Here is a 288,358-nt window from a genome sequence, read left to right as displayed (position 1 = left end):
TCTTGTGGTAGGAATTTATCTGTTATTAGTTTGGCTGCACAGTAATGTATCCTGTTTACTTCAGTTATATTACACGAATCTCTATGGACAATCCTAATTACTGTGTTCATTTGTTTTATCAGACTTCTAACTTTGGGTTTTATTAACCTTCTGAAGTCAATTTCTTTCATTGATCTTAATATGTCTATCCATCTCTATTAAATCAAGCAACTCATCTCTTAGATCATTTTCTTCTAAACTGAGAGCACACACTTTGTTTGCCATTTCCTGTGGGCATTCTATAGAAAGTTCGAGAGCTTCCTCCTATGCCATGTTCTCTTCAGTTTCATCTTGTGCCATACTTTGCTCTTTCATATGGGTACTCTTTGGCCTATCACTCCCCGACATTGACTGTGTCAGAGTTGCCACAGTATCCTGTTCTTTCCCTTGCTGTATAGCTCCAACTGAACCTTTGTACTGGTTTCCCATAGAATATTCCAAAGTATCTTTATAAGTATCTTCATATAGGATCGAGCCCTTCCTAATGCCATTAGCCATAACTGTAATTGCTCATATACTCTCTACCCTCCTCTTTGCTTCCCCTCTATTTACAAACCTCAGCAAAAGTGACCTTAATAAACTTTCTAGCAACTACAATCAGATTGCTAGATTTGCTACCGATGCAGCCTACAGAATTCATCACTGTCATAACCTAAATCTACTTGGATGGCTTGAACTGCCTGACCTACTTCAAGTTAACCAACTAATAGATGCACACAAGATCCTCTACCAACCAGATAATATACCCGTACTTAAAAACCTCATCACCCCCTACAGGAACCTTAGTGCACTTCGTTCATCTGAAAGACTACTAGTTCAAACTCTCAAATCCAGCAACACAGCCGGAGAATCTCTATTTGCTAACTTTGTTGGCAAAACTTTGAATTCTCGTCCTGCTAATCTTACATCTGAACTCTCTCTACCTGAGTTCAAAAAAAGTCTGATTCAGTACTTTAAAAAACAATGGCTATGTCCTTGTCCTAATCCAGACTAACTCTAACCATCACTCGTGTGAACATCGAGGACTTCTGCCTACATTTTGTATCTTAACTTATATATCCTATGATCTCCTTGGATCTACTACCAGGTTAGCCTACTAGGTATTCAATATCCTATCATTCTTAAAAAGACTGGCTAGAATTTTCCATCTGAGTAAACATCTAATACTTTGTGTATATCCGTTTGTTGTGTTTGTTTGCATCTGTGTACAAATCTTTTTATTTGTGTTTATTTTGTTTTAAACTGTAAAAATGTAACAGTTTGTTGAACATGTTTTTTTAGAGCTTTTCTCCCAGGGCCTCTGCTGAAAATGGATATGTATCCAGTCGGACTATCCCAGAAAACAAATGTAATAAGTGATTAGATGCTTCCTGCTCCACTGGGTGTCCATTGCTCTGCCCTTTTGTGTTGTTATCTGAGTTAAATTTTCTACACTAAATCCTTCACTTTGCAAGTAATCCATCAACTTCATTTCTATTTCCTTAATTTCTCCATTACTAATCCTCTTTTTTACATTTTCTCTTTGTTTTATTATTTTTTTAATGCAAAATTTTCCATATCCAAATGTCTTTGGCTGTATTTCTCTTCAAATATCATTGGTGCTGCTTTTTTGTATTGATTAGTTTTGCTTTCTCCTTTGCATAAATAATGCACCATATTAAGTCTCCTGCTCCTCTTGTTTCACCTTACCTTGGGGACCAGTTTTTCCATCACTTTGTGATATGAACTGTGTTAAACTTTCTACACTGAGTCCTTCACTTTGCAAATATTCCATAAATTCAGCTTCTATTTTTTAACTTCTACTTCACTCATTTTTTGTTCTACATTCCCTCTTTGTGACCTTATTTTCTTCTTGTGAAATTTTCCATATCTGGATGCCTTTGCATATATTTCTCTTTGATTATATCTTTGGGGCTGCCTTTTTTGTGTTGATTAATTTGGTTTTCTCCTTTGCATAAATATTGCACCATATCAGAGCTCTCTTTTTTTAACTGCGGTGGTGGTGCTGCAGTAGCGTTGTCGCCTTATAGCAAGACGCTGTCCTGTTCGATTCTCAGTTAGAGCGTCTTCTGTGTGGAGGCATACGTGAATGGGGCATGCCTTAGTTGAAGGTTGTGCGTCAGGGCTGGTATCCCGGTATGTAAAAATCCACTACCAATCATTAGAGGACCGGAGTTCCGCTGTGGTGACCCCTAATCAGAAAAAGCCGAAAGACACAAGACACAAACATCAGAGCTCTCTTTTTTCCCATGTTCATATTTCTTTTTATACCCTTCAAACATCTCTAAATTTTGTTCTTTAAATTTTTGAACTTTCTCATTCGCTTCTTTTTCCAAATGGCACAAGGTTTCTTGGTCTGTATAGTGTTTTGTTATGGATCTGTTGTATTAATGAATACACATTTTTATTTGAAGCTTCTGACAGTTGTTCTTGTGGAAGTATTTTTCTTTCCTCTAATTTCTCTCAATATTTTTGTGTGTCTTTTGTCTGGAAATTCTGGGCTTCTGTATAATAATAACAATACATAATTTCTTTCTTATACTCAATAGTCCACTCTGTCATCTGTATGGCTCTTTTTTGGCCTATCAGTTTTTGTGATTTTTTGTGGACTGCTACTTCCTTCTAAAACAGGGGGTCCATCCTCCCCTGGGTCTGTCCTAGCCCCATTGTAGGAATAGGTTTCTACACTGTAATTTTTTCCAGTGCTGGTAACAGTGTGCCTACCAGGATTGGGCACTTTTTTACCCTGGGACTTGTGCACCCAGCTATCTTCTTTACTTTTTAACCTACTTCTGTCCATGATATATGCTGTATAAAATACAGTCTATATATCAGTGTCGTCTTGGTGAGATTTTGTGAAAAACAGGATCTACCTCATGAAGGTACATACCAGTACTTGAGGATGAATTTCCAGCAATACTTCTCACCTTTTTCTGATTATATCATCTCTCCAATGTCATGATAAAACAAGAAAGGCTGTTCATTGTAGGTTCAAAATTCTCCACAGCTGTGTGCTAGGACTTTTGACAGATAGTGATATGGCTGGGTTGCACTGGTTCATTTGTCAGATCTTGGCAATGACAGCACACATACTGAATGTTGTAGGAGACTGGGGATACATATGTATAGTAAATTTACTTTATCGGTTTCATCTCACCTATAGAATGACTGCTATTTCACCCTGCTAATTGTTTTAAGCTAAAACACAACCACCCATAACTCAACCAGGCTGAATTTCCAAGCCAAAACAGTACTATATCAAAAAAACTCAACAGAAAGAACAGCTCAAAAATGTTCAGGTTCTTCACAGATTTAATATATAACCACATTGTGTGAAAGTTGTTGAGCTGGTTCTGAAGTTTATATATTAAACCTGTGAAGTAGCTGGAGTTTTTTTGAGCTGTTTTTTCTGCTGGCTAAATTGTTTTCTGCTTACTGCCTTTAATGATATCCACAGTTAATGTTTCACATATGTGACAAGGTCAAAAAATGCACAAACTGTAGACTCAGCCACTCAAGACCTATATATATATATATATATATATATATATATATATATATACATATATATATATATATATATATATATATATATATATATATATATATATTTGTGTGTGTGTGTGTGTATACATTATGGAACATTTGAAAAACTAGTTATGAGCACAGCAAGAGTATGCCTTTTCAGTTAACCTAATACATGGAACATAACTGATAAATTCTTGCATGTGAGCATCATAAGGGTAGTTGTCTGTAGTTATAGTGATATACTACATATGTGAATGTAATATATACAGGTAGATATATATGCATTTCATTTCTAATATGTTTGTCAAGTGTCACAAGTTTATAGGTAGATCTGTAGTAATGCAACTTTGGGCAAGTAAGACTGCTTATCTGACACTTTGATGTGTCTATATATTTTTTTCTGATCTGTAGAGAATGGTCTGACAACTGCTGATGACAGGAGCAAGTCTAAGTTCTGATATTTGCACTGATGTGCTAGGTATAGTACAACAGGTAGCATTCTTGACTATAGAGCAATATTGTCAATGATATTTAGGTTCAAATCCTGGTCCCAACTATAGTAGTTTCTAGGCAGGTGTTATGTGTCTTTGTGTAATATAGCTTTATTCTTTATGTGCTCATAAACCTAAATCAATATGATCATGGCATGCATGAACACTGCTTCTATGACATGACTATTAACCTTGAAGTTTCCATGCAGATAAAACATGTAGTGTAATTGTATCTGAGTACATATAAATGTTACTGTATATTGACACTCACTGTGATGCCTGTTTGCACATTGCTTTTGGGTTTACTGATGAAAAGTACATATACCTAATGTTACTGTTGCACTGCATTGGTACCACAGAGTTATTATTACATCATAATCTGTACTATGTGCTAACCATTATTATTTTCTTTTGTTTCCTAACAGCCGAGGAAGACATCTCTCAAAATCATGCGATGGTGATGATGATGATAAAATGGATACATTGCCCAGAGGAACAACAATGACTGTGAGGTGAGGGATATAAGATTTTAATTTGGTTGTTTTACTGTTGTGTAGATTACAACAGATTCTCACCTTTTCCTAGGCCATGACAGTAACTTAACATATCCCCACATTACATGAAAACACTTATGTGGGTCTATATAAGATAATCGAAAGTTTGAATGTTCGACTCTGGTCGACACCATATAATCAAACTTTCAAAAGTCTGAATATCTAATAAAAAGTAAATAAACTACACAAAACACATACCTAAAGGTTTTAAGAATGGGGCAAGCGACCCCTAACCAAGAAAAGCCGAAAGACACAACAACTACAGTATCACTTTGCTGCACACATTCGTATGTATCAGATATTCACAACACATAGTCATAAGCCCATGTTCTGCTATGTTTGTTGTACATGTGTGCTCATCCACACTGTGAAGTCCAAATCTGTTTCTGAAAATGCATTTCTATATTTCCCTCCCAACACATGCAGGATTCTTGTGTCACTTTTTGTTTTTTTTGTTTTTTTGCAGTTGTGACATCTGTTTCCATGGGTTTGCATGACATTGCGTATGGATTTATCCAGTACTAATTGTTCAGCTTGTAGATACACCAATGCTCCTAGCATGTTTAGTAGTTTAGTATAGTTAGTTTAGTTTAGTTTAGTAGTGTTGACTATTACTGTGTTGTGTTTCTAATTTGCACACACATGTGCCTTACTTGTAGTTATAGATCCATTTTGCATACAATTACTATTTTTTACTGCAGCAGAGGTGTCACAGCTTAAGCTGACTGTACTCAGCACTTTATCCATGTACTGTATTAGTGTTGTCATTGCCACATGGATGTGTGCAAAACAAGTGTTAGAGCTAGAACCTTTATCCATCTACCTACTTAACTGAATAAACTACTTGAAACTTCAACAAGGCATCGTTATTCCTGACGCAGGGAGGGCATCAGAGATAGTCTCCTAGATCTTCTAGCAAAACTGATTTTATCTATTCTGATCCTTTGTACTCTCTAACCTTAAGAAGAAGGAAAGGCAACACTTTTAGAGTACTTTCAGTAAATGTGATCATTATGAGCACTGTAAGAAGGATAGGGATACTGAAATGGTGTGCAAAATGGGATGTGGTTGTTATTCTGTTAGAGGATGTAAGACATGAAGAAGGACTGCAAACAGAAAATTGTGGGGGGAATATAATGTGGAACTTAGGAAATAAAAGTTGTTCTGGATTGACTGTGTTGTATAAAAACAGTGAAAATACTAGATATAACATTGTTAAGGATGGTAAGGTTAACTTTCGTGGTTCTAAGGTGGGGAGAAGATGTTTATATAATTACAGCATTATATGCATAAATAATTAGCACGAAAAGAGATAATCTGTTCCATCAAATATTAGAGTTCAAGATGGTTAACATGGAAATTATAATCCAGGGGAATTTAACTGTAATTTAAGGGGAATGCATAAAAAGAAAAGGAAAGATGCAAATAGTACAGGGAGTGATAAAAAGTGGTAAAATGATTGTGTGGAATAAAAAAAAAATAAATGGACTTCCAGAATGGGAGACTTGGATCTGAAATTGGTTATTTGGTATTACTGGAAGGCCTGGGGTAGCATATGGTGATGCAGTCATGATAGGTTTCTCAGACAATTTAACAATATGGATGGAGATGATATATGAAAGGAAGTGTATGAAAATTTGAATGGGAATAAAAAGAATTAATGGAAAATTAGTGGGGAGTATTGCAGTTATAGAAGGATCATGTAACCATGTAATACTTCTATAAAAACTGGTCTGAATGGTGGATTGAATTTAAAAAGTATAAAAAGGTTTTCTTTTATTCAGTGGCAGAATGATGTAAGAAAGAAAGAGAAAGTGACAATTGGAAAATGTATAGACGTCTACTAAAGAATTTAGATGATAATACAATGGAAAAAGAAAAAAAACGTAAAAGTGTTAAACCAATTGAGAAAAAATAAAAAACATTACTGTTTAAGCAGAGATATTATTTATAATGGAGAAGGGAGAAGTATAAGCTTACTTTGGTAAAATATTAAAGAAGAAGATTAGTATAATAAGAGAAATAAAACACGAAGAAATAAAAGGATTCAAACATGAAGGAAGAACTCGCAAATAATAAAAACTATATAATATATGTTTAATAGATTAGTGCTTTCTCACTAATATACGGTGCTTCATCAGACAACACAATAAATAAAACAAATGTAAAAATGCATTAAAATATATTCAAATAAAATCACATGATCAAAATATTACTAAAAACATGTATAAACTCCCATTCATAAATCTGTAAAAACGTTAATTCATTTAAAAAGGCTACTATGTGCTTTCAAAAAAGGTTTTAAAAGGACCTTCCCATTCAGTCCTGGAGTCCTATCAGACAGAACCCACACTGTAAAAGTTGCAGACTCCAAATCTGATTTCAAACCAGTGACAAGTGGAGTACCACAGGGTTCAGTCCTGGGTCCTCTCCTGTTTAGTATCTACTTTTCTGATGTACAGGCTAACACAGAAGGTCTTTGGCTAATGAAGTTCGCAGATGACTGCAAACTAGGAGTCATAGTCGAGTCCCGAAATGATGTGGACATCCTTCAGAAGGGCCTCACTGAGACAGATGCCTGGTGTCAGAGCCATGGCCTCAAGCTCAATGCCAAAAAGTGCATTGCCATCCCCTTTGGTAAAAACTCTGTACCCATGAACTACCACATAGGCGGCAGTCTACTTAATGCGGAATGTTTGATAAGAAACCTTGAGACCCAGGTGGACAGTAGTCTCTCCTTTGATAATCACATTGCCACAATAGTCAGGAAATCCTTCTACGTGGCACACCTTATCACAAAAGGGTTCTCATCCAGGAAAAAAACAAGTCATTGTTCCCCTCTACTCAACACTCATTAGACCCTTTATAGAGTACAATGTCCCTTTTGGAATGTACCTCACAAGACACCTGCAGCAGCTGGAATGGCCACAGAAGTACCTCACAAAGAGGATTATTGGCCTCAAACAGATGCCCTACACTGACCATCTCAAAAAACTCCAGCTTTACTCTGTAGCATATTGCCTACTCTGAGGTGATCTCTGCCTAACATGTAAAGCTACGTCAAACCCAGAGCTGTTGGACATGCTACACCAAAAGAAATCCCAATCCCTCTGAGCTACATGCTCTAGGGACCTAAAACTTGTCACCACAATAAACAGGACATGCTGGAGGGATAGATTCCTGTCCCAGAGACTTCCCATACTCTGGAAAAAGCTACCCATCTATGTCGAGCAATGTTCCTCATTAGCACTCTTCAAGAAAAATCTTAATGAGTGGATGGGAAATAGAAAATACACCCCGGGATCACTTCTGTGGCTCTGCTCGACAGGGTCACAGGAAAATAACTTTCTTGGGTGGCATAAGCCAGGGAACTTTGTTGGCTAGGCTTACTTAAGCTCTTGGGCCGATAGTCTAGTACCTACCTATGAACCTATGAACCTATAAATCAGCCTATAACTTAATTATCCATTGGGCTTCATACTGTTCTCTTATTCCTAATATCCTTGAGATGTAAACTCTCACCTGTACATTCAAAAACCATAAAACTAAAAAGATTTCTAGAATCAGTATCAAGAACATGGTTCTCTAAAGCATTTCTAACATCTTATCTATGTATAGCTGCAACGTGTTCTCTGATACATTCCCTTAAAGTCCTGTTCACCTTGCCAATATTAAAGGATAAGCACAATGCACACTGTGCTAGATAGACAAAAGTTTTTTTCTTGAGCAATCAGCTCTACCATTCCCATAGAAGTTTATTTATTGTGTGGTCTGATGAAGTACCACGTATTGGCGAGAAAGCACTGACCTATTAAACTTATATATTTTTTATTATTTGTGAGTTCTTCCTTCATGTTTGGATCCTGTCCTGTTGTTTCTTCATGTTTTAGTTTATTGGATTTTGGCTACAGGCTCCTTCGTCCACTGTGGAGTTTCTTGTTTTTTTATTTATAATAAGAGAAATATTAAAGGAGAGGTAAAAAAGAACACAAGATTAAATTATGAGTATTATAGTACAGTATGTGGAAAATATGTGTAAGATTATAATGATGGAAAATAAGAGATAATAGAAAATTAAAAAAATGCAGAATGAGTTAAGGAAGAATTTGAAAAATAAGCTGCTATTAGTGAATTGTATCCAGTACTTAGGAAAGTAAATAGTCATTTAGTATCAGGTCCAGGATGGCAAATTGTATGGAATATGCAAGAAATTATCTGACTGGCAAATAAAGTCGTTTGTAAATGTACTGAATGAATGGTTGAAGGAGGGATTTGTTTATGAAGAGTTATGCAGTGGGATACTAAAACTTATATGGAAGAATGATGACAAGAACAAAATAAAAAATGGAGACCCGTCACACTAAATAACACAGATTATACATTTGCATGTGAATAATACAGAGGAGAATAGAAGGAGGGTAAGGGATTGTATGGAATAAAGTACATTTAGCACAAAAGGAAAGGGATGCCAAGAATTATTGATTGTGAGGGAAATTATTGATGATGTTATAAGTAAAAGGGAGGATGTGAAACTTATGCTAGGTAGTATTAGCAAGTCATGTGACACAGCAAGGGACATGATACTTTGTGGGACGGTATGGGGAAGTATAGAAAGGTAACAAAATTAGGAGAGTGTGCATGTCAACATATCAAAATGATAGAGTGAGAGTGTTGGTAAATGGGTGACTGGGAAAAGAAGTGTGCATGAAGTGTGGAATGAGACAAGGGTGTTCCAAGAGTGGACTGTTGTTTGCATGGGTAATGGATGCAATAGTGAGTGATGCAGCTTATAAAATGAAAGATGCTAGATGTGTGATGCAAAACAAGGTGGTGATTCCAGTAGTTCTGACATACTCAGATGATATAGTTGTAGTAGCTAAGAAGAAAATATGGATGAGGGAAGTGTTGATTTGTCTGAATGGATGTTTAAAGGAAATGGGAACAACACTGAGTAAAGATAAAAGTAAGCGTTTGAGTGATGTGGTGAAAACTGGGGGTTGTATTTTTTCAATAAATGAAGTGTCTTTGCTAGGAATACAGTTCGGGAAAATGGTGTAGTTATGATGCAGTAGGAGGGTTTGATAAAATAAATATATCTTCTGTGGAGGATGTGTATATTAGCATTCAGGAAAAAAGTTTATCTGGTATTAAAGTGAAAATAGCATATATGTCAAATATTTATATGATCCGAGTGAAATATGAAAAGGAAATTGTACATTTGGTGTTTTCTTTCTTATTGGATTCAGTATTAAAACCAGTCAAAAGAGGTATGTTGTATATGACTGAAAATGAAAGGGGAATTTGGATAACTAAATCCAGTTGTTTATTCTGCTTCTTTAAACCTGGATAGAGAATTAAAGTGGTTAAAGTAAGAGAATGAGAATTTAATAGTGAGAATGTTTAAACGTAAGTACACAAAATTAAGGAATATGATGAGAATAAGCAAAAGAGGAAAAGAATGTATAAGTCAAGAAATTAAAAATTATCAAGAAAACATATTAACATGGAAAATAAAAATGTTATACAGAAAAAACAGAAGTATGTGGTATAATAATGTGAAAAAATATTATTATGTAAAATTCATGGGAAAACTTACAAGAAAAAAAATGATTAAAGCCATTAAAGTAAGGAAAAAGTGTGTACCAATATAAAAGAATGTCAAGATTTCCTACTGAGACTGGTAATAAATAAGTTACTAGTAAAGGAAAATATGCCATATAATACGTCTGACCTAATTCTATCTGGAGACCACGGATCCAGTGTTGCCACTGTCCTCTCTTCCTCAGTGGCCACAGTTCTGAGGGAGGTGGAGGGAGTTTCACCAGGGCCGTCAACATTCCAGATTGTTGAAACGGCTTTCTCTTTACATAGACACCTGACACCTCACATCTTGGAACCTTCCCTTCATCCTTCATTGTGTCCGAGTTCTGATCCCATCATTCCTGTCCAGGGTCAGGCACCTCTGAGAAGCCTCCAGGATCTTCCCCCCAAGGAAGCCCCCACTTCTTCCAGTACTTCTCCTGAACACCCCACAGAAGAGGTCCCTCAAAAGAAAATATGCAAGAGGAGGCACATTGACTCCCTGATGGAGTCTCTCACCAAAGATATTTTGATGAGGGAAAAGGATCCTCACAATCACCACCAGATGATGTCTCCTTTAGAGACATCCTAGAGATCCTTAAACAGAAAGGTGGTCTTCCCAACCTCCTTCTTCTGAAGAGTTTGTGTTTTTCGAGGCTTCCAGGGTGGGCCCATCTATGTTTTGGGTAACACCCCAGGCAGACAAACTCATCAATTAACTTTCTCACCAAGCTTGGAAAGAGCCAGACACTATAGAACTGATTCCCAAGCACCTGGACAAATTTTAGTTCCCCCCAAAGGCAGTTTACATTGGAGAAAAGTCCCTGTTGATGCCATGGTTGTGACTGCAGCCACCAAGAAAGAAGAAGCCCAACAGAGTTCCACTGCCCATCCACCAAACTGGTAGTCCAGCATGATGGACAGGTTTGGTAAGTGCATTTATGCCTTGGCTACCTTTTTGTTGAGGTCATTAAATTACTTGACACACTTCACCTGCTTGCAGACAGACTTAGTCAAGGAACTTTCCAAATCTCTCTCAGAGACCATATCAGATGAGAACTTCAAGAAAGTTTCTCCCCAACTGGCTACTCTTGCTTCCATTACTATCCATTGCTAATTCAACCATGAAGCTTATTCCCCATACAGCAGAAGGAAACTCACGGGCAGCCAGTTCAGGTACTGCTATCAGAAGACATGCCTGGATGAGGCTTTGTGACCTTGCAAAACCTTTCAAGGCATCATTTGTCAATGCCCTTTTCAATGGCTCCCCCTTGTTCAGACCATCTGTCAAAGACACTCTTACCCACTGTAAGCAAGAGGGAAATACCCTGTCTGCCATAGGAATCAGGTTTTCTACTCCTCAGTGTATGTTTTCTAGAAACCAGTGAGGTGGTAAGAAGACCTGGTTCCAAACATCCCAGGGCTCTTTTCAGGATCAATGCAGGGATTCTTCCTTCAGAGGTCAAGGAGGAAGTTTCAGTGGTAATTGTTGCCCCAGAGGTTGAGGAGGCCCACAGAACCAGGGCTTTACAGAACCTTTCTCTGACAGGTCCTATCAGCTTTTCTGAACTGCTGCCCAACTATCCATCTCTGGAGGCAGTTGGAGGTCATTTTGCATTGCACCTGAATGCCTGTATCAGACTAACAAACAATGCCTGTGTGCTAAGCATAATATCCAGAGGTTATTAATCCCTTTTTCCCTTTCCCCCCTCCAGTAATGAGAAATAATCTCCCCAATGTTCCACCCAGTCAGAGGGACTATGCAGCAATAGAAATTCAAACACTGCTGCAAAAAACACCCCACAGAAGAGATCCCAATCAAATAAAGGGGATTCAGAACTTACTCCCACTTCTTTTTAGTGCCAAAGAAAACAGGGGACCTGAGACCCATCCTGGATCTAATCAATCTGAATCAATATGTAAAGAAGTCAAAGTTCCAAATGGTTATGGTTCAGTCCATCCATCACTGCTGTGCAAGGATGGTTAGATGTGCTCTGCAGACCTTCAGGATGTGCACTATCACATCAAAATAGACAGGCACTCCAGGAGTCATCTGCACTTCCCGCTGGGAGCCAGTCATTACTATTTCAGAGCTTTGCCCTTTGGATTCACCACAGCCCCCCCCCCCCCCGGGTGTTTATCAAATTCATGGCAGTAATAGCAGCTCACCTGAGGATCAAAGGATTCCAGGTGTTTCCATATTTAGATGACTGGCTTCTTACTGCCCCAACCAGGCATCACCTTCTTCAAGCCAGAGATTGCCTGTTCTGGATATCTGCCTCCCTAGGTATTATGATAAGCCTTTCCAAATCAAACTTGTCTCCTATTCAGAATTTGGAATTCATATGTGCTGTTCTAAATACTACAGATCAAGTGGCATCATTGCCTACAAGTCACATCACATTTTTGAGAAACCAGGTATGGGACATTGGATCATAGGATCATAGAAGGTTACTAGGCTAATGGCCCTGGGGCCCTTACAAGCCCAGCCAAGAGTTTATCCTCAAAAAATAAACCCCAGTCAGCACCTGTTACCCCTGACAATGAAGGACACAGTTGGAACCCCTGTGAAAAATTTGTGTTTTCCCATCCAGTCATCAAGGTTGTGCTTGAAGAAGGTCAGCAAGGTACTCTGTTTGACGTGTATAAGAAGTCTATTCCAGAGACAGGGCAGCCTCCGGGAGACAAACCTGTCTCTCCAGCAGGTTTTGTTGATGTTGCATATTATATTCAGGTCTTTCGGGTGGGTAATGCGAAAGAAGTTAGACTTACAGATATGGAGCATACATACTCTCTATTTGCCCCCCCAGCAAAGATGATATTAAAAGCTCTTGGGTATATGTCAGCTGCCTTTGTTTTGACTCTTCTAGCAAGTTTCCTTATGCAAGTTCTTCATTGGACCTTGGCTGTTCAGTGGTCTATTCTTTTCCAGCCTCTATTTGTTCCTATCAGACTAACTCCCATTTGCAGGCATCATCTTCAGTTGTGGATACAATTGGATGACATATCCCTAGGCAGACCATTCATACCTCCTCCGCTCTTGGCCACAGTTACCACGGACACTTCCTAGCTTGGTTGGGGGGCATTTCAAGGGGGAGTTGGTCCAAGGCACATGGAATTACATGGAGACCAGATTGCATATCAATGTCCTAGAGATGAGTGCAGTGCTTCTAACATTGCAAGCCTTTCAGGTCATACTGCCTTTAGGAACTATTGCAGTAGACACTGACTACTTGCCAGTAGTCTGGTATATCAACAAACAAGGCAGAACCCATTCTTATCCACTGTGCAGTGAGGCCATGAGGGTCTGGGAATGGGCAATATCTTCAGACCGTTTTCTAGTTGCAATGCACATACTAGGGAAATCCAACATTCTTGCAGACAAACTCAGCAGGTCTATTCTTAGCTGTCATGAGTAGTCCCTCAACCAGTCAGTGATAAATCTAATTTTCAGCCACTGGGATCAACCTTGCTGTGACCTCATTGCTTTTCTCCAAAACAACAAGTGCAGCAAATATTTTGTTCTGATTCCCCCTCCAGGGGAGTAACCCAGGGATGGTCTAGTTCTCAACTGGCCCTCCTCAGTCCTCTCTGTGCTTATCCTTTGCTTCCTTTGATCTCAAAATTCCTGCAGAAACTCAGCAGACTGAAGACCTCATTCATACTCATTGCCCCTACTGTCCTTATCAGATTTGGTTCCCCTTTCTCTGGTCTCACCTGAAATACCCTCCTTGGATTTTGGAGCCCACTCAGGACCTCTTATCTCACCCATCAGGGAGTCAGCACACCAATCTCCACACTCTCAAGCTAACTGCATGGTTTTTCCAATTCCACTAATTGTACAATGGTCCAGGCTTACTTCCCCTATGAGTGACATAATTCTGACTTCTCAAAAGTCTTCTATGAAGAAAGTCTACAGCAACAAATTGAAGAGGTTTTCCATATGGGCTTCCAAGGAAAACAATGATCATTATCAGCTACTACTTTAGCCATACTCCTATTCCTTACTACTCTTTTTAGAGAAGGAACAAGTTTTTCTAGTATAAAACGTCAGGTGGCAGCTATGTCCAACTTTCACACTGGAAACAAATCTCCCTCCTTGTTTACTTCCAAATTATGCAAGACTTTTATGGAAGGGATTTTTCTACTTAGACCTCTGATAAAGGATCATTCTCCTCCTTGGGAACTCACAGTCGTTCTCCAAGGTTTCACTCAAAAACATTTTGAGCCAGCAAACAATTGTAAAATGAAATTTCTGTCCTGGAAAACAATCTTTTTGGTGGCTACTACATCTGCTAAGAGAATCTCAGAGATTCAGGTCTTGTCTTCCAAACCACCTTACATTATATTCCACAAAGAAAGCGTATCCCTTTGAACCAATCCTTCCTTTATGCCTAAAGTTGCTATAGAGACTAATATTAAGCAGTCTATACAATTGCCAGTATTCTTTCCCAATTTTTCTAAAAAAGAGAGTATATAGCCCATTCAACAAGATATGTGGCTACTTCATCTGCTTTTGACTTCAGAACTTCTATTGATAATATTTGTGCTGCAGCCACTTGGTCTAAGACTCTTACATTTGTTTCACATTGTAAATTGGACACTGTCTTCAGAAGAAAGGCAGCATTTGGTTCAACAGTGCTCCAGCATATCCTTCCTTGAGGCCTCCCTGGAGTTATGTAGCACTGGATGCTGACTCATCAGTGAGGGAAAATGAAAAGGACAACATCAGATTTAAAAGTTATGTCCTTAACATAACTTGGCATCTGCATTGTCCATTTTCATTCTTTCTCACATCCCCTCCTAGCCAAACCGTGACCTTGTTTCTCCTACAGAGTCCTTGGATGTTACATTTTGGTTCGTAGTTTGAGCCTCTGATTCTTTTTGTCTTTCTGTCTCTATAGTCCAGTAGGCAGTAAGACAGCAAACTCGATCTGAGGAGTTAGGGACAGTATAGGAAATTATGGGTTGAAGGAGGAGCTCGAGACTGGGATCCAGGTCTGAAAGAATTTGGCCAAGTCAGATCCATAACCCATCACTGAGGAAGAATGAACTTGGCAACACGGATGCCAAGTTATGATAAGTACGTAACTTTTAATTATCACTGAGCGTAATTTCACACATTGTTTTCCTATCATACTTTTCTTGAACAAGCTTATCCTATCATATCATTTTGTAATTCTTCAGTATAAGTTATTAAATACTTTTCTTTTTGAGTAATATTGCACTTGAATCAATGGTTGCTGCCTGACACAAGCTAATTTACTTTTTATTTAAATCAACTATTTTTATTCACTTTCATTATGATGACGAGTCTTTGAAGAGACAAAATACTAAATAACTGTTTAAATTCAATCAATGTTGCCTACATTTTCAGTACTGCATATTTTCTTCTTAGTTTTAGTTTCTTCTCTACCCATTTCTGTTGCATTTATTATTATTTGTTTATTTTTTTTTTTACTTTGCGTACACTCATTGTTTCTATGGACCATTTCAGTGGAATACTGTAACATGCTGAATGTGACAGTCCTGCAGTTACAGAGGATGCAAAATTGTCTGAATAATGGTATAATTCTTACGTTTATGGGTTCATGTTGAATCTAGTGTGAATGAAACAGACCAACAGAACTCATTAAACAGAATGCTCTAACAGATCAGTACAATCCCTGTACAGCAGCTAGATGTAATATGTCTCCTATGTGTTTACATGTCTACTGATGACTTTTACCATGCCTTTTCTAATAATGTAGTGACAAAGAGTAGAAGTTGTAGTGAAATTACAGAATTAATCAGTAGCCTTGAGAGATTTTTTTTTCTTAGTATTGCCCTTTATTATGGAGCAATGCCTTTTTTCAAGGTGGCAAGATTAACAACATGCTTAAAGGTCTCCATATGAAGATATTTCCTATTGGAGGTACAACTGGGACCCTTTGTACACAAAAATTGCCAATCTTTTGTCAAAGTCGGTTTGGAATATTAGTGAGTTATAAAAATACATAGAGAAGTTAGACTATAATATTGCCTCCAATCTTTATTTTTCAAGGTGTATGGATTTCTGTGAACTAGTGTTTCAAAAATGTATAAGATTTGATAGTTAGCAACTCAAAAAATAAAAAAAAATAAACGATGAATCAGAATATCAAAATTTCACTGCTTGCTCTTTTCATTTTAATCAGAGTACAACAGCTAAATATAATGCAGACTGCAACAGCTAAATGCAATCTGAACAGTAAACATGGTTCTATTCCATGATTAGCAATATCACTGTACTCAGTCTTCTGATGACTACTAAGGGCTGATCTGTGCCTGGCCTACAATGAAGTCTGTGATCTGGCCCTGATGGAAATGTTACACATTCGCAAAACTAACTGCACAAGGGTTACCCAATCCAAGGATTTAAACCTGATCTCTGACATTAAGAGATCATGCTGGAGAGACAGATATGCATCTCAGAGATTGACCCTTCTCTGGAATAGGCCCACTATTCATGTGAAGCAGAGCCCTTCCCTGACCCTCTTCAAATGCAATATTAAAGTCACTCCTGGGATGGTACCCATGTTCCCTTTTGACAGAGGCAGTCTGCAATATATTCAAAAGTATAGGCACATACTTCTGCTGTCTTCTTTCCCATAGGGATAAAAATGTGGGTAAAGTCAGAGTAAATGGGTAGGTAAGTAAAGGCCTTTGAGCCATTAGCCTAGTAATCCCCTATGAACCTATGAAATCCAGTCAGAATTATAGTGAAGATGTAAACGATAACTGAACTGATATTGCATTCACAGTTAGATGTGTGCCACACTTGTGTGCAATGCAAAACAGAGGTTTTCTACGAGCTACAGTGGTGACAAGCAACCAATCAGCTATTGAGGGACAAACAATGGAACCTAGCCATAGAAACCAAAGGCCTTACCATGATATTCAATGGGACTGAGGGAACAATAGGGGACAGGAGTGATAAGAAGAGGTGATGCTGAACTACTTTGTCATATTTAAAGTTTTTTTTAATTTGCCCAGTGGGACTTTTAGGACATGATAATCTTGTAGAGAGTATAATGGACCTCAGATTTTCTACAAGAAAGCATTATTTGAACTTTTTTTGACAATGCATTTTATTAATGGTTAATAAAAAGTGTTTTACTGACAAAAAGCCCATTTAGTTTACCAATGCAGCCTGCCCTCGCAGCCTTCAAAAATTCTTTTGAAAGGGAAAGCAGGACATTATTATGTAATTCATCTAATAATTTTCTTTAACGACAGAGAAATATTCTATACTCATTATATCCAGACAGTCTGAGCATCTCTGTGACTCATATTCATGTAAACCAATGAACATAGTGGCATGGTTATTAAGACAAGGATAGAATATGATAAGACAATGAAAATGCTGTTGAATAATGCTAAAACTTACAGTGAGGTTGCAACTTAATTTACATGTATTATTTGATTAGTTATATATTAAGAACATCAGTTATGATACATATGAATTTTTTCAAGGTTATCAAACCCAGAATTAGAGTTATGTTTGGTGCTTCATAAATCTACAAACATGCCTCTTATCTGCCATTCAGACCAATTATTTCAGCTTCAGGTTCTAAGACTGAAACATTAGGGATCTTTGTGGATAAGGAGATAAAATCCATATATATTTAAAATGTAGTCTTGTGGAAGAGCTTCCTATGATTCTTTCAAACAAACTCAAGAGCATCATGTCTGAGTTTGTGAAGAATTACAAACTAGCTATAGCTGACTTTGTTTCTTTGTATACTTACATTCTTCATGTTGTAGGTATAGAGAAAATTTAAGGGAACACTGAGTAAAGAGAGCACTTTAAGTAATTTGGAAATCGGTATTGTTTGCGAGCTATTGGCCTTGATTTGACAAAACTATTTTGTTTTCAAGTAAATATTCTAAACACAACAGGCATGCCTATGGTTCTGATATTTGTTAATTTAATTTTAGATAAGTGGAAGAACACTCAAAAACATGATCTCTTTCACAGCAGTTATACTGATATTTGTATTTTTGTTGGTGCATATCTGTGTATGTGTATTTATTTATTTATACAGGTTCAGATAATTAATTCAAAAACTGTATAGACATTTCAAATGCCAGTGCAATGTTTTTGAATTGTACTTCCACTTATTTGTCAGATACAGTTAAATTATTCTTCAAATAAATCTTAATGGAATTCATCTGTATCTTGTTAAACATTATTTTCTTTGCAAGACTTTTCATTTTAGATATATAAAATGCAGTGTTATAAAAATCAGTTTAGAAGTCATTGCAGATTGAAATCTGTTAATATTATATGAACAACTTAAGGAAAATGTTTGTTGGTAGGTGTTGTGGTAAATCTTGTCACAGGTATTACTACTGATAAGGCAAAGTGCAGGATTAGCAAATACTACCTAATCTTACTCAGTGGCATTGTTAATTCTGTTGTAGTGCATGGACCATGGTGATCATGTTCTGAAATTCAGAAAAAGCACATGACCCAACATTAACAATTGTTAAGCACTCCCTGGAAATGTTGTTAACATTGGGTTGAGTGTTCAGCAGTTAAACCTGCCTGTACTGAACAGTAAATGACAGCAGGTGCTGTCCTTAGTAATAACCTGTCCCCTCCTGTTCAAACATAGAAAGTAGATAGAATAATAGGGTAATAGGGTGTCTTCACCAGAAGTTTTCTTTTCCCCTAAAATCTTAAACTCAAATGTGTGCCACTATTCAGTGTCTTTATGACAAACAGATCAAATGAGACACAAATGTGGACATTCTGCAAAAATCAAGACCACTGAGAGGCGTGAGTATAAAATTAAAAAACTGCATTGCGCTGCCACTCTGAAAGTGCCTCCCCAAGTGCTTTACATCTTTGAAAGCCATCAAAATACTTAACTTTTGTTTCTTCTGTCTTTTTTCTTTGACAGGTAGTAAGCGTCATGCACCACATAGAATTATGACTGGCTCACCAATCATAACTCTTTATTATGTGTTCTTGACTTGGATGCCAAGAAATACACCTCTTCAGCTTAGCTCTTGAGGTGAATTTCTTGGATCCATGCCTCAAACACATAATAAAGAGGTTATGATCGGCGAGCCAATCATAATCTTCTATGTTACAGTTTGTAATGAAAATGCAGATACATTTATTTCAGCAATTGCTTAGTTTATGCCATTGATACTGGGGATAAAAAGAACATTATTCAAAATAATTGGAAATTTTCTAAGAGTAACAACAATATATACAGGTCTCCAGGGACAATCAGTTTTTAGTAATAAGACCTGGAGAAATTTGAAATGTTTATCAGACAATGATGAAGATAAATACCAGTTCTTAGCTCTTTGAAAACTATATGGCCCTACAAATGTGGGGATTGCCAATATTGTAGGTTCATTTGGGAAGGACCAATGCTGAATTTGGTTCATTTACTTGGGATCAACATAATCATTAAGGAGTTTATCTCAGAGACACAAGGTACAGGGTTTGATTCTTACCGTTGAAGGAAAATTAGCTAGGATTAAAATGGCTTGCAAGGGCAGCTAGACTAGTACTTACCTATGAAAATCTGCAAAATTTTGGGGTGACAGACTGCTACACTGGCAAATGTATTGAGGTAATTTATGCTTTACAATAATGCATTTGGTAAACACTCCCCATAATGTTTTTATAGCTGACCAAATAAAAATAAATGCCAGAAGTAGGGGATACTAAATAAGCTGCTTTAACAGAAAAAGTTTGAATGGCAGATGAAAGTAGATATGCTGATCATCCCCATAACTTCTTCTTCTCCTTTTTCCTGTTAGTGGTCACCACAGTGGAACAACGGTCTGCAGAACAATTGGCAGTGGAGTTTTACAGTGTCGAGTTGCCAGCCGAGCACCCAACCTTACACAGGATGCACACACATGCACACCTAGGGCCCATTTAAAGTGTCCATTCCACCTGCAGAATGTCTTTGGAATATGGGAGGAAAACAGAGTCATCATCATCATCATCATCAGATCCCATTTTTCCATTTTTCATACATGGGGTTGGGGTATCGTGTTAACTGTTGCCAACTCATCCAATTCAGTGGCGCACTCCTGCCTTCTTCAACACACATGCCTGACTGTCACAGATCTTCTTTCACAGAATCCATCCACCTTCTTGCTGGACATCTTAATTTCCTCTTACTTTCTTCATGTATGTCCCAAATATTCCTCACCAGACTGTCTTCTGCTTTTCTGCACATGTGCCCAAACCACCGTAATCTGTTCTCTTTGATCTTTTCTGCAATTGGGGCTACTTTGGCTTCTGCTCTTATGTCCTCATTTCTTCATCTGTCCCACAGTGTGCATCCTACTACTCTTCTTAAGCACTTCATTTCCATCACCTTGAGCTTCTTCAACTGTTCTGCCTTTACTGCCCAGGTTTCTGTACCATACAGTAGTACTGGTCGCACCATTGTCTTGTACACCTTACTTTTCAGCTTCTTTGCATTTTTCTGGAGGAAACCAGAGTACCTGGAGGAATCCCACATGGCCACAGGGAGGACATCCAGACTGTGCACGAAAGGCACCACAGCTGAGAATCAAACTGCAGAACCTCTTGCTGTGAGGTGGCAATGCTAACTGCTGCCCCACTACAGCTACCCCTGACCATTTCCATAACTACTATGATCATATAAGCATAAAAAGGATCTTGAAATTACAATTCCCAAAATTGGTCCTTTTCTGACTAAATTTTTAAGAGTCATTTTCCTCAATGTTTCCAGTGTATTGTTATTTTAATATTTACTTATAATTGACTGTTATTTTGCACAGCTCAATGTCAACTTAAGAGAAAAACAATTTACTGAAAGTCATAATACTAAATATACAATGTTGAAATGTCAAAATGCTGAAATGCTAAAATGTTGAAGTCAAAGTACTTGCTCCCCTACATGTGTAGAGAGCTGGACTTGCCCCCCAAGACCTATGTAAACATTTGTTTCTGTGTTTCATTAATAGGGGACTGATATTGTTTCCTGTCTGGCTGTGTACTAGCAGAGAGTGTGCATGTAGTACATGTATGCTATGAGTTGGTTTTCTGAATTCAGCATGTAAAGTTTCACGATTTTGACATTTCAGGATTTTGAAGTCAGTATTAGGACTTTCAGCGTACCACTGTTCTGTAAGGTGTCATGTACCCATCCCACACACCGTTTTTTTCATCATGCTTCCATTCAGCAATTTTATCATACATTAACAAGCTCAGTCTGGTATAGAAAGGAGCACGAGTTGAGCCTGAACCTCTGCTGTCTCCTGTATGACTCAGAAATAATCTGACAAAAACCTAAGAAATCTGACATCACATAAGGGACCTAACATCACTGCCTGGACTGGTATCAGTACTTAGACTGGTTTATGCATGGAGAGAGGTTCTGAAGGTGAAAATACCAGTAATCATACCACTTCCTATATGGACAGACTCAAAAAACTCCAACTATTCTCTGTCTTATATCACCTACTTAGAGACGATCTCTGCTTGACTTACAAAGCCATGTCTGACCCAGCTCTGTTAGAAATGCTACATCTGAAGAAATCACAATCCCTCTACACCACATGCTCCAGAGACCTCAACCTCACTACCACAATCAACAGAACATGCTGGAGGGACAGGTTCATAACCCAGAGACTGCCCATGCTCTGGAATAGACTTTCCATACATGTCAAGCAGAGCACCTTGCTGGCCCTCTTCAAGAGAAATCTTGATGAGTGGATGGGAAATAGAAAATTCACCCCGAGTATCACTCCAGTGGCTCTACTCGACAGAGGCACTAGGAACTAAGGTCGGGTAGCATGATGACAGGGTAATCCTATGGGCTAGACTTGTAAAGGCTCCAGGGCCATTAGCCTAGTACACACCTATAAACCTATGAACCTGAATGCTGTGAATTAGGAATAGTTATGATTTCTAACCTTAGATTTAGCATCATTTTTCTTAGCTCTAATATTTTTTTCCTGACGTTAGGCCTGTTCAAGGGTATATCAATATCTGAGCTAAGATTGTAAAATTATTATCACTAATTAAAGGAGTGTAGTACCAGAAGACTTCCTGTTTGAATTAAAAGAAAGTGTTCCTCTTTCTACCTCCTTGGTATGCTGGAGGTATGGTATAATACTTAAGTTGTTTACCTCACAAATGCAAGGTACAGGGTTTGATTCTCTCCATTGAAAAGGAAATTAGCTTTGCTTAAAATGGCTCACATAGGCAGTTAGCCTAGTAATCACTTATGATGTTTAAAGCCCACTGTTGTGATGGTTATGTGCCAATAGTATGTGATTTAAAGGCCATTGTTATGGAGTTTACATACTAGTGCTATGAATTTAATGGTCAGTGCTATGATGTTTAAAGGCCACTGCTGTGATGTTTACAGTCCACTTCCATGCTACGTAAAGTCCACCAGAGTGATTTTAAAAGTATTGCAGTTCACTTGGAACAACAATGAATGTGGAAAGTTAGGCTAAGCCACTTAAATTCCTACCAGTTGATGTTATTTCCCTCAGAGGCAGTTTCCAGAATTCAATATCACAGACTGCTTGACTTGTACAGGGAAATCCATATCTGCCTAAATATCAGGGTTTTATGATTTTTCTCTTTTTGACAACATCACTCACAAATCTCTGTCTTCTTAAAAAGATTGAATTTTACATACAGTGGGAACCTTCAAAGTATATCACAGACATAGCTAATTAGACTGAGAAGGGCATACAGGTGAGTGGGTTGCTGATACTGCAGTGCAGCATTAGAGTGGTGCTACATTCCTGAGTGTAATCATTTGGATGAGATGTTAAAACAAGGTCCCATCTGCATGAGTTGGTGATACTCTCAGGTGGATGTAAAAAAAACCCATGGCATCTATCAAAAAAGTAGGGGTCCTTTATTTAACACACATAAAAAAACAGTATTTACATATTTACATATTTGCAAAAGACACATATTTACAGACACACACACACACACACACACACACACACACACACACACACACACACACACACACACACATTAGTATTTATCATTTTTCTTGTAACATCCTCATTGTTATTTTTCCAGATCTGACCCTCATTCCTTCTTCCACAACTATAAACTATTTTTTGCAATAAACCTGACAAATCCATCTCCCATTAAACAAAATGCCATTCAATTTTTCATTCTAAATAACCAATATTATATAAAATAATCTACTCTTTTCACATATTATTTCTGCTTGTACTTATAATATCCATATATAATCATATTTATATCAATATTATTTACGTTACTGATATTCTCAAAACAATTTTCTTCACACAATTTTTTCCAAAGTTTTCCACTCTTTTATATTAAAAAATGTTATGTTGTCTCTTCCTTCCAACAAAATAAAAACAATCTTTCAACTTTCTTTTTATATGGCATATTTCCCTTTACTGGTAAATTATTTATTACCAATCTCCATAGGAAATCCTGACACTCCACTTATCTTAGTAAACCACTTTTTTGTTTAATCACATCTTGTGGTAAATGTTCACATGGATTTATATACTAGTATTATTTCATCACATCATTATACAACATCCTTCTATCTTTCTCTATATCATCAATTTGTATTTTCCATGTTAGTATTTTTCTTGATTATTTTTAATTTCTTCATTTATATATATCTTTTCTTTTTTTCTTATTCTCATCATCTCCCAGAATTTTTCATACTTATATTTAGACATTCTTACTGTTAATTTCACTTTCTCTTCCTTTATCATTTTTAATACATCATAGAAATTTGGACAAGCAGAATAAACAACTGGATTTAATAACCCCAACTCCCTTCATCTTCATTCATATATAATACACCTCTTTTCACTGGGTTTAATTTTGAACCCTATATGAAAGAAAACACCAGTTGCACAATTTCCTTTTCATATTTTTCTGGAATCATACAAACATTTGCATATACGCTATTTTCCCATTAATACTGAATTCACCAGTTAAACCTTTTTTTTGAAAGCTAATCTACGCATTCTCCATAGAATGCATATTTCTTTAATTTCTTTTATCAAACCCTCCCATTGCATCATGACTACATAATTTTCCCAAATTTTATCCCTAACAAAGGCACTTCATTCATTGAAAAGTACACACTCCCAATTTTCACCACATCACCCAAACCCCTTACTTTTATCGGTATTTGAGGTCATTCTCATTTCCTTTAAACATCCATTCAGACACAACACTCCCCTCAGCCATATTTTGCTCTTACTAACTATAACTATATTGTCTGATTATGTCAAAACTATTGGAATCACCACCTCCTTCTGCATCACGTCTAGTATTTTCCATTTTATAAGCTATTTAAAAAACTATTGCATTAATTATCAGTGCAAACAATATTCCACTCATGGGACATCCTTGTCTTATACCACACTTCATGCATATTTCTTTACTCAGACACTCATTAGATAACACTCTCACTCTATTATTCTGATATGTTGGTATACACACTCTCCTAAGTATATTATCTATCCCATACTTCTCCATAACAACCCACAAAGCATCATGTCCTACTGTATCAAATGCCTTGCTAATATTACCTACCATAAGTTTCACATCCTCCCTTTTATTTATACTTATAATAAAAGAAAACCATGGATAAACCACTAAAGATATGAACTGCGATACCGGGACTACAAAAAAGACAAAACACAGCCCCACCAACACAACTGATAACATAAGAAAATCATGATATTTTAAAAATTAAAAAAAAAACTTTTATTACTCCAAGGAAAACATTGAGGATTAGAAATTAAAAATGATAATAACTTTTGGATAACATCCATATCCTTCTTCAGATCTATATAAACCACAGTCCTGTTGGATATTTATTTTAAAATCACCCAATCAAGGATAAAATTCAATGCAACATCATTAGTGCAGATTCCCATGTCTTTCATCATAAATGCAAATGCCATAACCCCATTGGACAATGGAAGAAATCAATCCAATCAAACATGTTTTTTTAGGAAATACCTAGTCACAAACAAATACCATATGCTATGCTTGTCATAAGTCCATTGAATAAGAATGAGGAATTTAATCAACCAAATAAAAGAGTTAAAACGAATCACCCAATCAAACATGCAGCTCAAAATGGCATCTTCTCTAAGCCAATTTCCATATCTTTCATCAGAGCTGCATATATAATCTCATTGGATGTTAGAAAAAGCAATCATCCAATCAAACATAAAATTTGGGGAATGGCTGTTCACAGCCGTTTCCCATGCACAGCAGATACTATGGTCCCATTGGGTGCGTATGAAAAATCCATCCAATTAATTAATTTATTTATACTTATTTAAACTATCATTCACAATCTCTCTCACAGCTTATAACAGTTCTTGAAACCTTTCCCTTTTATACCATATACACTTTCTTGCATAATATCCCTCATCTTTCCACCCATTCTCCTCTGAATGGTTCTCATACAGATTCATAATCTGTGTTATTTACTGTGATGGCTCTCCATTTGTTTTCATTCTTCTCTTCTTTTTTCCATATAAATATTAATATCCGACTACATAACTCTTCAAAAAAAACTTTCCTTCAATCATTCATTCAGTACACTTACAAAATACTCTCTTTGTCACTTCATTAATTTCTTGTACATTCCATAGCCTGTACCATCTGGGCATGATACTGAATCAGCATTTACTTCCCTAAGTATGTCATGCATATAATAATGCCTTAATATGTTCTTGATTTCATTTATATATTTATTTTTCTACATCATAATACTTTCTTGCATTATTTATTAAAGTCTTGAATACATATCTATACATTTGCCATACTTCAATTAATCTTCTTTAGTTATACCATCCTGCCATTGAAAAAAAAAATTATACTTCTTTTATAACTCAGTCCACCATTCAGATCAGTTTTTATAGACATCCTTCATGGTTATATGATCCTTCCATAACTGCAATACTTTCCACTCTCCAATTTTCTACATCAGTTTCTCATTTATTCCTTTTACTCCCTTTCCTATTTAATGTAGTCTCTTTCTTCCATCACCTCCATTCATACTACTAAATGGTTAGAAAAAACTGTCAGAACTCAATCACCATCTGCTACCCCAAGCCATCTGATATTACAAAATAATCATTTTCAGATCCAAGTGTCCTTCTTCTACAAGTCCATTGACTTTTGTTCCACATAAATAATTTATCACATTTTAGCATATCCTGTATTGTGGGTGACCACGGTGGTGCAGTGGTTAGCATTGTCACCTCACAGCAAGAGGTTCTCCTGTTCGATCCTCAGCTGGAGGGCCTTCTGTGCGGAGTCTGCATCTCGTCCCTGTGGTCGCGTGGGTTTCCTCCAGGTTCTCCAGTTTCCTCCCACATCCCAAAGACATGCTGTAGGTGGATTAGATACTCCATATTGGCCCTAGCTGTGAGTGTGAGTGTGTGCGTGTGTGTGCCTTCTATGGAAGGTTGGCTGCCGGGCTGGCAACTTGACACCATAAAACTCCACTGCCAATCATGAGCAGACAGGTGATCCACTGTGGTGACCCCTAACCGGGAAAAGCCGAAAGAAGAAGAAGAATCATATCCTGTATTGTTTTTACAAATTTCCCTTTCTTTTTACATGTTCTCCTTAAAATCACAGTTAAAGTCCATTTCAAGTACCACATAGTCTAATATTTAATTAAACAGATTTTCTCTTTCCTTGTTTGTTGCATAGGCATATAATGTTATAATTCTATAAACTTGTTCTCTGTACCTCACACCCATAGCTGATAACCTTCCCAAAGTTACATCTACTATTTCACTGATTTTTATACAACACAGCACCTCCAGAATAAAATTAACATCCTGAGTTCCATATTATATTTCCACACCACAATTTTTCTAATTGTAGTCTTTCTTCACTTGTCAGGAATTTTACATCCTCTAAGAGAATCACATATACATTACATTTAGCATTCCATTCCAGTATCCCCATACTTCTTGCAGTGTCAGTAACACTATTCACATTTACTGAAAGTATTATTAAATTGTCGCTTTTCCTTCTTTTTAAGTTTACAGGAAATTATTTTGAATTTTTTGTTTTCTTATTTTTACCCTTCCTCCAACTGAATAATATTCCTAGGTTTATGTACAAATAATCTTTGATTTTCAGAATCAGATTTTTCACTGGCTAAAACTTCAAAAAGGTATTAATATCAACCCCTTTCCCTAACCTCTCTTCCTAAATGCACTGGCTTTCCTCTTTTTCCACTCCATTCTTTTTTCTGCTTCTACAGTTTCTTCTTAAACTAGTTCACCTTCACCTCAGCATGTTGCTGTTCTTATAGGTTCATAGGTTCATAGGTAGATACTAGGTTATCTACCCGAAGGCATTTATAAGCCTAGCCGGAATGTGTTGGCTTTCGCTGCCCCCTTAGATTAGTTCCCTGTGCCTCTGTCCAGCAGAGCCATTGAAGCAATCCCCAGGGTAAACTTACTTTTCCCCATCCACTCGTCATGGTTTCTCTTGAAGAGTGTTAGCAAGGAGATTTGCCTAATGTAGATTGGAATCTTGTTCTAGAGCATGGAAAGTCTCTGGGACAGGAATCTATCCCTCCAACATGTCATATTTGTTGTTGTGGTGAGGCTTAGATTCCTAGAGCATATGGCTCGAGGAGATATGGTTTTCTTTAGGTGGAGCATGTCCATCAAGTCTGGTTTGGACATGGCCTTGTATGTCAGGCATAGATCACCTCTGAGTAGGCGGTATGCAACCCCGAGTACAGCTGGGGTTTCTTCAGTCGAGCTGCATAGGGCATCTGTTTGAGTCCAGTGATCCTCTTGGTGAGGTACTTCTGTGGTCCTTTCAGCTGTTCCAGGTGTCTTGTAAGGTACATCCCAAATGGGGCATTGGACTCTATGATGGGTCTGATGAGTGATGCGTAGAGGGGCACAATGACCTCTTTTGATCTGGATGCAAACCCTTTTGTGATTAGGTGGGCCACATAGAAGGAATTTCTAACCACTTTGCCAATGTGATTATCAAAGGAGAGATTACTATCTACTTGGGTCCCCAGATCCCTTATTATGTTTTCCGTATTCAGGGGGCTACCAACTATGTGGTAGTTTGTGGGTACTTTGTTTTTTCCAAAGGGGATGACTATGCACTTTTTGGCATTTAGCTTGAGGCCGTGGTTCTGACACCAGGTATCTGTCTCAGTGAGACCCTTTTGGAGGATGTCTGTGTCAGCTGGAGAGTCAATTATAGCTCCTAGTTTGCAGTCATCTTCTAACTTGGTCAAACATAGACCTCCTGTGCTTGCCTGTACCTCTGAGAAGTATATGCTGAACAGGAGGAGTCCTAGGACTGAGCCCTGGGGAACGCCACTTGTAACCAGTTTAGAGTCAGACCTAGCTCCCACAACTCTTACCATGTGGGTTCTGTCCGTGAGCCAGTTGGCAACCCATCCCGTGATGTAGGGGTTTATGTTCAGGCTGGTGAGCTTGTCTATAATACCAGAATGGGGAATGGTGTCGAAGGCCTTTGCAAGTTCTAGGTAGGCTGTGTGGACCACATTTCCCTCATCTATAGCCTTGGTAACTGTCTCAAAGAAGACTACCAGGTTTAAGAGGCATGATCTGCTCTTAACAAAGCTGAAATGGGTATGGTCCAGTGTTTGGAGGTTCCCAATGTCTTTGTTAATGAAATCCATGATGATGCACTCAATAGCCTTGCAGACCAAGCTAGTCAGGCCTATAGGGCGATAGTTCCCGAGATCTGTTGTGGCTCCAGTTTTGTAGATCAGAATAACCATTGCTGTGCGTCACTCTATGGGCATGTAGCCTGTGGAGAGGCTGAGTTTGAACAGTGTGTTTAGGTGATGGGGTTAGTTCATCTTTGAGCTCGTGTAGGACGCAGCCTGGGACACCATCCGGTCCCATTGACGCTGTGTTTTTGGATCTTCCTTATTTATGTTTTCTTCCCTTCTCCTTCTTTTTCAGCATTTACTATTTGCTCTTGCCAATCCATCCAAAAGTTCCCTTTTTTACACAACCTGCATTCAGACACATGACGTCTTACTGTATGTCCTTTCTCCCCACACTGGTTACATTGTAATTTGTCACAATAATTAACAAAATGAAAAAGTCTCCACAAAAGAAACATGATTTAGACTAGCCAACATATCTTAATTTCCTCTATGACCAGTCAAAAAAAAATAATTGGCAAGTGTTTCACCTTGTTTTTTTTTTTTACATTTCAAAATAGCATCCAGCTTTCACTCTCCAGTCAATAATTTCACTCATGTCTAACTTTCACAATATCATCAATGGTTTCACACAGACTGTGCATGCATTTTATAACATCATCTTCTTTCAGTTCATCATTTCTAAACTGCAAAATAACATTTTTAACCATTTAAGTTATGACTAGAAAACAAATAATTGTTCCATGGATAAATGTAATTTTTGTTACACAGTTCTACAAATGTCATCATCAGTCCCTCAGTTTTAAATGTTAAGTCACAAAAAATCTCTGTCCCAGTATGTATAAAAGACAAAATTTCTTGAACTTTAAAACCTGGAACAGTTACTAAGTTGTCCCATACACAATATCTGTCTATTACAGAGTAATTTTTTGTTTGTATTCTTACAGTTGGTCTTTTCTTTTTTAAAAATAGTTTTACTTAGTTTGTTACTGCTGTCCTGTCATTGCTGTATATGTTTTAGTTACTGCATTAGCTGCTGCCACAAAATCCCACATCTTCTCAGTTTTGTTGCTGCTCTTTGCTTTCTGCCAATCCTGCAAAAGTTTAAATTGCTATCAACTGGTTCCTTTTCCACATTACCATCCTCAGAACTTCCTAAAAGGTTATCTTCCATCTCACTCCATAGAACAGAAGAACTGTCACTTGGATCATCCTGCTTGATTATTGTTAATAAAATATCATCTGCAAGCCCTTCTGATGCCATTTCTGTTATTTGCACCACTTCAACAAACTCACTTACCTCCTTCTCCATGGAGACAGCTAAATGCTGCTCATTTGTAACATCCAGCACATGGGAATCCTTATTTACATTCTGAAGCTCCATATCAATTTTTTTCTCTAAATTCTCACTTTCTACCACCAAACAAGCCACAGCTTTTCTCTCCTCCTCCATGCTGCTGCTTCACTTAGGTGTCTTTCTTGCTGCTACAGGAGGTCTCCAGCACCATCTAGCAGCTCCAAAGGGTAAGAGAAATTTCCTGATGCCTTGGCCAAATTCCCCCAGTAGTATAAATACCACCTTAGGTTTCCGCTTAAAAGAGGCCACTAGTCTAGTGGAACTAATCCTGTCAACATAAGGATAAATAATGTAAAATATGCCTTTTTTAGTTTCTTCTTTCTCTTCATTGTTTTTTCTATCAGGATCAATTTACCTATATTTATCAATGTTGCAAAATGCTAGCTTATAACTAATTTCAATCACTCTATTAACAGCTTCTTCATTTTCTGGTCAGCAAAACTTTTTTTCTGCAAAAAGAATACTGGGTCCCAGAAAGTAAATCCACTAGTAAATCCACTCTCTCCTCCTGACTAAATAATAAAGTAGTAAATATGACTTCTGACCTTACTGAAGCAGCCCTAAACAAATCAAAACTGATATATATATATATATATATATATATATATATATATATATATATATATATATATAAAAACCCTGATAACATCTCTGGTAGTTTTCTCTGTGTTATTTCACCTAGGAATTGCTCCTGATCCAGAACACCAGGCAGTAATGGTGTACGAAATCTTGAAAAACTGTAAACAACTGTTTTTATTGTTTGTATTTCATTGAACTTAGTATAACTGTATGTCAAGCGAATTATTAGGATTACAGTATATTATGAGGTCAATCAGGAACTTTATGTCCAGTATTCTGTTGTACCTATTTTAGAGGTTTTTGTGTGTACAAATTATTATTATTTTTGTGTATACATGTTTTTACAATTTTTCAAGATTTCATACCTCTTAGTATAAAGGTACACTATTGTTTTGGTAAGGGGATACTTGAATGTGTTTAGCGAATGCTAATGAGTGAATTTTAACTGATTTAGTGCCTTGTTAATGAGATACCCCAGTGTATTGATGGTTGTGAGCACATGATTTTTTTATCCTTGATGTTTTAATGGACGTTGTTTAGAGTTGGCTTTATCTGAAGAAATCCCACAAAAGCCCTTAATAAAACGTTTGAACTCTCTCATTTCTTGCATGGCTTTTGAAGTTCTTTTTGGCAGTTCACTTTGTTGGAGTAGTTTGTTTTCTTTTTGGAGTTGCACATGAAAAGTGTGTTTATTGTTCAGGAATGGCTCACTTGGATTCCTCTTGTAATATATGCAAAGGGTTTAATCCTTGGGCCATTCAAGAAAGGAAAAACAAGCTGATTTTGCAGGGCCTTCTGCCTACTCCTTTATCCTGTCCAGTGGCTCACCCCCCCCCCCTCTGAAGACTTGCAGGGCTCAGAAGCTAAGAAGTACCACTATAAGGAGTTTTGGGCATCTTGGAGCCTCCTGCAAAGCTTCCTAAAGAGTCAGAACTGAGAATGTTGGCACCGAGATCATTGTTGTCTTCTTCAGATCTGACAAGACTTGGCGGCTCTTGAAAAATTAATTTTCAGGATGCTGCTTAGTGTGATGGATCCAAGGTCTTCTTAAGACACTAGGTCTTGCTGGCTGGATTCTGCTGAAATCAAAGTCTAGTTATCACAGTCTGTTGCCCACAGAAACTTGTAGTGTACACTGATGCAGCACCAAAACTCTGAGCAGTAATCAGTAAATAACGATCTGATATTGTTAATCCTCGTTCATTCCTGTCGCATGGGTATCGGTTCCGAGCTTGGAACCGAGCCGGCCATTTTCCAAGCTCGCATCAGCTTCAAACTCTCGAGCTAAAGTCTTACCCACAATCCCTCTCTCCCTGTCACCTCAGATTTCATTTTCCGCATTGCCATTCGGGCGTATCAAGCTATTTCTCTTGAGCTAAGTACATTCAATTGTTGTTTAATAGTTTTACAGATTACTTTTCTGTCAGGAAAGTTCATATTTTATTGTCTCTTACCCTATCGCATCTAACGTTCATAATTTCTTTAGGTTTTCTGCTTCTTTCTTTACCACTTTTACCGTGAGGTATTCTCTCTTTACCATCATTGGTAATCCTTTTCCCTTTTCTCTCATACCTTCGGGTACTCTCTTGTACCATTACTGGTACCTTCTCTTTTAATTAATTTGCTGTCATGGCAGATAAGAAAGGTAGTCCGGGGTTTAAGCAGTGTTCTGATTGTGGACACAAACTGCCTTCTTCTGATGCACACTCTTTGTGTGTTTATTGTTTGGGAGCTTCCCATTTATCTGTTGACCCACCCTGTACTATTTGTGAGAACTTTTCTAATCGAACCTTGTTGGAAAGGAAAAACAAGCTGTTACTGAAGGGACTTCTAAAATCTCCTTTTTCAGAGCCTATTTCTGGGTCGGAGGCCTCAACCCCTCCTAGAGCCTATAAGAAAACTTTGGATGTTCCTACTAAGGCTAAATTTTTGCCTTCGGCCCTGGCTGGGGACTCCCGCCAACCAAAACCTAAAAAGGCTAAAGCTTTGGCTCCGGAGCTCTCTCAGTCAGCCCCAGTGCTTTTGGTGCCTAGACCTTTGGCACCGAGGCCTTCAGCTCCATTAGTGATTTCGGCTCCATCTTCTCCTGCAGCCTTCTATATATCGGCACCGAGGGCTCCTCGGTTCAGACCATTACCACTGTATCGGCACCGGCCATTCAATCGACGCAGACCTTGATTGCGTCAGCTCCAAGATCTTCCTTGGAACCAAAGCCTTTATTGTTGACTCCAGTTTTGTTGGTTCTAGCTTTGGCACTGACAACCACTTCGACACCAATCCCTGTGTCGGTGCAGACCATGACCTTGGCATGGATGACTTCTTTGGTGCCAACAACAGTAGTCCAGTCTCTATCTGCACCGTTGTCCTCAGTGCGGTCAGATGAGATGGGCACCGAGTCTGCCTCTTTTGTGGACAGGCCTGTTTTTCCTTCAGTCTCCATGAGGTCCACTAGAAGCCTTTCCGAACATGATGTGTTGCGTCTTGTGGACCAGGTACTCTTGGCCAGAGGTATCCCACCCTTCAGGAACTATCCTTCCTTGGGAGGTGATCACCCATCTCCAAAGATCCCTTCTTATTCTCCTCCCTCATTGCCTTTGAAGTCCATGGATATAGCACAGTCTTCCCCATCTGTGGTTCCCTTTATGGATCTCACTAAGGAACCGCAGTTGTCTTCATAGCAGGAAAGTTTTGCTATGACCCAGGATGTCAGTTGTGACATGCATAGTTTGCTGCTACACAGCTATCCAGGGACTCTGGGTCGGCAAGCTGAGCCACTTAGGGGAGGGGTGACCCCTGTCCTAGACATGCACTCCTCTTTGGGTGGACCAGCCTTCCAACTGATGGAGAAGGCTTTCACTGCTGCTGGCAATTCTGGACAGTCTATACCTCTTCCCTCCTCTGGTACACTGGTTTCACAAGTCACACCTAGCGGACACCAGGTGCAGGGGCCGCAGGACATATTCCCTCAGGAATCCCCTTTTCCGCTGTCTTCTCCAGCTTCTTCCACTGAGGAGGTCCACCAAAAAAGTTTGTGTAAGAGGAAGCACATGGACTCCACAGAGGAGTCCCCCACTGAAGACACAGATTTCGATGAGGGGTGAAGGATCCCCTCAGTCACCCGCTGAGGTATCCTTTGGTGATATCCTCGAAATCCTGAAACAGAGAGGTGACTGGCAGTCCTCTAATCTGACCTCTGAGGAATCTGTGTTCCTGCAGGCCTTTCACGCCCGGCCCCCTACCTCCTGGGTTACTCCACCTGCCAATGAACTTGTCCGGCTCATCGTGCAGTGTGCTTGGAAGGCTCTGATACCATTGAATCTATTCCCCGGAGGCCAGATAAGATCTTGTCCCCTCCTGCTTCGGATCCTCATTGGTCCAAAGGTATTCCTGTAGATGCTTTGATGGTGGTGGCTGCAACAAAAAAGGATCTGGCAGAAGAAGAAAGCCAGACTGTCCATCCACCTAACAAAGAGTCCCGGGCCCTGGACAGGATAGGGAAGCACACCTTTGCTTCAGCGACCTTTGCTATCAGGTCCCTGAATTATATGGCACATTTTACCAGGCTTCAGAGGGATCTGGTTTCTGAGATCTCTGAAACCTTGGTTGGTGCCGTGTCTGATGAAGTCCATGACAAAGTGGCCTCTCAGCTGGCCACCATTGAATCTATATCTAACTCCTCTATGCGATTGATATCTCACACATCAGAAGGTGCAGCTAGAGCAGCTGGTTCAGCTGTGGTCTTGAGACGACATGCCTGGATGCACTTGTGCAACTTCGCAGAACCCTTTAAGTCTTCCTTTCTTAATGCCCCCTTTGAGGCCTCCTCATTGTTTGGGCCCAAAGTTAAAAGCACACTGGCCAGATGTGAACAGGACGGTAAGACCTTTTCTGCCATAGGTGTCCATTATTCTTCCCCTCAACGTGCTTTCTCCCAAAACCAAAAGAGTGGGAAGATATGGTTCAAGAAATCTCAGGGTCCTTTCCATGACACACAGGCCAAATTCACCCCCAGAGGCAGAGGGGGAAACTCACAGGGAAGATGCTCCTTTTGGGACAGTGGGGGTCCGCATAACCAGGGTTCCAGGGATTATTTCCCTGGTCAATGCTACCAGCGTTCCTGAAGAACAGCCCAACTCCTTTCCTCTGGAGGTGGTTGGGGGACGTTTCTCCGTGTACCCTTCTGCCTTGCTAACCATCACCACTGATTCTTGGGTACAAAGGATTATAACCAGAGGTTATCATATCCCCTTTGATCTTTGTTCCATCCCTTAAAAAAATCTTCCTGACATTCCACCCAGTTAAAGGGAAGAAGCAGCACTAGAGACAGAGAAGCTGCTAAGAAAAAGAGTCATCCAAATAATCCCTCCAGACCAGATAGGATGCGGATTCTATTCAAGACTATTTTTGGTGCCAAAGAAAACCGGGGACTGGAGACCAATTTTGGATCTCACTGTATTGAACAAGTTTGTGAGAGTACAAAAATTCCAGATGGTCACAATACAGTCTACCCTCCTGCTTTTGGAAAAAGATGATTGGATATGCTCTATAGATCTTCAGGATGCATACTACCACATAAAGGTGGACAGGCCATCAAGAAGATTTCTGCGCTTCTGTGTGGGAGACAGTCACTACCAGTTCAGAGTACTACCCTTCGGACTCTCTACAGCCCGCCCCCAGAGTGTTAACAAAGTGCATGGCAGTTGTCACAGCTCACTTGCAACTTCAAGGATTCCAGGTGTTTCCATACCTAGACGACTGGCTCATTTCTGCCCCCACCAGACATCTACTGGAAAAAGCCCTGGCATACTCTCTCCTCGCTGCTCAAAGGCTAGGCATAACCATAAACTGGCAAAAATCCAAAAGATCCATCTCAGTTGACAGAATTCATAGGGGTTATCTTGGACACAAAAAACTGCAGAGCTGCTATTCCAGAGCACAGAATTCTAAGGATAATGCAACAACTAATTCCAGTCCTTTCAAAGGAAAAATCCATGGCTCACTCGGTTCTACAGCTGTTGGGTTCCATGGCAGGCTCCATCACCATTGTTCCCCTGGCCAGGTTTCACATGAGGCTTCTACAATGGCTACTGCTCACCCAATGGTATCCTTTTCAGCATCCTCTTTCAGCCATGATTCGATTAACCCACAGGTGCAAACAGGATTTAAATTGGTGGATGACACACAATCTCTCACAATGGTCTCGCCCTTCTCCCCCCAGCAACCCAAGGCCACAGTGACCACAGATGCCTCCCTGATGGGGTGAGGGGGCTATGTCAGGGACAGTCAGTCCAAGGCACTTGGTCCAAACTAGAGGCCCATCTACATATAAATGTTCTAGAGCTGAGGGTGGTGCTTCTGGCATTGCAAGCATTCCATCCCCTGCTGCCGTCTTGGACAATTGCGATTCAATCAGACAACATGGCAGTGGTCTGGTACATCAACAAGCAAGGTGGAACCAAATCTTACCCTCTTTGTTGAGAGGCTATGAGGATATGGCAATGGGCGATGGCTACCAACCATTTTCTTCTAGCAACGCACATTCCCGGGAGTTCCAACGTGATAGTAGACGGACTCAGCAGGTGCATTCTTCAACCTCGTGAGTGGTCCCTGAATCCCTTGATAGCTGCAGAGATCTTCCTCCACTGGGGCCATCCTTGCTGCGACCTCTTTGCATCCCCGACCAACTACAAATGCAGTAACTACTTCTCCCTGATTCCCCCTCCAGGACTGTCACCCAGGGATGGTCTAGTCCACAATTGGCCTCGGGTCTTCTTTATGCATTTCCACCCTTTCCCCTCATTCCCCAGTTTCTGAAGAAAGCCCATTGGTTGAAGAGCAAGGTGATCCTCATAGCACCATATTGGCCTTGACAGATTTGGTTCCACTTCCTTTGGCCTCACCTACTAGATCAACCATGAATTCTCCATCCAACCCCAGAGTTGATCTCACATCCACAGAACCTGATTCATCCCAACTTGAATAGCCTGAAGCTCACAGCTTGGCTACTCCAATTCCCTTGATTGCCAGGCAGAATGATCTTTCTTTACCAGTACATGATATTCTCATTGCTTCTCATAAGTCTTCCACTAGAATTACTTATCTGAGCAAGTGGAAAAGATTTACCTGTTGGCTGAAAGATAAACAAGTAAACCCCTTTTCAGCACCAGTGTCAATAATACTAGACTATCTGGCCGACCTGTTTCAGTCGGGTCTATTACCCTCTACCATTAGAGTTCATTTGGCTGCAATTTCTAATTTTCATGAGGGTGTCCAAGATTCCTCTCTTATGTCCCATAAATTGTGCAAGACCTTCATAAAAGGTGTGAATCATCTGAAGCCACCTTTTAGAGAACCTGTTCAACCATGGGATTTATCATTAGTTCTACAAGCGCTGACAATGTCACCTTTCAAACCAGCCTCTTCTTGTGACCTCAAGTATTTGTCATGGAAAACCTTGTTTTTGGTCGCCATTACGTCTGCCAGACGTATTTCTGAGCTTCAAGCTTTATATATCAAGAGTCCAAACTTGCTTTTTCATAGAGATAGAGTGTCTCTGAGAGCTAATCCATCATTTCTGCCTAAAGTGATCTCTGAAATGTCCATTAATCAAGCCATTGAATTGCCAGTTTTCTTTCCCAATCATTCAAACAGAGGAGAGTATTGCCTACATACCCTAGATATACACAAGCAAATCTGTTTTTACTTAAACAGGACTAAACCTTTTCATAAATCTGACCAGTTATTTTTGGCCTTTTCTGGACCTAGATTAGGATCTGCTGTTGCTAAGGTCACATTAGCTAGATGGTTGAAGGACTGTGTGACCTTTATTTATACACAACGTAATATCTGGTTGCCTACTACCATGAAAGCTCATTCAACAAGGTCAGTGGCAACTTCTGCTGCCTTCCATGTCAGAGCTTCTTTACATGACATCTGTGCAGCTGCAACATGGGCTACGCCTCATACCTTCATCAATCATTACAAATTGGATTTGGCCTCCAGGGGAAAAGCATCTTTTGGTTCTATGGTGCTCAAGAATGTCCTTCCATGAGAGCCTCCCAGAAATAGAGGTAGCTGGGGACTCTGTCCCATGCTTAAGGAATGAACGAGGATTAACAATATCAGATAAAGAAGTTATGTCTTACCATAACGTTCCATCTGTATTGTTGATCTTCGTTCAGTCATTACGACCCTGCCTCCTTCCCCCTCCTGTGGTTTCTAGTGGATCTCACCATCCAGTTCTCTTAGATTATTTGACCAGAGGTAGCCTCTACCTTCTTTGACTTGCAAACTCAATCTGAGGTAACAGGGAGAGGGGGATTCTGGATAAGAGTTTAGGTCGAGAGTTTGAAGCTGACGCAAGCTTGGAAAATAGCTGGCTCGGTTCCCAGCTCGGAACCAATACCCATGGGTAATGACTGAACGAGGATCAACAATACAGATGGAACATTATGGTAAGACATAACCTCTTTTTTATAAACAAACCACATAAACTACTCTTGCAGCTTCAGGTACTGTTCTACTTTACTTCTCAAACAGCATGGATGATGTGAGAGATACAGCATTACCTCAGAACAAGTGTGTTCCTACACAAATGCCTTTATCTCTAACATAATTTGATTTACAGTTCTTATATACTGTTTTAGTCACGCAGTTCAAATCCTGTTTTTCTCTTGGTATTCTATATAGGACTTTCTATAAGAACATCTATTTGCTGGTGTTTGCAGAAAAATATGTTTATTTCCTGTAATGCTGATATTGTTTTTAAAGGAAACAGCTTGTGGAAAAACACATACAAATGCTGGCGTGATCATTCAAATTTCCTTGTTTAACAGTGTCATATGATAGAAACGTACAGATTGTTTTCCTGTTGTCCATTCTTTACAGAAGCAGGTTAACTTTCTTACTGACAATGTGAAATGCATACATCCTATTTATTCACATTTTTGCCAAGTCTGTAAGAGGTCAGCTTTCTTGGTGATAGTGTGAAATGCACACATTCTTATTTTTTTTACATTTTTGCTGAATCTGTAAGGAAACATGTCCATTAAGCAAATTCCTTATTTTTCAAGCAGCAGTCATTTTAGTATGGATGCTAATCACATGTTGCTAAACTCTATTTCTACATTTACGCAAGCTTTATTTTATACCTTATTTATATTACATATTTGTAGCAGAATTAATTTCAACCTTTTATTCACTGTTAAATACACAATTCCCTCTCTTTTATTTTTATAGGAAATAAAACGTTTAGTCTTTTTTGATATAAGTCAAAATGTAATTTTACATAGTTAATACAATGATATCAAGTATTTCTTCCAAAACTGAATGTATTTAACAACTTTTTTCTTTTGCAGAATATTCTGTGAAAATATTCCATCAGTTATGAGCTGTCTGCTTTAGTTTAATTTTTTAACTTGATTAATTTATTATTTTGCAATCACAGAATTTCATTTATGACTTAGAACTCTTTTATTAATTCTTTGCAACTGTTGAATTAACTATTTACTTTTATTAGTAATTTTATACCAAAAGATTAGAAATAGATAAATATTTATAAGAAACAAAAACTATGTGCTACTGCAAGCATTTATACACTGCTGAAAATATACAGTTTCAATGTCATTTAACCATAACATTGTGGTCATGCCTCTGAACTGCCTATTAACACCTTGGTAAAGTACCGAACTGGGCTTAGATAATAAATATTTGAATGTAATTATTTTAGTATTTTTAATATTTGACGATTTAAAAAAACATGATTTATACACTAAAGAATGCTATGTACATATTAGTCCATTAGCTGTATGAGTACAATATTTTAATATATTTTTTCTCTAACTGGGGAAACCAATACTATTACAGATAAAATGATGGTCCAAAAACCAGTAATAAAATTACAATTAGTGATAAAACTACAATTTGACAAATTACTTTTGAACTTGTTACTTTACAATGTGCCCTATACAGTATATATATTTACACAGACTGTCTGCTACTCATGCATTTTAATCTGGTAGGTATACTGGACTCATTTTTTAAACATAGCTCACACATATTTATTGATATACATTAATTTCATTTGTGCTGAATTATTTATTATTTGTACATATAAAGACTGTAAAGTACATTTAGTCTAATCTTACAAATGTAGTAACATTAACATCAAGCAAATTCTTGGAAAAATCTTATGTCTCTTTAGACGTATCTAGTGGAATTGCCACCAGAGGCAACTACATACCCAGCAATTAGAAACATTCATGCTTTTTCATACCAACATTGTATTGCCAAAAACATATTAAAAAACAGTAATCATTCTTGCTCAATTTTTACATTTCTTTACTCTCTCTTGTATAGCTTTAATAAAACAATTTTAAGCCATCTCTTCTATAGCTTTACAGTTTAACAGGTTATAAATACAATTTAATACTAAACAATATAATAACTAGCATGATAGCTTTTAGCAACTTGTAAAATATCTTCTCCTGTTAGGTTTAATCTGTTTATCAGTATTTCTAATTCAGTAATACCTGTTTTTCCCTCTCCCTGAAAAAGTATTGTCAAGAAGGAATGAGATATTATTTTTTTCTGTAGCTTTATTTTAGACCCTTTTGCAATAATGCTCACACACTCAGTGTAAAACTGAGAAAGTACCCCTCCCTTTGTAGTACTGCAGTATTGTTTATTTGTTTTACACTGTGAGACTACAATGTATACCAGCCCAACACTTTGGTTATACAATTGCTTTATTAGGTTATTAAACTATAGACCTTTGTCTGATTTGATCATTTTGGACTGTTTTCAATGAGAGAATATTTTTTTTTTCTGTCGCCTTTGCTGTCTACTAGTACTAGTAGTTATTTGTACCCTCCTGTATACTTTATTTGAACTGTATGTATACTATAGTCCATCTGTTGGCTATACTTGATGTAACTGAGGTTTTTTATTTTAAACCTTTACCTGCAAACAGATTATCAGTGACATATATGCACAACTGCGACATTTTATTACAATTACCAAATAGTGTTGCATGTGAACATTTAACAGTTATGTTTTAATAACAATAATGTTTCAGAAAAACTGAAGCCACTTGTCTGGCAATCAGTCTTGTTTTTTTTACCTTATCTTTCCAACATTTCCCGTAACTATTCATCTAGTCTAAAAGAAAGGTCTGAGCTCACATTTCAGACTCTGTAGACCATAGTTAACTCTTTTAGCATTTTTCCTTTAATCATCCATTAATACACTTGCAATTTGATATTAGAATGTAGTTGTAAAACATTTAGAAATATAAGTATTTGTGATTTGCATAACTATGCATTTATACTATATAAATAAACATTATTTTACAATTAGCTTACATATTTTTTAACTTCGATTTCACTATTTTTTATTTATTTAACTGCCCTGCTATTAATTTTACAAAAACTGTTTGACTAATACCATCTGTGATTTTATTTCTTTTTAAAATTCAGAACTTTAACTGTTTGGTGTGGTGTTACTATACAATTATAAAAAAAATGTAAAAAAACAAATAGATATTAGCTTAACTAGCACATGTTTATATTTACATTATTTATATTTGCTGTTGTATGCCTGTTATTCTTGTGCATTGTAACAGATGTACTTTAGATGAAAAGAAAATATATGCAAGTCAGTCTTGTGACTTTAAATCTTTATACAATTATGTCAGTCTTGTGACTTTAAATCTTTACTATTAACTATTTGTATTTGATTTTTATACACTACAACAATTTTGTGTACCTTTTGACTATACTATGAGAATGGCAGTTATTTGCTCTACTTTACTGTTGTACTGATAAATGTCTTGCTTTAACTGAATGGAAGTTTTAAACATTTTAAAATGATTTGTCCAGACATCAGATTCTACCATCCTACCATGTATGCTTAACCATTTTCAAAACACAAGCATATTATAAAATATATCTCTTTTGTACAGATCAGCTGCAGTTTCCTGCTCTTTTGTAATGTTTTCTTCAGCTCAGCTAATTTATTTTATTTATTTATCCTGTAACTGCTGTTGAAGAGTTTCCTGTAATGTCGCTTGGTCTAAAACTCCTATGCACTTTTGAAAAGATGTATGTATAACGTGTCTAAGCTTCCTGAACTCATTGTGGCTGTCTTTTAGAAGTTTATTATATTCTATTGTAACAAAATGTACTAGAGGTTCTGTCAGTAACTGATTTGACTGTTGTTGCAACTCTGAAATAAACCTTTCACATGTGGTGACAGGACATAACTGTTCAACATCTGAATATAATGGAAACACTTTACCCTTTGTTAATTTTTTATCATGAAAAGGTCTGTCTTCACAGTCTTTTCTTTAGCAATATCATGCAATACTTTTTATGGCATGGCACACAAAATGCAGTTTCTGTTGAATCACACAATAAACATTTGTCATACCACATATGATTTTCTTTGAGATACCAGTCAAATATTGTAATACATTTGCATAATGCCTATCAACTTGCCCTAATAAGGTTTTACATTTACTAATGTGCTGTGTATACTAACATTGCAATTTAAAGCTTGGCTTACACCTGCTTGAATTATGTCTAATAGTATCCATACTAAAAATGTGACACAGAAAAAAGTCTTGAGCGAGCCTTCTTCGGGACCAGAGTTTACCAAGTTGGCCATGGTTCCTCCATCACACCATATTTCCCACTTTTTCAGCTCCTAACAGACCATATATGGGCACTCAATCAGCTCCTCTGCTCCAGACATCCCCAGATCCAGAGTCTAGGATCCAGTCACCTGGGAGAGCTCTCAGATCTGTGTCCCCCATGGTACCGACAAAAATCCTTCAGACCCCTAAGCACTCATAACCTTCCAGATCCTCTAGGAGACTCTACAATAACATGGACAAAATGGTTACATCCATTTTCAAGTCTCAGAGCCAGATAGAGGTACTTTCAGCTCTGTCCCCTCATGGATCTGAGTGTGTCCTTGCCACTTCTTTTTCTTCTTTTCCAATCTGAGTGGTGGTTTCAGAGCCAAGCAGTTTTCAGAGGGTTTGAATTTGGATCAGAGGACCTTCGATTACTCGATGCTGACTGTGACTTTAAGTACCTCTGGTCCAAGATCTTCAGATTGGAGTGAGTTCCAGATATGTGATGTTGCGGCCAGGTCTGAGGGCTGGGATTTGGCTCTGATTTTATCGAATCTTTCCCTTCCCCTGGAAGCTTCAGCCTCAATAGTGTGGGTCTAGTTCTATCTGGGAGTTGAGATTCTGAGATGCTCCTGCCTTCCTGTCTGGGAACATCAGCCCCACGAAAGTGAGGGAGGGTATCCCTGGGACCTTCAGGTTTCTGGGTTTTGAAAAAGGCATTCTTTGTGGGAAGAGCACTGAACCCTTTGACCTCTGCTCCTTCCCATGTTCCTGCACTGGATCTGGGTCTTAAACCTTCTATTTCTGTCCAGGGTCAGCCCACCTCTAGGGACCTCCAGACCATTCCACCTGAGGTGACCCCTTCCTCTTCTGACTCCTCACCTGAATATCCCAGGAAGAAATCCCACGAAAGAGGATGTGCAAGATGAGGCACTTGGACACTCCTACAGAGTCCCTGATGAGGCACTTGGACATCTCAGAGTCCCTTACTGAGGATATGGAGTATGATGAGAGAGAAGGGTCTCCCAAATCACCACCGGGTGATGTCTCATTTGCAGACATCTTAGAAATGCTAAAGCAAAGAGGTGGCTGATCATCCAAAAACCCTTCTTCTGATAAGTCTGTATTCCTGGAAGCTTTTGGAGTGGGCCTGTCTACAGCTTGAGTAGTCCCGCTGATGGACACTCTTATAGATCTTCTCACCCGTCAGGCCTGGAAGGAGATGGACATTATAGAACCTGTACCAAAATGCCCACACAAAATCCTTTCTCCCCTGAAGATCAAACCTTTTGGAGTAAGGGCATCCCAGTTGATGTTATGGTGGTGGCAGCACCCACAAAGAAAGAGCTCACCCAGCAGAGCTCTACTGCCCACTCACTGAACAGGGAGTCCAGAGCACTGGACAGGTTTGGGAAGCATGCCTTTGCTTCAGTGACATTTATGCTTAGAGCGCGTAATTACTTGGCACATTTTATTCACCTACACAGGGACCTGGTTAAGGAACTCTCTGAATCCTTGCAGAGTGCATGCCAAAGGAGGAGCTTTATAAGGTTACTCCAAAGCTGACCACTCTTACTTCCCTGGCAAATTCTTCCATGAGGCTCATTTTCCATTTAGTGGAAGGATCCTCAACGACAGCAGGCACTGGCATTGTGATACATAGACCTGCATGGATGAGGCTTTGTGACTTTGTGCAGCCCTTTAAGGTGTCTTTTGTCAACACACCTTTTGATGGTTCTTCCTTGTTTGGGCCATCAGTTAAGGACACTCTGACCTGCAGTGAGCAAGAAGGTAAGAGTTTGTCTGCCATGGGGATAAAGTTTTCCACCCCTCAACAAACCTGCTCAAGGAATCAAGGAGGGGCTAAGAAGACTTGGTTCTGAAAATCCCAGGGTTCCTTTCCTGATCAAAGTGGAGAGTACTCCACCAGAGGCACAGTAGGAGACTTTAATGGGAGCCACTGCCCCAGAGTCACAGGGTGCCCGCAAAACCAGGGCTTTAGGGAACCTTTTCTGACAAGCCCTTTCAGTGCTCCTGAACCTTGCCCAACTGTCCAACTCTGAAGGCAGTCAGAGGCCATTTTTCCTTGCACCCATGTACCTGGGCCCAAATAACGACAAATGCTTGGGTTCAAAGCATAATACCCAGAGGCTACTACCTTCCCTTTTCTCTACCCCTTTAAAAATTTCAAAAGAAGCTCCCTGACATTCCACCCAGCCAGAGGGAGTTTGCAGTTCTAGAAATCAAAAGAGAGTCATTCAGAAGTTCCCAGCTGAGCAGAGAGGATCCAGAACTTATTCCCATTTTTTTAGTTCCAATGCAACAGGGGACATGTGGCCTATCTTAGACTTAAGGAAACTCAATTTATATGTAAAGAAAGAAAAGTTCTGGATGGTGATGGTTCAGTCAATCCTTTCTTTACTAAGAAAAGATGATTGGATGTGCTCTGTGGACTTGAAGGGCACATACTATCACATCATAATAGACAGGTGCTCCAGAAGTCACCTGTGTTCCTGCATCAGAGCCACTCACTTCCAATTTAGAGCCCTGCCCTTTGGTCTCAGCACAGCCTCCTGCGTACATGGCAGTGGTTGCAGCTCATCTCTGACTGCAAGGTTTTCAGGTATCCCCATATCGAGATGATTGGCTCCTAACTGCCCCCACCCAGTGTCAACTATCTCAGGCCAGAGACTATCTCTACCAGATATTCCACTTTCTAGGCATCGCCATAAATCCAGAGAGAATGCAACCATTGCCAGTACAAACTTTGGAATTCATCGGGCCCCAGCTGAGCACCATCACACAGGTGGCTTCCTTGTCCCAACAGTGCATCAGCACCTTGACTCTTCAGGTCCAAGCCATAATATCACATTCCTCTCCTTCTGCCAGATTGATTCTATGAGCCCTGGGATCTATGGCAGCTGCTATAATCTTGGTGCCTGTAGTCAGATACTATATGTAAATTCTACAATGGACACTGTCAGTTCAACGGTCAGTTCTATTTCAGTCCCTGTGTGTTTCTGTCAGGTTGATCAATATTTGCAGAAGTCATCTGGAATGGTGGACTTACTCTGACCTGTCGGTTGGCAAACCTTTTATCCTCCCTCCTCCAATAGCCACAGTGACCACAGAACTTTCCCACTTAGGGTGGGGACATTTTGAGGGGAAGATGGTCCAAGGTATGTGGACTCACCTAGAGACCAGATTGCATATAAATGTCCTGGAGATGAGAGCTGTCCTCTCCTTGCAAGCCTTTCAGGACGGTCTCCCTCTGGGGACCATTGCAATTCACACAGACAACATGTCAGTAGCCTGGTATAACAACAAGCAAGGAGGGATCCATTCATACCCACTCTGCAGAGAGGTTATGAGGCTTTGGGAATGGGGGATATCTTCACACCACTTTCTGATTCCAACACGTGTACTGGAGAAATCCAGCATATTAAGGGACAGGCTCAGCAGGTCCATTCTGATGCCCCATGAGTGGTCCCTCAATCAGTCAGTAGTGAACAAAATATTTGACTATTGGAGTCACCCCTGCTGCAACCTCTTTGCATCCCTTCATAACAACTGTGGCAGTTATTTCACTTGTTTTCCCTGAGGGACACTCTGGTCTATGACTGGCCCTGGTCTCCTTTATGCTTACACCCTTCTACTGCTGATTCTAAAATTTTGTCAGAAAGCCAAACAGTTGAAGAGAACTGTAATCTTCATTGCCACCTTTTAGTGTCATCAGATTTGGTTACCCTTCCTCTGGTCTCACCTGAGATATCCTCCATGGATATTGGAACCCAAACTGTACCTTCTCACTCACCCTACACTAGTACTCCACTCAGTTCTCCCCTCACCCAAGTTAACTGCTTGGTTTTGCTATCAGTCTAGCTTCCCAGAAAGCATCCACCAAGAAGGCGGAAAAGATTCTTTATTTGGGCTGCTAATCACCACATTAATCCTTTCTCAGCACCTGTTCCTTCTATCATTTCATTTCTTGAGTCTTTATTTAAAGAAGGTTCTAGTTTTGTGACTATTAAACTCCAGTTAGCTGCCATATCCAATTTTCATTTGGGATTACCTTTGGGATCTATTGCATCAACCAGCTTATGTAAAGCCTTTATGAAAGGTGTTTTTCTTCTCAGACATCCGATCAAGGACCCAACTCTTCCATGGAGTCTCATCGTCATCCTGCAAGGTTTGACTCAAAAACCTTTAAACCAGCTAGTGATTGTAACTTGAAATATTTATCCTGGAAGTCTGCTGTTCTCATGGCCATTACCTCAGCAAAAAGAGTTTGTGAATTGCAGGCACTTTCATCTAAGCCCAGTTATATTATTTTTCACAAGAATAGGGTTTCCCTCTGTACTAATCCTGCCTTCTTCTCAAAAGTGGCCTCAGAATCTAACATGTCAATGCATTCATTTACCAGTGTTCTTTCTCAACTATTCTAACAAAGGGGAATACATGTTGCATTCCTTGGATGTTCACAGACAGTTACATTTCTACCTTCAGATAACAAAACAGTTCAGAAAAACTGATCAGTTATTTGTCTCTTTCTTGCCTAACTGTAAAGGTTGATCAGTTTCTAAAATGACAATAGAAAGTGGATAACCAGTTGCATATCATTTATTTATGAGAAAAGTGGTTTGAAGTTGCCTAGCCTCCCAAAAGCCCATTCAATGAGATCCATAGCTGCATCAGCGGCCTTTTCATCTAGAATTCCTATTGATGACATTTGTGCTGCAGCTACCTGGTCTAAGTCTCATACTTTTGTGACCCATTATAAGTTGTACATGGTCTGCAGGAGCAGGACATCCTTTGGCTCATTGGTGCACCGACATATCCTTACTTGAGGCCACCCAAGAAATCATGTAGCTGGTGACTCTGACCCATCATTGAAGCATAATGAGAAGGACATCAGATTTATTAGTTATGTACTTATCATAACTTGGTATCTGTGTTGCACTCTTCTCATTCTACTTCACCTTCATGTCCATCCATTCCCCTCCAAAATTTTTTGTTCTAGAGGATCTGGAAAGGCCTTTGTTGGAACCTCTGTTCCAAGTTGAGCCCCTGGTTTCTTTTACATTCTGTCTTCTTTCTATAAAGGGGTAGCAAACTCGATCTGAGGGGGTTGAGCTAAGGGCAGATGATTAAGGGTAAGGGAGGAGCTTGAGCCTGGAAGCTGAATTCTGTAGAAGGCGGCCGAGTCAGATCTGAGGAATGGATCTGTAACCTGTCAGTGAAGCAGAATGAGAAGAGGAAAATACAGGTACCAAGTTATGGTAAGTACATAACTAATAATTACCCAGTGTAAATGGATAAAGCTGATAATAAGTATGAAGTCTCACACTCAGCATTGGTTGCCCACTGTAAATGGCTAGAGCTAATTGTGTAACTCCATAACTGTAATTAAGCATAGCCATTAACATTGGATAACCAGTACTGAGTGTTATATGTATGGAACCTCTCATCAGCACTGACTACACAGTGTAAAGGGTTACAGTTGATTATGGGTACAGAACTGCAGACTCAGCACTAGTTAGCCAGCATTAATCGTTATAACTGATTATATGCACAGAACCACACACATAGCACTGTTTAGTTTAACCCTTGTTAATGGCTACATTTGATTACATGTGTAGAACTTCACACTTAACATTGGTCTCCAATGTTAATGGTTTCAGCTGATTACAGGTATAAAGCCACATTCTCAGCACTCTCTCAGTCTGATAATATGCATGAAATCTTACACTCAGCATTGATTAGCCAGTGTAAATGGCTACAGCTGATTATATATATGGAACCACTCATCAGTAATGGTTACTCCTTGTAATGGGTTAGAGCTGATTAATGGTACAGAACTGCAAACTCAGCACTGCTTAGCCAGTGCTAATGGCTACAGCCGATTACAGGTATGGAACCGTATACTTAGCAGTGATAACCCACTGTTAATGGCTACATCTGATTATCTGATTATAGGTACAGAACCACACACACACAGCGGTGGTTGCCCAGTGTTAATGGCTACAGCTGATTACAGGTACGGAACCACAGATTCAACACTGGTTACCCAGTGTTAATGGCTATAACTGATAGGTACAGAATTGCTCACTCAGCACTGGTTAACCAGTGCTAATTGCTGCAGATGATTACAGCTATGGAACTGGACACTAAGTACTGGTTACTCAGAGTTAATGGCTGCAGCTGATTACAGTTATAGAACCCTACAGTCAGCACTGGTTACCCATTTTTAATGGCTATAGCTGATTACAGGTGCAGAACGTCACACTCAGTACTGGTTATCCAATGTTAATGGCTATACTTAATTACAGGTATGGAATTACACACTCAGCTCAGCATTGGTTACCTAGTGTTACTGGTTACAGCTGATTATATGTATCGACCACGCACGCACACACGCACACACGCACACACGCATACACACACGCACACACTCACACACGCACACACGCACACACGCACACACACACACACACACACACACACACACACACACACACACACACACACACACACACACACAGCACTGGTTACCCATTGTTAATCATTACAGCTGATTATAGGTATGGAACTGCAAACCCAGCACAAGATACCCAGTATAAATGGCTACAGCTGACAATATGTAAGGAACTGCACACTCAGCACTGGATAACTAGTGTAAATGGTTACTTATGAGTATATGTATGGAACTGCAGACTCAGCACTGGTTACCCAGTGTAGATGGTTACATCTCATTATAGGTAAAGAACTGCAGACTCACCTCTGGATTCCCAGTGCTACTGGCTACAGCTGATTATATGTATGGAACCGCACACTGAGCACTGGTTTCCTAGTGTAAATGGTTACAGCTTATTATATGTGGGGAAAAACACACTCAGCATTGGTTACCCACTGTTAATGGTCATACCTGATCATATTAATGTAATTGAACAATCAGCACTGCATATCTGGTGTAAATGCATACCTCTCAACTGTCCAGGTTTTTGCAGCATGTTCAGTTTTTGCCTCAAATTGTTGGTTTATTTGTTGAGTTTTCTGGAAGATAACTGGGGATTCAAATTGCTAAATAATACATTTGAGTTTCAGAAGTCACATTCTTTAGTAAATGCATGCTTACAGAATTCCTGTTATTCTAGCAAAGTTCTAAGTTTATAAGAGCAATATTTAAAATCTGTCCCTATTTTTGGGACTTTGTACCCCCATTATTTAAGCTTTGCCCAGATTTTTTGTACTAAGTACTTGAGAGGTGTGTGTAAATGGCTATAGCTGATTACAGGTATAGAACCGCACACTCATGACTTGTTTCCCTGTGTTAATAGTTGCGGCTGCTTACAGCTACAGAAACAGACACTCAGCATTGGTTACCCAGAGTTAATGGTTACAGCTGATTGTATTAACAGAGCTGCATGCTTAGTACTGTTTACCCAGTGTAAATGGTTACAGCTGATTATATGTATGGAACTACACACTCACCACCGGATGCCCAGTGTAAATAGCTACTGTTAATTACAGATATGGAACTGCATACTCAGCACTAGTTATCAGTATAAATGTTTACAGCTGATTAAATGTATAAAACTGCAAACTTAGCATTGTTTATCCAGTGTAAATGGTTACAGCTGATCATACCTGTCAACCCGACAGAATTCTTTGCTATTTACTGGTTTTGAGGGCAAAATGATGGGGTGCCACGAATTTCCGAATGGCCAATTCATTTCCTGATTTTTGTTTAATTTTTATTTACAAATTAAAGTTATGGTTGACATCATCATGCATTGCCAGCACATACCACTATGTCATCAATGTGCAGGGGCATTCATGATGACATCAACTTCATGAGGCAGTGCCTAACTGCCTGTAGGACTCGGAGATTGGGCAAGGACTGGGATATGGAGAAAGATGAATTCTGCTTCAGCCCTATTTGCAACAAGAGATGCCAGCTTGGATGCAAGTGCAACTTGCAACTTACCCAGCAGTGCTAGTAAAGAGAAGCAAGAAGGTAAGTAGTATTTAAGTTTTTGGCAACAGAGCCAGGAGTCATTTTACAGCAACTTCATCTCTCTTATTTTCTAAGTTAAATCATGGGTATTTTAAAATAGTGTTTATTTAAAATCTGCCTATATATTGGTTTTCTTTCTCTGCATATTATTTTTCAATAAGTCACCTGATTGCTGAAGTGGCACACTGATTTTTTTATGTTATTTACACTAGAAAACAAGCAGTATTCACTGCTTTTCTCTGTTTTTTCACCAGTCCTTTTCTGTGTTACTTTTGTGTGGTGGAGTGTGACTGTTTCAGTCTAAATGCAAACAAAACCTGATTCATTTGTAAGCAATGAAAGAGCAGAATGTGTCAAAATCGTCAGAGAACTGTAATCAGTGTTACCGTGCACAAAAAGATTTGTCAAACTGCTGTACTGGTGTCAAAATGAATAATGGTTCGCTGTACGTAGGAATAAACATTTATGTAGACTTGTCTGCACCAACAGGGCATCTTTTGCTATTAAATTCATGTCAAAGATTTGCTGATGCAAAGCTGACAGGCAAGAGTCTTTTGTAGAGATGCACCACACACTCTAAAAGGAGTGGGATGAAGCCCTGCTTCTGAAATACTGACTGGTTGGCTGGCTCTGATCCTGAGATCATATTCTAAATTAGACTTTAGCCTCTGAAATCTGGAATAAGATTCTTAGTATGTCATTACATCAGGAGTAGGGTCTTGCACCTTTCAGCAGTCAGATTTCTGACAAGTGATCATTTACTTATTTACTTGACACACAAGCAGCCATGTAGTTGTATATTTAATATTTATTTATTTTTATTTTATTTTATTTTACATTTGTTAACCGGGCTGGTCTAGCTGGATACATATCCGTTTTCAGTAGAGGCCCGAGGAGAAAAGCTCCAATACACAATAGAAGTACATAATTAAATTGCAAGATTCAAAGTATTGTTACAACAAGAGAATATAGCTTACATATGCAGGAATGAAAATTTACATAGATGTTATATAAGACAAAAGGACAGACAGGAAATTATACACAAAACATTTGTTTCGTTACAGATACTGGAAAATAGACTGAAATCAGAGATTTTCCTTATTACTAAAAGGAAAGAGAAATTTTAGAGATCTGCAATTAGGGAAATGGGCTAGGGAAGTGGAACTAGAAGTTATAAGATATGTAGTTAGTCAGGTTCACGACATGGGCATGTCCATTGTGTGGAGAGATATTCTTTAAGGTTAGCTTTGAAATGATTGAGCGAAGTAGTAAGTCTAAGGTTGTTTGGCAGGGAGTATTGGTATTGGTAATATAGGTATTGGTAATAGATGCACAGTTGCAACAATTAATGCTAGAATCTACAAGCAGACCAAAGACAACAGCTATGAAAAGGTGCAATTGAACGAAGCAGGAAATGATCCATCCATGGCCACATTTGCCACAAAGGATAGATATAGACAGGGTGGGACAGGTGTAAGAGGGGATAAGTACAAACCCCATGAGGATTTTTCCTTTTTCTTGACCATTTTCTGTCTGCAGATGAAGGACACACGTGGTGTGTGTATAACGTAAATACAAAGTTGTAAGTTGTATGTTGTGGAGCATGTCTATGCTCACAGTGGTGTAAAAGGTGATTTGAAGCTTGGGATCAAATGAGATTGACATGCATAATCTCTTAGTGTTTACAACAATACAACTTGGTAACAACCAAATAGGAAAGCTGTCATTTGGATAACTGAATTGGTATAAACGTGAAGAAAATGTAGAGGTTTTCTTGCATCCATTTGGCATATTGTTTGTGTTATTGTGTCTTGCTGGAGTAAAACAATTCAGGCATTTACTTGTTAACCTAACTGTGATTTTGGACCTGAGTACAGCTGTTTATTCTGCATACTGACAAGTTACAGAATAACTTGGGATTTTTTTTCTGATCTCTACACTGTGTATCAAAAAAGAGGATGGGAGGGATTTTGTATTGGCTTTAGAGTTCTGGAAGTGCACTGGCTGGACATTCAAATGTGTGCTTTAATTTTGTTTGCTCTCTGACTTCTGGCATCTGCTTTAAATTGTGCTGGGAGGGAGAAAGCATTGTGTGACATTTGAGTATATGCTTCTGACTTTTATTGTTTGAAGCAGCCATAGTACTTTTTATCATTATTTATTAACTGAGTAAGCCCGCTTGACATAAATGTCCCTTTTCAGGTATGACCACAACTCCAAGACCTTTGTCTGGTTAAGTGACTTGCTTAGTGTTGTACAGTTTGCAAACTGAAATTGAGAAAACTAAACCCAAGACTACAGGGTGAATGAAGTTCTTTAATAGCCCATGGGTTTAACCTTCAGAGCTAAAACACCATCTATCCTGATTATATCTTTAATTTGTTTTAATTGCTGAGAGTGGGAGATGCTGTCTGCAAAGCATTCAGTTCCGGAATATGGTGGCTGTAATAATTAAAAATCGCTGAGACAGTTATCACATACATTGGGTCATATTAATGTATGTTCTTCCTGTAAGGGTGTTCTCATCTGAATGTGTAGTTTCATTTAGGAAAAAAAGCATTTGTTATCTCGTCTTGGAGGTCAAAGTCTACATCTCCAATGTACGTGTTTGGAAAACACAAACATTTTGCACGTAATGTCATTACAATGATGATGAGGGATGATCACACTTCTCTTTTAACAAGTTTCTGCATTGATTAGAATGTTTTCATGGCCACTACTTGCACTTTATTTTGCTTGAAAAATAGAATGATGAACCCCATTTTTTTCCTACAACTGTTAGTGGCTCAGCTTGCATGCACTTTTAGTATTATTTGAACTGCACCGTATGCAGCATGCCACAAGAAAACCCACAATGCTGATTAAACACTGGGAAACAATACAGTTCTGTCTTTTGGGGAAGCTGTTATGTTTGGGGATTATTAGCTGAATTTACTTTCTGGTTGAAGAGCTACTTTGGTTAGACATTGTGTGCATTCTACTTCCAAAACAAGCTTAGTACCAGTGACTTGTCTGCTTCTGGTAACCTGCATGTCACTACTCATAGCACCATTTAAGAGATAACTGCTGATGTAGCTTGAATAATAAATATATCCATAAACATGTTTCAGTCTGTAAACATCAACTTTTGGTCATGCTGCAAGAGCATTTACTGTGGCCAGCCATGCATTCAGTGTTCAAAGGTTCATAGGTTCATAGGTAGGTACTAGGCTATTGGCCCAAGGGCCTACGTAAGCCTAGCCAGCAAGGTTCCATAGCTTATGCCACCCAAAGTTATTTTCCTGTGCCACTGTCCAACAGAGACACAGAAATGATCCCTGGGGTGTATTTCCTATTTCCCATCCACTCATCAAGATTTTTCTTGAAGAGTGCTAATGAAGAAGTTTGCTTGACATAGATGGGTAGCTTGTTCCAGAGTATAGGAAGTCTGTGGGACAGGAATCTATCCCTCCAGCATGTCCTGTTTATTGTGGTGACAAGGTTGATGTCCCTAGAGCGTGTATCTCAGAGGGATTGGGATTTTTTTAGGTGTAGAATGTCCAACAGCTCTGAGTTTGACATATCTTTATATGTTAGGCAGAGATCACCTCGGAGTAGGTGATATGCTACTGAGTAAAGCTGGAGTTTTTTGAGGTGGTCAGTGTAGGGCATTTGTTTGAGGCTAGTAATCCTCTTTGTGAGGTACTTCTGTGGCCTTTCCAGCTGCTGCAGATGTCTTGTGAGGTACATTCCAAAAGGGGTGTTGTACTCTTATAATGGGTCTAATGAGGGATGAGTAGAGGGGAACAATGACCTCTTTTTTCCTGGATGAGAACCTTTTATGATGAGATGTGCCATGTAGAAGGACTTCCTGACTACTGTGGCGATGTGACTATCAAAGGAGAGACTACTGTCCACCTGGGTCCCAAGGTCTCTTATCAAACATTCGGTGTTAAGTAGATTGCTGCCTATGTGGTAGTTCATGGGTACAGAGTTTTTACCAAAGGGGATGACACTGCACTTTTTGGCACTGAGCTTGAGGCCATGGCTCTGACACCAGACATCTGTCTCAGTGAGGCCCTTCGGCAGGATGTCCACATCATTTGGGGACTTGACTATGGCTCCTAGTTTGCAGTCATCTGTGAACTTCATTAGCCAGAGGCCTTCTGTGTTAGCCTGTACTTCAGAGAAGTAGATACCAAACAGAAGTGGTCCCAGGATGGAACCCTGTGGTCCTCCACTTGTCACTGCTTTGAGGTCAGATTTGGAGTCTGCAACTTTTACAGTGTGAGTTCTGTCAGTAAGCCAGATGGCAACACATCTTGTGACGTAGAGAGTCATACCTAGTTTTGTGAGTTTAGCTATAATTCCGGAATGGGGGATGGTGTCGAAAGCCTTGGTGAGGTCAAGATAGGCTGTGTGAACCACCTTACCCTCATCTACAGCTTTGGTGACTGCCTCAAAGAAGTCGATCAGGTTCAGGAGGCATGATCTGCCTTTCACAAACCCGAACTAAGTGGGATCCAGAGTTTGGAGGTTACCAATGTCTTTGTTTATGAGTTCCATAATGATACTTTCCATGGCCTTGCAGACCAGGCTCATCAGGCTAATAGATCGATAGTTCCCGGGATCAGTGGTGGCTCCCCCTTTGTGGAATGGGATAACTGTTGCTGTGTGCCATTCAATGGGCACATAACCTGATGCAAGGCTATTACTGAACATGATGCTTAAGTGGGGAGCCAGTTCATTCTGAAGTTCATTTAACAGGAGCATTGTAAAGTAACACTACGCACCAAACAGACCAAGAACTCTTCCAGGGTTAAGAATTAACAAAGTTTACTCAGGATCAAAGTTTAATTTTGATATTTAGGTGGAAACAGATTAATTTCTGATGCCTTGTGCATCGAAAGAGCTTCAAAAGTATACAGATTTATTTCCCAGCTTTATTTGTTCCCTTCATAACTCTCAATCTCTCAGTGCAAGAAATCTAGACAAAGCCAAAAATAATGGTGGGACAAAGGACCAAAAATAGGGGCAGATTTTAAATATTGCTCCTGTAAACTCAAATAGTTGCTAGAATAACATGTTTTGCATTATTATGTATTTTCTGAGGGATATGAAGTCTGAAATTCAAATGTCTTCCATTATTTATTATTATTATTATTATTCAGTGACTTCAATCTTCATGCTGGTATTCCACAATGCCATTGGAGTGGGTGGGGGTACATGATTATGTATGCAAACCTTATGTTAATCAGGGTCCTGATTTTTGGCCAGTTGTACCTACTTTTCATGGGCCTTTGTCCAGATTTTTGATGTTTCCAGGTTAAGAGGTATGCAGCTGAGTATAGGTATGGAACCACTCAACACTGGTTACCCAAGAACTGATTTCAGGTACGAAATTGCACACTCAGCACTAATTACTCACAGTAAATGGCAACAGCTTATTAAATGTATGGAACCATAAATGCAGTACTGGTTAAGCAGTGCTAATGGTTACCACTGGTTACAGGTATGGAACTGCACACTCAGCTCGGGTTACCAGCATTAATGGCTGCAGATGTTTACAGGTACAATACTGGGCACTTAGCACTGGTTTCCCAGCTTTAATGACTAAAATTGATTATAGGTACAAGAGGACACATACAGCACTGGTTACCCAGTGTTAATTGCTGCAGATGATTACAGCTATGGAACCAGACACTGAGCATTGGTTACTTAGAGTTAATGGCTACAGCTAATTACAACTATGGAACCTGCAGTCAGCACTGGTTACTCACTTTTAATGAGTATAGCTGGTTACAGGTGCAGAACCTCACACTCAGCATTGCTTACTCAGTGTCAATGGCTTCACCTGATTACAGGTATGGGACTGCACCCTCAAGACTGGTTACCCATTGTTAATTGTTGCAGCTGTTTATGGGTATGAAACTGCAAACTCAGCACTGGATACCCAATTTAAATGACTATAGCGGAGTATATGTAAAGAACTACACACTCAGCTGTGGTTATCCAGTGCTAGTGGTTACATCTGATTGTATTAACAGAACTGTACTCTCACCATTGTTTACCCAGTGTAAATGGTTACAGCTGACTACTGGTACTGAACCACTTATTCATCTTTGTTTACCCAGTATTAATGGTTACAACTGATTATATGTACTGAACTGTATACTCTGCACTGGTTACTCAGTGTAAATGGCTATGGCTTATTACAAGTATGGAACTGCACACTCAGCACTGGTTAACCATTAATGTTAAGTTATCCATCTCGTCCTCATTCTTGCTGTTTGGGTTCGGAGCTGATCCTCGGCTCCGACTCGGCCATCTTCTATAGCTCAGAGCTGTTTAATTGGTTAACTCACAGGCCTTTCTTTCCCTTGAACTCATTTAAATTAGAGAGCCCCCCCCCCCTTAGGACAGCTGTTTAAATTAAAGGCTCTCCTTTCTGTTCCTTAACTGTAAAAAAAAAAAAAAAAAAAAAAAGACTGTTTGTTTCTTAGTTTAGTAGTATAACATTTTTCTTATTGTTATTGTGGTTCTTTAGTTTGTTGTTGTTAGAAAAATGTCTAAAGATACTAAGGTATCTGGCTTCAAAAAGTGTGACTCATGCTGTCAGAAAATGTCTCTGACAGATGGGCACACTAGTTGTGTATATTGTTTGGGTGCTGTTCACCTGCAGGACTTCTGTTCTATATGTCACGCTTTTAGTCCAAAGGTCCTGCAGGAGCGCAAAAACAAATTAATCCTTCGGGGATTGTTGAAGCCTCAGGATTCTCTGGCTAAAAGTACTCAGCCAGCGAAATCCCCTAAGTCTGTCAAGCTGTTTGCTCCACCTTCGGAGCCGACTCCTTTATTTGACCAACCAAGTATGTCGGTGCCGGCTGGCACTGACAAGGCAACTCCTCCGTCAGCTCCATCTGATATTTCGGAGCCATCTCAGAGCCATAAGAGACTGAGGTCTCCATCCTTGGAGCCCATCCACTCAGAACCTCAGTCACTCTTGTTACAGAGTGAACGTAGCCATCATTCTTCCCACTCCTCTCTATTCTCTAGACTATCGGATCATGATGTGGAGAGAGTAGTAGGTAGGTTGCTTAAGTCACAGGCACTGGCAAAATAACTGTCCAGCTCACCTCAACAGGTATCGGCTCCAACCGCCTCTATTTCCGTTCCTCCTCTGACTACATTTAGCTCGGAGCTGGAGACCATGGATCTGCAAGTAGTAGAACTGTCGGCGCCGATCATCATCTGTCCTTCGGTTCCAATGTCGGTTCCTATTACCTCGATTGTACCTTCTATCGAGGGATCTGGGTGCCGGTGCTCTCTCATCGGCTCTGAGAGGGGGAGTGGCATCGGACCCTTGTCTGACCCAGTTCTCCCCCTCGGAGCTTTGGCGCAGGTGAGCTCAGCTCTCACATCGGCCTCGGTGCCGTCACCCTCGACAAGGAAAAGGACTCCTGTTTCTTCAGAGCCAGAGTTTTCTCTGCCTAGAGGTCAGGATGCCTTCGAGGTCATGCAGAGAGTACTATCCCCCGAAACAGCTCTACTGCCAGCTCCATCGGCTCCTCCCACTGTGGTGTCTGTTCCAACCTCTACTCCTCCTCCAGACCCCAAGCGTAGGGAACCTATGCCCCATGACACCCCATTGGGTGATTCCTCTTCTGCCGAAGCCTCCCCTGATCACTCAGAAGAGCCTCCCTAGAAGAAAAAGTGCAAGAGGAAGCACATAGACTCCCCTGAGTCTTTCACCTCAGATACAGACATGGATGAATCGGAAGGGTCCCCAAGGTCCCCCTCTGAAGATGTTTCACATCCTTGATATGCTTAGACAGAGGAGGGACTGGACTTCCCTAGCCCCCACTGAGGATGAGTCTGTATACCTGGATGCATTCGGTTCCCGACCTTCCACCTCCTGGGTATCTCCTCCTTTCAATCCACTCATGTCTGTAGTGGAGCGGAAGGCTTGGTCATCTCCAGATTCTGTGGAACCTACTCCGAGGAGACCAAACAAATTTATTACAGCCCACCAGGACAAGCAATTCCTCTCCAAAGGTGTACCCATTGATGCCATGGTGGTAGCAGCAGCCACCAAGAAAGAATTAGCAGAAACCTCTTCATCTGTTCATCCTCCAAACAAAGAGTCTCAGACGATGGACAGATATGGAAAGAGAATGTTTGCTTCAGCATCCTTTTCAATGAGGTCTCTGAACTATCTATGCCATTTTACACATCTTCAAAGGGATCTCCTGAAAGTGCTTGTAGATACCCTTCTAGATCCTACAGCTGAGGGAGTACCAGCCAAATTAGCTTCTCAGCTTGTGACTCAATTCCATAGTTAACTCCTCCATGAGGCTGATTTTCTATGCAGCCGATGGAGCGAGTAGAGCCACAGGGACAGGTGTGGCTCTCAGGAGACATGCTTGGATGTGGCTGTGTCAGTTTGTGGAACTCTTTCGAGCATCCTTCACCAATACTACCTTTGATGGCTCCTTTCTCTTTGGGCCTCAGGTGAAAGACATGTTGACCAGGGTTGAGCAGGAAGGCAAGACTCTCTCTCTGCCACGGGAGTCAATTTTTCCACCCCTTCCAGACCTTATCCCAAGGGTCAGAAGAGTGGAAAGATGTGGTTCCAAAAATTCCAGGGAACCTTGCCTGACACACGTGGTGATTTTTTCCCCCAGGGGCAGAGGGGGAAACAACAATAATAGATGCCGCCCTCATGGCAGAGGGGGACCACAAAACCAGGGTGACATAGAAACTATCTCTGCCAAGTCCTTCCAGCATCCCTGAAGGGTTGCCCAACTGCTCACCTCTGGAGGCAGTCGGGGGAAGACTTTCGCTGTACCCAAAAGCCTGGCAAAATATAACAAGAGACAGATTGGTACTATCCATTATATCCGGAGGTTACAAAATTCCCTTCCATCAATCCACCATAGAATCAAAAAAGTCTATCCCAGATGTCCCACCCAATCTAAGGGATCAAGCAGTCACAGAAGTTTCAAGACTGCTAGAAAAAAGAGCCATTCAAGAAGTCCCCACAGGCCAACTAGGATCCAGAACTTACACAAGATTCTTTTCAGTACCAAAAAAGACAGGGGACTGGAGACCAATACTGGATCTCAGCAGATTGAACAAATCTGTACAAAAAGAAAAGCTCCAGATGGTGACACTGCAGTCCATTTTCCCTTTTCTGGGTCAGGACAATTGGATGTGCTCGATAGGTCTTCAGGACGCAAACTACCATATCAAGATGGACAGACGCTACAGGAGATTTCTTCGCTTCCGGGTAGGGCCAGTCATTACCAGTTCAGAGCTCTGTCCTTTGGTCTCACCTCAGTCCCCAGGGTGTTCACCAAGTGTATGGCAGTAGTTATGGCTCACCTGATGCATCAAGGATTCCAGGTGTTTCCCTATCTAGACGACTGGCTCCTGACTGCTACCACCAGGCATCAACTCTTTGAGACACAGGATTATACACTCACATCATGCACTCAACTAGGCATTACAGTAAATTTCGAAAAATCTGCCTTGTTGCCCTGTCAGTCTATCACATACATAGGAGCAGAATTAAACACAAAAGAAATGTTTACAAGATTACCACAGGAAAGAGTTTCCACTATTCGTCAACAAGTGTTAATTCTAATGCAGAGCAAAAGGATTCAAGTCAGATATGTCCTCCAAGCTCTAGGCTCCATGGCAGCTGCCATTCTTCTTGTCCCATTAGCGTTTCCACATGAGAATCCTTCAGTGGCTTCTTTTCACGCAGTGGTCTTTCCAGGAGCTACCCATGTCTCACATGATCCTGATCACAGAAACATGCAAAAGGCACCTTTCTTGGTGGACAGTCTCCCCACTAGTAGTTCAGGGCATGCCTTTCATACAACCCCCTCCGGTAGCCACAGTGACCACGAATGCCTCCCTGATAGGGTGGGAGGGGGCATTATCTAGGCAGGACAGTCCAAGGCACTTGGTAACCTCATGAGTACTGTCTGCATATCAATGTCCTAGAACTGAGAGCGGTGCTGTTAGCATTGCAAGCCCTTCAAGACTCTCTTCCTTCCGGGACCATTGCAATCCAAACAGGCAACATGTCAGTGGTGTGGTACATCAACAAAAAGGGTGAGACTAGGTCTTACCCCTTGTGTCAAGAAGCACTCAGACTGTGGCAATGGGCGATTTCCTCCCAACATTTTCTGATAGCAATGCACATCCCGGGGAAATCCAATGTCATAGCGGACAGGCTCAGTAGAGCTATCCTCATGCTTCACGAGTGGTCTCTGAATCAGGAAGTTGCGGATCTTATCTTCTGCAAATGGAGACAGCCTTGCTGCGATCTAGTTGCCACCCCCCTCAGCAGCAAATGCAGCAGCTACTTCTCCCTTCTTCCTCTTCCAGGTCATATACCCAGAGATGCTCAAGTCCACGATTGGCCTCAGGGATTCCTTTACACTTTTTCCCTTTTTCCCCTAATACCAAGACTCATACAGAAAGCAAAATCGTTGGGTTGCAAAATGATCCTCATTGCCCCATATTGGCCTCGACAGATATGGTTCCCGTTCCTGCACCTCCACCTTCCAGATCAACCGTGGATTCTGGACCTGGTTTCAGATCTTCTGATTCATCAATCAGGTGGGTTGCACCAATCCCTTCAAACTCTCCAGCTCACAGCTTGGTTACTCCACTTCCAACCTTAGCCAGGCTTTCCAGTATCTCCCCAGCAGTCCATGATATTATTGTTTACTCACATAAGTCTACCACAAGGAAAATGTATGCTAGTAAATGGAAACGGTTTTCTTACTGGGCAGAATCTAGAAATTTGGATCCTTTCTCAGCCCCAGTCCATGAAATTCTTGAATTTCTAGCACAACTCTTTCAGTCTGGTGTGGCTTCCGCTACCATTTCTAATTTTCATATCGGTATGTTTAATTCTAGCATAATGTCTCATAAGCTCTACAAGGCCTTTATGAGAGGAACATCTCTCCTTAGAACCCCAATCCTCCTCCTCCTTGGGATCTCAATTTAGTTTTAGCTTCTTTAATTTTGCCTCCCTTTGAACTGGCAGCAACATGTTCCTTAAAATTTCTTTCTTGGAAGACACTTTTTTCTGGTTGCTATCACTTCAGCTAGATGTGTCTTAGAACTTCAAGCACTATGTATTCGTCCTCCTTACCTGGTTTCACAAGGACAGAGTTTCTCTGAGGACCAATCCATCCTTTATTCCTAAAGTCTGCTCAGAGAACAATTTAAATCAATCCATAGATTTCCCAGTTTTCTTTCCCAATCACAGCAGCAAGGCAGAATACAAGCTCCACCAATTGGATGTGCACAGACAATTGCGTTTTTATCTCCATAGAACTAAGGAACTAAGAAAGTCAGACCAGTTATTTCTTTCTTATGCTTTCAACAAACAAGGCCTTCCAGTTTCTAAGGTGACCTTATCCAGATGGTTATCTGATACTTTTGCCTTTATTTATCATTTACAAAATAAAGTACTACCAGCTAAACCAAAAGGTCATTCTGCTAGAGCTTTAGCCACCTCTGTAGTCTTTCAGTCTAGGTTGCCCATAGACTCAATCTGTGCAGCTACCACTTGGGTAAACCATCATATGTTTATCTCTCATTACAAGGTGGATATGGTCTCCCGGAGCAGAGCTTCCTTTCGTTCTACTGTTCTGAAGGGTCTGTTCCAATGAGCCACCCAAGCTTTTAGGTGCTAGGGACGCTGACCCAAACAGCAAGAATGAAGGCGAGATGGACAACTTAACATAAAGAAGTTATGTACCTACCATAACGTTCCATGTTAGTTGTCTTCATCTCGCCTTCCTTCTTGTGTCCCTTCCTCCTTCCGCCTTCCTAGAGGATTGAGAGGAGTTCCTTTTTTGTTTTCACTGGCTGAGTATCTTTTATTACTTCACATACCAGGTATTTTATGACTCTTTCCTTGTTTAGATGTATTGGACAACCAGTTTTTAGGTAACTGGTTACTCTACTTATGTCTAGTGTGCGCTATCACAAATGAGATCTGGGTAGCTGACGCTGGACATTCTGGGATAAGGGGTAGCCTCGTGCCAGTAAACAGCTCTCGAGCTATAGAAGATGGCCGAATTGGAGCCAAACCCAAACAGCAAAAAGGAAGGTGAGATGAAGACAACTAACATGGAACATTATGGTAGGTAGATAACTTCTTTTTAATAGCTACATCTGATTACAGGTATGGAACAGAGCACTTAGCAATTGTTACTCAGTATTAATGGCTACAGCTAATTACAGGTCCTGAACTACACACTAAGTATTGTTTACACAGCATTAATTGCAAGCACTGATTACAGGTAAAGAACTGCACACCCAGCACTGGATCTCCCTTTTTAATGGTTACAACTGATTACAGGTGTGGAACAGCATACTCAGCTCTGGTTACCTAGCGTTAATGACTGCAGCTGACTGCAGGTATGGAACTCCACACTCAACACTGGTTACCCCAGTATTAATGGCTACAGCTGATTACAGCTACAGAACTGCTCACACAACACTGGCTACCCAGAGTTAATGGAAAGAGCTGATTACAGCACAGTGTTACCTAATTAGAATGGCTATAAATTATTACAGATACAGAACTGCACACTCAGTGCTGGTTATCCAGTGTTACTGATAACCGATGATTATAGATATGGAACCTCACACTCAGCAATAGTTACCCAGTGTGAATGGCTATAGTTGATTATAGGTACTGAACAGTGCAATCAGTGCTGGTTACCTAGTGTTAATGGTTACAGCTGATTATCTGTATGGAACTGCACTCATCTCTGGTTACTCAGCGGTAATGGCTACAGCTGATCACAGGTACAAAACAGCATACTCAGTACTGGTTAGCCAGTGTTAATGGTTACTGATAATAATATGTACAGTACCACAAACATAGTTCTGGTTCCACAGTATAAATGGTTAAGTCTGGTAAGAAATATAGCACCATGCCCTCATCACTGGTTACCCAGTGTTAATGGATACAGCTGATTACAGGTACAGAACTGCACACTCAGCACTAGCTCCCCAGTGTAAATGGCTACAGCTGATTACAGCTTTGGAACTGCACACTCAGTGCTGATTATCCAGAGCTAATGGCTACAGCAGATTACAGATAAAGGATCACACACTCACCACTGGTTACCCATTGTGAATGGCTACAGCTGATTACAGGTAGAGAACCACACATGTTTACCAGTAATTTGTACAGTACCACAAACTTTGCTCTAGTTCCACAGTATGAATAGTTAAGTCTGGTAATATGTATTGAGAGTATATGTGTGGTTCTGTACATATTACCAGCTGTACCCATTTACTCCTGGTAGCCAGTGCTCGGTGTGCGGTTCCATACCTGTAATAAGCTGTAACCATTAACACTGGCTAACCAGTGCTGAGTGTGTGGTTCTGTACATACCATCAGCTGTAACCATTTACACAGGGGAACCAGTGCTACGTTTCATAGTGTACATATCACCAGCTGCAACCATTTATACTGGGTGCTAGTACCAAATGTATGTTACTCGACATTTTATAAAAGTATCCATTTACACTAGAAACCAGTAATGAGTGTGTGTGTGTTATTGCACATACTACCAGGTTTAAGCATTTACACTGGTGAACAACTACTGAGAGTGTATGTGTGCTATTATATATAATATCAGCTGTGACCATTTACACAAAGGGAACCAGTTGATGGAAATGTATTGCTGTACATGTTATGAGCTGTAATAATTTCCACTGAGTAACCAGTGCTATGCTGTATGCGTTGTACAGTACATATTACTAGCTGTAACCATTTATACTGGGGTACCAGTACTAAATGTGTGTTACTCTACATTTTACAGCTGTATGCAGTAGTAATATATACAGTACCACAAACTTAGCTCTGGTTCCACAGTGTAAATGGATACAGCTGTAAAATGTAGATGCAGATAGTTACAGCTCTCAGTATGCACTGTACCTCACACTCCTACTTATATCCGCCATATAAGTGGTTGGAGCTGGTAATATGTACAGTACCACATACTTAGCACTTACTCCCCAGTATAAATGATTACAGCTGCTAATACATGCAGTACCACACACTCAGCACTGGTTCACAGTGGAAGTGAATACAACTATAATATGTAGAGTAACACACATACAGTACTGGTAGCTAGAGTAAATGGTTGCTTGTAATATGTACAGTACCCCGCACTCATACTGGTATCCCCCATATTAAGTGGTTACAGTGGTTATATGTACAGTATCACAAACTTAGCACTGGATCCGCAGTGTAAATGGTTACAGCTGGTTATATGTACAGTATCACACACTTAGCACTGGATCCACAGGGTAAATGGTTATAGTGGGTAATATATCTAATATCCCACACTCAGCACTGTTCCCCCATGGTAAATGGTGACATGGTAATGGATTTGGTTCAGTATACACACAGCACCAGAGAAAATCGATACAACAGATATGTACAGATCCACATACTGAGCACTGGATCTACAAGATAAATGGTTAAAGCTGGTAATGTATACAGTAACACACACTCAGCCCTTGTTCTCCAGTGTAAATGACTACATCTACTCAGCACTGGTTATCCAGTGTACAGTGCCATACACACAGCACTGGGTCATAGTTATAAATGGTTAGATCTGGTTCTATGTACAGTATTATGTACTCAACACTGGATCCCCAGTGTAAATAGTAGGGCTGGTATTATATACAGCCCCACTCAGCTTTGGTTCTCCAGTGTAAGTGATTGCACCTGGTAATATGACAAAGTTGATACATGGAACACTGGTTCCATAATGTAAATGACTATAACTGGTAATATGTATGGTTTACGATCATAATTTAGAATCCAACTCCGTCGACCGCACTATGTTCAAACATGGAAAGTCGAACACGGCAATGTTGAACTTCAAAAGCAAGCCTAGGAATGGGTTTTAACATGGGTCGAGATAGGGGCGAGGTTTGTAGTTCGGCAATAGCAGTGAACACCTATCTCGACCCATGTTAAAACCATTACTAGGCTTGCTTTTGAAGTTCGACATTGCCGTGTTCGACTTTCTGTGTTCGAACATAGTGTGGTCGACGGAGGTGGATTCAAAATTTTGATAGTAAACCATATGTACAGTACCGCACAGTCAGCCCTGGTATTCCAGTGTAAATGATTACAGCTGGTAATATACATGCAGCATTGGGTCATAGTTATAAATGATTAGATCTGGTTATATGCATAATACTATGTACTCAGCACTGGATCTCCAGTGTAAATGGTAGGACTGGTAATATATACAGCCCCACATACTCAGCTCTGGTTCAACAGTGTAAGTGATTAGACCTTGTAATACAAAGAAGTTGATACACAGACCACCGGTTCCACAATGTAAATGATTATAACTGGTAATATGTACAGTAACACATCCCCAGCATTGCCTTCCCTGTGTAAATATTTACAATTGGTAATATATACAGAACCATGTGCCCAGTACTGGATCCCAAGTGTAAACAGTTATAGCTGGTAATATGTCTGGTACCATGCACTCAGCAGTGGTTCCCCAGTGTAGTTAGTTACAAATGGAAAATGTACAGTAATGCATACTCAACACCAGGTCCCCAGTGTAATTTTTTTTTATGGCTGGTAATATGTAGAGTTCTGCTAACTGAGCACTAGTTCCTCAATGTAGATTGACAGAACCTCCCAGGGTTGGGAGGGTGGCCAAATGGTTAAGGTATTTGCCTTACAAACACAAGGTGCAGGGTTTGAGTCTCACAAGGGATAATTGGCTAAGCTTAAAAATGGCTCGAAAGGACAGTTAGCTTAGTACTAACCTATGAACCTATGAACATCTGGTAGTATGTTTAGTACCCTACACTCAGTGCTTGTTCCCTAAGGTAAATGGTTACAGCAGATAATATGTTCAGATCCATAGTAATACACAATCAGCACTGGTTTCCTAGTGTAAATGCTTACAGCTGGTAATACACACAGTATGATAAATTCTGCACTGCTTCCCCACTGTAATTTGTTACAGCTTGAAATATACACAGAACCCCATCACTGAGCACTGGTTCCAAAGTGTAAACGGTTAGGGCTGGTAATATGTACAATGCCAGACACTCAGCACTGGTTCACTGGTGTAAATTGTTTCAGCTGCTAAAACCTACAGTGCTATGTACTTAGTTCTGGTTTCCCTGTGTAAGTGACTACAGCTGCTAATATGTGTAGTACCACACAGTCAGCACTGTTCCACAGTGTAAGTGGTTACAGGTGCTAATATTACCATAAATTCAGCACTGGTTACCCAGTATTAATGGTTACACTTGGTATTATGTACAGTACTGCACACTCAGTACTGGGTCCACAGTATAAATGGCTACAGCTGGTAATATGTGTAGTACCGCACAGTCAGCACTGGTTCCCCATTTTAAATGGTTACTACAGATAACTGGTGCAGTATGCACACAGCACTGGGTCCCCAGTGTAAATGTTTACAGATGATAATATGTATAGTATTACACACTCAGCAAAGATTCACAAATGCAAATGGTTAGAGGTGGTAATATAGTCATTACCATATGCTAAACACTTGTTCCAGAGTTCAAATAGTTACAACAGGAAATATCTACAGTAGCACACACTCAGCACTGGTTCTCCAGAGTAAATGATTACAGCTGATAATATGCACCGTACTGCAAAGTCAGCCCTGGGTCTGGAGTACAAGTGTTTACAGATGGCTGTATGGATGTTACCACTCAGTCAGTGCTGATTCACCAGCATAAATAGTTACAGCTGGTAATATGAACAGTATGGCAAACTCAGCACTGGTTCTGCAGTGTCTATGGTTATAGTAGGTAACGCATACAGTACCATACCCATTACTCAACAATGTTCCAAATGGAGAGATGAAAAAAATCAGTAAGAAAAGGAGAGTAGTATTGCTGGAATTGAATTCATCCTCAAGTCTTGATGAACACCTTTACATGATGGGCCTTGTTTTTACAAAATCTCACCAAGGGGAAACTGATATATAGACTGTATATTATAAAGCATATATTATGGACAGAGGTAGGTTAAAAAAAAAAAATATATATATATATATATATATATATATATATATATATATATATATATATATATATATATATGGTTCTACCTGACATAATCGAAACTGCAGAACACCGACAACGTAATCACCGACACCACATAATCGACAGTGCATAAACACGAAACCTCACATGCCCGACAACGAAATAACCGACGGTACACAAACACGAAACCTCATACACTGCACACACCACAATAACAACAATCAACAAACAAAACACATCCCCTGTCCAAAAACCACACACACAACACAAGCACACCAAAATCATTACAAACCCACACTAAACCTCACATACACAACTATCTACAACCCTAACCCAAACCCTAACCCTAAGGTCCGTCACTATCGCACACTCAGCTAACCCATGCCCTAACCCTAACTCACTTAACCCGCCCCCTAACCCAAAGACTTTCACTACCGCACACTTACCTAACCCGCGCCCTAACCCTAACTCACTTAACCCGCCCCTAACCCAAAGACTTTCACTACCGACACTTACCTAACCCCGCTTCTAACCTAACTCACTTATTCCACCCCTAACCCAAAGACTTTCACTACACTTACTAACCACAAGACTGACCGAACTACTTAACCCACCCCTATCCCCACAGACCGTCAATATCCACACTTACCTTACTAGCACCCTAACGTCCGTCACTACCGCATACTTACACAGCCTTTTCCCATGTCGGCATCCTCGGCGTCGGTGTTTTCATCCGTCGCGTCGGTCTTCTGCATTGTCGATCTTCTGGCGCTCACGATTCACTTGTCAGTGTTCTCCGCTGTCGACTGTCTCAGGTAGAACCATATATATATATGGGTCTACCTGAAAACACTGAACGCTGACAACAACACCGACAACGAGATACCGACACCGGAAGATCGACAATGGAGATGACCGGCGATTGAAAATCCCGACGCTGAGAACACTGACATGTTAAGGTAAGTGTGTGATAGTGACGGATGTTAGGGTCAGGGTGCGGGTAAGGTAAGTGTGTGATAGTGACAGACTTTAAGGTTAGGGGCGGGTTAAGTGAGTTAGGGTTAGGGCACGGGTAAGGTAAGTGTGCGATAGTGACAGACTTTAGGGTTAGGGGCGGGTTAAGTGAGTTAGGGTTAGGGCACGGGTTAGGTGAGTGTGCGATAGTGACAGACCTTAGGGTTAGGGTTTGGGTTAAGGTTAGTGCATAGATAGTTGTGTATGCAAGGTTTAGTGTAGGTTTGTAAGGTTTGTGGTGTGCTTGTGTTTTGTGTGTGTTTTACGGAAAAGGCATTTGCTTTGTTTTGCTGATTGTCAGGATTGTGGTTTGTTGGGCAAGTGAAGTTTCGTGTTTTTGAACTTTTGGTTTTGTGGTGTCGATTATCTCGTTGCCGGTGTTTCTGCATGTCGGTGTTTTCAGGTAGACCCATATATATATATATATATATATATATATATATATATATATGTATAAAGTAAACCGGCACCATGACACTTGATACTTAAACAGCAAGAAATTTATTATACTACAGGCTTCTTCAGGCAAATAGTCAGCTGATTTAAATACAAAAAGGAAAAACTCATTTGACTTCAGAGGTTCATAGCTGTGTACTAGGCTAATGGCCCTGGTGCCTTTACAAGCCTAGCCCATAGAAGTGCCCTGGCATCATGACGCCTGACATTAGTTCCCGGTGCCTCTATCAAGCAGAGCCACTGGAGTGATCCCTGGGGTGAACTTTCTATTTCCCATCCACTCATCAAGATTTCTCTTGAAGAGGCCAATGAGACGCTCTGCTTGGCATGTATTGATAGTCTATTCCAGAACATGGGCAATCTCTAGGTCATGAACCTGTCCCTCCAGCATGTGTGATTGACTAAAAAAACTTTGTAATGTACCAATGTCTTTGTAAATATTCATCTGTATGTGGAGCTTTTCTTCCCGGGCCTCCACTGAAAATGGACATATATCCAGTTGGACCAACCTGGTCAACAAATGTAAAATAAAGTAAAATAAATAATAAATTGTGGTAATGAGGTTGAGGTCTCTCAAGAGTGTGGTACAGAGGGATTGGGATTTCTTTAGATGTAGCATTTCCAACAGAGCTGGGTCAGACATGACTTTGTAAGTCATGAAGAGATCACCTCTTAGTAGACGATATGAGACAGAGAATAGCTGTAGTTTTTTGAGTCTGTCCATACCGGACATGTGTTTAAGGCCTAGGATCCTCTTTGTGAGGTACTTTTGTGGCCTTTCCAGCTGTTGCATGTGTCTAGTGAGGTACATGACAAATGGGGCATTATACTCGAAGATTGGCCTAATGCGGGAAGAGTAGAGAGAGATGATGACATCTTTCTTCCTGGATGCAAAACCCTTGGTAATGAGATGTGCCACATAGAAGGACTTTCTGACCACAGTGGCAGTGTGGTGGTCGAAGTAGAGGTTGCTGTCAACCTATGTCCCCAGATCTCTTATAACACCTTCAGTGTTCAGTGGGCTCCCATCGATGTGGTAATTAGTGGGAACTGAGTTTTCCCCAAAGGGGATGATGATGCATTTTTTTTTGGTATTAAGCTTAAGGCCATGGTTTCGACACCAGTCATTGGTCTCAGTGAGGCCTTTTTGTAGGATGTCTACATCACTTGCGGAGTTAATAATGGCTCCCAGCTTGCAATCATCTGCAGACTTGGTCAGCCAGCATCCCTCTGTGTAGGCCTGGACTTCTGAGAAGTAGATGCCAAACAAGAGAGGCCCCAGGACAGGTCTCTGTGGGACTCTACTCATGACTGGTCGGCAGCCTGACTTGGAGTCTGCTACTTTCACACTGTGGGTTCTATCTGTGAGCCAATTTGCAACCCACCTAGTGATATTGGGGTTGATGCCTGGTTTGGTGAGTTTATCAATAATTCCTGACTGGGGAATGGTATCAAAGACCTTGGCCAGATCAAGGCGGGCTGTATGAACTGCCTTGCCCTCATCCAAAGCTCTGGTGGCTGACTCAAAGTAGTCAACCAGGTTGAGCAAGCATGATCTACCTTTCATAAAACAAAATTGTGTGGGATCTGGAGTTTGGAGATTCCCTATGTCCTTGTTAATTAGGTCCATGATGATGTGCTTCATAGCCTCACATATCAGACTCGTCAGGCTAAAGGGGCAATAATTCCCAGGGTCTGTAGTCACTCCCCTTTATGGAGAGGGATTGCACCATTTGGTAGGGACAAAGCCTGAGGTGAGGCTGTGATTGAAGAAGGCACACAGATGTGGTGTACACTCAATTTGTAGTTCATGTAGAACACATCTAGGGATATTGTTGGGTCCCTTGGAAGCTGTATTCTTGGCCTTGGACAATGCAGCTTTAACCTGTGCTACAGTAATGCTGGGTGCCTGGCATTCCTCCGGTATTGTGATTGATCATTTGTGGGGGAGGTAAAGTTGGCAGTCTGTCGGCCAGTATGTTGGTAATATCTGTTGGCTCAATACAGGAGGTATCATTGTGCAGTAAGTCAGGGCAAACCTGGGTATTGCCATGGATATTCTTGATATAACTATCAAAGGCTTTGTGGTTGTTTTAGTGTCTGTCACAATTCTGCCTTCATAGCTGGGTTTAGAGGTTTTGACTACATGAAAAGAGACATGGAGGAGTTCTCTGATCTTGTAGCCCAGGCAGGTATGAACCTAGCCCTGAGTAGAATCCTGCCATCACCCTGAATGATATCACAGTACAAGGACAAAATGACTGACTTCAACAATTGGCTAAGCTTCTGATGTCATTCTAAGGGGATCCAGTATCTGTCTGCCTGGGATGACATGATTGACAGACCACAAAGGTTTGCCAGAGATGGCTTGCACCTGTCACCCTTGGGATTCTGGATATTGTCTAAGGCTCTTTCCACCCCTATAGTGCCTTTTTTAGGCAAGGTTCAAATGACAAATACACCACCTTAACAGGTACAAGCAAGCAAAATCTGAGGGTAATGCCACTCAATGCTAGAAGTCTAAACCTCAAAATGCATTCACTTGAGGCACTCCTTAAAATGGAGAACATCGACATCTGTGCAGTGTCAGAGACTTGGTTCAAGGCTACAGAGAGCACCCCTGCATTACCAGGCTATAATTCATACCACACCTTTCGGCCACCTAACCTGGACCGAAACACTAAAGGCGGAGGCATATCCATATTCATTAAGGATATCCTCACCTCCAGGCTAGTTGCTCAGCATAATGCATCTGAGATTATCCAAATGCAACTAACTCTGGGCAAGACCGCAATCTAAACTGTAACTTGCTACAGATCCCCCACCATGCTCCAGGATTCCCACTCCTCATTTCTTGATACACTGGAAAATATTAAGGTACAACCCAACACCCTAATAATGGGTGATTTCAACTACCCCACTGTTAACTGGGAAAACTACTCATGTACAAACTCTTTTGCTGAACGTTTTCTGGAATTCATAAATTCCAATGCCTTGGATCAACTTATCCACACCCCCACCAGGGGCAGCAATATTCTAGACCTGGTCATTAGCAACATGGGCGACCGGTGTTCCACACCAAAGGTCAGTTCCTCGTTGGTCAGATCTGACCACAAGCTAATCACCCTAGACATCCACATCCCGCCCCAACCCCCCATTAGGGAAACCACCATAAAAGATTTCTCCAAAGAAAACTTCACTCTTCTTAAGACAGAAGTGGCAAACTTCATGACACCCATGTAGACGGACAATAGAGGTACGACTGCTGAATCCTACACAAATGCACTTTATAACACATACATGAGTGCATGGATCGTGCTATCCCTAACAGAACCAAGATGCTATCCTCCAAGAAAAGGAAGCCAATCTGGTGATCCCCTGCCATAAACAAACTCTACAACAGAAGAAAGAAACTGTTGGAAAAAAGGGTAAAATCCCATGATTGGAGGAACTTCCTGGTCAGCCTCAGTAAGAAGCTGAGATCCCTCATAAAGTCCTTCATAGCTAGTTACGAAAACAAAATTGCCACTGATTCTAAAGACAACCACAAAGCATTCTGTAGCTATGTCAAGAATCTCAATGGCAACACTCAGATCTGCTCTGAGTTACAGCACAATGGCACTAAGTATACAGAACCAGCTGATATTGCCAACATCCTAGCAGATAGGTTCAGTGATAACTTTACCCCCTCTCACCCCCTAAAGGGCCCATCTCTATACCGGAAGAATGCAAAGTTCCTGTAATCATGGCTGCACAGGTGAAAACCACACTCTCCAAAACCAAGAACACAGCATACATGGGACCTGACAACATCCCAGGCTGCGTTCTACATGAGCTGCAGAATGAACTGGCACCCCACCTAAGCACCATGTTCAATCATAGCCTCAACTCAGCCTTTGTGCCCACTGAATGGTGCACAGTGATGGTTATCCCACTCTACAAAGAGGGAGGCACCATGGACCCCGAGAACTGCCGCCCCCTTAGCCTAACAAGCCTGGTCTGCAAGGCCATGGAATGTATCATCATCGATCTTACACACAAATACATTGGTAATCTCCAAACTCTGGACCCCACCCATTTCAGGTTTGTAAAAGGAAGATCATGTCTCCTAAACCTGATAGACTTCTTTGAAGCAGTCACCAAAGCTGTAGACGAGAGTAAGGTGGTTCACACAGCCTATCTAGATCTCGCCAAGGCTTTTGACACAACACCCCACTCTAGAATTATAGATAAACTCACTAAACTAGGTATAAATCCCTATGTCACAAGATGGGTTGCCATCTGCGTCACTGACAGAACCCACACTGTGAAAGTAGTAGACTCCAAATCCGACTTCAGACCAGTGACAAGTGGAGTATCACAGGGTTCAGCCTGGGTCCTCTCCTGTTTGGAATTGACTTTTCTGAAGTACAGGCTAATACAGTGGGTCTTTGGCTAATGAAGTCTGCAGATGACTGCAAACTAGGAGCCTTACTCGAAACTCCTAATGATGTGGACATCCTACAAAAGGGCCTCATGGAGACAGATGCCTGGTGTCAAAGCCATGGCCTCAAGCTCAAGTTCCAAAAAGTGCATTGTCATCCCCTTTGGTAAGGTGGTAGTTTACTTAACACCAAAAGTGTGATAAGAGACCTTGGGACACAGGTGGACAGTAGTCTCTCCTTTGATAATCACATCACCACAGTAGTCAGAAAATTCTTCTATGTGGAACACCTCATCACAAAAGGTTTCTCATCCAGGAAATAAGAGGTCATTGTTCCCCTCTACTCATCACTCATTAGACCCATTATAGAGTACAATGCCCCTTTTGGTATGTACCTCACAAGACATCTACAACAACTGGAAAGGACGCAGAAATACCTCACAAAGAGAATTACCAGCCTCAAACAGATGCTCTATGCAGACCATCTCAAAAAACTCCAACTTTACTCCATTGCATATCGCCTACTCAGAGGCAATCTCTGCCTAACATACAAAGCTATGCCAAACCCAGAGCTGTTGGACATGCTCCACTTAAAGAAATCCCAGTCCCTCCGATCTACATGCTCTAGGGACCTAAATCTTGTCATTACAGTAAACAGAACATGCTGGAGGGATAGATTCCTGTCCCAGAAACTTCCCATGGTCTGGAATAAACTACCTATCTATATCAAACAAAGCTCCTCATTAGCACTCTTCAAGAAAAATCTTGATGATTGGATGGGAAATAGGAAATTCATCCTGGGGATCATCTCTGTGGCTCTGCTTGACAGGGGCACAGGAAAATAATTTTCTTCGGTAGCGAAAGCCAGGGTACCTTTTTGACTAGGCTTATATAGGCCCTAGGGCCAATAGCCTAGTACCTATCTATGAACCTATGAACCTATGATGAGGGATCTCAACTTTTTGTTGAGGCTAATAAGGGAGGTTTTCCAGTCTTGGAACTTCACCTTTTTCTGCAACAGTTTCTTTCTTATGCTGTAGAGTTTATTAATGGCAGGGGGCTGCCAGATTGGCTTCCTTTTTTTGGTGGAGAGTATCTTGGTTCTGTTGGGTATGGCTAGTTCCATGCATTTATGTATGTCTTCATACAGTGCACTGGTGTATGATTCAGCAGTCACGTACCTATTTTCCATTGACATGGGTGCCTTGAATTTAGCCACCTCTGTTTTTAGGAGCCCAAATTCAGCTTTGGAGAAGTTTTTCATGGTGGTTATCTTTGCGGGGGGGTGTGGGTGAGATGTGAATTTCCAAGGTGATTTGTTTGTGGTCAGATCTAACCAGGGAGGAATTGACTATTGGTGTAGAGCAACAGTTGCCCATGTTAGTAACAACCGGGTCAAGGATGTTGCTTCCTCTAGTGGGGGTAAGAATGAGGGGCATTGGAATTGACGAATTCCAGGAAGCTTTGGGTCGGTATATTGGTGCATGAGTAGTTTTCCCAGTTGATGGAGCAGTAGATGAAGTCACCTAGTATGAGAGTGTTGGGTTGGACCCTAATAGTTTCCAGGGTGCTTAGGAACGTGGAGTGAGAATCTTGGGACATGGTTGGGAACCTATAGCAGGCTATGACCTGAACACCGTCTTACCCAATGTTAGCTGTACCTGAAGTATCTCAGATACGTTATGCTGGGCTACTAGTCTGGAGGTGTACATATCCTTTATGAATATGGAGACACCAACACCTATAGCCTGGTAGTGCAAGGGTGCTTTTTGATGCTTTAAATCAGGTCTCTGTTACAGCACAAATGTGGATGTTCTCCATTTTGAGGAGTGCTTTGAACAAGTGCATCTTGAGATTTAGACTTCTAGCGTTGAGCAGCATGACCCTCAGATTGCATTTATTTATAGCTGTTATGGTGGTAATTTGTTCTTTGGAACATCACCTCAAAAAGGCACTATAGGGGTGGCAAAAGCCTTAGCCAGTATCTGGAAACCCGAGGATGACAGATGCAGGCCATCTCTGGCAAAGCATCAAGGTCTGTCAATCATGTCATCCTAAGCAGATAAATACTGGATCCCTTAGAATGACACCAGAAAGAAATACATAAAAAAAGCTAACAAATAAATGAATAGTTTACATGTATTAAGGATACTAAAAAGTACACATATCTGCATATAACAAAAGTACAAACCATATACTAAAACTTTTAAAACCTTTTATATCTATCTGTATATCAAAATTATTTAATTTTATTTTATCTTTCAGAACTGGCTTTATTGTCACCCTTTCATTGAGAAGGAATCCAAACACAAAAAACAAACTAGAAAAAGAACTGAGACAAAAGGACACGCCCTCACTGCACCACTTCCATTGAAACAATCCAAATGATACCATTTGGATTGTTTCAATAGAAGTGGTGCAGTAAGGGCGTGTCCATTTGTCTCAGTTCTTTTTCTAGTACCCTTTCATTGAGACCAGGTGGACAATGTGCTTTAAAACATATTATCCACTTATTTTCAGTAATTTCTGTGTTTTTCTGAAGGTCATCACCACTTAAGCTTTCCTGTATATTTTGTAAAATAAAAAAGCAAAATTCGTGAGATGTGTCTTTTTAATATGCCTTTATAATGCATTTGTGTCTAGCTGCCTTGACACATATATGCTCACAAATTCTCTCTTTAAACTTTCTATTCATTTTACCTATATAGAAGGTGCTACTGATAGGCATTTTGCTATGTATATTATGTTTTTAGTAGTGAGAGTAGGGAACAGGTGGAGGAGACCCTGGAGAGATGGAGATATGTTCTAGAGAAAAGAGGAATGAAGGTCAGCAGGACTAAGACAGAATATATGTGTGTGAATGAGAGGGAGGATAGAGGAATGGTGAGGATGCAAGGAGTAAAGGTGGCGAAGGTGGATGAGTTTAAATACTTGGGATCAATAGCTCAGAGTAATGGTGAGTGTGGAAGAGAGGTGAAGAAGAGAGTACAGGTAGGATGGAGTGGGTGGAGAAGAGTGTCAGCAGTGATTTGTGACAGACGAGTACCAATAAGAGTGAAAGGGAATGTCTACAAGAGGGTAGTGAGACCAGCTATGTTATATGGGTTGGAGACAGTGGCATTGACAAAAAGGCAGGAGACAGACCTGGATGTGGCAGAGTTAAAGATGTTAAGATTTGCACTGGGTGTGATGAGGGTGGACAGGATTAGGAATAAGTATATTAGAGGGTCAGCCCAGGTTGGAAGGTTTAGAGACAAAGCTAGAGAGGCACAATTACGTTGGTTTGGACATGTGCTGAGGAGGGATTCTGAATATATTGGAAAAAAGATGCTAAGGATGAAGCTACCAGGTAACAGGAAAAGAGGAAGGCCTAAGATAAGGTTTATGGATGTGGTGAGAGAGGACATGCAGGTGGTTGGTGTGACAGATCAAGATGCAGAGGACAGGAAGAAATGGAAACAGATGATCCGCTGTGGCGACCCCTAACAGGAACAGCCGAAAGAAGATGATGATGATTATGTTTTTAGTATTACATGTCCCATGGCATCTAAGATGGAATGGTTTAAGACTAACTGGATGCTTAAAATTTTTTTCTGTAAAGACATACCTGCAAAATTGACAATTATTATGTTTTTGGTTTCCATGCTTAGGTAAAGATGCTGTGTTTATCTATTTCTCCTATTCCTTATAACATAAGATATTTTTTAATTACTAGATTTTTTATACCCAAAAGTTAGCTTATGTACTCCTATGTCTTTAAAAGTAGGAATATATTGTAACATGTACCAGTGTTTTTAATAATATTCTGTACTTAATGAGTATGAACATTGCAGGGTTAAGCATATCTAAATAAAGCTTCTTTGTGTCCTTGGCTTTATCATTATTACTTAGTGAAGTGATGTCATTATCTGGGAATACAGGTTTAATTTTATCAGTGCTATCTTGCTGTATCTATGTTACTATATTCATTACATTATTTTCCTTGTGCAACCTCTTTTAAAAAAAACATTAGCCAGGTTATTAAATTGTTTATACATATTTTCTTTTCTTGTATTTAGTCTAGCCACACAGGTGAACTGATTTTTCACTATATTTTTAAAAACATGAGGAGGATGCATACTACTCTTATGCAGATACATATTTTCCTCACATCTTTTTTAAATAATGTAGTTTCTATTTTACCAGTAATTCTTTTAAATAGTCTAATATCTAAAAAGTCTATTTGTGTTTAATGTATGGTATGTTTAAACCATAAAAATTCAGTATCTGAATTTAAATATAATAATAAGTCAGAAAATGCAGGAAAAGAACCATTCTATATTTAAAAGAAATTTTCCATGAAAGATCAAAAACAAAACATTACTAAGAAAGCTATTATTAATTTCAGAAAAAATAAAATCAAGTTCCCATTTATTCATAACCAAATTTGCATAGCTATTAGCCATGGGAGTACCTCTGTCTACTTACTCCCTTACATTGTTTATGTATATTATGAAACAAAAAAAACATTGTGAGTTAAAACCAGTTCTGTTAAGTCACAAATGCTGTTAGTCTTGGCTGCTGAAAAAATGTTATGTAATGCTATAAATTCAAGAAGGTACTCTATTCCAATATTATTCAGTATTGATGTAAATAGGGCATCTACATCTAATGTGACAAAGTAGCAATCTGCAATATTATTAGACAAAGACCAGCCATACAGGTGTGTTAAAAACTGGGATGTATCCTTAATTATTGTAGTAGAATAACTCAGGGCATGTTTAAGTTTATGTTCTAATTAGTTTGAGATTGCTTCTGTAATCCAATCATTTGCTTAAAGAATCGGTCTTAATGGTGGGGAAGTAACTGACTTATGAATTTTTGGAATATCTAAACTAATGCTGCCACCACCTATTCCTTGATAAATATCATTTTCTACTGCTCATGTTATCTAGAAGTAGTACTTTTGTACCAGTGAATAATCTTCATATAGCAGCTTTTGAACCAGCAGTAGAAAATATTTATCAAGCAAAGAAAACAAAGTCATGTTTATAACTTAACTGTTGAGCAACAACAAGCTACTAAATCCTTAGCCACTAACCCCAATATAGTTATAAAAGCAGCAGACAAGAGTGGTATCATTATTTTAGATAAATTACAATACTAAAATGTATGATATGTTAAGTAGCAATGAGTATCTAGCCATTGGTAGGAAGCAGGTTAATAGCATTATAACAAAAGTGAATAGTATATTCTATGACTTTCACCTTAATGGAGAAATTACTTTGGAAATGTTGGACTACTTTCATTTGACTGCTCCCAAAATAACAGTCATATATGGAATTCCAAAAATTCATAAATCAGTTACTTCCCCACCATTAAGACCAATTGTTTTAGCAAATGGTTGGATTACAGAACCAATCTCAAACTACTTAGAGCGTAAACTTAAACATGCCCTAAGTTATTCTACTACAATAAAGATATATCACATTTTTTAACACACCTCTATGATTGATCTTTAATAATATTGCAGATTGCTACTTTGTTACATTAGACGTAGATGCCCTATTTACATCAATACCGAATGATATTAGAATTTAGTACCTTTGTGAATTTATAGCATTGCATACAGTTTTTTTTCAGCAGCTAAGACTAACACAATTTGCAACATAGCAGAACTGGTTTTAACTAACAATGTTTTTGTTTCATAAGAATATGTATAAACAATGTAAGGGAGTAGACATAGGTACAGTATGCCTATGGCTAATAGCTATGCACAATTGGTTACGAATAAATGGGAACTTGATTTAATTTTTTGTGAAATGAATAATAGCTTTCTTAATAATGTTTTGATCTGATGTTGTCTTCTCATTCCTCCTCAAAATATTGTCTCGGATCCAGCCTTCAGATCCAGCTTGGCCACATTCTTCAGACTTGGATCCAACTCTTGAGCTCCTCCTTCTTACCCATAATGCACTACATTCACTCAAGCACCTCAGATCTTGTTTGCTGCTTCAGCATCCAGATGAGGGTCTTTGTACTCTTGAGTGTATTATCTTTTCAGGAAAGTTACGATATTCTTTTTGTGTAAGTCCTCCCTCTTATAATTTTTCCTCTTATTCGTGTGTGTGTGTGTGTGTGTGTGTGTGTGTGTGTGTGTGTGTGTGTGTGTGTGTGTGTAAATTCTCCTCATTCTTCTCTATAAAAGAAAAAACATTTTAGAGTTAGAATTTGTTACAGTTAAAGTTAAAAATTTAAGGTTAGAGTTACAGTTAAAGTTATTGCTAATGTTTCTTTTTCTGAATTTCAGTAGTTTTCACTATCTTCTAGCTTTCTTACCTTTCTTAGCTATCTCAATTGTCTGTTACTTTTGGTGGGCTTTGCCAGTTATGTCAGACAAACCTTCACCCAGCTTTAAATATTGCACTTCTTGTGGGCATAAAATCCCCAACCAGGATGTCCACAAGGAGTGTGTACATTGTTTAAGGGCTGACCATTTAAAGGCAGAGTGTGCTGTGTAGCTTTTAATCCCCAAGCTCTACTGATAGAAGAAACAAACTGATTCTGTGAGGTCTTCTTCCTTCATCAGCTCTGGAGGCTCAGACCCCTTCCTTTGCTCCTACTTCGTCTTTACTAAAGAGACAAAAAAGCTGTTTCTCCCTGTCTCCCCAAGAGACTCTCTAGAGCTTAAAACAAATTATAGGAAAACTTCAGATATGACCCCCTCAGATCTGAAGAGAGTGTCTACCCCATTGAATCCACCAGCATCATCAGATCTAGGGGAATTTATTTCCTTATCACCTCCTCCACTGTTGGCTCCAGTGCTGGATCCAGTGTCTCGGGATCTGAGCCCATTGACCAAGTCTCTGGCTCATTCAGTCAAATCTAAGCACTTCCAACCCCTTCATTAGCTTTGTCCACATCCTTCAGAAGCTGGTCAGAGGCAGATATGGACAGGGTGATGAGGAAATTCCTCAAGACTCAGATCCAAATGGAGTAGTCTGAGCTCTGTCCACTGCCAGATCTGTGAACTACCCAGGTCATACCATCAGGACTCCTTCTCTGATCTGGTCTTCGGCTTCAGAGTTGCAAGGTTTGGGACTACCATGTGTGTCGAGTTCAGTGCAGGGGAAGCTCCCTTCCTTGATGCTGATGCTACCTTTGATCAGCCCTGTTCCAATTATCTCGGAGCAGAGCAAGTCTTGGAGCTGTGGAGTTGGTGCTGGGTCTAGGGGATTGGGGTTGGCTCCATCTTTGTCAGAGCCATCTCTTCCCCTAGGTGCCTTGGCACTTGACAGTTCAGGTCCAGTCCCTTCTGGAGGCCATGGATCCGGACTGAGTCCTAGCTGTTTTCCCACTGTGGATTCAGCTTTGGGGGAGATGGAGAGGATCTCTCCCAGTCTGTCAGCTTTTCAGGTAGTGGAGATGGTTTTCTCCCGGGCTGCAGAATCATCACCACATGTCCTGCAATTCGCCCTTGTACCCCCGCAGCCCATTCATCCTGCCATGAGTCAACCCATCCCAAACAGCCTCCAAGATCTTCCTACCCAGGAGGGATTCCCTTCTTTCGACAGTTCCCCAGAATACCCCACTGAGGAAGTTCCTCAGAAAAATACATGCAAAAGGAGGCACATCGACTCCCCATTGGAGTCCTTAACCAAGGACACTGCCACCTGAGGATGTCTCCTTTTGGGACATTTTAGAGAACCTTAAGCAAAAAGGTGGGTGGTCTGCCCACCCGGCTTCTTCTGAGGAGTCAGTGCTGTTGGAGGTGTTTGGGATAGGCCCATCTACAACCTGGGTGCTGCCTCCACCCCCCCGGTGAACATCCTCATTAATATGGTTTCCCACATGGTATGGAAGGAACCCGACACCACTGAGCCCATCACCAAATACCCTGATAGGTTCCTGGTGCCTCCAGCAGATAGAAAGCATTGGAGCATGGGTCCCATAGCTGATCCCACCGTGGTGGCGGCAGCCACTAAGAAATAACTGGCAAAAGAAACTGCCAATGTCCATCTGCCTAACAAGGAGTTTAGAGCATTGGACAGGATTAGAAAGCTTTGCGCTGAGGTCATTAAACTACCTGGCCCATTTTACCTGGCTACAGAGAGATCTGATCAAGGAACATTCAGCATCTCTCTCTGAGTCCATACCTGTGGAGGAATTTAAGAAAGTTTCTCCCAAAATGACCACTCTATCTTCTGTCTCCAACTCATCAGTGAGGTTAATCTCCCATAAAATGGAAGATACCTCACGAGTGGCCAGTTCAGGACTTTCAATAAGGAGACATGCCTTGATGAGACTATGTGATTTCATGGAGTCCTTTAGGGCATCCTTTGTGAATGCACCCTATGATGGTCTTCTTTGTTAGGGCTGTCAGATCGAGACACTCTCATGCACAGTGAAAAAGGATGGGAAGACCCTTTCTACTGTAGGGATCAGATTTTCTATGCCCAAGAGGTCCTTCTGCAGGAACCTGCATGGAGGCAAGAAAATGTAGCTTTATAAATCCTAAGGGCCTTTCCAGGACTTGCCCAGGGAATGCTCCTATAGAGGCAGAGGAGAAGGGTTTGATGGTAGGCACCACCTAGAGGCAGAGGGGGCCTGCAAAACTAGAGCTTTAGAAACACCCTTTCTGACAAGCCCTTTCAGCAGTCCTGAAGCACTGCCCAACTGCCCATCTCTGGAGGCAGTCGGGGATCGACTAATTTTGCACTCAGAAACCTGGACCCATCTGACTCAAAGCCCCCCCGATGCTAAGCATAATATCCAGAGGCTACTACATTCCTTTTTTTCCCCCACCCCCAAATTCCAAGAACTTCCATGATATGTCACAGTCAGATGGAGAAGGCTGCACAGGAAATTCAACAACTACTGCAAAAAAAGTGTCATCCAAGAGATCCCAGCCAAACAACAAGGATTCAGAACCTACTCCTACTTCTTTTTGGTGCCTAAAAAATACAAGGAACCTAAGACCCATTCTGGATCTAAGCAAGTTAAATGACTATGTAAAGAAGGCAAAGTTTCAGATGGTTATGGTTCAGTCCATTTTGTTATTGTTGTGCAAGAGCAACTTGATGTGTTCAATAGATATCAAGGATGCGTACTATCACATCAAAATAAACAGGCACTCCAGGAGATATCTGCACTTGAAAGCCAATCATTTACAGTTCAGAACACTGCCCTTTGGGCTCACCACAGCCCCCTGGCTGTTCACCAAATGCATGGCAATGGTAGCAGCTGAATAAGGCTCGAAGGATTCTGGGTGTTTCCATACTTAGACGATTGGCTCCTTACTGCACCCATGAGGCATTAGCTCATCCAAGCCAGAGATTACTTATCCAACTTTTACACTCTCTGGGCATCACTATAAACCTGAGCAAGTCCAACCTGGCTCCTATGCAGAACCTGAAATTCAAAGGGACATAGCTGAACACAAGGGATCAAATAGCATCTCTCCCCTTACACCACATAACAACACTGAGGAATCAAGTACAGGAATTGTTATCCCACCAGGCCCCTCCTGCATGGATGGTCTTTTAACCCCTAGGATCTATCTCAGCAGCAATCCTGTTAGTTCCTCTAGCAAGAAATATTCTTGTAGATTCTTCTGTAGATATTGGTGGTGCAATGGTGCATCCTCTGTCACCCGCTATCCCTTCCCATTAGATTAACACCAATTTGTAAGTGCCACCTCAGCTGGTGGGTACAATCAGACAATCTCCTTTTAGGCAGGCCCTTCTTAACTGACTTCCCTATAGCCACTGTGACCACAGATGCCTTCCAGCTCAGGCAGGGGGGCATTACCATGGGAAGATGGTCCAAGGCATGTGGTGCCCTACTGAGACCAGGTTGCGTATCAATGTCCTAGAGATGTGAGCAGTTCTCCTAACATTGCAAGCCTTTCAATACACTCTCTCCTTGGGGACTATTGCAGTTCACATTGACAACATGTCTGTTGCCTAGTACATGAACAAGCAAGGAGGAACCCATTCTTACCTCTTGTGCAGGGAGGCCATGAGGTGTGGGAGTGGGCAATATCTTCAGACCAACGTCTTATTACAAAGCACATCCTGGGAAGAACCAATGACTTAGCAGACAGACTCAGCAGATCACTCCTGGTTATGCACAAGTGGTCCCTCAATCAGTCAGTGGTGAACATGCTCTTCAATCACTCTGATCAACCTTGCTGTGACCTATTTCCCTCTCCCCTCAACCACAAATGCAGCAAGTTCTTCCCTTTGATCCCTCCTGTGGGGGAGACCCTGTGGGATGCACTGGTCCATGATTGGTCCCTAGGTCTCCTATATGCTTACCCTCCTCTCCCTCTGATCCCAAAGTTTCTTCAAAAGGCAAGCAGACTGAAGAGCTTGACAATCCTCATTGCCCAATTTTGGCCTTCACAGGTGTGGTTCCCCTTTTTCTGGTCTTATGTGAAATATCTTTCTCAGATACTGGATCCCAGACAGGACCTCCTTTCTCACCCTTCAGGGATACAACACCCAAACCTTTGTGCCCTCAGGCTGACCACTAGGTTTCTCTACTTCCAACGCTAACAAGACAGTCCAGGCTTACTTCCCTTGTCTGTAAAATACTTTTAGCCTCACAAAAAGGCTTCCACTAAAAAAGTATACAGCAGTAAGTGGAAAAGGTTCATCATTTGGTCTACAGACACAAATATTCAAGCCTTTTTCAGCACTAGTTTCCTAGTTTCAGATGTTCTGCTTTTTCTTAGTACTCTATTTGAGGAAGGAGCTAGCTTCTCTACCATCAGGCTTCAATTAGCTGCTATTTCTAATTTTCACACTGTGAGTCAATCTTGTTCCCTGTTCACCTTTAGGGTATGCAAATCCTTTATGAAAGGAATTCTCTTGTTGAGGCCTCCCATCAAGGACCCCTCCCCTCCTTGTGATCTCACTGTAGCGTTGCAGGCGTTGACTCAGGGACCTTTAGAACCAGCTGCATATTGTGACATGACGTTTTTGTCATGGAAGACAGTCTTTTTGGTGCCTATAACTTCAGCTAAGAAAATTTCGAAACTACAAGCCTTATTCTCAAAAACTTTACATAGTTTTCTTAAGGAAAGAGTTTCTTTACATACCAGCCCCTCCTTTATGCCTAATGTAGCCATGGAGAACAATATCAGCCAGACAATCCACATACCAGTGTTCTTCCAAATTTCTCTAATAAAGGGGAGTATGTTCTATACCTTCTAGGCATTCATAGACAACTCTGTTTCTACATGCACAGAACTAAACAACACAGGAAGTCTGACCAACTGTTTGCAGCCTTCTCAGTTAATAAAATAGGCCAAGCAGTGTCCAAGATTGGATCTACTTGATTTTTGTGAATTCTGTTTCACTGAAACGGGAAATTCGCAAGTGGATTTACGCGAAAGTGCCTTTTATTGAAAACGCACTTATGCGTAAATCAGTAGGTAAAAGAAAAAATAAAGTAGGTAAATAAAGAAAAACATGTGGTTTGCATGTTAACTTAGTTGTACATGAACGTTTAGTGTTGATGTACAACTAAGTGGATTGTTGTTCAGATCGTAGTACAGTGGGGATGAGGGAACATTCCCTTTTCCCCACTGTAGTGCGATCTTGGAGTGAGAATATTAAAGTAGGGGGGGTGTGGGGGCACAGCCCCCCACATGGGGGGTGCAGGGGGGCTTGCTCCCCTGCATAAAAGTTTTTTAATGTTTTTTTCTTCATGGATTTACATGAAAGTGTGTTTTTGTTGAAACGCACTTTTGTGTAAATGCATTAGTGGGATTTAAGTTTCGTTGAAATGTAAATTTGTTGAAAGACAGTAGATCCCCAAGATTACCTTAGCAAAATGGATAACTGGCTGCATTTCATACATCTATTCACAACAGGGCCTAGAATTACCTCAACCTCCTAGAGCACATTCCACCAGGGCTATGGTTACTTTTTACGCCTTCTCCTCTAGAACCTCTATTGATGGTAATTGCACACCAGCAACATGGTCTAGTAGTCACACCTTTGTGTTGTACAAGTTGGATATTGTTTATAGGAGGAGGGCTTCCTTTGGCTCTGTGGTGCTCCAGCATATCCTTCAATGAGGGTCACCCAGGAGTTATGTATCTGGGGACTCTGACCTTATTGTGAGGAGTTATGAAGAAGACAACATCAGATTTAAAGGTTATGTCTTAGCATAACTTATCTGTGTTGTCTGTCTTCATTCCCCCTCACTTTCCCACTCTGCCATCCCCCTGTCTCTTTCTTTTAGAGGATCATTGAACATGACAGGACACTTAGGTCCCATGTCTGAGCCTCATCTGCTGTTTTTTGCTCTCTGGGTGTTGAATGTGTGGATTCAGCAAACGCAATCTGAGGTGCTTGGGTTGATGTAGTGCAGTACGGCTAAGAGGGAGGCGCTCAAAACTCAGATCTAACTCTGAAGAATGTGACCGAACCAGATCTGAAGGTTAGATCCAAGACCCTATCATGACGAGGAATGAAGACAGACAACACAGATGCCAAGTTATGTTAAGATACAACCTTTAATTTTATAGGTGTATAGTAGATTATTTGTTTGTAAAATGGAATGGTTCTTTTTCTGCATTTTTTGACTTATTATTATATTTTTATATTTAAACTCAACTACTGCATTTTTACAGCTATAATATACCATACATTACACACAAATAGACTTTTTAGATATTAGACTATTTAAGGGAACCACAGGTAATATTGAAACTACATTATTTAAGAAAGATGTGAGGAAAAATACGTATCTGCATAAGAGTAGTATGCATCCTCCTCATATTTTTAAAAATATAGTGAAAAATCAGTTTAACTGTTGGCTAGACTGAATACAAGAAAAGAAAATATGGATACATATATATATATAATTTAATAACATAGACAATTATTTTTTAAAAGAGGTTACAAGGAATATAATGTCAGGGTCATAAAAGCCTGGGCTACATAATCGGAGAGCTCCTCTATGTCTCTTTTCATGTAGTCCAGGGAGGTACGTCTCAGGTCATTAACGCCAGCATGGACAATGACGGAGTCATATTTGTACTTTCTTTGGAGTGACTTGAGTGCGAGTGTTATATGACGGATCCTAGCTCCCGATAGACAGCTCACAGTCACCCTCTCCTTGTTCAGCCTGGTCAGCGGGACATCAGTGTGTCTGACTATAGAGTCACCTATTACTAGTGTATCAGGCATGGTGTTTGGCCTTAAGGGTTGTGATTGGTTGACACACTGATTTATTGAAGTATGTGTTGCATGTGTTTTGTTTTTAGGTGGTGGATTTTTGGATGTCTGCTTTGGGAGCCTCTGTTGTTTTGGTAAGTTTTTTATTAGAGCCTCCGAGTATGTCTTTGTGTTTTTATGTGTTTGGTTTGCAGTTGTGGTAGGTCTATGTGGGACAGGGATTGTTGTGTGAGTGGTTACCATCTCCTCCTGTCTGGTCATGCCAGCGCTGAGTTGAGAGAGTTCAGCCTCCAGTTTGGCTATATAGTTGCATCTCTCACATGTATTTGTGTTTGTTGGGAGGAGGAGAGGGTTGTCTGTGTTCATGAGACAATTGTAGCATTGTCTCAAGATACCCAGATTGACCAGGTGAACTGGAGAGGACGCCAGTAATCTACCACTCGACATGCTAAAAGAGTATAAGGGAGTGCTGTACCTTTAAGGGAAGTGGATATTCACAGGGGTGGTAGGTAGATGTAGTACTTTACTTAGTACAAGAGTGCTTACTTAGTAGAGAAGTATTCAGAACAAGTGCTAGGCTTATATTATAGTGAGTAGTCTTATACTAAGAGTAGAGCTTCCTTAAGGTTAAATTTGAAGAGCAGACTTGGCGGAGCCAGAAGAAGTTTAACCTTATTTAACCGGCGCTGCGCTATGCACACAATCGCGTAAAGCCGCACAAACGCAGATTTTAAACAGGGAACTACAAAAGAGTTAGAAATGGTCCAAAACAATCAATTACTACAGCTTCTTGTGCTGAGGTCACTTCCTACAGTGACAGGTAGGCTGCTCAAGGCTCCCCTCTCCCACTGGTGAGCAAAGAAACGTCCCTCTATCCAAGTAAGGTAATGGACAACACAGTAACTACATCACAGCCCAGAATACAGCAATGCCTGTAAACTGGTCTAAACTAGTCGAGGAGAGGCGGGAAAACAAGGATACTTTTTTTGTTTTTTTGTTTTTTTGATAGAAACACACAGAAAATGCAGAAACAGTGATAAATCAGATACACAGGCTAGCACACTTTAGTGGGCAGCCTCAACAGTTAAATTAAACAACAAACATACAAACTTTCGATCAAATTCAATTAAAAAGTAACTTTAAGTGCAGATTTTAAAATAATGCAGCAAACAGTTAAAAAAACAGTTCAAGCTAGTTCAGGGTAAGCTACAGAAGCTATTCCAAGTGTAAAAAAAGCAAAGATACTTAAATCCAGAAAGTAGTTGATTTTCTGAGTTCTCTGTAGCTAAGACCACTCTGCAGGACCACGAGGAGCTTGTCTGAGCAGTATAGCCAGAAAAAAATGCCCAGAGGTGGATTTTAAACAGGGAACTACAAAAGAGCTAGAAATGGTCCAAAACAACCAATTACTACAGCTTTTTGTGCTGAGGTCACTTCCTACAGGGACAGGTAGGCTGCTCAAGGCTCCCCACTCCCACTGGTGAACAAAGAAACTTCCTTCTATCCAAGTAAGGTAATGGACAACACAGGAACTACACCACATCCCAGAATACAGCAATGACTGTAAACTGGTCTAAACTAGTCGAGGAGAGGCGGGAAAATAAGGATACATTTTTTTTTGTTTGTTTTTTTGATAGAAACACACAGAAAATGCAGAAACATTGATAAATCAGTTACACAGGCTAGCACACCTTAGTGGGCAGCCTCAACAGTTAAATTAAACAACAAACAGACAAACTTTCGATCAAATTCAACTAAAAAGTAACTTTAAGTGCAGATTTTAAAATAATGAAGCAAACAGTTAAAAAAACAGCTCAAGCTAGTTCAGGTTAAGCTACAGAAGCTATTCCAAGTGAAAAAAAAAGCAAAGATACTTAAATCCAGAAAGTAGTTGCGTTTCTGAGTTCTCTGTAGCTAAGAACACTCTGCAGGACCACGAGGAGCTTGTCTGAGCAGTATAGCCAGAAAAAAATGCCCAGAGGCGGATTTTAAACAGGGAACTACAAAAGAGCTAGAAATGGTCCAAAACAACCAATTACTACAGCTTCTTGTGCTGAGGTCACATCCTACAGGGACAGGTAGGCAGCTCAAGGCTCCCCACTCCCACTGGTGAGCAAAGAAACTTCTCTCTATCCAAGTAAGGTAATGGACAACACAGGAACTACACCACAGCCCAGAATACAACAATGCCTGTAAACTTGTCTAAACTAGTCGAGGAGAGGTGGGAAAACAAGGATAATTTTTTGTTTTTTTGTTTTTTTGATAGAAACACACAGAAAATGCAGAAACAGTGATAAATCAGTTACACAGGCTAGCACACTTTAGTGGGCAGCCTCAACAGTTAAATTAAACAACAAACAGACAAACTTTCGATCAAATTCGACTAGAAAGTAACTTTAAGTGCAGATTTTAAAATAATGCAGCAAACAGTTAAAAAACAGTTCAAGCTAGTTCAGGGTAAGCTACAGAAGCTATTCCAAGTGAAAAAAAAGCAAAGATGCTTAAATCCAAAAAGTAGACACTTTTCTGAGTTCTCTGTAGTTAAGACCACTCTGCAGGACCACGAGGAGCTTGTCTGAGCAGTATAGCCAGAACAAAATGCCCAGAGGCGGATTTTAAACAGGGAACTAGAAAAAAGATAGAAATGGTCCAAAACAACCAATTACTACAGCTTCTTGTGCTGAGGTCACTTCCTACAGGGACAGGTAGGCTGCTCAAGGCTCCCCACTCCCACTGGTGAGCAAAGAAACTTCCTTCTATCCAAGTAAGGTAATGGACAACACAGGAACTACACCACAGCCCAGAATACAGCAATGCCTGTAAACTGGCATAAACTAGTTGCAGAGAGGCGGGAAAACAAGGATAATTTTTTTGTTTTTTTTGTTTTTTTGATAGAAACACACAGAAAATGCAGAAGCAGTGATAAATCAGTTACACAGGCTAGCACACTTTAGTGGGCAGCCTCAACAGTTAAATTAAACAACAAACAGACAAACTTTCGATCAAATTCGATTAAAAAGTAACTTTAAGTGCAGATTTTAAAATAATGCAGCAAACAGTTAAAAAAACAGTTCAAGCTAGTTCAGGGTAAGCTACAGAAGCTATTCCAAGTGAAAATAAAGCAAAGATACTTAAATCCAGAAAGTAGTCGCTTTTCTGAGTTCTCCGTAGCTAAGACCACTCTGCAGGACCACGAGGAGCTTGTCTGAGCAGTATAGCCAGAAAAAAATACCCAGAGGCAGATTTTAAACAGGGAACTACAAAAGAGCTAGAAATGGTCCAAAACAACCAATTACTACAGCTTCTTGTGCTGAGGTCACTTCCTACAGGGACAGGTAGGCTGCTCAAGGCTCCCCACTCCCACTGGTGAGCAAAGAAACTTTCTTCTATCCAAGTAAGGTAATGGACAACACAGGAACTACACCACAGCCCAGAATACAGCAATGCCTGTAAACTGGTCTCAACTAGTCATGGAGAGGTGGGAAAACAAGGATAATTGTTTTGTTTTTTTGTTTTTTTGATAGAAACACACAGAAAATGCAGAAACAGTGATAAATCAGTTACACAGGCTAGCACACTTTAGTGGGCAGCCTCAACAGTTAAATTAAACAACAAACAGACAAACTTTCGATCAAATTCGACTAAAAAGTAACTTTAAGTGCAGATTTTAAAATAATGCAGCAGACAGTTAAAAAACAGTTCAAGCTAGTTCAGGGTAAGCTACAGAAGCTATTCCAAGTGAAAAAAGCAAAGATACTTGAATCCAGAAAGTAGTCGCTTTTCTGAGTTCTCTGTAGCTAAGACCACTCTGCAGGACCACGAGGAGCTTGTCTGAGCAGTATAGCCAGAAGAAAATGCCCAGAGGCGGATTTTAAACAGGGAACTAGAAAAGAGATAGAAATGGTCCAAAACAACCAATTACTACAGCTTCTTGTGCTGAGGTCACTTCCTACAGGGACAGGTAGGCTGCTCAAGGCTCCCCACTCCCACTGGTGAGCAAAGAAACTTCCTTCTATCCAAGTAAGGTAATGGACAACACAGGAACTACACCACAGCCCAGAATACAGCAATGCCTGTAAACTGGTCTCAACTAGTCACGGAGAGGCGGGAAAACAAGGATAATTTTTTTGTTTTTTTGTTTTTTTGATAGAAACACACAGAAAATGCAGAAACAGTGATAAATCAGTTACACAGGCTAGCACACTTTAGTGGGCAGCCTCAACAGTTAAATTAAACAACAAACAGACAAACTTTCGATCAAATTCGATTAAAAAGTAACTTTAAGTGCAGATTTTAAAATAATGCAGCAAACAATTAAAAAAAAGTTCAAGCTAGTTCAGGGTAAGCTACAGAAGCTATTCCAAGTGAAAAAAAGCAAAGATACTTAAATGCAGAAAGTAGCCACTTTTCTGAGTTCTCTGTAGCTAAGACCCCTATGCAGGACCACGAGGAGCTTGTCTGAGCAGTATAGCCAGAAAAAAATGCCCAGAGGCGGATTTTAAACAGGGAACTACAAAAGAGCTAGAAATGGTCCAAAACAACCAATTACTACAGCTTCTTGTGCTGAGGTCACTTCCTACAGGGACAGGTAGGCTGCTCAAGGCTCCCCACTCCCACTGGTGAGCAAAGAAACTTCCCTCTATCCAAGTAAGGTAATGGACAACACAGGAACTACACCACAGCCCAGAATACAGCAATGCCTGTAAACTGGTCTAAACTAGTCGAGGAGAGGCGGGAAAACAAGGATAATTTTTTTTGTTTTTTTGTTTTTTTCATAGAAACACACAGAAAATGCAGAAACAGTGATAAATAAGTTACACAGGCTAGCATACTTTAGTGGGCAGCCTCAACAGTTAAATTAAACAAAAAACAGACAAACTTTCAATCAAATTCGACTAAAAAGTAACTTTAAGTGCAGATTTTAAAATAATGTAGCAAACAGTTAAAAAAAAAGTTCAAGCTAGTTCAGGGTAAGCTACAGAAGCTATTCCAAGTGAAAAAAAAGCAAAGATACTTAAATCCAGAAAGTAGTCACTTTTCTGAGTTCTCTGTAGCTAAGACCACTCTGCAGGACCACGAGGAGCTTGTCTGAGCAGTATAGCCAGAATAAAATGCCCAGAGGCGGATTTTAAACAGGGAACTACAAAAGAGCTAGAAATGGTCCAAAACAACCAATTACTACAGCTTCTTGTGCTGAGGTCACTTCCTACAGGGACAGGTAGGCTGCTCAAGGCTCCCCACTCCCACTGGTGAGCAAAGAAACTTCCTTCTATCCAAGTAAGGTAATGGACAACACAGGAACTACACCACAGCCCAGAATACAGCAATGCCTGTAAACTGGTCTAAACTAGTTGCGGAGAGGTGGGAAAACAAGGATAATTTTTTTGTTTTTGTTTTTGATAGAAACACACAGAAAATGCAGAAACAGTGATAAATCAGTTACACAGGCTAGCACACTTTAGTGGGCAGCCTCAACAGTTAAATTAAACAACAAACAGACAAACTTTCGATCAAATTCGACTAAAAAGTAACTTTAAGTGCAGATTTTAAAATAATGCAGCAAACAGTTAAAAACAGTTCAAGCTAGTTCAGGTAAGCTACAGAAGCTATTCCAAGTGAAAAAAAGCAAAGATACTTAAATCCAGAAAGTAGTCACTTTTCTGAGTTCTCTGTAGCTAAGACCACTCTGCAGGACCACGAGGAGCTTGTCTGAGCAGTATAGCCAGAAAAAAATGCCCAGAGGCGGATTTTAAACAGGGAACTACAAAAGAGCTAGAAATGGTGCAAAACAACCAATTACTACAGCTTCTTGTGCTGAGGTCACTTCCTACAGGGACAGGTAGGCTGCTCAAGGCTCCCACTCCCACTGGTGAGCAAAGAAACTTCCCTCTATCCAAGTAAGGTAATGGACAACACAGGAACTACACCACAGCCCAGAATACAGCAATGCCTGTAAACTGGTCTAAACTAGTCGAGGAGAGGCGGGAAAACAAGGATAATTTTTTTTGTTTTTTTGATAGAAACACACAGAAAATGCAGAAACAGTGATAAATCAGTTACACAGGCTAGCACACTTTAGTGGGCAGCCTCAACAGTTAAATTAAACAACAAACAGACAAACTTTCGATCAAATTCGACTAAAAAGTAACTTTAAGTGCAGATTTTAAAATAATGCAGCAAACAGTTAAAAAACAGTTCAAGCTAGTTCAGGGTAAGCTACAGAAGCTATTCCAAGTGAAAAAAAGCAAAGATACTTAAATCCAGAAAGTAGTCGCTTTTCTGAGTTCTCTGTAGCTAAGACCACTCTGCAGGACCACGAGGAGCTTGTCTGAGCAGTATAGCCAGAAAAAATGCCCAGAGGCGGATTTTAAACAGGGAACTACAAAAGAGCTAGAAATGGTCCAAAACAACCAATTACTACAGCTTCTTGTGCTGAGGTCACTTCCTACAGGGACAGGTAGGCTGCTCAAGGCTCCCCACTCCCACTGCTGAGCAAAGAAACTTCCTTCTATCCAAGTAAGGTAATGGACAACACAGGAACTACACCACAGCCCAGAATACAGCAATGCCTGTAAACTGGCCTAAACTAGTCGAGGAGAGGTGGGAAAACAAGGATAATTTTTTTGTTTTTTTGTTTTTTTGATAGAAACACACAGAAAATGCAGAAACAGTGATAAATCAGTTACACAGGCTAGCACACTTTAGTGGGCAGCCTCAACAGTTAAATTAAACAACAAACAGACAAACTTTCAATCAAATTCGATTAAAAAGTAACTTTAAGTGCAGATTTTAAAATAATGCAGCAAACACATAAAAAAACAGTTCAAGCTAGTTCAGGGTAAGCTACAGAAGCTATTCCAAGTGAAAAAAAGCAACGATACATAAATACAGAAAGTAGTCGCTTTCTGAGTTCTCTGTAGCTAAGACCACTCTGCAGGACCACGAGGAGCTTGTCTGAGCAGTATAGCCAGAAAAAAATGCCCAGAGGCGGATTTTAAACAGGGAACTACAAAAGAGCTAGAAATGGTCCAAAACAACCAATTACTACAGCTTCTTGTGCTGAGGTCACTTCCTACAGGGACAGGTAGGCTGCTCAAGGCTCCCCACTCCCACTGGTGAGCAAAGAAACTTCCCTCTATCCAAGTAAGGTAATGGACAACACAGGAACTACACCACAGCCCAGAATACAGCAATGCCTGTAAACTGGCCTAAACTAGTTGAGGAGAGGCGGGAAAACAAGGATAATTTTTTTGTTGTTTTGTTTTTTTGATAGAAATACACAGAAAATGCAGAAACAGTGATAAATCAGTTACACAGGCTAGCACACTTTAGTGGGCAGCCTCAACAGTTAAATTACACAACAAACAGACAAACTTTCGATCAAATTTGACTAAAAAGTAACTTTAAGTGCAGATTTTAAAATAATGCAGCAAACAGTTAAAAAAACAGTTCAAGCTAGTTCAGGGTAAGCTACAGAAGCTATTCCAAGTGAAAAAAAGCAAAGATACTTAAATCCAGAAAGTAGTCACTTTTCTGAGTTCTCTGTAGCTAAGACCACTCTGCAGGACCACGAGGAGCTTGTCTGAGCAGTATAGCCAGAAAAAATGCCCAGAGGCGGATTTTAAACAGGGAACTACAAAAGAGCTAGAAATGGTGCAAAACAACCAATTACTACAGCTTCTTGTGCTGAGGTCACTTCCTACAGGGACAGGTAGGCTGCTCAAGGCTCCCCACTCCCACTGGTGAGCAAAGAAACTTCCTTCTATCCAAGTAAGGTAATGGACAACACAGGAACTACACCACAGCCCAGAATACAGCAATGCCTGTAAACTAGTCTAAACTAGTAGAGGAGAGGCGGGAAAATAAGGATAATTTTTTTGTTTTTTGATAGAAACACACAGAAAATGCAGAAACAGTGATAAATCAGTTACACAGGCTAGCACACTTTAGTGGGCAGCCTCAACAGTTAAATTAAACAACAAACAGACAAACTTTCGATAAAATTCGACTAAAAAGTAACTTTAAGTGCAGATTTTAAAATAATGCAGCAAACAGTTAAAAATAGTTCAAGCTAGTTCAGGGTAAGCTACAGAAGCTATTCCAAGTGAAAAAAAGCAAAGATACTTAAATCCAGAAAGTAGTCGCTTTTCTGAGTTCTCTGTAGCTAAGACCACTCTGCAGGACCACGAGGAGCTTGTCTGAGCAGTATAGCCAGAAAAGAATGTCCAAAGGTGGATTTTAAACAGGGAACTACAAAAGAGCTAGAAATGGTCCAAAACAACCAATTACTACAGCTTCTTGTGCTGAGGTCACTTCCTGCAGGGACAGGTAGGCTGCTCAAGGCTCCCCACTCCCACTGGTGAGCAAAGAAACTTCCTTCTATCCAAGTAAGGTAATGGACAACACAGGAACTACACCACAGCCCAGAATACAGCAATGCCTGTAAACTGATCTAAACTAGTCGAGGAGAGGCGGGAAAACAAGGATAATTTTTTTGTTTTTTTTTGTTTTTTTGATAGAAACACACAGAAAATGCAGAAACAGTGATAAATCAGTTACACAGGCTAGCACACTTTAGTGGGCAGCCTCAACAGTTAAATTAAACAACAAACAGACAAACTTTCGATCAAATTCGACTAAAAAGTAACTTTAAGTGCAGATTTTAAAATAATGCAGCAAACAGTTAAAAACAGTTCAAGCTAGTTCAGGGTAAGCTACAGAAGCTATTCCAAGTGAAAAAAAGCAAAGATACTTAAATCCAGAAAGTAGTCACTTTTCTGAGTTCTCTGTAGCTAAGACCACTCTGCAGGACCACGAGGAGCTTGTCTGAGCAGTATAGCCAGAAAAAAATGCCCAGAGGCGGATTTTAAACAGGGAACTACAAAAGAGCTAGAAATGGTCCAAAACAACCAATTACTACAGCTTCTTGTGCTGAGGTCACTTCCTACAGGGACAGGTAGGCTGCTCAAGGCTCCCCACTCCCACTGGTGAGCAAAGAAACTTCCTTCTATCCAAGTAAGGTAATGGACAACACAGGAACTACACCACAGCCCAGAATACAGCAATGCCTGTAAACTGGTCTAAACTAGTCGAGGAGAGGTGGGAAAACAAGGATAATTTTTCTGTTTATTTGTTTTTTGATAGAAACACACAGAAAATGCAGAAACAGTGATAAATCAGTTACACAGGCTAGCACACTTTAGTGGGCAGCCTCAACAGTTAAATTAAACAACAAACAGACAAACTTTCGATCAAATTCGACTAAAAAGTAACTTTAAGTGCAGATTTTAAAATAATGCAGCAAACAGTTAAAAAACAGTTCAAGCTAGTTCAGGGTAAGCTACAGAAGCTATTCCAAGTGAAAAAAAGCAAAGATACTTAAATCCAGAAAGTAGTCGCTTTTCTGAGTTCTCTGTAGCTAAGACCACTCTGCAGGACCACGAGGAGCTTGTCTGAGCAGTATAGCCAGAAAAAATGCCCAGAGGCGGATTTTAAACAGGGAACTACAAAAGAGCTAGAAATGGTCCAAAACAACCAATTACTACAGCTTCTTGTGCTGAGGTCACTTCCTACAGGGACAGGTAGGCTGCTCAAGGCTCCCCACTCCCACTGGTGAGCAAAGAAACTTCCTTCTATCCAAGTAAGGTAATGGACAACACAGGAACTACACCACAGCCCAGAATACAGCAATGCCTGTAAACTGGTCTAAACTAGTCGAGGAGAGGCGGGAAAACAAGGATAATTTTTTTGTTTTTTTTGATAGAAACACACAGAAAATGCAGAAACAGTGATAAATCAGTTACACAGGCTAGCACACTTTAGTGGGCAGCCTCAACAGTTAAATTAAACAACAAACAGACAAACTTTCGATAAAATTCGACTAAAAAGTAACTTTAAGTGCAGATTTTAAAATAATGCAGCAAACAGTTAAAAATAGTTCAAGCTAGTTCAGGGTAAGCTACAGAAGCTATTCCAAGTGAAAAAAAGCAAAGATACTTAAATCCAGAAAGTAGTCGCTTTTCTGAGTTCTCTGTAGCTAAGACCACTCTGCAGGACCACGAGGAGCTTGTCTGAGCAGTATAGCCAGAAAAAATGCCCAGAGGCGGATTTTAAACAGGGAACTACAAAAGAGCTAGAAATGGTGCAAAACAACCAATTACTACAGCTTCTTGTGCTGAGGTCACTTCCTACAGGGACAGGTAGGCTGCTCAAGGCTCCCCACTCCCACTGGTGAGCAAAGAAACTTCCCTCTATCCAAGTAAGGTAATGGACAACACAGGAACTACACCACAGCCCAGAATACAGCAATGCCTGTAAACTGGTCTAAACTAGTCGAGGAGAGGCGGGAAAACAAGGATAATTTTTTTGTTTTTTTGTTTTTTTGATAGAAACACACAGAAAATGCAGAAACAGTGATAAATCAGTTACACAGGCTAGCACACTTTAGTGGGCAGCCTCAACAGTTAAATTAAACAACAAACAGACAAACTTTCGATCAAATTAGACTAAAAAGTAACTTTAAGTGCAAATTTTAAAATAATGCAGCAAACAGTTAAAAAAACAGTTCAAGCTAGTTCAGGGTAAGCTACAGAAGCTATTCCAAGTGAAAAAAGCAAAGATACTTAAATCCAGAAAGTAGTCGCTTTTCTGAGTTCTCTGTAGCTAAGACCACTCTGCAGGACCACGAGGAGCTTGTCTGAGCAGTATAGCCAGAAAAAAATGCCCAGAGGCGGATTTTAAACAGGGAACTACAAAAGAGCTAGAAATGGTCCAAAACAACCAATTACTACAGCTTCTTGTGCTGAGGTCACTTCCTACAGGGACAGGTAGGCTGCTCAAGGCTCCCCACTCCCACTGGTGAGCAAAGAAACTTCCTTCTATCCAAGTAAGGTAATGGACAACACAGGAACTACACCACAGCCCAGAATACAGCAATGCCTGTAAACTGGTCTAAACTAGTTGAGGATAGGTGGAAAAACAAGGATTATTTTTTGTTTTTTTGTTTTTTGATAGAAACACACAGAAAATGCAGAAACAGTGATAAATCAGTTACACAGGCTAGCACACTTTAGTGGGCAGCCTCAACAGTTAAATTAAACAACAAACAGACAAACTTTCGATCAAATTCGACTAAAATGTAACTTTAAGTGCAGATTTTAAAATAATGCAGCAAACAGTTAAAAAACAGTTCAAGCTAGTTCAGGGTAAGCTACAGAAGCTATTCCAAGTGAAAAAAAGCAAAGATACTTAAATCCAGAAAGTAGTCACTTTTCTGAGTTCTCTGTAGCTAAGACCACTCTGCAGGACCACGAGGAGCTTGTCTGAGCAGTATAGCCAGAAAAAAATGCCCAGAGGTGGATTTTAAACAGGGAACTACAAAAGAGCTAGAAATGGTCCAAAACAACCAATTACTACAGCTTCTTGTGCTGAGGTCACTTCCTACAGGGACAGGTAGGCTGCTCAAGGCTCCCCACTCCCACTGGTGAGCAAAGAAACTTCCTTCTATCCAAGTAAGGTAATGGACAACACAGGAACTACACCACAGCCCAGAATACAGCAATGCCTGTAAACTGATCTAAACTAGTCGAGGAGAGGCGGGAAAACAAGGATAATTTTTTTGTTTTTTTTTTTTGATAGAAACACACAGAAAATGCAGAAACAGTGATAAATCAGTTACACAGGCTAGCACACTTTAGTGGGCAGCCTCAACAGTTAAATTAAACAACAAACAGACAAACTTTCGATCAAATTCGATTAAAAAGTAACTTTAAGTGCAGATTTTAAAATAATGCAGCAAACAGTTAAAAAAACAGTTCAAGCTAGTTCAGGGTAAGCTACAGAAGCTATTCCAAGTGAAAAAAGCAAAGATACTTAAATCCAGAAAGTAGTCACTTTTCTGAGTTCTCTGTAGCTAAGACCACTCTGCAGGACCACGAGGAGCTTGTCTGAGCAGTATAGCCAGAAAAAATGCCCAGAGGTGGATTTTAAACAGGGAACTACAAAAGAGCTAGAAATGGTCCAAAACAACCAATTACTACAGCTTCTTGTGCTGAGGTCACTTCCTACAGGGACAGGTAGGCTGCTCAAGGCTCCCCACTCCCACTGGTGAGCAAAGAAACTTCCTTCTATCCAAGTAAGGTAATGGACAACACAGGAACTACACCACAGCCCAGAATACAGCAATGCCTGTAAACTGGTCTAAACTAGTCGAGGAGAGGCGGGAAAACAAGGATAATTTTTTTGTTTTTTTTTTTTGATAGAAACACACAGAAAATGCAGAAACAGTGATAAATCAGTTACACAGGCTAGCACACTTTAGTGGGCAGCCTCAACAGTTAAATTAAACAACAAACAGACAAACTTTCGATCAAATTCGACTAAAAAGTAACTTTAAGTGCAGATTTTAAAATAATGCAGCAAACAGTTAAAAAACAGTTCAAGCTAGTTCAGGGTAAGCTACAGAAGCTATTCCAAGTGAAAAAAGCAAAGATACTTAAATCCAGAAAGTAGTCGCTTTTCTGAGTTCTCTGTAGCTAAGACCACTCTGCAGGACCACGAGGAGCTTGTCTGAGCAGTATAGCCAGAAAAAAATGCCCAGAGGCGGATTTTAAACAGGGAACTACAAAAGAGCTAGAAATGGTCCAAAACAACCAATTACTACAGCTTCTTGTGCTGAGGTCACTTCCTACAGGGACAGGTAGGCTGCTCAAGGCTCCCCACTCCCACTGGTGAGCAAAGAAACTTCCCTCTATCCAAGTAAGGTAATGGACAACACAGGAACTACACCACAGCCCAGAATACAGCAATGCCTGTAAACTGGTCTAAACTAGTTGAGGAGAGGTGGGAAAACAAGGATAATTTTTTTGTTTTTTTGTTTTTTTGATAGAAACACACAGAAAATGCAGAAACAGTGATAAATCAGTTACACAGGCTAGCACACTTTAGTGGGCAGCCTCAACAGTTAAATTAAACAACAAACAGACAAACTTTCGATCAAATTTGACTAAAAAGTAACTTTAAGTGCAGATTTTAAAATAATGCAGCAAACAGTTAAAAAACAGTTCAAGCTAGTTCAGGGTAAGCTACAGAAGCTATTCCAAGTGAAAAAAGCAAAGATACTTAAATCCAGAAAGTAGTCGCTTTTCTGAGTTCTCTGTAGCTAAGACCACTCTGCAGGACCACAAGGAGCTTGTCTGAGCAGTATAGCCAGAAAAAAATGCCCAGAGGCGGATTTTAAACAGGGAACTACAAAAGAGCTAGAAATGGTCCAAAACAACCAATTACTACAGCTTCTTGTGCTGAGGTCACTTCCTACAGGGACAGGTAGGCTGCTCAAGGCTCCCCACTCCCACTGGTGAGCAAAGAAACTTCCTTCTATCCAAGTAAGGTAATGGACAACACAGGAACTACACCACAGCCCAGAATACAGCAATGCCTGTAAACTGGTCTAAACTAGTTGAGGAGAGGCGGAAAACAAGGATAATTTTTTGTTTTTGTTTTTTGATAGAAACACACAGAAAATGCAGAAACAGTGATAAATCAGTTACACAGGCTAGCACACTTTAGTGGGCAGCCTCAACAGTTAAATTAAACAAACAAACAAACTTTCGATCAAATTCGACTAAAAAGTAACTTTAAGTGCAGATTTTAAAATAATGCAGCAAACAGTTAAAAAACAGTTCAAGCTAGTTCAGGGTAAGCTACAGAAGCTATTCCAAGTGAAAAAAAGCAAAGATACTTAAATCCAGAAAGTAGTCGCTTTTCTGAGTTCTCTGTAGCTAAGACCACTCTGCAGGACCACGAGGAGCTTGTCTGAGCAGTATAGCCAGAAAAAAATGCCCAGAGGCGGATTTTAAACAGGGAACTACAAAAGAGCTAGAAATGGTCCAAAACAACCAATTACTACAGCTTCTTGTGCTGAGGTCACTTCCTACAGGGACAGGTAGGCTGCTCAAGGCTCCCCACTCCCACTGGTGAGCAAAGAAACTTCCTTCTATCCAAGTAAGGTAATGGACAACACAGGAACTACACCACAGCCCAGAATACAGCAATGCCTGTAATCTGGTCTAAACTAGTTGAGGTGAGGTGGGAAAACAAGGAAATTTTTTTTGTTTTTTTGTTTTTTTGATAGAAACACACAGAAAATGCAGAAACAGTGATAAATCAGTTACACAGGCTAGCACACTTTAGTGGGCAGCCTCAACAGTTAAATTAAACAACAAACAGACAAACTTTTGATCAAATTTGAGTAAAAAGTAACTTTAAGTGCAAATTTTAAAATAATACAGCAAACAGTTAAAAAACAGTTCAAGCTAGTTCAGGGTAAGCTACAGAAGCTATTCCAAGTGAAAAATAGCAAAGATACTTAAATCCAGAAAGTAGTCGCTTTTCTGAGTTCTCTGTAGCTAAGACCACTCTGCAGGACCACGAGGAGCTTGTCTGAGCAGTATAGCCAGAAAAAAATGCCCAGAGGTGGATTTTAAACAGGGAACTACAAAAGAGCTAGAAATGGTGCAAAACAACCAATTACTACAGCTTCTTGTGCTGAGGTCACTTCCTACAGGGACAGGTAGGCTGCTCAAGGCTCCCCACTCCCACTGGTGAGCAAAGAAACTTCCCTCTATCCAAGTAAGGTAATGGACAACACAGGAACTACACCACAGCCCAGAATACAGCAATGCCTGTAAACTGGTCTAAACTAGTCGAGGAGAGGCGGGAAAACAAGGATATTTTTTTTTGTTTTTTTGATAGAAACACACAGAAAATACAGAAACAGTGATAAATCAGTTACACAGGCTAGCATCCTTTAGTGGGCAGCCTCAACAGTTAATATAAACAGACAAACAGACAAACTTTCAATCAAATTCGACTAAAATGTAACTTTAAGTGCAGATTATAAAATAATGCAACAAACAGTTAAAAAACAGTTCAAGCTAGTTCAGGGTAAGCTACAGAAGCTATTCCAAGTGAAAAAAAAGCAAAGATACTTAAATGCAGAAAGTAGTCTCTTTTCTGAGTTCTCTGTAGCTAAGACCACTCTGCAGGACCACGAGGAGCTTGTCTGAGCAGTATAGCCAGAATAAAATGCCCAGAGGCGGATTTTAAACAGGGAACTACAAAAGAGCTAGAAATGGTCCAAAACAACCAATTACTAGAGCTTCTTGTGCTGAGGTCACTTCCTACAGGGACAGGTAGGCTGCTTAAGGCTCCCCACTCCCACTGGTGAGCAAAGAAACTTCCTTCTATCCAAGTAAGGTAATGGACAACACAGGAACTACACCACAGCCCAGAATACAGCAATGCCTGTAAACTGGCCTAAACTAGTTGAGGAGAGGTGGGAAAACAAGGATATTTTTTTTGTGTTTTTGTTTTTCTGATAGAAATACACAGAAAATGCAGAAATAGTGATAAATCAGTTACACAGGCTAGCACACTTTAGTGGGCAGCCTCAACAGTTAAATTACACAACAAACAGTCAAACTTTCGATCAAATTTGACTAAAAAGTAACTTTAAGTGCAGATTTTTAATAATGCAGCAAACAGTTAAAAGAAAAACAGCTCAAGCTAGTTCAGGGTAAGCTACAGAAGCTATTCCAAGTATAAAAAAAGCAAAGATACTTAAATCCAGAAAGTAGTCGCTTTTCTGAGTTCTCTGTAGCTAAGACCACTCTGCAGGACCACGAGGAGCTTGTCTGAGCAGTATAGCCAGAAAAAATGCCCAGAGGTGGATTTTAAACAGGGAACTACAAAAGAGCTAGAAATGGTCCAAAACAACCAATTACTACAGCTTCTTGTGCTGAGGTCACTTCCTACAGGGACAGGTAGGCTGCTCAAGGCTCCCCACTCCCACTGGTGAGCAAAGAAACTTCCCTCTATCCAAGTAAGGTAATGGACAACACAGGAACTACACCACAGCCCAGAATACAGCAATGCCTGTAAACTGGTCTAAACTAGTCGAGGAGAGAGGGGAAAACAAGGATTATTTTTTTGTTTTTTGTTTTTTTGATAGAAACACACAGAAAATGCAGAAACAGTGATAAATCAGTTACACAGGCTAGCACACTTTAGTGGGCAGCCTCAACAGTTAAATTAAACAAACAAACAAACTTTCGATCAAATTTGACTAAAAAGTAACTTTAAGTGCAGATTTTAAAATAATGCAGCAAACAGTTAAAAACAGTTCAAGCTAGTTCAGGGTAAGCTACAGAAGCTATTCCAAGTGAAAAAAGCAAAGATACTTAAATCCAGAAAGTAGTCGCTTTTCTGAGTTCTCTGTAGCTAAGACCACTCTGCAGGACCACGAGGAGCTTGTCTGAGCAGTATAGCCAGAAAAAAAATGCCCAGAGGCGGATTTTAAACAGGGAACTACAAAAGAGCTAGAAATGGTGCAAAACAACCAATTACTACAGCTTCTTGTGCTGAGGTCACTTCCTACAGGGACAGGTAGGCTGCTCAAGGCTCCCCACTCCCACTGGTGAGCAAAGAAACTTCCTTCTATCCAAGTAAGGTAATGGACAACACAGGAACTACACCACAGCCCAGAATACAGCAATGCCTGTAAACTGGTCTAAACTAGTTGAGGAGAGGCGGGAAAACAAGGATAATTTTTTTTGTTTTTTTTGTTTTTTTTGATAGAAACACACAGAAAATGCAGAAACAGTGATAAATCAGTTACACAGGCTAGCACACTTTAGTGGGCAGCCTCAACAGTTAAATTAAACAACAAACAGACAAACTTTCAATCAAATTTGACTAAAAAGTAACTTTAAGTGCAGATTTTAAAATAATGCAGCAAACAGTTAAAAAAACAGTTCAAGCTAGTTCAGGGTAAGCTACAGAAGCTATTCCAAGTGAAAAAAGCAAAGATACTTAAATCCAGAAAGTAGTCACTTTTCTGAGTTCTCTGTAGCTAAGACCACTCTGCAGGACCACGAGGAGCTTGTCTGAGCAGTATAGCCAGAAAAAAATGCCCAGAGGCGGATTTTAAACAGGGAACTACAAAAGAGCTAGAAATGGTCCAAAACAACCAATTACTACAGCTTCTTGTGCTGAGGTCACTTCCTACAGGGACAGGTAGGCTGCTCAAGGCTCCCCACTCCCACTGGTGAGCAAAGAAACTTCCTTCTATCCAAGTAAGGTAATGGACAACACAGGAACTACACCACAGCCCAGAATACAGCAATGCCTGTAAACTGATCTAAACTAGTCGAGGAGAGGAGAGAAAACAAGGATTATTTTTTGTTTTTTTGTTTTTTTGATAGAAACACACAGAAAATGCAGAAACAGTGATAAATCAGTTACACAGGCTAGCACACTTTAGTGGGCAGCCTCAACAGTTAAATTAAACAACAAACAGACAAACTTTTGATCAAATTCGACTAAAAAGTAACTTTAAGTGCAGATTTTAAAATAATGCAGCAAACAGTTAAAAAACAGTTCAAGCTAGTTCAGGGTAAGCTACAGAAGCTATTCCAAGTGAAAAAAAAGCAAAGATACTTAAATCCAGAAAGTAGTCGCTTTTCTGAGTTCTCTGTAGCTAAGACCACTCTGCAGGACCACGAGGAGCTTGTCTGAGCAGTATAGCCAGAAAAAAATGCCCAGAGGCGGATTTTAAACAGGGAACTACAAAAGAGCTAGAAATGGTCCAAAACAACCAATTACTACAGCTTCTTGTGCTGAGGTCACTTCCTACAGGGACAGGTAGGCTGCTCAAGGCTCCCCACCCCCACTGGTGAGCAAAGAAACTTCCTTATATCCAAGTAAGGTAATGGACAACACAGGAACTACACCACAGCCCAGAATACAGCAATGCCTGTAAACTGGTCTAAACTAGTCGAGGAGAGGCGGGAAAACAAGGATAAATTTTTCGTGTTTTTGTTTTTTTGATAGAAACACACAGAAAATGCAGAAACAGTGATAAATCAGTTACACAGGCTAGCACACTTTAGTGGGCAGCCTCAACAGTTAAATTAAACAACAAACAGACAAACTTTCGATCAAATTCGTCTAAAAAGTAACTTTAAGTGCAGATTTTAAAATAATGCAGCAAACAGTTAAAAAACAGTTCAAGCTAGTTCAGAGTAAGCTACAGAAGCTATTCCAAGTGAAAAAAAGCAAAGATACTTAAATCCAGAAAGTAGTTACTTTTCTGAGTTCTCTGTAGCTAAGACCACTCTGCAGGTCCATGAGGAGCTTGTCTGAGCAGTATAAAGATGAACAGATGGTCCAGGAAACACCTACACTTCCAGGTGGGTGCCAGTCATTCCCAATTCAGAGTACTGCTCTTTGGCCTCAGCACTATAACTACAGATTGCTCAAAGTAATTCTTGAAATGTGAACATATTGCACATATGCTTGGTCCAGTCATATATATTACAGTTAGCATGGAATTTATGTCATTTGTTTATAGTTTAATTTATGTATGGTGTTGTATAGTTGTTGCTCACAGTATTTGAACTCACAAACTCTGACTACAGTCTTATACTTTACTCCTAAGTTGGTTTGTGCTACAGACTAATGCATGCATATTTGCTTTTACAGTTAGGATATGCATGCTCAATTTACAACTGTGTAAAAAACCCAAAAATATATCTTTAACTTTTAAAGCTATAATAATACTTCTCATATGATGTATACAAACCAATTGCTTCCCTCAGCCTCTCCATTTGATCAGCATGAGCCTGATGATTAAACTCTATTTCAGCATCAGCTGTGGAAAGAACAGAAATGAACAGAAGAACATTATGCATACTAGTCTTGCCTATATTTAGCTTTGCATGTTTTAAAAATACTCTTATTGGAATACTTTCACAATTGTGGGATATCACCAGTTTGAAACTTGGCCAACCACAGACAGCAGCACTGCCAAGCAGGGAGGAAATAAATATTTTAAATTGGTATGTTAATCTCACACTTAAGCTTAGTTTGAAGGGTGTCTACTGCTGTAATTTGGGAATATATTTTGAAAATTGGAAGGTAACTGTTAGGTGAGTTAAGTTTGCAGACATGCACCAGGGTATATATTTCATGACATGATGCATTTTTGTCTTTATACACAGATACAATTGATTTAAAAGCATGGGATTCAAACCTAGGCATAAGGGACAAAACATTTTCTTCCACAGCAGTGATTTTCCATCATTGCCATAGAAGAAGTACTGCTCAGACATAGCCATGAATCATTCATAAATACAGCTGACAGCTTGAGTTGTTGCACATGTATGTGTGTGACTTGACAAGGATCTTGTATATAGATTCAGTTGTCTATGTGTCTTGTTTAATTGTGAAGGCCATCCAAGTCCAAATAGCAGAATTATACTTACATAAATATAGTTAGACAGTATATCCTCAGTCATACATCTCAAAACACAATAAGGGCGTCTTATCCCTCATACACATAATTCATATCAGCTCCACTATCTAAAGTGTTATAAGTGAGAGTGAATATAATGGGAAATGAAACAGCAGTAAAAATGTCTGTAATATCCTATATTAGAACCCAGGACCATGTGTATGACAGCCCTACACTTACACCTGTTCCCGCAAGAATGTTGAAATAACACTTGTATATTTTTCTGTTCAGTGCTATGAACTGGACTGTCACAACATTAAAAATAGGTTGCATACTCTGTACTACAACCCAGGCCCATCTGTATTCCTGCCCTACACTTACACCTGCTGCCACAGGAGTAATTATATGACAGTTCCATAATGTTCTACTCATTCTTAAGTTCTGTATGTTAGCCACCATGCAATACTGCTTAACGTGTTTGCACAATGCTTTACAGAATTAATTGAATGTAGCTGTTTTCATTTATTGACTGTTTACGTCTTGTCTGCAGGTGTTCGATGGCTGCAGGTGTTGGGGAATCTTGCCAAATTCTGCACAATATTGCATTACATGATGGAAAACACAAATTGCAACAATGTATCCTTTTTGACCTTTACACTTTTGCAGATGCCGTGTCTGAAGGTGCTCTGTCTGCTTCCTATGTGGGCCACTAGTCTGGGTTTGTGCACTGCCAAGCATTGCTCAAACAAGATAAGCACAGCTAAACCTGACATTCATTGTGTTTCTTCATTTCCCTTGTTTGCACTAAGCCACACACCATGCAAACATTGACAAAAAATAAAATGTAAAAAAATGAAAAAAGGGGAAAGCAGTTGAAATGAAGAAAAGCAATCTATGAAATAAACACTACTAAATGTCTGTTATTACACATGAAATATGTTTTCATAGGTCTGGATTTGAACTCACTCCAATAAACCTTCAGAACACAGTAAGGTTGTCCTATCCCTCTTTTCCACACAAACAGCTTTGCAGTAGGAAACTGAAATCATTCTGCATACAACAAACTGCAACATCATCCATAGTACTAACAAACCATATGACAATTATTTGTACATGTATTAACTTAAGATGTAGTGCATCAAGTGATTGCACAACCATTTATGAATATTGCTTGCAAAAATGCAGGTCTGTCTTATCTCTGTGTTTGTTGCTCATTCTTGTCTTATCTGAGCAGTAATGTAAGACATGTAGTATGTAAGGCATTCTATATCATTGTCCCTAAAATGTGTGAGTATATTAAATGGCAATAATATACAGTTATCCACAAATGAAGGGGAGGTTGAATGTTAATGAACTGAAACTGTGACTTGTGTGCTGCTTACTTACATTTAAAACCTTGATAAAATAACTTCTATGCTTTGTAAGTCTAACCTGACTGACACTCACTGGAGGTAGGACAGTCTGCATTGCTGTTGTGCTTTCCTTCTCCCTACCAGTAATCATTCACAGTTGTAATCCATTAGCAACAAACACTGAGAGAGTGCCTGCACTATGTTTACATCTGATAGACTGAGCCAAGTATTTGGGATTCAGCAATTGTAATGAGTCCACACCTGATCTGCATCTTGACTGTGCTCACAGTCCTGACTCTGCACCATAAAAATGCTAGCTAGGGAACCTGAAGATGAAGAGATAAGACCTGTTTATGTGGAGAACACAGACATATCTGCACAGAAGACTACTGACCTTGGGGAAGCATGCTTGCATTTTTTAGCTATATACTATATATGCTGAAATGTCATTAAGAAAATTATTAATATATATATATATATATATATATATATATATATATATATATATATATATATACACAGATAGATAGCTATATATCTTCATTAACAAATGTTACTTTTATCTGTATTAATTACTAAGAAGTGTACTGATGGTGTGTTCATGTTTGTCAGGGCATTTCACAGGAAGACATGATTGGTAATAGCTTAAAATGGAATGTTCTGTGTTAAATTTGTAGGCACGTTACAGGAACAGTTCTTTTGAAAGCACTTTTAGCATTTCTCTGATGGTTTATGAGCAAAATGTTTCATTTGCTTGCTGTTTTGGGGGTGGGGGAGCAAAGTTGCATTTCTGTTTGGCATAAACAATATGTTGCTATTATTACTCCACTTGTTTTGCATCCATCCTTGCTTTGAGTGTGAATGTAATACATTACTCTCACACAATTCCTGTTTTTTTTTTTTAAATTTCAGTATCTTGACTGTTTTATGTTTCTCCAGTCGGTAATAGTGAAATGCTACCATCTCATGTTGTCAACCTTCATTCCATCATTGACAGATGTGTTCAGGTCTGACATCAGAACTGACTTGACTGTTACTACAGCTCACACCAGCCAAAAACTCTTGAGCTTCACCTTTACCCAGAATCCCTTTCTCTCATTTGCCACTTTCCAAAAAGTCACATTTAGCTGATACTCTCAAGTGTTTATGCGATTAGGTAAAACTTTTTATATCTTTCCTTCTAAATTTCCTTCTTTTCTTTCCTTTTTTGTACACTTGTATACACTTGCATAACATCATGGCTACGTCTTTCCCTTTACACTACCATGTAACTTCCCAGTTATCATTGTTGATAGTTCCCTCTCTCTCACTCTCTTATTCAATAATCTTTCTTTCCCTCCCCATACATGTATGTGTACATCTTTACTATCATTGCTGATAGTCATTTCCTTATTATAATTACAAAAAAAAAAAGAAAAAGAGAATATGTATATTTTTCTTCTTTCTTCTCTGTGACATTTTTCCTTGTATTTCTCTGTCTGTCATAGCTGATAAGGGTAAGGCCCCTTCTGGTTTCAAAAATGCCAGATGTGTCGCCATAAAATCCCATCTTCAGACTTCCACTCCTTATATGTGTGCTGCATCTGCCCCCTTCACTTTCAAGAGGATTGTAGTATATATTACACCTTCAGCCACAGGGCCTTGATGGAAAGGTGCAATACATTAATTTTAAAAGGACTTTTGCCTTCAGTCTTTGGACAAGCCTTATCCACTGCTGATAAAGCTAAGATGGATATTTCATCTCCCTCCTCTTATTTGTCTATCAATAAATTAAAAAAGCATAGTCTATCAGTTCCAACCTCACTGTTGGTTCCGAAAGCCAAAAAAATTGAAGACTTTCATTCCAAAATTTCCCTTAGAACCAAAGGCCTCTGTTTCTGACACTATGGTACTGACAACATTTTGGCATCAATTACAATTTCAATTTAATTGACATCAAAGGCCTCGACACAGGAATTGGCATCTATGTCACCAACTAAGACCATTATACCTACAGCATCTTACTATCCATTGCTAGATCCCTTTGCTGGGGAGCTAGCTGGAATATTTTTACAGTAGCCTAAGTCCCCTTCCACTGCATCGATCCACTCCACCAAAAGTCTTTCAGAACTTGACATGGAGAGGATGGTGAATAAAATTTTGTGTGCTAGAGGGCTTTCAGGCCCACCTTTGATACCCATTCCCTCTGGTCTTGGTACCAACATTTCCTTCACTCCATTGACTACTTCTCCTCTAATCTCCTCAGAGGTCTTAGAATCCTCTGTTCCAATTCTCCCGGCTCTGGCGTTGTTCACTTCTGCAGAACTAGAAGTTACCATGAGTTCTTTGGTTATTTCTAAACTGGACACCTCCTGGAGCTGTGGCTACCCTGTCGGTTACAGGAAGCAGGTTTTGATTTCAGGTTTTTCAGCACCATCACTGCTTTTCAGGGCTTTGGCTCAAATTAGTTCCACTTTGGCTTCTGTCTTGAGGGTTGGTTCTTCAGAGCAAGGAGTGAACCCAGTTCTGAGGCAGTCTTTCTCAGTTCCAGGCTGCCTTCCCTCTTCAGGGGGGACCAGCCTTTGAGGCTATGCAGAGGGCCCTTTCTCTTGCAGAGATTCAGTCAGCACCTACCCCTTTATAACAGGTACCCCCTATAGCTCTACTATTCCTCCTGCCTCTCTACTAGGACAGCGGGTGCTGAGACCTCAGGTGTTACAGTCACAAGTACTATTATCTTCTGAAACCTCCCCAGATTATCTTCCTGAGGAGGTCCCTCAGAAGAAGAAGTGTAAGATGAAGTACTTGGACTCCCCCCAGGAATCAGTTACTGAAGATACAGATTTTGATGAGGGGGAAGAGTCCCCAGTCACTCCCTGATGATATCTCCTTTGGGGACATCTGGGAAATTCTGAAGCAGTGGAGTAGCTGGAAGCCCCAAAACCCTTCCTCTGAGGAGTCTGTTTACCTGCAGGCATTTGACACCCACCCATCTACTTTTTGGGTGACTCCACCCACTGATGAAGTCATTCAGTTGATTTCACAGCAAGGATGGAAGGCTTCTGGGACAGTCAAGCCCATCCCCAAATGACTGGACAGAATACTTTCCACACCTGAAGACAAACAGTTTTGGGAAAAGGGTCTTTCAATTGATGCTATGGTCATAGTGGCTGCCACTAAAAAGGAACTAGCCAGAAGAGTTCCTCTGTACATCCGACCAACAGAGAGTTCTTGGGTATGGTCAGATTTGGGAAGTGGGTCTATGCTTCATCGACCTTTCCCATAAGGTTCTTGAATTTTTTGACACATTTTACCAGACTCAAGTGGGATCTGATCAAGGTGTTATCAGATACTATGGTGGGAGCTGTATCTGAGGGAGTCCAAGAGAAAGTGGCTTCCCATTTATCTACCCTGGAGTCTGTGTCCAATTCATCCAGGAGGCTGATCGCTCATACAGCTGAAGGGATGCCTAAAGCAGCAGGTACAGCTGTAGCCATCAGGAGACATGTCTGTGTGCACCTTTGTGATTTTGTGGAACCTTTCAAGTCTTCTTTTATCAGTGCTCCTTCTGATGGAACATCCTTGCTTGGCCAAAAAGTGAGAGAAACTTTGTCCAGGTGTGAGAAAGATGGTAAGGCCCTTTCTGCTGTAGGCATACTCCCTCCCTAAAGATCCTTTTCTAGGAACCAGAGGAATGGTGGAAAAATGTGGTTCAAAAAAATCCCAAAGGCCATTCCAAGACACATGTGGAGGGCGTTCCCCCAGGGGCAGAGGTGGGAACCAAACTGGAAGTTGTTGCCCTCATAGCAGAGGTGGTCTGCAAAACCAGGGCTTCAGGAATTCCTTCCCAGTCAAGCCCTTTTAGGGAAGCCCAATTGTCTTCCTCTGGAGGCAGTCAGGGGATGCTTATCATTACACCAAAATGCCTGGCTAAACAAGGAAAGAGATTCCTGGGTACAATGGATCATATCCAGAGGCTATACAATTCCCTTTTCTCAAGCTCCCCATTAACAAGAAAATCCCCAATGTTCCACCCAATCAGAGGGATTCAGCAGTACAAGAAATCCAAAAACTGCTAGACAAAAGAGTCATCCAACAAGTCCCACCAGACCAAGAAGGATCTAGAATCTACTCAAGACTATTTTTAGTGCCAAAAAAGACAGGGAACTGGAGACTAATTTTGGATCTCAGTGTATGGAACAAATATGTTTCCCAAAGTTCCAGATGGTCATGATACAGTCAATTCTTCCTTTTCTGAAGAAACAGACCTTCAGGATGTGTATTACCATATAAAAATGAAGAAATGCTCTAGAAGGTTCCCCCACTTCTGACTGGACTCACCACAGCCCCCATGATAGTCACCAAATGCATGGCACTAGTAGCAGCTCACTTGAGACAACAAAGAATCTGTCTTTCCGTATTTGGACGTCTGGCTCATAACCACTTTGACCAAGCATCAATTGATACCATCCAGGTACTACACTTTCAACATCTGTGCTCATCTGGGTATCACAGTAAATCTAGAAAAGTTGCATTTAACCCTGAGGCAAAATTTAAAATTCATAGAGGCAGTACTGAATACTCAGACAATGACAGCATCTCTTCCTCTGGAATGTCATCAGAGAATTGTGGCTCAGGAGTTAATCCACAAAAAGAAGGTTCCAGCATGTTTAATCTTACAAGCTATAGGATTTATGGCAGCTTCTATAACACTAGTGCCACTAGCCAGGTTACATATGAGAATTCTGCAATGGCTACTAGCCTCCCAGTCATCTATATTTCATCACTTGTTGTCACAACAAGTCCTGTTCACCAATCATTACAAAACAGAGCTTTTTTAGTGGATGCATTCCAATCATGTTCTCCATGGTCGTCCCTTTGTTTTCCCAGAGCCCACAGCTATAGTGACCATGGGTGCCTCCCAGATGGGTGGGAGGGGGCATTTTTTAGGCAAGATGGTCCAAGGCACTTGGTCTGAATTAGAGACCAGCTTGCACATCAGTGTCCTGGGGATAAGAGCAGTGCTTCTTGCACTGCAGGCCTTTCAGACAGCTCTTCCTCAGGGGACTGTTGCAGTTCAAACAGACAATATGTCAGTGATTTGGCACAGCAACAGACAGGGAGGAAACCAAGTCTTACCCCCTTTGTCGAGAAGCCCTCAGAGTGTGGCAGTGGGCGATCTCTTCCAACTGCTTTCTTATAGTAATACAAATTCCTAGGAGTTCCAATGGATTGTGGACAAGCTGAACAGATGCATCCTTCAGCCTCATTAGTAGTCTCTCAATCAGAAAGTGAAGAAGATTACTTTCTACCTTTGAGGTCAACCTTGCTGTAATCTGTTCATGTCTCCCCTAAACAAGTGCAGTAATTACTTCTCCCTGATTCCCCCTCTGGGAAAGTCACCCGGAGATGGTGTCCTCCATGATTGCCCCCCCCCCCAGTCTTTTATACGCCATCACCCGATACCTCTAATTCCCAAGTGTTTATAGAAAGCATTTAGGTTAAAGAGCACAGTGATCATCATTACTCCCTTTTGGCCTTGACTGGTTTGGTTCACTTTTGTTTGGCTGTATTTAATTCAACAACCCTTGATTTGGACCCAGGGCCAGATCTCCTGTCCCATCCAGACAGTCTTGTTCACCCAAAAACTTTGAGCCTCAAGCTGCCAAACATTTTGAACCTCAAGCTAACTGTGTGGTTTCCCCCAGTTCCATTAATTGCCAAGTGCCCCAGTATTTCTTCTCCAGTACACCACATCCTTTTAGTGGCTCACAAGCCTTCCACTCAAAAACTATACACCAGTAAGTGGAAGAGATTTATTGTTTGGGCTCTTGAAAAGGAAATAGATCCATTTTCAGCTTCAATAAAACATGTTCCAGATTTTTTAGCTACTCTGTTTAACACTAAAGCTTCTCCCTCCACTGTCAAACTACAATTAGCTGCCATCTCTAATTTTCATAATGGCTTAGATGAGCATTCTTTAGCATCTTGTACACTTTGTAAATCATTCCTCAGAGGCACTCTTCTGTTAAAGCCCCTGTTCAAAGATCTGACTCCTCCTTGGGATTTGAACCTAGTACTTCAAGCAGTGATACACTCTCCTTTCCAACCCACATCTGAAATTTTTATCTTGGAAGACACTCTTGTTGGTAACCATTACCTCTGCCAGAAGAATTTCAGAGCCAGGCTTTATCTTCTGAGCCTCCTTACCTTCTTTTCCATAAATACAGAGTATCTTTATGAATGAACCCATCCTTTTTACCCAAGGTTATGTCAGAGACTAATATTAACCAGATGATTAATCTACCAGATCAGAAGTAGTTTACTTCATTTGATCTTCAACCTGTGGGTACCAGATCCATATCGGATCCAAGCTGGCAATTTCACTAGCATCTGCTCTGAGCTCCAAACTCCTCCACTTACCCATAATACACCATCACTACCTTCCAACCCTCAGATCTCGTATGCCATGGCTAGCCGTAAGTATAGTGATTCTGAGCTTTGAGTTGTGAGTTGGGTTTTTTTGGTATTATTAGTGTTTTTGAGTGTATTCTTGTCAGTGTAGGTTCCTTCTCTTCCTCCCCTCACTGGTGCATCAAGTTTTAGCCTTTTTGTTAAGTTTTTGGGTAGTTAGATAGTTTAGTGTATAGTTGTCTTCCCTCCCCCCCTCAGCTTTCTCTGTGCTTTCCGAGTGTGAGGTGAGTGGGTGTGTTGTATAAAAACAGTTTTCAATAACTGGTTTAAAATTCTCACAAAGTCTTTGTGTTGGGACATGGCATATCCTAAGCCAGTGTTTAAGAGGTGCATTGAGTGTGGCCACAAATTGTCACCTGCTGATGGCCACACTCTTTGCGTGATGTGTTTGGTTGTGGCCCATTTGAACACTGATTGTGCTATTTGTGTGGGTTTTAACCCATGCGCCCTCAAGGATAGATGGGCCAAGTTAGCCTTGAAAGGCCTTCTGCCTTCTACGGAGGCAGCCACCTCCTCCTCTGCTTCAGTCACAGCGGTTGCTGTGGCCACTTCTCCTTCTTCTCCTCTTGTCCTTCCTTCTCCACCCTCCCAGGTTGAGACTCACCCTCCCACTTCTAAGCCTGCGGAAAAGAAAAGGCAGAGAGAAGGAGAGAGAGCACTGTTCAGAGAAAAGAAAGAGGTCCCCTGACCTTTCAGCTCCGTCAGGAACTCCCATCAAGAGTCAGTCTAGGCACCATGACTCCCCTCAGCTCCAATCTCCCAGATTTTCTCAGGAGAGAGAAGAGCCATGACCACCATCTAGAGCATCAGTTCCTCAACCCACCAGGTCGGAGTCCGTGGTTTCATTGCGGTCCACCCACAGCCTTTCTGAAGTCAACATGGATAAAATGATGTGAAGGTTCATTCACACACAAATTCAGATGGGAGTCTTGCCAGCCCCCTCTCACTCTGGAGGGGGTGGCTCGCTTCCCATTTTCACTCCAGTATCTCCTTCTCTGATATGACCCCCCAGTTTTGGAGTACGTGGATCCAAGGATGGCCTTAGTCAGGGGGTCAGCACCAATGGTACCTGTCTCCTCGATGCCAGCAGCTGCTTGGAGCATGTCAGATCCGACCAGGAAGGATCCAAGTGACTCGGAGCCGAAGCATAGGTGTCAGATCTGAGGGAGTGGAACTTTTTCCAGCGGCATCTGATGTTGTTGGGTCAAGTTCCCCACCCCTCAGAGCTCCGTCTACTTTGGGCTCGACTCCGATTCTCACGTCAGATCCAGGGAGAGCAGTTCCCTTACTGGTGTCCCAGGAAGCTCGTTCCCCCTTAGCATTCGATGTGGTAGAAAGGGTTCTCTCCACTGGATCAAGGCACTTGACTATATCTTCGGACTCTGCCCCAACTCCCTCTGCTTTGTGTGCGAATCCCATCATTTTACCTGAGGGACATCCCGTGCTCGAGGAGACCCACGTGGTTCCCCCGAGGAACAAGCGGCTTGTAAGTTCCCTCTGGACAGCCCCATCAGAGATGTACCTTGCAAGCATACATGCAAGAGGAGGCACTTGGACTCCCCTGCGTCCTTCACTGAGGACAAGGATTTGGATGACGAGGAAGGTTCCCCCAGATCATCTCCTGAGGCTGTCTCCTTCGGAGACATCATGGAAATCTTGCACCAGTGGGGAGGTTGGTCTCCCCCAAAACCTTCCTCGGACAAACCTGGGTTCCTGGAGGCTTTTAGCACAGGCCCCTCTACTTCCTGGGTGTCCCCTCCCACAGATTCCTTGGTGGACTTGGTCACCTCGTGGGCTTGGAAGCAGCCGGACACTGTGGAACCAATCCCCAAATGTCCAGACAAAATTTTGAGCCCCCCACAGACAGACCAGCATGGAATAAAGGGTCCCCTGCAGACAGTATGGTGGTAGCAGCAACCACTAAAAAGGAACTAGCCCAGGAGAGCTCCTCGGTTCATTCCCCTGACCGTGAGTCTAGGATGATGGACCACCTAGGGAAGCGGGTTTATGCATCAGCAACCTTTTTCATCAGGGCGCTGAACTATCTGGCCCATGTTACTAAACTACAGAGCGACCTAGTTAAGGAACTGGCTGAGTCTCCCACAAAATCCATGTCGCAGGAGGAGAGAGCCATGTTCTCCACAAGGATGGCTACTTTGACAGCGGTTTCAAACACATCCATGCAAATCCTCTCACATGCTACTGAAGGAGAGGCTAGGGCAGCTGGGTCTGGTGTGTCCATGAGGGTAGCGGATCACCTGAGGCTTCAGGGGATTCAGGTCTACCCTTACTTGAATGATTGGCTCCTTACTGCTTCCACCAAGCATCTATTTTGTCAGACCAGAGATTGTTTCCTAAAGCTTGCACTCCACTTAAGGATTACAATCAACACAACCAAATCTCTTCTGAATCCTGTCCAGGTGATAGAATACATAGGGAAATGGACAGACATGCAACAGACAAAAATCTTCCTGACCACGGAGAGAGTTCAAAACCTAAGGATGCATGTTGCCTTCATCTACCGTTCTCACCTTCCCTCAGCAGATTTGGTTTTGAGGGCCCTAGGTCCTATGGCAGTGACCATAATGCTTCTTCCATGTGCTTGATTACATATGCGAGTACTACAGTGGACTCTAGCATTCCAATGGTCCCTGTTGGAGCTTCCATTATTGCATCCAATACACCTCAGCCGAGTCTGCAGGTTGTCCCTTCTTTGGTGGATGCATTGTCCGGAAATTCTGGAGGGATGAATTTTTGTTCCAGCTACTGTCCATGCCACAGTGACCACAGATGCCTCCCAACTTTTCAGAAGGACAGTCCAAGGCCTGTGGTCCCCTGTTGAGACCAGTTTGTATATAAATGTTCTGGAGATGAGGGTGGTCCTTTTGGCGTTGCAGGCCCTTCATGCCTTTCTACCTCTGGGAACCATTGCAATCCAATCAGACAACATGTCAGTGGTCTGGTATATCAACAAACAGAGATTGACCAGATATTACCCCCTGTGTTGCAAGGCTATGAGAGTTTGGGAATGGGTGATCTCTACCAGTCGTTTTCTGATAGCAACGCATATTCTGGGACAGTCCAACATTCTAGCAGACAGACTAAGTCAGACTATTCTGATGCCTTACGAATGGTCTTTCTGAATCCTTCAGTAGCGGAGCAGATCTTTCTAAAGTGGTGTTGGCCTTGCTGTGATCTATTCACATCTCCTTCTAACTCGAAGTGTAGCGAGGTCTTCGCTCTGACCCCCCAGCCAGGGGAATCCCCCAGAGATGCTGTAGTCCCTGCTTGGCCTCCTGGTCTTTTGTATGCTTATCCTGCTGTACCCCTTATCCTGAGGTTTCTACAGAAAGCTTGCCAACTAGGGAGCAAAGTGATTCTCATTGCCCCATTTTGGCCTCGCCAGGTATGGTTTCCCTTCCTTTGGTCTCATCTTCTAGCCCCACCTTAGAACTTGGATCCAATTCAGGATCTCATTTCATACCCCTTGAGGGTCCCTCATCCAAGTCTGGACAGTTTGAAGTTCATGGCTTGGTTGCTCCAGTTCCCTTAATTGCTAGGACTCCTGGATTGTCTTCTTCAGTCAGTTCTATTCTGGTGGCAGCTCATAAGTCATCCATCAGGGAGGTTTATCTTAGCAAATGGAAATGTTTTTCCTTTTGGTCTTGTCAAAGGAGTTTAGATCCTTTCACAGCTGCTGTTTCAGCTATTCTGGATTTTCTGGCTAATATCTTTCAACAAGGAGCTAGCTCTTCTGCAATCAAGGTTCAACAAGCTGCCATTTCTCATTTTCATGTGGGTGAGTATTCTGCTTCTTTAGCCTCTTCCAGATTGTGTAAAGCTTTTATTAAAGGTACCCTCCTCTTACGTCCTCCAGTCAAAGATCCCATTCCTTCATGGGACCTTACCATGGTTCTTCAAGCATTGGTCGCTCCGCCATTTGAACCTGCAGCAACCATAGATCTTAAGTTTTTGTCTTGGAAAGCAGCATTTCTAGTGGCTATCACCTCTGCTAAAAGGGTTTCAGAACTGCAAGCATTGTCTGTTTAAGTTCCATACATGATTTTCCATAAGGACAGGGTTTCCCTCCGCACCAATCCTTCTTTTCTCCCAAAAGTAGCATCACAGGTTAACATCAATCAAACCATTAATTTACCTGTTTTTTTCCCAAATTTTACTGACAAAATGGAATACAGGCTACACTTGTTGGATGTTCAAAGACAGTTACGATTCTATTTACACAGGACTAGAACCTTTTGTAAATCTGATCAATTGTTTGTGTCCTTTTCTAAACCTTTTTTAGGTAAACCTATCTCCAAGGTTGCCATTGCTAAGTGGATCTCCTTGTGTATCCTTCAAATCTACAAGGATAAAGGTTCGTCTCCTCCAGGTCAGGTGAAAGCTCACTCAACTAGGTCTATGGCTACTTCTGCGGCCTTTTGGTCGAGAGTCTCACTGGATATTTGTTCTGCAGCTACTTGGTCCTCATCTCATACCTTTATTTCTCACTATAAATTGGATTTGATTTCTCGAAGGAGAGCATCCTTTGGTTCCACGGTGCCCTGGAATATCCTTCCATGAGGGCCACCCAGGTATTTAGTAGCTGGGGACTCTGTCCAACAGGTTGAAGATCAAATTAAGTAAACTACTTCAGATAAAGAAGTTATGTACTCACCATAACGTTCCATCTGAGTAGTTCTACTTCATTTGTCTTTAACCGTCTCTCCTTCCTTCCCCCTGGCCTTACCATATGGACAGCCTTTTGGGCTGTTTTTAGGTGTATAAGGTGTTTTTTGAGGTTGGGTTCTCAGTGTAAGTTGCAGCAAACTCAGTTTGGGGGTTGGAAGGTAGTGGTGGTGTATTATGGGTAAGGAAAGGATCTTGGAGCTCTGAGCAGATGCTAGTGAAATTGCCGGCTTGGATCCGATACAGATTCGGTGTCCACAGGTTGAAGACAAATGAAGTAGAACTACTCAAATGGAACGTTATGGTGATTACATAACTTCAATTTTTTCTTCCCTAATCATTCTAACAAAGGAGAGTGCATCCTTACTAGATGTCCACAGACAACTACATTTCTATCTTCAATGAAGAAAGAACATAAGATAATCAAGTCAACTGTTTGTTTCCTTTTCCACTACAAAGTTGAGCAAGGCAGTCAGCAAAATTACTCATTCTAAGTAGATGAAAGACTGCATCTCATTTATATGTGATAAAAACAAATTAACCTTGCCTAAACCCATCAAAGCACATTCTACAAGATCTGTAGCCACTTCAGCTGTCTTTCAGTTTAGAGCTTCAGTGGATGACATATGTACAGCAGCTACTTTGGCTACACCCCATACCTTTATTACTCATTGCAAACTGGATCTGGTTTCTAGGGGACGATCGTCCTTTGGCTCGATGGTGCTCAGGAATATACTTCCATGACTCCATCCAAGATTCTAGGTAGCTGGGGTCTCTGTCCCATCTGCTGAAATGAAGATTGACAACATCAGATAAAAAAGTTATGTACTCACCATAATATTCCATCTGTGTTGTCTGTATTCATACATCCTTGAATCCTCCCCCTCCATCCCCGATGTTTGGTAGAGCAGATCAAACTCACTTGAATTATTATATTGTCCAACCACAGTAAATAAGGCTTCCATCTGGCTTACTTTACATACATGTTACTGTGTGTGTGTGTGTGTGTCTATATATATATATATATATATATATATATATATATATATATATATATATATATATATATATATATATATATCTGTGTGTATATATATATATGTTTATATATATATATATATATATATATATGTATATATATATATATATATATATATATATATGTGTGTGTGTATATATATTTATGTATATATATATATATATATATATATATATATATATATATGTGTGTGTGTGTGTGTGTGTGTGTGTGTGTGTGTGTGTGTGTGTGTGTGTGTGTGTGTGAGTGTGTGTGTGTGTTTGTGTGTGTGTGTGTGTCTATATATATATATATATATATATATATATATATATATATAGTATGTGTATATGTATACATATGTTATGTATATATATATATGTGTGTGTGTGTGTGTGTGTGTGTGTGTGTGTGTGTGTGTGTGTGTGTGTGTGTGTGTGTGTGTGTGTGTGTGTGTGTGTGTGTGTGTGTGTGTGTATGTTTTATATGTTTCGATATTTTTTCTGCAAACTCAATTTGAGGTAATTGAGAGAGAGGGATTCTGGGTAGAGGTGAAGCTTGAGAGTTTTTGGCTGGCATAAGCTGTAGTAATGGCCAAGTCAGTTCTGATGTCAGAACCAAAACCATCTGTCAAGGATGAATAAAGTCAGACAACACAGATGGAATGTTATGGTGAGTAAATAACTTATTTTTTATGATTTCTGGAAACCAGACTTTTTAGTTATGTGATACTTATGTGTATTATCCTTCTGTTATGTTTTAGGTCACCTAAGACTATGGCACCCAGGTGTCTCAATCCCCAACCCTCCCCTTCAGTGACCCTGAGAATCAGGTCATTGTGGAAGCTTTTAGGCAACATGATGCCTTTCTGCTTGAGAGGGGCCATGGAGATATGTCATGCAGAATGCAAATTTGGCTGGAGGAAGTTGCTAATGTGAATGTTAGAGGTAGCCACATTAGGACACATGATCATGTGTGTCATAGGGCCACTGCCATGATCACATCTATATGGAGGGGAACAGATGCAGTCACCCATGGTCACATGGATACCAGGGGGCCTGCTCCAGAGCCACCGCTAGCAGCAAATGAAGTGTTCCTATCCACTATCAGTAATCCAGACAGCTTCCAGAAAAGTGCAGAACAGCCTGTCCTTGACACGTATACTACTGTTTCAGGGACAATAAGTATGTCCCAGGAGGAGTTTCAAGGTAGGCTTATGTATCTTATTTGTAAAATATTACTGTATAGTAAAATATTGACAGTAATAAGTCAGTTCTGTTTAACAATAAATTTGTTTCTGGGGCTGGATTTGTAGATTGCTACAGTTAACAACACATTATGATTGATTACACATGGGCTTAGGTTGGATTTGTCATCCAAGTTCTTGTTAAAAGTATAGTTAATGGACATATAAAGGGCAAGCATTTTAACCCCCTGTTTTAGTGTTAATTGTGATGATATAGTCCATAACTTTTAGTTAACTTCTTCCAGGACCATTGTCCATGGGAAGCACAGCATCAACTGCACATGGTAAGCCAAATATTTTGTCAGTGGTGGTGAGCAGTTCAGAGAAGTATATAATTCTATTCACATGTGTGATGTGGGTGTCAGGACTGTTGTGTGTATTGCTGTACTGTTTATAGTAGTGACACCACTGATACTTTGTTAGCATGCATTTGACTATAGTAGTGTAGATATTGATTTTTCCTGCTTTTTTTGCTAATAATCACAGGTAATCCTGACAGTGGAAATGTAGGACTCTTACCATCTGATGTCAGAGTACCAGCAGTCTCTGATGATGATTGTAGCAAAACAAAGCACAGTCAGGCAGGTGCAGAGGTTGACTCTGATATTGTTGTAGACATTCAGCCATCCCCTGTAATACCATTGGATAACAGTCAGTAGGCCTACCCCAACCCATTCCAGTGAGCCCTTAGATATTAGACAGGTGGAGGGTGAGACACTTGATCAGAGAAGTGTGGTTAATGCGGCTTCAGTGCCTATTGACTCTGGCTGTAGCCAAACTGTGGGTGAGGTGCCATCAAGGAGGGTTGTAAGAGGTACTTGGAGGAGGCCTGTTGTCCATCGTCCACCTGATCCAGGTGTGTCTTCCCATGCCACTCAATGTATGTTTAGGGCTATCATGGAGGCACAGACATGTTCCTATAGGTGATCCAAAAAATGCTTACAGTTGCAGATGTGGCACAGGTTGACATGCATGACTGCCTCCACCTTTTTGCAGATTCAATGGATTGGATAAATGACACATTGGAATGGGCAGTGTTTGTGATGGAACATCTGCTGGAAGGGGGATGGCATCCTTGTGGGCATAGGTCAGCCACATCATTTGCTGTTAGCAAACATGGCCATGCCTGATCATACTCCCATAGTGGCACTAATTCCACTGCTCCAACAGTGTTTGGGGTGTCCACACCCAGATGTGGCAGACCATGGGATTGTGGTCCTGGGAATCCTTGTGAGGGGAGCATTTCCAGCAGACATCAGTCACATTCAGGTAGCAGCAGTGCACCTGATCATGGGTGTGGACATGCCAGTGCAACTCCTGGCAGAGCCAGTTCTCATGGTTGGGTATGACAATGATGAACTGCCACTTTCACCATGCATGGCTCACACCTGTCCGACATACCAAAATGTACAGCTAGCACAGAGCTTGACTATGTTCATGCAAACACTCACAAAACAGTTTCACCTGGAGGACACATACAGGCACATACACAACAGTTACATGGTTCAGCTATGAAGCGTATAGCTCATTTTGTCTCACTGGTCATTTGTTACTTTATCTGAATGTCTGCCTGCTTATTGTTTTTGCTCACACACATTCACCGACCTTTTGTGTTAGTCTAGGCTTCCTGGCTCCCCACACAGCACCCTGTGCAAGTGATGATAACTGTACCATATCCCTGTTTTTCATCTTTTGGATTCAGAGATTCATAACATTTGTGTCTGATGCTCAGGGTGCATAGCTGATGTAGTGCTTAGTATATTTGCATTTGTGATGTTTTGGTAATTGTACCTGTGACATATTTGGCCTTAGAAGGTTAGGCAGTTGATGGAATCAAACATTTTTTGTATCAGTATCATTAGTGATCTTGTGAAGGTTGTGAAGTCTGAAACTGAAATTTGTTTCTGTGTTTCATTACTTTCTAACGTCTCCCTTTAATGATTTTCCAGTTCAAAAGTATGGTGCTAAACTGAGGACATTTGGTGACCATCAGTACCTTTGAGAGAGATGACTGTGTGCATCTTAGATGCCTAAGGCCTACTACTTTATAATGGACTCATGTATGTCACATAAGTATCTGCTGTTACATGTTAAAGTTATTTCTGTACAGCCACTCTGGTAATTGAAATGTATTCCTTATCACCCGCCAGGATTTCAGATCTTCTCCAGTGATCAGTTAAGGCCAATATATAATCTTCTGTAGTTTTGCCTGACTCCTCTACAGTGCATTTTATAACTTCCTATCCTACCTTATATATTATATATATCTAAGCCTTTCTGCCCACTTCTCTTCATTGCACCCACACCATCTCTTACAGAAGACCATTTGGGCCACTTTTGTCCATTCCAAAGTCAGATCCCTATTCTGTTTACCTAGAAATACATCTATTAGATCTCTTTTTCTCCCTTTATCATGTTCCTTCTCTGTTATCATCCTCTTTCAGTCTCTGTCATGTTTTCTCTCTACTACCCTTAATATATTTGCTAGAAAACATGCCTTCAGACATTCCTATACATTGGCACTCCTAAGCTCCCCATCTGCACTAATACTGTGACTCATTCCCATGCTAGTCTGGGTTGTTCTCCATCCCAAAAATATTCTGTCATCTTTTGTTTCACTTTTCTCAAAAGCTTTAATCTTGATAATTTCCCAGAGGCTTGCCTTATGCATATACATTATTCACATTTGTAACACATGTACTTTTTGCTCTATGTCTGATTTTATTCTGATCTATCCATAGGTTCATATGTTCATAGATGTTTACTAGACTAATGACCACAAGGGCCATTTTAAGCTAGCCATGCATCCCTGTATCTATTTCTCAAATAATATTTTCTCATAGGTAGTTTGCACTGTGCCATCAGTTATCTTTCCCTAACCATATCTCTAAGTATCTAAGTTCATTCCCCAATACTTACCTAGTATTTCCTTTCTTCTCCTCAGCCCACTTTTTACCTATTAATATTGCTTCAGTTTTGTGTATATTTATTCTATAACCTGACTTCTTCCCAATCCCTTTCTTGTTGTTTTGTTAATGTCAATAATTTCCTAATAATTATTTCCAAGGATTCAATGTCCATTGTAAAGTGGAGGGTGATAAAGGGCACTCCTTTCTCATCCCTCTCTTACACTCTTATCTCCTTGAAGAACCTAGCTCTGATTTTCACCTTTGACATTGTCCCTTGATATACAGCCCTTACTATTTTTATCCAAATCTGTGGTAATTCCCATTTGTCACCTACTTCTTACATATGCCTACTATTTACCTTGCAAAATGATTTTTCTGTATTCAGCCAGATCATAGCTAAGATCATTTAATAGGGTCTTAATCAAATTATCCATCATTTCCCCACACAGACAAATCCAGTTCGATCCCCATGTGTCAGTCATCAGAGTACTCTTCTTAATCTATGTGTTTGTATCAGTTTGAACTACTTATAATTGTGCTTTAGTATTGAAATAGGAGGGTAAGATGATGTGTTTAAGGTGGCCATGCCCTTCTTTATATATTGCCAAAATTGTGGCCTCCTTCCATGATTTAGGGGAAAATTCCCCAGGATCTAATGAAATAACTTCTTCAAGTTTTCTATTACTTCGTCCTTTCCCAAATGTCATTTTGTAGACCATCACATCTTAGCAATTTCCCCTTTGTCTTCCATTCCCATTGGTGCTGTATTTCCTTATCAGTTTTGGGTGGCAAAAGCCAGGGTACCGTTTGGCTAGGCTTATATAGGCCCCAGGGCCAATAGCCTAATACCTACCTATGAACCTATGACTATTTTATCTTAGGTCAGCTAGTTTCATTGCATTCATTTTCCTCTCTTTATTCTTCTACCTTATCATCCTCAGTGTGCATATTTTGTGTCTATATTAGAAGACCGAAAGATTACTTCAGCGAATGCTCACATGAGCGAAAACGCTGGTAATTGAACTGCTGATTGTTCTCCCGCTAACTATATATTCCAAATCCGAGATCGCACTACAGTGAGGAAAGGGCAAAAATCCCACTCCTCACTGTACTGCAACCCCACAAACACCCTTTCATTTACCAGCATTTTCGCTCATGTGAGCGTTCGCTGAAGTAAACTTTCGGTCTTCTAATATAGACCCCATTTTTTGATAATATTCTTTAACTTCATATGATACCTGCCCGAGTTTCACTATTTTACCTCTCTTTTTCCTAATATTATACACCCTCTTTAACCTTGCTGTTAAAGCCTTTGTTGAACTTGGGCAACTGATGAAATACAGATCTTCAGTCATTACTTTGTTAACCCATATTTCTCATCTTCCCACTTTTGAATTATTTTCTTAATTTCCTTCTCTCTACTCTTCCTGCTAACATTGCCCCTCTTTCTCTCTTTCTAGATCTCAAACAATTCCTCCATCAGATCTTGTCTTATTGCTTTTTTTTCTGTTTCTCCACCCCCCTCTGCCTTTTGTCTATCTCCCTCCTGACTCCCTATTTTATCTTATCCTAGTCTCTGTCCTCCACTTCTTCTCCTTTCCCTTCTAGCTTTTTTCCTATAATCATAATGTCTTCCTCCTTCTTATCTGGTACATGTATGGGAAATCTCCATTGTCTATCTAACTGCTTTCCACTTTCTCCCTTGATTTCAACCTTTACTAGTTCATGGATAGAAATAGTAAAGGGTTCTGTTTTAGTTCACAACACTCGATAGGGGTGTTCCAAGCTGACGTAATTCTTATCCGGCCAGGATGAGATATACATTTTTGACTATGCTTATTACCATATTTCTGTCTGCAAATCTGTATAGTTAGTTTGACAGATGATTACTCATATTATATATGCAGGTAATTCATTTTCGTAAACAAGAAAAATGATTATAAAAATTTAAAATGTTTATGTTTATGACAGCACTTATGACCATGCTACTGTCTGAAAAAACATGTGCTTAGTAAAAAAAAAATAGTACGTTCACTGTGTGAGTGTACATTCACTGTGTGTGTGTGTGTGTGTGTGTGTGTGTGTGTGTGTGTGTGTGTGTGTGTGTATATATATATATATATATATATATATATATATACATATATATCTTGAGTAACTCTTAGCCCTTCTGTTAATGTGCTATGTCAAAACTTATACAAGTGAGCCATCTGGGTCATACCTGAAAAGGGTCTACAAGCAGTGCACTTAAACAGTTAAGAAATGGTAAATAAGTAAATAAATGTGCCACAAAGTCTGTGTTTAACACATTACTGAGTGACTTAACTGCATGCACTGGAACACTTGGCACGATTCCTACTGCTGGTCATGCCTGTGTACAAGGAAGCAGAACATATAACATTCTATTTTTAATACATTATTCTGTGACTTATGCACTATAAAAGATCTATGGATTCCTAGTGCTGGGCCTGCCTGTAAGGAGGAGATCTCTGGTAATATCTATAATGTCCCCCAGTACAGGGCTTGAGAAAGAGAATAACAGACTGACAATGACGAGCAATGTTTTATCAGCTCTTTATATGGACAAAGTAACAAAATATGAGATGTAACATAAAACTTATATTATAGCTTACATTGTAATGCTATAGCTAGTTATATTTTATACTTAATTTACAGAAGAGAGTACACAAAACTTTTTTTTAAAACAAGATCACACTTTCAGGGTTCTATATGTCTTTTGGTTCAAAAAATTAATACAGTTAACTTATAATGTTCTATATGGAAATAACGGTTGACTTGTATCACTTCTGGTTCATATCAGTATATGTCTTGTTCTATTTTTTAATGAAATACTTTGAAAATATACTTTGTAAGAATCAAACATTTATTTTCTCATATATGTTTCTTATATTAGCATGCATATAAACACTAATTTCTGGCAGAATAAAATATAATCAAATTACTGAAAAAGATGTTTCCTGTCCTTTGTTGTGTAACATATGAGAAACACAAATTATTTCCAAGTATGCTACCTAGGGTTACCACCTGTCCCACTTTGCGAGGGACAGTCCCTCTTTGGGTAGTTGTGTCCTGCAAAATATTGTGAGAAAATGGCAAATGTCCTGAGATTTTAGGACAAAATTATTTTCTATATTGTATGTAATAGTTGCATAAAACAGTTATTCTGTATCTGAAACACCTAAATGTTATACGAAACAGAATAAGGAACTGAAATGCTACAAGAATAAACTTTTATTCAGGCAAACAACTGAAGTTCTGTCCTTTGTACTGGCCGTGGGTATGTTTTGCCCTGCAAAATCTGATGTTTGTAGCACAAATGTCCCACTTTGGCCATTTGGAAAGGTGGCAACCCTAATGCTACCAAGTTACCACATATTTGTTCATCATGTAAGTTCTCAACACATTGTATTTATTATGTTATCATTCTTTTCCAGTTTCATGTTTGCTTTCTCAGAAACTGTCTAGATTTACATTGTAAGCATCTGCAACATCTCTACAGACATCCACCCATGAAAAATTCCATTCAGGTGGAACATCAGCAGGTAAACATTTGTAATATTCAGCAAACTTCTCATTGTATTTGTAGAACACAGCCTTCCAGTAAGATGACTCGCTCAGACTTGTGTCTGGTGGAATATTCCAGGATCTGTAGTGATCACTAACTGATTTATACTTTTTGATACGAACCCATTTCCATTTTGTGTCTTTATTCCGAAACTGTTTAATAGTTGCAACAATTGATGTACAGGTTTCAGGAATTAACTTATTTGACTCCTCATTTTTATAGCCATTAATGCCAACTGGTCTGTGATATGTAGCACTGTGTGTCACATGACCAAGTTGACTGTTCTCACAGGGTGTCCCACACCAGAAGCAGCACATTCCACATCCTTCTAAGCTTTCATAGAGCAGAGAGGTGGGTGAGTAGGGTAGGGATGTTATTTTTGTAGCAGCTCTCCACTGTCCAATTTCTGTTTCTATGTCTTTTTCAGTCCTGTTAATACTGCCCTCTAAATATTTAACAAAACACTCCAGATTGGTATGAGATGCAAATATGTCTGCATTTGATGATATAACAAGACAGCTTTGAATATTTTCTTTTACTTTCTCAAAAAATTGCAATATTGTTTCACTGTTAACTTTTGCATTGCTTATTGCATTTTTCAGCATGTTAACTAACACTTTCAATGTCTGTGTGGCCAGTTGAAAAAGTCTAGTGTGGCCATTATACTGTCTCATGCAGTGCTGAATTATTTTCTCATGTAGCCACGTCTGTTCAAACAAAGCACTACTGCTAATGTAATTATAGTAAGTTTCAAAATCATCTTTCATATACAAATCATACATAATTGCTACATTAAAATTCATTCTAGCTTTAAATCCACCACCAGAATAGTTGTTTTTCATGTCATCAGCAATGTCAAATCCTAGATTTTTCTCAATTGCTTTGAAAATTGCTGGCTTCAGAAATTGTTCAGTAAAAGTTTCTGCCATTGTCTGACTTGCATCATTAGTTTTGTACAGTTCCTTAAACAGGTAAAAATAATTCTCTCTCTCTCTAGCAAGTAGTTGCAGTGGGTTATTTTCTTCATTAAATTTCCTGTGTAATTCCTTAAATTTACTGAGTGCAGAAATGCATACATGTAGCTTAAACTCCAAAAGAAATTCAGGCGGATATGAAAACCTGTCTGTTTGCAGTTTTATAATATTTTTATCAACATAATTTAAAACTTTAAACCAGTGACTGGGATCATAATCTCTATCTTGTCTCACAATGTCTTCTACAAACATGCTGCACTGCTCCACTACAAGGAAAGCTTTACATTTGGCCATCTGCTCATCTGTTTCATTGCTGAAATGGCCACTGAGTGAATTTGGTATAAAATCCTTCACACCTTTCAAGAGGCTCCAATCACCTCTTACGTCTCTTATTTTTTTGTTTATATCAGCTGACATGGCAGGCATGTGTTCCCTCAGACTGTTCTCCATATCTGCCTCAATGTTGATTCGCTTAGGCAGGGGAACAGGAATGCAACTGGTTTCTTTATACCACATCGTATCAAAATAAAACAACAGTTCATAATCATTTAATTTAGCTTTATGTTGCTTAAAATTTTCTAAAAGTTCTGAAATGCCCTTTTCAAGTTTCTTACTGTAACTTAGTTTCAGAATATTGACTTCCTTCAAGGCTTTTTTACTTTGGTTTGCTTCTTGGCATCTCTTTGAGGCAGAAAGGAGCAAGTCTTGCCCAAGAGCTTGAATGCAATTAATAAGCCTTTGTCTGTATTCTTCAACAAGTCTTGCCTTTTCTGGGTTAGCAGTAAAGTACTTTTCCAGATGGCTGAGTGCAACAGTCTGTGTTTCTGTAATAAACATTTTGAGCTCTGTTTCTAAGAAACTGGAGATGTTAGTTTCAGAGGCTTCAATTTTATTTTCAGCTTGGATTGTCCACTCCTGCACAGCTCTTCGCATCTCCCAGTCCCACTTGGCAAATTCCTGTGTAATATGATGGAAGGCCTCAGCTACCAAGCTGTTTTTAAAACTAAATATAAAGTTTTCCATTTTTACTGCACTCCATGTGTCCTGTATCAATCTGGAGAAGTCAGAAAATGTTTCTTTGTATTTACTGAATGTCTGGATGGTCTGAAATAAGGACTTTTTCAGTTCAAATACACTGGTACTGTATCCTCTACTAATAGATGCCATGGGGCCACAACCATGCCAAAGGCCTGCTATGTAACCCTTTGAACAGTTGGGGTCAAATGTTGCAACATCAGCAAGTTTGGTAAATTTGTCATCACATTTTTCCATTTTTGCTGCAGCCCTTATAATTTCATCTAACTGGTCCAGAAGAAGCTTGTGACCTATCAGGTTCTGATCATAAGCAGAAATGTCACCCACATTCTGATGGACAAAGACACAAACTGGCTTCTTGCCAACAATTTTCATTCTGATAAAGGCATGTAAAACAATCTGTAATATATCTTTCATTTCTGCAGAATGTTCCATGGACATATTTACAAGGGTCATATCACTTAATCCAGTCACTAGTGTTGCTAGTTCATTGTCATGCTCATAATTGTCAACCAAACTCTGTAATTCGGGGGCTTTTAATCCTTCAGTATCAATAATCATGAGGAAATCATAGCCCAGCTGCGATTGTAAGCTACCTGTGATTTTAAGCAACTGTATAAATGCACCTTTTGTGCCTCTTCCACTGCCCACAGCAAACTGCAGCCCAAACATTGTGTTCAGCAAAGTCGATTTCCCAGTGCTTTGTACACCTAACACTGACAGTACAAACACGCACTTATCTCTTCCCACAAGAATGGCTACTTCTTTTAGAACAGCTGATATCCAGTTTACTGCTATAGTCCCAGTATCTCCATCAAGAAGTTCCAGTGGTAAACCTTCTAACAATAATTCTGCAGCCGTATATGCTAATGTATCAGCTGACGGAATTCCTTGAAATGATTCTTTTTTTTCTGTTATTAGAGTTTCATAAATCTGCCCCAGTTCACGCATGAAATGCTCTAGACCCAGTGAGGCAGCACTGAGTTTATTATTAATTTTTTGAAGCATTGTCTGTTTTTGCTCTCTTTCTGTCTGATTTTCTGTACTGATTAATGTTTTGTATTTATTTCTGTACTGAGACTTTAACTCAGACATTCTAGTTTGAGATTTAGAATTTAACTTGTGCTTTATCCACTGAAGAAAAAGTACTCTATTACTTCCAGATAAATCTGTCAGTTTCTGAATGAAGCTTTTCATAATGTCAGGAAGATCCTTCTCTAACAGAGATTGCCTTAATTGACTTTTCTGTTTTTCTAACTTAGCAGTGTATAGCACCACACTCCCACAGCAGTTTTTTAAACGGCTTTGTTCCTTTTCAAAATCTAACAGTTTCTTGCAGGTCTCACCTTGAAATCTGAAATTTCTGCATTTGAAATCTTGGATATCAGCATTTGTTATAAGACCAATGATGTCTTCACACCAATTCTTTGTGAGTTGAATTTGTTCTTCATCCTCATCTACGTGAATTCCACATTGATGTGCCACAGAAATCATTTCCTCTAGACATAACATGTTTTCTTGGCTACACTGATCCATAGCAGACTGTAGTCTGAAACAAAGTTTTGTTGTAAAGTCAGAATCGTTTATTTGTTGGCTTTTGATAATAATGTATTTTTTACACAAATTAAACATTTGTGTAAATGATAGTAATAAATCTTTTGCATTTTGTATTGTAACATCTGAAGTTAATATGAGATAGATCTGTGCCTTGTTTTTTGTCAAGTTTTTTAGGTACTGAAGTTTCATTTCTGTAATATCACCAAGGAACACAAAGACAGCAGAAGAGATTAGTGTTAAAAATTCAGCTTGCTCTGGTGTTTTGAAGGCATCACCATGTAGATTAATTATCTGAAATGGCTGTGTGAAAACATCATTGTTTTCAGAACCAGATGGCAAGTACCAAGAAATCTCTGCAAGACCATTGGATATTTTCTTAGGTAAGTTTGCACAATCCATATGGTAATGGATAAATATATTATGATATTGCTGTTTATTGTTGAGGATGTCATTCAGTATTTTAGACTTTGACACATTAATGTCACCTACCTTTATAAATGAGAAAGTTGGAATTTTCATTGAAACTACATGTTCTTCCAGGAACCCATTGTTGTCTTTCCCTCGTATGGGGTGCCACTTCTTTAAAACTGAGCGCAGTGCCCAGAGCAGGAAGGTACAACTGTTGTTCCATGTAGGCAGTAAAAGCGGTAATGCAAACTGACATGAAGCCATTTTTACCATGAGCTCCTGCTGTAACAGAGCATCTGAACAGAGAAACACTGACACAATTATATCTAAAGGGTGGATCCAGGGAACTGCTGAGCAGGTGGAAGTTGTAAATATATCATTAGATTCCAGCTCCTGCATTTCATTTCTTATGATATGATCACAGATACATTTTATGTTGACTGCACTGGCATCTAATCTCATTACCTTCCTAAGAAAGTACCAGGGAACATGCTCTAGGGATTTTGGTGCACACCCTTCCAAAGCTTCCACACTAATTTCTAATACATTCCTCAGTGAAAGTTTTTTCTTACAGAACTGAACTAACCCCACTTGTGTTAAAACTTCTTGGGCATGATTGTCCCACATGTACTTCTCGGAGATTACTTCACTTTTAGATTCACATTTCTCTGCTGCATTAGTGCCATCCTGTATACCAGCCCATGTGTACTTCTCTGAGATTGCTTCCCTCATAGGTTCACATTTCTGTGCTGCATTAGTGTCATCCTGTATACCAGCCCATGTGTACTTCTCTGAGATTGCTTCCCTCATAGGTTCACATTTCTGTGCTGCATTAGTGTCATCCTGTATACCAGCCCATGTGTACTTCTCTGAGATTGCTTCCCTCATAGGTTCACATTTCTGTGCTGCATTAGTGTCATCCTGTAAACCAGCACTCTGTGCAGGTATATTTGCTCCAGGGTCACTATAAATGTCTTCATCAGATTCTGAATGATCATTTTGATCTGTAAACACACAAAAAATGAAAATTAAATTTTTATCATGTACAAGTGAGTGCCAGTAAAGACAATGATATTAAAAAGGCACACCAGAAATAATGTTACTTTCAATTTCTTGGCAAAAACACATCACTTAGAGAAATGTCATAGCATTAAAAGTCAAAGCTGGCACTGTTTATTTACTGTATCTTCATCAGACTGCAAATATTTATTTAAGTACAGAACTCTTTTAATTTATGATGTAAATGATGTTAGACAAAGAAATGAAGAGTACAACAATATGTGGGTACTGTATATAAAGAAGATACAGATGAGGGCTGGGGTCCATATGTATGCAGTACTGATAACATTTAGGCATGCTACACCTGGAATTCCTTCACAAAGGAAACCCATTTACTAAGTACTTACACATTTGCTGCAAGTACATAGTTTAGTTTGGAACAAATGTTTCCTACATTCAGACATCAGAAATCTAGTCTGATTTGGTAAGTCAACAAATACCCATATATGATCATATCATTAAGGCTCTGTTTGAATACATTATTATGTATGATTATTCAGACTAGTTTAATGTAGTCATTGTCTGTGGCTCATAAGCAGTCAAGTTTTCACTTACATAATCATTAATGTTGCCTTATCCTTATATAAGGGGTTTACTATTCCCCTGTATTCCAAATCACACACTATAAAGCAATAGCAGGGCAGAATGAAGTTAGTGTCTAAATCTTGGGCTTATACACAATGCCATCTGCAGGTTAGATGGAACTACAAAGTAGCAGTAACAGGCTTGATCTGTTCACAGAGACTCACACCTTTGTGCTATGAGGGATTCATGCCCAAAGCACAACAGGTTGCAATAATACTATTCAAAATTACTGCAGTGTTTTACAGTAGCCTGCTATGTTTTCTCAGACACATAAACCCATATAATATATCAAGCAACGCCACTGCTTTACCAGGCCTAAAAGGGAGGCATATATAGGGACTGGATATCATTTTTGCATTGTCTTGTTGTTCAAAAAAGCTATATAAGTGGTACAGGACTGACTTACTAAACATGAATAAGAGTTTATGGGAATCAAAGACTGTGGACTGGTGGGCAGTATATGGGACAGCCTCACTGAGAATGGCTAAGCATTAAAGGCTGTGGACCACTGTTTTATGAGACTAATATATCAGACTGCTTTTGTTTCAAAGATCAAAACAGGATATTACTGGTACCACATCATTACAGTACAGCTGTGTGACATCATTAGAAGTATCAGTTGTAAGTATGTATTCATGTATCCTCACTAACTGCTGTGGTACTATCAAAGGACAGAACATTATCAGGAACATATCAGTACATTCAAGCTGTTTCACGTCATTAGGAGTAGGTATGCTATCTATGTATTCTCATTGCCTCCCTAGTTGCAATCATGCTATCACAGAACAAGACATGACTGGTAATCATTACACAGCAATTACTGAAAGTAGGAGCAGAGGCTGTAGCATCTGCTTTAGCATGGATAACCTTAATTTTAGGTTAGGTAATGCCTGTGAGTGCAGCTGTATATTTGGGACAATTGTTCCTATCTGAAGGGTTAAACTTCCTTACTTAAAGATGTACAGAGATCTGATATTGTCAATTTTTCATCTTGTCCTCAAATATGGGTCCACATCTGATCCATCAGCTCTGACCCAGTCCTTACTAAGCTTGTGGCAACCAAAAAGCTCTTGGCTAACTCCCCTTATCCACAATGCATCTCTCCCTGTTACCTCAAATCTGGTTTGCTGCTTCATAAAGACATGGTCCGAGCAGCTAGCTCTTGACATTTTATGTTATATTATTATAATATTTTCTCTCTATCTTATTTCTTTGTAATCTTTGGTATTTAGCCTTTTTGCATCTCCCCCTTGTTTCTAAAACCCTTTCAAACAGTAACAACTTTTTTATTAGGTTTCTTCACTTTCCCTGTATCTCTGTCACCTTTTTTCCTGCTAGTAACATTTTTTTTATAGGTTACTCATCCTATACCCCCTCCTGTTTACCTTTAATGTATGATTAACTACTATTGTTAGTAGTTTCCCCCTTTCTTTCCCCTCGCTCATATTTATTTATTTACAGTTTGTTAACTGGGGAAGTCCACTGGCCCATACTGAGCCCGTTTTTAGTTGAGGCTCATGGAGAAAAGCTCCACAGTAATATAGAAGTTGCACAGTACAAAGACAGGAGAATCGTAAAGCATAGTTATACAATTACATCATTGGTTGTTTAACATATTGTAGTAAGTATATAGATTGAAAAGTACATGGAAAGTGATATCATATATATATATATATATATATATATATATATATATATATATATATATATACACACACACACACACACACACACACACACACACACACACATAAACACACACACACACACATATAAACTTTCCCTTTTTCTATCTTTTCACCTTAAATGCGTGTGTGAGTGTGTGTGTATTTGTGTGTGTGTGTGTGTGTGTGTCTCATATAATTGTTTTCCACGTGGCAGAGAAACAAGATAAACCAGCAGGGAACAAGAAATGTACAAACTGCAGTCATAAAATACCTTTCAGTGACTTGCACTCCCCGTGCATTTATTGTCTAAGGCCCCTTAACCTGCAAGAAGATTGTGTGATCTGCCATTCTTTCTACCACAGAGCTTTGGTTGAGAGAAAAATAAGCTCATTTTGAGGGGCATGCTGCCATCTGTTTTGAGGAGTCTATTTCTGGTTGTCACCCCTAATTGGTGAAATCCTCAAAATCCAAATTGGCTCATTGGAGCTCTGCTTCTTCCCTTTCCTCCAAGAGTGGTGACAGAGGAAAGAAGAGGCCTTCCTTGACTCTGACAGACCCTTCTGTGCTGACAAATATAACTCCAAAACCTTCAGCATCTCTGACTCCACAGGAGCCTTCAGCTCTGAGGACTTCTAAGTTGGTACAGATTCTTAAGCTCTTAGTCTCTCAGACAAGAATAGATCAGGTCCATTGATGTTGGATCTAGCAACAACTCCATTTAAACTGATCATGTCACTTCCAAGGACAAGGTATTCCCTGATCATCAATCCTGTTCCTTCAAGGGTAACATCCCCATTTTAAGTAGACCTAAATTCCCATCACATCCTCTTCCCATTCAAATAGGAGCCTTACTAAAGAAGACATGGAATGAGTGGTATAGAAGATATTGTGGGCACAGGGCATCACTAAATCTCCCTCAACCTTAACTCATGTGGTTGTAGGTCTATCCAAATCATCCACTCCCCCACTAACTCCTCCTCCAACTTCAGGGCAAGCTTCAAAGTCATCAGATCTGATACACACACTGACTTTCAGTTTGGGTCCGAAGATGTCTCTTTCTTTGGATCAGACTTCTACTTGGATCTTCTTGGCCTTTTCGAAGCTGAAGAGTTCCTGGAGCTGAAGTGGACCTCACTGACCACGGGTGCACTCGACTCATGGGCCTTCAGAGCAGTCAGTGCATTTCTTGGCTTCTGCACAGGTGAGCTTGGCTCTGGCTCTTACCCTAAGTGAGCTGTCTTCTGGGCTGGAGGGGACCTGATTCTCACAAGCATGGCTTGTCAGTGACAGAGTCCTCCTTCATTCAGGGGCAGTCAACCTACTGGGCTTTGGAGATGGCTATAGCTGACACCGCATCTAGAAAATCACCTGCCCCCTCAGATCCTCAATACCATTTATGTTCCTTGCGCACTTCTTTTGACCAGGATGTTCCACAGGGACTGCAGGACCTCAGGCACCAGGATACCCATTGGGGTACCCCTGCCTCTTCCAATACCTCCCCAGAGCACCCCACTGAAGAGGGTCTTTGGAAGAGACTTTGCAAGAGGAAGCATTTGGATGCCACTGAGGAGTCAGCCACAGAGGAAATTGGCATTAATGTGGGAGAAGGATCCCCATGGTCACTTCCTGATGATATTCCTTTCAGGGATATTCTGGAGATTCTAAAGCAGAGAAGTGTTGGGCTGTCCAGCAATCCTTCATTTGAGGAGTCAGTTTACCTGGCAGCCTCTGGTTCCCATCCATCTACCTCCTGGGTGACTCCTCCCACCAATGAGCTCATAGGTTTAATCTCTCAGTGGGCATGGGAGACCCCAGATTCCATTGAACCTATTCCCTGGAGACAGAAAGAAATAAATACTGCTCCAACTGACAAGGCCTTCTGGACCAAATGGGTTGCAGTAAATGCTATGGTCATGGCAGTGGCAACCAGAAAGGAACTTTCAAAGGAGAGTTCCACTATTTATCCTCCTAATAAAGATTCCAGGACAATGGATAGATGTGGGAAGTGAGTGTCTTTTTCCAGTAACCTTTGCCTTATGATTGCTGAATTACCTTTCTCATTTCACCAGGATGCAAAGGGATCTGATCAAAGAATTGTCAAATGCTCTTGAAGGAGCAGTAGCTTAGGGTGCAACAGAAAGTGTGGCTTCCCAGTTAGCGGCCCTATATTCTGTGGCTAACTCTTCCATGAGGCTCATTGCGCATGCAGCTGAAGGAACGACTAGAGCAGTGGGTTCCGGAATTTCTGTGAGGAGGCATGACTGGATGCACCTATGTGATTTGAGGAGCCTTTTAAGTCTTCACTTGTCAAGGCACCATTTGATGGTACATCATTTTTTGGTCCCAAAGTCAAAGATATACTATCCAGTTGTGAAAAAGAAGGTAAAACCCTTTCTGCCATGGGCATACATTTTTCTGCTCCTCAGAGACCTTACCCTAAAGGTCAGAGAAATAGCCAAAAATGTAGTTCAAAAAGTCTCAGGGTCTTACCAGGTCACACATGAAGATTTTTTCCCCAAAGGCAGAGGGGAGGAAAATAATAGAAGACACCACCCTCATGGTAGAGGAGGCCTGTAGAACCAAGTGTCCTGGGAGTCTTTCTTCAGCAAACCCTTTCAGCACTCCTGAAAAGAGGCCCAGTTGTCCACCTCTGGAGGCAATTGGGAGTCGATTATCCCTGCAGTGGAGAGCCTGGCAAAAGATAACTTCCAATTTGTGAGTGCAGAGGATAATATCCAGGGTTACCAAATTCCCTTCACTCAACAACCAACCCCAACAGAAAAATCCCAGACATTCCACCCAGTCAAAGGGATCGAGCAATCATTTAAATTCAAAACCTGCTGGAAAAAAAAGAGTCATCCAAGAGGTACCCTGAGACCAGGCAGGATTCGGAATTTACTCAAAATCCTTTTTAGTTCCAAACAAAACACTGGACTGGAGACCAATTCTGGATCACAGCAGATTAAACAGGTCAGTTCAATGTTGCAAGTTCTGTATGGTCACAGTGCGGTCCATACTTCCTTTCCTGGAGCAGGATAATTGGCTGTACTCTATAGATCTACAGGATGCATACTACCATATAAAAATGGACAGAAGTTACAGAAGATACCTACCCTTTTGGGTGGGAGGCAGTCATTACTAGTTCATAGCACTGTCCTTTGGTCTTACTACAACCCCCAGAGTGTTCACCAAATGCATGGCAGTGGTTGTGGCTCACCTGAGATGACAAGGATTCTGGGTGTTTCCTTATTTAGATGACTGTCTTATATCAGTCTCTACCAGGAATCTATTTAGCCATGCAAGAGACTCTGTTCTTCCAATCTGTACAGAACTAGGAATAACCATAAATTATCAAAAATCACACCTGGAATCTTCTCAAACAATAGAGCTCATAGGAACACTACTGGACACTACTCAGATGACTGCAAAACTTCCCCCTTCCAGAGTGTTGACAATCAGATGACAAACACACAGATTAATTGAAAGCAAGAATGTAGCTGCTCATCATGTTTTACAGGCCTTAGGATCAATGGTCACGTCAATTGTGTTAGTTCCGTTACCCAGATTTCATATGTGAATACTTTAATGGCTTCTAGTTGCCCAATGGTCAACTATCCACCAATCAATTTCTCACCAAATCCTCATAACAGACACATAGAGTGGGAGGTTGGCATAACGGTTAAGGTGTTTACCTTACAGACACAAGGTGCAGGGTTTGATTCTGACATTGGGTAACTGGCTAGGCTTTAAATAGCCTACAAGGGCAGTTAGCCTAGTACTAATCTATGAACTATGAACATGCAAAAGTACCCTTTCATGGTGGATTCATTCAGCACAGTTGACTCAAGGTTGACCCTTCCTTTCCCCCTCAGCCACAGGCCATGGTGACCATGGGAACTTCCCAGATAGGGTGGGGGGCATTATCTGGGGAAGGCAGTCCAAGGAACTTAGTCAGCAGACTAGGCCAATATGTACATAAACATCCTGGAGATCAGGACAGTGCTTCCAGCATTGCAGGCATTTCAGAATGCTTTCCCTCTGGGAACAGTAGTGATTCAATCAGACAACATGTCAGTGGTCTGGTACATAAACAAGCAAGGAGGAACCTGATCATACCCTCTGTGTCGAGAAGCGCTAAGGGTGTGGCAATGGGCAATCTCATCCAACTGCTTTCTTATAGCAACGCACATTCTGGGAAAGTCCAATGTGATAGCAGACAAGTTGAGCAGATCCATTCTCATGCCTCATGAGTGGTCCAGACAATAGTAGAGGACATTTTCTGTAGATGGGGCCAGCCGTGCTGCAACCTCTTCGTTTCTCCCCTAAACAACAAATGCAGCAGTAACTTTGCTCTAATCCCCCAACCGGGGGACTCCTCTGAATGATGCACTCATACACAACTGGCCTCCTGGTCTATTGTACACCTTTCCCCATTCCTTTGATTCCACAGATGGATAGTGAAGCTAGGAACCACAGAGGACGCAATCCAATAATCCAAGACACTTTTTATTGATTTAGTGCTTTTGTCAAGGTGAAAGACTTCATCAGAACAGCCATGTTTGTTAAAAACATCTTTAAATAACCCACCCCCAACTCACATTGGTTAAAAGAAAGACATCACTTCCTGCATACAATTCTTCTTCTTCTTCTTTCAGCTTTTTTGGGTTAGGGGTCACCACAGTGGATCACCTGCCTGCTCATGATTGGCATTGGAGTTTTACAGTGTCAGGCACTGGTCAAAGGGTAGTACATCCAGGCTAGCCAGGATGGTTTCACAACTTGATGACTTACTAAGAGAATGTGTTGTATTGAAGAACATGTTAATCGAGAGAGGGTACCCTGAAAACTTTATCAGCAGTATAGCTGAGGAAGTTATCACAAAGAGAGAACTAGGTAACTTTAGCCCTCTATTATTCCATGGGTTGAATGGGCCTTTGCAAAAGGAGAAATCTGATATATTTAGTAGGGCAATTATTTTACCTTTCAATATCAATTTTTACAACATTAAAGAGATTGTGGTTAAGCTTTGGGCAATTTTTAGTTTGGACATTGATGTCCACAGTAAACTGGGCAAGAGGCCACAGGTTGTCTATAAAAAAGGAAACTTTCCTGAGAGGGCTACTGGAAAGACATAACATTAAATCAGATCAGGGTGGCAGTTATAGATGTGGTAGGTGCCCACAGTGCCCGTATATAATTGACACAAACAAAATGAAAATAAAAAACTATGGATATGTCACCACACGTAGGAAACATTATTGTTATTCAAAAGGAGTTGTTCACGTCACATTATATGATTCGTGCGACGCCTACTACAAAGGAAATACAATCAGGGCACTTGAGACAAAGAATTTATCAGCACACATATGACATTAAACACAAGAATGAGAATAATGCACTGTATAGGCACATCAACCTTCACCCATTGCATGCTTTAAAATTTTTCATTGTAGCCTAAGTTGATTTGGGTCCTTGGGGAGGTCCTTTGGATGAATTTTTAGAGTTCATGGAGCTCAAGTGGCAGATTACAACAAATGCCTGTCAGGCTCCTGTACTCGATGATAGAGTTTCTATAAGTTCAGTACTTAAGCTGAAATCTATGCTGTTTTTGTAATATGTAAGCATTTTTTGCCAGCAGTACACTAAATATTTTAATGTTTTTTTCATTGTTTATTTTATGCAGGAAGTGATGTCTTTCTTTTAACCAATGCAAGTTGGGGGTGGGTTATTTAAAGATGTATTTTAACAAACATGGCTACTCTGATGAAGTCTTTCACCTTGATGAAAGCACTAAATCAATAAAAAGTGTTTTGGATTATTGGATTGTGTCCTCTGTGGTTCCTAGCTTCACTATCCATCTGTGGATTTATTTAGTTTTGGTCATTCTATGTTTGGTTTGGCTCCTCAATGGATGACAGTGAACAGCTTGAGTGCAGTGAAGGCACTGATCTACAAGCCATTTTGATGTCTATTTCTTCACTGGCAAACACTGTGACTGATTTATCTAAGAAAGTGGACATTTTATTAAACAAAAATGGATCGGACATTTTAGCAAATGGAAATACCACTGGTAACCAAAGTTCCGACCAGTTTGATATCACTCCAGCTCAAAGGGTTTGTTTCCTTGACAAGAGCAGGCAGAATCTTGGGACATTTTCTGAAAATAATGTGTTTGGAGCCGTTTCTCAACCCTGCAACAGTCAGGGACTTATTGGTGATGTGACAGCAGCACCTTCGGTTGAGCAGTGGCTAAAAACCGGAGTTCAGCTTGAAAAATATGACGCAAACTCTTCTAATGCTGTTGGTAATTTAGAACAGCAATTTTGGCAATTTAAGGAACTTTTGACTAAATATAAGAAGCTGCAGTTGGAGAACGAGTATTTATTGGAGTGTATTAAACGTGAACAGATCCCCAAAGGGCTCCAAATGTGGAAATACTCTACCGGACTGGTAAAGGGTTCACAATTATACAAAGACTTAATTGTGTTTTTTAATAAGCAGAGATGTGAATTGTTACATATTTTGGTTGGTGATAACCGGAAAATGGCAATGTTAGTGAGAGACAGAGAGAAGTTGGATAACAGTATTAAAAATGATTTACTGTTTGAACACAAACAAGTTGATTTTTACAAGGTTTTTAGTAATGTAGAAAATGAGCTATGTGAATTAAAAACACACAAAGAAAAGAAATTATTAAGGAACCTGGATGACTATGAGGTGGGGAGAGCATACCCAGACCCCCCACAGGGTCAACAAGGGGGGTGCCATGATAGGTATGAGGAATATAATGCTGACATTAATGCTGGCAATTCTCAATCTAGCAATACATGTCCTGACACCCCTTTAGACCCACCGCCTCTGAGGAGATCAGAACAATTGATGAATCAGAGGCAGGAGAGACAAGGCAATGAGAGATATGGCCAGAACAACTATGAGAACAACTATCAGGGCCAATGGAGGGGGAGGCGGAACAACTACCAGAGGCAATGAGCCTTAGTGGAGAATTTGATAATGCTGACTGCACTATTATCAAAAATTTGGGTGGTGATTTTAATATTTATAACTACAGTCAAATGATGGTTACTGTTGAATGGGCTGAATTTTTTTCTAAGGACCTGAACATTGTCCCTGCTACAAACCTTAATATTGTCAACACTATTATACAACATAAGTTATACACAAGGAAATTGAACTTAGCACTACATTTTTCTTCAGACAACCTGGCCTTGACCCATGCAGCATTACACAGACCTAGTACCTTTATGCCCCCTACACACCCCACAGTACAAACATTTGAGATGTTATGTGATAAAGAAATTAGGGGGTTGGTACAGAATAGGAGTCACAACTTACATCATAACTTGACTACGAGTGAGGCAGTGGTCCTACAGGACATTTTGGACTGTAGAAAGACAAGATTCATGAAACCGGACAATGGTGGGGGATTAGTAGTTATGGGCCTTGATGACTACAATAGTAGAATGTTGGAGCTTTTATACAGTGTATGTAGAAGTCTCTCACAATGAATTGAACATTGCATGTAGAAACATTGGCTTACATATTGAGAAACTGTTACTTAATGGTCAGATATCGATAGAGACACATGAGTACCTGTATATAAAACATCCTAGGATCCCAACAATATTCGGGATTCCTATAATACATAAGTCCATTACTAACCCCCCCCCCTTCATCCTATAGTGGATGTTAAGGCCTCTTAAACTTTTTTTCCTAGCAAAATACATTGATAATAAGGTTAAACATGTACTTGATGGGAGAGAATCCATTATTAGAGACTTCTGGAACATTCTAGGGAAAATAAAACCTGAAATGTTTGATGATTTGATATTTGTCACAATTGATGTGTGTGACTTGTTCTTGGTGATCCCACATGACGAAGGGCTCGAATGGTTTTATGACTATCTTTGTACAAAGACATCTTTTGATCATGGGACCATTTTGACCATTTGAGCATGTATGGAGCTTGTCCTGGAGAACAATTTCATCAGCTTTGAGGGACATCTGTTCAAACAAAGAACCGGTGTTGCTATGGGTGCATGCTGTGCACCAACATTTGCTAACATTGTAGTGGCACAATGGGAGGATCTGTTCATTATGAACTCTGAGTTCAGTGACCTCTGGGTGCTTTATGGGTGCTATTTGGATGATATTGTCCTTTTTTGGAAAGGAGGTGAAAATGACCTGAATAGGTTTTTCACCTTCATTAATGGGACCTCCAATTTTTTGAAGTTCAATATGAACAAAAACAAGGACACTTTGAACTACCTTGATGTGACTGTACAGAAAAACTATGTCACAAAGGGTTTTACCTCCCATTTATTTCGCAAGCCAACATATTCCAACTCATCATAGCTCTCAACTAATCAGAGACAAATCTCAACAGAATCGAGGACAAATCCTCAAGTAATTAGGGACAATCAGACATTTTTTTAAATATTTTTACTATCAGCTTGAAACATTTGCAGAATAAGAGAATGTGGATTAATATAGATTTTCCGATGTAAAACGTCTATAACTCTGAATTACAATCATTATTTTTTAAGGGCAATTCACCACCTTTTCTTCAGCAGTCACCAGTTTTAAGAAGGATTAAGAGGGACAGACCTACAATCAGAGTCTAAATTAGGGACGTCCCTAAAGATCAGGGACAGTTGAGAGGTGTGCAACTCATTGTTGCACTTTTCTAGCAGGCATCCTGTACATCAGAAGAAGGCACTGGTCGCAGTATGTCAGGCTAGCCAGGATGGTTTCACAACTTGATGACTTCCTAAGAGAATGTGCTGTATTGAAGCACATGTTAATCAAGAGAGGGTACCCTGAAAATTTTATCAGCAGTATAGCTGAGGAAGTTATCACAAACAGAGAACTAGGTAACTTTAGCCCTCTATTATTCCATGGGTTGAATGGGCCCTCACAAAAGCAGAAATCTGATGTATTTAGTAGGGCACTTATTTTACCTTTCAATATCAATTTTTACGACATTAAGGAGATTGTGGTGAAGCTTTGGCCAATTTTTAGTTTGGACATTGATGCCCACAATAAACGGCAAGAGGCCGCAGGTTGTCTATAAAAAGGAAACTTCCCTGAAAGTGCTACTGGAAAGACATAACATTAAATCAGATCAGGGTGGCAGTTATAGATGTGGTAGGTGCCCACAGTGCCAGTATATGATTGACACAAACAAAATTAAAATCAAAAACTATGGGTATGTCACCACACATTATTGTTATTCAAAAGGAGTTGTTTACGTCGCATTATGTGATTCTTGCGATGCCTACTATGCAGGAAAAACAATCAGGGCACTGAGACAAAGAATATATCAGCACACATATGACATTAAACACAAGAATGAGAATAATGCACTGTACAGGCACATCAGCCTTCACCCATTGCATGCTTTCAAATTTTTCATTGTCAACCAAGTTGATTTGGGTCCGGCGGGGATCCCTTGGATGAATTTTTAGAGTTCATGGAGCTCAAGTGGCAGATTAGAACAAATGCCTGTCAGGATCCTGGACTCAATGAGAAAGTTTCTATAAGTTCATTACTTAAGCTGTAATCTATGCTGTTTTTGCAATATGTAAGCATTTTTACCAGCCATACACTAAATATTTTAATGGCTTTTTCATTGTTTATTTATGCAGGAAGTGATGTCTTTCTTTTAACCAATGTGAGTTTGGGGTGGGTTATTTAAAGATGTGTTTTAACAAACATGGCTATTCTGATGAAGCCTTTCACCTTGAAAGTGCTAAATCAATAAAAAGTGATGTTAAGTTGTCTATCTCGCCTTCGTTCTTGCTGGTTGGGATCGGAGCCAATCCTCGGCTCTGACTTGGCCATCTTCTATAGCTCGAGAGCTGTGTACTGGCTCGAGACTACCCCTTATCCCATGATGTCTAGCGATAGCTACCCAGATCACATTTGCCGCATCAGCTGCGAGGTGTCGTTTTTCTGGCTCAGGCTCATATAAAGTTTTTTATATAACTTTCTTACTCTAGAATTTTATATTTTCAGTGTTTTATTGTTAACGATTAGTCTTGTTTTTTGTGATAGCTAGTGTTTAGTTGTAGTATCACTTCCTTTCCTTGTAGAACTCGTTTAACTTAGAGAGTTCTCCCCCACCCCTCCCCCTATCCTCTTCTTGTCAAATTAGCCATTTAGATTAGAGGCTTTCCTTCTACCTTTCTTTCATAGGCTAGCCGTTTAAGTTAGAGGCTTTCCTATTAAAAAAAAAAAAAAAAAAAAAAAACTTTAGCTATAGTCTTGTAGTACAGTGTGTTTTTTGTGTAGACTGTATTTTGCTTTGGTAGCTGTTGTTGTATTTGTTGTTTCCTTCTTTCAGGATGTCAAAGGAATCCAAAGTGTCTGGATTCAAGACGTGTGACTCATGCTGTCAGAAAATGTCTCTGACAGATGGGCACACTTCTTGCGTCTGTTGCTTAGGCACTGTGCACCTGCAGGACTCTTGTTCTATCTGCCATGCCTTTAGTCCAAGAGTCCTGCTAGAGCATAAGAATAAGCTTATTATTAGGGATCTTTTGAAACCCCAGGATTCACCGGCCAAGAGCTCTCAGCATGTGAAATTCCCTAAATCTACCAAGCCGTTGGCTCCAAGTTTGGAGCCATCCTCGGTTCAGACTCTACCTTCTACTTAGGTTCTGGCTGGCACCAATAAGACTATCTCCCCATCGGCTCCATCAGAAACTTTGGAGCCTTCATGGAGCCACAAAAGGCTGAGGTCCCCTTCACTGGAATTGGTACATTCAGCTCCTCAGTCTCCTTTGCTTCAGAGCGAGCTCAGTCACCGATCCTTTCACTTCTCTCGATCCTCTAGGCTGTGGGATCATGATGTGGAGAGAGTGGTCAGTAGGTTGCTAAAGTCGCAGGAACTTGCCAAGATGTTGTCCAGCCCTCCTCAACAGGTGTCAGCTCCATCCACTTCTATCGATGTTCCTCCTCTGACTCCAATGAGTTTGGAGCCGGAGTTCATTGGGGTTCGAGTAGTGGAACCGTCGGCTCCGATAACTCTATCTCCTTCGGTTCAGATGTCGGCTCCAATCCCCTCGGTGGTGCCATCCATCTAGGGATCTGGGCACTGGGGTTCCCTCATTGGCTCTGACCCTTGTCCGATCCCGTTCTCCTTCTCGGAGCTTCAGCGCAGGTGAGCTTGGCTCCTACATCGGCCTCGGAGCTGTCTCCCTCGGTGTGGAGAAAGATTCCGATTTCCTCAGAACCGCAGCTTTCTCTGCATCATGACAGGGATGCCTTCGATGTCATGAGGAGTGTGCTGGCCACTGAGTCAGCTCCACTATTGGCCCCACCGGCTCCATCCCCTGTAGTGCCTGTGCCAACCTCTGCTCCTCCTCCAGACCCCAAGCATAGGTAACCGGCGCTCCAGGGCACCCCATTGGGTGTTTCCTCTTCTTCCGAGGCCTCCCCTGATCATTCAGAGGAGCCCCCTCATAAGAAGCAGTGCAAGAGGAAGCACATTGACTACCCTGAGTCTGTCACTTCTGATACAGACTTAGATGATTCAGAAGGGTCCCTGAGATCCCCCTCTGAAGATGTTTCCTTCTCGGACATCTTAGAAATGCCTAAGCAGAGGGGAAACTGGAATCCCCTAGCCCCTACCAAGGATGAGTCTGTATTTCTAGATGCGTTCGGTTCCCGACCATCCACCTCCTGGGTTTCTCCACCTTTTGATCCACTTATGACAGTGGTGGCTCAAAAGGCTTGGTCAGCTCTAGATACAGTGGAACCAACTCCGAGGAGACTGGGCAAATTCATCACAGCACCCCAGGATAAGCAGTTCCTTACCAAAGGTGTTTCTGTTGATGCGACGCACATCCCTGGGAAGTCCAACGTCATAGCGGACAGGCACAGCAGAGCTATCCTCATGCCTCACAAGTGGTCTCTGAATCAGGAAGTTGCGGATCTTATCTTCCGCAAATGGGGACAGCCTTGCTGCGATCTTTTTGCCACCCCCTTCAACAGCAAATGCAGCAACTACTTCTCCCTTCTTCTGCTTCCAGGTCACTCACCCAGAGATGCTCTAGTCCACAATTGGCCTCAGGGACTTCTTTATGCCTTTCCTCCGTTTCCCCTGAGTCCAAACCTAACACGGAAAGCAATATTGTTGGGTTGCAAAATGATCCTCATTGCCCCCTACTGGCCTCGATAGATATGGTTCCCGTTCCTGCACCATTACCTTTTTGATCAGCCCTGGACTCTGGATCCGATTCCAGACCTACTGATTCATCAATCAGGCGGGTTGCATCAATCCCTCTAAACTCTCCAGCTCACAGCTTGGTTGCTCCACTTCCAACCTTAGCCAGGCTTCCCAGCATTTCCCCGGCTGTATGTAAAATTATTGTCTCCTCTCACAAGTCCACAACCAGAAAAACTTATGCTAGTAAATGGAAACATTTTTCTTGTTGGGCAGAGGCTAGGAACGTAGATCCCTTTTCAGCCCCAGTCCACGAAATTCTGGAATTCCTAGCACAACTTTTTCATTCCGGGTCCGCTTCTGCTACGATCAGGGTTCAATTAGTGGCCATTTCTAGCTTTCATGTTGGTTTGTCAAATTCAAACATTATGTCTCATAAGCTCTGTAAAGCTTTTTTGAGAGGGATCACTCTCCTTAGGCCTCCAGTGAGAGATCCCCCTCCTCCTTGTGACCTTAATTTGGTACTAACCTCTTTAACTCTGCCCCCCTTTGAACCAGCAGCGTCCTGCTCCATTAAGTTTCTGTCTTGGAAGACACTCTTTCTGGTAGCTATTACTTCAGCCAGACGCGTCTCTGAACTTCAGGCACTATGTGTTCGTCCTCCATACTTGGTTTTTCATAATGACAGGGTTGCTCTGAGGACTAATCCCTCATTTCTTCCGAAAGTCTGCTTAGAAAATAATTTAAACCAATCTATAGACCTTCCTGTGTTTTTCCCTAACCACACCAACAAGGCAGAGTACAAATTACACCAATTGGACATTCATAGACAATTGCATTTTTACCTACACAGGACTAAGGAAATAAGGAAGTCTGACCAACTATTCCTTTCCTATGCTCTAGGCAAACAAGGTGTCCCAGTTTCCAAGGTGACCTTATCCAGGTGGTTGTCTCATACTATTACTTTCATTTATCAATTAAGGAACAAAGAGTTACCTATCAAACCGAAAGGTCATTCTACTAGGGCCTTGGCCACCTCTGTAGCCTTCCAATCTAGGTTGCCCATGGATTCTATCTGTGCAGCTGCTATGTGGGCAAATCCTCATACCTTTATTTCTCATTACAAGCTAAATATGGTCTCCAGGAGCAGAGCTGACTTTGGTTCCACTGTTCTGAAGAGTCTGTTCCAATGAGCCACCCAGGATTGTAGGTGCTAAGGACGCTGTCCCAACCAGCAAGAATGAAGGCAAGATAGACAACTTAACATAAAGAAGTTATGTACCTACCATAACGTTCCATGTTAGTTGTCTTCATCTCACCTTCTTTCTTGCATCCCACCCTCCGTCCCCCTGTCCTATTGGACCAAGAGGAGTTCTGGTTTCACTGGCTGAGTGTTCTCTAGTTTGTTTCCTCTGCTGACTTACAGAGTATGACAGGTATACTCAACCTATTTGTTTGGACAGGTTTATTCCCTGGCTATGTCTGGGGTTAGCTATTTCAAATGAGATCTGGGTAGCTATCGCTAGGCATCATGGGATAAGGGGTAGCCTAGAGCCAGTAAACAGCTCTCGAACTATAGAAGATGGCCAAGTTGGAGCTGAGGATTGGCTCCAATCCCAACCAGCAAGAAAGATGGCGAGATGAAGACAACTAACATGGAACATTATGGTAGGTACATAACTTCTTTTTTTGGATTATTGGATTGTGTCCTCTGTTGTTCCTAGCTTCACTATCCATCTGTGGATTTATTTAGTTTTGGTTGTTCTATTTTTGGTTTGATTCCTTTGATTCCCAAATTCCTTCAGAAAGTGAACAGGTTGAAGAGAACAGCAATCTTCATTGCCCAGTATTGTCCTCAACAAATCTGGTTTTGCTTCCTCTGGCCTCATCTACAGAAGAAACCCTGGATTCTGGAACCCATTCCAGACCTTCTGTAACACCCAACAGGAATAAATTCATCCCAACCTTCATAACCTCAAATTGATGGCTTGGTTTCTCCAATTCCATTGACTGCCAGACTACCCATGCTCTTCTCTCCGGTCTGTCATATTTTGATGTCCTCCCATAAATCATCCACTCAAAACCTTTACTGGAGTAAATGGAAGAAGTTTGTACTCTGGGCTGAACAGCATAATGTAGATCCCCTCACAGCATCTGTTCACTCTGTTCTAGAATTCGTATCCCACTTATTTAATAATGGAGCAGCTGCCTCTACAATTAAGGTACATTTAGCAGCCATTTCAGATTTTCACATTGGGAAGGATAACATATATCTCATCTCTCACAAGCTATGCAAAGCCTTCTTAAAAGGTACTCTACTGTTAAGGCCTCCTCACAAGGATCCCTCACCTTCATGGAACCTTAATTTGGTACAGCATCTAATTGAACCTGCAGCTACTTGTGATATTAAGTTTCTGTACTGGAACCCTATCTTTTTAGTGGCTATTACATCTGCAAGATGTAGATCAGAAATTCAGGCACTATCTTCCCAGTCCCCAAGTCTGATTTTTCATAAAGACAGAGTCTCTATGCATACCAACCCCTCGTTTCTGCCCAAGGTTGTTTCACAAACAAATATTAATCAGGCTATGCATTTGCCAGTGTTCTTTCCTAACTTCAGCAACAAAGGCAAATATGTTCTACATTTGCTAGATGTCCATAGTTATGTTTCTATTTGCACAGAACTAAAGAGTTTCAGAAAGCATTTCAATTATGTTTTGCCTTTGCAGGTCCTAGGAAAGGCCTTCCAGTAACCAAAGTTACCTTATCAAAATGGATTTCTGATTGCATTCCTTTCATTTACACCACAAAAGGTTTAGATCCTTCCAAACATATTCAAGCTCACTCAACTAGGGCCATGGCCACTTCCACAGTTTTCCAGTCTAATGCCTCCATGAATGAGATTTGTTCAGCGGCCACATGGACCAATCCTCATACCTTTATCACTCATTACAAGTTGAATTTGGTCTCCAGAGGAAGAGCCTCCTTTGGTTCAATGGTTCAGGGAAACATGCTCCCATGAGTCTGCCCAGGATAAAGGTAGCTGAGGACACAGTCCCATATGTGAGGACAAGATTAAAAATTGACAATATCAGATAAAGAAGTTATGTAATCACCAAACATTCCATCTGTATTTTCATTTTTTTCATCTTTCCTCACATTCCCTCCCTCCAAGCCCCCTGCCTCTGTTTTTTTTTTCTGGTTGGACAGGAAGCATAATTCAGGCAATCTTTATTATCTCCAATACTCCAGAAGTGGTCTCCTTAAAAATGTTCAACCTTAACTTCTCTTTCTTTCTTTATGGGGATAATCCTAACAAACAAGATCTGTGGTAATGGGGAGAGATGAACTGTGGGAAAGGGGAGGTATCCAAGAGATTTTTGGTTGCCATGAGCTTAGTAACAGCCATGTCAGATCTGATGGATCAGATCTAGACCCATATGTGAGGAGAGATGGAAAAAATCGGCAATACAGCTGGAACGTTATGGTGAGTGCATAACTTATTTTTGTGTGTTTGTTTTAAATTAATATATTATGGGTTATTCTGGGGGTGTATTTGTTTTTGTTTGATGATTTTCATTAAAATAAAAATTCTTGTAAATGTGACATGGGTTTGAATGGAGATGGCAAGAAACAACCATATAAAAGATCAACCTGCCAGACATTAGTGACTGCATGTAACACAAAGGCTGGAAACAGACATTTAAAAAAGCTGACATGTAAAATAGGTAGCTGTAATAACTTCTTATTATAATGGCTACACTATCCGTATTATTTTGTTAAATGAATGGTCTCACAGGTGTGGACAAAATAAGAGTACCACATTATATTAGGAAATGTAGAATGCAACTAGCAGTGCTACAGGAAACACGTTTGGAAAGAAGTGAGCATGTGAATTTAATAAAGAAAGTATTTCAGGATGGATTTTCAGCAGAATATCAGGGACAAAGGAAAAGGGGAGTACTTATACAAATTGCCAGAGGAGCTCCAATAGTGACACAAGAGGAAAAAAAGAAAATAATGGCAGGTCTGTGGTAGTAAGGGGCTACTGGCAAGGGTGGAGGATTGCTGGAATGCATTTATTTTCCACCTAAAATTCCTATTATGCAGCTTAAGAAAATTTGGGAGAAATAATCAAATTTACACATTATTCCCCAAGGTGCAATAACTGGACTAGACTACACAGAAATTATATTTCACAGGAACACATATATTTAAATGAAAGCTTTGACACACACTTCCAATAACTATTTTATATCATACTCCAATAGTAACTAAAGTAAAAGTTCATGATACCAATTGTAGCCTGGTTGTAATTTTTAAAAATTCAAGATAATGAAGTAAGAATGAGACATTGGCAGTTCCCATCTATCTGTTAAAAGAATAATTTAAGGAGTGAGTATTAGAAATTATTCAAGAGTTATTAGGGAAAATAGACATTTCTTCAGACATTGTAACCAATGAGTGAGATAAAATGAAAGTGGAGTTTAAAAATAGGGTAGAAAAAGAAGAAGAGATATGGTTAAGAACTAACAAGAGTTATGGGGTCTGACAAAGGTTAAAGTGTTACAAAAAAAAGAACCTCTTACAGAACAAGAAGAGGTGCAACTGCAGAATGTTAAAGAGAAATAAGGGAGTATCTGGATAATATGCATGAGTTTAGAAATCTTGCTGTTAAACAATTGTTTTTTTTTAATACAATAACTCTGTAGTCAGGGTTGCCAGATTTCCAGCCCCCCAGGTAGGGACAAAAAAAAAATGAAGGTCTCTCACGGCAAGTGAAGACCAAAAAAAAAGTCTTTAATGCGGAACACAGTTCCACATTAAAGAACAGTAGCTCTGCACTAAACACGGAGCTTCTCATGTTTAATGCCTTGCAGTTCCGCATTCAACACAAGTAGCTTCGTGTTTAGCGATTTTTTATTGGCCCGTATACCAGCATATGGGCCAATCAAAAATCGCTAAACACGGAGCTTCTCGTGTTTAATGCAGAACCATATGCCAGGTATACTATCTGACTGGGTATAAACAACTCTTAGAAGTGAAGGCCCAGCAAGTATATATTATAGTGATGTAATTAAATGAGATGGTATTTATTTTACTAGGGATAGATTTTAGAAGTATGGAAGTTATTCATAAGTAATAGTGGGGGATCTGAGAAGAACAAGAGAAACAGTACAGGTGTAGAGGACTTTTAAACTGACTGTTTAGAAAAAAGTATAAGCAATTCAGTCAGTTATATTAGGCAAATTGGCTCATTTAGGGAGAGTGTTTATATTTCTTGCTGTAAAAGAAAAAGTTACTGGAAATTGTTTTTGGAGTAATATGAAGATAGAAGATGGAAAGGGAGTCTGATAGGAAGATTGTCTGGTTTTGTTACAAATACAGTTGGTAGTAGGGAAAATAAAAGATGGGAAAGGGTGTCTGATTGGAACACTGCATGGAAAGGACCTCTGGAAAATTATAAGAAGATGGTAAAAGGAACAGGTTGGTTCTCAAAGAAGATTTAGATGAGTATTACAAAAAAAAAAACTGTCGATTAGAAAAAATAGATATAGAAACTACAGAAAAAAAGGTAGTGCAATTGCTAGGAAACTTATTTTGTGTACTCACAGTTAAGTTTAAAATAAGAGACAAAGGGAATGATAAAGAGAAGAAAGGAAAGGCTGGAATATATATGGTAATGATTTCTTTATGATGGATCATGTCTTAGAAACTGCCCATTAAGGGACTAGTAATACACAAACAAAAGCAACAAAGGAAGTGTCATGCTTGCAGAAAAGACAAAACTATTTAGCATTTTAGGTCAGGCAAAAAGAGAATAAAATGCTACAGAAGGTTGTTGTTGTTGTGTCTTTCGGCTTTTCCCGGTTAGGGGTCGCCACAGCGGAACTCCGGTCCGCTAATGATTGGTAGTGGATTTTTACTTATGGTTTACCAGCCCTGACGCACAACCTTCAATGAAGGCACACCCCATTCATGTATGCCTCCACAGAGAAGACGCTCTGGCTGAGAATCGAACGGGACAACGTCTTGCTATGAGGCGACAATGCTACTGCAGCACCACCACCACAGTTAAAATGCTACAGAAGGTATTCAGAATAAATGAAGGACAGAAGAAATTAAGTTTCTACAGACTATGTGGGACTGAACAGTGAAAAGGTCATGAAACTGATAAAAAAAAAAAAAAACATGTTCTTCTTGAGTAAGGCTTATGTGAAAATATACAAGGAAGTATCATAAAACAAGAAATAAGAAATTAAGTTGCTACAGACTATGTGGGACTGAACAGTGAAAAGGTCATGAAACTGATAAAAAAAACATTTTCTTCTTGAGTAAGGCTTATGTGAAAATATACAAGGAAGTATCATAAAACAAGAAATGGGATGACTGTGGTTGGTTGTGGAAAAAAGGGTGAGGGATAAAAAATGAAACTTTACAAGAGAATGGAAAGAAGGTATAAATAAATATTCTGCTTTTCATAAAAAAACAATCTGCACTCTATTTGAAAATAGTCGCAATAATTTACATCCACTTGGCTATCACCAAGTCAGATTCATGGGAACTCAAGTCTAACTTTACATATATTATTCAAGGTGAGGCATGAGGTTGTATATATGGATTTAACATATCATTCATGGTCTGACATGGGTTGTGGATACAGCTATAATACATCATTCATGGCCAGATGCGGGGCTGTGGGAATAGATATTTATTTATTACTTATTTTATTTATTTGAATTTGTTTACTGGGATAGTCATCTTGGCCATAATGAGTCCATTTCAGTGGAGACCCAGGGAGAAAAGCTCCACAAATAACAAGAAATAAGATATAAAGTGAATACATAACAAGAAGCAATGTATAAAGTGGCTACTAATGCAATGAGTACATTAAAAGAATAAATGCAGCAAATATAACATATTTAACACTTGGATTGTATTGCTGTTATAATAACACATTGTCATAAGATTTAGCAAAGGTAGAAAGACACTGAATAGAAATCACTGATGGTAGGCATAATATGGGTTACACCTGGCATTAAATAAATAGTATATTTTTAAACATCAGTGTCAGCATTGAGTATTAATGTCATTATTAAGATACAGCCAAGGTAAAGGGAAAATCATTACATAGAATGTTACTGACATATGAAAGTAGGGAAGCTACACCTGGAATTTAATATAGTACATTCTTAGATATGAATATCAGCATTAAGTGGAGGCAGTAAGGTTTTGAGGGAAGGAGGCAATGTGCATGTGCAGTTCCAGATGGAAGATAAGAAGTTTCAAATGGAAGTTTGTAAATTGTCAGGATTTTTAGTAAGTTCTAATAGTTAAAGGTAGAGCATTCCAGGTTTTGGCAACTGAATATGAATATAGAAGCTGGCTGGCTGGTAGGTTTGGTTTTTGTATCAGCAAGAGGAGCTGATTCTTGGATCTAAGAGACCTATTTGGCTGATAGAAACTGATTATCTGGCTGACAGTAGGACAACTTGATAGTTTAAAGATTATTTTGTGTGCAGTTACTTGTTGCAGGTACAAGAGGTAGTGCGGTAGTTCAAGCCAGTTGAGAAAGTGAAGAGCAGAAGAGTCATGAGTAAAATATTTGGTATTTGTAGTGAATTTTGCAATTTTGTTATAGCATGATTCGAGTTTCAATTTTAGGGAGGACTGGAGATTTGTAAGTAGTGGTGCACCATATAGTAGCGATGGAAGTAGGTAAGTGGATATCCTTTTTATAGTAAGGATATAAGATGTTATTCATGGTCAAATATTGGACTATGCATATGGGTCTACTTCAGTAGACTGAAACACCATAAAGCCAAAATTTAGTTAAGTGAGACGACAATACTGAATACTTACATTAATGAACATTCACATCATCAGAAGTTTAATCCAGCAAAGGAAGCATTTGACCAACAGGGCGAACTTTGCCCTTTTCCCCACTGTAGTGCAATCTCAGAGTTGGTATATTTAGTTGGGGAGTGTGGGGGCAAAGCCCCCTACTTGGATGGGTTTGATTTGCTTCAGTTTTTTTTTTTTTTGTAGTGGTGGCTGACTGGCTCCTTTTCTGGATTAAACTTTCAATGATGTGAACATTCGCTAATGTAAGTATTCGGTATTCTCATCTCGGTTAACTACATTTTAGTTTTATGGCATTTTGATCTACTGAAGTAGATCCATGCATATGTATATAATACTTCTGGATTCACCATCAGACATTGTTCTGTGATTATGGATATAATGCATCATTCGCTGACAGATGTAGGAGTGTGGATATGAACATAACACATCATTTATAATCAGATATGAGGCCATGGGTATCAATAAATATATCAATATGGTCAGGTATAGAAATATGGTTAAGGGTAAAAACATTTGTGGTCAGATATGGAGTTATAAGTATGAATATAATACATCATTCATGGCTGGACATGGTGCTGTGGGTAGGAATACAATACATCATTCTTGTTCAGACATGGGAATGTAGGTGTGGATATAAGACATCATTCATGGCTGGGCATGGTGACGTAGGTTTGGATATAATGCATCACTCATTCAGACATGGGGATTTAGATGTGGATATAAGACATCATTCAAGGCTGGACATAGTGCTGTGTGTATGGATATAATGCATCACTCATGTTCAGACATGAGGATTTAGGTGTGGATATAAGACATCATTCATGGCTGGACATGGTGCTGTGTATATAGATATAATGCATCACTCATGTTCAGACATGAGGATTTAGGTGTGGATATAAGACATCATTCATGGCTGGACATGGTGCTGTGTATATGGATATAATGCATCACTCATGCTCAGACATGAGGATTTAGGTGTGGATATAAGACATCATTCATGGCTGGCCATGGTGCTGTGTGTATGGATATAATGCATCACTCATGTTCAGGCATGAGGATTTAGGTGTGGATATAAGACATCATTCATGGCTGGCCATGGTGCTGTGGGTACGGCTATAAAACATTATTCATGTTCAGACATGGGACACTGGGTATGGATACAATATAAGATTCAGGATCAGGCACCGGGCTGGGGGTACAAATATAGTATGTTAGTCATGGTTAGACATGGTGCTGCTTGCATTGGGATAATAAAGCTTTCATGGTCAGATATTGGGTTGTGGGTTTGAATATAATATATTTTTCATGGTTAAAAATGTAGTTACTTGCACAGACATAATACAACATTCTTGACCTGACATGAGGCTGTAGATATGGTTATAATACATCATTCATGGTCAAGCATGGAGCTGAGAATATGAATATAATCCAACATTCAATGTCAGTCCAAGATCTGTAAGTATGAATATTATCCATATTCTTGCACAGATATATGCTCTGGGTATGGATATAATTCATCGTTCAAGATCAAACATGGTGAAGTGGGTACGGATATAACACATCGTTCATGGTTGGACATGGTGACGTGGGTATGGATATAATGCATCACTCATGTTCAGACATGGGGATTTAAATGTAGATGTATGGCATTCATGGCTGGACATGCTGCTGTGGGTATGGATTTAATTCTTGTTCTGACATGGGGCATTGGGTATGGATACAATATAAGTTTCAGGATCAGGCACCGGGCTGGGGGTATGGATATAATATATTAGTCATGGTTAGACATGGTGATGCTTGCATGGAGATAATGAAATTTTCGTTGTCAGACATTGGTTTGTGGGTGTGGATATAATATACTTTCTTTGATTAAAAATGTAGTTACTTGCATGGACATAATACAACATTCTTGGCCTGACATGGGGCTGTAGATACAGCAATAATATTTCATTCATAGTTAGGCATGGAGCTGAGAATATGGATATAATCAAACATTCAGAATCAGTCCAGGAGCTGTAAGTAAAAATATTATCTGTATTCATGCATATATATTGTGCTCTGGGTATGGCTATAATACATCAATCATGGTCAGATATGGTGAAGTAGGTATGAATATAACACATCATTCATGGCTGAACGTGGGGAAATGGGTGTGGATATAATGCATCATTCATGTTCAAACATCGGGATTTAGATGTGGATATAAGACTTCATTCATGGCTGGACATGGTGTTGTGGGTACGGATATAATTCTTGTTCACACATGGGGCAGTGGGTATGGATGCAATATAAGATTCAAGATTAGGCACTGGGTTGGAGGTACAGATATAATATGTTAGTCATGATTAAACATGGTGATGCTTGCATGGAGATAATTAAATTTTCATGGTCAGACATTGATTTGTGGGTGTGGATATAATATATTTTCTTTGGTTAAAATGTAGTTACTTGCATGGACATAATAGAACATTCTTGGCCTGACATGGGGCTGTAGATATGGCAATAATACTTTATTCATGGTCAGGCATGGACTGAGAATATGGATATAATCCAACATTCAATGTCAGTCCAGGAGCTGTAAGTATAAATATTATCAATAGTCATGCACAGCTATTGTGCTCTGGGTATGAATATAATACATCATTCATGGTCAGACATGGTTAACTGGATATAGATAAAACACATCATTCATAGTTAGACATAGGGCAGTGGGTATGGATATAATGCATCATTCACGCTCACATATGGAACTGTTGAAATGGGTATAATAGATTATTCATGGCTGGACATGGGGAAGTAGGTATGGATATAATGCATCATTCATGCCTAAATATGGAACTGTGGAAATGGGTATAATACATTATTCATGGCCAAACATGGAGAAGTGAGTACGGATATAACACGCCAATTATGGTTGGACATGGGGCAGTAGGTATGGATATAATCCATCATTCATGCTCAGATATGGAACTGTGGGAATGGGTATAATACATCATTCATGGCTGGACATGGGGCAGTTGGTACGGATATAATACATCATTTATGGACAGACATGGGGCTGTGTGTCTGGATATAATACATCTTTCAGCTGCAGTCATGGGGATATGTGTATGGATATAATATGTCATTGATAGTCAGACATGGGGTTTTGGGGTACGGCTATAAAACATCATTTCTGATCAGACAGTCATAGTGTATACAAATATATGTCATTAATGACCAGATATAGGGTTGCAGTATGCATATAATGTTGTTTTTCTTGTACATCTCAACAAGATTAAGAGGCTTGGATGTTCTTTTAAGTAGTTTATTACATACAAACACATCAGGATGGAGAACTGGAAACATAAACTTAAATGAATGAACAAACTGACTGACTACTACACTCATACATGCTTACACTCAGGCTGCTTACTCAAAATGGCATTGTCGCCTGCACATGCTATGTACTTATATGCACATGCCCACTGACTGGAAAGCTTCTTAAAGGTACAGCACACATTCTGATCTACATTCTCCCTCTTTGAGTATTCTGTCATACAATGAAAATGACAATGGAATAGGCATGCAAATTATACAGACATAAACACAAATAAAATAATCATGTCCAGGTTGCCGTGTATCTAGGACTAGGTCTAGAGATATGACCTGACCTCATAATATAGTAATCAACTTTGGGTTAAGCAACAAGAACAATCACTGGTGAATGCACATTTTCTGGGACGTCAGGGACAACATCAGGAACATGAACATATGATATAACAAATAATTACCAGCGTGTACCAAAGACCCAAGCTGGAAGTCCAAACATCAAACAAAGAAAAAAAAAACAGCTGGATAATCACGACTGCAGAAACCATTTTAATAAAAAACACCATAAAATTAATAAAAGACAAAACACTTTTGCAAATGCTTCCTCAGGTCTTAATACAAACATCAATGAAGAGCTTGCATTTATATATATAGAGAATCAGTTCAACAGTAAAAACATGAACATGAACATATGCTGAGATATTTCCTTGAACAGGAACATTAAACAAGTCACTCTGAGAATTAGAGTCGGTGTCACAGGCAAGATGCTGCAACATTTGCTCGGGCCAGTAGAAGATGCTTCCAATTCTGTCTAAATTTCATTCCCCATGATTCCTCAGTATAGGATCTAGCTTCTTCACACAAACCTTTCACTTGACCAATCCAATCAAAACCATTTGCTGTTTGCATCCTCACTATCTCTCCTTCTTGTAATGGATCAAGAGGTTCGCTCATCTTGTTGTAATAGGACGTCTTTGACAAATGTTTTTTTAGAAGTTGGGCTTTTACTGTTCTGTTGTTTTTAGCACTAGGAATCAACAAATTATTACTGATTGGTAATGTGGTTCTGGTTTGTCTCGACATTAGTCTCTGAGGAGGTGAACCAAATAAGTTACCACCAGGAATGTTTCTGAGAAGAAGCAAATTTAGAAAAACATTGGTATTGTCACATTTGGATTTCTTTAACAGCTGTTTTGAACTTTGTACTGTGGTTTCAGACAAGCTGTTTGATTGTGGGTATTCAGGGCTGCTAGTAGTATGGATAAAGTCCCACGTTTCTGCAAATCTCTTGAACTGCTGACTTGTAAACTGGGCACCATTAGCAGAAATAACTCTGTGCAGACTACCATGCACAGACAAACGTTTCTTCAACTTAGTAATGACAGTACCGGACTTTAGGTTAGGAAGTAGATCAATCTCAAACCAATATGAATAAGAGTCTACTAATACCAAGTAATGTTGACCATTCCACTCGAAGATATCTGTAGCTACTGTTGACTAAGGTAGTTCAGGGATCTGGCTTAACTGAACTGGTTCTTTTTTCAAGTGCAGTTTGGTACTATTACAAATAGAACAAGATGAAAGTACTTTCTCAATATCTCTTGACATGGAAGGCCAAAATATTAATTCTCTCACCCTTCTTTTGGTAGAATCAGTTCCTGGGCAGCCACAATGTAAAATCTTAATATACTTTTGTTGCAAGGATGTTGGAGCTATCACTTTAGGACCTTTCATAATGATACCATCTTCCATCAAAACCTCATCTCTGTAAGGAAAATATTGCTATACGTCTAGTGGTAAACAAGATTGCTTTGATGGCGATCCTTGCTTGATAAAGTGGTTGAGTTTTTGAAAAATTGGATCTGATGCTGTGTAATTTTTAAGCTCATCAAGTCATATGAAAGAAAAATTTCTCACTTCTGTGACTTCAAAATCAAGTGTCTCATTGTCATGCTGTTCTGTGATATTTTTGGGCAATCTGGATAAAGTATCAGCAAGATAATATAATTTGCCTTTTGCATAGACCATTTTGAAATTGTACTTTTGCAATTTGAGCATCATACATTGTAGTCTTGCAGGAGTATGCATTGGCTTTTTCAAAATAGTAACTAGAGGTTGTGATCAGTCTCTATTTGGATAGGTCAGCCCTAAATATAACCATGGAACTTTGAACATGCAAACACAATTGCCAAATGTTTGTTTTCAATTTGCGTATACTGCATCTCAGTTTGGGTAAGAGTTCTTGATGCTTAGGCTACTGGTCTACTCTCTTGAAGAATGACTGCACCAAGAGAAAACTTAGAAGCATCACAGGAAAAAGTTATTGGTTTGTGAACATCATAGTATCTTAAAGTTGGTGGACTGGCAATTTTCTGTTTCAGGAGTTTAAATGCTCTTTGGGGTTGTTTCAACCAGGACCAAGTTACACGTTTGCATGTCAGCTCTCTTAGTGATGCTGATAGTTTGCTGAAGTCTGGGATAAACTTGCCTAAATAGTTGACCATGCCAAGAAAATGTTGTAAAGATTGGACATTGTCTGGAGCTGGCATCTTGAGAATCGCTGTTTGCTTGGAAGGATCTGGTCATAAGCCTGAACTGGTAAATAAATGACCAACCAACATAAGTAACTTCTTTCAGCCTGAATTTACATTTCTGAGGATTGAGCTTAAGATTCACTTCACATCCTCATTCCAGCACTTTCCTGAAGTTTCTATCATGTTCTGCTTCACCACTGCCTCCTACTACAATATCATCTTCTATAATAGCACAGGTATAGCCAGAAAAAATTTGCTCCAGTGCACGTTGAAAGATGTCACTGGCAGAATTTATTCTAAATGACATTCTCAGAAATCTGTATCTTCCAAATGGTGTACTGAATGTGCTTAGCAATGAAGATTTTTCCGATCAAGTATAATTTGCTAAAATGAACTTTTTGCATCCAAGACAGAAAAAACAGTGGCATTTGGCATGAGGGAAGCAAATTCCTCAACTATATGCAATGGATGATGAGGCCATTTTAACACTTTGTTCAAGTCTCTTGGATCAATACATATTCTAATATCATTTGAGCTTTTCTTGTGAGCCACCATCATGGAGGATATCCATTCAGTTGGTTCTTCTACTGGACAAATCACTCCTAAATGCACCATTCTGTCTAGCTGAGCTTTAACTCTGTCCTACTGGAACTTTTCGTACCAGCCTGACATCTGGGCTGAGCTCTGGATCTAACTTCATGGAGTACACAAACAGGAGTTTGTCAAGCTTGACTTTGAAAATATCAGCATGCTCAGAAAAAAATAGGGTCAGTGAAATTTGAGCTGTTACATGTGCTTACATGATGGACCTCTTTGGTAAAGGAAACTGTCTTTGAGACCTAATAATGACTGCATTTGTCTCTTGACCACATAAAACTGCAACTCATAGCTGTTCCTAGCAGAGTAACATGAAAGCACTACTGAGCCTTTGGTTTGAATCTCTTCACATCAATAAGCAACAAGCTTTGCACACTTTGCCAAATCAAGTTGTTCACCAGCTTTTACTTTAGCAAATGATTCAGCTGACATAACATTGCGCTTTGAACCAGTATCTACATTCAGGTCTATTGCATTGATCTTTTCACCAAGCACAAACATACCATCTACGTAAAAAGTAGGGTCGCAGCTTTCTACTTCATCAACTTGCTTCTTTGGATAGCCTTTTTTAATAAAATAATGCACCTCATTTGATTTACAGAGCTTTTTAAAATGGTTCCACTTTTTACAACTGTGGCATTGTTGACCAAAAACTAAGCACTTTTCTCATTTAGGCTCATGGCTACCTCCACAATTATGACAGTTGACTATGAGCCATGCCTCTGGTTTTGCTGAGTCATCCCTTTGCTTAACTGCATGTGCTCTAGGGTTTAATAAAGCTGCTCTGGGTTTTGCCTTAACTCGAGCTGTGCCTGCCACATCCTTAGGCCTATTTCTGTTAACCACGTGCTGCATACTGTTCACGTTTGCACTGGAAGGAGCTGAAAGCATACTTTTTTCATTTGTAAGAATTTGTGTGCTTTTCTGTAAGCTCGTGTATTTGACAAATCACTGTGGCTTTGCTCATAGTTAAATCACTGTCTTGAAGCAAAATCTTTCTCACTGCATCAATAAAACCATGCACAAGCCTGTCTTTTATTAGCTGGTCTCTCAACTCACCAAATCTGCACTTTTTACCTTATTTCTCAAGTTAATAATGTATACTGCAAAAGTTTCACCAGGCTTTTGATCTCTTGTGTAAAATAAGTGCCTTTCCAATGTAACATTCATTTGGGGGTTACATATTTCTCTAAATGTATGATGTGTTGTCCTATCTCGCCTTCATTCTTACTAAAGTTGGATTTGGAACTGATCCTCTGTTCCAAATCAGACTATACACAAGCTCGAGGTGTTCCACTAGCTCGTGGCTAAAACCATATCCCATCATGCACTAGGAGAGCTCTCCAGATTTCGTTTGCCGCTAAACAAGATCGGATGCTCTTCTTACTGGCTCTGGCTAAATAGATTTTTTACTCACTTTTAGACAAGCATTTTTAGTTATTTCTAACTGTGTTTACTCTGTTTTAGTACTTACTAAAGGGTCTGTGTATGTTTTATGTTTTTTTCTTCCTGAGCTTTAACTGCTGTTGGCTGTCATTTCTTCTGTAAGGCCTTTCTTCCCCTATCCCAGCTTTAAACTTAATTTTTTAAAGCCCGTTTAGGTTAGATGGCTTTCTTTTCTTTCCTCTTCTCTTCCCTTCACGCCTCAAGCCTAATTCATTTAAATTACAGAGCTGCCTTAGCCTATTTAACTTAGAAGGTTTTTTCTCTTTCTATTGGTCATCTAATTGGCTTCTTGTTATTGCTATTGTTGCCATTTTATTATTATTACTGTTGTCAATGTTCTTGTTGTTTTAAAAAAAAGTTGTTATCGCCGTTCTTGTTGTTTCAAAAAAGTAGTGTGCATATATATATATATATATATATATATATATATATATATATATATGTGTATATATATTAGGACTATCTACCAAACGCACCCAACACCGAAACCAAAATGGCTGAACACACTTTAGCAAAAGTGCTTTTCACCGAAAAAGCACCTTCATTAAAGTGTACAAAAAAATAAATAATATAATTAAAAAAAAAACACAGAACTCACATTTACGCAGGGGGGCAAGCCCCCCTGCACCCCCCACACCACTCCTACTTTTATATTCTCACTCTGAGATCGCACTGCAGTGGGATCCTATATATATATATATATATATATATATATATATATATATATATATGGGTCTATGTTGTTAGATCAAAAGCACACAACATCGATCTAACAACATCGAAGCCCATAAAAGCGAAAGTGCACTATATCGAATGTGCACTTTTGAAAAAGCTGTTTTTTGTAACCGGAAAAAAAACAGATTAAAAACCTGTAAACAGTAATTTGCAGGGGGGAAGTCCCCCTGCACCCCCCAATTTATTATTCTAACTCTGAGATCGCACTACAATGGGGAAAAGGGAATATTCCCTCATCCCCACTGTAATACGATCTCCACAAGAGGTTTTTTAGCTCTACATCAACAGTATATGTTAATGTACAACTAACTAAACATGCAAACAGCATGTTTTCTCCTTTTTTCAGTCTCCTTTAGTTGTTGTTGTGTCTTTCGGCTTTTCCCGGTTAGGGGTCGCTACAGCGGAACTCCGGTCCGCTAATGATTGGCAGTAGATTTTTACGTGCCGAGTTGCCAGCTCTGATGCACAACCTTCAACGAAGGTACGCCCATTCACGCATGTGTCTACACAGAAGATGCCCTAGCTGAGAATTGAACGGGACAACATCTTACTGTGAGGCGACAACGCTATCGCAGCACCACCACCTTAGTCTCCTTTAGTGAAAGTGCATATTCGATGCTATACACTTTCGCTAAAGTGTGTTCGTCAAAGTGCGGTTCGATGAACCGTGCTTTCGACGTTCTAACACAGATATATATATATATATATATATATATATATATATATATATATATATATATATATATCCTAGTTGTTTGTGGCTTTTTCTTTATTGTTTGCTGACTAGTACAATATCTTCTAAGGATTCTAAGGAAGCTAAACCTTCTGGGTTTAAAAAATGTGTTGAATGTGGACAAAAAAATGTCTATTACTGATAGGCATGCCATTTGTGTGTACTGTCTCGAAGCAGTTCATCTCCAACTGTCCTGTGCCACCTGTCACTCTTTTAGCCACAGGGCATTATTGGAAAGGAAAAATAAATTGATTTTCAGAGGCCTGTTGAAAACCCCTTTTTTTGAAGCAATTTAAGAAGGCCAGGGTTCTTCTAAGTCTGGCCAATCCCCTTCTTCAAAGTCAGACAAGTCATGGAAAAGGTCTTCTTCTTCAAGTGCTCCATTGGAGTCATCTACAAAACTACCAAAAGTTTCAACTCCGGACCCAAAGGCTGTCGGTTCTGAGAGGCCTGCTACCTCAGCACCTATAGTTTTCATGCCGGTGGAGTTTCATTTGCAGAGCCGGTCCCCTGAGTTGGAACCAGTATCTCCTACTTTTAGGTTGCCATTGCTACAGTCCTCCAAATCTCCTTCCCCCATTGACTCAATCTTCCAGGAGCCTGTCCGATGACTATGTGGATCATGTGGTGCAGAGATTGTTAAGGACACTGGTGCTCGCCAGACTGTTGTCGGATCCAACCCAGAAGGCTTCAGAACTGACCAAACCCACCCTTTCAGCATTGACTCCTCCTCCATTCCAATCTTGGACCTCGGAGCCGGAATGTCCAGAACTGATTGTAGTGGACCCGTCGGAACCAAGACCTATCACAGGATCTTCAGAACTGAATATTGCTGCAATGTCCTCAGTTCCATTGGAACTCATGGACTTTGAGAGCCGATGCTCCCCAGTCAGGTCTGGGGAGGGGAGTCAGATTGGACAGTCATTGGATCTGAGCCTGCCTCTCGAGGAGTCAGCTTGGGTGAGCTCAGCTCCTACCTCAGCCTCAGAGCCATCCACTTTGGTTCCAGGGATTCCCTCTAGTGCTTCAGAGCTGGGAGTTCACTCAGATCAGAGGCGGGAGGCTTTCTAGGTGATGATGAGGGTGCTATTGCCACAGACAGCTCCACTCTCATGCCTGGACATTCTTCCCCCAAAGGCACCGGTGTCTGTCTTTATACCCTTGCATCCAGAGAAACATGAAGATGCTAAGCCTCAGGATGTCCCACTGGGTGCCCCCCCTCTCCTCTGAAACCTCTCCAGAGTACCCCTCAAAGAAGTCCCTTAGAAGATGTTATGCAAGAGGAAGCATTTAGACCGGGGAGTCTGTCACTTTGGATATGGACCTTGATGAAGTTGAAGTGTCCCCACGGTCACCTCCTGATGATGTCTCCTTTAGAGACATCATTGGAGACATCTTGGAAATACTTAGAGAGGTGGCTGGTAGTCCACTAACCCTTTGGCGGAGGAGTCTGTCTACCTGAAGGCTTTTGGATCTCACTCTTCCTCCACTTGGGTGTCTCCACCTTTCGACAAACTCATGGATTTAGTTTCTAGAAAGGAGTGGAAGTCTCCAGATTCTATGGAGCCAGTTCCGCAGAGGCCAAACAAGTTTATTACTTTTCTGTCTGACAAAAATTTTCTGACTAAGGGAGTGCCAGTAGATGCTATGGTGGTGGCGGCAGCCACCAAGAAGGAACTCTCAGAGATGTTTTCTTCTGTCCATCTGCTGAGCAAGGAGTCTTGCACAATGGGCAGATATGGAAAGTGCATTTTTTCTTTAGCTACTTTTCCTCTTAGGTTGTTGAATTACCTGACTCATTTCACCAGATTACAGAGAGTTTTCCTGAAAGATCTAGGAGATACCCACCAAGGTTCAGTAGCTGAATGGGTGTCAGAGAAAATTTTCTCTCAGCTCTCTACCTTAAATTCAGTGACCAACTCCTCCATAAGCCTGATTTCTTATGCAGCGGATGGAGCGAGCAGAGCACCAGGTTCAGGGATTTCCTTAAGGAGACATTCCTGGATGTGCTCATGTGACTTTGCAGAGCCCTTTAAATCTTCCTTTTTGAATGCCCCATTTGATGGCTCATCTCTGTTTGGGCTTAAAGTCAAGGACACACTAACCAGGTGTGAACAAGAAGGAAAGGCACTCTCTGCCGTAAGAGTCCATTTTTCCCTACCTACCTACCTGCCAGGCCTTACCCCAAAGATCAGAAAGGTAGCGGGAAAATGTGGTTTTGAAAATCCCAGAGAGCTTTCCAGGACACACGTGGTGAATCTTCCCCCAGGGACAGAGGTGGAACTGTAATAAAAGATGCCGACCACATGGATTAGGGAGCTTGCAAAATCAAGGTGACCAGGAATCCTTCTTTGGTAAGCCCTTTCAGCATTCCTGAAGGGAGGCCCACCTGTCCATCTCTGGAAGCAGTCAGAGGCCACTTATCTTTGTACCCAAAAGCCTGGCTGACAATAACAAAAGACAACTGGGTACAAAGCATCATATCCAGAGGTTACTCCTACTACCTAGCTGCCTTCCCCTACCCCCCACACCCTACCTTTATCTTGCACGTTTGTCAGCCTTTCCCCTAGATTGTCCCACTTCCCTACTAGTAACCGTCAGGCTTATGCCCCTCCTAGACTACCTGCCCGCTTCTCTTTTTCCCCTCCCTTTCCCACCTCATATCCTTTTTAACTCTATAAAGCCTTCTTGCCCTGTGAGGCGCCATCTTTAGGAACTGGAATCTACCCCCTGGCTGCTCGGTGTACCTGGTCCCGGCATTCTTGATTCTGTAAGTTTTTTTCTGCTGTTTTTGTTTCAATGCTGTGCACAGGCTAATTTTAAACTGCTCTGCTGTTGGTTGGGATCATTATTTTTGGTCCTAAATATCTAATTTGTTACATAATATGTTTTGTTGAATGCATTGTGGAAACGCTTCATCTGTAATCTGAGAGGACCATGTCGAACTGTAGCAAGCTCTCCCACTTCTGTTTGCACTAGCTGAGTATTCCTTAAGTAATAATTCCAATTTAGGGTTGTACTAGTATTCGTGGCTCTTATTTTACTGTATATATCAAGCACAGAGCCATATTCCCACTAGGGTTAAACCCTGTTTACTTCTTAGCTGCAATAGCATTATCAAGATATCCTCACATTAATATGAGCATGTTATCTCGCTATAACTCCCTACAGGCTATCTGAAAAGCGATAGCATTCTTCCACAAAACTCTTTCGAGTATATCTTTTTTTTTTCTCTTTTTAAGTGAATTACCCTTAGGCACTAGCTGTTACACTGAACCGCAACGCCCAAAGCCCAAAGCTTTAGAGTAACTGTGCACCAAGGATCATCTCACAAAACTGATACCAGGTACTAATTACCTTTGTTGAGATTGGAGTGTTCAGCAAAGGCAAACGGAACTCTGTTTGATACAGTAGAAGTCTCCCAGCGCTGTGTAATTCCCCCCCTTAATATCAGGAACTGGGCACATTTTACTTAACTCTGACCAGAGAATAGTCGGGGCATTATCAGATTTAAAGTAGCGATGTTTCATTTACATTGCCTGGGGCAGTGAGGCAGCTGGACAGAGCCTCAGAGCCCTCTTTTTCCTAGCGGTGATGCTAGCCTAGACCCACATACGGAAACAACAAGCTGTTTCTTCCCTGTCTGTTCCCCTCAATACATGCAAAGCAATTATTTAAGTGGTGAAGTGTTTGCGGTACCTCAGACTTACATGAGCGCTGATACATGCTGCTGTCATTTGCTTTTTATTTTAACAATTTGATTCAATAAACAAAATAAGTTTATTTTTCTTCTATACAATGTGGAAATGATTTGCTTCTTATTGTAACATCCTGACTCATTTAACACTATAAGCATATTTTCTTCTATGTAATGTGGAAGAGGTTTACTTAACTGTAAAGCTATTTTATCTACCTGTACTAGTGTTGTCGCTAGAAAGGATACAATTTCAAATGTAACATCTCAAGGGTTGCTATCATCTGAACCTTAGGTTGCTAATAGACTCAGAGCTCACTGTTTATAATATCTTACCTAGTAGAACATAAATGTACATGTAAAAGACAGTCTTAGCTAGACTTAATTAGTGTTAATAGACTGTATTAATCTACCGGAACTCTACCCGATCTCTTGTATGTTAAAATGTACTAATGCCTCTCTCACTCAGATACAGTTGCATGCACTTGCCAATTGCCTTATCTCTTAACTTTTAATTTTATGTCTGTATTTTTGAATTATGATAGTGTGTTCACTACCCTAATTTCTGTGTAAATGGCTGTTTTTCTTACCCCATTATATGTCTCTTCTCCCCACCGTCCCTAAGTTTAACTCAACTATCCTACACTAGATTTTGAGAGTCTAACTACCTGGTGAAAGGACCCCTGCAAACATCTAATCTATACAGAATTTATCTTGCTGTCCTGTTTAAGAACCCTGCTACCAAGGAGGCAAGAAAGTAAGCGGTAACCTAACCCAATGATAAAAACTGCATTTGCCTTGTAACCTGTGCATTCTGTCAAGCGCGCTACCTTGCCAGAATACCCCAGCAGCCATACCCCCACTCTATCCCTTAATAGTTATACTCTTTCCTATCCTTGCACTATCTCCTGTAACTGACTATAAAGCCTTTCCTTCCTTTTACCCTCGTCCCTGTTCTCCAGTCCTTGGCTGTAAATATAGTTTTGCCCACTAGATGGCACTCTACACTATGCCAGGTCCTACTTTGCCTATCTGCTCTCCCTAGAATTGAACTGAAACTGAAATAGCGATCTAGTTCCTAAACTTACAAGGAAGCCTAAGGAAACTATTACTGCCCAGTCTTAGAACCCCTTCCAGCCCTCTTTTTCCCACTCAATTACTTTACTGCACATGTGCCTTCTGGTATCCAGTACTATCACTACCAACTGTCTCTTACCCACATTATTTACCTGTATCAACTGAAAGTTACACTGTGGTCAGCTACTCACAGATTGGTTTTGCTGATATCTCTTCACTTACTTGTCTCTACCCACGCCGTTCACCCTTCAGGCTCACTCCGCTCCCCTACCCTGCCCCCAATTCTCACCCGCCCCCCACTACTCCTAAACTTATACTTCCCTAACCACTTCCACCTCCTTTCCTCTCCAGTCACACTTTACCCCTCCCCCTTTTTTGTCTTCACTTCCTATCCAATCACACTTTACCCCTTCCCTCTTTTTACATCGAAAACCTATCCACCTGTGCTAATTCAACGTACACAACCTCTCCCTCCTTCCTGTTTGTATTTCCAATTCTACTTCCCTTCTTCTCCTGCTCAAACCTCCTTAGCACTATGCCTCCTCTACTTAGCACTTCTTATTTTAAACATACACTGCTTTTCTCTGTTTTTTCTCTCCTATTGTTGCCCTACCTCCTAACCTCATATGAACATCTTAGCCTGAAATATCCACACTCCCTCAGTCAACACATGAGCTGACCTTCCTAAAACACTTTCAAACCTTGTTCTAACATAATCTCTTCTCCATCCTACCTTCATGCAAAGTTTCACAGAAAGTTCCACATATCCTACTACAATCAGGTTAACAAAAAATCCTTACAGTTCCTCACCAAACCCTCAGACCTAATAAAAACACTTCTCCTCTCCCTTCTAGCAGGTGACATTCATCCAAACCCTGGTCCTAATAACTATGCTGCTCAAAAATCCCCATATTCCCTTCCTTCTAGCCATGACTTACCCTCTAAACCCACTAACTCTCTCTCCATAGCTCACCTTAACATCCACAGCATTAATAATACAATCGCTCACCTCCATGCACTACTAGACATACATGCTTTTGACATCCTTTGCCTATCAGAAACCTGGCTCAAACCTACTACCCTAGACAATGAAATTACTCCCCCTGGCTACAACATCTTCAGACTAGACCGTATAGCCAAAAAGGGTGGAGGGATAGCTATTCTCTACAAAACAGGCATGCAAATTACTATCAAACATGAACAACCCCCTTCTATAAGTAATGCCGAAATCTTTATCTCCAAGCTGCAACTTAATACACACAAAGCCATCAATATAATCTGCACCTATTTTCCCCCTGGAAATAATATTAGTTCCTTAGAAGAGATCCTTAGCTGGCTTTCGACTCAATTCTCACAAGAAACCATAGTGCTAGGTGATGTCAATATAGACTGGAAAACCTGTAACTCTGCAGACCCTCCCACTCTCTTAAATCTTCACAGCTTTTCACAAACCATTCAAACCTCTAACAACAAAGAAAGCATATTGGACTGGATTCTAATAAATAGTCACTTCCAAACTTATACAGTAGGGACACTACCCGATGATTTAAGCGACCACGCCCTCACTTATCTAATCAGGCATAAAACTACCTCCCCTAACCTAACCAAATACAAGATGGTCAGATCAAATAAAAACTTTAACCCTGAAAGCTTCCTTACAGAACTAAATCCATGCAACTGGTCTCCTCTTAAACAACTGCCACTGGATGAAGCTGTATCGTACTTCAGTTCCAGGTTCCTTTCTATCCTAGACTCTCTCGCTCCCTTAAGATCTATTAGAATTAAATCAAAACCTGCCCCTTGGCTCTCAAAAGATACAAGGAATAAAATTCTCCTGAAAAATAAACTCTGGACGAAATTTCGTAGCACAAAAGATCCCTCTGACCAACTTAACGTTAGACAAATAAGAAACTCCACTAAAAAAGTTGTACTACTGGATAAAAGAAACTACTACTGCCATTTACAACAAGCCAACCAACATAATCCGCAAAAGTTCTGGGCAGGCATAAACTCTCTCCTAAAGCCTGGCCACAATGACACCTCACCTAGGCACTTCTAGAAACAACCCAAAACAATGTGCTGATGCCTTCAATACCTTCTTCACTGAAACTGTCCAGTCTCTAGCTAATCAACTAGTCCCAAATATCTCCTCTCAGTCCCCCACTACTAACACTTCCATTCCCACCTTTCAACTGCAGCCTGTACCTACTTTACTTATTCGTTCTCTTCTCCACAAACTTAAAACCTCCTCGCCTTCTGCTGATCTTTTACCAGCTCAGTTTCTAAAAATTGCAACCAATCCATTAGCCTATCCCATTTCCATTCTGATTAACAGAACCATTGTTGAAGGCTGCATTCCTTCACTTTGGAAAATTTCACATATCATTCCCCTGCATAAAGGAGGGACCTCTACAGAACTCTCAAACTACAGTCCCACAGCCTTACTCTGCCCCTTAGCTAAAATCATGGAGAAATGCATCCAAAAACAACTTCTGAAACACCTGTTAAACCACAACCTACTAGCTGACTGTCAACATGGCTTCAGGCCTTATCACAGCACCACCTCAGCCCTTCTTTCCTTTACTGACTGTATCAACAAAAAACAGAACCATAACATACCTCTTCTCTCTTTATTGACCTATCCAAAGCTTTTGATATGGTCAACCACCAGATACTATTAAACTTACTTAAAACTTTTGCTCTTGACTTTCGTGAAATAAAATGGCTCAAATCATATCTTCTTAACAGACAACAGGCAGTGCACTGGGAAAACAGCTTATCCAACCTCCTACCTATTACCCTTGGAGTCCCCCAAGGATCAGTACTGGGCCCCCTTCTGTTCTCAATCTTCATCAATGATCTACATACCAGTCTGTCCTCTGCTACCTGTATACAATATACTGATTATTTTACTTTGATTTGTTTTGCCACATCCCCCTCTGAATTGCACTCTGTCACCGAACAGACTTTCCAAAATGTTGAAAAATGGTTCTTAAACAGATGCCTAATCTTAAACCCCAAGAAAACCAAACTATTACTTTTCATCCCCACCCGAAAATCCTCTCCACTCAACTTCTCTGTCTTCTCTAGTAATGGCACCTACATATCTCCTGACCCCTCCACCAAGCTCCTCGGAGTACAGATAGAAAACAACCTATGCTTTGACTCTCACATTAACAGCACAATAAAACTAGTCAACAGAAAACTTGGCTCCTTGTTTAAAATTAAACCATTTCTTACACCACTAGCCAGAACTTCCATAGCACATACCCATTTGATTTCTACCGTACTGTACGCCTCCCCCATCTATACATATCTGTCCAAAACTAACCTCTCCAAACTAACTGTTGCCTACAACAGTATTGCCAGATTTGCCACTGGCTCTACCTTTAGAACTCACCACTGCCAAAACTTAAAAAAACTGGGATGGCTAGAACTACAAAATCTCATCTTATTTCACCAGCTCTCTTTAGCCCATAAAATCCTCTACAAACCTACCAGCACCCCTATACTCACGACTCTCATTAGCCCTTATTGTAATCTCAAAAGTCTGCGTTCCTCTAACAAACTTTTAATATCTACCTGTAAATCCAACAACTTAGCAGGCGATTCCTTGTTCTCCAACACAATTGGAAAAGCCTGGAACTCCCTTCCTTCCAACCTCACTGCTCTCTCCACTCTTCCCAGCTTCAAATCCCAACTCAAAACTCCCCTCCTAACTCACTGGCTCTGCCCCTGAACTCCCCTCCTAACTCACTGGCTCTGCCCCTGAACTCACCTCCTAACTCACTGGCTCTGCCCCTGCTCTAACCCTGACTAGCTACCATTCTGCTCCTAGAACTCTCACTTATCTTGCTTCAAATCTTTTCAAAAACTTACTACTAAATTCGAATTTTCCCCGTGATGTTCTTAATTTGCTAATTGCAGACACTGTAAAAAATATTATGTTTTTTTTTTTTTCTCTGAACTATATGTGTAGCTTTTTTAATGTTAAATGCTTTTAATGATTAATCCTCAATGTTTAATGTATTTCACTTGGAGCTTTTCTCTCTGCTGAAAATGATCATAAATCTAGTTGGACCAGCCTGGTCAACAAATGTAAAATAAAATAAAATAAATAAAAATAATACTCCATACCCTTTTCCTTTCCCCCTCATTCTCCAAGCATAAAAAAGATCCCAGATGTTCCACCCAGTCAAAGAGAACAAACAACTCTAGAAATTCAAAAGTTGCTAGACAAAAGAGTCATCCAAACAGTCTGTGCAGACCAGATAGGATTCAAAACTTACTCAAGATTCTTTTTAGTTCCAAAAAAAAAACAGGGGACTGGAGACCAATCCTAGATTTCAGCAAGCTAAGCAAATCTGTAAAAAGAAATCAAAGTTCTGAATAGTGACACTGACTTTAACAAGACAATTGGATGTGCTCGATAGATCTCCAGGATGCGTACTACCGTATATAAATGGACAGGCAATCCAGGAGACACCTGCATTTTTGTCTGGAAGCCAGCCACTACCAGTTTTGGGCTCTGCCCTTTGGCCTCACTACAGCCCCCAGAGTAGTCACCGAGTGTATGGCAGTAGTTGCGGCTCGCTTGAGACACCTAGGATTCTGAGAGTTTCCATACCTAGACGACTGGCTCCTAACCACCACCACCCAGCATCTACTAATAAAAGCAAGAGACACCACCTTGCAGCTCTGCTTTCGCTTAGGGATCATAATAAATTACAAAAAATCTGCCTTACTACCATCTCAGTGTATCATTTTTATAGGAGCAGAACTAGATACAACAAAAATAGCCAAACTTCCCCCAGAAAGGGTAAGAGTTCTTCAGTATCAGGTTTTGAACCTCCTTACCAAGAGAAAAGTACAAGCAAAGACAGTTCTAAGAGTCTTAGGCACCATGGCAGCAGCAATAACCTTGATTCCCTTAGCACACCTGCACATGAGAATTCTCCAGTGGCTACTTTCCACTCAGTGGTTGATGCAAGAACTACCCATGTTCCACAAGATACTGCTAATGGAATCTTGCAAGAAAGATCTTCGTTGGTGGTTAGACTCCACTCATGTGATGTTAGGTCAACCCTTTATACTTCCCCAACCATTAGCCACAGTGACCATGGACATTTCCCAGATGTGGGGGGGGGGGGCATTATCTGGAAAAGACAGTCCAAGGCACTTGTCAGGATCATGAGGCTTATATGCATATCAATGTCCTAGAGATGAGAGCAGTGCTTTTGGCATTGCAAGCATTCCAGGACTCTCTTCTACTGAGGACTATTGTGATACAAACAGACAACATGTCAGTTGTATGGTACATAAACAAACAAGGAGGAATCAGATCTTACCCCTTTGCCGAGGCCATGAGAGTATGGCACTGGGCAATCTCCTCCCAAAGCTTTCTGATAGCAATGCACATCCCAGGGAAATCCAACGTGATTGCAGACAGACTCAGCAGAGTGATTCTGATGCCTCATGAGTGGTCCCTATAACAGGAAGTGGTGGAAAAGATTTTCTGCAAATGGGGCCAGCCTTGCTGCAATCTTTTTGCCATGTCCATAAACACCAAATGCAGCAGCTACTTTGCCCTGATTCCCCCTCTGGGGGAGTCACCAAGGGATGCACTTGTCCACTATTGGCCCCCGGGTCTCCTCTACACCTTTCATCCTTTTCCATTAATACCCAAAGTTCTTCAGAAAGCCAATTGCTTGGGAAGGAACTTGATACTCATCGCCCCATACAAGCCTTCTCAAATCTGATTCCCGTTCCTGTGGCCTCATCTCCAGGAGGAGCCTTGGATTCTAGACCCAGTTCCACACCTGTTGACTCATTCATCAGGGATGCTCGACCCCTCCCTTAAAACCCTCAAATTGACAGCTTCACTGCTCCAATTCTACCCTTAGCCAGATTCCCTGACTTTTCTCCTTCAGTAAAACATATCCTGATTTCCTCCCATAAGCCTTCAATGAGAAAGATATATAGAAACAAATGGAAGAATTTTTGTTTATGGGCTTTAAATAATCACATTGATCCTTTTTCTGCCCTGGTAGCTTCCATTCTAGAAGTCTTGGCAAAACTATTTAATGAAGGTGCAGCTGCAGCTACTATTCGAGTTCAGTTAGCAGCAATATCTACTTTCTGTTTAGGTCAATGAGGCCTCAATGTGATGTCCCATAGACTATGAAAAGCCTTTCTTAAAGGTACCTTTTATTAAGACCACCTATTAAAGCCCCACCAGCACCATGGGACTTGAATTTTGTCTTATCCCATCTGATTTTTCCCCCATTCAAGCCTGTGTCATCCTGTGGTCTCAGGTTTTTGACTTGGAAAACAATTATTTCGATAGCTATTACTTCTGCTAGAAGAGTGTCAGAGCTGCAAGCATTGTCAATAACCCCCCCACATGCTTTTCCACAGAGACACAGTATCCCTATGAACAAACTATTCCTTTCTACCCAAAGTATGTTCAGAATCTAATTTAAACCAGTCCATAGAACTACCATTTTTTTCCAACTATGAGAATAAGGCAGAATATATGTTGCACCAACTGAATGTACATAGGCAATTACGCTTCTACTTACATAGGACAAAGGACTTCAGAAAATCTGACCAACCATTTGTATCCTTTTCAGATTCAAAGAAAGGTGCTCCAGTTTCTAAAGTGACACTTTCAAAATGGCTATCAGATTGTAAAACCTTTGCTTACAAATCTCAAAACAAAGATTTTCCCCATAAAGTAAAAGGCCATTCTACAAGAGCCATTGCACCCTCTTCCACCTTTGCGGCTAGACTACCTATTGATACCATTTGTGCTGCAGCAACATGCTGAGCTACAACAGAATGGCGTTAAATATACTGATCCCAAGGATATTGCCAATATCCTAGCAGATTGATTTAGTACCAACTTCACCCCCCCTCTCACCCCCTAAAGGGCCTACCTCAATACCAAAAGATTGCCAAATTCTGGTAATCATGGCCACACAGGTAGAAACCGCACTCTCCAAAGCTAAGAATACAGCATCCATGGGACCAGATGACATCCCAGGCTATGTACTACATGAACTACAAAATGAACTGGCACCTCACCTAAGTGTCTTGTTTAATCATAGTCTCACCTCAGGCTTCATGCCCACTGAGTGGCACACAGCTACTGTTATCCCACTCCACAAGGGGGGATCCACCTTGGATCCCGGGAACTACAATCTCATCAGTCTGACAAGCCTGACCTGCAAGGACATGGAACGCATTATCATGAAACTTACAAACAAAGACATTGGCAACCTTCAAACACTGGACCCCATTCAGTTTGGGTTCGTAAAGGGTTGATCTTGTCTCCTGAACCTGACTGGCTTCTTTGAATCAGTCTTTGGAGCTGTAGATGAAGGTAAGGTGGTCCACACAGCCAATCTGCACCTCGCCAAGGTCTTTGATACCATCCTCCACTCTGGAATCATAGATAAACTTACTAAGATGGGCATAAATCCCTACGTCACTCGATGGGTTGCCAACTGGCTTACTGACAGAACCCAGACTGTAAATGTAGCCGACTCCAAATCTAGCTCCAGACAAGTGACAAGTGGAGTACCTCAGGGTTCAGTCCTGGGACCGCTTTTATTTGGTATCTACTTCTCTGAAGTACAGGCCAACAATAAGGGACTCTGGCTAACAAAGTTCCCAGATGACTGCAAACTGGGAGCCATTACTGAATCCTCAAAATGATGTGGATATTCTACAAAAGGGCCTTACAGAAACAGATGCTTGGTGCCAGAGCCATGGACTCAAGCTTAATGCCAAGAAATGTACAGTTATCCCCTTTGGGAAAAAACATGTACCACATAGGTGGCAGTACACTAAACACCAAAAGTGTGATGAGAGACTTAGGGACACAGGTGGACAGTGGTCTCATCTTCGATAACCACATCACCACAACAGTCAGAAAATCCTTCTATGTGGCACACCTCATCACTAAGGGCTTTTCATCCAGAAAAAAGGAGGTCATTGTCCCACTGTACTCATCCCACATTATAGAGTACAACTCCCCAACACAACACATCTGCAACAGCTGAAAAGGCTGCAGAAACACCTCACTAAAAGAATCACAGGCCTAAAGCAGATACCGTATGCCTTGTCATCACAATGAACAAAACATGCTGGGGGGAATAGGTTCCTGACCCAGAGACTCCCCATACTCTGGAATAGACTGCCGATACATGTCAAGCAGAGTGCCTCCTTGGCCCTCTTCAAAAGGAGCCTTGATGATTGGATGGGAGATAGGAAATTCACCCCAGGGATCATGTCAGTTGCCCTGCTAGACAGGGGGCCAGGGAAGTAAATATTGTGGGAAGAAATATCCAGGGAATTGTTATGGCTAGGCTTGTATAGGCCTTAGAGCTGATAGCCTAGTACCAACCTCTGAACCTATGAACATGGGCAAGGCCACATACCTTTATCACTCATTACAAAGTCAATTTGGCCTCCAGGAACAGGGCCTCCTTTGGTTCCACATTTCTGAAGAATATTCTCCCTTGAGCCTCCCAAGAAAGATGGTACTAGGGATGCTGTCCCAACTTTAGTAAGAATGAAGGCAAGATAGGACAACAACACATAAAGAAGTTATGTACTCACCATAACATTCCATGTGTGTTGTCCATCTCACCTTCATTCTTATATCCTACCCTCCTTTCCCCCAGCATTCTGCTCCTGGAAGAGCTAGTTGATTCAGTTGGCTATTAATGTTCTCTGATCTTCTTGATTGCTCTATAAGCTATTCGGTGACTCTTATTCTCTTTATATCTGCAAACAAGATCTGGGGACTTCTCCTAGTGCATGATGGGATAGGGTTTTAGTCACAAGCTAGTGAAAGAACTCAAGCTTGTGTATAGGCCAAATCGGAAGCGAGGATTGGTTCCAAACCCAACTTTAGTAAGAATGAAGGTGAGATGGACAACACACATGGAACGTCATGGTGAGTACATAACTTCATTTTTAAACACTCAGGGTCTTCCCTCGTTTCAGCTTGTACCACAATATGGTGGTCTTCCTCCTCCCCTGCATACACAGTGGGTACATACACAAATGAACACTCTCTTTCAATGGCTTCTGAACCAGCTTAATTAAGCAGAATAAATGCCTTTGTACATGCATCTTTGTCAGATAAAGCAGCCTGTATGAAAATATATAGATAGAAACAACTCTGATCCAAAACAATACCAAAACAGCAAAATCTTCAGAAGTCAGGAATCGAAAAACAGGAACCAAAGTCAAATCCAAAAGCAAACTCTTTATTCTCCAGCGCCTTGGTGTAACCACCTTTCAAGAGTATACATTCTCACTAAAAGAATGGATATATATATATATATATATATATATATATATATATATATATATATATATATATATACTCATAGCAATTAATTAAACAATTAATTAAACAATTATGTTCAAAAAAGTTTTAAAGCAGACACCTCCAGTTTATTTCATTATTCAGTCCACAGGGTGTCATTGTATTGTATTTCAAAATAAAAATACTTTCTTTATATTGTAAATTATATTTCAAAGCATTTTCATCATTACAAAGACATTTCACACTTTCTAAAACTGTTCCTGTTAAAAATGAAGCATCACTATTATGATAAACACTAAAATGTGTGGCAATAAATGTATTTTCCCTTTTATATCTTATGTCTCTAATGTGCTCACCTAACCTAATACGAAACTCTCTTTTAGTTTCACCTATATAATATAATCCACAGGGACAGTGTAAAGCATACACAACTCCCTTGCTTCTACAGGTAAAACTATCTCTTACTGTGAACCTAATGTTGTTAATATAATTAAATGTTCTAATAAATGTAATAAGGGTGAACATCACCATTATAAGAAATATCATCTGGCAACCAGTGATAAAACTTGTAAGGATATTTATTTTGTCTCTACATATAATGTAAAAAGTGGAGACATAAAGGATGTAGTGGAACATTTTTGGAAATTTTTAGTAAAAGACAAGGTGTTGATGCACAATTTGCCACAAAAACCTTTATTCTCCTATAAAAGGGGAAGAAATTTGAAAGATATGGTGGTACATGGTAAATTTGTAATGCCAAAATTTTGTTTACCAAGACCACTAAGTGAATTTGGTACAAGATGTTGCAGTAGATGCAGTGTTTGTAGGAATATAGTTAGAACATTTAATTATATTAACATTAGGTTCACAGTAAGAGATAGTTTTACCTGTAGAAGCAAGGGAGTTGTGTATGCTTTATACTGTCCCTGTGGATTATATTATATAGGTGAAACTAAAAGAGAGTTTCGTATTAGGTTAGGTGAGCACATTAGAGACATAAGACATAAAAGGGAAAATAAATTTATTGCCACACATTTTAGTGTTTATCATAATAGTGATGCTTCATTTTTAACAGGAACAGTTTTAGAAAGTGTGAAATGTCTTTGTAATGATGAAAATGCTTTGAAATATAATTTACAATATAAAGAAAGTATTTTTATTTTGAAATACAATACAATGACACCCTGTGGACTGAATAATGAAATAAACTGGAGGTGGCTGCTTTAAAACTTTTTTGAACATAATTGTTTAATTAATTGTTTAATTAATTTCTATGAGTATATATATATATATATATATATATATATATATATATATATATATATATATATATATATATATCCATTCTTTTAGTGAGAATGTATACTCTTGAAAGGTGGTTACACCGAGGTGCTGGAGAATAAAGAGTTTGCTTTTGGATTTGACTTTGATTCCTGTTTTTCGATTTCTGACTTCTGAAGATTTTGCTGTTCTGGTATTGTTTTGGATCAGAGTTGTTTTATCTGAAGGTGTGTGGAGTGGAGTTTGTGTAATTATCCAGGGATGTCGACTGATCCTAATTTGGATATTCCCAGGGTTTTTCGGGAGAACACAGCTTTGCAACAAGGTACTGTTGTAGGGGCTGAAAGCTCTATGATTTATTCTGCTCAACAGAGAACTATTGAGCAGTTTTTTTCAGGTTCTAGACCTGCTGTAAATGTTTTTGCACATGTTCCTGTGGATGCACGTCAACCTGAAGTGAGAGACTGTCAATTTTTTGATCAATTTTTGCAAGAAAGAAATAAAAGAGTGCTTGACCCTTTTGTTTCTGTGGGACATAAATTTCAAAGTGTGTCTCCAGAAATCAGAGAACTGTATCAAAAATATGACAGGTTGATTGAGAAAGAGACAATGGTGCACTTTAACATTTTAGGTTTGCAAAAATATATTAGCTTGAATATTACACCTAGAGGTCTTAGATTAATAAAGAATCCTAGTACACCATTTGACTTGAATTGTGCTGCTGATAAGAAATTTAAGGAACGCTGGTTCATAGCAGCACACAAGTGTGTAATAGAGTGGCTTCACATTCTGTTGGTAAGGGACCAGCTCAAACATCAGTCTCTTAAACAGGAGCTGGTTTCCCTTTCACATAGCATTAGTTCATCTGTGAGTCTAGAAAATATGAAGTCTTTCATGGAGAAGACTAATGAGAGACTGAATAATCTAGAGAATGAACTTGTAAAACAAAAGAAAACAAAATTAATACATGATATTAATGAATATGAAGCAGGGACTGCATTTTCTTACCCTCCTAATTGGACAGAACATAAGCAGAAACAACGTAGGAGGGTAAGATTCACTGATGCACCGTTGTCTTCTTTTGCTGCTTCTTTAGGGGAAGAGTTTAGGTCGGATACCAGTATGGAATTTCCGGAATTACCTAGACCAGCACAGCCACGTAGGATGCAACAGGAGTTTAACAATGGAGGCTTGCAGCACCAGGAATGAACATTTCAACAGGGACAGAAACGCCTGAGAAGTTATGAGCAAGAAGATGTCTCTGTTCAGAAATTCAATCAACCTGACAATTTTCGTCAGAATCGGAGGTATGGACAACAATATAACAACAAGAAATTTAAACAGTAATGACTTTAATGATAAAAGTATTGTTCTTAATTTATCTGGTTGTGATTTGTCTGATGAACAGTTTGCTGTGTTATGTTTAGGTTTAAAGTTTATACCTACTGTTTTTCCTAAAGAATATTTGATACAGCAAGATATCTTTAAATTTCTTAGGAAGATACATTTGAAAGTTCATTTTAGTAGGGACCAAGGGTGTTCTAATTCTGCACATGGAGGCTTTTCTTCATGTGAATCTGAGGATAGTTTTTATTCATGTGATGAATGTACAAGTAATGATGATGTGCAATTTCCTATTGTTGGCAATGCAATAGATATGTCTTATGTAGCTTTTTCTAACAAATTTATTCCGCCTTTTATTAACCAGAGAGCTATTCATTATGGCTCTATGATTAAATTTGAATGTGAGAATATATGTAGAAATATGAAATTGAATAGATGTAATAGTTTATATAACTTAACTTATAAAGAATGGAGTGCTTTAAAAGAATTGTGTGATGGGAAGGATATTATTATTAAACCTTCCGATAAGGGAAACAAAATTGTTATAATGAGTGTTGTGCAATATTTTGAGATGTGTATGAATCATTTGCAGGATGAAACAACATATGAAAGAAGCAATATGATTTATTATCAAAAGGCTGTTACAAAATTTAAACACATGTTGGACAGGGGAGTCAGGCTGGGTTTTTTTACAGAGAAGGATGTGAGGAATAGGTTAGACAATGATAGAAAGGACCTAGCTGTGTTCTTTTGTTTACCAAAAATACATAAGAACTTACATAACCCCCCAGGTCGACCCATTATTTCAACCTGCAACTATTTCCTACATAACAATGGTTTGATTTTACATAGAATATTTTTACCATATGTAGTTAAATCTCCAGTTTACATCAAAGATAGTATGGAATTTTTAAACAAAATATCCTCTATTTCTTGGAACAACAAAATGTATTGGTTGGTTATGGATGTTAAAAGTCTATATACCTCTATTAGACATGATGATGGCCTCAATGCAGTGAGATCTTTTTTAAAAGATAACCCTTCTGTTGATTTCATAGTAGATTTGTTGGATTTCTGTTTAAAGAATAATTATTTTATTTTTAATGATGTTTTGTATCGGTAGAAACAAGGTACAGCAATGGGGGCAGCTTTTGCCCCCATGTATGCCAATTTGTTCATGAATTTTTTTGAAAGGAAATTTCTATTTGAGTTAAATTTTATGAAATGTAATGTGTTATTTTATTTTCATTACATAGATGACTTTATTTTTATTTGTGATGGTGGTTTTGATTCAGTTAATGAATTTTTGACAGATTTACATGGTAACCCATTTGGGTTAGAATTTGATGGAATACAGAAGGGAAACAAAGTAATATTCTTGGATCTTGTTTTGGAGGGTACAGAACATGGTAAAATTATATCAAATATACATAGGAAGTTTATAGATGGTAATCAATACCTTCATGCATCTAGTTGCCATCCTGTACATACTTTGGAAGCTCTCCCTTATGGGGAATTGGCAAGGGTATCTAGATTATGTAACACACAAGAAAATCTACAAAGGGAATGGGATATCACATATAATATGTTTTTGAAAAGAGGGTACAGTGTGAATATTTTAGAAAATGCCCTTATGAAGGTAAAAAGGAGAATAATATGGTAAGGAATAAATGTAATAAGGGTGAACATCACCATTATAAGAAATATCATCTGGCAACCAGTGATAAAACTTGTAAGGATATTTATTTTGTCTCTACATATAATGTAAAAAGTGGAGACATAAAGGATGTAGTGGAACATTTTTGGAAATTTTTAGTGAAAGACAAGGTGTTGATGTACATTTTGCCACAAAAACCTTTATTCTCCTATAAAAGGGGAAGAAATTTGAAAGATATGGTGGTACATGGTAAATTTGTAGACCACTAAGTGAATTTGGTACAAGATGTTGCAGTAGATGCAGTGTTTGTAGGAATATAGTTAGAACATTTAATTATATTAACAACATTAGGTTCACAGTAAGAGATAGTTTTACCTGTAGAAGCAAGGGAGTTGTGTATGCTTTACACTGTCCCTGTGGATTATATTATATAGGTGAAACTAAAAGAGAGTTTCGTATTAGGTTAGGTGAGCACATTAGAGACATAAGACATAAAAGGGAAAATAAATTTATTGCCACACATTTTAGTGTTTATCATAATAGTGATGCTTCATTTTTAACAGGAACAGTTTTAGAAAGTGTGAAATGTCTTTGTAATGATGAAAATGCTTTGAAATATAATTTACAATATAAAGAAAGTATTTTTATTTTGAAATACAATACAATGACACCCTGTGGACTGAATAATGAAATAAACTGGAGGTGTCTGCTTTAAAACTTTTTTGAACATAATTGTTTAATTAATTGTTTAATTAATTTCTATGAGTATATATATATATATATATATATATATATATATATATATATCCATTCTTTTAGTGAGAATGTATACTCTTGAAAGGTGGTTACACCGAGGCGCTGGAGAATAAAGAGTTTGCTTTTGGATTTGACTTTGGTTCCTGTTTTCCGATTCCTGACTTCTGAAGATTTTGCTGTTTTGGTATTGTTTTGGATCAGAGTTGTTTTATCTGAAGGTGTGTGGAGTGGGGTTTGTGTAATGTATGAAAATATATACTTGCTCAAACACTCTCAAATTTGTTGGCAATATTGTTATCAAATGCAAGTGGTGAGGGTTTGCAAAATGCCTCAGCCATGCCCAAAAGTAGTTTCAAACATACACATATACCAGGTATTCATAATTATGTTCAACTGCACAATCTCTTCAAAATGACTGTACTTTGCAAAATAACTGTACTGTAATAAAGCACACACTGCAGACATGTTGCACACTTTGGATACTTTGAATAGTTTAGTTAATGCCAAAGAGTAGCTCATAACAAAAAAATGTGGTCGTTTGTGAAAAAATGTAGCCATTTTCCCTTTTTTATAGGTTTTATGTGATTCAGAAGTAATTTTGTGCATGTTCATACTCATTTCAAATATTTTTATCAAATATAGTTTCAAACATTTTGTTTAATTAATAACTGGCTTTGAGCATTTTTAGTGCCTCTTTTTATATTCATTGAGTAAAAAAATAATTTACGTGAGTTTTAGTACCTGGAATTAATTTCTGACCTATTTTGTGAGTCTTTTGAGCAGTAGGGATGATCCACTCCTGTATATACCTCCATTTGTAACTGTGTGCCTCATGGTCTTGACTCTGGATCCCATTCTGACACCATGTCACTCGTCCTGTACATCTCAATAAGATGAAGAGGCTTGGGTGTTCGTTTGAGTAGTTTATTACATACAAACACATCAGAATGGTGGATTGGAAACATAAACTAACTGACTGACTACTACACTCATACTTGCTTACACTCTAGCTGCTCACTCAAAATGGCACTGCTGCCTGCACATGCTCTATACCTATATAAACATGCCCACTGACTGGAAAGCTTCTTAAAAGTGCAGCACACACTCTGATCTACATATAATTTATCAATCATGGCCATGCATTGGTCAGGAGGTACGACTATAATATATAATTCATGGTCAGACATGGGGCTGTATATGCAGATATAATACATCACTCATGGTCAGACATTAAGCTGTGGGTATGGATATAATAAATCACGGTCAGACATGAGGTTGTGGGTACAGATATAACACATCATTCATGGTGAGACATTGTTTGGGTATGGATATAATATACCATTCATGATCAGACATGAAGATTTGGACATGGATATAATACATCAGTTATGGGGAGGCATGGGGCTGTAGGTGTGGATATAATATATCATTCATGGTGAGGCCTGGGTCTGTAAATGGGTGTATTATACATCATTTATGGCCTGACATGGGGCTAGGGGTATGAATATAACACATCATTCATGGTCAGACATATGTCTGTGGGAATGGGTATAATACATCATTTATGAACAGGCAGGGTGCTTTACGTATGGCAATAATACATAATTTGTGGCCAGGCATGGGTCTACAAGAATGGATATAACACGTTATTCATGGCCAGACATGGGTCTGTGGGAATGGATTTAATACATTATTCATGGTCAGACATGGGGCTGTTGGTATGGATACAATACAACACTTATGGTCAGACATCGGGCTCAGGGTATGGATGTAATGCATCACTCATGGTCAGTCATGGAACTGTGTGCGAAGATATGTGAAGGTTGCCACCATAGCCAGATAGAATTTTGTAGATAATTCTGTCATTTGTAAATATTAATATAAGCCAAAGGCTTGTTCTCTTAAATGGAAAAAATGGTGTTAAATGTGGAACTGCAAAAATGTAACAGCAGTGCACTCTACTGTAGGAAAGCTGATAAGTCAAGCATTGTGTAATTGTTTGATGTCAAAACTCAGAGCCGTGATGTTTAAATGAAGGAATGCTTCCTGTTGTTTTGAGGCCAGAGTTAATGGCTAGAATTTACATGTATAATTTATTTTATTGCTCTGGCTTCCTGACCAGCTGCAAGATCAAAAGGGCTATTAACCTCTGAGTTTCAGTTAGCCTGGGAAAACAGAAAATTGTTAAGCATGTTGTAATGTGAAGCAGCACCGTGTTATCAATTTAAAGATAGAGAATCAGACAGCATTTTTCATTTGTCTTGAGAACATCAACCTCACCAGCACTGCCTATGCTCTATATGTAAGTTTATTTTAGAACTGTGTTTTTTAGATATAGCTAGGAAATAAGAAGATTAGTCTTTTTTTCTGTATTGATGTCAGAACTTTTCTACTGTATTATTTTAAGTATTTTTCTGTGATTTCTGAACTCTTGACTAGCACTGTGTAGTAAGAAGTATTGTCTTGTGTTTTTATTATGTATTATTACATATTTTTAAACCTTTCAACTGTGGCTATTTTGTGTAGAGATAATTTAAGATCTAGAGTACATTGCATGTATATCGTGATACTGTCCAAGTCACTCCAAATAAGCCTTGACTGTTCAGTTGTTATTACCATTTAGATAATAATATTGCACAGTAATAACTGGGCACCCTTTTAAGGGTCTTTTTAGTAGTTGATATTAGTGGGTGGTGGCAGCTGGTACTACCTTTTAGATGGGGCAGAAAGGGGGCACAGCTGGAGAATCTGTGCCAGTCTTCCCCAGGAGTGTCTGTGTGTTTGTATATAACTCATATCTCAAAGTGTGTGTGTGTGTGTGTGTGTGTGTGTGTGTGTGTGTGTGTGTGTGTGTGTGTGTGTGTGTGTGTGTGTGTCAGCTACTTGGGCAGTGACACGAAGCACTGGTTGGACAGAGAGGGTGCTGGAGGTTTTAGCTTGCCCACTCAGCTGAGATCTGGACCCTATAGCTGGGCCAGTGGGGAGTCTTATTGGGGATCTGGAGAGAAAGGGAGAAACCAGCCCCAGACTGACTGTGATCTCTGTATGCTCTTAAGGGAAATTGCACTTTACTGTGTGGGTATTTGTTATCCTGCCCTAAGTGGATGTCTCTTACTGGTGTTAGTGGTGAGGATTGAGGATCGTTGATTGCTAGGCCAGTGCATGGGCGTCACACACTGTGGGTACGGTTTCACTTCAGAATCTTGAACTACTAAATATAGAACTACAGTAGCTCGAGACCGAAGTCACAAAACTGTACTTGCGTAAATGTGCAGGATCCCGGAGTGGAAATGCTAAATGTGGAAATGTCGAATCCATGGTTGTGGAGTCACATATGTGACGTGGGATTCCCTAAGTTTGTGATGTGAGGTGTGGTATGTCAATGTAGCTGGAGATTCAGGTAAGTGATGTTTTACTAGGGATTTTGGGTAGAGATTTTAGTGTGTGTGAGTGTGTTTGGAGTTTTGAGGTGTGGGTTAGGGTAGGTAGGTGAGACTGTGAGAGTGGAAGTGTTGAGAGTGGTGGTATTTGTACGTATGAGATGTGTGTTTGAGCAAGAGGAGTGTAGAATGTGTAGTGGTGGTTTTTGTGTGTTTGTGTTTTTAGTGTGACATTGGCGTTAGCATATAAAAGTAGCAGGGGTGTGGGGGGGACACAGCACCCCACATGGGGGGTGCAAGGGGGCTTGCCCCCCTGATTATATGTAGGGTCCGTGGGTGTGTTTGTTTTATTGTGTTTGTGTGTGTTTTGTTGGTTTGTAGTGTAGGGAGGAAGGTATATTTGTGCTTGTTTCTGTGTGGATTGTGTATGTGGGCAGTCACAATTTTGAATTTCTCGCTTTTGGGGTTTCGGGTTTTTCAGTTTTCAGCTTTACTGTCTCAAGATACTGAATTTTGATATTTCAGTATTTCGTGATTGTAAAGTGAAACTGTGGGTACAGATATAATACATCATTCATGGCAAGGCATGGTGCTATTCACATTGGTATAATGTTTCCTTCCTATTCAGGTATTTGATTCCTCTCTGAATGCATGACTCTGAGTTCTGGTACCTTCTTGAAATCAATAATCATTTTTATGTATCAAATGTTTGTTTTTTATCTTGAAGTAAAACTGCATTTTAATGAATATTGTATTTGAATAAGCTGCAATTTTTCCCAGAAAACTATCTACCAGTAAGTCACTGGCCTTTTCAGAAGAATTAAAATTTTATGAGTCTTTTTCAAACTATATAGGGTGAAATCATTAGTAAAGTGATGCTATTGTAAGCCAGTAATATACTGTTCATTATTTCATTTATTATGAACTTTATAAGGTTGGTCTGATATTTTTTTTTACATCCTTTGGCTAAAGACTCTCTGCTTCAAAAATGCCAGACCACACAAAATCTGATATAGTGTTCCATTTAAGTCATGCATTAAATACTGAATTTTGTAGATTACAGCATATAGCTTGACAGACTAGTAGTCTGCAGAAACTATACAGTCTTGCAAATGATTTTACAAAACCAACAGTTATGAGAGTAGGATCAAATATTCTTTGTGTCAGGGATCTTCAAATTGCTACCCTTAAAATTAATTCAACCTCATCTCAGAGTACTCCAGCCTTATTTGAGTGAATTCCCTGTTACAGATGCCATCAATGAATGTTATCACCTCCATAGCCAGTGTCACAGTGCATCAGCCATGGCTGAACAGACACCTCCAGTAACAAAGGTCTCCAAAAAACATCCCCTCCTACTGGCCAGTAGTGGATGCTGTCAGCACAGCCATTTCAGGTACTAATAGTGAAGTAGGTTCTGTGTATCAGTGCAAGTCTGCTACTGGACACACATTCGCCCTAAAAATTGAGCCAGTAGCTGGGCATGCCAGGGGAGGGACAGCTATGTCCATGACCATCTCAATGCAATCAAGAAACCTTTCTGGTAAAACCTTTGTCAACATTTATTAGCTGAAGATTATAACTTCTAGATGCAGAGTAAGTACATCAGAGATGGCAGTGATGGGGAAGGTTGATTTTAAATTAGATATTAATTATATCCTTCACAGCACTCTAAAACATAATGCACCTTCTAGAATTTACCATTGAATACCCAAGTAACTCCTGTATAAACTGCAGTTATTAATACAGCAAAATATAATGTTCACTGGTATACCTTTTGCCATGATATAACATTAAACACTTTTTCAACTATTCAGCCTTTAGAAACAGTGAAACAGAATTTTTTGATTTCAATTTATTTGTTCTAACTAACAAAGCATGTGTATTAGCAGGCCTTCAGTGAAACCTGAACACGTTATTGGTCTTTCAGGAAACAAAGTTTTCAACTGTATAAAATTGTCTTTTACACTAGTAGGGCATGACATTTCCTAGACAATGTGGTAACATACATATTTGGAGATTTTGAAGTATGTCCGTCTGATGTCACAACAGGTAGAGCTATGGATTCTTCACTCACTTTAGTCACAAATGAAGCGAATAGTTTTTTCATCTGAGAATTCCAGGCATGTATCACTTGTCTCAGTAGCAAACTTCTGGGAAAGTCTGCCCTGCTCATCTTTTTTTTTTTTTTCAAGTTCATAACTGGTTCAGTTACTAAGAATCTTGCTCTGATTTGATTGAATTTCCTCCTCACAAGGAAACTAAACCAAGTGGCTCTAGCAAAAGACAGGTCTAGAAGAATCACCAGTGACTCTAGGAATCCATTTCAGGGCTTAACTGCATTTTCTCACATGAACTTTACCCTCTGGTTCATTTTTTCAGTTTTGTATTTTTATCAAAAAGCTATTTCGGTGCACACTTTTTATCATAATTTTTTTACTTTCAAATCCACTAAAAGAAAGTTAAACATACCGCTCAGCCTTCTTGACATGAACATTTCTGTTGTATACAAAATCTGCCCTCAAAGGAATCATTCTGTAACTAAACAAGAAATACTACAGCCCTGTTTCCAGTGTCTTACATTTTACTTTCTTCATCCATTTTTCAAAGTGTCTACATCCTTTTTTGCAAACAGAGCTAACTGACTATTCTGATGTCTTATGCCATTTCCCTGTCTGGTACCTCATCAATGTTAAGCTGAGGAGCAAAAGAAGATCCTCTCATACTTAAGGAAAACACATAGTTAAGGAAAACACATAGTTCCTTCTTCTTTATACTACTGAACTGTAGCATATTGCTTGCTACAAATTGTACAAGTGTCTTGCTACAGCTATACCACACACATAGCACTGAGCACTTCAGCCGTGTGTGTGAATGCAGCCAGTACTGGCACAGAGTGATGAAGCATGTCAGAACTGACTACAGAGTACTGCCATTGAGAAAGAAAATGCAAGTACTGCCATTTGTATCCACAACACCTTGTGCTTATCATCCTTGCCCTGTTCACCTCACCCTAGCTACATCTCTGTGTGCCAGGCTAACACACGAAGCATAAAATGGTGTAGTAGTAGTAGTTACATGGCAAATTCCATTTTTTCATAAAGTTTGCAAGTTTAATGTTGCAGAAACAAAATTCCCTATCTGGTACCCCATCAACATTAAGTTGAGGATCAAAAAAAGATCTTCTCATACTTAAGTAAAAAATATAGTTCCTTCTTTAAACCACTAAACTGCAGCATATTGCTTGCTACAAATCTAACAAGAGGCTTGCTGCAACTATAAAACGCAAGTAGCACTGAGCACTTCAGCCCCAAGTGTGAATGCAGCCAGTACTGGCACAGTGATGAAGCATGTCAGACCTGGTTACAAACAGAGTAATGCCATTCAGAAACAAAATGCAGGTTGCATCCACTGATACCTTGTGCTTTCTGTCCTTTCTCAGTTTACCTTACCCTAACTGCCAGGCTATCACATGAAGCATAATATGGTGTAGTAGTTACTTGACAAATTCCATTTTTTCATAAAGTTTGCAAGTTTATTGCTTCTAAAACAAAGTCCATTATCAGACGCTAACATTTTGAAGTATGATGTATGCTAAAACATATTTTGTTGTTTCAAGTTCTACAAGGGAAGTGGCAGAATTTATGATGTACACATCTATTCACACTGAAAGAGCATTTGTCAAAGCCTGAAACATTTTTCAAAGAATGGACTAGAAAAGTCTATATGCAATCTACACTGTCAGGCGATTCCATTTGGTATAAGGATTTCTTCAATGGGGACTTAGTGTTTACTTTACGGTCATCACACACTTTTGCTTCCTTTTCCATATTTTGATTTATACCATAATACTACACATATAATCTAGCTAAGCATTTAATTACAGATATTACAGTGTTTTTTGCCACATTTTAAGAATTACAAAATAACTTTGTGAATTATGGCTTTAGACCTCTTCAGTAAACAATCATCTGCAGCACTCAGGGCTAGTCTTCCAGAAAAATGTAGCAGCAGATTTGGTTCAGTTATTTTGGCAACCCATTTAATACATATTCGTGCACTTGTGAAACATTTACATATTTGACAGCCTGGTGATGTTTGTTTCATGTACACTGATGTATTGTCCATAACATCTGTCATCAAGTATTTCATCAGATGTGTCCATCTAGAGGCTTTTCTGGAATGGGTAAACTGTAGAGTGCATCTGCATAGTCAAGGTACTGATTTGTGCCAGAACCCTTTAAGTCTGACATGCTGAAGTGTGAATAACAACTGTGATTCTTTTTAACACACCTCTTTCTTTTTCAGATATATTAATAGGTTTAAGAATAACTTGTTGAATACTTTCACTTTTACCTTATATGTTATTTCTCCCAAGTTTACATACATTTTGTCCATCTAATTTTGCCCCAGCAAGTTTGGGCCAGTACTTTTGACTTTTATCGGATGTTACCTGCTTTGTTGCTCATAAACAATTTGCACATCAACAGTCCCCAGTATTTTAAACTATATTCTGTAAGTTTTCAGTATAAAGTAAGCTTGTTACAAAGGTGTTACTTTTCCACTAATTTTTAATTCATTAATAATGGTTACACTGCTCTCAGTATCAACTTCAGAATTCACAAGCTTACCGGCAACTCGGCACGTAAAAATCTACTGCAAATCATTAGCGGACCGGAGTTCCGCTGTGGCGACCCCGAACCGGGAAAAGCCGAAAGACACAACAACAACCATCTGTCTTTGCCTGCATAAGGAATTGACTAACATTTTGCAGATTCAAGTTGGGTTTGCTATGTAACGCAAACATTTACTTTCAGCTGTGCACTTTTTGTCTTAGCAAGAATAGTACTTGAGTAAGTAGTATTAAACTTTTGGATGAATTTCATTTTTCTTTTTATAGGCTGTTTCTCTACGCCTAAGTCTACCCAAAGCATCAACATTTTCTGGCTAAAGTTTTCAAAGGGAAGCTCTGTGTTGTTACCAAGGCATATCTAACATGCCGTAGCATTGCTACCTTCCACAGTGATGGGACTACACCTGTCAAATATTTTACATGCTACTGCCTACTGATTAATAGCACAGTGACTTGGTGGTAAGGTATCTGCATCATTGTTTTGGGATCTGTGGTATTTTAATTGTTTTCCTTGTCTGCTTCACATCTTCAGGGTATGTGATTCAGTCCTGAGCTCTGGTCCTTGACTGTGTATTTTTACATGTTCTTTGTGCACCAGCATAGATTTTTTCCACATATACCATTTTTCTCACACATCCCAAAATCATGGTGGTAAAATTTTCACACTGAACTGCCAAGTTCACTTTTACAGTTATGTACAAAAAATTATAACACATGTATGTTTTAATTTGCTGCTTCTACTGCTGAAACAATGTTTTAAGACATCTTCAAATGTTAGGCTATTTTCTGATAATAACTTTATTTTTTAGTCCATTTATAATTCTGTCTCTCAGAGTTTGCTATAATGTCTTTCTTTAATTACATCTTGGCTGTTTTTTTTAGTTCAGTAACATGTATAATAATTGTGTATAATAACTTATTCATTAAGGTTTCTGGCATGAGTCTCAAAGTTGTATCCCTCTGGTATCTCACTAGGTTTAAGCTTAAGATAATTTAATGATAAACACACTAGTTGCATATAAGTAGTTCCACACAGCTTATAAGAGCTGGATGCTTTTTTAATAAACTGTAGGGTTCATCTCCACAAAGGAGTGTGACCTTTATTCTGTGTTCTTTTGTAATATCATTGGCAACAATAACTGCTTTGGTATTTTGCAGTATTCCTCCAAGGATTAGATTTTCACATCAAGTGCATTAAAATTACGCATAGTTCCTATTTGTTATGTTTCACTTGGACCAAGTTCTAAAATTTCACAATGTGACAGACACCTTTTACAAAATAAAGGTGTTATAACTAAAAAGTTATAATGCCTTGAATGAGTTACCATTTTGAATAGGTTACAGTAGCAGCTGTGTGCATAGCTCACGGATAAACTACTTAAATGCATAGCAACCACAACAGACACAGCTTGAAGTAGATATTAATGACAGAGCTTTTAGAGAGCTATGTGACCAATAATTAGTTGACTTTCCAATAAAAAAAAATCTTATTAATGTAGAGAAGAGAACTGTTGCATCCAGATCCATGCATAGAAGCTATCAGTGAGTTACTGTCATCATTCAGTAAAGCTTTTATCAAAGATCAATGCAAACTCTGCATGTAGCTAATGCAAAGTGACAGCAGATGAGAAGAACCCCATAGAGAGTCGGACTGCAGTCTGCAATTATCAGTTTGACTTGAAACTTGAATCTACAGAACACTGCTTCGAACTTGTCACATGCTGTTAGTGGCACACTATTACTAGCTCCCCAGGCTAGTGAAAGCGGATAACATATACATACTAAATCTAGAGCAATTGATAATAGTTTTTTCAATCTTACTCACAAACACTGGCTAATCTACAATGTATGTACTGTACCTGTGTACTATGTATGTATTCTACCTACATTCCAAAGTTCAGCCATACACCACAAATCTATTATTTACCTTTATTTTTAAAATTAATATTTTTTTTTGATTGTTCTCTCCACTGTAACTGTTTGTGCCGCATACCACTGTAAAAACATGTCTCTTGTAATTTGTGTGTATACTGATTATGTCTAAATAACTAAATGTGTCTGTAATTTTTCTTTGTGGAGCTTTTCTCCCTGGGCCTCTGCTGAAAAGGGGCCTTTTCGGCTCAGTCAGACACCCCCGGTAACAAATGTAAAATAAAATAAATAAATATTACAAAAGCAGACAGGGCAGTGTAAGACACAGCTGTGTGGATACTACAAAGGATACAATCAGTAAACTACAGAGATAAATATCACTTACCTTTGTCCATTAGTGAAGAAATAGCAGAGCTTTCATCAGTGTTTGGAAGTTCATACTCCACAGACATCAATGGAAACATCTCCTGCACACAATGAGGAGAAAGAATATGAGAAAGAAACAGAAAACCGGTCAATCATTTAAAATGCGTGCACTGTATATAACGTACAATAACTATGAAATAGAATTTCTCAGCCATCTTCATTCCACTCAGTAATACAGTTAGTAATTTTTTTTTCAAGATATAACATATTTACCTTGGCTGTCATAAATGACCCATGTCACACATGTGAGGTTATAAGAAGAAATTTGTGTACTCTAAATTTCAAAGTTAAAATGTGGCAAAAATGTTTGCAATTTTGAGGCTTCATTTGTTGTATTAAAGTCAAGTTAATGACTCTTTGAGGAGTATTTTTGTTTTTCAGATTCTCAGTATATTAAATTATGTTTGTACTTCAAAGGAAAAAGTGGTAAAAATCTTCATATCTCAGCTGAAGATGATATTCATAAAACTAACATGAAAGCTCATTCAGGTTACAATGACAAATTACTTTTGTCTTGGTATAACACATGGCCACCATTACATTCAAAAGGGGTTTTGAACATGATTATTGCTGCAAGTTTCAGGATAAAATATTGATAACTGTCTAGTACTAAATATGTGTTCGTCAAATGAAACTAGCATTAGAACTCTGAAATTAACTTTTAACCCTTTCATTCTAAATATTCCACTTGTTATATTATGAACCTTCCTTTTAAAATAATGTACAATTATTTTTTTTTCAAATTCTAAACCTAATATGATTTTTATAAACCAGTTGAAAAATCATACCTCAGGTCTCAGCTGAAAATGATATTCACAAAACTAACATGAAAGCTCATTCAGGTTACAATGACAAATTCTTTTTATCTTGGTATAAAACATGGCCACCATCACACTCAAAGGAGGTTTTGAACACGATTATTGCTGCAAGTTTCAGGAAAAAATATTGATAACTGTCTAGTTCTAAACATGTGTTCATCAAATGAAACTAGCATTAGAACCCGGAAATTAATTTTTAACACTTTCACTATAATCTGCAGTGGTGCAGCGGTAGTGTTGTTGCCTCACAGCAAGAGGTTCTCCCATTTGATTCTCAGCTAGAGTGCGGGGAGTGCCTTCTGTGTGGAGTCTGCATATCCTCCCCACGGTTGGGTGGTCGTTCGAAAGACATGCGTAAATGGGCATGCCTTTGTTGAAGGTTGAATGTCGAGCTGGCACCTCGGCGTTCGTGAAAACCTACTGCCAATCATTAGCAGACCGGAGTTCCGCTGTGGCGACCCCTAACCGGGAAAAGCCGAAAGACAAATAACAACTCTAAATATTTGATTTGTTTATATTATGAACCTTCCTTTTAAAATAATGTACGATTATATTTTTTTTCATATTCTGCACCTAATATGATTTTTATAAACCAGATGAAAAATCATACCTCAGGACAGAACAACATAATTCTAGTGACATGGTTCTTATTGCAGGGCCTCATTACGGCATTCTGAAAATTCATATAAAACATTTTCAAAATAATACAGTTTATTTATGTACTGACAAAGATTTTAAAATACAACAAACTAAGAAAGTTGTGAGAATTTCCATTAATATGTACTGCAGGTTACATTATAGGTAAAAAAATATCTCTTAAGAACTGAGTATGGTGACTGAGAATACATTGGATTATTCATTAAACAACAGATACGAATCGATAGCACCTCACACTGCACTTTTTATTTTATATCAATAGAGTTCTGTGACATCAAGACGTTGCTTTGAGTTGAGGTTTTACATGAGTGACAAATGAGTTAATTGCAAATAACATATAAAGGGCAGGGTATGAAAGACAACACTGAGGCAATCTTTCTATGATGCATAAAAGTGGAGATTATTTATCATTAGTTGGTATTTTTTTAATTATTTATTGTTATCATTTACTACTTTTTCATCTTTTTAAATGTTGCTCATATTTTCATAACTGAGTTGCATATTATTGAAGTGAAATTACTAGATTAAAGGTAAAAAGAGACTGTCCCATGACTCAGCAAATCTTATAAGAGAAAATCCTCATTCACTGTATATGAGCATGATTGACCCTTTGATTTCTACCTTTCCACAATTAAGTGCAACCTCAGTGTTGGTTTATATAGAACAAGGTAGTATGGATGGCTTTTAACATGGCCCAGGCAGATTTGTACCCATGGAGGGAAAGGGAGTTCGCCCAGCTCATTTTACCAAAATAAGCATTTGTCTCTTAGGATTCATAAAAACACAGTGAATCTATAAAACATAAAAGGTTACTAGCCATGTAGAGTGCAGCACGCTGGAGGTGTGGCCAGTTGTTTGCCATTATGAAGGTATGCAGTACTTGTACATTTACATTAATGCTGTCAGTATTGGGTGACATGCTATCGCATGGCACTAGCTGAAAATTTAGATGATGCAATAGAAATCTTTCTTGGATATCTGCACTGTAACTTAACATTCACTATCTGCCAAATTGTACATGATGCCAATTATATAATGGATCTAGGACTATTAAACGAAAGTTCAGTAGTCCGAATCCACAATAAACGAACACACTTTAACAAAAGTGCTTTCACCGAAAAAGCACTTTTGTTAAAGTGCATTTAAAAAAAAAAACAATAAATCTTCTTTTATGAAGGGGGGCAAGCCCCCCTGCACCCCCCTACTTTTATATTCTCACTCCGAGGTCGCACTGCAGTGGGGAAAAGGGAATTCTCCCTTAACCACACCGTAGTGTGACCGGCACAATCAGCATACCTAGCCAAAAGTGCTGCTTCAGTGAATAGCACTTTCGGTTATGTATGTTCGGTGATTTCTGCTTTGGCAGAAAGTGCCGTCAGGGTTCTGTACAGATCCCTATATAATATACATTTATATACACATATACACACACATATATATATATATATATATATATATAAATATATATATATATATATATATATATATATATATATATATATATATATATATATATATATATATATATATATAAATATATATATATGAGAGCGAGAGCTGTGTGGGTATTTATACCTCTTTAAATATATCAAAAATAAGCAACAATAAAGGAGTTGTTTGTAGTCATCTGAAACATCAAGTCTGGATTAACAAAGTTATTTTTGGTTCTGTGCATCTCATCTGCACAGTTTTTAAAACTCAAAAGGTTGTTTGTGAAAACATACAGAAAAATACATGCCTGGAATGTTTTGCATTGTGATGCATTACAGTACTGATGAAAAGTTTGAGAGCAAAGAATCTGGTCTTTGTAAAGAAGAGTTTTTGCTGAAGAACATTACCAATTCAAACATTTAACAGTAATTGCTGTTACCAGATATTTTGGGCAGGCTTTTGTCTTATTTAATCTGATTTTACACAAAAATTATGATGCCAGAATTTAGCCACATGTTACATATTGTGCACCAGATGTTTGCCACAGTTATATGGTCCACAGTAAAATAGACATGATTCAGAAAAACATCAGGGGACAAAATAGGGACAAACTCCAAACATTTTTGATTCACACTGTGAGGGCTGCAGTTATCTAATGAAGAGAACATAAGATGTGTGCTTGTCTATAACGAATATAGTAGAACACTATGGCATACAAAGTCTGTATCTTAAGCTCATGAATATGAACCAGTATCAGTATTGCCTACTACTCCCATATCATTTCAGGGGAACAACACAACGGTATGTGAAGAACTGACCTGCTGCAGTGCTACAGAGGTCCCACATGTACTACATAACTCAGAAGTGAAGATACAAATGCAGTTTATCTGCCATCAGGGGCAATCAGCAGTTGCCAAGTATGCCCACAAATCAACAATAGTATACATGGCAAGAACAGAACATACTCAAGGCACATTTATGTTTTATGTGTATAGTAAGTGAACATATACATAGCAGGCAGCAGGCATTACCATATGTAAATGACAGTATCCATAAGAGTCATACTAGAAATGCCCTTTTCCCACAATGTGCCCATCTTTGATTCAGAGACATGTTAGTTGTAATGAGGTAAGACCTTATTGTAAACTAATTTGTGTGTCTTTTAATCATAGTTATTACCACAACATACAGATCATTGCTGATCTACATATTGCAGTAATAAATAGCAGCTCATGTAGGAAGTGACATTCTCCTTATGTTATCCCCCCCACACGCACACACACACACACACACACACACACACACACACACACACACACACACACACACACACACACACACTCTTACAAAGCATGAAAACACATGAACACACTAACCACAGTCCCTAACCTGTTTGCCCTCCCATTCACCCCACCCCTTAGTAGTTCAAGTGCCATTACAGCACTTATCTATTCTGCCCTGGTGGCTAGTGTATCCCATACCCTACTCCCTGAATTGTCATTAATAAATAGTAATCCCTGGTGTTCTAGTGCATCTCCCACCCCAATCTGCATACTACCATTAGTGCCATTAGTGCATTTTTAGAATATCCACTGGTGTCTAGTGGCTCCCCACCCCGATCCCCTTTTCTGCCATTGGTGCCATTTCAGCACTTTAATAGTAATCTCTGGTGGTCTACTGGTTCCTCCACCACATTAATTGCAGACAGCTGGACATGGCCTTTTGGCCATGTTTAATACCATAATGTGAGGGGGACAGACATTCTTGACTTTTTGGTCGAGTGATTTCTTGAATTGCTCACCCATGTAGATGCCTTCCTGGATCCAATTCCAGGGAGAGAGACCATATGCCTAATTAGCATACACTTCTTCCCCCAAAATGCCTCAGTAGCATTCAGCATACTTAAGGAGCCTCCCCTGCTTGATGCTGCAATCATTCATGGTAAAGGACCATGCAGCACCATGTTTGGGCAGTTGCTGAATCAGGGAAAAGTACCACAACGTGCATATGGAGATGTACACATCATGGTGCCTTCCTGAATCCCCCCACATAGTTGTATTTAATGAGTTACAATTATAAATAAGGACCATATTTTTTAACATTTTTTTTAGGAATGGTCTAGCTGATTAAAGTCATAAGTATAGGAACTTGAATTACAAAATGTATTCAAGTTATTTTGAAGACTATTTAAGATTTCCTCTATGGAGTAACTCAGCTTCTGTTTAAAATATCTTTGATGTGATTCTTAAAACTTCATATTATACTCATTCTATTGGTAAAGTTATAGCAGTTACTAACCAAAGCTGATTGATACTTAACTTGTAGAGGTTTAAGTCAGTCTTTAAAATGACTGTCTCCATTTTGAATTTTTGACTTGACAAGATTTAAATTGTTCTTGAATATCATTTACCTGCTTCATTTCATTTTCTGTCCATACCAAAGTGGAAATGTGCCATATAGATTAACACTTTAATGGATGACAAATAATAATTAAATTACATACTCCAATACTATTATACAAAATATTACATTCATTGCTTACCAGGTCTTTTAAAATCCTTTGATCTAGTTAAGTATGCTGTACTTCTCTAAGCATGAGCTAAATCATTTTAGCTATTTTAAGTCTCAGTTTATTGCATTTTGGTCAAATAAGGCAAATGCAGAATGGAACTTACCTAAGAAGCTAAACTTCTTTTTTTCTTTCTTTCTTTCTTTCTTTCTTTCTTTCTTTCTTTCTTTCTTTCTTTCTTTCTTTCTTTCTTTCTCCTCCTCCTTTGAGCTGGCCATCAGGTGACACCTGCTTCTCCCCTCAGTCACTGGATCTGCTAAGTTCACTTTAGCCTCCTCCAAGCTCAACCTAACACACACACTGGGCTGGTAAGCAGATTATGGATGCTGGTACAGTATCATATTGCTGACAGAGAGTCTGTCCTAGCCCCTCCCCCACTACTTTTTGGCAACCTTGCAAGCACCATAATTACTGTGCTGGTAGCTGCAGTCATACTTCTACAAATGTCCAATGTTCGACCAAGTGGTAAAACTGCTTTGCACACAGCTTAAAAGGCTTTCAATAGTACTATTTCAGTGAGTCTAGGCTGCCTCACTCCCCTAGGATGGATAAGCCTGTTAGCCAATCACTTCCACCTTCCCTTTGCGAACCCTAAGAAATTAAACTTCCTCAGATAAACTCCATTTGGTGTTCTTTGGGTACCACATCCAAAATAGTAATGAGAGAAGAATGAAGAAAAAAAGGATTTAAAAAAAATCTTTTTTAATTACTAGTGTATTTTAAATTTAAAAGTGTGGTCCATTTTAAGAGTTTTCTGAAGCTGATATTGTTGGATTACTTTCCTTTACCAAAATACAATGAAAAGTACCCTCAAACCAACTCTTCTTTAACATTATCTAGAATCTCATTAAGAATAAATCACCCCTGTCTAGCTGCTATTTCCAAAATCTAATAGATACTACCCAGATTAATAATTTGTCCTGAAGTTCCACACCTATTATTCAGAATATGCCATTTGAATCTAGGCATTTCAAGTTCTATCTTCTGTGATATAGCTGCAATCCTTTTTTTTTAAATGAGCAACTTAATAAATTATAAGCATGCACTTTAAATATAAATATAAAAACCAAGAGTCCTAAAACTGTTTCCTGAAAAATATTCACAAAGTTATTCAGTTGAGCAAATATAAACAGTAAACTTCTCTTAATATAATTAGGTAAGGTACTTACAGTCAGAGAGCTAAGAGAAATTAACATAAGAAGGAAAAAAGCAGGCCAGTAATGTAGCAGTACACACTGAAGACTAGAAGGAATATAGAAATTTAATGAAAACAGAAAAATATAGAAACTAAATAAACATTAGAAATAATTTCAGAAATGAAAAAAATGAAATTACAAATAAACCTTAGCAAGGAAACAGAATCAGAAAGGAAAGGATAAAAATCAAAAGTACATTTTCCACGCAGAAAAAAACATAACTGAACATACACACACACACACGCATATGTATTATATATATATATATATATATATATATACACACACACACACACACACACATATATATATATATATATATATATATATATATATATATATATATATATATGGGTCTACTTTACTTACCCGAACAGCCACATCACTGACTTTCACTTCGCCAAGATGACAGGAATGAAAAATCAGAAGACCGACATCCAGAACACCAACTTTCCACTCGAGGTAAATAACTGCTTGGCCATCCTGTTGAACTTTGCCCCTTACCCCGAGGCAGTGCAATCTTGGAGTTGGTACATTTAGTTAGAGGGTGTGGGGGGAAAAGCCCCCACATGGGTGGGTTTAATTTTTTTGGGGGGATGGCTAAGCGGTTACTTACCTCGAGTGGAAAGTCCGTGTTCCAGATGTCGGTCTTCTGGTTTTTCGCTCCTGTTGTCTCGACGAAGTGAAAGTCAGTGATGTGGCTGTTCGGGTAAGTAAAATAAACATATATATATATATATATATATATATATATATATATATATATATGCATATATATATATATATATATATATATATATATATATACACACACACGCACGCATACACACACACGTGTATATATATATTTATTTATTTATTTATTTTACATTTGTTTACCGGGCTAGTCTAGCTGGATACATGTCCATTTTCAGTAGAGGCCCGGGGAGAAAAGCTCCAAGAAGGTACAGATAACATAATAGATGCTAAGACAATAAAAATTACTATAGGCTTTACATATATTTGAAATAGAGATAAAAATAAAACAATTGGCTATACATGTAGTTGAAATAGAGAATAAAAATACAACAATTGGCTTTACACACTATATAAAACAGGCTTTACACACTATATAAAACAGGCACAGAACTTAAGTAAATAATCTCACATGCTTCAATTGCAATTGTCGTCCTAGAGGGAAGTGGTGGAATTCTGGGGTGGTACAGGCCTGGACTTTTGTTAGTCAGGTTTGGTACAGGGGCACAGCCAGTGTGACTTGAGGAATTCCTTGAGGTGTTTTTGAATTGGTTGAGTGAGGTAATAATTCTAGGCTGGTTGGGAGGGAGTTCCAAAGCCTACCAATGGAGTTGGTGTAGAGAGCATCACCTCCAGAGTTATTAGATTTGACGGTTTGTACCCGGACAGTTTTAGAAGATCTGAGGCAGGTTAGCTTGGAGTAGGGGCTAACTATTTCATTAAGTGAGGGGTGTTGTCTGGTTGGTTAATTATCTTAAATGCCTCAGTGAGTTGGTTGATTTTGAGAATATTGGGCAGTTCTAACCATTCAAGTGCCTTTAGATTTAGGCAGTGGTGGTATGAATCTGGCTATATGGTTATAAGCTGTAGAAAGTTTATTTAGCTCAGTCTTGTTGAGGAATGAAAATATTGGGGAGGCATAAAGGAGGGTTGAAAGGAGATGGAGCTATAGTTAGTTTGGTGTGTGGGGTTAGGAAGTTATTTATTCTGTACATGGAGCCTAGTTTCTTATTGACAGAGTTAATGGTTAAGCTGATGTGTATGTCAAATTTGAGCTTCGTGTCGATGGTCACACCAAGTAGTTTGGTGTGGGAGACAGGCTCTATGATGGTTCCATTGGTAGAGATCACGTGGAAAGTAGGGTTGTTGGCTTGGAGGTTCGATGGATGCAGAGGGAAAAAATAGCAGTAACTTGGTTTTAGTAGGATTTAGTAAGAGTTTTAAATCTGAGAACCATTTTTCAACTATAGTAAAGCACTGCTGGGTTGAAACTTGGAGTTTGGTGAGGGAGATGTCTGAGCAGATCAGGGTGGAGTCATCTGCATATTGAATACAAGAGGTTCTAGGGATGACTGAGTGAAGATCATTTATAAAGACAGAGAAGAGAAGGGGACCAAGTATAGAGCCTTGGGGAACACCAATGTTATTTGGGAGTAGATCGGATAGCTTGTTTTGCCATTGGACGGCTTGTTTTCTACCAGTGAGGTAAGCATTGAACCAGCTGATAGCGAGGTTACTAAGACGTAGTGTTTTCAAGGTGTGGAGCAGGAGTTGGTGATTGACCATATCGAAGGCTTTTGACAAGTCAAGAAAGAGAGCGGAGGATATTAAATTGTTGTTACGGTTGCTGTTGAGTGAGTCCACGAAAGAGAGAAGGACAGTGGTTGTGCTATGATGGGGGCGAAAACCATGCTGGGTGTGGGACAATAGACTATTTAGGGTGAGGTAGTTTATGAGCTGTTTATGAACACACCGTTCCATAATTTTGGCTAGTGGAGACAGTATAGCAATGGGTCTGTAGTTAGATGTGTCTGTAGATAAAACTGTTTACAAATGCATGACTATGTAATAATTAAGAGTTATGTGTCATAAATCAATACAGTAAAATGAAAAGGATTTAATGGATTCAAAATATTTTGATCCATCCATGTCAGGTCACCAACACTTGCGTCAGTGAGGACAGAGACTCAAATATAGGCCAGCAAAAAGCCCAACAGCTGACACGGGTTCATAATAGCAATTGCTCACTGTACATCCTGTAAAGAAAATCACATCCCTTGTTTCTTCTTTATGTACATGCAATTGGCACATTCATTTTGTGACATGGAAGCCTGGTACCCACAGGTTAGGCAAGGGCTGTATGTTCTATTAATTCTTGTCTGGGAACCCCTATATGCCACTATATTTCTAGCAGTGAGAGTTGAGTGCTAAGCAGCAAGCTTTCTGGTCTTGTTGCGTGTCCTATTCATCTGTTGTGGAGCTCCCCTTACTTTGTGGTAGATGGTCACTGTCTCTTGCCTGCCACAGGAAGCATGCCTCTGCATAATAAATTCCTCTGGTTTTGTGCTTGCAAAATGGCAGCATGTGCTCTATAGACCTGTGGTCTATGGGTACAACACACAGCACTCTTGCTAGGTGTCACCAACTGGCCTCTGACTCCAGTTCTCCCTTGTGTTGCCAGAGCCACAACTTGAACTAAACACAAGTCATCTGGGTCATACTTAAGAGTTTTATTGCTCTGTGTTACAAGGTTGAGCCACTGCCTTTCATTTAAAACTAAAGGGAATGAAACATATGCATTCATCCATACATCCACTAGTAAGGATTAAAGTAGCAGAAAGTAATGCAGGATAGACCAGAATATTCTATCTTCAGCAACAATCTGCAATTCATTCTGTAGGATTCTCAGGTAAGCTATGAGATATAATCCCTCCAACATATTCAAGGACTGCCTTGCGGCATCCTCCCAGTGGGCTGTGCCTGATACACCTCCTGTGGTAGGCACCCAGGGACCATTGTCACAAGGTGCCTAAACTACACCAACTAGCTCTTTTCAAAACAGAGTGGTTGATGCACTCTGATATTCTTCTGAATTGCCTGGAAATTTACTCTATCACTAAGACTAAATCTGGCCACCTTGCAAATGAACCTCATTTATTTTGCTTGTATCCATGGTCTTTTGCTCTCAGTCATGACCCAAAGCTCATGAAAATAAGTAAGAATAGTGATGTAGATGGACTAATAAATTGAAACCAGCTTAATATGACCAAGCTCTTGCTTCTCCCCTACACAGCTATTTGCAGGTCATCTCTCATTTTCTTTTAGCTTCCCTCATAAAATTACCCCAGAGATACGTTTTGTATGCTGATTATTCCTACTATCCAGTAACCATCACCCCTCTACTAATCTATCAGATCATTCACTCCATCTTAGAGCAAGTGCAAATCACAAGAGGCTGTCATCAAGGCAGCCATCAGGCTTTTCTAGTTACTGGTCTAGTTCCCACCCCCAGGTAGCTGATATAAATGGTCTCAGTGGCTAAGCAAATAATGCTTGTGTGTGGACTTTTTGTTTCTTTGTTTGTTTGTTTTAATATTGCTTAATTTGGAGCTTTTTGTGGGAGGAATAAAGTGCATAATTATGTGGCATAGTTCTTTCCCTAAAAAGGTAACAAACAATTACATTTCCTTGACTGATAATTAACTGACCAACAGACCATACTCTTTATAAGAGTATTTATAGCTGCACCAATAGCAGAAGATTCTAAGCTACTAGACATACTTTAGTGCCCAAAGCAGGCTTAAATATCTCCATCTGAATCAAAGCTCTTCACTTAAGCAGATGGACAGCCACTAGCTAAGTCCCAATAGTGCAAAAGACAATCAACTATGGCCATGAGATGGACTACATGGTAAAGGATTCCAGAAAGCAAGGAACATATTGGAAAAGAGTCCAAGCATGTTGGATCAGGCTAATCTCATGTGTTGATATGGTGCTTCTACATTTTTCTATTTACTAGTAATTTACTGGTGTTCTTTGTCATTCTTGGTTAATTAAAAAGTAGTCAGAAATGCATCTTGCAATTGATATTATCTCAGCATAAATAACATGAACCCCTTAAAAGTGAACACTGCCCATAATATTTTTTTTAACATTACATAGGCAGGTCAAAATTAAATAAACTTAGCTTGCGAGGTTTACTTTTACAAAAATATTTGAATAGGGAATAACCTCAACAAAGGAAAATAGGAACTAGTTTTAAAAGTCCTGTGAAAGTTGCCATTTTCACCCATGTAAACTGTTATAAGTACTTACCATAACTCCCATAAAAGAGCAAAGAGGGCACAGATACTAAGGAAGATTCAATGGTAGTGCACTGTTTTGTATTCACTATGTGGCTTTACATGATGTGTAGAGATGTGCAACCATGGTAAGCACTGTGGCATGCTAATTACAACATGAGCAGCTGAATTGTATCTAATCAATCAATCCGAGATGAAGGAGGTATTCAACAAGCTATAAAACAACCATGTAGACTCAGTGCTTGTTTTCCCTGTGAATTCCAAAACCTATTGGAATACAGCCATGGTAAGGAGTCTACACAGAATGTTAGGAGCTGCTGTTGCTTTAATTCACGTGTGTGTGCAGCAGCAGGTTAAGGTCTAAGCTGCTACTGCTGCTAATAGACCATGGCCAAGAAGGAGAAGTGTTTCAGACCCCGTTTAACTTATTACAGTCTGCATGAGGTAGAAATTGTAGAGGGCTACAGGATGGATAGAGACACCCTACAGGAAGTCTGTAACCTCTGTCATCTGCAACTGAGACCCAGGGCAAAAATCAAAGGGAACCAATACCAGTGGAGACAAAGGTATGTGTAGCCCTTAGAATTGTAGCTACAGGAACCTTTCAAAGTCCAACAGGGGACATGCTGGGGGTGTCACAGGCATCAGCATGATCCTTCATTAATTCCTGAATGATGTCCTCCAACATGCCAGTGACCACATATATTTTCCCAGTACTCCTGAAGACAGGTCCATAAATATGCAGGAGTTCTACCTTGTAGCACACTACCCTGAAGTACTGAGTGCCATAGATTGTACACATATAGAAATCAAGGCACCACCAGGGGAACAGGGAAGGGTCTAATAAATAGAAAGGGCACCCACTCCATTACCTGCCAATTCATGTGTAACACTAAGGGAATCGTCCTGAATGTGTGTTCTGGCAACCAAGGCAGTTACCATGACTCACATATCTGGCGCACCTCTCAAATGTATCAGATGCTCACTAGGGGTGATATCTCACACGGTCATTTAGTCGGGGATACAGGTTATGTACTGGAACCATGGCTGATGATGCCCATCAGAAATGTACACACACCCACTGAAGAGCTCTGTAATGAGGCACATGCTCAAACCAGAAATACGATAGAGTGTGTGTTTGGCCTGCTGAAGTCGAGGTTCCGGTGCCTAGCTACATCTGGGGGAGGCCTGCAGTGCAATCCATGTACATGTACTGAAATATTCACTGTCTGTGCCATGCTTCACAACATCACCCCAAGAAAACAGCTTCAGCAGGATCAACAAGGAGAAGAGGCACACATCCCACCACCAATGGCAAGATCACCCAGCCACATGCAGGTGAGGAGTCAGAGGGGGAACTAGCAGCTGCTGTGGGTGTAGGCAAATGTAGGCATGCTCAATATTGTCTTGCACTGGCTAAGAGGCAATGCATAGCACACTCACTCACCACCTAAGGGGCTAAAATCTTCATCCTGTGCACATACAAATAGTCTCCAAAAAGGTGAACAAAGATGGTAAAGTGGAGAGCTGCAAAACAAACAGCTTCAGCAATAAAAACAGAGCTTCACAACGTCAGGTACTTTAATGAAACAACAACGCTTTTGGATAAACTATCCTTCTTCAGTGTCTATCTAAGGCTAAAATAGATTGTCTAATTCTGACAGAGAGCTCCTTTGTCTTGTTCATAGGTGTATACTAGGCTAATGACCATTAGATCTTTTTTAAGCCCAGGTATGGATCCAAAATCTCTGACAAGTTGTGATGCACTTTATAAATGTAAGCAGGGGATTGGGAAATGAAAAATTTACAATCAAGGGCCTATGAGATGGATCATTTCCATGCTGCCTGTGCTCACTGGAGACATAGGTACCAAACCAGGGAAGAATTTTCTGCTACCCATCATACCTCTGAGCTCTACAGATTTTCATAGAATGTCCGAATTTTTTGACTCATATTTTTGGTCTGCTCCTCATAAAATGTGAGCTTTCTGGCAAATCACCAAGGGTTGAAGTCGCTAGTTAATGACATACATTTGAATTTCAGAGTTCATATCCTTCATAAAGTGTGTGTTAACACAAACCATGTTGTTTTAGCAACTTTCTAAGTTTATAAGAGCAATATTTAAAATGAGGGCTTTGTTCAGATTTCTTGCACTAAGAGGTTGAGAGGCATATTCTCCATCAAATTGTCCAAGCTTCACTTGAATTGGATTAGGGAGGAACTCTGCTTCACATGGATAGGGAGCCTGTTCCAGAGAAGATGTAGTCTCTGGGATGCATACTTGTCTCTCCAGCAGGTCCTTTTTATATCACAGGCCAGGTTTAAGTCTTTAGAACAAGTAATTCTGGCGTTTTTTTGTGGATATGCAAGAGGTCCATCAGAGTGGAGTCTGACAATGCCCTGTTTGCCCGGCATAGATATCCCCTCAACAGCCTGTAGGAGACATAATACAGGAATAGGGCTTTGAGACAGTCTGAATTTGACACTTATGCCCTGTATTCTTTTAATAAGTAACATCTGTGGGATGTGCATGGCTATGTATGTACCAAAACGAGCATTGTACTCAATGATAGGTCTGATGAATGCTGAATAATCGAACAATGACGTCCTTGGACCTAGATGCCATGCCTTTGTTTATAAGTTGCCAGCATAGAAGGATTTCCTCACTATTGTAGACACATGATGGTCAAAGGCTAAATTACTGTCTCTGTGTATCTCCCATGTCCCTGACTCCTGTGAACTCTTAAGGGTGTGTTGTCAATATGACAGTTACCAGGGGTAGATGACTTTGTGAAAGATGCTGTTATCCTTTTCTTGTCATTTAGTTTAAGTGCATGCCTCTGAGAAAAGTTATTTGACTGTGTTAGCCCTTTTAGTCACTGGATCCAAAGTAAGTTATTTGTCTATGTCAGCCCTTCCTTGAGAACACTAGTGTTGGTGGGGGATTCTGTGACTGCTACTAATTTGCAATCATCTGCAAATTTAGTCAACCAAAGGCCCTTGACATAGGCATTGACTTCAGAGAAGTAAATGCCTAAAAAGAGCAGTCCCAGGACTGATCCCTGAGGGACTTCACTTGTGACTGGCCTCTTTGTAGAGGTGGACTCACCAGTTCCAACTGCCTGGATCTTGTCTGTGAGCCAGCTGGCTATCCACCAGTTGACGTAAGGATTTCTTTCATAACCTTCTGAGTTTGTCACCAGTGCCCAAGCTGGGTATTGTGTCAAATGTCTTAGCCATGTCAAGATAGGCAATATGAACCATTTTGCCCTCGTCCATTTTTTTGATGACCTTCTCAAAGAAGTCTACCCGGATGAGTAGGCATGACATGCCCTTGACAAAACCAGATTGGGTTGGGTCCATTGCTTGTAGGTTTCCTGTGTCATTATTGATCACTTCCATGATAATTCTTTCCATAGCTTTGCACATGAAACTAGTGAGACTTACAGGTCTGTAGTTTCCATGGTCTCTTGATAGCCCACCTTTGTACAGAGAGATGATTTTGCCATCTTCCGTTTGGGAGGTATGAAGCCTGTTTGGAAGCTACAGTTAAATAGCAATTCCAGTAAGACTGAGAGGTAATGTTTCATGCTATCTAGAAGGTATCCTGGGATGCTATCTGGGCCCATCAATGCAGTGTCCTTGGACTTAGAGAGAGCATTGAGGATCTGTTCCCTAGTGATAATAGGGGGAGTTATATATGATGGCATTTCCTGGGAGGGGTGTTAAGGGGGAGAGAAGGGTAAAGTTAGAGCTGAATCAGTTTGCCATTAGGTTTGTTATATCCTCTGGCTCAGTATAGATGGCTCCATTAACAATCAACTCTGCACACAGTCTTGTGTTACCTTTGAGGTTGCTGTCATAGCTAAATAATGGCCTGTGTTTTTTCCTTGGCCTGAGAGGGAATATCTACCTAAAATTTGGATTTGGTAGACTTTATTTGTGCTCTGGGTTGTTTGTTTAGTTGGGCGATAGTGCTTTTATCCTGCTGGGTGCAACACCTCCTCTGTTTTCCATGATTTTCTTCCTTCTGTTGTATAACCTGTAGATGTTGTGACACCACCAGTGTGACTTGTTTTTGAGTTAGTTCTGTACTTCTTCCTGGTGGGTACAGCTGCCTGCATGTAGCTATTAAGAAGCTTCAATAGGATTTCTGCGAAAAGTTCCGCATAGGCAGCAGTGTTCTCAGGGTTTATGGGGGCCTGTAATTTTGCCAGATTATCACTTAATAGTAGGAAATTAGCCTTAGTAGGCCTTGAACATTCCTGGGCTAGTTGGGGTTCTGGGCTTTATTTTTACTCTCCAAAAAAGATGAACAAAGATGGTAAAGTGGATATCCGCAAAACAAACAGCTTCAGAAATAAAAACAAGCAGAGCTGCACAACGTAAGACACTGAAGAAGGATAGTTTATCCGAAAGCTTTGTTGTTTCATTAAAGTACCTGTTGTTGTGGAGCTCTGCTTGTTTTTATCACATACATATTGTAACATTGATGCCAGACAACACTCACAACCTTTACCTACCCATGTAATGGCTGTGTACTCCTGGCATCAGACAGACTCAGCCTTCCACTAACACTGTAGTAACTGCTGGATTTACAAGGTAAGTGTTGAAAATGAAGCATTAAAATAAAATTCTGTAATAACACAAATGAATAGCATATCATTACATGTTGTTACTTGGTAATGTACGTAAGTAAAAGGTGAGTGATTTGTACAGCAATGACTTCAACATCTGACAGCAGAGACTTATGTGAATACCTATGTCCTCTATCAAGTAACAGGTATTAGGCATTAAAGATTCACACCTTCATACCTCTCAAAAGTACTGATGGTCACCAAATGTCCTCAGTTTGGCCTCATACTTTTTTACTGGAAAATCATTAACAGGACACATTAGGAATTACTGAGACATATTTCAGTTTCAGACTTTGGAACCCTCATTAGATTCTTAAAAATACTGATGCAAAAACTGTTTTGATTCTATCAACTGTCTAACTTTATAACACCAAAATATGTAAAAAGTACAGTTAGCAAAACATCATAAACACAGATATACTAAGCACTAAATCATCTATGCACCCTGAGGATTAGACACTAAATTTATGTATCCCTGAATCCAAAAGATAGAAAAGGATAAGGTACAGTTATTATCACACTTGCACAGGGTGTTGTGGGGGGGGGGGGGTGAAGAAAGCCTAGGCTGACACAAAAGGTAAGTGAGTGCATATGAGTAAGAAAGAGAAACAGACATTTGGATAAGTTAACAAATGGCCAATGAGACAGAATGAGCTTTAAGCCTCACGGCTGAACCATGTAACTGTTGTGTCTGTGCCAGTGTGGGCCCTCTTGGTGCAACTGGCGTGTGAGTGTCTACAAGAACACAGCCAAGTTCTGCACTAGCTCTACATCTTGGTATATCAGACAGATGTGAACTAATTATGGTAGAGGTAGCAGTTTACCATTGTTGTACACAACCACAAAAACTGCCTCTGCCAGGTATTGCAGTGGCATGTCCATGTCCAAGTTCAGGTGCACTACTGCTATGTGAATGTAACTGATGTCTGCTGTATGAGCTCTCCTCACAAGGACGCCCAGGACTATGACACCACATCTGGATGTGGACACCTCAACCACTGACGAAGCAGTATAAGAAGTACCACTATGGGAGTGTAAACAGGCACAGCCAAAATCATGTGACTGTCCATATGGATGCCATCCCCCTCGCAGCAGATGTTCCATTACAGACACCCCCCATTCCAACATGTCATTCATCTGATCCACTGAACGGGTACCTGGTGGAGGCAGTCACACATGTCAGCCTGTGCCACATCTACAACCCTAAGTATTTCTCTGCAGGACCTATTACAGGTGGATGGTTAATGTCAACCTCAGTGTCAGATTCAACCTCTGCACTGCCAGACTGTGCCTGTGTTTGGCTACCATCATTATCAGAATCTGCCGACACTCTTGACATCAGGTGGTAAAAGTCCCACACTTCCACTGTCAGGATCACCTATGATAATAAGCAACACACACAGGAAAGAAATTAATACCTACACTGCTATAGTCCAATATATGCTAACAAACTAACAGTGGTGACACTATTACAGACAATACAGCAATACACACAAAAGTCATGATAACCACATCACACATATGGCTAAAATAAATACATCTTTGAACTGCTCATCATTACTGATATAAAAAGTTTAGTTTACCATGTGCAAATGATTCTAGGGTTCCTATGGAGGATGATCCTGGAAGAAGTTAAACTAAAGGTAAGGATACCATCATCACAATTAACAGTAACACATGGGGTTAAAATGGTTTGCCTTTTATATATCCATTAATGATACTTTTAACAATAACTTGGATAACATATCCACCCCAAGCCCATATGTAATCCACCAGAATGTGTTAAATGTATCAATCTACAACTATTCACCCCCCAAAAAAATATGTTAAACATAACTTAAGTTTTGCTGTCAATATTTTACTATACAGGGTGTATTTAACAATTCAGATAGGTAAGCCTACCTGGAAACTCTTCCTGGGATCTACTTGTCCTCCCTGACACAACAGCACTAACATTAATCACATGCTGTTGTACACTTTCCACTAAGCTCTCTGCATCCCTGACAGTGGACAGGAACTCTTTACTTGGTGTCAGTGGTGGCTCTGCAGCATGCCTCCTGGTAGCCATCTGTCCATTTGCCATTGCTCTACTCCAGGCCGATGAAATCACGTCAGTAGACTTATGGTGCACCTGATCATATGTCCTGCTCCAACCTCCTACTGCATTTACATTAGCCACTATCTGTTGCCAGATTTGAATTCTGACAGACATACCCCCTTGTTGTCTCTCAAGCAGAATGGCATCATGTTGCCTAAATGCTTCAAAAATCACTTTGTTCTCAGGGTCAATGAAGGGGGGTGTGGGACTGGGATAACTGGGTGCCATCGCTCTAGGTGACATAGAACACAGAAGAAGGATATTACACATAAGTATCACATAAATAAAAGTCCTGCTTAGATATAACACATTAAAGGTAGTTTTTCAATATTACAAAATGGAGAAACAAAAAATAGTCAAGATATTCAAATATAAAAAAGGATTTATGTGGTTGTAACATATTACAGTCACACATAAAGCAAGATTGGATCCAAAACAAGGAGAGCAACAATAGCAATGCAAACCTCTGTACAAACAATTTTGTTTGTGCCAACACAGAAATGGAACTTGGCTCCCCCACCCCCTTGACAACAGGCAAATGAAGTATTTTGCTAGAAAACCATCAGTGAATTGTTAAAAGTCTTATCAGATAAACTGTACCAAAAATATGTGTACATATTCACCACTGAACATTCAGTTTTATGCAATTGCCAGTCACCTCTACCTGTGACCAGCACTCCCCTAGAGGTGTCTACTGGCCATCCTAAAAGGTTAATATCACTGTGTAATTGACAATATAGGATGTTTACATTTCACTGAAATAATAGAAGAGTGTAAAGAGAAAAAACAGTTGTAACCTTAAGCAGTTGTGATGACAGTTAATAAGGCGTGGGTGTGTGTGTGCATGTATATATATATATATATATATATATATATATATATATATATATATATATATGCATAAAGATTTTTTTTCTTAGTGATATGTGAGCATATCCACTATATAAATGAAAAATGCAATCATACCTTATGAAGATCAGTAACCTTCTGTGTACATAAATCCCAAAGTAATATCTGCTTCTGTGTTATCCACATAAACATGTATCTTCACCTTCAGGTTCTCTAGCTATACAGTTCGCTTTTTATAGTGTAGATTCAGGGCTATGAACACAATGGAGATGCAAATGAGGTGTGAACTCATTTGAATTGCTGAATCCCAAATTTGTGGCTCCATGTATCTGATGTAAACATAGTGCAGGCACTCCCCCAGTGTTTGTTGCTAATGGATTGCAACTGTGAATGATTACTGCTAAGGAGAAGGAAAACACAACGAGTCTGACTCCCTTACCTCCAGTGTGTGTGTCAGCCAGGTTAGACTTACAAAGTGTAAACATAATTGTATCAAGGTTTTAAATGTAAGTAAGCAGTGCACTTTTCACAGTTTCTGTTCAGTAACATCCAACCCCCCCCTTAATTTCTTTACAATTGCATATTATTGGCAGTTAATATTCTCACACATTTTAAAGACAATGATACAGAATTCCTTACAGATTACATGTCTCAAATTACTGGTCAGATAAGAAAAAACTGAGCAACAAACAGACAGAGATAACACAGCTTCATTTCTGCAAGCAATAGTCATAAATGATTGTGTGATCACTCAGTGCACTATATCTGAAATTAATACATGTACAAACAACTCAGAGGAGTTCATCTGTCATATATTTTCTTAATATTGTGGATGATGTTGCAGTTGCTTGTATGAACAATGATTTTTATTCTCTGCTGCAAAGCTGTTTCTTTGGCAAAGAGGGATAAGACACCCTTAATGTGTTTTAAAGGTTCATTGAAGTGAGAGTTCAAATCCATATCTCTGTAAAAACAGTTCATATGTACTAACATAAATGTTGCAATGTTGTTTATTTAGTAGATTTATTTTCTTTCTCCTAATTTTCCTTTTTTTAATGCCAGTATTTTTACAGTGATCAGCATAGTGCAAACATGAGCACACAGGAGGAGAAGCAAATTATATGTCATTATTTGCTAATCTCATTTATGCGATGCTTAGCAGTGCAGAAACTGGGATTAATATCCCACACAGGAGGCAGACCGAACACCTGCAGACAAAGCACAGACCTTCAAAATGTCAAAAAGGACACATTGTTGCAGATTTTGCTTTCCATCACACAACACCACTTAATGACATTGCGTGGTGGTAGCAAGTTTCCCCAACACCTGCAGCCATCGAGCACCTGCAGAGCGGAAGCAGTCAACAATTTCATAACTGATACATTGTATCAACTGTGTGTTGGGCACCATACAAACATGGTAAGCAATAATGTGCAGCGATTAACACACAGAAGTTTATAATGAATAGGGAAATATCCAACTGTTATTTAACTGTTTCTATGGCAGTAGGTGTAAGTGTAGGGCTGGAATGCAGATGGTCTAGTTTTCTAATACAGGAAGTACAATATAATGTGATGTTGTCCTATCTCACCTTTGTTCTTAACTGGTTGGGTTCAGAACCAATCCTCGGTTCTGACTTAGATGTTTTCAAAAGCTTGAGGTCTTCCACTGGCTTGTGGCTGTATCCCTATCCCATCAAGTTCTAGGAAAGTTCCCCAGATCTCATTTGCTGCTAATTGGGTGGTTCCATTTTGGCTCTAAGTTGAATATTTTTCTTCTATTTTATTATTGATGCTTTGTGTTTTTTTAATCTAAAAGTTAGCGATTAATATTTTACTAAGTTTAATAGCTTGGTAATATTCTAGTCAGTTAATTTTACAGAGTTTGCTTTCAGCTTTATTTTTGTCCGTTGTTTCCCTTGTCTTCACTGTATCCCTATCCCATCATGCCCTAGGAAAGTTCCCCAGATCTCGTTTGTCGCTAATCGGGTGGTTCCATTTTGGCTCTGGCTAAGTTGAATATTTTTCTTCTATTTTATTATTGATGCTTGGTGTTTTTTTAATCTAAAAGTTAGCAATTAATATTTTGCTAAGTTTAATAGCTTGGTAGTATTCTAGTCAGTTAATTTTAGAGAGTCTGCTTTCAGCTTTATTTTTGTCCGTTGTTTCCCTTGTCTTCACACGGCCTGTGTTACTCCCTATCCTGGTGTAAATTTACTGTTAAAAGCCTGTTTTTAGTACAGGACTTTCCTTCTTTATTTCTCTTTTCTTGCCTTACTCTCTCATTTAACTTGAAGAGTATGGTAAATAATTGTATTGCTATTGTTGCTTCTTACTATTCAAAACTGGCAGCTCGTTTAAGTTAGAGGGCTGCCTTTGCCTGTTTAAGTTAAAGCGCTTTCTTCCCATCCCCCCTTTGACTAGCCAGTTTGGTTCAGTTAGAGAACTGCCAACCCTTCTCCTTCTTTTTTAGTAGTCATTTCTTCTTGTTGTTGTTTCTAATAATAGGAATATATATATATATCATAGTGATAGTTGGCATACTTTTTCTTATATACTTGTTGGCCGTTGGTATATAATTATGTCTAAGGAACACAGGTTCAAAAAATGTGTCAAGTGCAATCAGAAAATGTCCATCACAGATGGACACATTATTTGTGTATATTGTCTTGGTGCTTTGCATCTGCAAGAAACATGTTCTATTTGTCACTCTATTAGTTCTAGGGTGCTAGTTGTATGGAAAAATAAGCTTACTGTCAGAGGATTATTGAAGTCTCCCTTCTCTGAAGCATTAGAAGAAGGTCAGAGCACTTCTAAATTGACCAAGTCTCCTTCATCTAAGTCAGACAGATCTATGAAAAGGTCATCTCCTTCTTCTGGCCAGTTGGAGCCAACAAAAAAGCTGTCCAAAATTACTTCTCCAGACCAGAAGCTTTTTGGGCCCAAAAAGTCTTCATCATTGGCTCTGTCAGTATCAGGACCTTTAGAATTTGAGTTATGGATCCAGTCCCTAGAATTGGTAACAGTCTCCCCTACTTTAAGATTACCTCTACTGCAGCAAGTCAGATTTCCTTCCCCCTTCTCTCGGTCCTCTGGGAGTCTTTCTGTTGATGACATGGATAGGGTGGTGCACAAACTTTTAAGGACACCAGCGCTGGCCAAACTCCTTTCAACTCCAACCCAGAGGGATTCAGAGCCAACTAAGACTTCCCCTTTGACACTGATTCCTCCGCCAAACTGACTTGGGACCTCGGAGCCGGAATGCCTGGAACCGACTGTAGTGGAACCATCAGTGTGAAGACCTATCCTGGGATCTTCGGACCCGACATCTGCTCTGACATCCTCAGTTCTGTCTGAACCTGAGGAGTCTAGAAGCCGACGCTCTCTGGTCGGGTTCAGGGAGGAGGGTCAGATTGGACAGCTGTCTGATCCGAACTTGCCTCTCGGGGCTTCAGCGGGGGTGAGCTCGGCTTCTACATCAGTCTTGGAGCCAACCCTCTTGGTCCTGAGGATGCCTTCTGGTTCTTTGGAGGCAGAGGTTTCCTTGGATCAGGGGCAGAGGGCTTTCGAAGTGATGAGGAGGGTGCTGTCTCCACAGACATGGGGAGACCTTAGGCCTCAGGATGCCCCATTGGGTGAACCCCTCTCTTCTGAAACCTCTCCAGAATACCCTTCTGAGGAGGTCCCACATAAGAGACTTTGCTAGAGGAAGCATTTAGCCTTCTCAGAGGAGTCAGTGACTTCTGATATAGATCTCGATGAGTCAGAAGGGACCCATGGTCGCCCTCTGAGGATGTCTCCTTTGCTGATATCCTAGAAATCCTTAAACAGAGAGGTTCCTGGAAGCCCATCAATCCTTCTGAGGAGGTGTCTGTATACCTGAAGGCTTTCGGGTCTCCCCCTTCTGCCACTTTGGTGTCTCAGTCTTTCGACGAGCTCATGGATTTAGTTAGTCGAAAGGCATGGGAGTCTCCAGACACAGTGGAATCAGGTCCTCGGAGGCCAAACAAATTTATTACTGCACCTACAGACTGGGAGTTTCTTACTAAGGGTGTCCCAGTGGATGCTATGGTGGTGGTGGTAGCCACCAAAAAGGAACTTTCAGAGACATCCTCATCTGTCCATCCACCAAACAAGGAGTCTCATACGATGGACAGATATGAAAAGCGCCTGTTCTCTTCAGTGACTTTTGCACTCAGATCACTGAATTTTCTAATGCAGTTTACCAGGCTACAAAGAGGTCTTCTAAAGGAGCTAGGAGATACTCTACAAGGTTCAGTAGCTGCAGGGGTATCAGATAAGGTTTCCTCTCAGCTCTCCACCTTAAACTCTGTGGTTAACTCCTCTATGAGGCTTATTTCTTACACAGCAGATGGAGTGAGCAGGACAGCGGGTTCAGGAATTTCCCTGAGGAGATTTTCCTGGATGTGCTTGTGTGACTTTGTGGAGCCCTTTAAGTCTACCTTTGTTAATGCCCCTTTTGATGGCTCACTCCTCTTCGAGCCAAAAGTTAAGGACACACTCACCAGGTGTGAGCAAGAAGGAAAACACTCTCTGCTATAGAGGTCCATTTTTCCTTACCTTCTAGACCTTACCCAAAATGTCAAAGGGGAGGAAAGATGTGGTTCTAAAAATCCCAGACAGCTTTTCAGGACACATGTGGTGACTCTTCCTCCAGGGGCAGAGGGGGAAGTAGTAATGGGAGACACCATCCACATGGGCAGCGGGGGTCTGCAAAATCAGGGTGACAAATATTCATTCTGTGGTAGGCCCTTTCAGCACTCCTGAAGGGAGGCCCTTCTGTCCAGCTCTGGAGGCAGTCAGTCACTTATCTTTGTACCCAGAAGCCTGGCTAGAAATAACAAAAGACAAATGGGTGCAAAGTATCATATCCAGAGGCTACTCTTTACCCTTTACCCTTCCTGTTCCAAACATAAAGAACACCCCGGATGTTCCACCCAGTCAGAGGCAACAGGCAACTCTAGAAATTCAAAAGTTGCTAGACAAAAGAGTCATCCAAAGAGTCCCTACAGACCAAACAGGATCCAGAACTTACTCAAGGTTCTTTTTAGTGCCAAAGAGAACAGGAGACTGGAGGCCCATTTTGGATCTCAGCAGATTAAATGAATCAGTAAGAAGGACAACATTCTGGATGGTAACACTGCAGTCGATTTTTCCCTTTCTGGGAAAAGACAATTGTGTGTGTTCTATAGACCTTCAGGATGCGTACTACCACATAAATATGGATAGGCGATCCAGGAGTCATCTGCACTTTCAGCTGAGAGCCAGTCGTTACCAATTTCAGGTTCTGCCATTTGGTCTCACTACAGCCCCCAGAGTGTTCACCAAGTGTATGGCAGTGATCACAGCTCACTTGAGACATCTAGGATTCCGAATGTTTCCGTAGCTAGACAACTGGCTCTTAACCTCCACCACCAAACATCTATTACTAAAAACAAGAGACACCACATTACTTCTCTGCTCTCACCTAGGAATCACGACAAATTACAAAAAATCTGCCTTATTGCCATCTCAACGTATCGTTTTTATAGGGGAAGATCTAGACACATCAAAAATTATGGCAAAACTTCTTCCAGAAAGAGTTTTAGTTCTGTGACGTCGAGTCTTGAAGCTTTTCTTCAAGAAAAGTACAGGTAAGAACAGTTCTGAAAGTCTTGGGAACCATGGAAGAGAGATAAATTTACTCCCATTAGCACACATACACATGAGAATTCTGCAGTGGCTACTGTTTGCTCAGTGGTCATTGCATGAACTACTCTTGTCTCACCAATTTCTGATAACAGAGTCCTAAAATAAGACCTTCACTGGTGGCTTCAATCCATTCACGTGACATCAGGTCGACCATTTGTACTTCCCCAACCATTAGCCACAGTGACCACGGATGCCTCCCAGATGGGTGGGGGGTATCATCTGGGAAGAACAGTCCAAGGCACTTGGCAGGATCATGAGGATCATTTGCACATCAACGTCCTAGAGATCAGAGTGGTGCTTTTGGTGTTGCAGGCACTTCAGAACTCTCTTCCAGTGGGAACTTTTGCAATACAGACAGACAACATGTCAGTGGCTTGGTATATAAACAAACAAGGAGGAACCAGGTCTTACTCTCTTTGTCAAGAGGCCCTGAGAGTAGGGCAGTGGGCGACCTCCATTTTTCTGATAGTAATGCACATCCCAGGGAAATCCAACATGATAGCGGACAAGCTCAGCAGAGCTATTCTGATGTCTCACGATTGTTCCCTAAAACAAGAAGTAATGGAGATGATTTTTCACAAATGGGGCCAGCCTTGCTGCAACCTTTTTGCCACATCCATGAATGCCAAATGCAGCAGCTATTTTGCCCTGATTTCCCCCTCCGGAGGAGTCACCAAGAGATGCACTTGTACACGATTGGCCCTCAGGTCTCGTCTATGCTTCCCCTCCCTTTCCCTTAATACTCACAGTTCTTCAGAATGCCAGCTCATTGGGAAGCAATCTGATTCTCATCTTCCCATACTGGCCTCATGAACTTTGGTTCCCCTTCCTTTAGCCTCATCTCTAGGAGGAGCCATGGATTCAGGACCCAGTTCCAGATCTACTGACTCATGCTTCTGGAACACTCCATCCCTCTCTTAAAACCCTCAAATTGACAACTTGGCTGCTCCGATTCAAAACATAGCCAGGCTGCCTAACCTTTCTCCTTCTGTGAAACATATCCTGATATCATCTCTAAAGGCTTCAACAAGAAAACTACACATGAGTAAATGGAAGAGATTTTCTTCCTGGACATTGAGTAACAATATTGATGCCTTTTCTGCTCCTATAAGTTCTATTCCTGGATTTCTAATGAAGCTATTTAATGAAGGTGCAGCTGCAGCTACCATTTAAGTCCAGTTAGCAGCAATATCTAATTTTCATAAAAATGATTTATTCCCAAATCTGATGTCTCACAGGCTATGCAAAGCTTTCTTGAAGAGCACCATTTTGTTAAGACCACCCATTAAGACCCCTCTACCACCATGGAACCAAAACTTTGTTTTGTCCTGCTTGATCCTTTCCCCCTTTGAACCTGCATCATCCTGCAATCTAAACTTCTTGACTTGGAAAATTATTATTTTGATTGCCATCACTTCTGCTAGAAGGGTTTCAGAGCTGCAAGCCTTATAAATAAAGCCCCCTACATGATTTTCCATAAAGACAGAGTATCCCTTAGAACAAACCTATCCTTCCTACCAAAAGTATGCTCAGAGACTAATTTAAATCAATCTATTGGGCTACCACTGTTCTTTCCCAACTATGGCAACAAGGCAGAACATACACCGCATCAACTAGATGTACACAGACAATTACAGTTCTACTTACATAGGACAAAGTACTTCAGAAAATCTGACCAATTATTTGTTTCATTTTCAGAATCTAAGAGAGGTCCTCCTTTAGCTAAGGTCACACTTTTGAAACGGCTATCAGATTATATTACCTTTATATACAAATCTAACAACAAAGATCTTCTCGGCAAAGTCAAGGGTCATTCTATGAGAGCCATAGCAGCTTCCTCTGCTTTCTGTGCTAGACTACCAATTGATACCATTTATGCTGCTGCAACATGGGCAAGGCCGCATACTGTTATCACTCATTACAAAGTGGATCTGGCCTCCAGGAACAGGGCCTATTTTGGTCTACTGTTCTAAAGAATATTCTCCCTTGAGCCACTTAAGAAATATGGTGCTAGGGTCACTGTCCCAACCAGTTAAGAATGAAGGCAAGATAGGACAACATCAGATAAAGAAGTTATGTGCTCACCGTAACGCTCCATGTGTGTTGTGCATCTTGCCGTCATTCTTACATCCAAGCCTCCTTCCCCCAGCTTTTGGCTCCTGGAAGACCGAGTGGTTACTTGGCAATTAATATTTTCTGACCTTCTTCTCTACTCTATAAGGTGTTAAAATAGTTCATTTGGCATCTGCTGTTATATCAGCAAACAAGATCTGGGGAACTTTCCTACGGCATGATGGGATAGGGATACAGCCACAAGCCTGTGGAATACCTCGAGCTTTTGAAAATGGCCGAGTCAGTTCCAAACCCAACCAGTTAAGAATGAAGGCGAGACGGACAATACACATGGAGCCTTATGGTGAGTACATTTTTTAACTGTGACAGTTCTGTTTATAGTAATGAAAAGGAAAATGTCCAAGTGTTATTTCAGTATTCCTGTGGCAACAGGTATAAGTGTAGGGCTGTCATACACATGGTCCTGGATTCTAATACAGGAAATTCCAGACATTTATACTGTTCTTCCATTTCACATTATATTAAATATTACTTACAACAATTTATACATAATTATAAATAACTACACATAGCAGTGAAGCTGATATGAATTATGTGTATGAGGGATAAGACACCCTTACTGTGATTTGAAGGTTCAGCTGTGTAACTGAGCCTGTACTGTCTACTATGTTTCTTTAAGTATAATTTTACTATCTGGTCTTGTATGGCCTTAAAACTTTAATAAGACACATACACAAATGAATGTCTCTACAAGGACCTAGTCAGGTCACACACATACATGGTTAACACATCAGTCCATTACCTGTATTTATAAATAATTCATGACTATGTCTGAGAATAACTTCTTTTGTGGCAAAGTTCGAAAATCACCACTGTGCAAGAAAATGTTTTGTCCCTTATGCATAGGCTTGAATCCCACACTGTAAAAATCAGTCTTAGTAGTATATAATTCCAAACAAATGTGACAGGTCATAAAATGTATGGCCCTAGTGCATATCTTGAAAGTTAAATCACCTAACAGTTACAGCAACACACATCCCTCAAACTAATGCCAAGTATAAGACTAAACTTCCAGATTCCAAAAGTGCTTTCCTCTCTGTTTGGCACTGCTGCTGTCCACTTAACATCAAGCAGTTGGCAGCATTTCTTGGGTTTGCAAACTACCAGTAAATGTGATAACAGGATTTGGTGGGAAATCATTATTTCCTATTGGATTGATTTGGGATTATACATGTCTGGCATTAGAGGGGAAGGGCCCAATTTAAGGAGCAGAGGTAGGGTGTTCAGGAGTCCAGAATCTTTATGAACTCTTTGTAAAGCACCACAGCCAAAAGCAATTGCAGGGAAACTATACTGGCTCCCAGTACAAGTATGAAGCTTAGAATAGTCTGGCTAAGGCGGTATCCAGTGGAACTGGTGTATCAAGCACTGGAGAATAGTGTAGGCACCCACTTGAATGACCTAAAAAGGCTGAAAAGGGATAAACTCAACCACTGGTTGGATGAGTTCCAAACTAAGAACATCCCACAGTTGCATAAGTATGGTAATAAAGAGAATTTATGTTAGAAAAATGTGTATTTGAATATATGAGAAATGCTAGTTTAAAAGCAAAGTAGTATATAATGCATTTTATTCTATTAATCATATAGCAGAGAAGATTAATTCATGTTTAAATGTAAAGTAGTTTTGAAACTGCAGTGTGGCTTGAAGCAAGCTGACCTTCAACCCTGGCAGATGCTAGCTTAGCAAGTTTTAATGTTTATGCTTTTTACAAGTGATTATCTGCTGGGTCAGGAAATTAAATGTATGAAATAATGAAATCTTCTGCTCTTTCCTGCTGGGATGATTTGGCCTTGTATATGTATTACTGAGATAGCATGCAGCTGGTGGGAAAGTCTAACAGAGAACAAAGATGTGTATTAAAAGACTGAATCTGCTATTGTATTCGAACTGATATGAAACCTTGAAGAAGTAACTTTACAGAAGGACATTATGTCTGACCAGGTAGATAGCAAGGCCGTATTGTTACCAGAGGAAAACTTTTTTAAAAATATACAGCATCAGCAGTTTTTATGAATGGAGGACTGTAAGCTAAAGTGATGTAGATGCCCTGTGACATACCACGTCAGTAAGGTGGGCACAGCTTGAATGTTAAACCTATATAAAATTGTGTGCTTCCTGTTTCATGTTAGACAAAATTCTGTACTTGTATGTTTTTTGCCTCCTGGTGTACACTAGTAAACTTTTGAATCTGAACCTCCTGTGTATTGAATTCTTGATTTTATTTAACAGTTTGGTCCTTCTTAGCCGGAATTCCCTTGGACAGCTGCAGATCACAGTCTACCGGTGGTCGAATACTGTGCAGGAGAAGTTACCGAAACGGTTCTTCTTGGGTGAAAAGACCTCCGACTGAATTGTCGTTTAGAGAGGCTGGCCACTTTCTGATCTGTGGCCGAAGATTGGATATTGGACGATTCAATACCAGAGGCTCAGGTAGGAAGAATTTACCTTTTTTCTGTTTTAGATCAGGGACTAGGTTACAGTATATTGTTGTCAAGATTTGTTTTTGCAGATCAGGGACAAAAGGAAGTACTGTATATTTGGTCATAGATCAGGGTAACAGAATAAGGTAGGCAGTTATTCTAGATAAACTGTGAACAGGAACTGAGAATTTGATATCACATGATAAAAAAAGGGTTACGTAACATTTTCTTTACTATGGGAAATCAGTGCACTAAAACATCGCGAGATCCGCCCCTAACCGAAGACGCAAAATACATGCAATTACAACGTTCTGATAACATTAGGTATTATACGAAATGGGTTAACAAATATGAATTTGATGGTAAACTAGATAAAACTTCTCTAGTTAAACTCCTTAAGCAGCTTAAATCTGATGCGGGAGGTCAGGCAAAAAAGCAACGCCAATTAGGCATTCCTCAGGCACACAGGTGGATTGAGGAAGCAAATCGTAGAGAACAGAAGCTGAAAATTTCAAAAACATTATTTTTAGACAAAGAAGATAATAACTTGGTAGTAGCAACAGCTCCTCCTCCTCCTCCCTTGCCCTTTTCAGGATATGAAGAGAGTGGACAGGCTGGTCCGCTTCTACATTATCCTGAAGTTTCAGCAAGACCACAACCATTTGTTAGAGATCCTATTGAAACTAGGTCCCGAACACGTAAAACACATAGGGACACAGAATCATATCAAATAGAGAGAAACCTACAGGATGAGAGTGAGGAAGAAATATGCCCACTTATAGAAGTTCCAAATCCTCAGGCAGGACAGGAAGGGCAGGACCCAACACTCTTAGTATATAGACCATGGACACCGGTGGATATCCAGAAAGCTACTGAGGGAATCCCCCATCCGAAAGTTAATTTTATGAAATTTTTAGAAGATTTACAAGGCATGAGGTTGAGTTACCACTTGAATGGGGAAGAAGTAGAAAAAGTAGTAAGACAAATTATAGGTCCAGATTGGCACATGATTTGTGGCACCTGGAATCCTCGTAATGCAGAGCTTAAAGCACTCCCACACAGTGACGCAGAGTTAGACAACAGAGTGAAAGGTCTAACAGACCGAATCTCTGAGAAATGGAAACCTAGAGCAGACTAGACTTGCATTAACCAATGCATACAACAGGAAAATGAGACAATAGATGGGTATTATGCTAGATTATTAGAATGTTTTAATAATCATAGCGGAATGTTGGTTCCTGAGAACCAAACAAATGATTCCCCATATGAACAACAATTGAAAAATGCAGTTTTGAAAGGTTGCATTGCACCTATTAGTAGCTTCATTACGAAGCATATGATAGACCATCGAACAGGGAGGCTACAAGCCTTACTTGAATACGCTAGACATGCTGAAAGACATTTTAATAGTAAAAAGAAAAAGAAGGCGCAAGTCTTCACTGCTGAAGACGGAGCTGAAGTATTTGTGTTACAGTCAGGTAAAAAGGGCAAGAAGAATGCCCAGGGAAACAAACAGTCTGACAAACGATCAGAAGATTTTGAAGAGAGGAAAAAGAGAGGTGAATGCTTCAAGTGTGGTAAAAAGGGACATCTAGCAAGGGATTGTAAGCAAAACAAAAAGGTAATTACAGAAGATAAGGGAGATGAGGGCTGACTATATGATAGTGAAGATACATCATGTGAAAGTCAGAAATCATCAGGAAAAGTTAATAAACAGAAAACAAATGTAAATGTGATAGAAGGAGTAGAGGAAGTGCAAGTAGATATGGAGGATGAAGAAAGTGAAATTTTGAACTTAGCATTATTGAGCTTAGAGCTCTACTTAGCAGATACGAAACCGGAAGTTACACTTCTGGTGGAGAGAAGGGAAGTCAAATTCCTGTGTGACTCAGGAGCGTTACGGACTTTGATAAACCCCTCAAAGTTACCAGAACATTCCGAATCAACTGATTATATACTAGTGAAAGCAGCAAACGGACAGCTATACAGGGAACCACTTTCCCATGATATAGCAATAACTGACCCTGTTTCAGGTATGACCCAGAGAAGTAAAATTGTTGTTTCTGCAAAGTGTCCAGTAAACCTATTGGGCAAGGACCTTACGCAGATATTTGGCATAGCAGTAGTTCCAACTGTACAAGGTATGGAGGCACAGAGACAAATGGACACCTTTGTAGTGTGATCGGAGGGTGAAACTTTTTACTGGTACAGCCAGGACCTAGTCACGACTGGTCCAGGGGCAGTAACCGAGGAACTGATGAACGTAGCCATCAGTAAAGCCCCCTCCATTGACACTGATCGACAGCATCTGTTACACTGTACTCTATACTACTGTACTACACCAGGACCTGATAGAGAGTATGAGCAAGAATTGTTCAGAAATCATGCAACTAGACTAGTATTGCGTACTTTGTTCTGGGATACTGAGGGGAACAGTGTAGTTAGCTGTTCATTACCTCAAGAATTCCTTGCATTATATAGATCAAATCAATTACCACATGTCAGCTTGACAAAGAACAAAAGTGTAAAATGGGCAGACTTAGGAGAAAAAGTAACAAGATGGGAAAAACAGACTGATTTAGAACTATCAGAACAAGGAATACAAAAACAAAAACTGAATTGGTTGACACAGACACATCCAGCTGTACACTTGCAATCTAGCGAGGACAGCTGATTAGCATTTTTATTAAAAGAAGAAGAAAAGGCCTTATGTGAAATTCCAACAACTCTTTGGTCAACAGGCAAGTCAGATGTAGGACTTATTTGAACAGCAGGACCGGTTACAATTACCCCAAAGTCAGCTTTTAGACCACAGAAAAGGCAATACCCTTTGAGAAAGGATGCAGAAATAGGAATCAAACCTATAATAGCAGCATTACTCAAAGAAGGAGTACTGGTAGAATCTCCTGATTCACCGTGTAATACACCCCTATTTCCTGTTAAGAAAGCGAATGGTGAATGGCGGATGGTACAAGATTTACAAGCTGTAAATAATGCAGTAATTCCTAGAGCACCTACGGTGCCAGACCCACATACTTTGTTAAATGATTTAGAACCGCAACAGAAGTATTTCTCTGTGGTAGATATCAGCAATGTTTTCTTTTCAATACCTATACATCCTGATAGTCAATATTGGTTTGCATTTACATTTCTGGGTAAAAGGTATACATATACTCGACTACCACAGGGATATTGTGAGAGCCCAACAATATTTGCACAAGAAATGGCTAGCAACCTGGCAGGGTTTACCCCACCAGGAGGTAGTCAAATTCTACTTTATGTAGATGACATCTTGCTAGCAGCCTCCACCCAGCAACAATGCAGGGAGGATACTGTAGCGTTATTAAAATTTTTAGCAACACAAGGACACAAAGTAAACAAAAGTAAGTTGCAACTTTGGAAAAAGCAAGTTAGATACCTAGGATATGTAATATCCAATGAAGGTAGAATATTAGACGAGGAAAGAAAAACAGCAATCTTGCAAGCACCCAAACCAGCAACCAAAAAGGAAATGATGTCTTTCTTGGGTACAACTAATTTCTGTCGGAGCTGGATACCAAATTATGCTTTGGAATCTGCTCCACTGACTGACTTGATATATAAGACACCAATGGCGGCACAAGATATTTTACAATGGACACCTGAAGCAATAATGGCTTTCTGCAGGTTGAAGCAGTTGATAGCTTCTTCATTAGTTTTAGGACTTCCGAATTATCACAAACGGTTCTTTCAGACCGTAGATTGCAAGCAAGGATATATGACGTCAGTACTGACGCAACAACATGGGGACAAGTAACGCCCCATAGCTTACTATTCATCGCAGTTAGACCCAGTGGCGTGATCTTTGCCTCACTGTGTACAAGCAGTAGTTGCAGCTGCAATGGCAGTACAGGCTTCAGCCTCAGTGGTGTTATTCCACCCTCTCACATTGAGAGTGCCTCATGCAGTTGTAATAATTTTACTGCAAGAAAAAGTGGCATACCTTTCTCCTGCTAGACATCTTTCATGTATGACTATACTGCTCAGCCAACCTCATATGACAATTGAACGATGTACAACATTAAATCCATCAACATTACTTCCAACTCCAGCAGATGGCACACCACACAGCTGCCTGCAGGAAATTGAACAGTTAGCTTTACCTAGACAAGATCTCACAGATATGCCCTTGGATAATGCCGAGGTGAAATATTACGTGGACGGCTCATGCAGAAGGGGTCCTACAGGGAAGAATCTGGTAGGGTATGCAGTAGTTACAGACACTGAAATTTTAGAAGCCCAATCCTTACCACATAACTTATCTGCACAAGCAGCAGCATTGATAGCTTTGACGCGGGCATGTACTTTAGCAAAAAACAAGTGTGTAAACATATATACTGATAGTCAGTATGCTTTTTCTACAGTACATGTATTTGCGCAACAATGGAAAAATAGAAGAATGATAACATCTAGTGGAAAACCTATTAATCATGCGCAATATATTTTGGAGTTATTAGAATCTATTCAGTTACCTACCAAAGTAGCTATTTGTAAATGTGTAGCTCATACAAAACAACAGGATAAGATTTTGAAAGGCAATGCATGAGCTGATGCAGCTGCAAAGCAAGCAGCCTCAGACTCAGACTCAGAAACTTTACTTTTGAATGAGGAATTACAACCCTCTGAGATTTTAGATTTAGACATGTTAAAAACAATGCAGACACTTACTACAAAAACAGAAAAACAAAAATGGGTAAAACGAGGTGCAATTCTTGAGAATGGACTGTACATTTCCAAAGAGAGAAAACTGATATTGCCATCTACTTTATTTAGATATGCAGCTTTGTTGAGCCATGGGCAGTGCCATGTCTCAAAAGGGGGGATGGTATAGTTAGTAAACCGAATATTCCAAACATATGGATTCACAAATTACACACAAAAATTTTGTGCAGCTTGTCATACTTGTAATAAGCACCATGCACAAGGGACATTTAAAACCAAGCAAGGAAGTTTTCCTATACCACCATATCCGTTCCATACTATTTGTATGGATTTCATAGAATTGAATAAATGTGAAGGGAAGAAATACTGTTTAGTTATTTTAGACATGTTTTCCAAATGGGTAGAAGCTTTTCCAACCAAAAACCCAGATGCAGCAACAGTGGTGAAAGCCCTGATAATAGAAGTAATCCCTAGATTTGGCATTCTGGAAAGGATTTATAGTGACAACGGCACTCATTTCATAAACCAGACAATTCAGCAACTTAGGAGATTTTTTGGTATCTCCTTAAAGAACCATTGTGCCTACCACCCACAGTCAGCAGGACTGGTGGAAAGGTACAATGGTACCCTCAAAAATAAACTTAGGAAGCTAGTTGAAGAAACCCAAAAGAATTGGATATACTGTCTGCCTTTGGCACTGCTGAGTATGAGAACGGTTGCAAATGTAAAGGGTTTGACTCCCTTTGAAATGGTTTTTGGGAGAGCAAATTATGTGCCTCAGTGGAAAGCACTCATGTCTGCAGAGCAAGAGGCTGACAGTTCATTAGCTAGTTATATGAGGAAACTGTTAACAAATAAATCTGTTTTGCAGTTTTAACTCTTTTTCAGATAAGGAACAGACCAGACCGGTGGAAGCAGTCTTGGCCTCGGGGACGTTTGTGTGGCTGAAAGTGATGAAAAGGAAGAATTGGGCGAGTCAAAAGTGGGAAGGACCGTACCAGGTTCTGTTGGCAACGCCTACTGCAGTTAGAGTGGCTGAGAGGACGTCCTGGGTTCATTTGACACACTGCAAACCGGTAAAGAACTTTCAACTTGATAAAAACTTTGTGACTAATACACAACCAGACCGAGATGGCCAAAAACAAAGCGAATAGAAATTTAGATCAACCCCAGAGATGTTGCATAATCATTTTGTTGAGTATACATTTATTGACTATAATTGTGACAATTTTCCTCTTGTTGTGGTTTATCCCACACACAACCACACAAATGAAAGTGGGAAGGCGTGACGAAACGTCTATAGACTGGCATCCAAATTTTAACACATACCTAGCCATGAAGCATGTATATGCAGAGACTATGAACATTTCAAATTGCTGGGTTTGTACAGCTATACCAACAGCATATGGAGGACTGATAATGTCCGCTGTCCCTTTGGGGATAAATGAGACTTGGGAGAATTTACTCTTCGATACAGGAACTGTGAGAAAACAGGACAAAATAGCTTTATTTTTACCTGTCACACAAAAAGAAATTGTATGTTTTTATAAAAATGATACTCTCCAGGTGGGCTGGAGCAATTGTAATATAACCATATCTTACTGATGTTATATTAAGAATAGTAATGGCAATACTTTTTGCAGTACTAATTATGACTCATATTTGAACTCATTGAAAACAACCATGAATGACATTCGCAAGAATCCTGTTTTGTTTAAACAATTGTCAGTTATAGATCAGAAAATGTTTCATGCAGGGCTAATGTGTATTAGTACTAAAGTAGAAAACTGTTATTTTATTTGTGGGAAAAAGGCATATAAATGGTTACCTGAGAATTGGTCCAGCAGTTGTTTTTTGGGTTATTTGGTTCCGGCAATAAGACATACTGCAGAATTACCTTTGGGTAAGATACGAAACGTGAGAGAAGCAGCTCAAAAACCCGAAGGTCCAGTTGAAAAACCTGTGAATCCAGTGGGAAAGATCGAAGCTGGCTGGAAAGATCACAATTCCATGAAAGACAAAAGTAAATTGACTCATATGGACTTGAGTGACAGTGTTATATCTTGGGCAGGAATATTCCCAGTCTATGGAGCAGTCAAATCGATCTGGGAGCTGAGGAAGTTGTCAAAACTTCTCGAAGTTATGAGTAATGCAACTTTTTCTGCCCTAGAACTGGTGACTGATGAACTGAATGCAATGAGAACTGTTGTGCTACAAAACCGAATGGCTCTTGACTTCACCCTAGCGGCGAGAGGTGGTACATGCGCGCTTATCAAAGAAGAATGCTGTGCGTATATACCAGATAACAGGCATGAAATTAATAACCACCTAGAGGTAATTCAGCAAGTATCAGCCATGACTGAACCAGGCCCAAACCCACTGATGGACTTTTTCCAGAATCTATTTGGGGGTGGGGTTCCATCCTAATAAATATTCTGATTGCCATTTGTGTGGTTATACTCCTAATAGGAGCATGTGTTTGCTCTGGAATTCCCTGCATGAAAAGATTAATCAAAGATTTTATTAATGTATCTGTTACTGAAACTTTGTATCAAGATATTGAGATTGAAAAATTGATCTCAGATGACATTTTTTCTGAATTATAGATTGAATGACTCACCTAGCTGAAAATCCTAAGTGGAAAAGGTTAGGAGATGAAATGACACTATGCATACTTCAAAATAGAATAAAAAGTATTAATAGGGGGGAAAATGTTAGAAAAATGTGTATTTGAATATATGAGAAATGCTAGTTTAAAAGCAAAGTAGTATATAATGCATTTTATTCTATTAATCATATAGCAGAGAAGATTAATTCATGTTTAAATGTAAAGTAATTTTGAAACTGCAGTGTGGCTTGAAGCAAGCTGACCTTCGACCCTGGCAGATGTTTGCTTAGCAAGTTTTAATGTTTATGCTTTTTACAAGTGATTATCTGCTTGGTCAGGAGATTAAATGTGTGAAATAATGAAATCTTCTGCTCTTTCCTGCTGGGATGATTTGGCCTTGTATATGTATTACTGAGATAGCATGCAGCTGGTGGGAAAGTCTAACAGAGAACAAAGATGTGTATTAAAAGACTGAATCTGCTATTGTATTCGAACTGATATGAAACCTTGAAGAAGTAACTTTACAGAAGGACATTATGTCTGACCAGGTGGATAGCAAGGCCATATTGTTACCAGATGAAACCTTTTTTAAAATATACAGCATCAGCAGGTTTTATGAATAGAGGACTGTAAGCTAAAGTGATGTAGATGCCCTGTGACATACCATGTCAGTAAGGTGGGCACAGCTTGAATGTTAAACCTATATAAAATTGTGTGCTTCCTGTTTCATGTTAGACAAAAATCTGTACTTGCACTTTTTTTTTGCCTCCTGGTGTACACTAGTAAACTTTTGAATCTGAACCTCCTGTGTATTGAATTCTTGATTTTATTTAAAAATTTATAATACACAGAAAGCTAAATAAAGGCAAGACTGGTATGCATAATGCTCTTATATTATTTTCTTTTCACAGCTAATTCTGAATTAGATGTGAATAGTTAGGCCCATGCTGAGTGTCTAGGGAGACTGAGGGAAGCAAGTGGCATGTATGCAGAAAAGGAGAAGTATTGTAGCTTTAAATTGTAAAGAAAAATGTTTTCTTTTCTCTGCAGTAGTAGCAAAGTAAGCATGCATATTCAAACTGTAAAAGCAAGTATGCATGCATCAGTCTGTAGCACAAACCAACCTTAGGAGTCAAGTCAGGCATGGCTCTGCATTGTCCCCTCTTCACCCCAATAATGATGTCGCCAAACTTTTGTGTCCCTCACTGTCCCTGTGTCTTGTCCTGTTTGTTCTGTTTGTTTGCATTTTCTTCCTCATCTACTCAATTTTCCTGACTGAGAAATAGCAACTCCCCTTACTCAACATTCCTCTCTTACTGAAGTAAGCAAAAAAGGCACCTGTCCCACCCAAAAAATATCATCCCATACACAGCTCTCCATTTCACACATGCATCTTCTTGACACACTTGATTTGGTTCAATTGGCTATACACATGATTGCATTGTTGTCACCCCTCTTTGTGGGAGTGACAGTCCATCATTATCTTCTTTCGTCTGTTCCCATTAGGAGTCGCCACAGTGGATCATCCATTTCCATTTCTTCCTGTCTTCTGTATCTTGCTGTGTCACACCATCTGTATGTCCTCTCTTACCACATCTATAAACCTTATCTTAGGCCTTCCTCTTTTCCTGTTACCTGGTAGCTTCATCCTTAGCATCTTTTTCCCAATATACTCAGCATCCCTCCTCAGCACATGTCCAAACCAACGTAATCTTGCCTCTCTGGCTTTGTCTGAAAACCTTCCAACCTAGGCTGACCCTCTAATATACTTATTCCTAATCCTGTCCACCCTCGTTACACCCAGTGCAAATCTTGACATCTTTAACTCTGCCACACCCAGCTCTAACTCCTGCCTTTTTGTCAATGCCACTGTCTCCAACCCATATAACATAGCTGGTGTCACTACCCTCTTGTAGACCTTCCCTTTCACTCTTACTGGTACTTGTCTGTCACAAATCACTCCTGACACTCTTCTCCACCCACTCCACCCTGCCTGTACTTTCTTCACCTCTCTTCCACACTCATAGTCCAAATTCAGTTAATATTCTGTACATATTTTCATTTTACACTGTTGAAGAAATGCATAGCTATGGTTCTTTCCTACCTCTTTACTGCACATTCCCATATTGCTTTCCATGTGTTCTTCCTCCTGGTTGCCCCCCCATTTCACCACTTTCCAATCTATCCCATTTAACACCTATAATCTGGTCAAAAAACAGAAGCACATACAACACACATAAATAACAAAAACTGTCTTCAAAAGAAATGTGTCAATGCATTTATACTTGTTACCACAGTGTCAGCTAAGCAGCAGGTGTGTTTCATACACTCAGTACTGAGAACTCTCATAATTTTAGCAATGAGCCTCATGTTTGTGCATCACTTAACATCGCACAAACAGAGAAAGCAGTAGAAATGTGTGTCTCGCATACTCACCTTGTCAGCCATCGCACAAACCTGCTGCTCAGCTGTACGCTATGCAAAGTGGACAACAGCATGTATTGCTTTTGTTTATTGTTTAATTAGTCTTCATGCCATCAAATTACATATGATAATACAAACAAAATTAAGATGAGAGACCTATAGTGAGGAATAATGATAAGAGGAGACTAGTGATACCCTTTACTAATAATAATACTTCTATTGCCAACATTATTAATGAGACATTGGAACATTTTACAGTTAGATGATGGTATAAAAGACTTAGTGGGTGAGAAACCATCCTTTCGCTATAAGAATACTAAATCTTTAAAACGTATGCTTTGTTATGAGAGAGTGCCTAAAAATAAGATCTCCTCTGAGAGAAAGGGTACATTTGCATGTCGCTCTTGCAATCAGTGTATATATATATAATGAAATCTAATGTTTTCATACATCCAGATACTGGTGTTAAATATGAGTTTAATGAATATGCTGATTGTAAGTCAAGAAATGTGATTTATTTAGCATCCTGCATAAAATGTTATTGTTTCTATATAGGAAAGACTAATAGAACCTTAAGAGAAAGGATACGAGAGCATTTGTATGCTATACATAGAGAGAATGAAGAGAATGCCCTAGCCAAGCATGTACTACAAAATGACACCACACATGCCTTTAGATTTTTAGTAATAGGACAGTTAACAGAGACTGAAAGACTTGGTAATATTGGCAATAAGACAGAAAAAGCTGAGGCAAAATGGATTATTAAGCTATCTGAATAAGGTCATGGTCTCAATGATAAATTTTCATTGAGACCATTTTTATTAGATAAACCTTTGAAACATTAAACATAAGTCTCACTATGCAATATGTGTTTTAGTATGTTTTAATATTTTACTTCTACTATTCATTTATTAATATGAGATCTTTATGATATATTTATATATTTTTTATGAAAAGGAAATGATGTATTTTTGTAACTTACATGTGACTTGCTAATGAGTTTTTCATTGGTGTTTTACTTATATATAAGTTGATTTAAATTTTATGGTTTGTTGAAGTCTGATGAAGCATTCCAAGCAACGTGAAAGCGCTTACTTATTCGAATAAAGGACTTGTCTTTTCATTCATCTGGTTTTGCTTCGTTTGTTGTGGAGTATCATCCTCTTCTGATTTTGGATTTGTGCTTTTTTTGGGAGGTGATACCTTACGCTGACAGTGTTCTTTTCTTGCTGCTTTTGTTTATTGTTTATTTAGTCTTCATGCCATCAAATTACATATGATAATACAAACAAAACTAAGGCACTATCTAAGAAAATAACACATATTTACAATGCAGCCATCTGTTACCTCTCCCTATACACTGCAACCTTGGTATGTCAGTACTTATTCACAAATATATCAACTACACTGCATAAATAAATAACAAATGTTGTCTTATATACAATGAACATCTTTATAATGACAATACACATTTAGATTTTTCAGTATTTGTAGTAATGTGGATAGCTGTTTGCCTATAGTTTGTAAATCTGTCTCAAAGTATAAATGCACATTTCAAACACAAAAGCAAATATTATACATTGCACACTCATCAATTTAAGTAACATGCAGAATTGTAATATCTTGCCAGGTGGACATGGTCAGCTATCCATTTCATGCAGGCCTCCCAACATCCACTGCTGATGTCATCCACTATAAGTTGTCCTTCAGCCTTGTAAAAGTCAAACTTATGCTGTGGCACTTGTGTAAAGTACTGAGTTCTCTAGTCTGAGTCCTTAGGTAGGGTTCTAATCTTACTACAGTCAACTGGGATGTGTTGGTGTGTGTCTATCTAGTCAGAAGAGCATAAGTGTGTATCCTGAAGTTACAACTCCAATATTTTGACATTTGTACATTCCTACACATCCATTTTATGCGGGCCTCCCAACATCTCTCCAACATCCACTGCTGATGTCATCCACTATCCACAATGAGTTGTCCTGCAGCCTTCTAAAAGTCACACTTGTGATGTGGTGCTTGCCTTAAATACAGAAATCTCTAGGTGGTGTACTTAGATAGGGGTTCTGCTCTCACGGCAGTCAACTAGTGTGTGTGTGTGTGTGTGTGTGTGTGTGTGTATGTGTGTGTGTGTGTGTGTGTGTGTGTGTGTGTGTGTGTGTGTGTGTGTGCGCATGTGTGTGCGCACTTGCTTGACTTTAGAGAGAGCATTTTACATCAGCATGGGGGACACTGCTATTACTCCTCAGCAGACACTGCTGATGTCATCACCTATAAACTGTTGTCTGACACTTTCCAAGTCAGACTTGTATTATGGTGCTTGCATTAAATACATAATTCTCTAGTCAGCATACTTATGTTGGGGTTTTGTCCTCACTGCAGTCAACTGGTGAGTGAGTGAGTGAGTGAGTGAGTGAGTGAGTGAGTGAGTGAGTGAGTGTGTGTGTGTGTGTGTGTGTGTGTGTGTGTGCTTGTGCACTTGCTTGACATTAGAGAGAGCATTTTATACCAGCATGTGGGGTATTCCTATTACCATCTTCTCCTTACCAGACACTGCTGATATCATCACATATAAACTGTTGTCTTACACTCTCCAAGTCAGACTTATGCTGTAGCCCTTGCCTTAAATACAGAGTTCTCTATTTGATGTCCTTAGATAGGGATTCTATTTTCAATACAGTCAAATGTGTGTGTGTGTGTTTGTGTACTTGCTTGACATTAGAGGGAGCATTTTACACCAGCCTGTAGGACATTGATATTACCATCTTTCTCTCACCACATAGTTGATTTGCAGACATGCAATGTTTCCACCAAGGTAGGGTCAGAGACTGGCCTGTAGGTCAAGCACAAGTAACCTCATCCTATATGATATAGATTACAATGACTGGGTTTTCAGTCTATCCACATACATCATGACATGGTTTGTAGGCCCTGTCTTTTCATGCTGACAAACCCCTGTGGTCTCTCCTGCTGCTGCAGGTGTCCGGTGAGGTACATACAAAAAGGAGCATTGTACTCTATTAGTATTCTGATGAGGATCAAGTACACTGTGGTTAAAACATCCTCATATCTAGATACAATGGCCTGACTTATGAGGTGCACAATGTAGCCTTTCCATACCACTGTGGAAACTTTGTGGTTGAAGTTCAGATTGCTATCTGCATGTGTTCCCAGGTCTTGCACCACTGGATTTGAGCTTGGGGGTATTGTCAATGCTGTAATTAGTGCAGAATTCCACTTTGCAGAAGGTAAACATAATGACACATTATTGAGTTTATTTGTAGACAGTGTGACTTTGGCACCAATCATTTTCTGTGTTAACCCCTCCTGTAATATGTTAACATCATTGGTAGACTCAGTGATTGCACTCAATATGCAAAAATCAGCAAATTTGGTAAGCCAAAGGCCACATACTTAAGCCTGGACTGTCAAGAAATAAATTCCAAACATTAAAGGGCCCAGCACAGATCTTTAGGGTAGGCCAGTGGTGACAGCTTTACTGGTGGAGGTTGATTCCCCAAATTTCATGGTATCTGTTCTGTCAGTGAGGCAGTTGGTTAACCATCTAGTGATGTAAGGTTAACCCCCATCTGGGAGAGTTTCTCAATGATACCTGAGTTGAGGATCATGTCCAAACTCTAGGCCAGATCAAGATACACAGTACACACTGTTATACCTACACCAGACCTATCACACAGAATCAGTGGCCTGTGACAACATCACAGATCACCTATAGCATTACTCAGAGCATTCACCTACCTGACACAGTTAGATACACACTTCAACACATCCTCCAGATAGAATATGTGTACATCAACATGCACCCATCTGAGTGGGGGGAACAGCAATTGCTGCATGCATATATAGACGCATCCTGACTTTCTTCATCTGTGAAGTAGAACAACATGTAATCATGGACCTTTTCTAAATGGACAGTGGTAATATGTTGACTGTGTGCAAAACACGTGTCTGCATTGTTCCTGCTATATCCATGTCTGTTACATTTGTTAGATTGTTCTCAAGGAGGTCATGGAGGGCATGCATGATGACATCATTATCATCCTGTGGAACTTGATGAGGCCAAGGCATTTGACACAAATCCAAGGCATTTGACACAAATCCACACAGAGGTATTCACTCATCCCTGTCAGACGTGGCCATAAACACCTATATCAGCAAGTGAGTAGACCACCGGATCACATATGTGGCATCTAAATATGTTGAAATATGTGAAGTGACCTATATTTTGGGTCCAGTGATCAGGTCCATACATAGGGCCATCTGCTAGGCTCTTTCCTCTCCATTATTTAAGTCACAGATGTCAAACATGACGTACACATCCTGTGTCCAAACAGCTGTCTGAATGACTGCAGAATGTGGGCAGTCATTAACTTCAACTGTGATATTAGTATAATACAGACAGTATCCACACACATCAAAGATTGTTACCAAAGCCATGACAACACAGGAGACGAAACAAAAACATGGGGGATTTGTTATGTTATGATAAGAAGTGCATAACCCAATGAAAATTTAGACATCACACCCCTATAAGCAGACCAAGTGGTATGTGACCTGTGTCCTGGGGTAGATGGTTTGTGTTACATCCACCAACATGTTGCCACAGTGGTGACTGCTCCCTTGTATTTAACACAACTCCATTTGCTGTATATATGCCATGCATACCAGTCAACTAGCCTGGATTTATCATAATGTCACTTAGAGGTATAACAGTGTCTCTCCTAACACCTCCAGCAGATGTTACAGCATCAAGGATGAAATGATTGAGTACCCTCATAGACTGTTGACAAGTCATAATAGTTGTACAAGTGTGTTCATGCAGAATCATCTATGATCACTCAAAATTACATGTGTTGTCCATGAGCTTGTAAATGTGTCCCACTTTTTTGGAGACCTCTGCTGACATTATAGTCATATTCAGGCAAATCAGTTTGCACAGATACACAATATACAGCCAACCCCAATTGTATATAATATCCCTAATAGATGTCCTCTCCATTGTTCATGTCAGAATGATTATATTACAAAGACATTGTCTTTATTGTTATGCCACCTTGTCTGACGGTCACATGATATACAGTTTCACTGTGCAGTCAGCACTGTACCATGTCGATATGTGAGTAGTGTTCCTGCTACAAGTGTCTTCTATTTGCATACCCTCATTGCAATGTTTCACCTGTCCTCTTTCCTGTGATCATTCCTGCAATTCACCTATGTGTCCCTTTTCAATACATACTCTTTCCCTGACTGTTTATTTTAAATGGCAGTGCATATGCCGTTACAGATCACTTGCACAACTTTTGTTCAGAACACATGAAATGGTATTCCACAAAATTATGCACTGCATACACTGTCCTGTAATGTGTTTGAACCATATACATTGCTATATTATTAACCCTGGCAATTACTGTGGCATTCCGTGCAGTCCTGCAGATCTAGTTTCCTCATAGGTAAACATGTCTGTATGTCTGCTGCTATTCGTGTTATTTTGCACTGTTTTCTTGCTGGCAACACTGTTGCCAGACATTAAACCACTGTTGTTTGCATTTAAATGCAGTGTGTGGCATGAATATGTAACACTTCTGTTCACCATCCAAACACATAAACTCCATGTAGGCTTCACGAGAAGCCTACATGGAGTTTACTGAATCCCACCAAGAGTCTACATTTAAGGTTTGATTCAACAACTGAGATCTGATGTTGTCATTTTCATTTGTTTATAATAAAATTTGTGAGACTGCTGCCACACCAAGTTAATGCCTCTCACCAACAAAAAATTAACTAAAATCAGTAAAATAATAGAGGTGAGGCAAAAGCAATTTCCAGTGTGTCAAATCCACAAGTCAGTAAATCCACTTATATAAAAAACACCAGATTTTATTGAACAGATAAGCGCTTTCGCTATAAAAGCTTCATCAGATCTACAATTGAAACCAGAAACACTGGAATATAAAGGGAACAGCCCTAATTGACCAGCCTATCACATAATAAATTAAATAAACACTTAAAGAAATATCATCAAATAAAAACAACAATGTTAAAACCTGAGCAACAATATATACATAACTTGAGGACATATAAATATATAAAAAAAAGATGTATATAAAAAACATATCCACAAACATATACATGAATACATATGAAACATATGCATATACGCACAAAGAATAACATTACATACAATACAGTCATCTGATATTCCTATGCTGCCTCAACCTGGGTTTAACTGAGGCACGTTCATTGAGACCTGATCCTCGATCTGCTCTTAACAAAACTATCCATTCACATTCTTTACTCTCTGTATAGTTCAAAATGTCACCCCCCCCCTCTTATTTGGAGTTACTACCTCTAAAACCCTAAACAAAAATCCATGACCTGCACCAGACAATGCTACATGTTTCGCCAAGGCATTATGTAGTGTACCTTTGCTAATATGGTAAACATGCTCTCTTATCCTATCTCGCAGAGGACGATTAGTTTTACCCACATAAAATGAGTCGCTTGATATACAAGTAGCCAGATACACAACATGAGAAGTCATACAATCTGCTTCTATAGTCGTGTTGAAAATTACTTTCAAATCAGGATGTGAAAAAGAAGTACTTACTAAAAATAAAAGAGCAAAAATTACAGTGCATGCAAGGTCTAGTGTGTCCAACAACCCTAGTGTTTCTATCAAACTTCGGATAGCAGAGCATTCTTTTTAAATTGTTCTTATTTCTATATGTAAAACGGGGTTCATCTCCTACTATCCCTTTCAAATCTTCATCAACCTGCAGTATGCCCCAATATTTGCCAATGATCTCTTTGACCTTCCAGTAATCAGATGAGAAGTAGGTTGTAAACCTAACATATGACTGAGTACTACGATTCACCACAGTATTTGGAGGACATCCTGGCCCAAAATATGGTACAGCTACTGTAGAACGAAGCCATTGAGCTTCCTTTAAATGATGATCAACCTCTTGTGCACCATATCCCCTGTATATTAACCTATCTTTGAGGTCATCCAACTCAGTGGTAAAGCCATTATCCATAGGGTTCAATCTAGAAGCCCTAATTGCCTGGCCCCTCATTATGTTCCTAAAGACAAATGATGGCTGCATACTTGACATCATAAGTAAAGAATTACTATAGCAGGCTTTACAATGGACCCCTGTATTTATCATGCCATCTGACAGCTTCTCCACATATAAATCTAGAAATTGTATCTTCTGTGGTGAATATTGCATCGTAAATTTAAGACAGTTGGTCAAAGTATTCATCACAGAGAGCATAGTTTGAAGTTGTGTCACTGTCCCCTTCCAAAGGACAAAAAGGTCATTGACAAAGCGTCGATAAAAAAACATGTGTATTAAACAAAGTCTCACGAAACAATACACGTGCCTCAATTAAATCCAGGTTGAGGCAGTGTAGGAATATCAGATGAATGTATTGTATGTAATGTTATTCTTTGTGCGTATATGCATATGTTTCATATGTATTCATGTATGTTTGTGGATATGTTTTTTATATACATCTGTTATTTTATATATTTATATGTCCTCAAGTTATGTATATATTGTTGCTCAGGTTTTACCATTGTTGTTTTTATTTGATGATATTTCTTTAAGTGTTTATTTAATTTATTATGTGATAGGCTGGTCAATTAGGGTTGTTCCCTTTATATTCCAGTGTTTCTGGTTTCAACTGTAGATCTGATGAAGCTTTTATAGTGAAAGCGCTTATCTGTTCAATAAAATCTGGTGTTTTTTATATAAGTGGATTTACTGACTTGTGGATTTGACACACTGGAAATTGATTTTGCCTCACCTCTATTATTTTACTGATTTTAGTTATTTTTTTTGTTGGTGAGAGGCATTAACTTGGTGTGGCAGCAGTCTCACAAATTTTATTATAATTTTCTATATAATTTCGTCTGCTAACACCAAGGGTGAATTCCAGTTTTGCAATGGCTGAAATAGAATAAGAATACGTCCCGAGAGGTGAAGACCGAGAGCGATGTACTCCAGATGAGGTTTCGGCAATATCTCCAAGGTACAACTAGCATTTCCTGGTATTCGGGGGACAGTGCCAGCTCTGATGACGTCAATGAGGTGACGGTTGACTCGGAAAGACTGTACAAACTGCTCGATGACATCGAGAAGGGGTTTATGAAACTGAAACACCTTCAAACTCAACGGCTGCATTTTCAGTTTTGTTTGGATTGGAAAATCATTCCCCGTGGACTTCGGGTCTTTAATATGCCAAGTCAGGGTTGGGAATACCCTGACTTGCTTACGAAATGGCAACTATTGAATATCGAGGTAAGCCGTAAATATTTACAGCTCCTCATAGACTTTTTTCAACCAGAAGAAGCAGCACTAACTGATAGTATAGAGAAGAAACAGAAATCTCTGTTTAGAGATTTCCCTTATAAGTTAGTACAGCCATTATTTGAAAATTTATTGGATGGTGTGTCGGCGTTTGAAAGAAAGCTTCTGCAATAAAAAAGACATAAGGCAACCATGGACATTAATGACTTTAAACGGGGCCATGTCTTTTTATGGCCTAGACATGGACAAGATAATGTAATTGCTCCCGTGACTGTTTCTGTTGAAGAAAACCATATAGAGCATAATGATTTTGAGCCATGTCAAGTAAATAGACAGAGTAATAGTAAGAGTGCATTGAATCTAACTGTGACTGATGGTGTTAATTTGAATGATGATGCTGTATCTGTTGACTTTAACCAGTCTCAGGCTGATAGGGTGGATGTTGTTTTTAGGAGTGGGCCTGTTAAAGTTGTAGATATGTTGTCATCTAGTGAGGCTCCTATTGATAACCCCAGTGGTCTGGGACATCTGAATACAGACTTGACAGATGTCATTCATATTGTACATTCTAGTTTCCCAACAAATGGGTCTGACTCTCAGATCTGACTCAGCCACTCTCTCTAGATTCTAGGATCAGACTCTCGAGCTCCTCCCTTTACCCTTAATGCCCCTGGCTACTGTATGACCTCAGATCTCATTTGCCATTCTAATGATTTGGTCATTATTGTGTTCTCTTGAGTTCAACATTGGTTATTTTCTTTTTTTGGAAAAGTGAGTAAAAACCTTCAGTTTAATTTAATTTTGTACTTGTTTAGCCTTCTAATTCTATCCACTCTTTACCATTGAACTAACGGTTTATTCTTTTTACTATTACTTGGCATCGTTCTTTACCATAGTTGGTAAAGTCTTTTTCTCTTTTTGTACCTTTGCAGTGAGGTATTAAACTTTTTACCATTGTTAGTATAATTTTCCTTGTCCAAAAAGGTGGTTGGTTTTCCCAAACCCTTCCCAGAAAGAATCAGTGTTCATAGAAGCCTTTGGGTCTGGTCCATCTACATCTTGGTTTACCCATCCAGCATGATGAGCTTATAGATCTTGTCTCCCACTGGGCATGGAAAGTACCAGACACTGTAGAACTGATTCCCAGGCTTCAAGGTAAAATTCTCATAGCATCTACAGATATACAGTACTGGACTAAGGCTATCCTCAAAGATGCCATGGTTGTTGAGGCAGCCACCAACAATTAGCTGGTCAAGCAGGGCTCCTCTGTCTATCCCCCTGGCAGAGAATTTAGGGCATTGCACAGGTATGGAAAGTGAGTTTATGCCTCAATAACGTATGCCTCACCAACCTTCACCTTACAGAGGGACTTGATTAAGGAACTCTCTAACTCTACCCCTGAGTCCATGGAGGAAGAGAAAATGTATTCATCATGATTGGCCACCCTGCAATCTATATCAAATGCATCCATTAGGTTAATCTCTCATCCAGTTGAAATTTCCTTATGGGCCGTGGATTCAGGAACAGCCATTAGCAGACATACCTGGATGTGAGTGTGTGACTTTGCGGAGCCCTTTAAAGTGTCATTCATAAATGCTCAATCTGATGGGTCTTCTCTGATTGGATCCAATGTTAAAGAGACACTTTCCCACACTGCACAAGATGGAAAGACCTTGTCTGCCATGGGAATTTGTTTTTCTACCCCACAAAGACCCTTTTCTAGAAATCAATGTGGTGGTAAGAAAATGTGGTTCCAGAAATCTCAAGGACTTTTTCAAGTATCACACAGAGATTTCTTCCCGAGAGGCAAAGGGGAAAATTATAACAATGGTAGACACTGCCCATGTGGTAGAGAGGCCCACTGAATCAGGGCTTCTGATATTCTTTCTTCAACAGACCTTTTTAGTGCTCCTGAATGATTGCCCAACTGTTCGTCTCTGGAGGCAGTCAGGGGGTGCTTGTCTTTTCAGCCAAAAGCCTGTGCAGCTATCACAAAAGATATGCAGGTGCAATGGATCGAATCCAGAGGATATTCATTCCCTTTTTGCAACTTCCCTCATTGAAAAGAAAATGTCTCTCCGATGTTCCACCCAATCTGTGTTGGTTAGCAGCTCTGGAGATGCAAAACCTGCTATATAAAAGAGCCATCCAAGAAGTTCCCCCCAGACCAAAGAGGATCTGGACTTTACTCTAAGGTATTTTTATTGCCAAAGAAAACAGGGAACCTGAGACCCATCCTACATTGCAGTGATCTGAATCAGTTTGTAAAGAACTCTAAGTTCCAAATGGTCACGGTTCAGCCCATTCTGCCTTTGCTACAGGAAGACCTGAAGTGCTCTGTACATCTTTAGGATGTGTACTATCACATCAAAATGAACAGTCACTCTCAAAGATGCCTACGCTTCAGGCTGGGAGCTAGTTATTATCAGTTCAGAGCCCTGCCCTTTGGTCTCACCACATACCCCAGGGTGTTCACCAAATGTATAGCAATGTTAGTAGCTCATCTAAGACTGCACGGATTCAGAGTGTTTCCTTAGTTGGATGACTGGCTGCTCAACACACCAACCAGGCATCTCCTACTGAAAGCCAGGGATTACTTATTCCCCAGAGATCACAATCAGTTTTTCAAAGTCCCACCTTCAACCAGTTCAAGTCTTGGTGTTTATAAGGGCTCGGCTAGATACAGGCAGTCATCTCACTCTCTTACCACAAAACAGAATTCTTTCCTTCAGAGTGCTTGTCAGACAAGTTTTTTCTCACCCCTCTCCTTCAGCAAAAATGGTTCTCACAGCCCTAGGTGCAATGGCTGCAGTGATTACCTTGATACCTACTGTTCGTCTTCACATGCGAATCCTACAGTGAACTCTGGCAGTACAATGGTCCATTCTTCAACAACCTTTACAACATCCTATAAAACTATCTCAAGTCTGAAAGGACTCCTTACTGTGGTGGAGTCAGTTTGAGGAGATTTGTCAAGGTTGTACCTTTATCCTTCTTACCCCAAATGCTATGTTGTCCACAGACACCTCCTAACTGGGGTGGGGAGGGGCATTTCTTGGGACAGACTGTTCAAGTCACGTGGTCCCCAGAAGAGACCAAATTGCATGTAATGTTTTGGAGATGACAGCGGTCCTTCTAGAGTTGCAGTCCTTTCAGAATTCTCTTCCTCTAGGGACAATTGCTACCTAAACAGACAATATGTCAATGGTTTGGTAAATCAACAAGCAAGAAGGAACCAGATCCTACACCCTTTGCCAAGAAGCAAGGACAGTTTGGTAGTGAGTGATCTCCTCCAATCACTTTCTTGCAGTGACACATATACCGAGGAAATACAACATTCCAACAAACAAGTTCAGCAGAACTAGCCTGATGCCTCATGAGTGGTCTCTCAATCAATCAGTGGCAAACATGATCTTCCACAAATGGGGTCAGCCTTGCTGTGATCTATTCACCTCTTCCCTCAACAACTGCAACAGATTTTTTGCCCTAATCCCCCATCAAGGACAGTCACTGAGAGATGTTCTAGTCAATGCTTGGACCTCTGATCTTCTTTATGCTTATCCCCCTCCCCCAATCCTCAAATTTCTTCAGAAAGCACTCTGGTCGATGAGTAAAGTAATCCTCAGTACCCCCTTTTGGCCTCAGCAAGTGTGGCTCCTCTTCCTATGGTCTCATCTGCTATGTTCTCCTTGGACACTGGACCCCAGTCCAGATCTCCTTTCACATCCTTCAAGGAGGATTCATCTGGACATTGCAGGCCTCAGGTTGACCGCATGGTTTCTCCAATTACAATGATGGCTAAACATTCCAGACTTTCCTCTTCAGTTGTCTAAATTCTATTTTCATCTCAGAGGCCCTCTACAAGAAATACGTATAAAAGTAAATGGAAAAGGTTTTCCTTTTTGAGGCAACAGAGAGAGTAGGATCCTGGATCATTTCACCACTTCAGTCCCTGATGTTTTATATTTCTTGCCTCCATTTTTCATGGTGGGGCTAGTTTCTCCACCATCGAATTCCAGCTAGCAGCCATCTTTAACTTCCACACTGGAGATGATGCTTTTCCTTTAGCTTTATCCAAGTTATGTAAAGCATTTCTAAAAGGCACCTTTATTCTTAGACCCCAGATAAAGGATCTTATTCCACCTTGGGATCTTACTATTATATTGCAAAGTTTACTAGAATCACCCTTTTACCCCTCAGCAAAAGCAGATATCAAATTTCTTTCTTGGAAAACAGTCTTTTGTGTGGCCATAACTTCTGCAAGGCAAGTATCTGAACTCCAGCACTCTCTTCAAAACCACCTTATCTAATTTTCCATAAAGGCAGAGTTATATAGGTTCATAGGTTCATAGGTTCATACTAGGCTATCTGCCCAATGGCATTTATAAGCCTAGCCCATAGTTATTTGGCTTTCGCCACCCCTTTAGTTTGAATAAAACTATGCCTATTATTTTGCTGTGCCTCTGTCAAGCAGTGACACTGAAGTAATCCCTGGGGTATATCTGCGATCCCCCATCCATTGGTCAAGATTCCTCTTGAACAAGGCCAGCGAGGTGCTCTGCCTCACATGTACCGGGATTTTGTTCCATAGCATAGGGAGTCTCTGGGTGATGAATCTGTCCCTCCAGCATGTTCTATTAATAACCGTGTCAAGGTTTAAGTCTCCGCCCTTGTGGTTCTGAGGGATCTAGATTTTTGAGGTGAAGCATATTCATCAAATCAGGGTTTGACATGGCCTTATATGTCAGGCACAGGTCACCTCTGAGCAAGCGGTATGAGACTGAATAGAGCTGGAGTTCTTTCAGTCAGGCAGCATAAGACATATTTTGAGACCCTTTATCCTTTTGGTGAGGAACTTTTGGGGCCTTTCCAGCTGCTGCAGGTGTCTGGTCAGATACATTCGAATGGGGCATTGCACTCAATCATAGGTCTAATGAGTGATGAGTACAGGGGCGATGACCTCCCTTGATCTAGATGTGAATCCCTTCATGATCAGGTGGGCAATGTAGAAGGTTTTCCTAACTACTTTAGCAACATGAGTGTCAAACGAAGGCTACTGTCAACCTGGGTCCCCAGATCCCTGATGACTTCTTCTGTGCTCAGTGGATTGCCACCTATATGGTAGCTAGGGTAACCTTGTTTTTCCCGAAGGGTATGACTATGCATTTCTTGGCATTTAACTTTAGGCCATGGCTCTGGCACCAGTTATCCATTTCTGTGAGGCCCTTCTGAAGGATATCTGTGTCAGATGTGTTTTCGACTATGGCCCAGTTTGCAGTCATCTGCAAACTTTGTCAGCCATAACCCTCCTGTGTTTGCTTGTACTTCAGAAAAGTAGATGCCGAACAAGAGTGGACCCAGGACTGAGCCCTGTGGGACACCACTTGTGACAGGCTTTGAGTCTGACATGGCTCCAGCAACTCTGACCCTGTGGGTTCTGTCACTTAGCCAGTTTGCAACCCATCTTGTGATGTATGGGTTTACATTCAAGCTGATGAGTTTTTGATGATACCTGAGTGGGGTATTGTGTCAAGGCCTTTGCCAGGTCAAGGTAGGCTGTATGGACTGCCTTTCCTCATCAATGGCCTTGGTGACTGTCTCGAAAAAGTCAACCAAGTTTAAAAGGCATGATCTGCCTTTGACAAAGCCAAACTGGGTTGGATCCAAAGTCTGCAAGTTCCCTATGTCTTTATTTATAAGTTCCATTATGATCCTCTCCATGGCTTTGCAGATAAGGATTGTCAAGCTAATGGGATGGTAATTTCCAGGGTCGGTGGAGGCACCGCCCTTGTGAAGTGGGACCACAGTCGCCGCGGCGCCACTCCTTGGTGCACGTATCCTGAGGTGAGGCTAAGATTAAACAGCTGTCCTAACTGCGGGTTTAATTCCTCATTGAGTTCATGGAGCACACAGCCGGGGACACCATCCAGTCCCATGGATGCTGTGCTTTTTGCTTTGGAGAGAGCAGTTCTCACCTGGGCGTTGGAGATGTTTGGGGGGCTACAATCCTCTGGTATAGATATCTCTCCTTTTGGCGGGGAGGGGGGGGAGAAGTTTGCACTGAACCTGTCAGCCAGTATGTTGGCAATGTGTGTAGGTTCAGTAATCTTCACATCATTTTGAACTAATTCTGAGCATATTTGGGAGTTTCCTCCTAGGTTTCTAACATAGCTAAAGAAGGCCTTATGATTGTCTTTTGAATCCTTGGCGATTTTTCTCTCAAAATTTGCCTTGGATGATTTTATGAGAGCTCTTAGTTTTTTACTTATAATGATCAAAGGTGTCTTACCTTTCAAGGATTTTGCTCTATCTTGTAGTAGCTTCCTCCTTTTGTTGTAGAGCTTGTTTATGGCTGGGGTCCACCAGACTGGACGCTTGCCTTTGGTACAAAGAGTCTTAGTTTTGTTTGGGATTGCCTGATCCATGCAGTCCTGTAGGTGCTGGTAGAAGGTATTTGTAAGTGATTCAGCGGTTTGAGTAATGTTTACCACTGGCTCAGGGGCCTTAAAGGAGACCACACTAGTTTTTAGAAGTGTGAAGTCGGCTTTTGAGAAGTTTTTCACTGTGGTCTTTTTGTTTCAGGTGGGGGGAGGAGGACCTCCAGCGAGATTAGTTTATGATCTGATCTCACCAGTGAGGGGTATACTTCCGGTGTTGAACATTGTGATCCCATGTTCATGATGATGAGATCAAGTATGTTTTCTCCTCTTGTGGGGATGGTGACTAGTTGTTCCATGGCATTTGAGTTTATGAACTCCAGGAACCTTTGGGCTAGAGTGTTTGGGCTTGAGTAGTGTTCCCAGTCTATATTAGGGTAGTTGAAGTCACCTAGTATGATGGTATTTGGAGATACATTTATCCCCTCCATTGTTTTCAGGAAGGCCATGTGAGGTTCCTAAGTTTGAGAGGGTGGCCTGTAACATGCTACAAATTGCAGAGCAGTCTTGCCTATGGTTAATTGCACCTGGATGGTCTCCGATGCATCGTGCGTTGCCACCAACCTTGAGGTGTGGGTGTCCTTTATGAATATGGACACCCACCCTCCTTTCTTGGTGTTGTCCGGATTTTGGGGCCGGAACGCATGATATGAGGTGAAACCTGCTAGTGCTGGGGTGCTCTCAGGAGCCTTGAACCAGGTTTCTGTCACAGCACAGACATCGATGTTCTCCATACTGAGAAGGGCCTCAAGTGCGTGCATCTTGAGATTGAGACTTCTGGCATTGAGCAGCATTACCCTTAGTGTTTTTTTGCTTTTTGGTGTTCTAGGGTGGTAGGTTTAGAATTTGAGCCTTGCCTAAAAAGGCACTATGGGGTGGCAAGAGCCTTTGCCAATATCCGGAAGCCTAGGGGTGACAGGTGCAAGCCATCCCTCGAAGCAGCGTGGCTTGTCCAGCATGTCATCCCAGGCAGACAGACATTGGATCCCCTTTGAATGACACCAGAATTTAAGCCAATTATTAAAGCTGATCATCTTATCACTGTATTGTGGCATCATTCTAGGTGAAGGTAGGATACTGCTCAAGGTCAGGGTCATACCTGCCTGGGCTACATAATCAGAGAGCTCCTCAATGTCTCTTTTCATGTAAAAAGGAAAAAGTAATGACACCCACCAGGGCAGAATCGATAAAAAACTTTGAATACCACAAAGTCCAGCAGCCAAACCACGAAGATGACTCACAGCAGGATAAACAGCAGGATTTATTGGAACAGGCAAACTTTAAAATAGATACAATACTGACAGACTAAGCACTAAAGAATGCTTTCGCCAAACACATAGGCATCATCAGAGTCTTAATACAAAGAAAACAGTATACACCATATTAAATACCCTACTTCCCATTACAATAGGTTGAAGCAAACCCCTCCCACCTATGTATACATTTTTTCTATTAGTTAAATAGAAAACTTGTTTAAAACAAATCATTCTTTGTTTAAAAACTCATCCATACTTGAATTTTGTTGCAATTTATAAATATAACAATAATTACATTCACTTTGTTCTAAAACTTAATAAATTCATAAATTCATAATAATAAATTTTATCACTAAAACATAATCAAATAATCTTTTTAATAACTATGAAAATAAAAAACAAATATAAAAAATTATTAAGTATTGTATCTATTTTAAAGTTTGCCTGTTCCAATAAATCCTGCTGTTTATCCTGCTGTGAGTCATCTTCGTGGTTTGGCTGCTGGACTTTGTGGTATTCAAAGTTTTTTATCGATTCTGCCCTGGTGGGTGTCAATACTTTTTTCCTTTTTATTATTTCAACAAACCATTGGGACAGTTGCTTATACCAGTTTTTGGCGGATGAGCATGCAGGCTATTTTGAAGGAGCTGGCGGTGGTTGTCAACAAGCTGATACAAGCTTATGATGTGGAGTCGGTTAACGGAGTTGTTAACAGTGACAGAGAGCCTAGGGGTGAATGTTTTATTGAACCGGTAAGCCCAACTGACTCAGAGGTTCGATGTTTCACTTTGCACTCTCCGGTTGGGACAATTCCGTGTGCTCAACCGACCAGGGCAAAATCCTACGCTAAAGCGACAGGTTCCCAAGGGAGGAACCTACAGCGAGGAGGCGGTGATGAAGACCCGAAGGGGACAGAGTTGAATAACGGCTTTGATATTTCTTCCTGGTTCGACGAGCCGTCTATTCCGGATATTACTGTTAGGAGCCGAATGGCGGATGCGAAACCTTGTTTGAGAGAGCAGATTCTGAACTATGAGAAACTGTGCAAGAAATATCGTGCTATCCAGTTGGACTCGAAGTTTTTGAGCGAATCTAGGGGTTTGAAGCAGGTTCCAAAGGGACTACGGATTTGGAAAAGACCGATGGGTGTGGAAGAAGGCTCGGAAGCTTTTAAAGAACTTGTGAGCTTGTTTAATCAAACAGGCTTGGATATGTTGGACATCATTATAAAAAACAACGACATTAAGCTGAAAGAAATTAAAGGTGAAATTAAGTTGTTGTATGTGAGTATTACTACTGACTTAATGTTTGAACATTATAAAAGTAACTTTGATAGGGTAATCAAAAATATTGAAATGTTTGTTTTAAAAAGTTCCGAAACTAAGGAAAGGAAATTTAAGAGGGACAGTTTTGATTACAAATTTAAATGTGCATACCCACCTGGGATCAAAAACAGGGGGCTTGAATTTAACTATAGAAAGGAAAGTGAATGTATAGGGGATGAAGAAAATAATGGTAACTATGATTTTAATGATGCTAATGATTTTGATGAAGGGTCAAACAGGCCAAATGATTTTTTAGAAACGGAAGAGCAGCCTCGACGATCAGAGAGGCTGCGCAACAGGGGAATACACCAGAGGGAATACCAAGAAAATTACAATGGAAGAAGCAGCAGGAGAGGGAGGTATTAGTGAATGCGAATTTTTTGGGGGGTGAATTTTTCAGTGAAAATGAAACAATGGGTATTGGTGGGTCTGTTGGGATCGAATTTTGTGAGTTGGTCAACAATGAAGGAGGTAGTGTGAACGGTTGTACTAACTTGGTTCACGACAAATGTTGCCTCAAAAATAACAATGTCATTTTATCTGTTGTGGACACTGAGGTGACAGACTGTTTAGGGAATGAAAATGACTTGATTGTTTCACACTGCAATATAGAAGAATTACATGAAAAATGTATTCATGAAACAGATATTGTGTTTGAACATGGTGACAATAATGAATATGTTATAAAAGAAGGTAACAATTTTAAAGTCCTTCGTAAAAATGATTACTGTATTTACAACTACACCGACTTAAACATCAACAATGATTACTTTGATTTATTTTCGAAAGGGGTAAAATTTGTTCCAATGTTTAAACCTGACACTGTAAAAACAATGGTGGAAATAAAAATGTTTGTTAGGCAGATGCACCTGAAAATGTTTTTTGCAGGGAGGGCGAAAAGTGAAATAAGTCAGGGGGATTGCACTAGCCAAGACAATAACAAGTTAAAAAGGAAAAGTGCATTTATGCCTCCATTCCATAAAGATGTGGTATGTTTTGAGAAAATAGTAGAGGCCCACACGAGAGAAATGTTAAAAAATGTCAAGGTGTTAGATGATAATTTAACAAAGAAAGAAAGGGAACTGTTGGATATGTTGAAAAAATCTGGGTTATATAGATTTATGAAGCCCGACAAGGGAGGGGGCACTGTGATTATGACCAACACAGACTATATTTCGGACATCACTGCATTATTAAACAGAGATGAAACATACAAAATTGTTTCAAGAAACGAGATTAATAGGGCTTACATGAAGATTGATGCCTTTTTACATGACGCCCTCACCCAGGGCTCAATTAATGAAGGTGAATTTAATTTTTTGATGGTTAAATTTCCAAAAACACCGACATTATTTGGTATCCCTAAGACCCATAAGGGTGTTGACCAATTGGAATATAGGCCTATCGTAAGTGCAAGGGGATCCAAAACTGAATCCATGGCTGCCTTTATAGACATTTCATTAAAAACCATGTTTGATGATATTGACCACATTATAAAAGACTCATGGCACTGTTTGAAAAGGTTTAAAGATTTGGGAAGTGTTGAAGAAGAGTTTGGTTTTTTGACCATAGACGTGGTCAACTTGTTTTCGGTCATCCCGCAGGAGGAAGGCCTCGAGTTATTTTCTGAAGCCATGGTAAAAAGTGGTTTGTTTAATGGGCAGAAAACCAACTTCCTATTAGATATGATGGAAGTAGTCTTGAGGAATAATTTCTTGATTTTTGAAGGTGACCTATTCCAGCAAGTTTCAGGAGTAGCAATGGGGGCGAAGTGTGCCCCCTTATTTGCTAATGTGGTTCTATTGACTTGGGAGAGGGAACACATCTTTACGTCCAAAAAATACCTGGAAAGAATTCTGATGTATAACAGGTTTTTGGACGACATTCTGATTCTATGGAAAGGTGACCAAGACTCAGCAAAAGAGTTTGTGGACTATTTGGGAAAAACAACTAACTTTTTGAATTTCACTTTTACATGGAAGGAAGAGAGTATTTCTTATTTGGATTTATTGATTTGCAAGGGGGAGGGGGGCTTTACAAGTAACATCTTTAGAAAAGAAAACTATTCCAACTCCCTTTTGCACTTTAATAGTTATCATCCATTTCATCAGAGGAAGGGATTAATTAAAGCCCAAATGGTCAGAACATCTAGGTTAGTTAGTCAAGATGATGACTATAGAGATGAAATGTTTAAATTGATCAGGATGTTTATTGATCGGGGATACCCTTTAAACAGGGGCGGCCCGTGCTATCGGACTGCCGGACTGCAGCCCCCTCAAACCAAAAAGAACTCAAAAAAATAAAAAAATAAAAAGTTTTAAATTTCATGACTACAGATGCGCAGTAGACCAGAGTACTGGTCTACTGTATGCGAAGATGCTCACGCAGTCCGCAGGACTGATAGGGAAGCAGGAGATGTCTGTGCACTTTAAAGTGCACAGACACGCTGGGATTATAGAGCGTCGACTGCAACACGAGCAGCAGGAATGGAGCTGCAGTCTCGCCGAAAGGGTTTTGGATGCGATCTACTCGCGAGTCGTTGGAGTATTGCGCGGAAGGGTTTGGATCTAACGGTGGAGGACAGGTAAGTGTTGAATATATGGTGCTTGTGAAACTGGTTAGTATGAAAAACAGGTGTGTGTGTGTGTGTGTGTGTGTGTGTGTGTGTGTGTGTGTGTGTAGCAGCTTCTGTTTAGTTCCAGATTCCCGTTTGCACATGTGTGTGTGTGTGTGTGTGTGTGTGTGTGTGTGTGTGTGTGTGTGTGTAGCAGCTTCTGTTTAGTTCCAGATTCCCGTTTGCACAATTTCTCCACTCATTGAGTTCTTCTCCCTATACCTTTCAATTGCTTGTGATTTTGGCTCTCAGATTTAGCCTTCCTTCTTTTAGGTTTATGATGCTTCTGATAAAAGTTAATCTTGTAAAATAATACATTATTAAGTAAATAATTTAAGCATATAGAAAGATTTACTACACTTAACTATATAGGATGTAATATGTAAAAATCTTCTATTGTGAAAAATAAGAAAGAGTTCTTCTTTCTGAACCTATGCTAAGATTTTTAATGGGTGCTGCTATGATTTTTAATTTTGGAGGATGAGGGGTACATAGCCTGATGTTGAAATCAGTGATTTCTGTTTGTTGTGGGAAATTAATGCTGATGAGATTTCTAAGTATGTGCTGGCAATGGATACTTTGCTTTGGAGGAAATCTCCCATCTTCTCGTTATGCAGCTGTAAAGTTTGTATATATAAGTTCAAGGAGTTTGGGACATTCCCCACAAGGCAGGTGCAGGAAGACATATTCTGCAAAAACACTTGCTTTTAATTTTTATTTGGTTGTTGAATCGGGATCAGTTTAACTCATCAAAATAAGTTATTGTTAAGATAAACAGTGATTCATATGGCAAGCATTTGTGCAGGGATCTACAGGTTCTGGAATATTTATTTTATTTTATTTAGTTAATTTAGTTGGGTAGTAGATTGACAACAACAGACCCTTTCAGGCACAGGCTGGATTTTCATTAAAGTCATCTAAAGGCAGAGCAGAACCTCCTCACCAAGCAGGATATTGATGCCACTGTACTGCCCACAGATGCCAGTGTTCTTTGTTCACATACACAGGCACTGGAATGCTCATTCTTTGAGCAACTTGTGACATCCCTCACTCCTCTGTACAGGATGCCCATGTCCATCTTCCACATGACAGCTCCAATAGACACCCAAGCCGTTAATCAAACTCTGGTCATCTGTGTCTTATTCATTGGCTCATCATTATATGCCAGTAGAGCTATCTTCACCTTTACTCATGCTCTCTGTATAGCTTACAATTTCTTAGTCTAGAATTTCATCTCTCCTGCTGTTCAAAATGGTGTTGGCCTAGAACATAATTGCAAGATTTTCTGGTGGTTATAACACAAGAATGATCATTGCATTTCAGTTAACAACCATTGATGGTTAGGGCTCAAACTTGATATATATACAGCTATTCAACTCTGTTTCAGACAGACTGCTCTACTCAAATGTATTGCTTGGTACAATCTTATAAAATAATTCTTCTAATGAATTATGGCCATCAGTTGGTCAGCTAGTGGTCCTAACTAAACCCAGAAACAGGCTTACCCAGCTTTTTCTGTCTATTGGAATAGCTTTCATTTCTCTTGGTTGTTAATGTTTAAGATTGTTACATCACAGCTCCAAGGTTAAGGTTTTCAATCCCAATCTTTAGCCTTGCTTCTGTGGGCTTTGCACACACTTTCCAATTTTGGATAAGTTTTATCTGGATACTCCATTTTCCTTCCACCTTCTGAAAGCATGCAGCTCACAGCTATAGGTTTTCTGGTTTGATTCTTGGCTGGGGTGCCTTCTGTGTGGAGTCTGCATCTCATCCTTGTGTTTGTGTGGATTTGCTCTGGTGTCCTCCCATTTTACAAAGACATGTGTCTGCAGTATTTCTCCCTGGGCCTCTGCTGAAAATTGTTTTTATTCCGTCAGAAGTAAAATTGGCAGGCATTTGAATTTCAGACTTCATATTCTTCAGAAAATACATAGTAACACAACCTTTTATTCTAGCAGTTTTCTAAGTTTTTAGATGAATATTTGAAATTTGTCCTTATTTTTTGGACTGTATTACCCCATTATTGGCTTTGTCCAGGTTTTTTGTGCTAAGGTTGACAACTATGGCAAGCACTGAATTCACTGAATATGTCTGAGGGCTGTATTCCCTCATTACTGGGTTTGTCCAGGTGTTTTGTGATAAGAGGTTGACAGCTGTAGTGAGAACTGAATTTATTAAATGATAGCCAATTACATTTCAGTCTTCCTCTCTTTCACAAAGCAGCTGATTTGACGTAGTGGTATGTTGCTCTGACTGTTTTGCACATGGACCTTGGCAGTAAAATGTATGGTGGTAGCACAGCATTTTTCTTTCACAAAGCAGGTGATTTGGCATAGTGGTATGTTGCTCTGACTCTTCTGCACAGGGACCTTGGTAAAATGTATAGTAGTAACACAGCATCTTTATTTCACAAAGCAGGTGATTTGGCATAGTGGTATGTTGTTCTGACTCTTTGCACAGGGACCTTGGCAGTAAAATGTATGGTGGTAACACAGCATTTTTCTTTCACAAAGCAGGTGATTTGGCATAGTGGTATGTTGCTCTGACTTTTGCACAGGGACCTTGGCAGTAAAATGTATAGTAGTAACACAGCATCTTTATTTCACAAAGCAGGTGATTTGGCATAGTGGTATGTTGTTCTGACTCTTTTGCACAGGGACCTTGGCAGTAAAATGTATGGTGGTAACACAGCATTTTTCTTTCACAAAGCAGGTGATTTGGCATAGTGGTATGTTGCTCTGACTCTTTTGCACAGGGACCTTGGCAGTAAAATGTATGGTGGTAACACAGCATTTTTTTTTCACAAAGCAGGTGATTTGGCATAGTGGTATGTTGCTCTGACTCTTTTGCACAGGGACCTTGGCAGTAAAATGTATGGTGGTAACACAGCATTTTATTCTAGCAACTTTCCTAGATTATACAAGCAATGTTTAATGTGTCCCTGGTTTTTGGCCTTTTGACCCCCCCCCAATAAATTTGACTTTTTCCAGATTTCTTGTGCTGAAGTTGAGATGCAGTTGAGTATTGAGTAGATTTTACAAGGAGCTGAGAGCTGCAGGTGAAGAGAAGTTTAGTGCTGCTTATGCTAAGTCAGCAATACCACTATGCCAAGTTGTGTACTTACTTTTGATGCAGAAGGTTGTTGGTTCAACTCCCACAAGGGGTGAATGCTACCGTACTGAAAAACTTAAGATACTAGCTATGAGCCTGTTATCATTTTGCCATCCATTTCCTATTGCAATATTACTAGCTTATCATTTTAATGTAATGTAGGCAATTTATTCCTCAGGGGCATCAGCCACTTTATTTTTCGATGAAACCATGAAATATTAAGGTGTTTGCTAGCAGCAACCTCTTCATTAGTTACATATTTATTTAATGTGAAATTATTTAGATGACTTTTTTACTTCAGAGATTGTGCATATTTACTGATAATGGTGGACTGCAGAATTATGCATATTTACTGATAATGGTGGACTGTAGAAGTTTGAGTAGACTTTTATGATGGAAATGTTCTGAATTGGGCAGTTTTGTCATCATTGGTGCATGCGTTTTGTTTCATTGTTTACTGGAAAATGTTCAAAACAATAGGAAGGTGTATCAAAGAGCACATGTATGTATCATATGCAAGGGGCCTATGAATTGAAAACAGCCCAGAATTAATCTTTATCTGCCACTGGTAAAATGTATTTTCTTTGAATGTGGGTTTCAATGCTGTTTCAATGAATGTGAGTTTCAAGGGCAGAGAAGTTTTAATGCTGTTTGTTTAGCAGATGTCTACGTGTTTGTGCTGTAAAATGCAAAATAAAACTTTCAAATGAAGTCCAAATCATCATAGAAGTAAATCAGTATGCACATTAGCGTTTATGGTAAATGGAGTGAAATAGCTAAGTAATGGATCATTGGAATGGCTGCAGGGGGAGGCTCCATTCGACCATGATTTTGTGAGGGGGAAGGGCAGCAAACGTAGACAGCCCCAGCTGAACTATACCTCCCAACTGTCCAGATTTTCAAAGAATGAATAGATTTTTGCTTCTTATTTTTGGTTTGTTCCTCATAAAATTTGTGGTTTTCTGGCAAATCATTTAGGAATTAAGTCACTAAATAATGACACACTGAGTTTCAGACTTCATAACCTTCAGAAAAATGCATGCTAAGGTAAGAACTGTTATTCTATCAACTGTCTCAATTTATACAAGAACAATTTTTAGTACTGTTTGTGTTCCCCCAATATATTTGGCCTTGTCCAGATTTATTGCATTAACAGGTTGAGAGGTACATGCAAATAAAATGCTTTATAGAATTAGGCATAGCCAAACCTCTCAACTGTCTCTGATTTTGGCTCAAATAATAATCCCTCCACAAAATAGCAATTGTGGAAGAAAACATGGAGGGTTTACAATTAAGAAATAACTGCAATAATTAGTTATAGATTACTTTTATTTTAGAAATGCATGTAGATTATTTTATTTTGTTGTCTGCTCAAGTTAGCAGTACTAATATTAGTGTCCCTATTTTGACAGGTTCCCAGCTGTATTGTGTGGCTATTTTATATTTTTACATCACATTTTTGGTCCATTTTTCATAAAATTGTGTTTTTTTTTTTGGCAAATTAGTGAAAAATCATTAAAGACTGAAGTTTTAAAATAATGACAGACATTTGAGTTTCAGATTTCATACCATTCAGAAAATTCATACTAATGCAAGACCTATTATATTATCTTTCTAAGTTTATAAGAGCAATATTTTTAAAATTGTCCTTATTTTTGGGCCTTTGTCCTACTTCTTTGTATGGCTTTGTCCAGATTACCCCTCAGCAAAGCAGATATAAGGAAAATTTTCCATAACTTGCAAGGTCCAGCACTAGTTGTCATACTAGGCTATCTGCCCAATGGCATTTATAAGCCTAGCCCATAGTTATTTGGCTTTCACCCCTTTAGTTTGAATAAAACTATGCCTATTATTTTGCTGTGCCTCTGTCAAGCAGTGACACTGAAGTAATCCCTGGGGTATATCTGCGATCCCCCATCCATTGGTCAAGATTCCTCTTGAACAAGGCCAGCGAGGTGCTCTGCCTCACATGTACCGGGATTTTGTTCCATAGCATAGGGAGTCTCTGGGTGATGAATCTGTCCCTCCAGCATGTTCTATTAATAACCGTGTCAAGGTTTAAGTCTCCCGCCCTTGTGGTTCTGAGGGATCTAGATTTTTTGAGGTGAAGCATATTCATCAAATCAGGGTTTGACATGGCCTTATATGTCAGGCACAGGTCACCTCTGAGCAAGCAGTATGAGACTGAATAGAGCTGGAGTTCTTTCAGTCAGCATAAGACATCTTTTTGAGACCCTTTATCCTTTTGGTGAGGAACTTTTGGGGCCTTTCCAGCTGCTGCAGGTGTCTGGTCAGATACATTCCGAATGGGGCATTGCACTCAATCATAGGTCTAATGAGTGATGAGTACAGGGGCGCTTATGACCTCACTTGATCTAGATGTGAATCCCTTCATGATCAGGTGGGCAATGTAGAAGGTTTTCCTAACTACTTTAGCAACATGAGTGTCAAACTAAAGGCTACTGTCAACCTGGGTCCCCAGATCCCTGATGACTTCTTCTGTGCTCAGTGGATTGCCACCTATATGGTAGCTAGGGGTAACCTTGTTTTTCCCGAAGGGTATGACTATGCATTTCTTGGCATTTAACTTTAGGCCATGGCTCTGGCACCAGTTATCCGTTTCTCTGAGGCCCTTCTGAAGGATATTTGTGTCAGATCTGTTTTCGACTATGGCTTCAATTTGCAGTCATCTGCAAACTTTGTCAGCCATAACCCTCCTGTGTTTGCTTTTGTGTACTTCAGAAAAGTAGATGCCGAACAAGAGTGGACCCAGGACTGACCCTGTGGTACACCACTAGTGACAGGCTTAGCGTCTGACACGGCCCCAGCAGCTCTGAACCTGTGGGTTCTGTCACTTAGCCAGTTTGCAACCCATCTTGTGATGTATGGGTTTACATTCAAGCTGATGAGTTTTTGATGATACCTGAGTGGGGTATTGTGTGAAGGCCTTTGCCAGGTCAAGGTAGGCTGTATGGACTGCCTTTCCTCATCAATGGCCTTGGTGACTGTCTCGAAAAAGTCAACCAAGTTTAAAGGCATGATCTGCCTTTGACAAAGCCAAACTGGGTTGGATCCAAAGTCTGCAAGTTCCCTATGTCTTTATTTATGAGTTCCATTATGATCCTCTCCATGGCTTTGCAGATAAGGCTTGTCAAGCTAATGGGATGGTAATTTCAGGGTCGGTGGAGGCACCGCCTTGTGAAGTGGGACCACAGTCGCTGCCACTCCTTGGGTACGTATCCTGAGGTGAGGCTAAGATTAAACAGCTGTCCTAACTGCGGGTTTAATTCCTCATTGAGTTCATGGAGCACACAGCGGGGACACCATCCGTCCCATGGATGCTGTGTTTTGCTTTGGAGAGAGCAGTTCTCACCTGGGCGTTGGAGATGTTTGGGGGCTACAATCCTCTGGTATAGATATCTCTCCTTTTGGGGAGGGGGAGAAGTTTGCACTGAACCTGTCAGCCAGTATGTTGGCAATGTGTGTAGGTTCAGTAATCTTCACATCATTTTGAACTAATTCTGAGCATATCTGGGAGTTTCCTCCTAGGTTTCTAACATAGCTAAAGAAGGCCTTATGATTGTCTTTTGAATCCTTGGCGATTTTTCTCTCAAAATTTGCCTTGGATGATTTTATGAGAGCTCTTAGTTTTTTACTTATAATGATCAAAGGTGTCTTACCTTTCAAGGATTTTGCTCTATCTTGTAGTAGCTTCCTCCTTTGTTGTAGAGCTTGTTTATGGCTGGGGTCCACCAGACTGGACGCTTGCCTTTGATACAAAGAGTCTTAGTTTTGTTTTGGGATTGCCTGATCCATGCAGTCCTGTAGGTGCTGGTAGAAGGCATTTGTAAGTGATTCAGCGGTTTGAGTAATGTTTACCACTGGCTCAGGGGCCTTAAAGGAGACCACACTAGTTTTTAGAAGTGTGAAGTCGGCTTTTGAGAAGTTTTTCACTGTGGTCTTTTTTGTTTCAGGTGGCGGCGGGATGAGGACCTCCAGCGAGATTAGTTTATGATCTGATCTCACCAGTGAGGGGTATACTTCTGGTGTTGAACATTGTGATCCCATGTTCGTGATGATGAGATCAAGTATGTTTTCTCCTCTTGTGCCGATGGTGACTAGTTGTTCCATGCCATTTGAGTTTATGAACTCCAGGAACCTTTGGGCTAGAGTGTTTGGGCTTGAGTAGTGTTCCCAGTCTATATTAGGGTAGATGAAGTCACCTAGTATGATGGTGTTTGGAGATACATTTATCCCCTCCATTGTTTTCAGGAAGGCCATGTGAGGTTCCTGAGTTTGAGAGGGTGGCCTGTAACATGCTATAAATTGCAGAGCAGGCTTGCCTATGGTTAATTGCACCTGGATGGTCTCCGATGCATCGTGCGTTGCCACCAACCTTGAGGTGTGGGTGTCCTTTATGAATATGGACACCCCCCTCCTTTCTTGGTGTTGTCCGGATTTTGGGGCCGGAACGCATGATATGAGGTGAAACCTGCTAGTGCTGGGGTGCTCTCAGGAGCCTTGAACCAGGTTTCTGTCACAGCACAGACATCAATGTTCTCCATACTGAGAAGGGCCTCAAGTGCGTGCATCTTGAGATTGAGACTTCTGGCATTGAGCAGCATTACCCTTAGTTTTTTTACTTTTTTGTGTTCTAGGGCGGTAGGTTTAGAATTTGAGCCTTGCCTAAAAAAGGCACTATGGGGGTGGCAAGAGCCTTTGCCAATATCCGGAAGCCTAGGAATGACAGGTGCAAGCCGTCCCTTGCGAAGCAGCGTGGCTTGTCCAGCATGTCATCCCAGGCAGACAGACATTGGATCCCCTTTGAATGACACCAGAATTTAAGCCAATTATTAAAGCTGATCATCTTATCACTGTATTGTGGCATCATTCTAGGTGAAGGTAGGATACTGCTCAAGGTCAGGGTCATACCTGCCTGGGCTACATAATCAGAGAGCTCCTCAATGTCTCTTTTCATGTAGTCCAAGGAGGTACGTCTCAGGTCGTTGACACCAGCGTATTACACACTAATCCTAACTTTTTACCCAAAGTTTCCTCAGAAAAGAATATCAGCTAAGTCATCAAATTACCAATTTTCTTTCCTATATCTGACAATATTTTGTCAGATATAGGAATACTGATATTTTTCAGATGTCAGATATAGGAATACTGATATTTTTGCAGTGACCCTAATGATAACAGACATCAGCTGGGTATAACAGCCCTGTGTTTCTTATGCTTAGTCAAACACTCTGCTTGTGCTGTGCTGACGAGATCATAACAAGGCCGAAATATGCATATCCACAGCTAGTGGGGTTTGGCTATATTGGCCTGAAATTGTCTAAAATGACGAAACAAGTCATGGGCATTCAGAGTCACCAATTAGCTGAAACACCTGATGTTCATAAGGGTCATTTGCATATATCCCATGTGCCTCTGATACAAGAGGTTTGGGAGGTCAACCAGTGGAAGTTCTAGCTTTGCTCAAGTTTTCATTTTGTTTTTACTGATTGTTTTTTTTTTCAATGATTTTCTCACTTATTGTTTTAGTTTGTTCTTTGGCATATTTTTGCAGTGACTCTAATGATAATGGACATCAGCTGGGTATAACAGCCCTGTGTTTCTTATGCTTAGTCAAACACTCTGCTTGTGCTGTGCTGACAAGGTCATTACAAGGCTGAAATATGCATATCCACAGCTGGTGGGGTTTGGCTTTATTGGCCTGCAATTGTCCATTAAAATGATGAAACAAGTCATGGGCATTTAGAATCGCCAATTAGCTGAAACACCTGATGTTCATAAGGGTCATTTGCATATATCCCATGTGCCTCTGATACAAGAGGTTTGGGAGGTCACTCAGTGGAAGTTCTAGCTTTGCTGAAGCTTTCATTTTGTTTTTACTGATTGGTTTTTCAGTGACCTTCTCACTTATTGTTTTATATCTGACAATAAAGAAGCATACATGCTTCACATTTTAGATGTACATAGACAACTTTGTTTCTATCTTCATAGGACTAAAGCAATTAGGAAAACTTACTGTTTGTTTCATTTGCCAAGAATAAGTTGGAGAAACCAGTTTCAAAAACTACAACAGCCAAATGGATAACAGATTGTATTCCTCATGTTTACTCTTCAAGAAGGTTAACCTCATCAAGAAAACCAAAAGCACATTCATCTAGGTCAATGGCAATGTCAGCTGCTTTTTGAGCCAGAGCTTCTATTGATTATATTTGTGCAGCTGCCACTTGGTCCAAAACTCATACTTTTATTGCTCATTACAAGTTGGATATCATCTCCAGAAACAGGGCTGCATTCAGTACTGTTCTTCTCCGTAACATCCTTTCAAGAGGGCCATCCAAGGTTACTGTAGCTAGGGACTCTGTCCCATTCATTGAGGAACAAATGAAAATTACAACATCATATATAAAGTTATGTACTCACCATAACTATGCATCTGTGTTGTCCATTTTCATTCTTCTTCTACTCGCCCCACCTTCCCCCTATCCATGTCTTTAGGAGTCACCTGATGAAGACTTTTGTTAGGAACCACAGTTCCTGTTTGAGCCTCTGTTCTGTTACTATTTCACATTTTCTTCAGTACTATTATGTTTATATTTCAAAGACAGTATAACAGTAGCAAACTTGATCTGAGGTAATGTAGTGGTCAGAGACATTATGGGTAAAGGGTGGAGCTCGTGAGTCAGATCCTAGAATGTAGAGCGAGCAGCTGAGTCGGATCTGAGGGTTGGATATGAAACCCATTTGGTGAGGAAGAATGAAAATGGACAATGCAGATACATAGTTATATGGTGAGTACATAACTTTTTTTTCTCTTCTGAATAAAAAGATCTGAAAAAATGTTTTAAGTCTAAAAATTATTCAGTAAATTTCAGAGTTCAGATTACTAATAATGTTTAATAATTCTGTAGATTTTTTAAAAATTATTTTATTTTGTTTTTATTTTTGACCGGGAAAGTCTGACTGGGTGGAAAAGCCCATTTTCACTGGAAGCCTAGGGAGCAAAGCTTTACAGAACCAATATCTTCACATAAATATATAGCATAAAATGCAGAAATTGTTCAAATGAAATTAATATTTTTGAAATCTGTAACTTAGAAACAGAGTTGTTTAACATATTGTTAAAACAGATTATCCAGTTGCATGATACTACAGGTAGCACCAAATATCCTTACAAGAAATGGTAGCATAGATTTTAAAACTATTTCACATAATATTAATTCAATGTGTGCAGTGGAATTGCAGTAACATATACAGATATGGTAACTGATATGTATGAATATTGTTTACACACACAATGTGAGAGGGGGGAAAATTATCTCTTCTTAGGAATTTAAAGTATCAAAAGAAAAGTAACTAAAGAATAAGAAGGAGTAAATAGTAATAAACTGTGGGAGTCACTCCCATGGAGGTTAGTCAAACTGAAAAAGTGGATGGGGGTGTGAAGGAGAAGAAAGGACTGGATGGAGGGATTTACAATGTAAATGGTAAGAAGGGAGGGGAGGAGAGTAAGAGAAATATTCTCTGCATAAAGGGTCTTTTAAGGATGCTCTTAGAGAAGTAATTGTGCAATTGTGATAAATATCTAGGTAAGGCTAAACAGTTGTGGAATATTTACAAAGCCAGGTGCTATTTAGGTACTGTTTAAGCTAGGTTTTGCAACTTATTACTTATCTGTCAGATTAAGTGTGAGAGGATAGAATTCCATACTTTTGAGACATAGTTGGGAGTATTAGGAGTTCCTTGCCTTGTCGATGGACTTAGTGGTAAGCAGGAAGGATTTGTTGTTAACGTGCAGGTTTCTGATACAGGAGTAGGATTCGCAAAATGTTTTGGAGTGCAGGGCATTTTTCTAGCATATAAGTATGTGTACCATTACTAACTGGGAATAGGAAGTAATTAAGTAATTCTAGAAAGTTTAGCTCTCTTAAGGTGGCATAGTGATGGACTTTGTATGGGGAGTTAGCAGCAAATTTAGCTTCTTTGCTGTAGCATGTTTCTAATTTAAATTTTCAGCTTTGTTAAGATTAATATGAACAAGAACTATCTACAGAAGACACGGGGTAGGTATAACATGGCTGTGGATTTTCTAGCATTATTTGTGAGATGTTGTTTTGCCCTGTAGGGAGAATAAAGTTTCATGTTTTTTTTGATGGCTTGATGAAGGCGCTGGTTCAACTTTACTTGGTCATCGATCAGGTCTCCCAGTAACTTAACTTGAGGAACAGCTTCAATGTTAGTGTTGTTCGGACGGTATCTGTCTATATCTGTATCCATATCTCTCTCTCTCTCTCTCTATAAATATATATATATATATATATATATATATATATATGTGTGTGTGTGTGTGTGTGTGTATATACATATATATATATATATATATATATATATATATATATATATATAATATATACACACAAATATATATATATATATATATATATATATATATATATATATATATATATACACAATTGCCTAGCCAAGATTCTATAGCAGAGAAGGAGAGTTGGGTGATTTCTTTAAGTTTTGGAAGAGTTAGGGCAGAGCAAATAAGTGTATAATTATCTGCATATTGTACAGTGGCTGCAAGTTTGCTTGCAGTATGAAGATTGTTAGTGAAAATTTACTGAATAGGAGTGGGCCCAATATTGATCCATGTGGGGTTTCAGCTGTGACTGGCAGAGATGGTGAAAGTTTGAGGCACCATTTTACAACTTATTGTCTATTGGACAGATAGCAAGCCTGTGACACCAGAACAAGGATGACTGACTTAGTCCAAGTTTTGAGAGTTCAAGAAGAAATTTTTAGTGGGAGACAGCAATGAAGTCTTCAGCTAGATCAATGAGGAGGGGTGAGATTAGTTTACCTTTATTTCTGTTTTGATTTGGGGTATTGATGAAGCTAAGGGAGGCAGTGGTTGTGCTATGGTTGGGACAGAAGCTGTGCTGTGTTTTGCATAGGAGATTTGTGTTAGTGAGTTGGTTGATAAACAGGGTGTGGGCACATCATTCCAAGATTTTTGATAGTGGTGATAAGACTGCAATGGGTCTGCAATTTGAGAAATCAGTAGAGGTCCTAGCTTTGCACAATGGAATAAATGTATGGCATTTTCCAGATGGCTGGGACATGATTTTCTGTTATTGATTGGTTCATTAATATGGAGATGGGGAGTGCATCTGCTACTAGTGTTAGATATTCGGGTTGCAGGTTATCAGCATCTGATGTTGTTGATTTTAGATGATAGTGGTGGTTTGTGTAGGTTAAAAATTAAAGCTCTTTGTGCTGTTATTTAATTGGCGTTGCTGTGTGGAAGGGGTGTGGGTGTTTTCTTTGATTAGAAAAAGAATAGGGTTTGTAAAGCATTAAGTTGGGTTGGGATGGAGTTGACAGAAATAATTTGGGGTTATTTTATATTTTTCTCAGAGCTTTAAGTAATAGGACCTTTTGTTATTTTTAATCTGTTTTTTAGCTAAGTTTCTAACTTGTCTCAAAGTCTGCAAAATATATTCCATATTGTCTGCATATCAAAACTTCCAGGCGTTGTCTTTCTATGTATTTGTTCAGTTTCCTTGGCCAGTCAAAGCACCGAGGTTGATTACGCTCTTTTTGAACTAGCTGGCACCTTGTCACTTAGGAAATGAAGGAAGAAGTTGTTGAAGTGAGAGGCAGCATCATCTGAGGGCAAAATGTTTAATACATTCCAGTTACAGAGCTAAAGGGAGGAGATGAAGGTGTCTTTGTTAAAGTTAGTCAACTTGCATACTTGGTTGTATATTACTAGCTTAAAGTTTTACCATCTTTTCCATATATATATGTTGGGAAATAGTGGCTAACAGTGTCAGTTAAGCATCCAGAAGAGTTTATTGCCTTGCTTCGTTTGGTAAAAATCCAATTCAGTACAGATTGTTTTTTTTTTCCTATTCTTGTAGTGGATTGACTGATTTGGAGAAAGCAAACAGATTTGGTGAGTTAGAGGGGGTTGCTGAGTTTCAGCTTTACTAATCAATATTTAGATCACACATTATTATAGATTCTTGGTGCATATTTTGGGAAAGCCAGTGCATGATTCCTTGACTATGGTAGTATTGTTACCAAGTGGCATATATAATGCAACAATGCATATAGTCATTTTGCTGCTAAGTTTGAAGTAAGAGATAATGATTTCTGTTATGTCAAATTTGGGTGTGTCACGTGTATGAATATTTACTTCTGTATTATTTTAATGTATGTTTGCTATGCCAGCTCCGTATTTATTGCTTCTGTCCAGACTGAGTATGTTAAAGCCTGGGGGTAATATTTAATTGTTTTAAATTTCTGTTTTTAACCATGTTTCTGCAATAAATGTTATATATGGGAAGTATGGAAAGGCATTCCATTTGTTAGAACTGAATTCTGCTGACAAGTTTCCTCATTAGCAGAACGAGAATTTCTTTGTTTTCAAAATATAATGCGAATGTATTAAATATGGCAGAACAGATTTCTTCTGCTAGAATTTCTTTGCTTAGAATTGTAATTCAGCTTCCTTGATAGTAATTAGTTTTGTTTGTGCTTGTGTATGCAGAAGACAAAATCATTTGATTCTCTTATGTTACTCAAATATGTTATCAGATAGAGCATCAATAGATCCTTTAACAGCAGGCAGACAAAAATGTAGATTCAGAAACAAGATACAGTGGCAAACAATCTGTTAGAAATGAAGATCCGACTTGTATTTTCCTTGGGATAGCTCCTAACAGAGTACATTTTAAATGAAAAGACACATCTGATGCTGATCTTTTGGTGTACTTCATTCAAGAAATATTCAGAGAAAGAATATGCAAAATGGGCATTGTATCTTTTAGAAGAAATTCATATAACTGCATAACAGACATACACGCACACATACACATACACTCCCACACACAAATCCTACACTAAAGTAGATTTATCATTAACATGTATCCAGTCTGCCAGATATCTAAAAAAATGACCATATATTTCTTTAAGATAGCTTAAAAAGTGACTATTCAGTCAACCAAGGTGCCCCTGCTTTAACTATGTAGCTATTGCAAGAATACCAAACACTGCAAAACCCACAAGTGTCTCTACCATAGTGGACTGCTCATCACTGACCTCCCAATAATCTCACAATTTAATTCACCCACCACCAGTTCTACTTAATTCCTTCCACTGGCAGTACAAAACAATATTGTAGACAGAATGTAACAAGTAATTCACTTAAAAAGTATGAAGCAGATAGCCTATGCAATGGAATTTAACTAAAAGCACTGACCAACTACCTAATTATATAAAATAAGCTTGCTTTGCAAACAATGTCTAAGGTTAATACACAACTCAAAATATTTTAGAAGGAAATAGAGATAAAAAACAGCAAATTCACATTAAAAGGTAAAAAGGGCAGCTTAGAGTTCTGTCACACTGAGACTGTTTTGCAGTGTGGATGCAGCAGTCCAAAATGTCAGTGCGTTATGGGGGTAAGGGCAGGGCTGGCAGCCTCAAAGAGTTTTGACTGCTTAATTGTCCAATTTCAAAAACCACTGTGTTTTGCTGTTCTATATTAGGTAACAAATAAGATGAAAAACATAAACATGTTGTACTGTACGGCACCAGAAAATGTCTGAAAGCATTTTTAATCAGCACGTGAAACATCAGATATGTTGGAACTTGGCAAAAAGGGCTAAATGGCCCCTGGTGTTAATTAATTATGTCTCAATAATGTTAAAACAATCAGCAAAGTGTTCATAAGGTAATTGTTCTGACATTGGTACAGCTACATATCTTAACTTCTTTGCTCAAGAATTCTGGACAAAGCCAAAATAATAAGGTGGGGGCAAAAGGACAAAATCAAGGACAGATTTTAAATATTGCTCTTATAAACTTAGAAAGTTGCTGAAGTAGCAGGTTTTAAATTACTGTGCATTTTTGAAGTACGTGCAGCCCTCCGTGATTTGTCAGAAAACCACAACGTTTGTGTGGGGCAGACTAACAATATGAGTCAAAAATGTGGACATTCTGTGAAATTCTAGACGGCTGAGAGGTGTGGGAACAGCACTAGGGCAGCATTATGGGATCTGAAGGAACATTTCTAAAACAAAACAAAAAAATATACACACATATTTATATATAATACTCTGAGTATTACATACTCGCACATACTCGCCGTAGAAAGAGCTAACTATTTAGGAAGTTATGCAACTGATTAGGATGGTACCAACGATGGCTACCAGTGACCTGCAGGTTCGCCTATCCTACGGTTTCTAAACTGAATCATTACCTCCATCGAGTCCGCACCGGCTAGTTCTTCAGTCTGTGCTGCTCCTTTGTTTCTGGCGAAACAACTGTCTTCAGTCCAGGAACCTTGGGAAGTTCTTTCCCAGCTACTGTCCTCCTGTTTCCCGGACCACACATCACTACTTGGGCGTCCCGGCACCAAAACCCTGGCATCTGCGTTATCCAGCGGCAAATTAACAGAGCACTTCTTGTCCGGGTCCTTTTCCATGCACCATGGGCAGAAGGGATCCTCATTAGTGTCCCAGAACTTCTCCACGCACTCCAAGCAGAAGTTGTGGCCACATTCAAGCGTAACCGGGATAGCAATGAAGTTGGCACATACATGGCAGTACAAGCGATCATATAAACTAGCATCCTCGCAATCGGCATGGTTAGACATCTTGGAATCTGGAAACTCACCTGCGATCCTTGAACAGTTTGGTCACTAGTCTACCTTTTGTTCCCTTCAAAGATTATTAGCATAAGACTGGGTAGCTAGCCCAAGCCCCACAGACCCATGTACAAAAGACACGGCGTTGTCTCTCCTTAAACTTGCTCCATTGTTAGGTTCTTCAACCAATTTTTTTATGTTGTATTTATTTAAGCATGAAAGTCAGTATAAATGCAACAAAGGAAACGCTGCCCAAAGAAGAAATAATAGACCAGCTAACCGATGTCTGTCCCTTATCTGACACCGGTCGGAGCCCCCTGCGGTAATACTTTAGACCGGGTGCGCCCAACACGCCCACCTTGTGACGTGAAAAGCGGAGGAGCTACGACCTCACCAAATATGAAAAGAGTAGACTTAAAATGTAAGCTGTTGGATTTCCCATTTGAATTATGTGTCAACTCAGGCATGGCATCTGGTGATGCGATAAAATTTCAGTTATTTCACCTCTTCTTGCCCCTCCTAACGTAATACTGAGAATCAACGATTACCACAGGGATAGTATCCATTCTCTCTGACCTCCCTCCCAGCATATTCACTGTGGTACAACAGCTCAGGTTCCCACCTCTTCAAACATCTTTTTGTACATACCTGAGATGTTCCAGGAGAAAACATACTCACGGCCAATGTAAAAGAAAGAGTTTCATTTTTTTTTGCCAAAATAAAATCTTATTCTTGTAGCTTTGGAGTTACTTCTGCTATTTCATATAACATTTGGGTGTTTCAAATACAAAATAACTATTTTATATAATTATTAAAACTTATGAAAGTGAATATTTCATATTTTTGTCCTAAAATCTCAAGACATTTGCCATTTTTATATATATATTTTTTTGGTAAGACACAATTGACCAAAGAGGGTCATATGGTTACTCTAACTGGACCGTGTCTGGCAAGCAACAGAGAAAAAGCAGAACACATTTTAAATAGGATGACAGTCCATTGCAGAGCCGATGGGGTCTCCTAAATTCTAAACTCAATGTAAAAAGAGTACACATTTATTTTGATGTTGCTGATGTTAAAGCTGAATAATTCGTCATGAAGCAGTATGTGGTTTTATTATGTGTTCATCCTTTCCACTGTTGAAGTAGCCTTTAGGCTGTATAGTTTATGTCCCAACCGGTCAGCATTCAAAACGTCTGGAACCCGCAATCCCCAACTCCCACCAAACACTTCCACTCTGCCCATTGATTGGTCAGCGCTGAGGAGGGAAAATCAGGACTTTTCCTGTGGCCTCGTGAAGAAGTTATCTCGGTTATCTCAGAGGCTCCACTAAAACAGCAGCTGGGCTTTCAACTCCTTTAGTACAAACAAGTCCTTTGGAAGAACACATCTGATGTTGTAAATCTTTATTCCTTGGCCGTTTCCCAGCTTGCGCAAGCCAAAAAATCTCAGCTAAGAACCTACCCACAATGCCCCTCTCCTAGACACTCCAGATGTCGTTTGCCAGACCTCTCTCAAAGCTAAGTTGAAAGTTGTTCATTTTAAGACAGTTTCTCTTCAAAATTATTTAATTTTTAGTCAAGTTAGCCTTTTCTTACTGTCACCTATAACCTAAGCCTATTTCCTACCCTTTTCCTTGGTAATTTAATTTTTTACATTTATTGGTACTGTCCCTCTCTCCTGTCTTTGACAGGCCTTTCCTTTCTACTAGTGGTATTTTTTAAAATAACATCACTGGTATTTTCTCCCTTATTTTTCTATGTAGGATAGCCTTGTTGCTTTAAAGCTAAGTTGGGATTTCAACAGTGTTACAAGTGTGGACGTAAGATGCCTAACTCACACATGCTTGTTGTGTCTACTGTTTGGGAGTGGATCATATTAGAGCTGATTGTGACTTTTGTGCTAGCTTTAGTAATTGTACACTAGCAGAATGTAATAATAAACTTATCTATCTGGGTCAGAGGTCTCACCCCCTCCAAAGACCAAAAAACATAAGGAAAAAAAGATTACTCAAGGCACCCTTTATTTTTGGAGGCACCTTTTTCGGAGGCTCTATCTGGGTCGTAGGTCTCACCCCCTCCCAAAGACCATAAAACATAAGGAAAAACGGATTACTCAAGGCACTTTTTTTTTGGAGGCTCTGTCTGGGTCGGAGGTCTCACCCCCTCCATAGACCCAAAAACATAAGGAAAAATGTATTATTCAAGGCACCTTTTTTTTCGGAGGCTCTATCTGGGTCGGAGGTCTCATCCCCTCCAAAGACCAAACAAATATGGACAAACAGAGTCACTCAGTTCCTGCATTTCCATCAGTTATGGAACCAAGTCGGCTCCGTGCTTCCTTGGTGCAGACCTCTTTGGCACTAAGCTTTGTGTCTTCTCCCTGGGTGCCATCCATGATATTCACCCCTCTTTTGGCTCTGACCTCGGCACCACTGACTTCAGTGCCGTCTTTGGATCTGACATCGGCTTTGATGACTGTACCTGCTTCGGCACCATCACCAGCCATGGTGCCGACAGTTTCTTTGGCTCCATCGGCTCCAAAACACGAATACCTGCTAAGGACAAGATACCTCCAGTGCATACTGTCTCAGTTCCAACAACAATGTTTTCCCTGTCAGCACCATCCACCCTTGCTGCATTGGCTCCAGTGGAACTGATGCTCTCCCGAAGCAGTGCTTGGACCGTCTGTACCTTGGTATCTAGCCCGGCACCTATTTTCTCACTGGCGCCATCTATGTCCATGGCTCTGATGGCTTCTAGCTCTCTTGCTCCTCTCCCAACCCTCTGTTTTGAGACCCTGGACACGGGAATCACAAGAACCCTCTTTGAAGGGAACCCCTTCTCCAGAGTCCTCCTCAGAAGATCCCACTGGGGAGCCACCCCGGAAAAAATGGTGCAAGAGGAAGCACCTTGATTCACTGGAGGAATTCTATCACCAAAGACACTGATTGTGATGAGGGGAAAGGGTCCCCACGGTCTCCCCCAGACAACATCTCATTCGGAGACATTCTCAAAATCCTCAAGCAGCAGGGAGACTGGAAGTCCTATAACCCTTCTTTGAGGAATCGGTGTTCCTGCAGGCCTTCCGTGCCCAGCCATCTACGTCCTGGGTGACCCCACCGGCAGATGACCTTGTTAAACTCATTGTGCAGCGTGCCTGGAAGGCCCCGGACAACATAGAACCTGTCCCTCGGAGGCCAGACAAAAATTTTATCTACACCTGAAGACCAGCCTCACTGGCCCTAGCAGTTGACAGTTGATTCTATGGTCATGGCGGCGGTCATCAAGAGGGAAATGGCAGAAGATAGTTCCACTTTCCATCCTCCACAGAGTCCCATACCATGGACAGACTAGGGAAACGGACCTATACTTCAGTGACATTCGCCATTCGGTCACTGAACTATCTGGCACACTTTACTCATCTCCAAAGAGACCTAATTTCTGCAATGTCTTTCTCTTTGCTGGGGTACTGTCTGATGAGGTGTATGATACTGTCGCCTCGCAGCTAGCTACCCTTGAATCCATCTCAAACCCCTTGATGCATTTGATATCTCACTCCACCGAGGGGACAGCTCGAGATGCTGCATCAGGCGTTGTCTTGAGATGTAATGCTTGGATGTGGTTGTGTGATTTCGCAGACCCCTTTAAATTTTCCTTCGTCAATGCACCTGTCGACGAATCTGCACTTTTTGGACCCAAAGTACGAGACACACCTAGACGTGGTGAGAAACATGGAAAGACCTTGTCTGCTGTGGGCATACACCTTTCCAACCCCCAGAGGTGCTACTTCAGGCTCCAGAAGGGAGGAAAAATGTGGTTCAAGAAATCCCAAGGACCTTTTCGTGACACGTGTGGTGAACAATCCCCCCAGGGCAGAGGGGGCAACTCATATGGAAGACGTCCCTTTTGGGGTACAGGAGGTCCGCATAACCAGGGTGCTAGATTTTCTTCGGCAGACCCTACCAGCACTCTTGAGCAGTGGCCCGATTGCTTCCCTCTGGAAGCTGTTGGGGGTCATTTTTCTCTGCAGCTACCAGCCTGACATCTTATTCCTACCGATGTTTGTGTGCAGAGAATAATATCCAGAGGCTACCAAATACCTTTCGACTTAACTCCCAGACCCTTCAAACGAATCTCAGATGTACCACCCAATCAGAGGGAATTAGCAGCCTTAGAGATAGAAAAGCTGCTAAGGAAAGGAGTCATCCAACCAGTCCCACCAGACCAGACAGGATCTGGGTTTTACTTGAGGTCCTTTTTTAGTGCCAAAAATGACAGGGGACTGGAGACCAATCCTGGATCTCAGCCTATTTAACAAATTTATCAAACCTCAAAAATTCCGGATGGTCACAATACAGTCCATTCTTCCCTTCCTAGGGAGGGATAACTGGATATGCTCTATAGACCTCCAGGACGCATACTATCACATAAAGATGGATCACTGCTCCCAGAGGTTTCTCTGCCTCTGGCTGGGAGCCAATCACTACCAGTTCAGGGCACTGCCACTGGGTCTCTCAACAGCCCCCCGAGTGTTCACCAAATGTATGGCAGTTGTGGTAACCCATCTTCGACTACAAGGATTCCAGGTGTTTCCCTATCTAGAAGACTGGCTCCTTACTGCTCCGATCAGGAATTTCCTAGCCTACAGCCTCTCTTACACTCAAGTTCTCACTATCCGCTTGGGGATTACAGTCAACAAAAACAAATCTCAGATGTTTCCAATGAAGACACTGGAATTTAGGGTCTATATTAGATCACCGATCACTTTAAAAAGTGAACGGTGATTAATCGACCCAATGTAAGTGAAAGCTTTAAATTTGAACTGTCAGAACAGTGATTTTTTTCCTATGGAAAAAATCTCTGTTCCAACAACAACATCAACAAAAAAAAAAATACTTTAAACATTACATTAAGTGGGGGGCTTCACCCCCCCACCCCCTACTTAAATATACCAACTCCAACACCGCACTACAGTGCCAAAAACGGCAAAGTAACAAAGCGGCCAAGCAAATTCTTTTCCAGGGAAAGAATTCACTTAAAAGCTGCTTCGATATTTTGCCATTTCAGGCTTTTGAGTTCGACCAAGATGCATTTGAAAGAATGCATCTTCGGTCTTCTAATAGGGAACCGGAATTTATTGGAGCAGTCTTCAACACAACATCCTGTCAAGCTTCTCTCCCCCCTCACAGGCTTTTGAAAATAAGACACCAAATTCAAGACCTTCGTCCTCACACATTTGCACCAGCATGTCTTGTACTGCAACTCTTGGGCTCCATGGTAGCTGCCATTACTTTGGTACCACTGGCGAGACTGCACATGAGAATCCTGTAGTGGCTCCTTTCCGCACAATGGTCATTGTTAACCCACCCACTCAACCACATGATATGCCTTACAAACTGTTCCAAGGAGGAAATGCTATGGCGGATGGAGCCACAAAAGAATCTTTGGTGTCGACCATTCTGTCTTCCTCAACCCACGGCCACGGTGACCAAGGATGCTTCACTATTAGGGCGGGAGGGGGGGGCATTTTCAGGGAAAGACTGTCAAAGGCACCTGGACCCCTCTCAAGGCCAACTTGCACATAAATGTCCTGGAACTGAGGCAAGGGAGCCCGCAGGATTTTTTGCAGGGGGGTGCAAACCTAGAGCCCCACCCACATAGCTCGCCCCGCCCCCTGCCAACACAGCCCCGCCCAAGTCCACCCACCCCAAGCCCCACCCACACAGCCATTCCAGTGTCCCATTACTTGGCTATTTCTCCCCATTTACTGTAGACACTGTTCAAATCTGTGTGCATACTGTTTTATGCTTTAGTTCTACAATGATTACAGGCAGTTGGATTTAATTTACAACTTTTATTTCAAACATTATAGCCCAAACACTGAGGCATTTATTAAACCTAAATAAAGCAATAGTCTTACAATGAAAACAGACTTGGCATTAAAGCTTCTCTACTTTTGAAACTCACATTCAATGAAACAGCATTGAAACCCACATTCAAAGAAAATGCATCTGGCCAGTGGCAGGTTATTTACCTTTGAACTGTTTTCAAGCAATAGGCTCCTTGCACCGTTAGGGCCATGCAAAAGTTATTTGATTTACCTGATTGTATTAATTATAATATATAATTGAATTATATCCCTTGTATTATACAGCAGCACTTGTTTGAGTGACTCTGCTGAAGTAAAAGTAATCTGAATAATTCCACATTAAAGATATCTGAAACTAATGAAGATGTTGTTGCTAGAAAACAACTGTATATTTCAGTGTTTCATCTACAAATTCAGTGCCTGTTGCCGTCAAAGAATAAATTGCCTATGTTAAATTAAAAAAATGGTAAGCGGGTATATTGCAATAGAAAATGGATGATAAGCTGAAAAACAGGTTCATAGTTATTAGGCATCTCATCCAAAGGAGGACATCCTGAGGACTGCAGCATACAAATGTATATGCTGTAGGAATAGAACCAAGCCTTTACATTAAGATGCAAGTATTCTACTTGTGGTGCTACTAACATAGCTTTAAAACTTTATACCACAATACAGATACCATTTGCTAAACAAAACAGTTGCACATTGTAAATAGACTTGGCATGAGCAGCAGTGAACTTAGCTTCCCTTAAAACTCACAGTTCCTTGAAAATGCACTTGAAAATTCCACCTGTTAACTCTAACTTGGGCATTTCACTTTCTCACAAACATACCACACCCCTCAAGGCCTCAACCTTAGTGCAAGAAATATGGACAAAGCCTAAAATAAATAGGGACAGATTATAAATATGGCTCTCAGAAACTTAGAAAATTGCAAGAGTAACAGGATTTGTGTTAGTATGCATTTTTCTAAATGACATGACATCTAAAACTGAAATGTCTCATTTAGAAACTTCAATCCTTTTTAGGAGGAATATGGGGCAAAAATCTGGACAGCTGAGTGGTATGCTACCTCCCTCTTATACACACACCAAATAATTCTGGTCAGACAAATTAGTTCTGGGAAGGTTGCACTGAACGGCACCGTGCTTGAGCTGAAGTGGGTGAAATCCTGGTAGCCAGTGATAACTGATCTGCAGCTCAGCAATGTGGAGCATTAAAGCATTTTTAGCAGAGCATTGTTTCATCACTACCTATTGTGTTTGCACATAAGCTGTAGTTATTTTAAACATTTGCCTTTTTTGATTACTACAGAGTACATTTACCCACCAGAGCTATTGTGTTTTGACTTCAGTGTGGAGCTGGTTGTTGCAGGGCTTGGCTTTTAAGTAAGGTAGCTATGCTTATTTACCATATACCATTAAAGCCACCCTGACCCAACTACAAGTGTACTAACACACAGACACTGCTATAAGACACTGGTATGCAATAAAATGTAATGAGCTTCTGAAAATACTGTAATCCTGTCCTTTTATTACAATGAATATAAAATACTTCGAAATAAGGTAAAAAAGCTCATAATCTTGAACCGACAAAACTACTTTCCCACACTTCAAAAACAATAATAAAATCAAACCCTCAGAAATTTTGGAAAGGTATCTCTACTCTACTTAACCCCAGCAAACCAGATACCCCTACCCCAGACCCAAACGCTCCTGGCCAAGACTTGGCTACCCAATTTAACTCTTTTCATTTAATCCATTTCCAAATTAACGTCATCTTTCTTTAACACCACTACATTCTCCAAAACTCCTTACCATCCCCAACCATCTCTCTACCCACTCTGCTACTACTTCCTCATTCCCATCTACTAACTCCCATCCCTCCTCCTCCTACTCCTACTACTTCATCAGCTTCATCTGCCCCTAATTCTCCTCTTCACACTCCTTTTTTCTCATTTAAACCTATACCCACTTCTACTATAAAGAAATTCCTTATGAAACTGAAGCCATGCACCAATGCTCCTGATAACATCCTTCTTACTTTCTTAGCAAAGCTGCTGAAGCAATCGCTTACCCTATTAGCATTTTAATCAACCGCTCTATCCAAGAATGTATAGTACCCCAAGTCTGGAAAAGGGCCTTTATCATACCTCTACATAAAAGGTGGCAACAACAACGTTACTAATTTCCGCCCCATAGGTATTCTGTCCCCCATCTCTAAACTCCTAGAAAAGTGTATCCAACTACAACTCCTTCCACATCTCTTAGATAATCACCTACTAACTCCCACACATGGATTCAGACCACATCATAGCACTATGACCCCCCTCCTCTCCTTCCTTGAAACTAAATAAAGCCGCGACTCTGGCCAAATTGTTTCTACCCTACTACTCGACCTCTCTAAGGCCTTTGACACTCTCTCACAGCCTGCTACTAACTAAACTTTCTAAACTTAACCTATCTCCCTCCTCCTTGAACTGGTTCTCCAGCTACTTATCTAACAGATCTCAAGCAGTCAAATGGAAAAGGCCACCTCCTCATTTCTAAATACTCCTACTGGGGTACCCCAGGGCTCTATACAGAGTCCCCTTCTCTTCAATATATTTATAAATGATTTCATAACTCTATCCCATTCTCAGACATCATCCAATATGCCGATGATTCTGCTATTATCTGCACTGCCACCTCTATCCCTCACTGTAAAACTGACTCAAGATGCTTTTACAACAACTGAGCAATGGATGAAAAGGAATCACCTAGCACTCAATGCCTCTAAAACCAAATTAATGTTATTCACCCTCTAAGGCAACTTCTTTCAATATAAACACATTCCACATCTCTAGACAAAATAATCTACCCCTGGAACTGGTGTGAGACCAAGTTACTTGGGGTCCAAATTGATAACTAGCTCAAATTCAACTCCCACCTACAGTTAAATATCAAGAAAATCCATCAAAACTTGGTATGCTTTACCGACAAAATCATTACCTTACACCTGCTACCAAAATCACCCTCTACCTCATTTCTTATCCCTCCTTCTCTATGGAGCTCCACTCCTAACTAATCTACAGACCTCTCTAAAAAACACAACTTTCCTCTTGCTACAACAAAATTGCCAAGTTCGCTACCAACCACAAGTCCTCCACCCACCACTGTTCCTCTCTCCAAAACTAAAATGGCTAGAGCTACCCAGTTCTCACATATACTCAACTAAATCTTGCACATAAGCTCATTTTCAACCCCTCCCTTTGTCCCTCCCTTTCATCAGCCTTTAAAATGCACCTTCCTGCTAGAGTATTAAGGTCCAACAATCAAAATCTATTAGAAGTATATAAACCAACTCGTCCCCAGGCAAAAATCTTCTGTCTTATGGCCTTGCATGCCTTTGGAACTCCCTACCACCTTCCATTCACCACCCAACCATTTTATATTTAAAAGATCTCTTCACTCACATCTAGTATCCCAGTGGGAATGCTCTTGCTCCCACCCACATTAACACTTGCAAACTCCATCTTCCTTCTTCCTCTGTTTCCTCCTGCAACTTTCCTAATTACCCACCCTAACTCATACATATTATTCCTACAATTATCAGAAAGAATATACTAGGCCACACTTCCCAAGTATTGCTTCCCTAATACGTTATTGCTTCTCAGTACTTTTGTGCATTGCTTCCTAATATGTTATTATTCCTCAATATTGTCATGAAATGCTTCCAAATATGTTATTTCTCAGTGCTTTTGTGCTAAATTTCCCTTTAGTCTGTATTACCCATTAATTTCATCACTAGATTGTACTCGCTCTAGTTTTTGTTGTATTATTTGCAAATTGTTATTTCTTGTATGATTAACTTCTGTGTAATTGTATAATTTGTATATCTATTAATAACCTACTTAGTTTTGGAGCTTTTCTCCCCAGGACTCCATTGAAAATGGGTTCATTTGGCCCAATGGACTATCCTGGCAAACCAACTGCAAATAAAATAAATAAAATACTGTCATATGCATTTCAATACCCAAGGCTTATACATTATCTAGTCATGTAAATATTCTCTGCATGGCAACAACGAAAAGGCTTTCAATGCTGGTAATTCTTTAACAATATACTTACTAAAGCTTACTTGCATCTTACAATATCCGACAAGCTTACTAAAGCTTACTTGCATCTTACAATCTCCGACAAACTTACCTGATGTTCATTAAACCATGGCTACTTAAACAGAGAAACAGGGCACTGTGACAGCATACAATTCCAGAATAAGAAGCATAAATCAACAGTGCAAAAACCAGAACATTTTGCAAAATCAAGGACAGATGAAAAGCCACGGTCGTATTTGTGATCTACTTTGGATGGGGGAATACTCTGCACACTTACACTGCATAACTGCTCCTTGCCTTCCATGGACACATCCAGAGCCACTACAATGGGGAGTGGGGTGCAATAAGTATGTCACAATATGAAATGTCTCTGGCTGACAGTGATGGATCTGACACTCATACCTCTCAACTTCAGAGCAAGAAATCTGGACAAAGCCATACACAGAACTAGAAGTGCGACACAAGCCCAAAAATAAGGCCAATTTTAAATATTGCTCTTATAACTTAAATAGAACAGGTAGATCTTGCATTAGTACAAATTTTCTGAAGGGTATGAAATCTGAAACTCAAATGTCTGCCATTATTTTCTAACTTCAATCTTTAATGACTTGCCACTAATTTGCCAGAAAACCACAATTTTATGAAAAACGGACCAAAATGTGATGCAAAAATACCTGCCAAAAAAGGGACACCTTTTAATATTAGCAGTTAACTTGAAGCAGCCAACAAAATAAGAGCATCCACATGCATTTCTGAAATAAAGGAAATCTATAAGTGATCATTACAGTTATATATAATTGTAAACCCTCCACATTTTCTTCCAAAATTGCCATTTTGGAGGAGGGATTATTAGGGGAGAGCAACATTTTGAGCCAGAATTGGGGACAATTGAGATGTTTGGATATTCCTAATCTACAAAGTGATTTGCACGTACCTCTCAACCTCTTAATGCAGGAAATCTGAACAAGGCCAAATATATTGGGGAACATACAAACACTACTAAAAATTGCTCTTGTATAAACGTAAGACAGTCTTGCATTAGCATGCATTTTTCTGAAGGTTATGACATCTGAAACTCAATGTCTGTCATTTAATGGCTTCATTCCTAAATGATTTGCTAGAAAGTCACAAATTTGAGGAACAAACCAAAAATAAGCAGCAAATATCTATTCATTCTGCAAAGATATGGACAACTGAGAGGTATAGTTCAACCGGCGCTGTCTGAGCTTGCTACCCCACTCACAAAATCATGGTCAAATGGAGCCTCCCCTGCAGCCATTACAATGTCCCATTCCTTGGTTATTTTGCCCCATTTATCATAAACACTAATGTGCATACTGCTTTACTTCTGCGATGATTTAGGATTTCATTTGAAAGTTTTATTTTGCATTTTACAGCACAAACCCTAATACATATCTGTTAAAGCAATGCAGTCTCACAATGAAAATAGACTAACATTAACACTTGTCTGCTCTTGAAATTGCATGCATTGAAACAGCACTGAAAACCACTTTTAGAGAAAGTGCATTTTGCCAATGGCAAATATTAACTCTGGGCTGTCTTCAAAATCATACGGCCCTCGAACATAACATACACGTGCTCTTTGATACACCTTCCGGACTGTATTACATTATATTCCTTGTACAATACAGTACAGTTGTTAGAGGGCATTTTAAATTTATTGTTTTGAACATTTTTCCAGTAAACAATGAAACAAAAGCATCCACCAATGACAAAACTGCCCAATTCAGAACATTACCATCATAAAAAGTCTACTCAAGTCCACCAGTATCAGTAAAAATATACACAATCTCTGAAGTAGTAAACTCCACATTGAAAAAATTTGTAACTAATAAAGAGGTTGCTGCTAGCAAACAATTTATATGTCATTGTTTAATCTACAAATAAAGTGCCTGTTACCCTTGAAGAATAAATTGCTTTTGTTGCATGCAATAAAAATGAAAAGCTAGTAATACCACAATAGGGAATGGATAGCAAACTGTTAACAGGTTCATAGTTACTAGTTATCTTTGCCAAAAAGACTGCAGCATCCACCCCCTTTACAACACAATACAGCATCAGCAATGCATTTACCTACTGTGGGAGTAGAACCCACACCTTCAGCAAGTACACTATCTGTTGTGCTATTAACAATGCAAGCAGACTAAACACAAGCAGCCCTAAACTTTTGCTCCCCTGCAGCTCTCGGCTCCTTGTAAAATCTACTCGACACTCAGCTGTATCTCTGAACTTTTCAGCACAAAAAATCTGGAAAAAGCCAAAATTTATTGGGGGGGGGGGACAAAAACCAGGGACACATTTTAAACATTGCTTGTATAATGTTTGAAAGTTGCTAGAATAAAATGCTGCGTTACCACCATACATTTCACTGCCACGTCTTGAACCCAGGGGACCCGTGCAAAACAGTCAGAGCAACATACCACTACGCCAAATCAACTGTTTTGTGAAAGAGGAAGACTGAAACTTAAATAGCTACCATTTAGTGAATTCAGTTCTCACCATAGCACAGCTGTCAACCTCTTAGCACAAAAGACCTGAACAAAGCCAATAATGGGTGACTACAACCACCAAACATTCAGTGAATTCAGTTCTCACCATAGCTCTCAACCTCTTAGCAAATAACACCCAGACAAAACCAGTAATGGGAGAATATAGCCCCCAAACATATTCAGTGAAATCAATTCTTACCATAGCTCTCAACATTAGCAAAAAACCTGGATGAAGCCAATAAATACCTGAACAAAGCCAATACTGGGTGAAGACACTAACTATAACTGTAACCAAGTAGTAAGGGAGACTGGATCTACACATTTTATTTTTCCCCAGGCTGATTAACTTTAAGAGTGCACTTCAAACGCTTTTAAATAAAGTTCTAGAAGGACAAATTAGAGTCCCCCCCATTGCTTCTGTTACTGTGGTGGAAGAAGCACCTTTTACCCTCCAAAGGCATACGTAGCAATTTGCAACTTTGGTCCTGTTGCTAGCTGAGAAATGAATCACACATCTTTGGAAAAAAGGATGAAGAACCAGCTATAAGTCAATTAATAAGTATGTATGTTATATTAAGTAATGCAATTAGAGCAGTCATTAACCACTCCACACTCGAAAAATGTAGCTCTATAGGGGGGAGGTTCAACTAAGTATGAGGGAAAGGATACTGAAACACTTCTTTCTTTTACAAAATTCACAAAATATACACACGGGGGTCACGGAAGGTGCAGAGCACTACTCACTCACACAAACTCCATCTCAAGTAAGTGCGCGCCACTTTTGTGTTTTGGCGACAACCGCCAAGTGTTCAGTCACTGTGAAAAAAAAGGACTCCGACTCAGGAGTGGAGCAACCAACCTACCTTCTTCTTGTACCAACACCACCACCAGTCCAGTCCTTCCACCACACGATGGTTTTGAATAGCCACAGCCATGAATCAGGAAGGATAGTCTTCTCCACTGTCCACCTGCAGTCTTACATAATGATCACGTCGCCAGTTATAAAGTTTAAGGAGGAGTTTGGCGCTTGTCACGTTAGTAATCAAGTATGCATCATTGTGTCATGTGACTGCCTGCCACACCACCTCCGCTAACATTTCTTCCTAAAAGTCCGATTCTACGAACAATGCAGGCTTTACAGAAAAAAAAGTAAGCGGAAATAAAATAGAAAAAAGTGTCTTTTGCAGATATCATTAAGAAAATCCAGGGGGGTGCAAGTGCACCCTTTTACTCTTGAGGCCCTTGAACTGAGGGCAGTTCTCTTAGTGTTGCAAGCGTTTCATGCATCCCTGCCTTTGGGGACCATTGCAATTCAGTCAGACAACATGTCAGTTGTCTGGTATATCAACAAGCAAGGTGGAACCAGATCTTACCCCCTGTGTTGGGAAGCCATGAGGATTTGGCACTGGGTGATAGCTTCCAATCACTTTCTTATAGCAATGCACATTCCCAGGAGTTCCAACCTTATTGCGGACAGTCTGAGCAGGAACATCCTGATTCCTCATGAATGGTCCCTCAATCCTGTAATAGCAGCTCGGATCTTCCAACATTGGGGCAAGCCTTGCTACAGCCTGTTTGCTTCCCCCCTGAATTACAAATGCAGGAGCTGTTTTGCCTTGATCCCCCTCAGGGGGAACCACCGAGGGATGCTGTAACACAAGATTGGCCCCCAGGTCTTCTGTATGCCTTTCATCTGATTCCCCTCATTCCAAAATTTCTCCAGAAAGCTCAGAGGTTGAAAAGTGATCCTCATTGCTCCCTACTGGCCACGTCAAGTCTGGTTCCCATTTCTATGGCCTCATCTAATTCACAGCCTGTGGATCCTGAATCATTCCCAGGACCTGTTATCACATCTTCAGGGATTGATTCATCTGAACCCTCACAGTCTCAAGCTCACAGCCTGGTTCTTCCACTTCCAATGATTGCCAGACTGCCTGACATCCCATCTCCTGTTCATGAAATTCTTCTGGCCTCACACAAACCTTCCACTAGAAAGGTTTATTCTAGTAAATGGACTAGGTTCTCTATTTGGGCCAAAGATCAGAACTTAGACCCTTTCTCTATGCCTATTCAAATATTTTGCAATACCTGACTACTCTCCTGCATGCAGGAGCCTCAGCTTCAATGATCACTGTACATTTAGCAGCTATTGCCACTTTTCATAATGGCCTTGAAAATTCTTCAGTTATGTCACACCACCTATGCAAGACCTTTTTGAAGGGAGTATTACATGTTAAATCTCCGGTCAAGCCTCCCTTAGATCCCTGAGACTTGACTGGTGCTTCAATCTCTTACAGGCTCTCCCTTTGAGCCCTTTGATTCATGTGATTTGAAGTTTTTGTCTTGGAAAACCATACTTCTAGTAGCACTCACCTCAGCAAGAAGAGTATCTGAGCTGCAGGCCTTGAGTGTCAAGAGTCCTTACTTGATCTTCCACATGGATAGGGTGTCCCTTCGTACTGACCCTTCCTTCTTGCCCAAGGTCATTTCTGGTTTTTCCATTAACCAATCTCTTCACCTGCCGGTTTTCTTTCCAAGGCATTCTAATAGAGGGGAGTACCTTTTGCACACCCTTGACGTCCACCAACAGCTTCATTGTTATTTGAACAGGACTAAATCTTTCAGGAAAACAGACAAATTGTTTGTGGCCTTTGCAGGACCCAGATTGGGTAAACTCGTTTCCAAAGTGACTTTATCCTCTTGGCTTAGAAACATTATTACCTTTATTTACCAACAGAATAAGCTACCCTTACCTTCCAGAATAAAGGCTCGTTCTACCAGATCTATGGCTACCTCTGTAGCTTTTCATTCCAGAGCCTCTATGGATGATATATGCGCAGCAGCCATGTGAGCAAGACCTCATACCTTCACATCTCATTACAAATTGTATTTGGCCTCCAGGGGACGAGCATCTTTTGGTTGTATGGTGCTCAGGAATATCCTTCCTTAGGGCCACCCAGGTCTCAAGTAGCTGGGGACTCGGTCCTAACAGTAAGTAATGAATAAAGATTTACAACATCAGATAAAGACGTTATGTCTTACCATAACATTCCATCTGTGTTGTAGATCTTTATTCATTCCTTACTTCCCACCCTCCTTCCACCTGCCATGACTCCCGGTGGACTTTAGGTACTCCTGGTTAGGGTATTTGTTCAGAGAGAACCTCCTACTTTTTTCCTATTACTACATCTATCATCTAGGGTGGGCAAACTCAATCTTGGAGTATCTAGGAGAGGGGCATTGTGGGTAGGTTCTTAGTTGAGAGCTTTTGGCTTGCGCGAGCTAGGACGGAACCGAGGTCCTAACAGTAAGGAATGAATAAAGATCTACAACACAGATGGAACGTTATGGGAAGACATAACTTCTTTTTATACGCAGTGCAAAAATGGAAAAAGGGATCATGGATGGATGGATATAAGGTATTTTTACTTTTATATATGTTATGGTCCCTTTAAGAAACACTGTTTCATGTATGGGACCACTATTTGTAGCTTCGCCCAATTTTGGATCTTATGCAATGTAGAAATTAATGTACTGGTTATATCACCCTTTTAGTTATTTTAAAAAAAAGTTTAAATGCAGAACAGTGCAGTGTTTCTTTCAGACTGGGACAATGACAGCACATGTATTGTTTTTCTTCGGTGTGTAACAACTTATCTGCCGTTTATTTCTGTCAGATTTACTCAGAAGGGATTTCTGACAGGATTTTTGTGTGCTGCATGTAGTGCTTGTGTTTGGACTGTCACATTTTACCTGCCATTTGTTTCTGTCAGACGAATTTTACTTCTAAGTGATTTCTGACAGGACTTCAGTAGTGTACTACTTGTGTACTTACAGGGCATGTAGTGCACCATGCGTGTTCAAACTGTGACAATTTACCTGCCATTTTGTCATACTAATTTTAATTCTAAGGACTTTCTGACAGGATTTTAATGTATGAACGGCTGGTGAGCCAGTAGCAGAAAAGAAACCAATAACCGTATAACTCCTACTCCACCAAGCACAAATAAATCTTGCTCCAAAGGTAGAAAAATGCTTTAATAAGCAACACTTCAAAAAACCACTCCACCACACAAACAGGAACAATGTAGTACAAAGAACCAAACACAATAACGTATTCAGTAGAACGTTTTCGTCGCCAACTTCCTCAGTTATATCAGCCATGTTATAAAATTAATGCTTATATATAACATTTGAATTTCATCATCGCTCAGTTAACCAATCATTTTATAAAACATATTAGAGGTGATTTTAAAGTGATGCATAAATTTCTTTAAAACTCTGTAGTCATATAATTAAACTTTTCTAGTTGCATAATACCCTCTATGTTCCACAACATATTTTATAATAAATATTTAAAAACTTAGTTAAAAACTTTTGATACAACATTTAAAATCTAGGTATCATTCTTCATTAAAAAAGGAAATAAAAAAGTGTATAAGTAAAATTAGATCATAGCACCATCATGTGGCTAAAATTTGAATTGCATTACAATACACTAACATATTTCTGGTTAAAAAATAGTTGCAGTACAAAATTTTTTATTGTTATGTTATCTGAAGTAAAACAAAGATAAAAGTGGGGACCATAAATGTCCCAGTAAGGTTAAAGCTTTGCAGCCCTCAACTTCAAAACTGGGGCCAAGGATACCATGTAATTGAGCCCAAAGTTACGATTTGCATCTAGAAAGTGTTGCCAATACAATTCTTTATATTCAATGAGTGTTTCCCACATCCCACCTCTGGGATTAGTGGGAACTACTTCCAGAATAAAAAATAAGTATCCTGAAGTCTCACATTTTATTGAATGCTTGCTAAGCGCATTTTTCTCATTCTTCACTTTGACATCATATAAATGCTCATATATTCTTTGTCTGAGCCTTCTTTCACTCTTTCCAACATAGAAAGAGGGACATTTTTTACAAACCGCTATATAAATAATCCCTTTGGTATCACAATTGGCAAATGTATTCAAATGCAGGGTCATATTTCTTGCTTCTAAAAACAAAGTACCCCCACAAAGCAAGTGTGAACAATAATTGCATCTCCCACATCTATACAATCCTTTCTTGGATTTACTATTATTGTTGCAAGTGTTAACTTTCATCCCTCCTTCCAGGTAATTTTTAATACTTTTACCCTTACGATAGACGTGAGTTAAATCTTTATCAAAAATGTATTCAAGGTCCGAGAATTTGGAAAAACTGTACCATTCTCTTGAAAAAATGTTTCTAACAAATGCTGATTGTTCACTAAAGGTAGTAATAAACCCTGTCTCATTTTCTCCAAACTTTTGTTCATGTTGTTGATTAGGACTCAAGCTTTCCTCCTTACCTAGAATGGGTGCAAAGGTATCTGCTCTTTTAGTATTGACTTCTTCGGACACTTTGTTGAACAGATCCAAAGGGTACCCTCTCTGGATAAAAAGATTCCTTAGAAAATTGGTCTCTTCCAAAAATACCTTGTTGTCAGAAGTCATTCTACTGGACCTGACCAATTGTCCTTTCACTACCCCCTTCTTTTGATGTGGGGGGTGGCAACTGGTGTAATGCAAATAAGAATTGGAGAAGGTTTCTTTTCTAAAGATTCGTGATGTAAAATTACCCTCTTTCTTCCCTATGTGAACATCAAGATATCTCAATTCGTGTTCATCAAAATTGCAAGTAAATTTTAAAAAAGTAGAAGTGCTATTTACATAGGTCAAAAGATTGTTGAAATTTTCATTACTACCCTTCCAGAAAAAACACAGATCATCTAAAAACCTTGTGTACAGTGAACATTCTTTTAAAAAAGGAGAATTTAAAAGAAATTTTTCTTCCCAAAAGGCCATGATAATGTTGGCATAGGCTGGTGCACAATGTGCCCCCATTGCAACGCCTTTTTCTTGTTTAAAGTATTCGCCTTGGAAATAGATAAAATTATTCTTTAAAACTATTTCCATCAAGGTTAGAGTGTTTCTAAAATCGGTATGTGACAATTTTTTACTTGCAATTTATTTTTCTTCGAACCAATGTAAACCTAAATCATGTGGTATACAACCAAAAAGGTCTATTACATCCATGGTCCCAAAGGTAGTGTTCTCAGTGTATAATGAGGGCTTAATTTTTCGCAACAGGTCCCAGGAATCTTTTAAGATATTTTCACAACCTTCTAATACATACTTGATCTTATGGTCAACAAATTTTGCTAGGGGAGCTGTTATCGAACCTTCTGCTGACACAATTGGTCTGAGGGGGGGGGTCACAAGAGTTTTTGTGCACTTTGGGGATACCAAAAATGCAAGGAATTTTTGGTTTTTCAACAACTAAGAACTTGTAGGTGTTGTGATCAATAGACCCTTGCATGAGCATGTCATATAACAAAACCTGGATCTTTCTGTACGCAATATTTACTTCGTTGATAGACACCCTGGTATATTTTTCTGAGTCATTTAATAGCTCCATAATTTTTCCTTCATATTGGATTGTTTCCATAACAACAACCCCACCCCCCTTGTCTGGTTTCATTACTCTCAGATTACGATTGTCACTAATGACTCTTAGGGTGTTCTTTTCTTCCTGTGTTAAATTAGAGTGAAAATGCCTTGTTGTTAGGTGGGTTCTAAATTCATTTTCCACCTTTAACTCAAAGTTCTTGAGCTGGGGGTGTGTGGGCGGGTTGAATGTACTTTTCCGCTTTAGAAAATGTGCATCATTTTCTAGTGTTTTACCCTTGAAAAAAAGCTCCAAATTCTTTTTCCGAATAAACAACTTGATGTCTATCAATAGTTTGAAAATATCCATTTTTTGTGTAGGAATGAAGGTAAAACCTTTTGAAAACAAATCAAACCAGCTTTTGTCAATACTGATATTTGAATAATTGTATATATTAAAACCATTGAGGGTCCAAGTATTCATGTTATTGATAATGACATCTACTAGTTCCAGCCCTGACGTGTCATCTGAAATGACCTCCCCCCCTCCCCCTGTAGTTTTTTGAATTGTAAAATACTTTTCCTTGGTTCATTAATCTCTCTGATCTTCTAAGGGGGGGTATTCTTCAGATTCTAAGGGTTGTTCTTGTTGTTCATCTATTTCAATTTCTCCCCATTCACCGTCATACATTTCATGTCTCCCCCAATTACCATAACTATTCCTAGAAATAGTTTTTGGTTTAGGGTAATGTGTTTTATTTTGATATTCTTCCTGGTCTCTTTTAATTTTCCCTATTTTCCTAGTTTGAACCTCTTTGCATTTAGCATCAACCTTTTGAAAAACATTCTGATATTTTACTTTGTTCGATTCAACAGTATATAATAAGTCACTTAAAATAGCTTTATTGATTTTATCAATGTCAACCTGCAACTTTTCCATTAATCTCTCATTATTTCTAATTATGGCTTTCATAATGTTAATTCCACAATTATCAAAAATAGAAGTAAGCTCAGTACAAAATTCAGATCCTTCTACAACATTGTTAGGGTATTTGCAAACCCTTAAACCTTTGGGAACAATGTTTAAAGAAATACAGTATTTAAGATAGTCATTGTCAATGTCTAAGGTCTTGTATTTGATTAAGAAAAATTCCAAATCGTTCAATAAAGTAACAAAATTAGTAGCACTATATTTGTTTGGACTGTGCTCTAAATCAAAGCTGTATTTCGTTTTTAAACAGTCCGAAAAAAGTTTCTGTGTACCTGATGAATTATTTGATTTGTCCGTACACCCT

At 39.9% G+C, this 288,358-nt stretch overlaps 1 protein-coding gene across 1 annotated transcript; it reads right to left on the bottom strand.

Moving 5' to 3' along the window:
• Positions 1-126,907: 126,907 nt before the first annotated feature.
• On the bottom strand, positions 126,908-268,483 carry LOC122801683 (interferon-induced very large GTPase 1-like). Its single transcript, XM_044071193.1, has 3 exons — positions 267,789-268,483; positions 193,305-193,386; positions 126,908-132,165 (listed from the first exon to the last, which is right to left on the bottom strand). Exons 1-3 carry the CDS (start codon positions 268,182-268,184, stop codon positions 127,073-127,075), a joined length of 5,571 nt encoding a protein of 1,856 aa, XP_043927128.1. The 5' UTR covers positions 268,185-268,483; the 3' UTR covers positions 126,908-127,072.
• Positions 268,484-288,358: the final 19,875 nt, after the last annotated feature.

This window comes from Protopterus annectens, chromosome 5.part0, assembly GCF_019279795.1.
Source record: "Protopterus annectens isolate FY-2018-M chromosome 5.part0, PAN1.0, whole genome shotgun sequence".
NCBI classification, from domain to species: Eukaryota; Metazoa; Chordata; order Ceratodontiformes; family Protopteridae; genus Protopterus; species Protopterus annectens.
The sequence above is the reverse complement of the archived record's forward strand: the minus strand, read 5'-3'. Positions and strand labels throughout refer to the sequence as shown.

What these genes read in the sequence shown, in the direction of transcription:
- LOC122801683 (XM_044071193.1), bottom strand. Translation starts at nt 268,184, where the DNA reads ATGTCTAACCATGCCGATTGCGAGGATGCTAGTTTATATGATCGCTTG. An exon ending in CCGGTGCGGACTCGATGGAG is followed by an intron (nt 193,387 to 267,788) that starts GTAATGATTCAG and finishes CATTGTGTGCAG; the next exon opens with GAGATGTTTCCATTGATGTC. An exon ending in TTCTTCACTAATGGACAAAG is followed by an intron (nt 132,166 to 193,304) that starts GTAAGTGATATT and finishes GTGTGTTTACAG; the next exon opens with ATCAAAATGATCATTCAGAA.